Raw genomic sequence first — 288,358 nt, 5'->3', positions numbered from 1 at the left:
CAGCCTGTACCTATTGAAATTGTGCAGTTTAGGATTTTTCTTTGCTTTTCTCTAGAGTAAAACCTCTAAGAAATGGCATCCAAGTTATCTAAAAGTTTTGAGCATGCCCTCTCTTTTCAGAAACCCCAGCTGGTTTTATAAATGAAAACCACAGTCCCTCCTGATGCACATTTCTATCTAAATGGACCTACTTAACCAAAAGTAATTTAGAACACTGATGCCCATTACGGGGAACTTTTTGAACTCCCCAAACTTACTTTTCTTAAAATTGCATTGGACAGCCATGGCTTTAAAATTGTCAAAACTGAATGGGATACTTATTTCGATTGGTATTTTGAGGCTTTCAAGTGTTATCAGAAGTCTAAAATTTCTTCTCTGAAAAATACAATTTTTAAATAACTGAGGCAAACGAGCAATTACAGGAAGACACAATGGCTTCTGAGGCTGCTCTTTCCCTCCCCCAACCTCCCAAGTCTTTTTATCCAGATGCATGGGAGCCATCCTTGTGCTCAGGCCCCACCTCCAGTGCCATCTTTCTCCTTCTGTTCTGCACTGCCTCTACCTCCCCTATAACCTCTGCTTCTCCATTCCAATTCTCTCAGCAAACTTCCCTTTTTCCTCAAAACTTTCCACACTCCCTCCTCCTCTGAACCTATCAGAACCTGCCCCTTTAAAGTTAAGTCTTCTGATGATACAAACAAGCCTCAAGTGTTTTATGTTCCCTGGACTAAGGCCAAATTGTGAGCCACAGTTAAAGAGTTTCCTAAAGTAACTAAGGATCACCCCCACCCCATAGGTTTGCTGAAGAATTCAACATAGTTATCAGACTTCCCAGCCTGGTTTTTCAGATCTATATCAATTAGTTTACATGCTTGTTGGTGAGAGTCAGGCCAAACATTGGATGAAACTTGCCCAATGGGAACTCCCTGAAAGGGATTTAAAAAAACAAACTCCTAACTTTTGGCAAGAGGCTAGAACACTCGCTGTAGAACTCTACCCGGCACTTACAGTAGCTTTTCTTAAGCCTATTGATTGGAACGAAATTCAGGCTAGCACACAAAAATCTGATGAACCTTTTCATGGCTATTATAATCAACTTCAGATTTTTTTCAAAGAAAATTCTCATCTTCCTTCAGATGTTGAATCTACTTGGGTAGCCTTTAACTCTATGCTTGTTAACATTTTGAACTGTTGTCTTTCTTTTTCAGTTAAAAGGACCAGGGTGGAATGAGAAACTATGTCCGCTCCAGATTTAGCTAATTTGGCAAATCAGCTCACTCGCACCCTAGATGAGTCATCTAAAAGAAAGACTGCTAGAATTCTTAATTTTCAACTCCAGCTAATGAAGGTTCCCAAGCAAAACCAAAGCCCTCCTAATTTCTGTTATTATTGCAAAGAGCCAGGACATTGGAAGAAAGATTGTCACCAAATTAAGTGCTTCAGGTGCCTTTAGCCCTCTAATCACCTTTTTCAATGTCCTCTTCATTCCCAATGGTCTAAAGGGATGCAAAAGATACTATCCTCTCAATATCCAGAGCCACTTGCGCAGATCGGCAAAGGAAAAAATGGATTAGACAATTATCCTGAGAGCTGGCAATAGTGGTAGGACCCTAACTGCAAATATGGTACAATGCACATTTCTGTTCAGCCATATCTAGCCACTAATAGGATGTAACCCACATTTATCTCCAGTCATATTTTAGGGGTCCACAACCTGACAATTGTCAAGCCAAGTTCTCAGGACACAAAACAAAACAGACAAAAGGTAATAGCTATTCCTTGGAGAGAAAGCGCAGACAACCAATGAGTACCTGAAGGCAAATTCATGAGTCACAAGTGAAAGATCTAATTCTTCCTTTTTTTTTTTTGGCCTGGCAATCTGAATTTGGAAAGGAAGGAACAGCATGAAATTTACCTTCCTCTCTCTACCAAGCACCACAGATAGAGATCTGAGAGAACTGACTTTGGTAGGAATTCTCACCCTTTGCTGGCTTCTGCCATTTTGCCCAGGATCCCATTTGCAGGCTCTGGAATGAGTGGGGTGTCCCAGCAGGTCCCATCTTGGTCACCAGGAACTGTAGCAGAGGAAAAATAATTTACCCTATACCCTTTATGGTGAGTGCTTGGCTGAGACCTCATTTTCTCTAGGTTACCTCATATATAGATAAGTTTATTGAAGTTAAAATTTCTCCACTGTGGTCAATGAATTCAAAATATTTGTTGGTAAGGTTAACTTGCTTGTTCAGCCTTAGGACAAAATTTTACTTACCCGAGGCTTAAGTCAGGCCCAGTCCAAGCCCAGACCCAGTCCAGTAAGTCAAACCCAGTCTGACTCTGGCCAGTTTCCCGACCCAGTCTGGAAAAAGAAATGCACGAATAAATTGTTGAAGCTAATAATGTAAATGCTGCAGAGCTAGGATCCAAGGGGGATGTACCCACCATCTCCAGAGGCATCGAGAAAGCAGGGAATTCAAGGGCTCAGCAGGTACATCTGCTTGGTTGCTTCTTGCTCCTGGGTGTTTAGGTGGAGGCTGGAGGGAGTCTCCTTTGGTTCCGCAGTCTGAAACCAGAACCATTAAAAGATAAACTCAGGTATATTAAAAATTTTTTAAGTTTATAGGAGCAAAAATCGAATGGAATTTGGCAACATCAAACCAGAAGTGGTTAGGAATGCTCCACTGACAGGAGCACAGGGAGAGGCTTTTCTAGAGAAAAATTGGGAGAAAAGTAAGAAAATTATTGATTGGGTATAGTTTAAAGCTTTGTTTCCTGTTTGTGATTGGCTGTGTTTAGCATTTTGATTTCATAACATTAAGGCATTTATAGGGTTAGATTTGGGTTTGGTTACATGGGCCACCATGGCATTAGGGCCACACTATCTAATGGTTTCCTGTTTTAATTAATTTAACACTTCTCATTTATAGGTTCAGGATTTTGGATTTTATCACAACTCCAGTGGGTATCAGGCAAGGATCTCTTGCCAACGATATCTCTAATGCAAGTTATTTAGGTTTATAAGGACTTTGTTGTTGTTGGAGCAGTAGCTTGTTAAGCAACCATTTGGGCTTAGATGAGGTCTGTGAGCTATTTCACACTCTTCTGATTTATATTGGGGTACTCAGTGCCCTCTTGCACTAGAATACTTTGTAATTTTCTTCAGAAATGTCTATACTATGACTGTGTCCATTTCCAATATGTACTATATCTTGGTTAAGAAACTCTTTCTTCTGCCAAGAACTGAACTAAGCAAGATGTATTTTGAGCCACTGGCCAAGAGTATGCAAAAAAGTTCTTTTTTTTGATATAAGTTTGCTAGCTAGAATGGCTTTGGAGGAGAAAGACCTCTTTACCCTTCAGAAGTGGCAGGAAAATCCAGCTGTTCCTCAGAATTGGCTCATCCACCTGTGACTCTGACATGATTATATGAAGTGATATTAATGAAGGTTTTGTAATTCAGTTCATTGGTTCTTGTCCACTCCGATGAGGAACTTGATCTGTTCTTCTGTTCCAGCTCTTCCCCTTCACAGCAAGTAAATCAAAGGAGAGGAGGGAGTTGTGGGTGGGTGGGTGACGAAGACCTGAGAGTGAGGGTTTCAAGGTGACATTCTCCAGAAAGAATGAAGAATTATGCCAACCAGTCAAAACACATTGTGGAGTTTGAATTTGGCTTAGAATTTTTTTATGTCTTTTTGCTCCAGCTTTTTTTAAGAATTCTCCTTTAAAAATGTGTTATAGTACAAATTAGATTTTAAAACTCCACCTTTGTCCTAGCTGAATTGATAGGTTAAGGAATGCTTCCAGATCTCAGACATAAATGAGTAGGGGAATGGCTTATTCCTAAATGGCAAACCAGTAAGGAGGGCCCTCTTTGGAAAGTCCAGTCACAAGAAAGTTGATATGAAGTGGAAACCAGGAGTTTTTCTATAAAAATAATCCTTGGGCTTTCCTGGTGGCACAGTGGTTGAGAATCCGCCTGCCGATGCAGGGGACACGGGTTCGTGCCCCGGTCCGGGAAGATCCCACATGCCGCGGCGCGGCTGGGCCCGTGAGCCATGGCCGCTGAGCCTGCGGGTCCGGAGCCTGTGCTCTGCAATGGGAGAGGCCACAACAGTGAGAGGCCCGCGTACCGCAAAAAAAAAAAAAAAAAATCCTTTACCCTTCTGCCCATAAAATATATATATATATAATTTAGTTTTCACAGTGCTGTAGGGATTTTCCAGCTACTGCTAGTAGTGAGGGAACAGATTTAGTCTCTGGACAAGGACAGAGTGAGAATTGCAACATAGTTTCAGATTCCAGAAGAACCAGGGTTCCCCCATGGATTGCCAAAATATCCATCTACAGCTTAGCTTCTGTTTAGATGATCATCCCTGTGTCTCTTAGGTACTCTTCTTCCTGATCTTGGGAAAGCTGCCCAATTCCATCTGGGTTTCTATCTGGATACTAGGCACATTATTTTCTTGTTATCATATACTACTCATATATAATTCAACTGGATTTTGCTGTTTAATAGAAAGAGCACTAGACCAGGAATCAAGAGCTGTGGTTTAAAAGAAATGATAATAGAACAATGTAAAGTCCTCTTACTTTGTAACTATTTAGCTTTTAAAATTATTGAAACTTCTACAAAATTATTCATAGTACTTTCATTCTTAATTACTTTTCTTAACAAGCTGCAACAGCTGCTGTAAAAATTCTGGAATCATCTTTGAGTAAATAAAACAACACATAGTAAGGATAACAATTTTTTTAAGTAAAAGAAATAATAATGTAATAATAACTAACAGTTATTGCTTATTTGTTATGTGCCTGGGATTGTGATAAATGGTTTACATGGGCAGTTGAAAATAAATGAAATGTTAAGTAAGCAACACACTAGATATATATGATAATATTCAGTTTGGTTACAGAATAAAATATAAAATAAAATTATCTACGGCAATCATTAATGTGTTTTGTATTTAGGCATGAGTGGGAAGTATTTCAGACAATTTTTACAGCTAAGCCGAGTAACTCAGTAGGAGAAGTCTGCCTTTATTTTTACTACTTTTTGTCAAGACTAAGCAACCGAATGTCTTATTTTCACTAGAAAGCAGCCTGGGCATTGCAAGACCAGTGTATTTACTATCATAGATACATAACACAGCTGAGTCATGCCCTTCATTCAGAAGCCCCAGGGGAACATGGTGCTATATAATGAGGTGAAATGAGAAGCAGGGAGGAGAGGAAGCATAACTTCTTTAGAGGTATGAAGCCAAGATTCTTAAGAGGCCAGAGTAATTTTCTCATTTTTTTAAGTTTCTTTCTGTACCTCCTTTCAATTGAAAAGAATTCAGGTCATAAACACTTATTTTCCCTTTCCATTTTCGTTATTGACTTTACATAAACATGGAGTAAGTTACTGACAAAAACACTCTGGACTTTGTCATCCCAGATCAACTCTGTCGTTCAATTAAAACTCTGCACACAGGAAAGTAATTTGGATTGATAAGCAAGTGGGACACATGCTTGTGCTAGCTCGTATTTCAGCAGATAGGACGCCTCCAAAACCATCACCATCATCACTACTATAGCTTCGGGTTTGGACATTCTGGGTTCTAAAATTTTGACAGCAAGAGTAAGGTAACATTGTCCCAGCCCCAAATATGGAGGAGTTCTATAACTGAGGACTTTGAAATACTAAAGAATTCTTCTCTTTTGCATGGCTTAAATTCTGCAAACGCTCTTCTATATGTCTTCATATTCTGTTCTTCTGCATTCAGATGATTCTTTGTACTGAAAAGAAATTAACCATATATATGTACATCCTTAGTGTTCAGAATTCACTGTACATATCCAGGTGTATATGTGCAGTGTCCCTCTATTTCCCCCCTCTGTCTCTGTTTCTCCCTGTGTGTGTTGACCACTACCTGCACCATTTAAAATGCACTTCTCTTCCCAAAAACAGTGTATTATTCATGGAGATCTCAAATGAAAAAGTTCCCTCCATTGGACAGAAATGTGCATAGAATATCTTCCTTTGGCTGAAACAGTTTAGAATTGTTATTGTTTAACCATTTTATGGCCCATAACATGTTAGGGAAGTATGCTTATTTAGTACATATACCCTATATTCTTGTTTATTTTTCATTCTGTTGCACTTTGTGAATCTTTTTTTTTCCTAGTTGTCTTTTTAACAGCTTTATTGAGATATAATTCATATATCATTCACTCATTTAAAGTATACAATTCAATGGTTTTTAATCTATTCACAGAGCTGTGCAACCTTCACCAAAATCAAACTTAAAGCATTTCCATTACCCCCAAAAGAAACCCCATACTCAATGACAGTCCTTAGACCCCATTTCACCCAAACTCCACAACCCCCTTATAAGCCACCTCAAATCTTTTTTGGTGGGACTAAGTCTAGAAATGTGTCACTTCTATGCTCCAGCCCAATTTATATGTGCCTGTTCTAGGTTGAATATGTTTCCCCAAATTTTATATATTGAAGTCTTAACCCCTAGTACATCAGATGTGACCTTCTTTGGAGAGGGGGTCTTTACAGAGGAAATCATGAGGCCATTAGAGTGGGCCATAATCCAATATGACTAGAGTCCCTATGAAAAGGGGAAATTTGGTCATAGACGTTCACAGAGGGAAAATGTCTTATGAAGAAGAAGGCCGAGGTCAGGGTGATGCTTCTACATGCCAAGGATGCCAATCCTTATCACCAACAGAAGCTGCAGGAGGGACACAGAACAGAGTTTTCTCTCACAGCCCTCAGAAGGAACCGACCCTGCCAACATTTTGAATTTAGGCTTCTAGCCTGCAGAACTGTACCAATAAGTTTCTGTTGTTTAAGCCACCCAGTTATGGAATTTTGTTATATCATCCCTAGGAAACTACTACAGTGTCTCTAGTGAAACAACTGTCTTGTTAACTGCAGATTGTTTTCTTTGGCATTTCTGTTCTATACTGGAGTAGGCATTCATCAGGAGAAGTGAATTTGCTTGTCACATACTTTACTCTGTGGTAGTTTTGTAAGGGATACAAAATATAACATGATTCCTGCCTTAAAATATGAAATTTATTAATCAAATATCTATTGAGTGCCAGATGTAATTATGTAACAGGCACTCAGTCAGGATATGGATCTCACAGTGGTGAGCACAAGAGCTGGTGATTCCTACTCTCATGGAGGAAATAGTCTGGAAGATGGCAGTGGGGTGAAGCATTAAGAACATACACAAGATAAAATAATTGCACGTTATTATAAATAGTTTGAAGGCAAAGAAGGAAAAATCACATTTTTATAATAGTAATTTCAATGCATACAAATATGTGATCATTGCCAAGTAGGAAAGAAACAACTGTGCAGGGAGGAGGGAACAGTGATCATCCTTGGCTGTGAGATGGTCTGGGAAGCCCTCCAAGGGAGGGCATTTGAGCTCAGCTTACACAGAGAAGTTGACTTTGATAGAGGGTAGGGGGAGACCCCATTTACAGTTGATGTACACTTGATTGCATATGATTCCCAAGATGGGAATAAGCATGAACCTCTGGGTCACTAGTGGTCCACTTGTCTGGAACATAAAGAAATAGAATAAGCAGAATGATATGGTAATCATAGCTATTATAATTTTTTAATGCTTACTAAGTGCCAGGAACTGAAACAAAGGTTTACGTTATCTTATTTACATTCACATTTTTTATGAGGTGGCCTGTAGTTGTCCCAGTTTACAGATGAAGATGTTGAAGTTTGCTCAACCATTGCTTTGAACTCATGTTATCATACCAGACAACACACCACCAACACTGATTCATAGGAATAGCTGTGATTTGGAATGAGGTCTCTAACTCCAACACACTGTTTATTCCATGAAAGAGGACTGTGTCCCCACCTACAGTCAGAGGATGGGTTGCAGGCAGATTCTAGAATACTTTGTATTCCTAGCGAAAGACTGCAAAGTTTATTTTAGAAGAAACAAAGGGAGAAATAGAACTTTGGCAAAGTGGTTACATGAACTGAAATGTGTTTTAGTATATACATGCTAAAACGTTGAAGCAGGAAGAAACTGGGGAATATAGAATCCCTTAGCCCTTAATAAAGGGAAGATCCAGATGAGAAATACAGATGTTTTATTAGGATGGCTTAATGTGCACACGAAGCATCTGAGGTGCCTCTTAATAATCCCTCTTTCCAGGCACTACCCCAGGGGAGTGTTGATGTGAGGAAGCTTGAGACAATATTCTGTTCTCACTCAGCCAAAAGGTTAGGGAAGCAATGTGAGCCAAACTTCCTCCTTCACAGCAAGCCTTTGGCCTGTAGGGACCAGAATTCATTCATCTTTTCATTCCTTTTCCCACTAGGACCTGAGATCTTGCTCATAATAAGCATGTGGATGAATTGAATTGAACTGTGGGAGCGAAAGACTCTTGTCAAAGAAGAATCCTTAGGATTGTTTGAATTGAAAAGGAGAACAAATTCAAGAAAACACGATTTGTAAGTCTGGAAGAGAGAACACGTGGGCGTACAGGGATGCTTATATGTGACCAACAAAACAAAATTAAATGAAATCTCTAGCCTATTATATCTGAGTGATCTGCTTCTTAGGGTGCGTGATTAAGTTCCTAGCAGGTTTTATGTCTGTTGGGTACTTTTCCTCTACAGGCTCTGAAAGCACTTTGAAGAGGCTGCGTCACCATTAGGAGGAAATATAAAGCACCATTTGATTAGAGCCTCCTGCTCTGGAAACATGCAGGCAGCGTTCTTTCTGCTGAGTGCCAGAGAGGAAACAGAGAAGTTTTTGTCCATTGAAATAGCAGGAAGATATGTAGGGAAGCACAATATTGTTTTCTGAGTGTGCCCATCTTCTCTAAAACACGCTGGATTCCAATACATATGAATGGGGTGAAACATTAAAATAAATGGCAGGCTCAAACGATACTAAAGCCCTTATTTATGAAGTCCTCATTTATTGACCTGAAGGTAGCTGGCATTCCAATAAATATCTGTTGAAATAAAAATATCAATAACAAATTTAGGGCATACGTGCTCTCAAGGGGCAGCTGGCTTGTTTCTCATACCTCTTCTGTTGCTGGACCTAGATGTAGAAAGGTTGTCTGTCCTTCTTTCTCCTAGTTGACACTTCCAGATCATTTTCCTTCTGTCTTCCTTAAAACTCCCCCAGCATAATGCTCATATCATTAGATTATATTACTTATTACTCTTATTTATTGCTTTAAGATTGTATCATATATGTCTTTACAGCACTCCTGTGTGTCCTATAAGTTTTTCTAACACTCCTGTCATAACTCATGATAAATGTCCATGGATTAAATTTCCAAAATCCTGACCTCTCTTTCAGAGAACTTCCATTCTACTTCAGCTACTCAGGTCCTTGGTTGTACCCGAGAATAATCCGTAGTGAGCTCCTCTGTCCTGCTGCCACCACATCAACTAACCTGTTCTATCTGCACATGAGTATTCTCTCTTCTTTCATGCTACTAGGAATGAAGTAACCATGATCCTATATGCTAATACTTGTACACTGGGTCTCACTCCCTTTCACTTCAGCAATTAGACTCTCTCTCTCTTCTTTATGCAATATTTCTCTGTCTCAACCAGACCATTACCAAAATCATGCAAACATACTGTAATATCTTTTTTTAAAAATCCTTCTTTAAATAATCTCCAACTATTACCTGATTTCTCTGCTTCCCTATGTATCAGAATTCCTTGAAAGAAGTCTCTTTTACTCATTCTGTCCCCTCTCTCTCTTCCAGTTCTGTCTTGAATCTACTCCAGAAGGTCTCCACAGTAAACAAAAAGTAGCCCTTCTCAAGATTATGAATGACTTCCATTGTGCTAAAATCATTGGTAAACTCTCAGTCTTTCTCTTAATTAATTTCTTCATAGCTTTGAAAAAATTTTTTTTCATTGAAGTATAGTTGATTTACAGTGTTGGGTTAGTTTCTGGTACACAGCAAAGTGATTCAGTTATACATATACATATTCTTTTCCATATAGGTTTTTACATGATATTGAATATAGTTCCCTGTGCTAAACAATAGGTCCTTGTTAGTTAGTTATTTTATATACAGTAGTGTATATGTTAATCCCATCCTCGTAATTTATCCCTACCCTCCTTTCCCCTGTGGTAACCATAGTTTGTTTTCTATATCTGTGAGTCTGGTTCTGTTTTGTAAATAAGTTCATTTGTATCATATTTTAGATTCCACATATAAGTAATATCATATTTGTCTTTGTCTGACTTACTTAATTTAGTATGATAATCTCTAGGTCCAACCATGCTCCTGCAAGGGGCACTATTTTATTCTTTTTCATAGCCGTGTAGTATTCACATATATATGTATACTACATCTTCTTCATCCATTCATCTATCGGTGGACGTTTATGTTGCTTCCCTGTCTTGGCTATGGTAAATAGTGCTACTATGGACATTGGGGTGCACGTATCTCTTTGAATTACAGTTTTCTCCAAATATATGCTCAGGAGTGGGATTGCTGGATCATATAGTAGTTCTATTTTTAGTTTTTGAAAGAACCTCTGTTCTCAATAGTGGCTGCACCATTTTACATTCCTACCGACAGTGTAGGAGGGTTCCCTTTTCTCCACACACTCTCTAGCATTTACTGTTTGTAGGCTTTTTAATGATGGCCATTCTGATTGGTGTGAGGTGATACCTCATTGCAGTCTTTATTTGCATTTCTCTGATTATTAGCGATGTTGAGCATCTTCTCAAGTGCCTATTGGCCATCTGTATGTCTTCTTTGGAGAAATGCCTATTTAGATCATCTGTCCATTTTTTGATTGGGTTGTGGATGACTCTTTCCTTGAAATACTTTCTTCACTTGGCTTCTGGAAGCTTCCCTCTCAGTTCTCCTATTCCCCTTGGTTGTTTCTTCTAGCTCCCATTGTTGACTCTTCTCATCTCTCCACTGGGGTTCACTGGGGTTTGCTTCTTAGATCCCTTCTCTTCTGTATCAACACTCATTCCCAAGGTGATATCACCCACTCTTATGGCTTTAAATATTATCTGTATGTTGATGATGTTCAAATGTTCTTTCCCCTGAACTTAAGATTCTGTTCAACTGCTACTGGACATCCTCACTTGCAAGGTAATAGACATCTCAAATTTAATACATCCTGAGTTGGACTCTTGATAGCAGCTCCTCCAAACCTGATCTTTCTGTACATTTCCCGATCTCATTTAACGTCAACTTCTTCTTCCAGTTGCTTAAGCAACTTGGAGTCACTGCCCCTTCCCAAGTGACTTTTCTCTTTTTCTCATACATATTCGATCCATCAATCAATACTGTTAATTATGCCTTCAAAATGTATAAATAATCTAATTATTCCTCTCCCAAGGCCAACTCCTCCAGGTGGCCTTGATCTGTTTCCTGGGTAAATACAATACTCTACTTTTGGTGTCTCTGATTCAGCACTTGCCTCCCTCCTATGGTCTGTTCTGAACGTAGCAGCTAGGTCAGATTGGATAATGTCACCCTTGAACCCTAAACTCTACAGTGGTTTCACACCATCCTCCTTACAGTGGCCAACAGACCTGCGTGATCTGGCCGCCATTTTTTTCTTCAGCCCTAACTTATCCTTCTCTTTTCAGGCCTCATTCATTCATCACACTGTCCTCCTCGGTGTTCTTCACACTCAACGCGTGCTTCCAACACAGAGTTTTATTGTGCCTTTCCTTGGAGCACTTTCCCCCAGATACCCACATGTCTCCCTCCATAACCTCCCTCAGGGCTTTGCTAAAGTGTCCGTTTCTCAGGGAGGCTGTCCATGACCACCATATTTAAAATGATACTCCTCCCAGCACTATCTGTCCTCCATCCCTCGTCAGTTGAGGAAACAACTCCAGAGAGCTTTAGAGATTTCTACAAGCTCACATGGCGTTAGTGGAAGAATGCTAAGTCTTCTTGTTTATGTGTCTTTTCAGATAAATCATATTATACTTGAAAGTAGAGTCATTTTAAAATTTGGTTTAGTTCAGAATGTTTGCATGAAGTATGAAGTTGTTTGATACAATAATTATTTATATCGTTACAATTTGTTTTATTTTATCTATAATAATTCATCAAATCATTATAAGCTTACTTTACAAAGTAATTCCACATTAATCATTTTGTTGTGTCTTATTCATACTCATTTGAACAACACAGGTAGATATAACCCTATTATTAATCTCATGTCCCAGATGATCACATTGAAGTTCAAGGATTTGTGGCCTCGCTCAATGTCACATAGCTAGTAAAAGTAGGTGCCAATATATAAATACAGGTCTTCTGATTCCAAGCTTACTCCAATCCACCAAAAGTATTATTTAAATCAAAGTATTAATTGTCTACAGAAAGTAAACTTGAAGAAATAGGTTAGCCAGTTTTAAGCTATTTCTTTGCTTGGAAGAAGAGGTGATAATTTTCATTCTCTTTAAAGCACTCGTTGATGGTGAAACTGGACACTTCCTGTGTCTCCTGAATTGAAATTTCATTATTTAGTTTGAAGTATTAATTTGAAGTATTGTTAGTCCTCAAGACATTAGATACAGTCATGTTTACGCATAATTTTGGAAGCTTAGTTCAGAGTTAGCTGTAACATAATTGTTTTTAGGTTCTCTGTGCTAACGCTTCTATCCATCAGAGCAGATAACTGAGGCATCCTCTATATGTATCATATGCATGGACTTCCTCAAATTATCAACATGGCACTTAGGTTTCTTATCTTGGAAATCTCTTAGCTCTTTTACAATATTGCAACAGGACAACTTCCAGAGGAAAATGTCATTTTGATCATTTTGTGTTTTTATGAAGAAATAATGATTATTATTAAATGTTGGTTCTATTTATGTTGAGTTACTGTTAAAATGCCATATAGTGACTATTTAATTATATGCTACTTCCTCTTAAAAACACTTGAAAATAGGATCACATATGCTATAGGTTAATAATATATAAGTACATATATATTACTTATATATTACTTATATATTTCTTCAACCACGGTTGAAGAAAAATCAACTGTGGTTGAAGAATGATGCATGATGCTTGAAAAAGAGAAGAAAGAAGGAAAATTTCCCTCACTTCAGCATTTTTTATTCTTCTACAATCATATTCTTTTCTAGATCAAGAAGATTCTTGGAATTTGTATTATTGAATACTTTTTTTTAAGCTGAGGAAACTACAGTTCTAAGTTTTGTGCCAAAAATCACACAGTCAATTGGTAGCAGCACCAAAACCAGAACATAGTGAGTTTTCAACTATGTGCCAGAATCCCCCCAGCCCCTGACTTCCTTAATAACGTATTACTTAATAATTTAATTTCACTTGAACTTCTCCTTTGTAATCCCCAGAGTAGATTATAATACAAAAAAGAGGAAGTTCTGAAAGAACACATTTATGATCAAATTTTAATTTTCCTTTTTTATATAGCATCTAGCAGTGTGCTCATCCAATGTGCATTGCAAATAACTATCATAAATATTGTAAACACCTGATTAAACTTTCTCTTTTATCACTCCATACAAAGACATAGGTGGGGGACCCATGCGAGCATCTCCTCACACCACGGTTAGATTATTGGCTAGTACAACTCTGAGCCCTTCTCCCCACTCCCAATCATTCCCAGCCACCATATCCTATGCTTTTCCAATCCAGCTGACAAGACCATCTTCCTAAAGTCTTTTAAGTTCTCAGAACAAAATCCTCAGTAATTCATTTCAAGAAACATTAAATCTAAATTTCTCTAACAAGGTTCTACAAATCTCACCCTATTCACTAGTATTGTGATGGAGAGGGAAGGTGTGCATGAGGCAATTTTTTTTCACTTCTTATTTTTAAAATAATTTTTATTGGAGTATAGTTGCTTTACACTGTATTAGTTTCTACTGTACAGCACAGTGAATCTGCTGTAGGTATGCATATATAGCCTCTGTTTTGGATTTCCTTCCCATTTAGGTCACCACAGAACACTGAGTAGAGTTCCCTGAGCTATACAGTAGGTTCTCATGAGTTATCTATTTTACACATAGCATCAATAGTGTATCTATGTGAATCCAAATCTCACTTCTTTTTAAAAGTTTTATTGAAATACATATAGTTGATTTACAATATTGTGTTAGTTTCAGGTGTACAGCAAAGTGGTTCAGCTGTATAGATAGATAGATAGATAGATATAAAAATATATACTTTATTTACATTCTCTTCCATTATAGGTTATTACAAAGTATTGCATATAGTTCCCTATGCTATACAGTAGGTCCTTGTTGTTTATCTATTTTACATATAGTAATGTGTATATTTTAATCCAAAACTCCCAATTTATCCCTTCCTCCCCTCCCCTTTGGTAACTGCAAGTTTTTTCTATGTCTGAGTCTATTTCTGTTTTGAAACTAAGTTCATTTGTATCATTTTTAATATTCCACATATAAGCGATATCATATGATATTTGTCTTTCTCTGTGTGACTTACTTCACTTAGTATGATAATCTCTAGGTCCATCCATGTTGCTGCAAATGGCATTATTTCATTCTTTTTTATGGCTGAGTAATATTCCACTGTATATATGTACCACCTCTTCTTTATCTGTTCCTCTGTCAACGGACAGAGGTTGCTTCCACGTGTGTGAGGCAATTTTTTAAATTTTAAGCTGTGGAGGAGTAAGAATTCCTTGTGTGTGGGGGGGTTGATCTTAATATTGAAGTCAGAGGCATAATCCATGAGGACAGAGGGCAATCAGAAGCAACAGAGGCAAGAGGCAGTCTTTTCCTCAGAGGAGAAGCTTGAGCTGTCAGAACACTCCTCTTGGAGGAAAGAAGCACAGGTGGAGGCTCCCAGGAGCTCTTTTCCCGATAGTGATGAGGCCACCTGGCAGTTCCTGAGGACTGGGACCCTGACACCTCAGTCACATGCAGTTGCCCCAAGTACAATGCACACTTCACCTTCCTTCTTAATCTCCAGAGCTTTCCTGAACAAGTTTCACTGAATTCTTGATCGGTAACAGTTTTAGGCTGTTTGAAAATTTCCTCTTGATCTGCATACTTCTTAATGCACCATTAAGTAGAAACCACCCCAGTTCAATCTTTTACCGTGAGACCAAACATACCTTTTTTAGGTACTTGTTGGGATGGTTCTTTGCACAAGTCAAAAAAGAAGGATGCTCTCTGAGGTTACGAAGACAGTGCAAGTGTGGCAGGGACAGACTTGTCAGAATGAACACACTGTGGCATTCTGAACTAAACTCAAGGCGATCTCTATTCAAAGGCACTTTAAGAATTATGCATGACAATTGTAATGTAAAAGGAATCTATTAACACTTCTGTTAATAATTATTTTATCTAAAATTAAAATAAAACATGATTTAGGTTTATTCATATTTATATGAACACAAATGTATATGTTAATATCACATGTGTATAATATGTACTTCCAATGTATGAACACATATGGATGAATGTATATATTTGGTGAATATACATATTGTTCATATATTGGGAATACTCTTGCCAAAATTTCCACTGATGGGTTGAAGCATTGAGGAAGTTTGAAAACTGCTGCCTAGCCCTTCTCTTCATCTGCTTATGAAACCTGAGGAGCTATTCATCTCAGTATTTTGCAATGACACAAGTAGGTTAGAGATGAATTTGTTTATCCCCCCAGAATAGCTATAAATGTGGTTGTAAAGACAATGTGGGTTTTCTGTAATCAGTGAAACTGAGGGAGCAAAGAGAGGATACTAAAATGTCTTGCTTTTGTCCTAGAATGTTGTCAATAGACAACAACAATTTTTTAAAAAGGGAAAACTGAGGCCCAGAGAGGTTTATTAAATTGCTTAAGATAACAGATCTTATTACAAGCAAAGTAAGCATTTGAATTCCGGACTATTTGTCTTTAAATCTTGCCTCTTGCTATGAGAACTTGCTGCATTTGTTCTTTTCTTTATATTATTCTCAGGAGATCATGGCCTTTTTCTCCATCCTTTCCTTTATCCAAATTCTCTTTATCCTTCAGGACTCAGCCCCCATCTCTATGAAGCTTTACTGATGATTCCAGTGCTTATTAATCAATCTCTTTTCCAAACTCCCGGTGTGAGCTTCGTTTACTGAGGGTTTACTCTGTGTCAGATATACAGACATTTAAAAGTATCTCCTCACACATCATTATGAGTCATTGTGATAGGCAGAATAATGGCTCCCAAAGATGTCCCCACCCTAATCCCTGGAACCTATGAATATGTTACATGGCAAAAGGAATTTTGCAAATTAAGGTGATGGACCTTAAAAAAGAGGGGTTATCCTGGATTATTTGGCTGGGCCCAGTCTAATCACATGAGCCCTTAAAAGTGGAAAAAGAAGACACTAAAGGCAATCAGAGATGTGACAGAAGAAGATGCAGGAGAGATCCACAGCATGAAAGGGACTTGACCCACTGTTACTATCTTTGAAGATAGAGTAAGGGGGGGCCACATGCCAAGGAATATATCTGGTGTCTAGAACCTGGGAGCAGCCCTCCAATGACAGCAAAGGAAAGAAGACCCTAGTCCTACAACTGTAAGAATCTGAATTCTGCCCATATCCTGAATGAGCAGGAATGCATTCTCCCTTAGAGCTTTTAGAAAGGAATGAAGGCTTGTGGACACTTTGATTTCCACCTGATGGGATCCGGAGCCCAGAATCCAGCCAAGCCCACCTGGGCTTTTGACCTAGATAACTGTGAGATTATAAATGTGTGTTGTCTTACGTTGCTAAATTTGTATAATTTGTTACAGCAGCAGAAAACTAATACAGTTGTTACCTACAATTTCCAAGTAAAAATTTGAGCCATAGAAGAGTTATGCTCACACAACTCCCAAGTGTCTGAATTGACTCAAATATACTCTACTTCCTCTTGAATGGGCATGTTACATAGTCTCTTCTACTCTCTACTCAAGGGAGAGAAGCATATCTTAAATATCTTATGCATCTATCTTCTCTATATTACCAGCTATAGTGTTGGACACACAGACATCCTAGAGGGTGGACATTTGATGAGCTTTCCAGATGCCCCATCAGTGAAGGACTCAATACCCTGACAGCTGAGAGGGTTGTCAGTCGTGACCGTCAATCACAAGCCCCTTCAGAGATCATCCCAGCTATGGCGCCACCTTGCCCAAACACACACTCTTCGAGGGGTGGCCCACATGAAATCTCTAGTACATATCAGGGCATAAAGATCTGGCTGTGTTGACCCAAGTTGGGACAATGCTGAAGGATCCTTATAACTACAGAGCTCCCCATGGGGTCAGCTGAAACTGTTGTTAAGCTTACCTTGCATATCCGTTTCTCCCTACCCCATCCTGTTTCCATCTCCTTCCTTCCACAGGCCCATAGGTGTGGATCCCACGGGTACTTTTTACTAAACATTTTGCAAGTTAATCTGCTTCCCAGGGAAACTAACCTGTGACATCTAACTTTGGGTGGTTAGCATATCTAAATATTAGATCAAGTTTATTTTACCTATTAATTTAGGTGAAATATTAGCTCCTTGCCACAAATTTCTAAAGTGGGCAGAAGACCTATTGGAATTGTTCTTGTAACTTCTATCCCTCATTTGATGAATTTGAGGGCTGCAGATGGCAAATTCTATAAGTAGCCTCACTTTGGTCAGTGTTTTAATATGCACGTGTAATATAATAAAGTAGGGTGCAATATAAGAAATGAGGCGGTATTCTTACACGAGACATGCATCAGGCACTAGAGGGATAGAGGTACATTAGCATGCTGAAACAAAAGCCACAAATTTCATGATGAGCTGGGAGAATTATATAGAAAGTTGATGAATACCTACCCTATTTTCCTCCCTGCCTCTGCAGCCTCGCTGCCATGTTCCTGGCCTGTGAGTTAATTTACTTGGGAGTGTTAAAACAAAAAGAGGTTCTTCAGCTGTGACTTTTTTCTTGCTTTTAGAAATCACTAAAGCCGGGCTTCCCTGGTGGCGTAGTGGTTGAGAGTCCACCTGCCGATGCAGGAGACAGGGGTTCGTGCCCCGGTCCAGGAAGATCCCACATGCCGTGCCATGGCCGCGGAGCCTGCGCGTCTGGAACCTGTGCTCTGCAACGGGAGAGGCCACAACAGTGAGAGGCCTGCGTACCGCAAAAAAAAAAAAAAAAAAAAAAAAAAGCTTATATCCACATATCCTTTTAACTCAGCAACATCACCTTGAGCATTGTTTCCAATAGAAATTCTCACAAACAAGGATATATGTACAAAAGAATGTATTATGCTGCATTTTCAATAGCTAAATCAATAAATAGAAATCAGTCAAAATTTCTGAAATGCTGGATATCACTGAACAAAATATACTACATATTATTAACCTGTTACCTCAGTGACAATAGCTGGTAATTACTGACTTAGTCTATGATCTCTTGTATGTTTTCAACCACTGGATTTTTATTAATATTCTAAAAGAGCTGATTCCACATGACAACAAAAATCACTGCAAAACAATTCACAGTACTGAATGATATAAAATTAAAAATAGAAATTCACTGATGTCAGTCAAGTTCACAGACAGTAAACTTAGAAGCCAAAATGTTAGTTTCTTACCTTTGCAATCAGAAATGTGTAGTAATATGATCAACTTAGTGAGTTCCAGAATGTATCAATATATCTAGGGCATTCATTCTGTGGGTGGTCTTGAATAATAAACTTAAAATAGACCAAGGAGACTTATTTTTATGTTTGATAACTTTTGCAGCATATAACCTCATGATGGCTTCTTGACATGCCAACTTGGCCGGTCTAGACTGCAAAGGGGGAAGTGAGGGCAGCAGCATGTTTTAGCATGCACACACCTCTGATTATTCAATCAGGCACTAAACTAATCCAAGTGATACCATGGGCAGTTTTGCAGACATAAGTCAAGTCTTTTATCGTGATTTTAAACTAGAGAGCTTACACTTCTGTGTCTTCCTAGCTGCTGCTTGAGGGGCAGGCTCCTAATTAAACACACACTTACAGGCCCAATGTCATCCTCTCCAGGGAACTCTGGGCTAGTGCTGTCTTCAACCTCTTCCACTGAGGAGGTCCAGAGTGTCAGTGTCTCCTGAAGAGGAAACTGTACATTTGCATCTGGTGCTCTGATTTTAGTGACTGCTGCCATATGTAAAATATAGAAAAACAGAGAAATAAAATCAAATCACTTTCATGTCAGCATTCCCAAAACCACTTTATGACTAATTGGGAACACAAATTATTATTATTGTAGTAATTAACCTATATTGCCATACTTCACTTAGAAAAGAAGGGTGCTAGGGAAATTGGTTAAGAATTGAAAAATAATGACCTTGGGAATGCTTGTAACAATTGTGGTCCCCCATGAGAGAGAGGTTGTGCTTTTGCAGTTCAAGGTCATTTTTAAATCATGTTCATAAACATTTAGGAGCATCAACCACTGGAAACATTATATATATATATATATGGTACATGTATCTTGGAAGACTTCAAGACAGGGTCATGATTCTCACTCCTTCCAAAAACTTTGCATTCTCAAGTTGATTGTTCAGTGAGAAATATATCAGGAAAGGAACGTAAGGGTATGTGTTATTTCTTCAAAATGTTTCTTTGTCCTAGTTTTCCCATTGTGGTTATTGTTGTTTCTGTTTTGTTCCAAAGCAAACTATACATGACATTGTCCAAAAGGGGTCTCTGTGCTCGGGCCTTTCTCTACTCTCCCCCCTGAGCTGGGTTGGGGAGCACCAGGCAGAGAATCTCCTGTCCTGTTGTTGCTGGGAGACACTAGGGAGCTTGATCAGATTTCCAAGTTTTCCAAGACATTTGCTAAACTCTCTAAGTGATGAAATCATCTTTCCAACTTCTTTGGTAAGTTAAAAATAAAAATCCATGATATCTAGAAATACATATGAAGGCCCACTTGAGGGTGGCTTTGTGGTATAATCAGTGGTTCTTGGTGAGAAGATGTTTGCAGAGATGGGTTTATGAAGATTATCCAAGGTGTTAAAGCAGCCTTGTCCTAGGTTTCAGGAAATCTCATCATCCATATTAACCCTATTAGAAGACTGGTGAAATGCAATCCCTTGGAAAAAGCGGGTGGGGTTCAGAGCTCAATGTAAGGACACTAAAGGAGCCAAACTCATTCTTCTCCAGAACTGAGAGCCAGTGTTTGGAGCTCACCTGGCTCTGGAGACTTCTGAGAGCTACCACCACCACCCTTGGAAGCCTTGATCCCCGAGCGGACATTGTCTTATTACTTCTCCAGCGAGGATTGTTTCTACAGCACTTTCAGTGAGTATACAATTCACCATAGAGCAGTTCATGGGACTCTCCTGAGGGGAAAAAAACACAATTTCCTAATGTTAACAGAAAATTGAGGCTGTTTCATTGAAATAATCTTGTGTGCCAACTTAGTGAAATGACTGTATTTCTGTATTGCCATCTTGTCTTGGCATACATGTTGGAATTAATATGGTGATTAGTTTTAGTTATCTGATTTTGTTCATCTCTTAGTTATTCCTATGCATTACAAAGACTCAGAAAGTGGTTCTCTGATATCTTATCTGTTTGTGTTTGATGTAGAGCCTAAAAATAATTTTTAGGACTATTTGACTTCATGTGCAGTACCTATTACAGTCTACTTTAAAAGTGGAGTGTGCCTGTATACACAGCAGACATAATATTCTACACAACAGAACTAGGTAATGCATGCAATAATTTGGGAGAAAATATTGTTTTAAAGTGAAGCAAACTTTGTCTCTTCAGAAATGTGGGTTATTCTGACTGAAATTTTAAAGAAACTAAGAAATGATTAGGCAAGAGAAAAGTGACACTTGTGTACATACAGAAATATAAGAAAGTTGAGGAACCTCTGTACTTAACTATTACAGACACTAGGACCCAATATTTTAGCAAAATCAGTTTTAAAAAGCATGATTTGTTTATTGGCGCTGATTACTACCATTACATGCAAACTGCATCTTACCACAAGGTGAAAGGGGTGCTTGATAACATTCTTTTTTTTTTTTGCGTTACGCGGGCCTCTCGCTGTTGTGGCCTCTCCCGTTGTGGAGCGCAGGCTCCGGACGTGCAGGCTCCGGACGCCCAGGCTCCGCGGCCATGGCTCACAGGCCCAGCTGCTCCGCGGCATGTGGGATCTTCCCGGACCGGGGCACGAACCCGTGTCCCCTGCATCGGCAGGCGGACTCTCAACCACTGTGCACCAGGGAAGCCCCTTGATAACACTTTTAAAGACTAAGAAGATATAACCATTCTCTTTCATTTCTGGTTTGATGGATGAGTGTGCTACAGATGAGACAGGAAGGCAAACTCAACCGATTAGTATATCCATGTAAGTTGCTTCTGGTTAGAATAGGATCCAATCTGACAATGTTTAGGGTCCTCTTCATTATCTCTGAATTATTCAGAAAGTGATTTGCAAAGAAAAACAGTGTGGATCTAGATTCAGAATGAGATAAAAAAGGACATCCAAAGAAAAATGCCTGACAATTATAGGAAATAATAAAAATACAAGCTTAGTCAAGTATGCGGCGCTAAATCAATGACTGGCATTGAGCATCATGATTGATTGTTTAGGGCAATCAGGACCCACCACACAGAGCTATAAATTAGGTCAAACTCCTGAGGCTCATGTTATCTACAGGAAAATAAGATCTCAACAAACCTGAGGTTCTCCTTTACGTAGGGAAAGGAGGGCAAGAAGTTGTGTTGGTTTGGCAGCTGGGAAAATTTTCTGCAGCTCTTGAGAGTTCTCTTTGTGTCTCAGTTTTCCATTTCCGTCAAATGAAAAATCCTTCCTAAAGCAGTGTATTGTTCAGTGACAATCTGAGTCTGATATTCCTTTTGGGCCTTTTTTGTCTTTGGGGTAGAGGAATACACTCCTGATTTCCTTCCCTCAGAAAAATGGACTCAGACATCCCAGAAGCCTTCCAGAAAGAGCTCACCTGCCTCGTGTGCCTGAATTACTTTCTAGACCCAGTCACCATAGGCTGTGGACACAGCTTCTGTAGGTCCTGTCTCTGTCTCTTCTGGGAGCAAGCTGAAGACCCTGCCAGTTGCCCAGTGTGCAGGCAACAATCAGAGCAGACAAACCTCAAAACCAATTTTCTTCTGAAGAATCTGGTGTCCATTGCCAGAAAAGCAAATCTCGGGCAATTCCTGAACTCTGAGGGACATATGTGTGGGACCCATAAGGAGACAAAGATCTTCTGTGAAGCCAACAAGAGCTTGCTCTGTTTGGTCTACTCTCAAGGTCAGGAGCACAGGGCTCACAGACACCGTTCCACGGAAGAGGCTGCTGAGGAATGCTGGGTGAGTGATGTCTGTGTGAGCACGTAGAGAGCTGGAGGATGGTACAGCCAAGAGATTAAAAGGATATTACAATCAGGACTTCCCTGGTGGCACAGTGGTTAAGACTCCATGCTCCCAATGAAGGGGGCCCAGCTTCGATCCCTGGTCAGGGAACTAGATCCCACATGCATGCAAAGAGCGTATATGCCAGAACTAGGAGGCAGCGAGCCGCAACTGAGACTTGGTGCAATGAAATAAATAAATTAAATAAATATTTTTTAAAAAAGGATATTATGAACATAATGATGATTAAACCCTCTCTTTACTGAGTGCCAGGTACGGACCGAGTTAGCAATGTCGAAGTTATGAAGGAAATGCTGCAGCTTACTTGCCTTTATGGAACTTGTATCCAATGGCTGGGTGATAAAGTTAATTGAAATTCTTTGGGTGATACATTATTATGCTCAAGGCTCTATAAAGCCTTCATTTTGAGAAAGAGTCTTTGGCTCTAAAATCTACAAGCGCAAAAAGTCTTTTCCATTGGATACAGGTTCCCTGACTCTGGACAAAGAAGGAAGATGCAGTACATTGGAATTAGCAGGCAGCGAGCATCACTACATCCAAATTCTGATGCAAGATGCCAAACTACCTGAAAATTAGCCATGCTCAAGAAAATCCTGTTCCTTTCCCGAGATCTAAGATTCCCTGATGGTGTGTGGTTCTGTAGTGTGGAATCTTGTAAAACTGATCCATAGTGAGGCAGAATAGGGGAATGTGGTGATCTGTTACGGTCCTTCCAGTCTTCCTCTAGGTCCTGTACCTGACATCCCTGGGTACACTCCATCGTTTGGGTTCTGAAACCTCAATCTATTTGCTTTTCTGGTGTTAAAATTCAATTATTTTACAGGAGAAGCTGGCAAACGAAATGAGATCTTTATGGGAAAAGATCCAAGAAATTGAAAGAAATCTCAAGAAAAATGGCAGAGGAACTGACCCTTGGATGGTAAGAATGAGCATGTATTTCTCTTTGAAACAAGTTGAGGCAGACATGCTAGAAACTTGTCCCTGAATAATTGAGGTGAAACCATCATGGGCCATGAAATTCTGAGAATGGGTTGAGCACCATTGAAAAACGTTGTCTATGTATCATTTGAACCCACAAACCCCGCCTCTTGGGTTTTTTAGAATCTAATGGATGAGTACCCACAACAAAAATCCACTAGAAGAATGTGGCACAAGTGCTAAGGTGGAGGCACATGGAGTGATGTGGACGATTCCACGCCCATGATTCGGGATCCCAGGGAAAATTTCTCATGTTTAAGATCAATCTCACGTCTGAAGATCAAGTGGGTGTTTAAAAATCCGTGGGTTATTTCAGGCACAGATTTCTGTAAGTCATACATTCCAGAAAGTAAAGGGCATATCATTGGGAACCACAAGTGCTTCAGTCTGATTAGTACATGAGCCCAGGTGATACAAAGGAGACATGAACAGGAATTTAAGGGGTGTGCCTGTCATCGTGAAAAGTGACAGCTCACTAGCTAGAGAGTGATATTCATTCAAGTAGGAGAAAATGTGACATGTTAAAGAAAAACCTCAGGGAGAAAAGGAACAAGGAGAAAGACAGAGATGGAGAGTGAGAAAGTCAATCCATCAATACTGAGAGGGAATATGCAATGGAATGAGGATGAATGACCTTCCAAACAATATGGGAAGGAGGCTGTGGCCTCAGAGGGAGGACAGAACCTGTTTATACAAAAAGGGAGGGCAGAAAGAAAGGGCTATGGGGATTGGCACCTGTTTGAGGGCAGTAGGTGAGATTCTTAGGAAGATCTTTCCTGAGGATACTAACCCTGAGAGTAAAATGGAACATGGCTGCTCAGAGAGAAACTCGGGCTGTGGAGTTTGGGAGGATTGAGATGAGAAACGAATTTACTTATTAACATTGAGGTGAGGATATTGCATATGAAGTAGGAATCACCCATACATTTCAATTGCTTGCATGGGGTCTTTCAGATTTGAAAGCAGGCATATGAAAGAAATGATCCATGAAAAGATTTTCTCCAGATGTTTCAGGAACTCATGAATTTGATGAAAGTGGTTTGAGGAAAGGGTGGATTTGGCTCTTGATGTAGTTAAAAACAATGAAAAATAAGTGAGGGAAAGAGGAATAAATTGATTTCTTAGAAGATACGAATTTGGGATGGATGTAGCTTCTTGGGAGAGAACATGAATCAGAGCAAACTAAATGCGGTTGAAATCCATCTCACAACAGTTCTACGTGTATCGATATGGAGACATGATTAGGAAAACTTATCAGATGGTAACTCCATTTCTTCAGGAGGAAGAAAATTACTACTTAGGGAGTATTGTAAAAGATTTGTAAGCAAATCAGAAAAAGACAAGAGGAAATGAGTGGAAAGAAGACAGACCTCAAAGTAATATACAAAGAGCTCATGAAAATGTCCTATAAACCAGATGTGGAGCTACTCCAGGTAAGAACTGAGGACTGAAAATATTTTCTCTGAAGCTCACACCTTCAATGACCATTAAATGGTACCAGGGGGATATTTATTCATCTCTTGCATTCTAAGGTGGGAGTCTCTCCTAGTTGGAAATATTATAGATGAAATGCAACTCATCCAAACCATGATTGAACAAGCTTTACAGAATTGTTATTATGGAGACTCCCCAGGAATATTCCCTTCTCAAAATCTCCTTTTGTAGCTTGCTTCTGTCAAAACCAGAAAGGAACAACTTATGTATTGTCATTCAGTTTTTTGATCTCCAGCTGGGCAATGGGAGAAACTTGGCAAAAGCTCATATATTTCCACCTCCTGTTGGGATATCCTAGGTTTGAGTTGCCTTTTTGGAGGGGCATATTACCCTTTTGGACAAGCCCTAGGAAAGACGAATTTACAGAGAGCTGAGGGTTGCAGCAATGCACAATCACTACCTTTGTCCTTTCTCTCTCTCTCACTCTCTCTCTCTCTCTCTCTCTCTTGCTCTTTCTCTTTCACCCTCAGGTTTGTTAATTTATTAAGAATTTAGATTCTTTCAACACATCGTGCCAGAATTTTCTTTAGGGAGAAAAAGGAAAACGGATTTTCCAGACTGTTTTCTTGTGGTGGTGATTAGATGTCTTTTGAAGTTTTCCCCAAACCAAATCCTGGTTGGCTATTTATGAAGAAGTCTAACCTTTTATTTTTTTATTCTATTTTTGACAGGAATTGGGAGACAAACTGAAATGGTAAGTCTAATCTTGTGATGCTGACCAGGGCGCTGTGAAAGAGATCAAGCTGCATTTAACAAAGGGAACACATAACTTACTAGATAATACTACATGGCTTGTGTGTGCTTGTGTGGGGCCTGTTTTGCTGAGTATGATTTCCTGTTCCGTTTGCATCAGAACTGAGCATCAGAAGTTTGCTCCTGTGGCTTAGAGATGTATGTGCTGCAGAGCTCAATGCAGAAGTTTCTAAAAGGCCAGTTTTTTTCTGATTTAAATTTCAAAATCATAAACACACTGAACTGCAAGGACTAGTACTTCCCAAGCATTAGGTGAGAGAGGCAAGTGTCTCTGAGAAATGGGGGTGAAATCAGGTCGTGAATTAAAGTGAGAAAAAATTTCCTAAGAAAGGCATGATCCCATCCCATGATTGTGGAGAAAAGGATTTTGATAAGAGAGTTGAGCTGAAGGATGCTGACTTCTTCTTAAAGGCTGTGGTTAAGAAGTCCTGGCCAGCAGAAAGTTTAACCGCGTCTTCCTCCTGACAGGAGCGAGTCAGCACAGCTGCACATGCCTCAGCCTCTGCTGCCGGAACTCCGTGCACGACCCATCACTGGGCTGATGGACTGGCTCAACCGCTTCCGAGGTGAGTGTCACCCCATCGGTGTGTCCACCCTGCAAGGTCCTTCAATAACGTTTCCACAGACAATCTTTCCCTCTTCATCTCTCACCTTGTACAGAACAGCCTGCAAATAGGCAGGTATAGACATGTGTAGTCACAGAGTCATTAAAATCCTTACAAAATACATGCAGGCTGGTGCAGGGATAGATGTGATTCAGGCCTTATAACTTACTTATAAATTTGATAAATAATTTCTATAATGAAAAAAAGGGCATGCTCCAAAAATGGCTCCTTGAGCCCTAGAAATAGCATCACATACAATGTCAGTTGTTCACTGAATTCTAGAAAACGGGTTATTAATCCAGGATACTCCAATTTCAGGGTCTAAGTGCAGTTACTTAGAGGTCAAAAACATTTTTGCTTGAAAGTTTCTTGGCAATTGAATGTATGATGTGTTTTTTTCCATTGACATAATCAGAAAAAAATATATAAGCCACAAAAATTAGATGCAGAAACCAGGATTTGTGAACAACAACAAGGAAGCAAATTGGTGGTTGATGAGCCACATAGAGCTTCATGATCAACCTAACTCTGGAGGATAACGTAGCAGGAAGTGGAAGACTAGGCCTCACGTTGGAACCACATATCAAAGGCGGAAATTCCTACAAGGAAACCACTTTTAAGAAGCCATCCTTAGGCTTTGTTTTTGCAGTGTCCATTTGCTAACTTAACTGAGATGCTAGAATGATCACCAGTTCTCTACTCTACAATGTATTTTTTTTCCCTGAGCAGTGGTAGTGGAGGTGGAGGTGAGTTATATTGTCATGGTCTTGGTGATCAGTGCCCGGTGTCCAGTCTTTTAGCTGTCAGGAAAAGTACCCAGCCAGAAGTAGCCATGACCTACCTATCGTGTATAATCTCTGAATTTTTAGGAAGTGTTTTCCATGGTAACTAGTTATCCGTTTCCTCAGCAGATATCCCGGCAAGATTTGAATCCAATGTTTCCAGTTAGAACTGCACTTCTTATAATCTTAAGGAGTTTTTTTTGTGTTTTTTTTTTCTCCCAGTGAGACCCTAGGTGGACCCTCTTCTCTCATAGACATAATTTTATTTTTAACATTGATTTTGACTGGAGTATTCTCTCATCTCTCCACAGTAACAATTTCATTCCATAATGAAGTAAGCAGCCAGCACATCAGGCTGTTTGATGATGCAAGAAGTTTGAAGTATGAGCATGACACCCTCTATGTGTCTTTGGATGGCAGAACATCGCAGTATTTTGCTGCATGGGGATCCCGGGGCTTCACTTCTGGCAAACAGTACTGGGAGGTGGATGTGGACAGCTCTTGGGACTGGGCTGTAGGTGTGTGTAAGGATTCCTGGACAAGGAAGGATGACGGCATACTGAAGGAATCCAACAGGGACAACTTTCTCCTTGTGTGTGTGAAGGAGGGTCATCATTACCGTCTCTGGACCACCATCCCGAACACTCCTCTGTACATAGAGAAACCTCAGGGCAGGGTTGGCGTGTTCCTTGATTTTGACAGTGGGAGTATGGGTTTTGTGGACGTTGCCAGGCGCTCCCTCCTTTGGAGGTACGAGGATGGCTTGTTCACTTTCCCTGTCAGGCCTTTCATTTGCTCTGGCCACCCGTGAGCAGGGCTAAGTCAGGACCCGGACTGGATGCTCAGGACTCCTTCTCTGAGGGAACCCTTCTCAGCTGCAGCAAATCAAGGTTACTTCATTGTCTTCAGGCTCTTTCTACTGCAATGGAACCTCCTTTTATTGCTATTTGTTATAAAGACAGTGTCAAATGCAAATTTTGTTGGTGTCTTCCATCTTCCTGACAATAAAAGCTTGCCTGACAGACATTTGTCTGGAATATGTGACGTGGCTGTTCACCTGTGTTGTGAGCTTGCTCAACTCACCGAAGTGTGGGCGTGTGCTTCCCACTTCCTGATACCAGTACAGGAACCCAGGGCTTACACAGCATGGACAGACGTGGTCACCAACCAGACCCACGTCAGCCCCCAACTTTCTCCTCCTTCCTCATGATCTACTCTGTCCTACACATCAATTAACCCTCAGGGTGAAAACCGATTTGACAGAGAAATCTCCACTGACCCTGGAGACGGAGATAAGTCTTCTTTTCTTAGAGAACCCAGAATTTGCAGGTCCTTTTCTTTTACAATAATATAAGGGAAAAGACCTAAAGAAAGGAAGTGCCTCATGAGGGGCACTGAACAAATCTTTGCCTGAATAAATTAATAAATAGAGAAAACAGTTATCTTATTGGAAAGGAGATTTGCAATAAAACTTAGGGACTAGAATCTAAAAGTTTAAATTTTCAGGATTTGAAGGTGGATGTCAAAAACTGATTAGATTACACACATTGAGCTTGAGCCCAGTTGATTTTTAATTATCTCGGAAAAGTGCATCTGTGTGTTGGAGGCTCTGTTAGTGTAGATACTAGAAGTGTGAGGGTGATTGTGTTTATTGCAATCATGGTGGTCTTATGTTATTGTTTTATATTATTTTAATTTTACTTAGGATCATCACCTAGGCCACGAAGGATGAGATGTTAGGACAGGGAACATTGTCTGTTCCCATTTTACCATCATACAATAGAGCATTGGTTTTTTATTTAAATGTTGCTGCCCCACACTGAATTGTATATTCACCATTGTAATTCCACCACTAAATCTACTTCCTGAATATATTATGATAAGTTTTTCAATACTGGTTAATTAAATTTACTATCCAGCCTACGTTATAAAACTTACTGCATCCTAGGGCTTCCCTGGTGGCGCAGTGGTTGAGAGTCCGCCTGCTGATGCAGGGGACTCAGGTTCGTGCCCCGGTCCGGGAAGATCCCACATGCCGTGGAGCGGCTGGGCCCGTGAGCCATGGCCGCTGAGCCTGCGCGTCCGGAGCCTGTGCTCCGCAACGGGAGAGGCCACAACAGTGAGAGGCCCGCGTACCACACACACACACAATATATGTATATATGTATATATATATATATATATATATATATATATATATAGGACATTACAAACCCATTAAAAGAAGTATGCCAAACATGCTTATTAAAAACCCTTTAAGGAAACAAAGACAACGCAACCAACAAATTTACTCTCTGTGCCCAGTGGCCCTTTCCGATTTCCCTGCCTGTGTTCCCAATAACTGGAACTGGGAGTGCTTACCCCAGTGGGAAGACCCTGGCCTCACCCACGGGCAACTGTGAGGACCCAACAGGGTAAGATGCGTCTGTGAGGGAACCTGGCACTCCTGGACCTGAGCCCCCAGAACCTTAGACCCTGAGGGCCCCACTGCCGACAGGACGAAGTGGGAGGCACACACGAGGGGTCTGACCAGCTTTCAATAATTTACCTATCAACAGGAATATTTCTGCTACTCCCTCACACCCCTGTGTGCTTAAAGTTTGGACTTTTATTTATCTGTTTTTTCTAAACACTTAGCTGTATGACACTAGTGGTAATGTCTCCCTGGGGCCTTCCTTGCTGGCTCTCTTAAGTTCTTATGATTGAGAAACTGTGAGGCTCTGAATTTGGACTCACAGGAAGGTATTTACAACAGCTTTATGTAATGGAAAGATGCTGCAGTGAAGGGGAGGTTCAAAGCCCGCACACACACATGCATGCAGGTACACACGGGTTGGCTTCCATAAAGCTAGAGTGGAATATTAAATATCAAGTACTGAATTTTTAAGTGTACACTTAAGAACTTATCCTTAACTTTACATATACATAGATAACAGAGTGGTCACTAAAAGCACCTTAACTTCAGGACAGATGGTAAGTTTTATTTTTTTTTTTTTATTATTTTAATTTTTTTTAATTTTTTTTTATTTTTCGGTACGCGGGCCTCTCACTGCTGTGGCCTCTCCCGTTGCGGAGCACAGGCTCCAGACGCGCAGGCTCAGCGGCCATGGTTCACGGGCCCAGCCGCTCCGCGGCATGTGGAATCTTCCCGGACCGGGGCACGAACCCGTGTCCCCTGCATCGGCAGGCGGACTCTCAACCACTGTGCCACCAGGGAAGCCCGATGGTAAGTTTTGAGGTTCTTATTTCAACTGTTCTATGTACAAAATGCCCTAGAAGCAAAGAAACGCTTCAAGAAATACGCAGAGACAAACATGATGTAAAGTGTGACTGGCCTCCTCATAGCGTCCCTGGAAGATGAAGAGCCTAAGCACTTGGAAAGCTGTTAGCAGGCAGTGCGAGCTGACAGGGAAGCTGTGGTCTGCACTGATCCTCTCCGACAAACTGAATAGTACCTCTTGGTGTCTACTTCCTTCCCTTATATACACACTCACCAGGTTGGTCACCATGAAGGCCCACAGCTCCTGGTGACTGGTGAGCCGCAAAGCTGTGGTGAACTGGGCTTTAGCACTGTCCATGCAGTTGACAGAGACACAATACAAGCCCGGCAGTGTATGCTGAGTGGTCGGAGCAGAGCCAGGGGGGTTGCTGGCACAGCTGACAGACCTGGGAGATCTCCTGCAGTGCAGTGGCCTTATGTCCTGTCACGAGCCTGCACGTGATGATGTGCTCAAGCAGGATTACTTGGAAGGAGGACAGGATGGGGCTGCAGTAGTGCACCCGGAGCTTCTCCAGCTACATGAGGGTCTTGTCTGTGGACTTCTGCACTTTCTCTAAGTAGCCGGCTTGCATGGAGTGCATCACAGTCACCAGGTAGACAAGCAAGCACATGTGCTCCTTGGGCAGCCAGTGGAAGAGGTTGGCGTGGTTGCTGGGCACTGTCTTCTCAGGTGCAGTATGGAGATGGTATGGATGCACTGCGACAGCTGCTTCAGGCACCGCTTCACGCTCTTTACCTGACCAGCACCCAGGTAGTGGGTAACCTGGAGCACCAGGAAGAAGACACACAGAGACTCTTTTCTGGATGGGGTTCCCATGCCAGTTCTCAACTATCTGTCCACAGAGAGTCAGCAATGGGTGGACTTCCTGCAACTCACGCTCCGTCAGCTGCAGCATCCCTTTGCTGAGCAGGACCAGTGGCCGTGTGTACTCAGATCCCACCACCCGGAGGGTTCTCGGCCTCCACACCCAGGAGGTCGCAGGCTGACACCAAGTCCTCTTGGTCCTTGGGCCTCTTTTGTCTTTGGGGAAGAGGAATAAACTCCTGATTTCCTTCCCTCAGAAAAAATGAACTCAGACATCCCAGAAGCCTTCCAGAAAGAGCTCACCTGCCTTGTGTGCCTGAATTACCTTCTAGACCCAGTCACCATAGGCTGTGGACACAGCTTCTGTAGGTGCTGTCTCTGTCTTCTCTGGGGGCAAGCTGAAGACTCTGCCAGTTGCCCAGTGTGCAGGCAACGATCAGAGCAAACAAACCTCAAAACCAATTGTTTTCTGAAGAATCTGGTGTCCATTGCCAGAAAAGAAAATCTCGGGTAATTCCTGAACTCTGAGGGACATATGTGTGGGACCCATAAGGAGACAAAGATCTTCTGTGAAGCCAACAAGAGCTTGCTCTGTTTGTCTGCTCTCAAGGTCAGGAGCACAGGGCTCACAGACACCGTTCCACGGAAGAGGCTGCTGAGGAATGCTGGGTGAGTGATGTCTGTGCGAGCACGTAGAGAGCTGGAGGATGGTACAGCCAAGAGATTAAAAGGATATTACAATCAGGACTTCCCTGGTGGCACAGTGGTTAAGACTCCATGCTCCCAATGAAGGGGGCCCAGGTTCAATCCCTGGTCAAAGAACTAGATCCCACATGAATGCCCCAAATAAGAGTGTGCATGCCACAACTAAGGAGCCAGCGAGCCACAACTAAGACCTGTCACAATGAAATAAGTAAATTAAATATGTTATAAAAAAGGATATTTGATCATAATGATGATTAAACCCTGTCTTTACTGAGTGCCAGGTACAGACCTAGTTAGCAGTGACAGAGCTATGAAGAAAATCCTGCAGCATACCTGCCTTTATGGAACTTGTATCCAATGGCTGGGTGATAAAGTTAATTGAAATTCTTTGGGTGATACATTATTATGCTCAAGGCTCTATAAAGCCTTCATTTTGAGAAAGAGTCTTTGTCTCTAAAATCTACAAGTGCAAAAAGTCTTTTCCATTGGATACAGGTTTCCTGACTCTGGACAAAGAAGGAAGATACAGTACATTGGAATTAGCGGACAGCAAGCATCACTACATCCAAATTCTGATGCAAGATGCCAGGCTACCTGAAAATTAGCCATGCTCAAGAAAATCCTGTTCCTTTCCCGAGATCTAAGATTCCCTGGTGGTGTGTGGTTCTGTAGTGTGGAATCTTCTAAAACTGATCCATAGTGAGGAAGAATAGGGGAATGTGGTGATCTGTTCCAGTCCTTCCAGTCTTCCTCTAGGTCCTGTACCTGACCTCGTTCCCACCTCAGGATCTCCACCTACCTCACCCTATTTACCCTTCAAGTCTGTCTTCAAATGCCACTCCCTTACACTAGCCTAAGTTTATACTTCATTTTATCTTCCTTTAATATACTCCCTTTTTTCCCCTTTCACACACTGACTCAAATTTTAACTACGATTCCTGTAGCATTTATTCAGTTCCTTGCTCCCTGACTATAGCCTTCATAAGGGTAGGCATGATGTCTGTCTTGTTCATGGCTACTCCTCAGTACCTAAAACAAGTGTCAATAAATAAGCAACAAAATAAGCAAGGAATGTATTCAGATGTATTATTCACAGTATTGAAAATATGTTTACAGATTGAAAGGCAGAAAGTCTTAAATCACAGTGACGAAATTCCAAGTAAAAATATTGTTTGCTAGTAGATATGAATTTAATCATCTAGAGTGATTTCAGGGAATCCCATATAAATCTTAGACCAACAACATTTTATTTTCATTCTTAGCTTTCCATTTATTGCTGCCTGTTCTCTCCTGTTACTGGCTAATTAAAAGTCTTACTATTCATCTATATTAAGATTTTCTACTTCAGGGCTTCTTCAACATCAGAGCAATTGACAGTTGGGACTGGTTTTTCCTTTCTTGTAGGTCTGCCTTGTAGGATGTTTAGCAGAATCCTTGGTCTCTACCCATGAAATATCAATGGTAACTTCCAACTGTTACAACCAAAAATTTTTACACATATCAACAATTGCCCTCTGGAAGAAAAAATCACCCCCATTTGAAACCACTGCACTAGTTGATGGAAAAAAGTAGGTGAGACATTGATAATGATGAAATAATATTTGTATTTTTAGGTATGACAAGAAAATTTAAACATAAAATTCTCTTCCTGTGTTTGTCTGGGCCTCCTCTCTCCCTCCCTCATGTGCAGTGTGCATCTGCATTCCACACTAACTAGACCTCCTCAAACATGGGGGTGCCCACTCCAGCATAACGATGGTTTTCTTCCCTTTCTTCTAATGTTGGCAATGTAACTTCTTGAAGAAGAGCATTCTTTCTCAACTCTGTAAGGGATCATAACGACTTGCTGCTAACTTTGTATGAGTTACCTGGACTGTATATCTTTGGTGAACTTTATATAAAATAACAATATGTCATTTTGATGTATGATCCCTTTGTCCTGAAAATTTATGTGACTGTTCCTTCCATTTCTAACAGGTGGAATAGTTCTCAGAGCGTCTGAGGATCCGTCTCCTGGGTTATACTCCTCAGTTTGGCTTGAGTAAAATGCTCTTTTTTTTCCTTACCTTGATTGTTAACTGAATTTTCATTGACAACAAGATCCATAAAATAGTTTATATAGATATGCTAACTGATTCCTAAAGTTATATATAAAATCTAGAGCATGTAAGGCAGTAACACAGAAGATAGTGGAAAACTTGCATATAAGAATATAAATAAATAATAATATGGAAGAGAAATACAAAAAAAATTAGTTACACAGTCCAGCCACACATTACCTAAAACAAGACACACTTTTTGATATATACAGAATTACAGATTTGTGTTCAAGGATAGGATGTTGAGGGAAATAATAGACTCTATTGTATGTTTTTACCTGGTTGATGAAGAACAATGTTACCACAGAATTGTTGAGAAATGATGTCAGATTAGTCTGAACATTTACTGAGGCAATGGTTCCTTCACTCCATATGAGAAGCTTCCCTGGACTCTAACTCTCTAGAAACTGTGCTGATCTTCCAAGCACAAGGCTCTACATAACAGACAAATTTTTCTTCATCATCCTTTTTTGATTTTCACAGGCTGCTTCCTTTCAGTAAATGTGATTTTTCTACTTAAAAGGATTATGTTAATGCAGGTTAGTTGTGGATGTTTCCCAGGTATCTTGGAAATGAACCATTGGTGAGGGGAGAAACTCACATAGGAAGAATTCCTCGTGGCTGCAGATAAAGTAACACAGAGTGAATGATGCTTTTCCTAAAATGGGATTGAAGGAAACAATTGCTACTAATCTCCTTTCCACACAGCAACAAGTCTCTCTTCTTCCAATTTTTTGTAGATTTTCTTCCTATCTTTTAAAAAAAAGGTATTTCCTTATGATTTTCTCTAGTAAGAAAGCAATAAACTTAAGCCCTTCCCTTTAAAACAGTGGCATGCTTGTACAATTCAGAGTCCCCCAAAGTTTGAAAGTTTTCATGCTCTAAAAGACAAATGTTTTAGGTGAACAGAAATTAAATCCTATAAAAAAGATAGAATATTAAGAGATAAAATGTTTAAAAAAATATTCTATTAAAAATGTAATAAAATATCAAAGAGATATGAGGAAATTTGACCAAAATCACACATCAGGAGTTGAGCTGGGGACGAAAATCATATTTTCTGCATTTTTCATTATCTAATAACAGGAACTATATTTAACATAATCTTGAATCCTTAGTCACTAGCAAGGAATCAAAGGAAAGCCGACAGGAGGAGAACCTGGGCAGTCATCTCCGCTAATTCTTAGTATCTTTAGCTGCAGTGATAAAGGTCAACTATACGGTGCTGGTAAAATCGAGCTCACATGGTAAGCACTCAGTTTATGCTTTCAAAGTACCATTTATTTCCTTTATTTTGCCATTATTCTGCTCATTTTCCTTAATGTTTCTTTAAAATTATAGCTTTCCCAGGAATTTATCATGGGCCATGTTCTCTTCTCACTTTATACATTCTCTGTTTTACATGTTTATCTCCCTTTTTAAACTACACATATGCTGAATTTTCTGTATCAGTTTTTTTATTTCCATCGATAATCTTCTCTGAAGATTTTTTTTTTTTGCAGAATCTTCTTTTGAAAAATCTCTGACACACACACACACACAAGAAAAGTGACCAGCTAAATAAATAAATAACCTCTTCTGGGGATGAGAAGACTCACATGATGGGTTTAACTGGCAATGTTCCCAGTGGTCTCACCTTGATTTTATTACTCAATTGTAAATATGACCCAGATGACATTAATTCTAATAAAGGTCATCAAAACTGAAAGATGTAGAAACGTCTTTAGAATAAGAAATTCTTGATATTATAGCTACGAAAATGTATCCAGTACACATTTTCCTCACCTTCCAATCAAAGACAAGTCCAAAGGCCCACAGTAGCTAATTCTGCCAGTATGTACAACTAAATGCAAACTAAATAAGAAGAATATTAGCTATAAAACTTTCTTTGAAAAGGGGCAAAATTAAGCTTATGAAATTCAAGGTGTAATGACTGTTGCTCACTGAAATTTGAGTGTCAACAGAAAGCACTCAGGAATTTTAGGTGGAAATGGAAAGAAGTGATGAGTTGAAGGCAAATAAAGTAAAATTATACAATCTGAGATCACCTGGAGAGATGCAGTTTGTCAAAAGAAGCTGATAAAGAAATTTGTTAGTTAATGAAGGGCTACATGAAACAGGGGACAAGAGTAGAGAGAACGTGTTCTATGAAAGCTAGGTAATATAGATGGACAGAATAAGGGCACATTTCTGATCAGTATTTCCAAATTTGGAGAATCAATTCTGACTTAGTCTTCTATTTCAGAGATTCAAAGATAAGTAGATATTCCTTGTCCATGACCCTTAGGAGCCAGATGCTGAAAAGGTAAACACTCGACATCTTGACGATGGTGAAAAGCAGAGTTTACTCTTCTGGAGAGCTCATTCCTGGTTCTAGCCCAGAACACTATGACATCATTCTTGTTGAAGATCAGTTTATTTTCATGGAACATAACCTCATGTATATTTCTTCTGCTGTTCCTGTCATTGAATTTTTGGCTTCTAAACCAAACCAAAACAAACAAACAAGAGCTTTTAATGTGCATCCAGCACTTCCAGATAAGTTTTGAAGCTTGGTGTGTCATGTGCCTAATCTTGACCCAACAGGGTGGAAACACAACTGCTTTGGAACACAGTACATTATTTTCTTACACTTAGATGCCCTTGCTCAGGATATTTTCTCAGGATGGCTAAGAGATGGCATCAATAAGCTCTTTTTTGTGCACTTAGAAAAAAGCCAGTTATTGAAGATATCAATCTTCCTCTTGATTACCTGTTATATATGAACGGACACGTGAAAGAAAAACAGCCTCTGGGGACTTCCCTGGCGGTCCTCTTCCACTTCAGTGTTCCATCCTTGGTCAGGGTACTAAGATCCCACATGCCACTCAGGGCAGCCCCCGATAAAAAAAAGAAAGAAAAAAGAAAACCAGCCTCTGAGTCACAGTCTTTGTTAGAGCAAATCAGCCTGTCCCCTAACTCATTCGACAGATTTTCACTTGCCCTGAGTATCTGAAAGAAGTGAACTCCCAGTTTCACGGTATTTAGCACATTACAGTTTATGCAATTTTTTCACATTTCAGTAACCATTTATCCCATGACCATATACCAAGGTATTTTGTTTTTCTTTCTTGGTTTCTTGGTTTCTTTCTTTTCTTTGTTTCCTTCTTTATTCAGTTTCTTTTTCTTCTTTCTTACAGGGTATATGTATCACTCTATTTCTAGAAATGTGAATTCTCAATCGTGTGTATTACCCTTTCAAATGCAAATCTGTTTTGTTTTTGTCAGTGCATGATGTTTATATCACCTAATGCTAAGTGATTTTATATATATGCCTGTTTAAATCCTGTCTCATGAAAGACAAATATCATATGATACCGCTTATATGTGGAATCTAAAAAAGGGTACAAATGAACTTATCTACAAAACAGAAATAGAGTTACAGATGTAGAAAACAAACTTATGGTTACCAGGGGGTAAGTGTGGGGGAGGGATAAATTGGGAGATTGGGATTGACATATACACACTACTATATATAACACAGATAACTAATAAGGGCCTACTGTGCAGCACGGGGAACTCTACTCAATACTCTGTAATGGCCTATATGGGAAAAGAATCTAAAAAAGAGTGGATATAAGTATATGCATATCTGATTCACTTTGCTGTACACCTGAAACTAACACAACATTGTAAATCAACTATACTCCTATAAAAATTTTACAAATAAAAATAAATCAATAAAAGTAAATCCTGACTGTCTCATTCTAAGTCTTGTTTTCTGTTTCCCATCACTAGGAATATTTATCTTCCACTAATATATATTTGCCATCCTGAGGAAATTTCAAAATCCAACCTGTAGAATAAAATTACAGTATAGGCATTTCAAATCTCAAACTAATAGAATTTCCTCGGCCTATGAATCTGGAAATAAGTTTCTATCTTACATTTTGTTGACATTATGATTTATTATTTTCAGTCCTATTATGTTAACCTGTATTTTGGAAAACTTTGTTAATGCCAGAAAAATATTGTTTATATTCGCTCTTTCATTTATTTATCCATTCATTCACCACATTTTTATAGTATTCTACGTTTTAAGCATGTGTAAGATAGTGGGAATATAGTAATTAAAAAAATACTGTCCTTACCTTCTTACTATTTTCAGTCTAGTAGTATCCAAGCATCTAAGCATCCACCAATTTGATGAGAGAAATGGAGAGAAACATATGGTATCCTGGGCACATACTTGGCCTTCAATAGACAATGGAGGTCAACTAAATTACTTAATTCAGTAAGGGGACATAGCAGGAATGGGATGAAACCTAAAAGCAGTAGCCTTATATTCTGATAAAATTCTCATTCTTATTCAGCACATTTCAACATAAGTACACTTTAAAAAATAAGGTTAAATTGGATATTTAGCAAAGTTTACAGTGACCAGTATCCTACTCTCAGACAGCAAAATCTGCTTCTCAGGTGGTAGGACAAAGATTTAAGCACCAATGCTACCTAGCCCTCTCTCTGAGAGTCATGAAAATTATTGATTTTAATGAGTCAGGATCCCAGTACATGAAAGTTAGAGAGCTTTAATAGACACACTACTGTCAATGCCAATCTGGCAACACAGGCAGGACGGGGCCACATTTTCAACTCAAAAAGAATAATGCATATGTGTGCCAGGTGAAATTAGATGTATAATCAAAGAAATATTGTGCCAGACCATGCCATATATAGGTATATATGGAACTCTGTTTAATCAATAACATATTATCTATCAATATATCAAGTTCTGAGTAATCTAATTTTAAAAACTGTGGAATGGTGAATGTACATATAGAAACGGAGGAACATTTTAGGTTTAAATCTGGACAATGGTTCTCAAACTTGACTGCACGTTAGAATCACCTGGGGAGTTTCTAAAACTCCCCAATTTTAGGCTATGCCCCGGAACATTACATCAGAACTTCTCTGATGGGACAGAGGCATCGCTGTTTTCCAAAACTCCTCAGATGATTCCAACGCTCCGGCAAGTTTGAGAATCAGTGGTTTAAAATTCTTCACACATCCCCTACTCACCTCAAGGTGGAAGATTTGAATGATCAGGCATGAGCACTTACCATTTGTTTTTTTCTTCCCTTTGCCCTACCTCAGCGATGATCAGGCTTTATGTGCCCCGGGAATTACTTCATAGCATAGCAGACTCAAGTCATAGTTAATTCATCACGTATCTTGTTAATGGGTGTGTGGGGAGGAAAATTTTTTCTTTCTTCTCTTCTAGGTTCTTTGGCTGCTCTAATAATTAAATTGACATATGGCAGATCAACTGGAGAAAAACAAATTTGATTCATATGTATGGGAGCTCATAGAAAAATGAGACTCAGAGAAGTGACCCAAGTAGGCAGCTTTTATACCTTTTAGACAAGAAACAATACATTTGTGAAAAATTGACAAAACAAAGAAGTTTTGTCTTAGGGTATTAAATTAGTAAACTAACACAGTTTGTTTATGCAGCCTTCTTAGCTTTCAGTTTCCTATCTTTGGTGGTTAGAATATCTCTCTACATTCTGTTAACAGGAGGATACCTTTTGTATGGGAGATTTATTTCCTGCTTTCAGGGGGACAATGAAGGTTCAGAGTGTCCTCCTTGGTTGTCTCTTAAGTATAACCAGAATGTCAAAGTGGCACATTTTAGGGTGGCCTGCACTGAACCACATCAACTGATAAGTTCAGATGTACTAGGAACACGTCCTATTACAACCATATGCAAAATTTTAGATCTTCACATCCTGAAAAGTATGAATTCACTACACTCTAATCTTAAATGATCACACTTAAAATTATGAAGAGCTGAGTAAGAAGCATCAGAAGCTCTGGTTAATGTGTAATGCACATGCACACCGCACATTGTGGGGAGAGGAGGCCTAAACAGACACTGAAAGGGAAATTTACGTTTAATTTCTCTTGTCCTGCCTTAAAATATAAATTTTATTTCATCAGTAGTTACAGAGGACAAAAGCAATTTTCAAAGAAGCTGGACGGGGAGCAGGCACTAGGATGGGAAGAGGTGGGTGTCAAAGGAAAGCTTCACTTGACGACTTGTACAGGGCGCCCCCAGCTGGTTCCTGTGACTGTCATACTTTACCAAGATTTTTTAAAATACAAAATATTTAAAAAAAAATAAAAATATTTATGAGGTCAGAGCAAGAGTACAAATTGAGGTCAACATACCACATGTCAAATATTTAAAATGTCTAACTACAGCTAGCAAACTGCTAATAAATATTCTTATCCTCACACTTTGGCAAACATTTAACTTCATAGAGACATGGAAGGCTGGTTGATATTTATAGTTGTTGGACCTTGTCATGGTGCTGACATGGTTCACCTAGGGGAAAAGCAACCCAGGCAGAAAAAGCTCAGCAGCCCCCGGTTCAGGTGGGGAATTTGGGAGTTCCTGATAGGAGAAATTCTAGGAGGTAAAAAAATGTGCAGACTCCTCTACCTGTAGGATTGGATTGGGTATATCTGGAGAACACCAGAGAAATGCTCTACTGCCCAGGACACAGGCAACTCTTCCACCCATCACTGCTTTTTTTCTCTGAATTTAAGAGGGAAGGACTTCCTTGGTGGTCCAGTGGCCAAAACTCCACGCTCCCAATGCAGGGGCACCAGGTTGGATCCCTGGTCAGGGAACTAGATCTCACATGCTGTAACTAAGACCCGGCACAGCCAAATAAATAAATACATAAATAAATAAATAAACATATTAAAAAAAAAAAAAGAGGGGAGAATGTTCTGTTCAGCGACCTTGACAGAAAAAGTGCTCTGCCCCCATCCCCACAACTACTAGGCTCTCACTTCCCTTCATTCCGAATTCCCATAGTCCACACCTTGCCCATTTTACTGACTCCATGCAGTGATGTTGGAGGGTCAGGAGAACTGGGGGACTTGCTGCTTCCAAAAGGTGACAATCCATTTTGCCCACACTCTGCCCCATGAATAGTTACCTGCTCAGCAGGGTCTCCTCCAGCTGAGACCCTGTCCTATGGCTCCAGAACCAAAAGGCACCTCCTGCCCTATCCCTTAATAGCTAAACCCAGGGAAACTCCCAGACCTCAAAGGAAGAAGAGGAATGGTGACCTCTTAGGGGAATTATGCATATGCACCAAGTGGGACATCCTGGAAAATGGGGCTCCCTCCCTCCATCTCTCATCCAGCTCAGACTTTTGCTGGACCCAAGGGTTTCTGCATAGCCAAGGCAGTGCTCTAAGAACGCTGTGCCAAGCTCTGAGCTGATTCTTCAGAATCCACAGTTTGGTTTTCCGTGACTGCACGAAGAATATTTGGAACCAGTGGTAACTAGGATGGAGGTTGGCTCAAGGTGGCAAATAACTCCCCCCATAAACAGAGAACTAAATGGACTGAGACATAAGTCGATATAAACTCCATACATGAGTACAACTCCCCTTCCCTTGGCCCAGAGGGTTGCTGAACTGGGGCATCTCATCCTTTCTCTACTGCTCCCCCTTAGCTGGCTTAAGGCACACCAGGCAGAGAATCTCCAGTTCTGCTCTCGCTGGGAGGCCTTGGGGGGCTTGATATGGAGTGTGAGGGACAGGAGAAATCTCCATTCTGGTGGCCAAAAGTGCTGTTACGTTAAAGTCTTACAATGAAATACAAAAATAAATCAATCAATAAAGCGCATCCTCCAATACAGAATATAAACAAACCTCAGGTAAAATATTTCCGAGTTTTCCAACAGGTTTTCTAAAGTCACTAACTGATGAAACAATGTGTTCTAGCTTTTTTGTAAGTTGTAAAAGTCCTTGATGTCCAGAAATTTAGATATACAGGTGGCATTCATGGGTGGGTTTGTTGTAAAATCTGTGTCTCTTGATGAGATGATGTTTGTGGAGCTGTGTTCATGAAGATTAGCCAGGGTGTTAAATAGATCTTTCCCTCTGATTTTAAGAGATCTAATTACCCATATTAACACCCATCCAAAGACCCCTGAAATGCACTCACTTGAAAGAAGTGGGTGTGGTCTTCAAGGACTCAATATAAGGAGATTCAAGGAGGCAAATTCATTCTTCTTCAGAACAGAGTGATGGTGTTTGGAGCTCACCGACTACAGTGACTTCTGAAAGCTTCCATTACCAAACTTGGAAGCCTTGATCTTGGGCTGACTTCACATTATTACTTCCCCAGCAGGCATTGATAAGACTACATATATATATTCCTTAGGTAAATACACAGTTTACATAAGAGGAGTCCATGCTACTTTCCCAAAACAAACAATAATATAATAATCTTAATTTATCAGCAAACTGAGGTAGTTTCTATGCAATGCTTTCATTTGTCAAATTTTAAAAATTACTACATTCTTTCACCCGTTTTTATGAATTATTTTGCCATCTTGTCTTGCTATATAGTTTTGGAATAATTTGATGATTAATTTTAGGTCTATTATCTATGAATTCCTTGGTTGTTTATATAGATTATAAGGGCTCAGAAAGTAGTTTCCAGGGATCGGGTAATTTTTTACTTAGTGTAGATCCTAAAAATGGGTTAGGAGCATTTTGCTCTACTCATGTAAATGTGTTACAAGTGGTAATATGTGTGTATGTTAGAGAATATTTGGCAAAAGATAAGTAGATAATGCAGTAAATTATTTGAGAAAAAAATTGTTTTTGAGTGTTGGTAAATGACTCTTCAGAAACCTCTGACTTAGAGCAAGCAATAATGAAGGTGTCTACAGAAAAGTGACATTTGTAACTGTGCATAAGTATCAGAAATTAGAGTGACCATTCATGTGGTATAGAAATTCAGATCAAATAAATGTTTTTTACAAAATAAAAGTTTAAAAGCATTATTTGTTTTCTGGTGTTGTCATTACATGAGAGTTACATCATTTCACAATGGGAAGGAGTTCTTGATAGTAGTTCCAAAGAACTTAGAATAATCCCTTCTCCTTAACGTTTTGTTTTTAAATACAAGGGTGTCAATAATAAAGGTAGGAGGGCAAATTTAAAAACTTACTATACTCATATAAGAAGACTGAAAGCCGACCCACTTTTACAAAGATTAATCCTATTAACTCATATATTCAGAAATTGATTTTTAATGGTGATTTCTGTTTGAGATAAAGGATATCAAAGGAGAATATTTAGTTTGTGACTGTGTCTTGTATATGCACATTTTCATGCATTTTAATCAGTGAGTTGCAATAAAGGCATTTTCTAGATCATGCGTGAGGGACAGACGAAGTGGCATTGTGTACATTTCTTCATTTTTACAACCGTGGTTTTTTTTTTAATTATTTATTATCTCTTATAAGGATGTTGTTTTATTAGCCATTACATCCCCAAGCTGATAGATTGTTCCTTGAACTGTAAATTTACCAGAAAATGCTTGTGGACTCAATTAACATACTTAGAGAACATGTTGCTTGCATTTTGTCTCATCTTGGAAACTTATGACTTGTGGATTTTAATTTGGTCAAAATTGTGATTTCTGGCTCCCACATTTACCAGCAGGGTAATTTTGAACAAGAAATCCTGATAGAATGGTTAAATGAAATAATGAAAGTAGAAAAGCTTAATTAACTACCCTTTGTTAAGTCAATCACTGGCTGGTAGTATTACTGATTGATTTTTCAGAACAATTAGGACACACTGCCTGGAGTTATAAACTGAATGAAACTCCAGATGTCCAAGCTATTTGGAAGAAACTAACACCACAACAAAACTGATTTTCTTATATACAGAAGGAAAACTGTTGGAGAGGTGGATGACTCTTGGTTAGGAAATCTTTATAGGAATTTAAAAACTGATTTTGACTGGAATATTCTTTTCTCCCACAGAGACGATTTCCTTCAGTAAAGAAATAAGCAATCACAATATCTAGCTGTTTGACAATGTGAGAAGTTTGACGTGTAGACATGACCATCAAGATGTATCTTTGAATTCTGAAGGATCTAAATGTTTTTTTGGTATGGTCCACTGTATTGTGAAAGAATTATTATTTTTTTACTTTAAGTATAGGTGATTTACAATGTCACTGTTAGTTTCAGGTGTACAGCAAAGTGATTCAGCCATATATATATATATATACACATATATATATATATAATGTATTATTTTTCATATTCTTTTCCCTTATGGGTTATTACAAAATATTCGGTATGGTTCCGCGTGCTATAAGGACCTAAATATTTTAATGTATGAAACATCATAAAACATCACTGATGTGCTCCCCGAGGAGCGGCGGAGAGGCGCAGGAGGAGAAAGAGGCGGGGAAGAGGAGGGGAGTCGCCCGCTTCCCAAACACTCTCCGGGCGGCTGTGCGCGACGCCCGCCGCCGGGAGTCCGGACCCGGTTGCCCGCGGCCCCTTCCTTCCCGCGCCTGCAGCCCGGGAACGAAGTTGCCGAGAAACAACCGGCCGAGGGCTCAGCGGGGCGGCGCTCTGGCCTCTTTGCGCGCGCCGCCTGGGGGAGGCGGCGGCGCGGCCCGAGGGGAGGCAGCAGCAGTTGGAGGGCTTGGCCGAACGCAGTAGACGTAGCCTCGGCGCGACGGGAACGGCGGCCGAAGCGACCCGACTTCGCGGCGCCCGCACCTGAGTCGGTCCTCAGACGGCAGCCGCGGTGCCCGAGTGCTTCCCCGGGGGCCCCGGGCGGCGGCGCGAGCCCCGGAGAGGAGGGGGCGGTCCTGCGCGCGGAAGAGCGGGAGGCTGGTGCCCTCCACCCCCGCATCCTACCTTCTCACCGAACTCTCTAAAAATAACTCCGGCCCGCTGGGGCCGGGAGGAGCCGCAGCTGCAGTCCCCGAGAGCAGCCGGGGAGGCGTGTGGAGCCAGGGTCCGGAGGGAGCCTTCCCGGCCGCGCGGAGCGAAGTTGGCGGAGGAAGCAGGAGCTCCCGGCCGCCGGGCGCCGCGCGACCCTCGCCCCGCCGACCCCCTGCCGCTGAAGTTTGGCTGGTTGGGCCGAGGCGGGCGGGCGGAGCGCGCAGGCGGGAGGCGGCGGCCGAGGGCGCACAGACATCCTGGCCCGGGCCGCGGGGGCAGATGGTGTCCTATGTGGAAAACAGCTTCCACCGGGCGGTGATGAAGAACCCAGCTGAGAGGACCCCCCCAGTTGCTGACTGGATAATGACGCATTCTCGTCAGCATTGGGATGGTGACTACGGGGGATCCTGCTGCCAGCCGTCTTCAGAAAAATAAGCCCTCCTGATCCTTGGGACCATCAGACACTTAGGATCTAACGCTTGAAAGAGTTGCTTCGCATGTTAGGTATTGGACGCCATTTGTTCAAATCCAAATGCTCTCCTCTGCCGCTGTTATTGTTTAATGAGGGGAGAAGAGAATAAAATAGACGCTTCCACTGGCTGCCTTGGGACAAGGCGCAGGAATGGCACCTGGTACCGTTATTTATTTTTTTCTGATGGAGCCGTCACATCTGGGGATCGTAGATAGATTGCACATATTCATCAAATGTGTGGAAGATGGATAATAATTTTACAAGGAAAATTCATTTCACAGTGTCTCCAGAAAGTTCCTATTCTAAAGGGTTGCTTTATCAAAAACAAGGAATATCCTGCTTTGGTCGTGTTGCACTGCCTTTCATGTGCCTTCTGCGTCTGTTCGTTTTACAGTTGTCAATCAGTCAGTCTTCTGCGTCTGAAAATGCACGTTCCAGGGCTTCCCTGGTGGTGCAGTGGTTGGGAATCCGCCTGCCAGTGAAGGGGACACGGGTTCGATCCTTGGTCCGGGAAGATCCCACATGCCACGGAGCAACTAAGCCCGTGCACCACAACTACTGAGCCTGCGCTCTAGAGCCCGCAAGCCACAACTACTGAGCCCACGTGCCACAACTACTGAAGCCTGTGCACCTAGAGCTGTGCTCCGCAACGTGAAGCCACCACAGTGAGAAGTCCGTGCACCACAACAAAGAGTAGCCCCCGCTCACCACAACTAGAGAAAGCCCGCGCCCAGCAACAAAGACCCAACGCAGCCAAAAATAAAGAATAAAATAAATAAATAAAAGAAAATGCACGTTCCCAGTCACAGTGTGATGGAAAAGCAAATTTCAGTGAAATGTTTCAATGCCTTTCAGTGTTTGAAGTTCCTAGTGAAATCACACATGCTGAGAACGTTAGAACCTAGCAATGTGGGTCAGAAATGTCAAAGGCCTTTAGTGGAAATTAGAGAGCGGGGGAAGTGGTGTCTTTGGTTGGTTGATTAGAATAGTAATGACTCGAATGTGTGTGTGTGGGGGTCACCAAACAAGACTTGAAGAGACAAAACCTACACTGTGTCAGCGTGTGGATTGTGCCAAAGAAATGAACTGTTAAACTTTCCTGTTTCCGTGCCGGTTGTGGAGAACAGAGTGAAAACCGACCAGCACAGAACTTGGCCTGAGTCAGAAGTGGGCCAGTTACTACTGAACGGCAACGTGAAAGCTTCACTGAGGGTCTGAAAGCAGCACATTTCCTCCCACCACACCTTCATAGATCAAGTCACCTTAGAGAAACCTACCAAACATTTTGAACGTTCGTAAGTGTCTACCCTACTAACTTTGATGCTCATTTGGTTATTACTAATGCAAACTCATGTTTATTTATTATTGTTTTAAAGAGAAAGTAGTTGGAAATGTGAATGTTTTCCATCTTTACCTGGCTTTTCAAAAATAATCTTCTAAAAGTTTGAAATTTACTCAAAAGTAAAAAAAAAAAAAAAGCATCACTGATGTGGTGGGGATTACTTGACCTCTGGCAACCATTACTGGGAGCCGGATGTGGGTGACTCTTGGGACTCTAGGGTTCCATAAGGGTTCCTAGGTAAGAAAGAATGGTACACTGAATCTGAGGACATATTTCTTCTTTTATGTGAGGGGGAAGATAATCATGACTGTCTCTTGACCACTTCCCCAGTGTTGGCAGTATATAGAGAAACCTATATACTGGGTTGGGTTTGTGTGTTCCTTGATAATCACAGTGGAAAGGTGAGGTTTTTAAATACTGTTAAAATTTCCTTCATATGGAGGTGCCCAGCTTGATCCTTCACTTTTCCTGTCAGCCCTTTGTTAAACACTGGCCACATATAATGAGGGATAAATCAGGAACCTGACTATACCCAGCAACTTCCTATCTGAGAAGACCTTCCCAGTCGAAGTAAATCAATAATACTTTATTGTCATTTAAGCTTTTTCTACTTTAACCTCCTTTTATTGCTATTTAATATGAAGATACCATGAGATAAATTTTGTTGGCTCCATCTTTTTAAAAGTAAAGTCATCTCTCATGGCCGATTATCTAGAATATATGCTGTGGTTGCTCACCTGTTTTGTGAGCTGGATGTAGTTACAAAAATATATGTGTGGTGTGTATGATTCCAACTTAATGCTCTTTTTTTTTTAACTCTCAGCTTTATTACCAAAGACACACTCTCAGACACTTCATTCAGTCCTCAATTCTTTTTTTTTTCTTTCATATAAATTTATTTATTTTTGGCTGCGTTGGGTCTTCGTTGCTGGGTGTGGGCTTTCTCTAGTTGCAGGGAGTGGGGGCTACTCTTCATTGTGGTGCGTGGGCTTCTCATTGCTGTGGCTTCTCTTGTTGCGGTGCACGGGCTCTAGGCGCGCCAGCTTCAGTAGTTTTGGCTCGCGGGCTCTAGAGCACAGGCTCAGTAGTTGTGGCTCGCGGGCTCTAGAGCGCCGGCTTCAGTATTTGTGGCTTGCAGGCTCTAGAATGCAGGCTTAGTAGTTGAGGTGCACGGGCTTAGTTGCTCCGCAGCATGTGGGATCTTCCCGGACCAGGGCTCAAACCCATGTCCCCTTGCATTGGCAGGAGGATTCTCAACCACTGCACCACCAGGGAAGCCCCAGTCCTCAATTCTTCAGAGATTTTACCTGTATATATTTTTGAAGCCACGATTGATTGATTGAAGAGCAATTAAAGGTCTTGCTTCATACAGTTCATGCCTTGGGGACCAGGCTGAGTTTTGTCTCACATTTCCTTCCTCTTCTCAGTGAAGTGACCCTTCTTCACCCAGGCTGAAGCCTCACCTTTCTTATGAGGCCTTCCTACCCCACCCCGGCCCAGGCGTTCCTGCAGACTGAAGTGCTTTGTCACCACTGCTGCTGTCTGCTTCCTTCTCCAGATTCTGAGCACCTCACTTGCAGGACTCTCTTCGTTGGTTTTACAACTTGAATGTCCTGCCTGTAACGCGATGGGGCTTTACACAGTGAATGAGTTCAAGGTAAGTGTGGGAGGGACGGAGGTGGCGTTTAACTGATGAGCAGAGCTGGATGGCAGTCTGGCAAGAAACACAGGGTTGCACATCGTGGACAGACTTGGTTACGTACAATCCCCATATCAGTTGGAAACCTTCTCCCTACTCTTGTTCTAGTATAGCCTACTCACTAATTCACCCTCAGAGAGAAAACCTATTTTACAGGCAAATCGCCACTGACCCTCAGGACCAGAATAGGTCTTTCTTTACATAAACGCTGGTCTTTTCTTACATAATAGTTTAAATTGCAAGAGATAAAGGAAGTGTTCAGTGCCATATTCCCAGCAGATAATGTCTTTATCTGCAGATAAAGACAGATAATGCCCAGTGTCTGGGCACTAAAATATTTGATGAGTGAATAAATTAATAAATGAGATGAGATGATTGTCTTATTGGCAGTAGGGTTTTGATTACGGTGTGCTACTCAATAATCTTTCTTACAGTTTACATAATATACAGTTTCCTTCTAAATTACATTTCTGAAAGGAACGTAGTTTTGAAACACTTATGATACCAAAAATTTCTGATTAATAAGTGAGAATAGTCATTAAAAGAAATGTTATAAGCCACTGAAAAAGACATAAAATGAATCAGAAGAATAGGAAATGTTGAAGAGAATATGGAATAAAACAATTACTTCGGCCAGTGGTTCTCAGAGTTTGGTTCCAATTCAAACAGTATCATCATCACCTGAAACTTGTTAGAAATTCAAATTCTTGGCTTACACCCAAGACCTCCTGAATCAAAAGTCATGTGAGTGGGACCTGAAATCTGTAGTTTATCAGTCATTCCAGGTAATTCTGATGACTTCTAACGTTTGAGAAACCCTGAATTAGGCTGATTTACAAAGAAACAAAGACTTAGGAAATTTCTTACTTCTCAGATCTAAAGTATCACTAGACACAAATTGATTCATTACCATTGATTAACTATAATGAAAAAAGCATAAAGATGACGATTAAGTTTTTTTTAATTTATTTTATTTATTTTTGGCTGCGTTGGGTCTTCGTTGCTGGGCGGGGGGCTTTCTCTAGTTGCGACGAGCGGGGGCTACTCTTCCTTGTGGTACACAGGCTTCTCATTGCAGTGGCTTCTCTTGTTGCAGAGCACGGGCTCTAGGCGCACGGGCTTAGTTGTTCCGGGGCATGTGGGATCCTACTGGACCAGGGCTCGAACCCGTGTTCCCTGCATTGGCAGGCAGATTCCCAACCACTGCGCCACCAGGGAAGCCCAAAGATTAAGTTCTTAAAGAGAATGTTGAGGATTCCAAAAATAAATTTGAATAACAGATTATTTTGTGGACAACACACATAGTCATATTTCTTGAATTGCTGACTACTTAAACTACACTTTTTGTTTTTTGGTCTGGGGAAATACAGGAAGCAGACAATATTAAAAAAAATTCCATATGTAGTTAGGTATAAAACTAATGAATTTAATTTATTTCTTGAAAATTATTCAGAAAAGACATACAATCAGATTTGTAGGAATGTTATTTTTGGAATAACATTTTATTGGAATAATTTGGAGGCATGTTATTTTGTACTTAAAATTCTGAATATATGTGGTATGAAGGGATGATTTCAACCTGTTATATAGGCAGCACAGGACACTGAACCCTGAGAAAGAGGAAACAAATGAGGGAAACCCAGTGATAGACCCACCTTACTGCCTGAAGATTTCTAGGTCACAGCACAGGGTGGGGGCACCCTGAGTGTAGATGCGAGTTCAGGGAGGTCAAGGTGGTTGGAGTTCCCAGGACTGAAGCCTGCTTGAGGGTAAAGCTGCACAGAGAGACAGAGACAGACAGAGACAGACATCTCTAGGGGGCCCCAAACGTGGAGTCTGCAGCTGAATGCCAGTCAATTAATGTTTGTGAGGAAATATTCCAGGTCAAGAAAAGAGGACCCAAAGAGAACCAGTAGAACAATCCTGCATCTCACACAGGGCTGGGAATAGTTGTTTCCTCATTCACAATGGGAAATCCTTGAACTACATGGGATATAGGGGAGAGGACGCGCAAGGGGATTGCCCCTCTGGTGGGGAAATCAAGCCCAGATTAAAGACTTCTCTCTCCCCACTAACAGAGTTTAAAAGCACACTTTGAAAGTCAAGATTTGTTCCAGAGTTAACCCCACTTCTACACTCCTGTGCAACCATGCCTTCTGTGGCACAAAGAGGCAAAGACAACAGAGAAATTAAAGGCGGTTCCACCCGCACTCTTCAAGTAACAGACACCCCTTCTCCCAATTACTCTGGCCTGAAGGAAGGGCTCTCCCAGGGCCACTGGTGCCCATGCCACTGGCACCACTCTGCCATTTTGCTGTTGCTACACAGCGCAGCTTCATGACTGAGCCTGGTCTTGGGTCAGGGGTGGGAGAGAAAACAAGAAAAAAATGAGACTCCCCACCTCCACACTTTTCTGTTTTCAGGGGCCTCTTTGCTGATCCTCTGACGGGAAAGAGAGGGTCTCTTGGAGTTTTTCTGTGAGTTCCTGCTGTGTAGTTCAGACACTGGGGACTTTCTTTGGTCCCGGAGTAAAGCCAGGAAAGAAAAGAGCCATAGGAAAACCAAATTTTTGTCACTCAGTTCTTTGAGATTATAATTCATTAGACTGATGCGCCACCTGTGCAAGCACCAGGCTGACCTGGCTCTGCTCAGAGACACCCTCTGGTCTGAGTCTTCTTGTCCCTGACAGTCGATCACTCTCCCCAGCCTCTGCCACCCCCTGCCCTGCTGTGGAGCCATCGGGCTCACGTGAGCTTTCCGCATGTGTCGGAGCAGTGGGCTATGGCAGTCTGGCCTCTGTCAGAGATCAGGACTTCTCCTGATGTGCGGCTGGGTAAACTACAGCAATGCCTCTCCCACCCCGCTCAGATGCCTCCCCAGTCCAAGAAGCCTGTGCATTCTACAGCCAGCTCTTCCCCGGGCCCTGGCAGCCCTTGGTCCAGTGCAGAGCTGCGATGTGAAGTATGCTTCATGGGGCTGGAGTGTTCGCTAGGCTCAGGCTGGGCACGTGCTGGGGCAGTTTTCAATCTGCCATTTCTGCCCTGCCAAGGGAGCCAGCAGGCACACACATACTCCTCCCAAGCAGAGCCCAGGCTTCCCACATCCCTCCTGCTAGTCCCAGAGCAACTCCAATCAGCCAAAGGAGCTAGTCTTCCCTACACAATATTATACACTAAATGGTCCAAAAGGGTTGTTTATGTACTTCTTAATGAAAAAAGTTTAATGAGAGAGCTTAAGATTTTAAATAGAATGTTGGGGATTCAGAAAATTAGTGAAACATTTTGGAAAATAGATTATTTTCATGGAAGATATACACAGTTATATTTTTTGAGTCATTTGCTTACTATAAAAAGAAGAAAACCTACTTTCTTTAGTTTAGAAAATACAGGAAACGAATAATAGCCAAAAAATACTCTAGATGTAAGTAGGTAAAACATTAGTGAGTTCAATTTACTTTCTAGAAGATTAGTCAGAAAAGACTTTGTAATCATATATGCATTATTGGATTATTTAAATTTCTGGGAATACAGCCCTAAAATGAGAGAATTCTAAGTGATTACTGTATACATACAAATTTTACACTAGACACGGGTATCAGCAATTTTACACTAGACATGGATATCAGCAATATTAAAGCAGTGTCCTTTCCTGGGTCAAAATATCAAGTACATATTCTGAGATGTCAGTAGCAGATGTTATGATCTCAGGACGCTGTAACAATTAAGCCATGGCCCATTGGCACAAGATGGAGAAAATGACCACAGGAACCACAGAGAGAGCCTCAAACTCACCTGATGTATGAATGTCTGATTGATGCCTGAACAGGCACGCATTGCATGTGGGTGTAAAATAGACTTCTCAATAAGTCTGCTGTGGTATTTACCTAATGCTATCCACGAAAATCAATTTCATGTGGATTGAGTTCAATGGGAAAGACAAATTCATCATTTTAAAAGGAGTGAATATTAAAAGAAAACCTTTTTGACCCTTTGTTACACAGTGATTTCCTAATAAAGAAACAAAAACCACAAGTTGAATAAGAAAAATGATCAATTAACTACAAACATTAAGCATTTCTGTTATCAAAAGTCATCTTAATGGAAGAAAAATGCTGGGAAAAACACTGTAATCCATAAAACTAGCAAAGGATAAGTGACCAGAATATACCAAGAGACCTGAAAATCTATAAGACCAATATAAGCCCACTACCCCAAGCACAGAAGGACAAAGAATAAGTTCACAGGAAAGAAAGGCAGATATACATAAAAAGATGCTCAAACTTATAGGAAATCAGAGAAATAAAAATTAAAATCACAATCACTACCTTCAGATATTTTTTAAATTAACATAATATTAATATTATGTTATTTTAATAACATTAAAATAATATTTTTTTAAAAATATTAAGCTCTGGTGATGACAAGAGGAACGCAAAATATCTCATGTTATGGGAGTAAAAATTGGTACAATTCTCTTGGAAATCAATCTCTAGTGAAATTCAAGTTGAACATATTTAGAATCCTGATTGAATAATCTAGACAAGAACAAGTGCTATATGTGGCAGGTACAAATTGGTCATAACAACATAATATACAATCACCAAAATAATAATAAAAAAGAAACTCTGGACAATCTCTATTCCATTACTGGTGAAACGGCTAAGTAAATCTAAGTATAGCCTCATTAAAGAACGTCATATGTCCGATTTCAAACTATATTCCAAAGCTACAGTAATCAAAGTGATATGGTACTGGCATAAAAAGGTACATAGACCAATAGAACAGGATTGAGAGCCAGGAAATTAACCTGTGCATATACAGTCAACTAATCTTTGACAAGACCAAGAACACACAGTGAGGAAATGATAGGTTGTTCAGTACATGATGTTGGGAGACTTTGAAGTTCCTTCCTGCATAGGGCAGTACTTAGGTGTTACCAGGGTTAAGAAGTGCTCAAAGGAATTAGGAAAGCTCTTGGACGTTCCCAGTGGTCCAGTGGTTAAGAATCCAGGCTTCCACCGTAAGGGTTGTGGGTTCAGTCCCTGGTCAGGGAACTACGATCCCACATGCCTAGCAGCCCTGCCCCCCAGAAAAACAAAAACAAAGGAAAGCTCTTATCCAAAGCACTGGGTGGTGCTTAGCAATACTGAAGCAATCCTGACTGCAGGCTTCTAAAACACTGGACCCACGAGGGTTGGGTGATCCAGTGCCACGGGTCCTTAGCCCCTGAATGGGAATATCTAAACCTGGGAGTCACCTAGCAAGGCAGGGTCCTGATGGACCGTAGTGACCATGATCCTGGAATTCTCACCCCTCTTCCTTCTTGACCCAGCACTGACTCATTTGCCTCAAAGGTCATGGGATTCCTCCTCTTCTAAGTCAGATCAATGCTTAGTAACCACCCAGAAGAGCTTCTCTTTCCAGTGGGTACTTCCTGCCATGGGGATGGAATAGAGGGGGAACACTCATCCCACATCACCCTTTGCTGGGACCCACAGCTTACAGTGCAACCAGGGCCTAGAATCTAGTTTCCAGAAACTCAAATGGAAGCCCCCACCGCAACATCATCAAAACCTGGCATACGTCATTTATTCAGCAAAACAAGTATCTAGCAAAGGCCAATGTTGATAAACTTGACAGTCTAGATGAAATGGGTAAATTCATTGGAAGATACACACTACTAAAGCCCACTAAAGATAAAAGTAAGTAAAATGAATAGCTGGATATCCATTAACAGAATTGAATCTGTAATTTAATAAATTACTCTCAGACTTCTCTTTTGAGCAAAAATGAAGCAGCAGGGATGGGATTTGCTCTTCTATCTTAAACAAGGACAACCCAGAAATGTGACATATAAAGGCAACAGTTTTCAGACATTTGACAATAAGCATCACAGGAGAGTAAACTTAGAGAGAGGGACCAAAGGAAGGGAGCCTTATGACAGTCCCATTTTACTGCCTGGAGATTTCTAGACTTGTCACAGGGAGGGGGAACCCAGACAGAGCCCAGTGGTCTCCCCGAATTGAAGAGACAGGATTGGAAGTTCAGTAAAACCAAGGTGGCTGGAGTTCCCAGGATTGAGTACTAGTTGAGGGTAGAGTTGCACAGAAGAGAGCTCCAGAGAGCTCCCACAGCAGGAGCCTACATCTGAGTACAGATCAGTGAATGCTTGTGAGGAAAATATCCAAGATCAAGGAAAGAACCACCCCAAAGGGGTAGATGGAACAATACCTCAGGTCACACAGGGCTGGGAATAGTTCCCACTATCCAGAGTGAAAAATCCTCACGGTACAGGGCATAGCTTTTAGAACACTCAGGGGGCAGGGGGGTTGGTATTGTCCCAGTGGTGGGGAAAATCCAGCCCAGATTAAAGACTTCTCTGCTTTCTCCTTACACCATTTATAAGCAAGCCTCGAAAACCGGAGATTCTTCCAGAGTTAACACCACCTTCTGGCCCCTATAGGACTGTGGTGGTCCTCAAGTCAAAGCAACAATAGAAAACACTTAAGAAGATTTCACGCACACACCCCACTTTGGACAGTAGGGGTCTCTTTCTGCAGTTCCTCTGGAAAAAGGAGAAAAGGGCTCTCTTGGGACAAAGCATCCCCATCTGCCATTTTACTGTTGCCACTCACTGTGCCTTTCTGACTGTGGCTGATCCTGGGGCGGCACTGGAAGAGAAAAAGAGAGGATGAAAAGAAAAAAGTGATTTCCCCTCACACTTTCCTGTTTGCGGGACCCTCTTTTCCTGGTCCCCTGACTAGAAACCAGGTGTTTATGTTTGAGCTTCTGCTGCATGCGCATGCTGTGCAGATCAGAGAACTGAGTCTTCCTTCAGTTCAGTCAATGCCAGGAAGGAGAAGAGGAAAAATAATTCCACCAACTCACCTCCACTGTGGGTAATTATTCAAGTCTTAACTTCTCTCCTCATTTCACTTTCTAGTTTTAATTTTTCACATTCCTCACATGGCTAATGTTTATGGTCAGTTCACATCTGTAGGTGAGACAGACTATGGAGAATTTCTTCCATTTTGGCCAGTGCCAGAGTCAATACAAAACTTTTCAGTATGCAACAATTCTGGGACTCCTTCCAAAGATGAGGGCATTATTAGATTGCTTTAAATCCCTAAGCAAATATCTGGAAATCTAGTTATAATTTCTTTTCCACTACAACTTCATAGAAATACACATAATCCCCCAATTCTTCCCTAAGCAACTTCTCTTTAAAGAGAGAGAGCAAAAGTTGGAGAGATATACTCCAATAAAGATGTAAAAAAAAAAAGATGGAGAGATAGAAGGAGAAAGGGGAGTGGGGAGAGAAAGATTGATTCTTCTAAAATAGAAGAAAAAGAAAAAATTGTTTTTCCTTATGATAAGCTCTGCTAGAATCTACTCTTTTAACAGCTTTCCTATCTATCATACATCAGTGTTAACTAGAGTCATTATGCTGGACAACACAACCCCAAAGAGACTGATTTCAATGTCTGATCACTTTACAAAGTTGTAAGATCTAAGTCAGTGACACTCTCTGAAATGAAATTTGACTGTTAACAGCTTGGATGTTTTGTGCCTGTAAGAAATAAAGTTTATTGTCCATCCTTGAAAATGTATATTCAAGGTATTTTCACTCTACATATCTTCCTTAAAAGTACTGCAGTATCCAAGTATCTAGGTCTTATTATCTATACTACTACCACTCTGATAAAATATGTGTATGTTCCTAAAAATCTCTGTTCATCATTGAGAGCTACTAATAGCAACATTGAGGAATCAAGTCATACACAGTCTATATTTTGCTAGTTAAAATGAATTTCTGAGCCATGTACCTGAACAATAACTTAATTCACATCTTTAATATTTCTCATCACTTCTTGAGCTGCTAATTGTGTCTACATTATAGTAACTTTTTTTTCGTTATATAGCCTTTGCTCTTAATAATTTTCCTACACATTCATTCATTTGTTCCAATATATTTTTGATGTCTCTCATATCCTTAACCTGGTGTTTCATCCCTGGAATGTGGCTGGGAAGAGGACTAACGTTGGCCTTCGCTTCTTGCAGTCTGCAAACTAGAAAAGAAGACCCAAAATCTATTGTGAGTTTTACAAAGAGAAAGAATAAGCTGTTCTTGAGGTCATATTATAATGGCCCTAATCTAGTTTGGTAAATTGAGGATTACAAGAGGAATAGGATTCAGCCAGATGAGTGCAGGGAGAAGAGAATTCTACGCTGCCCTTGAGTCTTGACAAGGACTCTCTGGAAGGAGAAGCCTCTGTGCTTTCTGTTCATGCATTTGGCTGAGTTTCCACACCCATGTATTCTTTAATCTCTAGCAACTTCAGATGGCAAATGAAAAGTACATGTATCCTACCCAGTAAAATAAAAGAGATTACTTTTATTTAAATAAAACAGAAAAGACAAATGTACATCGTTAACATTATCACCACTTTAGAAAATAACGCAGCCATGATATCTCCTGAAGGTAAAATGAAGTTAAACACAGTGAAGTATAATTGATTTTCCCCATTCTAGAAGTCACCTGGATAGAAGACCCTCAGCTATTAGAACTGCCGAGACCTTGGTCAGGTTTGTGAGCTGTTCCTGATCATTTGGGTCCACACCAAATGAAAGGTCTGAGAGGGAAAGAGAAAGAGCGTGAGAGGAAATTACAAATGAGGGAACTTCTGGCAACATTAATAAAGCTTATTATACCACATTCATAATCTAGAAACACCCCTATCCAGCCCTGGGGTCTTTGGATATAATGGGGTAAGAGTGGGAATGTAGAAAAGAGACTGAAATGGTCCTCCACGCTGACACACAGAAGTAGAAAAATATCCTCAGAGTTAAGTAGCATATCATTCCTACTTGTCCAGGATTCCTTGCAAAGTCCTATAATCCAGTTACGAGAGTTTCCCACATTCACCTCCCAGTAATGTTTGCCAGTGGTGAAGGTCTGAGCACCCCATGAAGGAGTATTCTCTGAACTTGCTGGATTACGGGGCACGTCTTGATGGTCAGGACTGCACTGCAAACGTCTCAGGTCTTCAGTCAGAGCCACATGACAATTTCTTATTTTATGATCCAACGTAACATACACTTCAGTAAAAAGAAAACAGCAAAGTCAAAGAACAGAGTTTTAAAGTTCTGAGGGACGGACAAGTGTGGCGGTATTGTGGCAAAGGTCTAGCAACCAAATCTCTGGAACAAAGCAAAGCTGGTTTGTCTTATTTGCTGGGAATATTCCAGCCCACCATGACCATTTTCAAGGTGCCAGCCATTTAGTAATTGCTCCTAAAATTCTGGAACTTGTAACAATTCGCTCGCATGAGTGTGTCAGTACGAGCTAGCTCCAGAACACCCCTTTACCAAAGGTGACTAGACAGAGTGTGTCACTGGGAATCCAGAGAAAGAACAGGAAGGGCTTCTTGTCTATCTAAGGAGCCAGAAAATCTCTAATCGTACAACTAGATGAAGGAAAATTTTGAGAATACATAAAGATGTGGGATATCAGCCTCTGGCTTATTTTTACTAACTAACTCCTCAAAAACTGGGGAGTTCATTCATAGATGTCAAGAAAATAGCAAAAAAACAACAAAACAAAAAAAAGAAAATAGCAAAATGGCCCTGAATTCACTTAAGTCCTCTCATTAATCCACTCTCACAAAATAAAATAGCAATAAATATACATTATACTTTAAATATGATATTGTTTTTCTTTTTAGTCCTAAATAGTGATCACATTGCTTAACATTTAAGCAAGCAAAAATAAAATAAACCAAAAACCCATCTGTGCCTTTTTTTAGAAGTGACTCCTCTCTTAGGATTTCTAATGGAGCCACCACTGAATCAGAATCCAACTCATCCCATCTCAGGCCTGCTTCTCCTTTGTCTGCCAGGCTCACCCTTCAGTTGCATTTGTCTTAAGGGGCCCTCTATGCAACAAATCATGGGTTCAATTTGTTTTATGGTTGTACTTTTTGTATATAAAAATATTTTTAAGCTTTTTAAAAGTCTTGTGATTTTTCAAATGTAATTATTACATTCAATATTCAGATAAACATTTAAATAACAACATTAAGGTGATTCTAAGAATCTGAATATCCGCATATAACCACAGTTAACTACAAGATGAAATACACTGAATGGATATGCAGTTTTATAGGGCAGAGTGTTCTTTTTTTTAAATTTTAACTCACCACAAGTAACTATATAAGAAACTGTCATATGCGATTGATTGTTTGTGACAGGCTTCAGTTAGCTTTCTGACTGATAATTAACAATAAATTATAAAGTTAGTTATAAAGCAGTGCCTGCTTCCCTGTTCTCTGCAAAGAACAGACAGAGCAATGAAGAGAGATCACCAGCACGTATCTAGTCGTGAAGGAAATATTACTGCCTTCACCCAGAGAGCTGCCTCTTACCTCGGAAGTTGTTAAGCCTTTCCAACATCCCAGTGATGGCCCATGTACTGAGCTGTGGGTCCACAGGCTGAGGAATGTACAGCTGCATTAACTGACTCCTGTAAAAAAAAAAAAAAAAGACCCACTTACTAACAGGCCCAAAGGTACCATTAGCAGTCCACTGATGGGGCTGCATCAGAATCCTCATAATTAGGTATGAAGGGTGTGAATTTAACTCCTCAGATGGAGGAACACTACAGTTGCTATTATATTTTACAATCTGTTTCCCTGCTCTTAGCATATCAATCTTAGTAGAATATGTCACCTCAATCATAATTGTGTCTGTTTCCTCTCTTCTAGCTTCCCTAGGGGATCCACACAGCAATTCTCATTTAATTCCTGAAATCTAATAGGTGGCAAATAGTTAGAATTTGCCATCTGATACATATGGATCCTCAGCACTATCGTATGTTCTTTCTTGATGATTCTACCTCCCTCCTCGTCTCAGCATCCGTCTACCTGCTGCCTCTCTGAGCTTATCTGCCTTTCCCATAGATGACCAGGAATAATCCTCAAATATTGATAATTAGAATTTGGAAATTAGGGGGGCAGCAAAAATAGTTGTCTCTTTGCAACTTCTACAGTAAGGCTTGCAACTGAAACTACACTCCCCTCAACCCTACTTTCACCTAAGCGTAGACTATATAAAACCTGGCAGACTTTTAGAGAAGGAAGGAATAAACGCAGACAGAAAGAAACTTCTCATTAAAAAGGGAGGGTCCATCTCAACAGAAATAGCCTGATCATTATCACAATTACCATGATTTGAATAGGGGGCAAACTTACCTTTTCATTGTGTCTCCCACACCCTGTAAAGAGAAAGAAAGGAAGGCTTAGCTTTCAGCAAAAGCTCTCCTGTTTAGTCTAGTTTGAGGATATGAGATTATACTGGGAAATTCACTATCTCCAGTTTTCTTCCTTGGGGAAAATCATTTGCCATTTCCCTTATCCTTAAAAAGATGAAACCCAGTTCACATTTACATACAGTTGATAAAATCATACTCTTATAAAATTGAAAGTCAGAAGATGTTCTTAGGGTGCACAAATGGCTGTGCTTTGTTGTAATCTACAGCAGGATTCACAGCGTTCCGCAAAGTTCTTATAAGGGTATGAAAGCTAGAACTTCACAACAGAAAGAAGGCATACATCCCATATTCACACATATTACCAAGTACACATACAAAGTTAAATTATCTGCTCACAAGCTGCTCTCTTGCAGCTGGTCAGAAACTGTAAATATAGTCGTCCCTGAGTATATGAGGCGAATTCATTCCAGGGCCCCTTGTATACCAAAATCCATGGATGCTCAAATCTCTTATATAAAATGGCACAGTATTTCCATATAATGTATGCACAATTTCCTGTATGCTTTAATCACCTCTAGATTACTTATAATACCTAATATAATGTAAATGCTGTGTAAACAGTTGTCAGCATTGACAAATTAAAGTTCTGCTTTTTGGAAATTTCTGGGTTTTTAAAAAATATATATTTTCCACCGGCAGTTGGTTGAATCCCTGGATGTGAAACCTATAGGGATATGGAAGGCTAACTGTATAGTAGAGGAATAGAACAAGAAGGTTTGGGAGATTTTCTTCTGGATGTGTTACTTGAACCTTTCCACACAGTTATCCTTCTTCCATATAAGGCGAAAGTGATGTTTCGTCTCCAGATTATACTGGAGGAGCAAAACTCGCCATCATAGAGGCAGAAGAAGAATCTGGACTTTGGAACCAGAAAAATAATGGAGGCCAAAAAGGATATAACTCCAGTGGATATAAATGCTTTCCAAGCAGGCTGGTGTTCAGCACCCTAACGTCCTTCCTTAGTCCTTACCTGGAGCATGTCCACGTCTGCTTTAAGGCACAGTTCCTTCAGCTCCTCATATATTCTTCTCAGGAGTTTCCCCATATGAACCATTCTGGCTACATTTCTCCTGAGTCGCTGAAAAACAATCTTGCCTTCAATTGCCAACATCTCTAAATGTTTTTGCTTTTCTTCCTGGAGATATTGATATACCTTAGGGTATTCAGCTCCTATCATCACCATCCGTAGATTTACAAAACCCTGCAGTGACATTGGATTCATTAGATCATGTATCTGGATGGTTTTATTCTTCTCTTATCATCTATTGTCTACATGTTATGTATAGAATACTTGTCTTAGTTTGTTTGGGCTACTATAACAAAAGCACAATAGATTGTATAACTTATAAATAACAGAATTTACTTCACACAGTTCAGTAAGGTGGGAAATCCAAGATCAGTGCCAGCAGATTTGGTGTATGGTGAGAGCCACTGACTAGATAGCTATCTTTTTTTTTTTTTTTTTGCTTAATAATGATTAAAATATATTCCACTTTACAAAGCACATTCACATACTTGGTTTTCACTTTTTTACCATATGCATGTATCTTTTTTATTGAAGTGTAGTTGATTTACAATATTGTATTAATTTCAGGTATACAGCAAAGTGATTTGGTTATACATACATATATATATGCATATATCTATATTCTGTTTTTTCCCAATTCTTTTCCATTATAGGTTATTACAAGATATTGAATATAGTTCCCTGTGCTATAAAGTAGGTCCTTGTTGTTTATCTATTTTATATATAGTAGTGTGTATATGTTAATCCCAAACTCCTAATTTATCCTTCCCCCACTTTCCCCTTTGGTAACCATAAGTTTTTTTCTATGCCTGTCGGTCGATTTCTGGTTTGTAAATAAGTTCATTTGTATCATTTTTATTTTTAGATTCCACATATAAGTGATATCATATGATATTTGTCTTTCTCTGACTTAATTCCCGTAATATGGTAATCTCTAGGTCCATCCATGTTGTTGCAAATGGCATTATTTCATCCTTTTTCGTGGCTGAGTAGTATTCCATTGTATAAGTATACTACGTCTTCTTTATCCATTCATCTGCTGATGGACATTTAGGTTGCTTCCATGTCTTGACTAGATAGTCATCTTTTGGTTGTGTCCTCACATGGCAGGAGGGGCAAGCCTCCACAGGGCTTCTTTTATGAGAATCCCACTCATAAGGACTCTGCCTTCATGACCTACTCACCTCCCAAAGGCACGACCTCCTAACACCATCACTTTGGGGGTTAGAATTTCAACATTTGAACTTGGTGGGGGGGTGAGGGGGGAACCCAAACTTTTGGACCATACCTTCTGTTTTCTCTGCTCCAGAAGGATGGGTTCTCAGAGAACTGCTGGTTCACTCCCTTCGCTTCTTTAGGTCTCTACCCTGATGTAACGTTCATAATGAGTCTTCCCTGACCAGCATACTTTCTCTCCAAGCCTGTTCTATTTATACACATCTCTGCTTTAATTTTCTCCCAAGAACTTACAAATGTGAGATATTATAAATGCTACTCTTTTTTTTTTGTTACATGACTTCTCTTACTAGATTATAACCAACTGAGGTCAGTGATTTTTGTCCATTTCTGTATCTTTTTGTGAGCCTAGAACAGTGAGCAATGCATCATATGCCCTCCTATGAATGAGTGGTTTATTAGGAAATCCATCCTAAATGATCAAGATAATTTTATTATTGCCTTTGGTATTTTCACAGCACTGTATACAGATTTCTGTTCAATGACATATTCTATACCATAGCCTGTTGATATGTCTTCTTTAGAAGTGATTGAGTTCTTTGAAAATAAAAATGTAGTTTATTTTTATTAAACCTTCAGTTTCAGGTTCCCAGTTCATATATTTGAATCAATGAACGATACAACCCCAAATCCTTAGGTAGACGTTCACAATCTTGCCATGGTTATAATTACATTTCTAGCCATAACTCTCACTGCCTGCTTCATGCCCTATGTACTAATTAACAGGAGCTACTTGCAGGTCCCAGACAATTCCATGATTTGTCTCATTTTTAGCTTTCTTGTCCCTTAGGTGTCTGTGTCATAAACACCCATGAATTTACAGATTCTACTAACACATTAGCATTGGGATGATGTTTACTTGTTTGAGAAGCTTTTCTTAACATTCAAAGTTTATTAATCTCCTACAGAACTCTATTTTTACCTCCATCCCAGTGACCATTGCATTTTGTTTTGTGATACTGCATTTTCTTGTCCCTGCTAAAGTACAATATTAGTGGTAGACATTGCTTTATCAAGAAAATCAGGAAAAACCTTTTAGTTACATTTTGGGTTCATTCAACATGAAATCCTATATTGAAGGTCATGTATGTAGCTCTCTCTGATCACTCACTCAGGGGACATTATGATTTAATTCAAGTTCTTCCACTGTAAGTTAAAAGGATATTTGTCCAAGCTGCTTCCAGTGGATACAGGGTCTACTGCTTACCTCCCATACTCTGAATATGTTGGTCACTTTTTTTATATTTCTCTGATTTTCTTTTTTCTTTTTCCAAATAGATTTCATTTGCATCAGAAGGTTCTCCTGCAAAATAACCATAAATTGGAGTACTAGAAAAGCAAAGGTAGTACATTTCAGATACTTAAAAGAAGATAGAAGGGTATGAACATGGGACAAACAGTAAAGAGAGCAGAGATGTCAGTGATTTTCCTTGGGAACACTAACTGATAAATCTGAGAAATCAACCAAAAATAGAATGCCTAAATTTAGAAAATGTAATCTATTATCTGAGGAATCTAACACTGATATTGTAGTAACCTGGTCAATTTTCAGAAGTGAATCTTGCTTTATATTTAATCGTGAAATATTAGCCCTCAGTTTTCCTAAGGCACTATAAGAAAATATTGGCCAGTGTTTCTAAATCTGCTATAATTAGAACAGGATCATCGTAATCATAGTTGTAGGAGCCAATGACTGTTACTGAAACTAGAGATTTATCCAGCACGTTACTTACACTGAAATACCAGCACCCTAATTCTCATCCATTTCATCATCATTCCTGTCTTTCAGCCCAACAGAATTTAAACTTCAGGAGAACAAGAATGTTGTCTAGTTTCTTCACCGCTTTATCCCTAGATTTCAGAATAGTGCCTGGCACATGGTGTTCAGAAATTCGATTTGTTTCCTACATAAAATAATAATAACAATCAACGTATTTGCCTCATTGCCTATCAGATACAGGGTCGTCCACATTTCAAAGGCATTCAGAGATATCACTTACCCTGTAGCGCTCTGCAACCTGCTTTACTGGATAGTGTTCATGCGTGGCATGCTCTGGGGAATGAGAGCAGAACAAACACAGCAGGCTCTTGTCAGTTTGACAGAAGTAGAGCTTTATCACTTGGTGTACGCTACACATCTGCTTGGCAGAGCTAGGTAACTGGCAGACAACTGATCCTCTGGTAGGAAGAACATGCTCCTTAGCAAAAATAGTGCTTTTGAAGTCCATTTTCGGAGATACTGCCTTGCACACAGGACAGCAAGGAGCTGTTTGGACATCTTCCCACAAGAGACAGAGGCAAGGAGTACAAAATCTGTGCCCACAGCTAATGGTGACAGGGTCTGTGAAATTGTCCTTGCAGATGGAGCAGATGAACTCACTGGGGAAACACTGCGTGAAAGCAGATTCCATGTTTCTGAGAAAATAAAAGGAAAGGACATTCTTTACCCTTGGCATGTGAGTTGAGCTTTGAGCCTTCTCTCACTAATACACATATGTACTGTAGGAGGACAGGCCATGTTTTGAATAGGATGGCGAGGCACAAAGAGAGTCCTAAAGACTGGTAAAATGCATTATTATTTTCTTACAGTGGCCTCCAGCACTACTTCTCATTTCCCTATTAGAAATCCAGGATTTTTCACATATCTCTCTTTCAAAGACAAAGAAATCAGAGGTTCTGGGCTCATTCATAGGCAGTGGGTCATATTGTGTCCAAAACTATCACAATTTTCCCCTTTTTTCCTCTCTCTGATTGGTTAGCACAGGGTATTTGTTCCAATTCTGGCAAATGAAATAAAAAACTAAGACTCCTAGGACAATTCCAGAAAAGATTTTCTTGCTTCAGAAGAGATGCGTGGAATTTTTTAAAAAAACCTGCCTTTTCTGTTTCTGGACATTTTTTGGATACAATACCCATTTGCATAGCCATCTTGTGGTCACAACGTGAACTAGCCTAAGGAGAAAAGACAATAATAGTCTAAGGATAACAAAAAAGACGGAAAGAAACTGCGTTCTTAACAATGACATTGAACAATAGTTAACCTAATTCTGGAGACGCCGATTTCTGACTAAATTAACACAAATCCCTATACTAAAGACCTAACAGAAGAAAGTTTGTGCTCACTACTGCATAAATAAAGAACTTAGCACAGTATCTACTGTCATATGTGATATGTCAGGGGTTCAACAAAAATTATGAGGCATATCATAAGGCAAGAAAAATGTAGTCTGAACAGGCAAAGCAGTCATCAGAACCAGACTTAGATACAACACAGTTGTTAGAACCATCAGACAAAGAATTTAAAATAACTGTGATTAGAATGTTAAAGGCTTTTATAAAAAATGTAGACAACATGCAAGATAGGTAATTTCAGGAGAGGGATGAAAACTATAAGACAATCAGATAGGCTAGATATAATATATGCAGAGAATTTTGTGTTTGCGTTCAGGAGTAGATGCAATACAAGAAAGAAAAGTATCAGTGACCATAATGGTAGGTCAATATAAAATACCAAAACTAAACACAGAGAAGAAAAACAAAGAGTAAAAACTTAGAACAGAGCATCAAAGAGCAGAAGGACACCATTAAATGCTGTTTAACACTGTTTAGCATCTGTGTAATTAGATTTCCAGAAGGAAAATAAAGATATAACAGAGCAAAAGAAACATTTAAAGAAATAATTTGAGAGACTCTTCCAAAATTAGTGACGGACACTAAAAAAAGATCTACGAGGGAAGATGGCGGAAGAGTAAGACGCGGAGATCACCTTCCTCTCCACAGATACATCAGAAATACATCTACACACGGAACCGCTCCTATAGAACACCCACTGATCTCTGGCAGAAGACCTCAGACCTCCCAAAAGGCAAGAAACTCCCCACGTACCTGCGTAGGGCAAAAGAAAAAACAGACAAAAGGTTAGGGACGGGACCTGCACCAGTGGGAGGGAGCCGAGAAGGAGGAAAGGTTTCCACACACTAGAAGCCCCTGTGTGGGCGGAGACTGCGGGTGACGGAGGGGGGAAGCTTCGGAGCCTCGGAGGAGAGCGAAGCAACACGGGTGCGGAGGGCAAAGCAGAGAGATTCCCGCACAGAGGATCAGGGCCGACTGGCACTCACCAGCCCGAGAGGCTTGTCTGCTCACACGCGGGGACGGGCGGGGCTGGGAGCTGAGGTTCCGGCTTCGGTTAGAGTACAGGGAGAGGACTGGGGTTAGGGGCGTGAAAACAGCCTGAAGGGGTTAGTGCGCCACGGCTGGCCGGGAGGGAGTCCGGGAAAACGTCTGGAGTTGCCGAAGAGGCAAGAGACTTTTTCTTCCCTCTTTGTTTCCTGGTGCACGAGGATAGGGGATAAAGAGCACTGCTTAAAGGAGCTCCAGAGACGGGCGAGAGCCACAGCTAACAGTGTGGACCCCAGAGACGGGCATGAGGCACTAAAGCTGCTGCCGCCGCCACCAAGAAGCCTGTGTGCAAGCACAGGTCACTCTCCACACCTCCCCTCCCGTGAGCCTCTGCAGCCCGCCACTGCCAGGGTCCCGTGATCCAGGGACAACTTCCCCGGGAGAACGCACGGCGCTCTTCAGGCTGGTGCAATGTCCCGCCTGCCTCTGCCGCCGCAGGCTCGCCCCGCATCGTGCCCCTCCCTCCCCGCGGCCTGAGTGAGCCAGAGCCCCCGAATCAGCGGCTCCTTTAACCCCCTCCTGTCTGAGCGAAGAACAGATGCCCTCAGGCGACCTACACGCAGAGGCGGGGCCAATTCCAAAGCTGAGCCCCAGGAGCTGTGAGAACAAAGAAGAGAAAAGGAGATGTCTCCCAGCAGCCTCAGGAGCAGCGGATTAAAGCTCCACAATCAACTTGATGTACCCTGCATCTGTGGAATACCTGAATAGACAACGAATCATCCCAAATTGAGGAGGTGGGCTTTGGAAGTAAGATAGATTATTTTTTCCTCGTTTCCTCTTTTTGTGAGCATGTATGTGTATGCTTCTGTGTGAGATTTTGTCTGTATAGCTTTGCTTTCACCATTTGTCCTAGGGTTCTTTTTTTTTTACTTTTTACTTCAAAAAATGTCCGTTTTTTTTTACTTCAAAAATTTTTTCTCTTAATAATTATCTTTTATTTTAATAACGTTATTTTATTTTATCTTACTTTATTTTATTTTATCCTCTTTCTTTCTTTCTTTCTTCCTTTCTTTCTATTTTTTCTCCCTTTTACTCTGAGCCGTGGGTATGAAAGGCTCTTGGTGCTCCAGCCAGGAGTCACTGCTGTGCCTCTGGGGTGGGAGAGCCAACTTCAGGACACTGGTCCACAAGAGACCTCCCAGCTCCACGTAATATCAAACAGCGAAAATCTCCCAGAGATCTCCATCTCAACACCAAGACCCAGCTTCACTCAACGACCAGCAAGCTACAGTGCTGAACACCCTATGCCAAACAACTAGCAAGACAGGAACACAACCCCACCCATTAGCAGAAAGGCTGCCTAAAATCATAATAAGGCCACAGACACCCCAAAACACACCACCAGACGTGGACCTGCCCACTAGAAAGACAAGATCCAGCCTCATCCACCAGAACACAGGCACTAGTCTCCTCCACCAGGAAGCCTACACAACCCACTGAACCAACCTTAGCCACTGGGGACAGACACCAAAAACAACAGGAACTATGAACCTGCAGCCTGCAAAAAGGAGACCTCAAACACAGTATGAGAAGCAAAATGAGAAGACAGAAAAACACACAGCAGATGAAGGAGCAAGGTAAAAACCAACCAGAACTAACAAATGAAGAGGAAATAGGCAGTCTACCTGAAAAAGAATTCAGAATAATTATAGTAAAGGTGATCCAAAATCTTGGAAATAGAATAGAGAAAATGCAAGAAACATTTAACAAGGACCTAGAAGAACTAAAGAGGAAACAAGCAATGATGACCAACACAATAAATGAAATTAAAAATACTCTAGGAGGGATTAATAGCAGAATAACTGAGGCAGAAGAAAGGATAAGTGATCTGGAAGATAAAATAGTGGAAATAACTACTGCAGAGCACAATAAAGAAAACAGAGGGGCTTCCCTGGTGGCGCGGTGGTTGGGAGTCCGCCTGCCGATGCAGGGGGCGCAGGTTCGTGCCCCGGTATGGGAGGATACCACGTGCCGCAGAGCGGCTGGGCCCCTGAGCCATGGCCACTGGGCCTGCGCGTCTGGAGCCTGTGCTCCGCGGCGGGAGAGGCCACAGCAGTGAGGGGCCCGCCTGCCGCAAAAAAAAAAAAAAAAAAGAAAGAAAATATAATGAAAAGAACTGAGGACAGTCTCAGAGACCTCTGGGACAACATTAAACACACCAACATTCGAATTATAGGGGTCCTAGGAGAAGAAGGGAAAAAGAAAGTTACTGAGAAAATATTTGAAGAGATTATCGTTAAAAACTTGCCTAATATGGGAAAGGAAATAGTTAATCAAGTCTAGGAAGCACAGAGAGTCCCATACAGGATAAATCCAAGGAGAAACATGACAAGACTCATATTAATCAAACTATCAAAAATTACATACAAAGAAAACATATTAAAAGCAGCAAGGGGAAAACAACAAATAACACACAAAGGAATCCCCATGAGGCTAACAGCTGATCATTCAGCAGAAACTCTGCAAGCCAGAAGGGACTGGCAGGATATATTTAAAGTGATGAAGGAGAAAACCCTACACCCAAGATTACTCTACCCAGCAAGGATCTCATTCAGGTTTGATGGAGAAATTAAAAGCTTTACAGACAAGTAAAAGCTGAGAGAGTTCAGCACCACCAAACCAGCTTTACAACAAATGCTAAAGGAACTTCTCTAGGCAAGAAACATGAGAGAAGGAAAAGACCTACAATAACAAACCCAAAACAATTAAGAAAATGGGAATAGGAATATACATATCGATAATTACCTTAAATGTAGAGGGATTAAATGCTCCCACCAAAAGACACAGACTGGCTGCATGGATACAAAAACAAGACCCATAAATATGCTGTCTACAAGAGACCCACTTCAGACCTAGGGACACATACAGACTGAAAGTGGGGGGATGGAAAAAGATATTACATGCAAATGGAAATCAAAAGAAAGCTAGAGTAGCAATTCTCATATCAGACAAAATTGACTTTAAAATAAAGACTATTACAGGAGACAAAGAAGGACACTACATAATGATCAAGGGATCTGTCCTAGAAGGAGACATAACAACTGTAAATATTTATGCAGCCAACATAGGAGCACCACAATACACAAGGCAAATACTAACAGCCATAAAACGGGAAATCGACAGTAACACAATCATAGTAGGGGACTTTAACTCCCAACTTTCACCAATAGACAGAGCATCCAAAATGAAAATAAATAAGGAAACACAAGCTTTAAATGATACATTAAACAAGATGGACTTAATTGATATTTATAAGACATTCCATCCAAAACAACAGAATATGCATTTTTCTCAAGTGCTCATGGAACATTCTCCAGGATAGATTATATCTTGGGTCACAAATCAAGCCTTGGTAAATTTAAGAAAATTGAAATCATATCAAGTATCTTTTCTGATCACATCACTACGAGACTAGATATCAATTACAGGAAAAGATCTGTAAGAAATACAAACACATGGAGGTTAAACAATGCACTACTTAATAACCAAGTGATCACTGAAGAAATCAAAGAGGAAATCAAAAAATACCTAGAAACAAATGACAATGGAGACACGATGACCCAAAACCTATGGGATGCAGCAAAAGCAGTTCTAAGAGCGAAGTTTATAGCAATACAATCCTACCTTAAGAAACAGGAAACATCTCAAATAAACAACCTAACCTTGCACCTAAAGCAATTAGAGAAAGAAGAACAAAAAAAAACTAAAGTTAGCAGAAGGAAAGAAATCATACAGATCAGATCAGAAATAAATGAAAAAGAAGGAAACGATAGCAAAGAATCATAAAACTAAAAGCTGGTTCTTTGAGAAAATAAACAAAATTGATAAACAATTAGCCAGACTCATCAAGAAAAAAAGGGAGAAGACTCAAATCAATAAAATTAGAAATGAAAAAGGAGAAGTAACAACTGACACTGCAGAAAAACAAAGGATCATGAGAGAGTACTACAAGTAACTCTATGCCAATAAAATGAACAACCTGGAAGAAATTGACAAATTCTTAGAAATGCACAACATGCCGAGACTGAACCAGAAAGAAATAGAAAATATGAACAGACCAATCACAAGCACTGAAATTGAAACTGTGATTAAAAATCTTCCAACAAACAAAAGCCCAGGACCAGATGGCTTCACAGGCGAATTCTATCAAACATTTAGAGAAGAGTTAACACCTAACCTTCTCAACTCTTCCCAAATATAGCCGAGGGAGGAACACTCACAAACTCATTTTCGAGGCCACCATCACCCTGATGCCCAAACCAGACAGAGATGTCACAAAGAAAGAAAACTACAGGCCAATATCGCTGATGAACATAGATGCAAAAATCCTCAACAATATACTAGCAAACAGAATCCAACAGCACATTAAAAGGATCATATACCATGGTCAAGTGGGGTTTAACCCAGGAATGCAAGGATTCTTCAATATACACAAATCAATCAATGTGATACACCATATTAACAAGTTGAAGGAGAGAAACCATATGATTATCTCAATAGATGCAGAGAAAGCTTTTGACAAAATTCAACACCCATTTATAATAAAAACCCTGCAGAAAGCAGGCATAGAGGGAACTTTCCTCAACATAATAAAGGCCATATATGACAAACCTACAGCCAACATCATCCTCAATGGTGAAAAACTGAAACCATTTCCACTAAGATCAGGAACAAGACAAGGTTGCCCACTCTCACCACTATTATTCAACGTAGTTTTGGAAGTTTTAGCCACAGCAATCAAAGAAGAAAAAGAAATAAAAGGAATCCAAATTGGAAAAGAAGAAGTGAAACTGTCACTGTTTGCAGATGACATGATACTCTACATAGAGAATCCTAGGATGCTACCAGAAAACTACTATAGCTAATCAATGAATTTGGTAAAGTAGTAGGATACAAAATTTATGCACAGAAATCTCTTGCATTCCTATACATTAATGATGAAAAATCTGAAAGTGAAATTAAGAAAACAATCCCATTTACCATTGCAACAAAAAGAATAAAATATCTAGGAATTAACCTACCTAAGGAGACAAAAGACCTGTATGTAGAAAATTATAAGACTCTGATAAAACAAATTAAAGATGATACAAATAGATGGAGAGATATACCATGTTCTTGGATTGGAAGAATCAGCATTGTGAAAATGACTCTACTACCCAAAGCAATCTACAGATTCAATGCAATCCCGATCAAACTACCATTGGCATCTTTCACAGAAATAGAAAAAAAAAATTCACAATTTGTATGGAAACACAAAAGACCCTGAATAGCCATAGCAATCTTGAGAACAAAAAATGGAGCTGGAAGAATCAGGCTCCCTGACTTCAGAGTATACTACAAAGCTACAGTAATCAATACAGTATGGTACTGGCACAAAAACAGAAAGATAGATCAATGGAACGGGATAGAAAGCCCAGAGATGAACCCATGCACATATGGTCACCTTATCTTTGATAGAGGAGGCAAGAATATACAGTGGAGAAAAGACAGCCACTTCAATAAGTGGTTCTGGGAAAACTGGACAGCTACATGTAAAAGAATGAAATTAGAACACTCCCTAACAACATACACAAAAATAAACTCAAAATGGATTAAAGACCTAAATGAAAGGCCAGACACTATCAAACTCTTAGAGGAAAACATAGGCAGAACACTCTATGACATAAATCACAGCAAGATCCTTTTTGACCCACCTCCTAGAGAAATGGAAATAAAAACAAAAATAAACAAATGGGACCTAATGAAACTTAAAAGCTTTTGCACAGCAAAGGAAAACATAAAAAAAAAAGACAAAAAGACAACCCTCAGAATGGGAGAAAATATTTGCAAATGAAGCAACTGATAAAGGATTAATCTCCAAGATTTACAAGCAGCTCATGCAGCTCAATAACAAAAAAAACAAAGAACCCAATCCAAAAATGTGCAGAAGACCTAAGTAGACATTTCTCCAAAGAAGATATACAAATTGCCAATGAACACACGAAAGAATGTTCAACATCATTAATCATTAAAGAAATACAAATCAAAACTACAATAAGAATCATCTCACTCCGGTCAGAATGGCCATCATCAAAAAATCTAGAAACAATAAATGCTGGAGAGGGTGTGGAGAAAAGGGAACATTCTTGCACTGTTGGTGGAAATGTAAATTGATACAGCCACTATGGAGAACAGTATGGAGGTTCCTTAAAAAATAAAAATAGAACTACCATACGACCCAGCGATCCCACTACTGGGCATATACCCTGAGAAAACCGTAATTCAAAAAGAGTCATGTACCAAAATATTCATTGCAGTCCTATTTACAATAGCCAGGACATGGAAGCAACCTAAGTGTCCATCATCGGATGAATGGATAAAGAAGATGTGGCATATATATACAATGGAATATTACTCAGCCATAAAAAGAAACGAAATTGAGATATTTGTAGTGAGGTGGATGGACCTAGAGTCTGTCATACAGAGTGAAGTAAATCAGAAAGAGAAGATCAAATATCGTATGCTAACACATGTGTATGGAATCTAAGGGAAAAAAAAAAAAAAGGTCATGAAGAACCTAGGGCTAAGACGGGAATAAAGACACAGACCTACTAGAGAATGGACTTGAGGATATGGGGAGGGGGAAGGGTAAGCTGTGACAAAGTGAGAGAGTTGCATGGACATATATACAGTACGAAACGTAAAATAGATAGCAAGTGGGAAGTAGCCGCATAGCACAAGGATATCAGCTCGGTTGTTTGTGACCATCTAGAGGGGTGGGATAGGGAGGGTGGGAGGGAGGGAGACGCAAGAGGGAAGAGATATGGGAACATATGTATATGTATAAAACTGATTCACTTTGTTATAAAGCAGAAACTAGCACACCATTGTAAAGCAATTATATTCCAATAAAGAGGTTAAAATTTTTTTTCAAATAATATAAAAATAACAGGAAAAAAAAAAGAACAGATATGGTCCTTAACCTTCAAACAACCTGAGGTAAAAGCAGATATAATAGGTCTTCTATTGCTGATAAACCTCCTGTAAACTGATGCAAGGGGCTGAAGAAATGACTTCCTCTGGATTTCACTCCTTAAATCCCCATGATTAAACATAAGTAAAGAGGGGAGAGATATGGGAACATATGTATATGTATAACTGATTCACTTTGTTATAGAGCAGAAACTAACACACCATTGTAAAGCAATGATACCCCAATAAAGATGTTAAAAAAAAAACAACATAAGTAAGGAATGAAAAAAATAAATAAAATAAGGTAAATTAAAAACAAAAAAAAGATCCACGATTTTCAGAGAATATGAAACAGAAAAATACAAAATGAATAAGCAAACAAAAAACACACTCAGGCAAGTCATATTCAAACTGAATAAAAACCAATAACAAAGAGAAATTCTTGAAGGGAGCCACCAAAATAGAAAAAAGAAAAATGAAGATTATATACAGAAAAATAAAGATAAAAATTATGGCAGAAACCTTATCAGAAACCATGCAAGCAAGAAGACAGGTAAGTGACATCTTTAGATTGCTGAAAGAAAAACAACTGTCAACCCACAATTCTATATCCAGTGAAACTATACTTCAACAGTAAAATAAATATTAGAATTTTCCAAAAAAAGACAACTTGAGAGAATTCAGTGCCGTCAGGTCTAATCTGTAAGAAATACACAGCGAAGTTCTTCAGACAAAAGCATATGATGCTGGGAAGAAAACTGATCTACAAAATGAAGAACACTGGAAATTCAATAAAGACAAAACATATGCTCTTATATTTTAATTTTTTTAAAGATAACTTACTGTTTAAAGCAATAGTTTAACAATGTATGTGTTTATGAAACTTATGACAACGATGACACAAGAAATGGAAAAGAGGAGTTGGAAATATTATAAGGATTTTACATTACATGAAAAGTAATATAGTATTACTGAAGGTGGATAAAGTTTATTTAAAGAGGTATATTTTTAACTATATGTATTCGTAGATGACATGACTGTGAGTGTAGAAAATTCCAAAGTATCTACTAAAAAAATCCTGGAAGTAATAAGTAAGTTTAACAAGGTCAGAGAATAAAAGGTCAATATATAAAAGTTGATTTCATTCCCATATACAAGTAATGAAAAACTTGTATTTTAATTTTTTTGAACCTCATATTTATAATAACTTGAAAAAGTGAATTAACCAAAGGCAGTAAGTTCTAGAGGTCTGATATACAACATTATAGCTATACTTAACAATAATGTATTATATAATTATAAATGTGTTAAATGGGTAGATCTCATGTTAAGTGTTTTTATACTACAAAAAAAAGATAAATTAAAGAGGCAAAGGAAACTTTTGCAAGTAATGTATTGATATGTTCGTTGTCTTGACTGTGATGGCGGCTTTGTACGTGTTTACATATATCAAAAGTTTGTCAAATTGTACATTTTAAGTATGTGGAGTTTATTCTTTGTCAATTATGTCTGAACACATAATTTTAAATTTTAAGAAAGTGAATTAACTAGTTATCATTTTTAACAAAATATGTGCAGGATCAGCATGGCAACAGCTACAAAACATTGATGACAGAAAAGAAAGATCTAGATAAATGGAGAAACATATCATGTTCATACATTGAACAATTTAATACTGATAAGGTGGTAATCTTCCTATATATGATCTATCAATTCAGTGTAATCTCTAACAAAACTCTAGAAAAATTTTGTAGGTATCCACAAGATGTTTTTAAAATTTGTTATGGTATACCAAACAAATAGAATAGCCAAAACAATCCTAAAAAATAAAATCAGAATACTCACATTACTTGATTTTAAAACTTAGTGGAATTCCACAGTATAACAACAACACAGTATTGAGAAAAGGATAGACATACTGATCATTAGAACTAAACAGAAAGTACAGAGGAGACCTGCAGAAATATAGTCAGCTGATTTTTTACAAGTGTAATGGCACTTCGATGGAGAAAGAATAGCCTTAGATAAAACACCAAAAGCACAGTCCATGAAAGAAATATAGATAAATTTGACTTTATCAAAATTTAAAACTTTCACTCTCTGAAAGATATAATTATAAGAATGTAAACCAAGCCACACTCTGAGAAAATATTTGCAGTCAAACAACTGATAAGGAACTCATATTCAGAATATAAAATGAACACTTAAAACTCAAAAATTAGAAAGCAAACAACCCAATTTTTTAAATGGGCAAAAGATATAAACTTCACTAAAGAACATATTTAGATGGCAAATGAGCATATGAAAATGTGCTCAAGCATGAGTCATTAGAGGCATTGGAATTAAAACCACAATGACATATTGCTATATGTCTGTTAGAACGGCTAAAATAAAATTTTTAAAAACTGACAACATCAAATGCTGGTCAGGATGCAGAGCAACAAGAACTCTCCTTTACTGCTGGTGGGAGTGAACGATGGCACAGTCACTCTGGGAGACAATTTGGCAGTTGATTTTTGTTTGTTTTGTTTTTATAAAACTAAACGAAGGATCATCACACAGCTCAGCAGTTTCACTCCGAGATATTTATCCAAATGAACTGAAAAGCCTGACAAGACAGAAGACAAGACTTCTCTGGATCCACAAAGATCACAGAAATGTCTCACTCTTCCTATTAAACCTGGAACTACTATGAAGGGAGACACTGCAGAGGTTTCTCCCCTACGAGTCAATAGGGAACCCCCTCAAAATTTGCCCCACCTCCTCTCCTGGCTTCCTTAAGTCTCAGCAAAGCCTAACCACGAAGACATGTAGCCTGAGAATTAAGATACTATATCCTAAAGAAGCTGGGAGAATTATCCAGCATGTACTTGAAGAAATTGTGAGAGTCCCCTTAGGACTGGATTTTGAGGGTGCTTGATCAAGGCGGCTAGAAAATAAAACAGGATAAGAGAGAGTTTATTGGTCTGGGAACACCTTCTCAGGATATAGGATATAACACTCTGGAAGGATATTAGAAGATTAGAACATTTGTGGCTTGCAGGCTCCTACAAGCCTGGAAAAAGCAATGGCCCATGCTTAGTAACAATGAAATGCATGACTTGCTCTGTAAGATGGGACAGGACGGGATTAAAAGGCAAAAGAGGCTTCCCTGGTGGCGCAGTGGTTGAGAGTCCGCCTGCCGATGCAGGGGACAGGGTTCGTGCCCCGGTCCGGGAAGATCCCACATGCCGCGAAGCGGCTGGACCCGTGAGCCATGGCCGCTGAGCCTGCGCGTCCGGAGCCTGTGCTGCGCAACGGGAGAGGCCCAACAGTCAGAGGCCTGCGTACCGCAAAAAAAAAAAAAAAAAAAAAGGCAAAAGGGCATTTGTATCTTGGAGTGGATATATTATGAGGTCAGAAGGTCAACCATAGCATTGTGTTTGTCAATAAAGAGAATACGCTATTCACCAAGGTTATCACAAATGTGCTGGTGAGAGGGATCTAGCATCAGAAAGAAGTTCAGTGGTAGCTATCCTCTCCAGGATTGGGATGATGATAAAAGTGTTTACAGAGCTTGGCTACTGATATCACTCAGATGATAGGGCATTTAACTGCCAGATGCCAGCAGACTGCATTTTTGTAATGACCAGCAAGGATTGAGCAGGAACCAAGGTGGCTTGGCCCACATGGAATTGCAGAGATGGTTAATAAAATGAATAGGATCCCCAGGGGCAGAAGAGATACAAGAGAAGCCAAGAATACTGCTTTAAGATATAATCAAAAGAAATCAAGAAAGTGTGATCAGGAGGCAGAGGGTTGTTTTCTCCAATTAATGTAATGATCCTTTTTTCCAGTTCCCAGGACTGAGACAATTTTCAGACTTCGAACTCCTTGATTGATGAGGTGACCACATCCCTAGGCGTAAGTTCCCTGTGACACCATGACACAGTATTCTATACTGTAATGATTACCCAGTCCTAATCCAAAGGGACCTATGGCTAATAACTCAAGTGACTGTTCATTAGGAAAATGGGAAGATGCATACATTTAGATTTCACACAGGGTATGAGATTTCATTGATACCTGGAGACCTGAAGCGTAACCCTCACCTCATGTTAGACTGGGAACTAATGAGAATCAGGTAAGAAATGCAGCTCTGGAAAATCCCAGAGCATAGTGAGACTGTTGGGTCTGTAGAGCCACCTAGTGGTCATTCTCTTGGTAACTGAACATGCACTGGAAACACAGAAGACCTCACTCACTAGTCTGGCAGTTGACGCTCTCTGAGTTACCTCAGCTGGGGCTGTTGCCCAGAATATCTTCATATAACCTCTTCATGTAGTTGCTTGGGGGCTTCCTCACAGCATAGTAGTTTGCTTCCTAGAGCGAGGATCCCATTACTGTCAGATGGAAGTTATTCTACCTTTTGTGCAACACAGAGTGTCTTATCTGTTATTGCCACAACCCTACCCATGTTCAAAGGGACGGAACACTTTCAACGGGGAGCAGTATTGAAGTTACGTTGTAGGAAGAGAATGAGGGATGGGATATATTGTTGAGTCTATTTGGGGGTAAGGAGGGGAGGAATAAAACCCGCTATATCTGCTCTTCCTAAGAAGCTGATCTCAGGGATCTGCCTCCAGAGAGTGAGGGCCCTGGATATAGTGGATTCAATGAGATAGCTCCACACTTCAAGATCCAGATTTCTATTAAATGCATCTCTAGTTCTCTGGAAAATTGGCACAGTAAATATTTCTTCTGTTGTGGGGCCCTTCAAGGACAACTGGACAATTACTCTGAATACAACATAGTAAAAGAGTGTTGACACAGATATGCACAATACTGAGTGGGAGAGATGTTCATCTCCTCATAGAGCACCAGGAAAAGACTTGGTGATTCTAGGACTGAGTGGTGAAGAAGGTCAGTACCTCTCCTCTGCAGGAAACCCCTTCTGATGTCTCCATATTTCACTGAAAGCCTTATTAATATGGGCCTTGTGGACTTCTGTCCATGGGAGTATTTCTGAGTAGAGGGTGGCATATCCTGCCTTTAATAGACAGATGTTAAAAACCCATAGCTGAGTCATCCACTGGACTTTACCAGTAAGTGTGGCCCAAAGAGACTGAAACTTGCCCCCACTCTCAGACAGAAATTGTTCTATTCTCACAGTCCCCGTGCCTCCCGTACTCTGAAGGGACAGTCAGGCTAGTTCTTGTGACCTCCCACTCTTCTGGATTGTGGAAGTTTCTGATGCTGGCTCTGAGACATGGCATCTCTTTGCAAAAATCTAGTGTCTATATTACCATTCTGCTGTGAAGGAACAGGCCCTGTCCTTGCCACAGGCTTTTGACTGTCTTCTTATATGCACCCCTCCTCTGGCCCTACTGAACCCTGATGTCTGACAAAATCACTCTGAAATCTTTCTCCTTCTCCGTCAGTCCTCTGTCTGGCCCGGATCTCAGTACAAAAGTCTGGAATGTCTCTACCCACATTCCAGGGCTCTGCCCTTGCTCTTCACTTTCATAACGAAAGATGTGTTGATCATCTAAATATCCCAGAGTGAGAAATGGCTGCTGCTTGTTCTTACCTGAGACCCAGCAATAAAGATGTAGGATCAAAGGGAGGAAGTGGCAAAAGAAGTTTTCCAGAATGTTCAGTCACGTTCCTGTGATGTGGCCTCATTTCCAGAAGCTGGAGTGAAGGTTCCCCTGTCCTGATTCCACAAACATGTGAGGAGCTCATGCCTAAGAGGACAAGGGGTATTTGGGATTATGTAATAGGAAGAGAGGAAGAGGAAAGTAAAGTCCAGGTAAAGGATCAGAGATGAGACTAGAACAATAGAGACATCAGGAGTAGAGAGGAACTTAGAGAAAGCAGTACAAAAGAAGAGATGCGTTTGTAGAGAAATTAGCATAAAAGGGTTACTGTGACCCTGCGGGCAGATAGAGAGAAAAAGAGGTTCAAACAGTGCCTGGACCAAAGTAAACTGTCCTTACTTTATTTGATGTGCCAACAAATCCAAAAGAAAGATAATCCTTGGGGAATATCAGCAGGGTTGTAGACAATATGAGATACGGATACAGGAGACAACAGGCAAAGCTTCCTGCACATTTCAAAATTATTCTCGGTGGTAGAAAATCCCATTTCAAGGAGTTGGCATGAAGCTTCTGCTGTTTCTTAACACCCAAAGTGAAAAAGACAGTGGAGAGCACTGTGGCCCGTGGTTAAGAGCACAGGCCCTGAAGCTAAACTGCTGAGTTTGATTCTCAGACCCATTGTTCACTAGCCCTGGTCAACTTGAGATGAGATGCGGCCATGTTCCCATTTGCAAAACAAACTAGGTACCTATCTCAAAGGCAGGTAATTGGATCAGTGCCTTGCAGAAGTTTTAATTACTACTATTATTGAGTACATGAACAAAATGACAACAAAAGAGAGAGGGAGCTCACTCACGAGAAAAGCAAAAATACAGGAATTGAAGGAAAGGTAATAAAAATCGAGCAAGAGAGAGAGAGAAAACCCAAATGTGAGACAGTAGTTGATGAAACAGGGAAAGCATTCAAAAGATTTTCAAAACTTTAAAATTTGTTGTAGAAGAATGATGTAGGAAAACCGACATATCTGTGTGTTATCCAGAGTGGAGATTTCATCTGCTTTTCACACTCAGCACTCTAAGGCCCACCCCACTCTCCACATCATGACCCACAACAGTAACAGATCGCAAGTATCTCTACTTGGAGCCCTTCAGCCTGGGTTAAAAGACACAGTAGGAAACGGCCAAAGGTCTCAGCTAAGGAACTCACAATCAAGGAGGTGGGCTTTAGTTAGTTGGACCTTCTTTCATTTAGTTCTCAATTTGTAGGGTAGCAGTAAAGTGCTTTCTCATGCTCCCACACCTCCTAAAATGAATCCCTAGACTGCTCCACCACGCTCTTGAACCTTGGTGTGGCTTTTAATAAGAGTTTCTCAGAGCCACAGAGGGTCTCAGCTGCCCTTAGAGGTAGATGACATCAGGATCCCTTTAGGCTCCTAGTGGAGCCACAAAGAGATGGGAGACATACTGAAGCTGTGTGAGGACTCTAGGCATAGTAAAGCATGAAGAAGTGAGTTCATGAGTCCTGGGATCCTCTTTTCCCCCAGAGACCCAACTCAGCCCACAACCAGGACTCAACTTTCCTTTTGCTTGATCATGCCATAGCCTGCCAATTGTCTCTGAATACAGCTCCCTTACATTAGGGAGTTCTGCATCACAGCCCCCGTTCTAGCACTGAGAACAAGCACCCTACTATTACACAGAGCAGAGCTTCTCATAGCTTCTCCCCATTCCTCATTCTTTTGGAGATTTGGCCACTGCAGCATGAGTACAATATTCCTAGGTGGGAATGTCCACAAGCCCCATCCTGGGTTTACATGAAAATAGACATTTAAGAAGCCTCCTGGTGTCAAAGGTTCTAAGTGGGGCTCTTCTCCCCTCTGTTCCTTGAAATAAGTAATAAACTCACAGAAACAGGGAAGGAATAACCACAAGAACAAATTGGATGAATTTCCTCGTTTATACAAACCAATTCAGTGAACGATAACAGTAAAAAAAAACCATCTGTACTATTCCTTTCAAAGCCATTGTATGAAATCTTTCATCAATAACCACCCCTGCTTAGCCTATCACTTACCTGAAACCAGCTTCTCACAATTAAAAAAAAAAAAAGAAAAAGCAGATAAAAGAGAAAAAAATTTTCCCAATTTCATTTATCCTTGAAAAACATGGCCTCTTTTTCTTGCTATTTTTCTCCAGAGACAAGATCCCCTCAAAGATTAAAAAGTCTTTCAGAAGGGTGGGAGTATCTGACTTTCTTCTCTCCCCTTCTCATTTGCATGTGTGCCTGTAAGCTCACACACACTCAGAGGTTTTCAAAAATATACAGAAATCGCTGTGATATGTGAAATACATTTGAAAACATCATCTAATCCCTAGAAGATTTGCTTCTGAATTTTTCCCAAGAAGGATATCAACACTGCAACTGATATCACACCATGTGGATCTTTTCTTTCTCTTCCCCTCAATCCTTCAATAGAGATAAAAGCAATCTTACCAGTCAATCCCAGTAAATTTTCTTAATAAAATTTTCTCCAATGGAACACAAAATTTAAAAAAAAGTATACAAAAATATTAACAAAATCATTAATAAAGGCTACTTATGTGTTCTGGGTTAGAATAGTTTATTTTTGTTATTTTGTACATTATAAATTTTTTGCAAGTAGCAAAAATATGAGTGCAAGATTGTACTAGAAGAGAAGATGTAGTTGGTTATCCCTATGGTACCCACAGACATTTGTATGAACTATAATGAAGCCTCTTTCATTAGTAGGAGCAAACTCAGAACCTGCCAAAGAGGGGAGGGGAGTCTCCAGGTGCAGAGGCCAGTTCTCACTCCAATTCCACTTCTTTGAAGGTTTTCTGGATAACCCCCATTACCATCAAGGTGACCACAGGTGGGTTTGTTCCACATAGTATGGTCCTGGTCTAATTTTTATTCAAGCAAGGGGCAGAGATGAGGTTGGAACTTTGATTAAAGGCTTAATTCAAACTACAGGGAAAGACAAACTAACAGTAACCAGAAGCAAGGTAATTTTGTTTTATACAACTCACTTTTCTCACCTTCTAGTTGATGCTTTGTCTCAAGGAACCCCTGTTGCCTGATTTTGTCTGTCCCCAGCACCAGGAACTGATTCTCTGTATCCCTGCCCACTGTCCACATTCAGGAAGGGGAGGAGACGAGAGAGGGCAAAAGAAGCTGCCCTTCCCAGTTGTGCCTTGTTTCCTTTATAAGAAGGGATCCTAGTCAGATTTGATGTTAATTATCAAGACTGACTTAGCCTAGTAGGTGCATCAGAATCACCTGCAGGGCTTGTCAAACCACAGCTTGCTAGGCTTCAACCACAAAGATTCTTTTTTTTTAATTTTTTTTCTGCGGTACGCGGGCCTCTCACTGCTGTGGCCTCTCCCGTTGCGGAGCACAGGCTCCGGACGCGCAGGCTCAGCGGCCATGGCTCACAGGACCAGCCGCTTCGCGGCACGTGGGATCTTCCCGGACCGGGGCACGAACCCGTGTCCCCTGCATCGGCAGGCGGACTCCCAACCACTGCGCCACCAGGGAAGCCCAACCACAAAGATTCTTGATTCAGTAGATCTGAGGTGGAGCCACAGAGTTTGCACATCTAACAAATTATGAGATGCTGCTGTTGGTGCTGGACCATAGTTTTAGAATCTCTGACTGAGCCCATATCCATTAAAGATGATTCTTTTAGAGACTTCCCTGGTGGTGCAGTGGTTAAGAATCCACCTACCAGTGAAGGGGACACGGGTTCGAGCCCTGGCCCGGGAACATCCCACATGCCGCGGAGCAACTAAGCCCATGCACCACACCTACTGAACCTGCGCTCTAGGGCCCACGTGCCACAACTACCGAAACCTGTGTGCCTAGAGCTCATGCTCTGCAACAAGAGAAGCCACTGCAATAAGCCCACGCACCACAATGAAGAGTAGCTCCCCTGCTCGCTACAACTATAGAATGCCCACACGCAGCAACAAAGACCCAACGCAACCAAAAATTAATACATTTATTTTTTAAAAAAAGAGCTTCTGTGGTTTCTGGGCTGGAGGGTCAGATAAAGTCACATTTAGCAAATTCTTCGGTAGTCATGGGCTCACAGATTGAATACCATGCACTGGCAACGAATTCCTCGCAGGACTCAAGAGATGCAGGTGCCTCTAGCTTTAGCCCCAGGGGATCACAGTCAAGGGTGTGCGGGAGACTGGTCTCTGCGGCTGGGACAAGACTCTTAGATGGGTAAGACTGGTCCCAACTTAAATCCTCACAGAAGCTCACGGGGGCCCTGCAGTTCCCAGCATCGTCCCTGGGAAACACTCTCACAGTCCCAGGGACGTAGGGAGGAATCAAAGGGAGGCTGTCAAGGACACTGGATGTAATGCCCTCCAGAGATGGCAGGCATGGGCCAGGGTGCATCGGATTTTCGGGATCCAATGGAGGACCCAAGGGTTGAAGGTCAGGGGCGCAACAGCACCCGGAAGGCTTAGAAGGATGTTGCAGCCATGGGCTCAGCAATGCAGGGCTGTCCATCAAGGGATCGCCAGCAAACGGGAGCTGAGATTCGAAGTCCAGACATGATGGGTGTGTTGTGTCTAAGGACAGGCGCCTCCTACTCCGGGCCCGGACAGTGGGATCCTGAGTCCCCTCTTCCCGAGGACGACGACGAGGACCGTATCGTCCAGGTAGGTGGAGATCCGCAGCAGATGGACCTGCGGTCAGCGGCGGAGTCAGGCCGGGTTCCGCGGAGCTGTAGGCAGCCGCAGCCCCGAACTGGGCAGCAGAGCAAGAACCCCGGGCCGGCGAGGGGGGTGGGGACGCAGGATCCACAGGGGCTCGACAGCGGGTCCCATGGCAGGCGGCCACGGGCGGACGGCGGTGCGAGGCGCTGCGGGACGGACAGTGCCTCCGGCGGAGCGCGGGTCCCCCAGGAGCGCGGACCTCCCTCCAGGCGTTCAGGAACTGGCTGCTGGGCTCCGTGGGCTGCGTGTGGTCCACCACGGTCCGGTCCTGCCCGCGTTTCCACAGCTCGTAGCGCTCCGGTTGCAGGATGCGCACGAAGGCGTCCATGGAGAAGGTGACCCGGGCCTCCCCGCAGCTGCACTGCGATGCCACTTTGCCATAATCGATCCAGCGCGGGGAGGCGAAATTGATGGCTTCCGCGCAGTTGAAACCATGGTTGAAGCCGGAGTGGTAGCCATAGGGAAACGTCACTATGAACTCTCCAGCCTCCTGAGTGACCCGACCGAAGGGGATGCCGTTCTCCTTGAGGACCGTGGGCGAGATGAGAGCCACCTTGTGCCGCAGGAAGGCCTTACAGCCCCGCGAGCTGCCCGGGAAAAGCTCCCTGGCCAGGCCTTCCAGGCGCCGGCCGTGCTCCAGCGACACCGCGTACCAAGTCTTGGGCTCCCCAAAGTGCAGGTAGTTGATGCTGTAAAGGTCCATGTCCTCCGTGTGCCAGGCGAAGGCGGTCTTCCACATGCCAAAGTAAAGGTAGGGGGTGTTGACGCCCTCGATGACCACTCCGCATTCCTGTTCCAGCAGGTCCTGAATGGTTCCCAGATGTCCAAGGTTCCACTGCTTCGTGTTTTCATCGAATAAGGAGCCACTGACGTCCGCACCATATACTGGTGAACCATAGGGGCGCGTTTTCCAATATTTTCGCTCCAGATCCTCAAAATCAGAGTAGAATGGAGTCTGGTGTTTTTCACTGTTTGTTAAGCGGCGATACTCGCTCACGGTCATGGCTTTCTTCTTTTTGTGGTGCTGAGTAAACACACCTGCCTGCCCAGAAATCACCTGCTGGAGGGGAGCGGCTATTAAGATGTCATCGATGTCATCATAGGTCTTTCTGGCTTTCCAGTCCTGGGGTGGAATTATCTTAGCCAGGCCTGCTCGGTGTGCACCTTGGGATTCCATATAAGCAATGTATTTATTGAAATCATTAAACTCTTCTTTGGTCGGACGAAATACCATTATGCTACAACTTGGGTTCTGGGCCCAGTTGGACTTAGACTTCATAGCTTTCATTAATAAGCAAGAAACTCCCAAGTTTTTACTTATGTTCTGGATAGGTGAGGATGCTGGTAAACACTACTTTCTCAAAAATGGGTTGGAGTATATCAGCAGGAACTCCCAGTAGACTTTAGTGCAATGAGTTGATAATATTTCTTAGGCTTGCTGATTCTGCAGGGGACTCCACGCTGGGCAGAAGCCTTGCTCAGGATTGATGCTGGCTGAGCCTGCAAGTCTGTGATGTCCTTGGCTGACACTTGGCTCTGGCCTCTTGAGCTCTAGTGAATCACCACCCAGCCCTGGGTGGGTATCCCAAATGTCGTGTCTTCAGGGCAGTATTGGAAACAAAACCTAAGAAAAAATACAATACAGACAGGTTGCAAACTAATGTTTGGAGATAGTTACTAGGGAACTACAAATAACACACCACCATGGAATATAATTGCATATTCAAAGAAAGGCTAAAATGTCATAAGATTGACAGTACAAGAAATGGTGTTGTTAACAGTGGAAATTCCTGTACTCTAGTAAGGAGAATGGAAATCATTACATTCACTTTGAAAAACTATTTGGACAGTGTCCACTAAAACTGAACTTACCCATGTGCTATGATTCATGCCTAGGATATGTGTATATCTGTGCAATGAAAGTCAATTCCAAGAATGTTCAGAACAACATTATTTCAGTAGCCAAACACTGGAAACAACTCAAATGCCAGTCAACAGTAGAATGGTTAAGTACATTGTAGTGTATTCATACAATGGAATACAATACAGCAATGAAGATAAACAAGAACTACATGAAAATATAAGAATAATTCTATAAACAGAATACTGAGCAAAATTATCCAGACCCAAAAGAATACCTATTCTTTGCTTCCATTTATATAAAGAGAAAAAGGAGGCAACGTAATCTATGTTAGAAGTCAGAGCAGTGGTTACCTTTGTGAGAGAGAGAGGTTGTGAGTGGGGGTGTGAGGAAGTCTCTAGAATATTGTGAATATTCTATCCTGAAGGCAGGTGCTGGTTACACAGCCATCAGAATGGCTCACTGTCATAAATCATCACGTTATGATGATTTTTACAAATTTCTGTGAAATAATTTGTTTTAATTTATTTAAATTATTTAAATAAATTTTAAAATATAGTTTAGGGTGAAAAGCATTAAAGGAGACAGATATCTTACATTGTACCAAAAGGAAAAGGAAGGGTGACTGAAAATATATGAACTAAACATTCAATTGAAGAAGCTACAAAATAGAAGAAGAGAAAGAAGGGGTAGGAGTAAAAAATAACAAAGAATAAAGAAAATTTAATGAAAGAAAACACATACAACACCAAATACTGATGACCAAAATTATTCTTGGAAGAAATTAAGGATAGCAATAAAACATGGGCATAACTGCGCCTAAGAAAGAAGGGGAAAATAAACCACTAGGAATGAAATAGTGTACAAAAGAACTTTTAAAATCTCAAAAGAGAATCTTAGGAGAAACGTGACAGCAAGATTTTCAAAAGATAAGAGAAAAGAATAATTTTCTGGAGAGGAAACATATCCAAAATGGATCCAAGAAACACCAGAAAGCTTGAATAATACCCCAGTATAAGAAGCTGGTTCAAAGTACGACACCTGAAAGTCCAGGGGACACATTATTTTATATGTGAATCTAGAAAAGTTGCAAGAACAGTTAACTCTTACTGTGCAAATTGTCTCAGAGTACAGAAAAAGTGGGAAAGCTACTCAGATGAGGCTATTCTGATCTCTGATAGCAAAACGAAAAAAGGACAATAAAAAAATAAAGCTACAGGCCATCACTGTTTATAAGCATAGATGAAAACATAAACTGGAATGTCATCCAATGAAATACAGCAATATAATAGAAGAATAATACATCATGACCAAATAGAAAGGAAGGATGATTCAACACTGGAAAATTTAATGATATAATTCAGAATATTAACAAAGTAAATGAAAAATACCATCATCTTATAGGTACCGAAAAAGCATCTGATGAAATGAAAAATCCATTCATGATTTTACATTCTTACTTGCAAAGCATCACGAGAAACTTGTTTTGTAAGATAAAGAATTTCAAGGTAAAAAATAGCAAGGATCATTCTTAACTGTGAAACAAATGTAACATTCTCATTAAAGTTAGGAAAAAGAGATGCATCAACATGAAAAGCTTCTCAACATCACTAATTATTAGAAAAATGAAAACCTCTTGCGCTGTTGGTGGGAATGTAAGTTGATAGAGCCACTATGGAGAACAGTATGGAGGTTCCTTAAAAACTAAAAACAGAACTACTATATGATCCAGCAATCCCACAACTGAGCATATACCCAGAGAAAACCACAATTCTAAAAGACCCATGCACCCCAATGTTCATTGCAACACTATTTACAATAGCCAGGTCATGGAAGCAACCTAAATGCCATTGACAGATGAATGGATAAAGAAATCGTGGTACATATAAACAACGGAATATTAGTAAGCCATAAAAAAGCAAGAAATTGCATCATTTGTTGAGACGTGGGTGGATCTAGAGACTGTCATACAGAGTGAAGTTATTTGAAAGAGAAAAACAAATATCGTATATTAACACATGTATGAGGAACCTAGAAAAATGGTGCAGATGAAACGCTTTGCAGGGCAGAAGTTCAGACACAGATGTAGAGAACAAATGTATGGACACCAAGTGGGGAAAACTGCGGTGGGGTGGGGATGGTGGTGTGCTGAATTGGGCGATTGGGATTGACATGTATACACTGATGTGTATAAAATTGATGACTAATAACCTGCAGTACATATAAAAAAAAAACAGCTAATACTGAACTTTCTTTAGGTTATTTGTATGGAAATATGTTAAAATAAATGTTTCAGATATTACACGAAACTTCTAAATATCTTATATGTTCTGGTATAATGTTATAAGTCATAATACTAGTTATTACTTTAAAATGTATATCTCAGAAATAACTAAATTTCATTGTCAGTTGCATTATTATGAACTTTCCACAAACCTTTAACCGTGGTCATTTTTAAGTCTTTTGTCATTTACAGAGAGTACTGCGGTACTCTGATGCTTTTGCAAAAATATTCCTATGAAAGGGTTTCATCTTCAAGGAATTCATGGAAAACACTCTGACAAGTACAGGTTTCTGGTAACTGAGTATACTGTGTAATTGAACGAATAAGCATTTTCAGAACTCTGATGGCAAACTGATGAATTCATAAAAGTGCCTTACAAAACATCAAGAAGGATAAAAAATTAGTTACCTGGGAATGAGTGAGCTGATGAGGATGATTATAACTTTTGAGACTTTATGTTCGAATAAAAAAAAATCCCACAAGAACTCAGAGGCAAAAAATATACAAGTCAATTTTCACTGCAAAGTAAAGGAGCTGTTACAGTGGAAGATTACTGGACTGAATGTCAATATTATGACATAGTACGAGTGTGTTTCGTGTTTGGTAATTGCAGTCATTGTTGCTTTTCTTGTGGTCATCCATTTACAATGCTTTGTATCAGTTTATTTCTCTCGTAAAACTAAAATACAGTGTGTGTGTGTGAAAAAAAAACATATAGAAAACAATGTCAAAAATAAATTTCACTATGTATACTCCACGTTCAACTTGTACTCTATGGAGCATATGTAATAGTTATAATTTTAGGACAGAAAATATATGTGTACCAATAAAGAAAAAAAAAAAGCAAACTATCTCATTAACCCAATTTCAAGTGCTCCCTTAATACTGTTTCCTAATCCTCTTAAGCTCCCTTAATTTCCACCAAATATTCTCTTTCACTTTTCCCTGTTCTCAAACATCAGGCACAGCTATTCCACCCCACTTCGAATCCTTCGAATGTCCTAAAAGTCCCTAAGTGATCTGGCCCACCAACACCTCTTGACCTCACCCATTTCTACCCTGCTCCTTGCTGTCTCCTTCCAAACACATTCCTGGCTGTGTCTCAAAAAGGCCGGTATACTCTTGTCTGATGGTCTTAGCATCATGGCAACTCTCAAGCCTCAGCCCAAACATCACCTTTTCAGTGAAGTCTCCTCTGATCCTCTTGCTTTGGATAAAAGTAGAGACAATTTTCCTTCCACGAAAACAGGTACTCTCTCAAGAGAACAGTTTCAAGTGAAACTTGAACTGATGGTCAGTACCCATGTATCTCTCCCAGATTCTACTCAACTCAGCCCCACCTGAACTGCATCATTCCTGATGCCATCACAATTGAATGGAATCAGCTCTTCCAACTGTCTAGTAAAAGGCCTCATTTTTAAACTTATCAGCCCACAAAACACAGGTGTTTTGCCTGAAATTTTTCCTTTAAGATTTCTTACAAGAAAATATATGGCATCTAAAGGTTATACAAATGTCAGGGTCCTTTTAGGTACAGAGGGATTTCCCTGGGAAAGCTGCCAGAATGGGCGGAGCTAGCACAGTGGTCAGGGCATTAAACACCACTAGTATCCGGTCAGCACAAGAACCAGGGAGGAGAAGAAAACCACGCTAAAGAAATCGGTGAGGAAGAGCTCAACTGCCTTTAGAGAACAAAGGCATTGAACCTTCCTCACCCTGTAGTCTCCCCAATAAGACTAAGATCAGCTGGCCTGCCACTGTTCCAAGTAATAGAAACTCCCCACATCTCCTATGGTCTGCAAGAGGTGCCAGAGGTCCCTATATGTTATCTGGGGTCCATTCAAGACAAGAGGAAGCTGGGGCTGGGGCCCAATCCTCTACCACCTCTCTCCCCAAAGAGGTCACCACTATTTGGCTTAAACATAAAACCTTTATTCTTTGGGTCAGGGATCAGGGACAAAATAATAGCCAAGGAAGGGCTTGCTCTCTGTGACCCCTGCTGGTAGCTTTTGTAAGAATGCATCAAATGCAAGAGGGAAGAGATATGGGAACATATGTATAACTGATTCACTTTCTTATAAAGCAGAAACTAGCACACCATTGTAAAGCAATTATACTCCAATAAAGATGTTAAAAAAAAAAAAAGAGTGCATAAAACGAACGTTTCCTGCAGACCAGAATACTGATGGCAGGGGCCCTTTGAGTGAACAGTAGTAGCTCTTTATACCTCTGCCCTGGAGCCTCATGCACCATGGAATATGCACAAGGTAGGTAATGGAGGATCAAAAGAATTCGCTTTTCTCCTTTTCTAACTTTAATGTCAACGATAGAAGAAACAATCTCGAGGTCACTACAAAATGTATTGGTAATAAATGGTGGGGAGGGGAAGTGGTTGACAATCTAGCACATCCCTGAGGGAGTGTGACCAATGCTGTTAACTTAGCCTCTAAAGATTGGGTGGAAGTCAAATAATATCTCTCTTCCTATTCCAGAAACACCTGAGGAGCACTCAAGGGTCCTGGGGATAGATTGTTATGAAGGAGAAGCATTGTTCAAAAATGACCCTATATTTTCATCCTAGGATGCCTGAACAGTAGGCTAGCCTAGACTCCTTCCATGACTGGACGGCTATAGCATCCAAAAGGGCCCAAGGTCCCCAGGTGCCTCCTAACGTACAGGGCTGCTGGCTTTCCCAGACAGCTCCTGTAAATGGCTGGCATGATATCTAGGCAGCTTAATTCCCCAAGCAGTCTGAAGGTCCCTTTCCTAATAAAGTGGCTGTCATCAAAGCCCTATTTGAAGGAAGAGCAATGGGGAAGGGGTCTCCACTAGAACAAAATCCTCCTCAACATGGGATGCCTCTCCATGTAGATGCTGAAGAAATACAGAGCCTATGTGTGCCTTGGTCTTGATGTGTTTCCTGAACTCATATTGTATGACTTTGTGGAATTTTCCTCCATGCAGAAGGGGACTCAAAAGATGGGAAGAAAGTAAATAGTAAGGTTTCATCAGGGTTAGGGTTTTCCAGCCATGTGTATCTCAAGGAGAGAGGAACAAGTGTCTTGACGGATTGGACGGAGGGATAAGAGAGTGATTAAAATGATGGGCCAGTAAATTTATCCTGGGTAAAAAAGGAAATGAGAACATGAGGGCAATGATGGAGAATGAAACAGTGTTTGATTCATGGGCTGAATGTCTCCATTAGGTCAAATACGTCTATTAGAACACTAGGAAATGTAAGCTAGAAAGAGAATGGAATGCTTGAAACATAGGTGGTCCTATCATTATTCCCATTTTATGGGGGAAGAAACTGAGGTGTAGAAAACTTTATCTTTAAGTTAATAGTTGGTGTTCTCAATCCCTAGAGTTATTTTTGTACTTGACTTATCTTCCATATAAAACTACGTTGAGAGCATTTTCTAGGCCTTTTTCATCATCGTATTTTCCAAGGGATCTTGGTACTTCATGTAGTGCACACTCCAAAAATGTTTATTAAAAAAATAAGTAACGAAAATCATTTGGCACACACTGCAGTCTCTCTCCTCTTGGTTACACCATCTTTCTTCCTACTCTCCTGTCTCAGGGGAAGAGAAGATACTCCCCCCTCTCCAGAGCTAATCTTGCCATTTAAACTCCTTAAATAGACACCTCTCATGCATTCCAACACTATGGTCAATTAAATGATCACTATCACCTCTGTAAAGAGTTAAATCATCAGTCATCAGTCTCTTTCCTGATTTAAGCTGCATCCATTCTCTTACCTTCATTTCAATACCCAACATGTCAAAACATAGGCAAAAATAATCTACCTTTACAAAAACATTTCCTCATCTCTCTTGTTTTCTGATTCTGACCCCACTTCTCCACTGAAATTCATCTCTGTAAATCATCACGTTGTCTCCCAAGTGCTGCTCCGTGGGTTACACTTTATCTCTCTACATCATTGATTCGTGGCGCACCTCCTTCCTCCTAAAATGTCTCTGACCTCCAGGGTACTGATAGTCTTCTCCGGTTCTTCTCTTTCTCATTGGATCCACTTCTTTCTCTACTATACAAATGCAGTCTTATTTCAAAGCTGAATTCTCATCTCTCTTTTAACTCTTTTTATTTTTCCCCTTAAATTTCCTTTTTATGTTCACGGCATTCTTTAGTATCACACTCTCTCTCTCTTTAAAGATATTATTTAGTGCCATAGCTTTCTCGAATAGCACTGACTTTCTTCTGTGCTTCTGATTTGCTTTTCCTTCTTGACTGGCCACTGGGCCCCTGAAAATCAACTTGTTTAGTACAAAGTGATCATCTTTCTCCTGAAATTAACTTCCTCCTTTAGAAATCTTCTTTTCTAAGGATGTGAAATAGAAATTCCTAGTATCCTAGTTACCATTGACTATTACATCTCCCTCTCCCTAGACATAAAGTCGCTGATGTCGGGGTCGGGGGATCCCATGACAGTCTACTGTGAGGACTCAGGGACATCTGTATACCCCAGGGACATCTGTATACCCCAGGGAGGCTTCCTGTGCTCTCCTTCCTCATATAAGAAGCCAAGGATCCAGCTTGCCTTCCTTTTCTACTTATAGCTGTCACCACTCAAGCTAGACCCTGAGGATCTACAAGTACTGCTCATTTGTATCATGTGATAATCTCCCCATCTCACCCTAATTTATAATCTCAACAATTCTTCTACAATGATTTTATTTAAAACTATATAAAAATATAATCACATTTTTCATTCTATATGAAAACTTCCTCTAAAGAAGTGAAAAGAGAAGAGTGAAACAATTTAGAAGGAAAATTATGTCAAAAATTTAAATACCATACTAAGGGTCTTTCCTCTAATAAACAATAAAATGCTAATTACGAATAACAAACAGGCCCTCATTTCTTATTGAATTATTAATAGGCAACTAAAACAAGCCTTGAGCTGAATTTTTGTTTTTGTTTCTTTTTGGCTTTGCCCGTGGCATGTGGGATCTTATTTCCCTGACCAGGGATCAAACTCGTCCCCCTGCAGTGGAAGCACAGAGTACTAACCACTGGACTGCCAGGGAAGTCCCCTGTATTGGTTTTATAAACTAAATTATTTCCTTTTTACATTTCTAAGGATCCTAGGAGGAATGAGGCCGGGCCACCATGTTTATAAAATAAATAATCTAGATACACATTAGTCTTCAGATATTGAGCATCCAAAGGAAACACTCTGATTTTGTAAGTGTAACTCTGTGCGCAAATCAAACCTTTTCAGAATTTGCCACGTACAATTCCGGTGACCTTCAGTGCTCCAGACAAATGTCTTCTCTATGGGTCTCAGACGGTTGCTTTTACTGCGAAACCGCCTCCATGTTTCTTTCAATTGGAGCCACAGGTACTAGTTGAGAATAAGTACCCTTTCGTTTCAGTTACTCTTCCATTTTACCCTTATTCATGGTATCCCCAGTAACACAGAAATTCTTCATCTAAGGAAACCTGACAATTCTGACAATTGAAGAAAAGTATTTTTAGCACAATGATTAGACCTGATGGACTTCTGGAAATTCGGAGTCTTTCAAAAATAATTCCTCCAAGCTTTCCTGGTGTGTGTGTGTGTGTGTGTGTGTGTGTGCGTGTGTGTGTGTGTGTGTGTGTGTGTGTTTGTCTGTGTCTGTGTGTCTGTGTGTTTTAAACTGGGGAAGGTAAGAAGTGAAGTCAGTTTAATAAATCCTCTCACTGTGGCCATTGTCCAGTTTGCTTATTGTACAGATTGCTCAACAATTTCAGGAAAGCCTTCTTGTCTTTTATGTTCCGTGCATATTTCAAAGCTATTATTTCAAATGAGGATTGTTGACAGAATGCCTCAGACCTTAGCCATTGTTTCTGCTGACAGCCAATATCTAAATGCTGTGTTTAATAAATTTCCTCTCAAGTTGGAAAGTCTACTTACTGTTTATTGAAAATAATTATAACCATAATATTTGATGGCGAAATAAATTCTATTTGATGGAGATAAGTGACTCAACATTCCCCCTATTATTGGACAGTTACTTTGTTTTTTACTTTTCCACAAGTATTCTTAATCCCTTATAAATATCCTATATTTCAATACCTAGATCAGTATATTTGGTAAAACATTAGTTAAATAATGAAATTCATTGGATTAGATTTCTAGAAATGGAATTACTTCATTGCAAGATTTAAACATTTAAAATCCTTAACATGTATTGCCAAAATTTTCCAGAAACATATCACTTTACATCCTCAACCATTCACTTTACTCTGAAAAACAATCTTTAATAATTTGTTAAGAAAATTATTGTGAAAAATTTTGGTGAAAAAGTGTAGCTCTAGTTTTAATTTATACTTCTTAGATTACAACTAAGATTGACTTTTATTTCTTCAATGTATGCTAGCCATTTGTATTGCTTCATATCCTTTGCCCGTTTTTCTCTAATATGGTTCTAGTGTTTTTACTCATTTACTTACATGAACATTTTATACATTATGTGACTATTTCACATATTTTACACAATATATGAACATTTTACAAATTGCTCATGTGAATATTTTACATATTAAACCCTTTGTTTAATGTGTTCATAGTTTTTTCCCAGTTTTCCATTTCTTTAATTTTATTTTTAAGTGGTTTTGGCAAATATTTCAGTTTAATATATTAAAATGTTGAGTGGGTCTTTTCCTTTGTAATGCCTTTCATGGCCTTTATGTTTAGACAGTTAGAAAGTTATTGGCCCATCCAGAGACAGATAAATATTATCTTATGGGGTTTTTCCTTTTTATATGTTAATTTTACTTTTAATTTGGATTTTAATTATACCTTTAATTCTAAGTGGGGTATTGGAGTTTGTTTTATTAACTTTTTTTTATAGTTTTGCGAGTATGGTATGAGGAATAAGGGAGATGTAAGTATGATTCCTAGTCCTAGTGTGCTGTGTTCCCATTAGTTTATAGGAGCTTTTCTTTGTCCCAGTACTCTTAAATTTCTTCCGTCTCAAAATGCTGGTTGTTTAGTTTTATGAAAACTTTTTAGTTCCTTCTTTGACAACTTCCTCTAGTTTTTCCCTCTGTACATTATCTCCTGTATTTGGATATCAGACCTCATGGACTGGACCTCCAATTTTTGTGTCTTTTCTTCTTCCAGTTTTCTTTCCCTTTATCACTGTGCTTTATCTTCTGAAATTTTTTCTCATCTTTATCTTGTAAACCTACTTCTATTGTCTTTTTCATTTCTCCTATCAAACTTTTAATTTTTAATAGCTCATTTCTGTCCCCTTAGCTTTTTCAAGTGTATATAGCTTCCTTCCCTGCCCCCACCATTGTCCTATTTTTGTTTCACAGGTGCACTTATTTCATGTCTCAGAAAATACTAAAACGTCAAAGGCTATTGGAGGTATTTTTCTCTCCTGCATAGTCTGTTTCTTTGAAACTTCTTTTTATTTTTTTTTCTTTTGTTTTGTTTTGTTTTGGTTTCTCTCTTTCATGTTTACGGCTTTCCTCAAGTGTCTGGTGATCTTTAGTAGTTGGCACACATATAAGAGTACAGCATAAAGAACTGATTAGAAGCTCAGGGTGTGTGTATGAGTTTGGAGATTATGCTTCCCTGAATGGTGATCTGGCGGGGTTGTTTCCTGTCTGAACCTCTGATGTTGGTATCTCTATGACTGGTGATATTCAACAGTGAAGAATCTTCCAATCTTCCTCCTGAGGGGACAGGCCTGGCTTCCCCACCACATGGAAAATGGGTCCTGGATTTTCCAGTATCCAGCTTGGGAAGTTCACTAAATCAATTGGTTTTCCCTATGACAACCACATTCTCAACAATTCCTGGAAATTCCCAGTGCAGAGACCATCCTTTTCAGCTGCTCTAGAAAATGAAGCTTAGTCTTCTGTTCAGGGTGAGAGAGAGCAGTTTACCCTGCTGCCCAGAGGGAGGGGATCTGAGGTTCTCACTGCTTCTAAGACACACTTTCCACAAGCCCTCCTTAGCCTCATTTTAACTGCCACTTCCAGAGGCACCTGGTGCCATGAAATCCTAAGCCTTCTGGGTTCTTAGAGACAATTGTGTTGCTTCTTGGCTTTCCTCACTGCCAATTTAGCATTCAAATTTCCTGGGTTTGACAAATCAGTTTCAACTTGTCCATCTGTTTTCAAGTTTTGCTACTATATTATCTCCTTTACCATTTTCTTGGTATATTACTTCTTAAAACAAAAATCCTGTTATCGTCACTCCAGCGTAGTTTTGGAGGGAACAAATAAACGATTATGTTTAAACCACCATCTTTATCTCTTCTTGTTTCCCCAAATGTCTCTCACAATAGTTCCTTAAACAAACTCCCAGCTTCAGTCAAATCCATCTAGCCATTGTCCCTGACTCCATGTGCTTCCTCCCTCACTTCTGTTCTCTTACCCTTATCTAAATTACAATCCCTGCTTTCAAGAAGACTCTCCTACTTAAGGGATTCTTCTCTACAAGTACTAGGTCTCCGAAACGACTCTCCTCTACACTCCACCAACACCATTTGTCTGGCCCGTTTATTTGGTGCTTAAACTGTTGATGTGGGAACTCTCCAGACTGTTTTACTTGACAGCTTGCTTTCACTTCTAATGGGCACTTGTCTAAAGTCATAAATCCCTTCAATGAGATGTGCTTGCTTCTTTCTCTAAGATACCTGCATGATTCTGCTCCATAAGCTTCAACATTACTTTCTTGAGAAGCTCCGTGGAAAAGAGAAGAATAAAACCTTCCTTTTCCTGGACCTTTTTATCTCAAATGCCAATATCTGATGTGGACTCCCTAGTTAGGAATACCCAGGAGTGTGGATATAGAGAAGTGTCAGGCCTGCACAGCATGGATTAAATCCTGATACAGCTGAACAGCATAAATTCAATATCATCGTCTTATAGGTATCTAAAAAGCACCTGATGAAATGCAAAATCCATTCATGATTTTACAATTCTTACTTGCAGAGCATCAAGAGAAACTTGTTTTGTAAGATAAAGAATTTCAAGGTAAAAAATAGCAAGGATCATTCTTAACAGTGAAACAAATGTAACATTCTCATTAAAGTTAGGAAAAAGAGATGCATCAACATGAAAAGCTGCTCAACATGACTAATTATTAGAGAAATGCAAATCAAAACTACAACGAGGTATCACCTCACACCAGTTAGAATGGGCATCATCAGAAAATCTACAAACAGCAAACGCTGGAGAGGGTGTGTTGAAAAGGGAAACCTCTTCAACTGTTGGTGTGAATGTAAATAGATACAGCCACTATGGAGAACAGTATGGAGGTTCCTTAAAAAACTAAAAATAGAATTACCATATGATCCAGCAATCCCACTACTGGGCATATATCCAGAGAAAACCATAAGTCAAAAACACACATGCACCCCAATGTTCACTGCAGCACTATTTACAACAGCCTGGTCATGGAAGGAACCTAAATGCCCATCGCTAGACGAATGGATAAAGAAGTTGTGGTACATATAAACAATGGAATATTACTCAGCCATAAAAAAGAATGAAATTGAGTCATTTGTTGAGACGTCGATGGATATAGAGACTATCATACAGAGTGACGTAAGTCAAAAAGAGAAAAACAAATACCGTACATTAACGCATGTATGTGGAACCTAGAAAAATGGTACAGATGAACCGGTTTGCAGGGCAGAAGGTGAGACACAGATGTAGAGAACAAACCTATGGACACTAAGGGGGGAAACCCGTGGTGGGGTGGGGATGGTGGTGTGCTGAATAGGGACTGACATGTATACACTGATGTGTATAAAACTGATGACTAATAAGAAACTGCAGTATAAACAAACAAACAAAAAACAACTAATACTAAACTTTCTTTGGGTTTTTTGTATGGAAATATGTTAATATAAATGTTTCTTTCAGACATTACATGGAATATCTAAAAATCTTATATGTTCTGGTACAATGTTATAAGCCATAATTCTAGTTATTACTTTAAAATGTATCTCTCAGAAATAACTGAATTTCCTTGTCAAATGCATTATCATGAACTTTCATCAAACCTTTAACCGTGGTCATTTTTAAGTCTTTTGTCATTTACAGACAGTTCTGGGTGTACTCTGATGCTTTTGCAAAAATGTTTCTATAAGAGGTTTTCATCTTCAGGGAATTCATGGAAAAGACTCTGACAAGTACAGGTTTCTGGTAACTGACTATACTGCTGAACTGAAAGAATAAGCATTTTCAGAACACTAATGGAAAACTGACGAATTCATAAAAGTGCTAACAAAGATCAAGATTTTAAAAAATTAATTACATGGGACTGAGTGAACTGATGTGGCTGATTATAATTTTTGTGACTTTCTGTTTGAATAAAAAAAAATCCCACAAGGACTCAGAGGCAAAAAATATACAAATCAATTTTTACTGCAAGTAAAGAAGCTGTTACCGTGGAGGATTACTGGACTGAATGTCACTATTATGACATAGTAAGAGTGTGTTTCGTGTTTGGTAATTGCAATCATTGTTGCTCTTGTTGTGGTCATCCATTTACAATGCTTGTGTCAGTTTATTTATCCCTTAGAAAAATAAAATACAGTGTGTGTGTGTGTGAAAAAAAAGAAACATATTGAACATACTCCAAGTTCAACTTGAACTGTACGGAGTATATGTAATAGTTATAATTTTAGGATAGAAAATATATGTGTACAAATAATTAAAAAAGAAAAAAAGAAAAAAGCAAACTATTTCATTAACTCAATTTCAAGTACTCCCTTAATACTGTTTCCTAATCCTCTTAAGCTCCCTTAATTTCCACCATTCAAATATTCTCTTTCACTTTCCCCTGTCCTGAAACTTCAGGCACACCTATTCCACCCCACTTCGAATCCTTCGAATGTCCTAAAAGTCCCTAAGTGATCTGGCCCACCATCACCTCTTGAGCTCACCCCTTTGTACCCTGCTCCTTTCTCTCTCCTTCCAAACACATTCCTGGCTGTGTCTCAAAAAAGGCGGGTACACTCTGGTCTGATGATCTTAGCACCGAGGCAACTCTCAAGCCTCAGCCCAAACATCACCTTTTCAGTGAAGTCTCCTCTGATCCTCTTGCTTTGGATAAAAGTAGAGACAATTTTCCTTCCACGAAAACAGGTACTCTCTCAAGAGAACAGTTTCAAGTGAAACTTGAACTGATGGTCAGTACCCATGTATCTCTCCCAGATTCTACTCAACTCAGCCCCACCCGAACTGCATCATTCCTGATGCCATCACAATTGAATGGAATCAGCTCTTCCAACTGTCTAGTAAAAGGACTCATTTTTAAAGTCATCAGCCCACAAAACACAGGTGTTTTGCCTGAAATTTTTCCTTTAAGATTTCTTACAAGAAAATATATTAAAGGTTATACAAATGTCAGGGTCCCTTTAGGTACAGAGGGATTTCCCTGGGAAAGCTGCCAGAATGGGCGGAGCTAGCACAGTGGTCAGGGCATTAAACACCACTAGTATCTGGTCAGCACAAGAACCAGGGAGAGGAGAAGAAAACCACGCTAAAGAAATCGGTGAGGAAGAGCTCAACTGCCTTTAGAGAACAAAGGCATTGAACCTTCCTCACCCTGTAGTCTCCCCAATAAGACTAAGAAAGATCAGCTGGCCTGCCACTGTTCCAAGTAATAGAAACTCCCCACATCTCCTATGGTCTGCAAGAGGAGCCAGAAGTCCCTATATGTTATCTGGGGTCCATTCAAGGCAAGAGGAAGCTGGGGCCCAATCCTCTACCACCTCTCTCCCCAAAGAGGTCACCACTTTTTGGCTTAAACATAACACCTTTATCCTTTGGGTCTATATAATAATATATTATATATTATTGACAAAATAATAGCCTTGCTTGACAAAATAATAGCCAAGGAAGGGCTTGCTCTCTGTGACCCCTGCTGGTAGCTATTGTAAGAGTGCATCAAATGCAAGAGGGAAGAGATATGGGAACATATGCATATGTATAATTGATTCACTTTGTTATAAAGCAGAAAGTAGCACACCACTGTAAAGCAATTATACTCCAATAAAGATGTTAAAAAAATAAAAATAAAAAAGAGTGCATCAAAGGAATGTTTCCTGCAGACCAGAATACTGATGGCAGGGGCCCTGTGAGTGATCCTTAGTAGCTCTTTATACCTCCACCCTGGAGCCTCATGCACCATGGAATATGCAGAAGGTAGGTAATGCAGGATCAATGCACTCTTCTCCTTTTCCAACTTTAATGTCAAAGGATAAAAGAAACAATCTCGAGATTATGATGATTTTTACAAATTTCTGTGATATAATTTTTTTTAGTTTATTTAAATTATTTAAATAAATTTTAAAATATAGTTTAGGGTGAAAAGCATTAAAAAGGAGACAGATATCTTTCATCGTACCAAAAGGAAAACGAAGGGTGATTGAAAATATATGAACTAAACATTCAATTGAAGAAGCTACAAAATAGAAGAGAAAGAAGGGGTAGGAGTAAAAAAATAACAAAGAATAAAGACAAAGTTAATGAAAGAAAACACATACAACACCAAACACTGATGACGAAAAAGTATTCTTGGAAGAAATTAATGATAGCAATAAAACATGGGCATAACTGAGCCTAAGAAAGAAGGGGAAAATAAACCACTAGGAATGAAATAGTGTACAAAAGAACTTTTAAAATCTCAAAAGAGAATCTTAGGAGAAACGTGACAGCAAGATTTTCAAAAGATAAGAAAAAAGAATAATTTTCTGGAGAGGAAACATATCCAAAATGGATCCAAGAAACACCAGAAAGCTTGAATAATACCCCAGTATAAGAAGCTGGTTCAAAGTATGACCCCTGAAAGTCCAGGGGACACATTATTTTATATGTGAATCTCGAAAAGTTGCAAGAAACAGTTAACTCTTATTGTGCAAATTGTCTCAGAGTATAGAAAAAGTTGGAAAGCTACTCAGATGAGGCTATTCTGATCTCTGATAGCAAAACGAAAAAAGGACAATAAAAAAATAAAGCTACAGGCCATCTTTGTTTATAAGCATAGATGAAAACATAAACTGGAGTGTTATCCAACGAAATACAGCAATATAATAAAAGAATAATACATCATGACCAAATAGAAAGGAAGGATGATTCAACATTGGAAAATTTAATGATATAATTCAGAATATTAACAAAGTAAACGAAAACTACCATCATCTTATAGGTACCAAAAAAGCATCTGATGAAATGAAAAATCCATTCATGATTTTACATTCTTCCTTGCAAAGCATCACGAGAAACTTGTTTTGTAAGATAAAGAATTTCAACGTAAAAAATAGCAAGGATAATTCTTAACAGTGAAACAAAAGTAACATTCTCATTAAAGTTAGGAAAAAGAGATGCATCAACATGAAAAGCTTCTCAACATCACTAATTATTAGAGAAATGCAAATCAAAACTACAATGAGGGGGCTTCCCTGTTGGCGCAGTGGTTGAGAGTCTGCCTGCCGATGCAGGGGACGCGGGTTCGTGCCCTGGTCCGGGAAGATCCCACATCCCACATGCCGCGGGGTGGCTGGGCCCGTGAGCCATGGCCGCTGAGCCCGCGCGTCTGGAGCCTGTGCTCCGCAACGGGAGAGGCCACAACAGTGAGAGGCCCGCGTACTGCCCAAAAAAAAAAAAAAAAAAAAAAAAAAAAACTACAATGAGGTATCACCTCACACCAGTTAGAATGGGCATCATCAGAAAATCTACATACAACAAATCCTGGAGAGGGTGTGTTGAAAAGGGAACCCTCTTGCACTGTTGGTGGGAATGTAAGTTGATACAGCCACTATGGAGAACAGTATGGAGGTTCCTTAAAAAACTACAAATAGAATTACCATATGATCCAGCAATCCCACTACTGGGCATACACCCAGAGAAAACCATAATTCAAAAAGACACATGCACCCGAATGTTCACTGCAGCGCTATTTACAATACCCAGGTCATGGAAGGAACCTAAATGCCCATCGACAGACGTATGGATAAACAATTTGTGGTACATATAAACAATGGAATATTACTCAGCCATAAAAAACAATGAAATTGAGTCATTTGTTGCGATGTGGATGGATATAGAGACTGTCATACAGAGTGACGTAAGTCAGAAAGAGAAAAACAAATACCGTATATAAATGCATGTCTGGTGAACCTAGAAAAATGGTACAGATGAACCGGATGCAGGGCAGAAGGTGAGACACAGATACAGATAACAAGCCTTTGGACACCAAGGGGGGAAAACCGTGGTGGGGTGGGGATGGTGGTGTGCTGAATTGGGCGATTGGGATTGACATGTATACACTGATGTGTATAAAATTGATGACTCATAAGAACCTGCCGTATAAACAAACAAACAAGAAACAACTAATACTAAACTTTCTTTGGACTATTTGTATGGAAATATGTTAATATAAATGTTTCAGACATTATATGAAATTTCTAAAAATCTTATATGTTCTAGTATAATGTTATAAGTCATAATTCTATTACTTTAAAATGTATATCTCAGAAATAACTGAATTTCCTTGTCAAATGCATTATCATGAACTTTCATCAAACCTTTAACCGTGGTCATTTTTAAGTCTTTTGTCATTTACAGACAGTTCTGGGTGTACTCTGATGCTTTTGCAAAAATGTTCCTATAAGAGGTTTTCATCTTCAGGGAATTCATGGAAAAGACTCTGACAAGTACAGGTTTCTGGTAACTGACTATACTGCTGAATTGAATGAATAAGCATTGTCACAACACTAATGGAAAACTGATGAATTCATAAAACTGCTAACAAAGATCAAGATTTTAAAAAAATTAATTACATGGGACTGAGTGAACTGAGGAGGATGGTTATAATTTTTGTGACTTTCTGTTTGAATAAAAAGAAAAAAATCCCACAAGGACTCAGAGGCAAAAAATATACAAATCAATTTTCACTGCAAGTAAAGGAGCTGTTACTGTGGAGGATTACTGGACTGAATGTCACTATTATGACATAGCATGAGTGTGTTTCGTGTTTGGTAATTGCAATCCTTGCTGCTCTTGTTGTGGTCATCCATTTACAATGCTTGGTGTCAGTTTATTTATCCCTTAGAAAAATAAAAAACAGTGTGTGTGTGTGAAAAAAAAGAAACATATTGAACATACTCCAAGTTCAACTTGAACTGTATGGAGCATATGTAATAGTTATAATTTTAGGACAGAAAATATATGTGTACAAATAAAAAAAAAGAAAAAAAGAAAAAAGCAAACTATTTCATTAACTCAATTTCAAGTGCTCCCTTAATACTGCTTCCTAATCCTCTTAAGCTCCCTTAATTTCCACCATTCAAATATTCTCTTTCACTTTCCCCTGTCCTCAAACATCAGGCACACCTATTCCACCCCACTTCGAATCCTTCGAATGTCCTAAAAGTCCCTAAGTGATCTGGCCCACCATCACCTCTTGAGCTCACCCCTTTGTACCCTGCTCCTTTCTCTCTCCTTCCAAACACATTCCTGGCTGTGTCTCAAAAAAGGCGGGTACACTCTTGTCTGATGATCTTAGCACCGAGGCAACTCTCAAGCCTCAGCCCAAACATCACCTTTTCAGTGAAGTCTCCTCTGATCCTCTTGCTTTGGATAAAAGTAGAGACAATTTTCCTTCCACGAAAACAGGTACTCTCTCAAGAGAACAGTTTCAAGTGAAACTTGAACTGATGGTCAGTACCCATGTATCTCTCCCAGATTCTACTCAACTCAGCCCCACCCGAACTGCATCATTCCTGATGCCATCACAATTGAATGGAATCAGCTCTTCCAACTGTCTAGTAAAAGGACTCATTTTTCAACTTACCAGTCCACAAAACACAGGTGTTTTGCCTGAAATTTTTCCTTTAAGATTTCTTACAAGAAAATATATTAAAGGTTATACAAATATCAGGGTTGTTTTAGGTAAAGAGGGATTTCCCTGGGAAAGCTGCCAGAATGGGCGGAGCTAGCACAGTGGTCAGGGCATTAAACACCACTAGTATCTGGTCAGCACAAGAACCAGGGAGAGGAGAAGAAAACCATGCTAAAGAAATCGGTGAGGAAGAGCTCAACTGCCTTTAGAGAACAAAGGCATTGAACCTTCCTCACCCTGTAGTCTCCCCAATAAGAGGAAGAAAGATCAGCTGGCCTGCCATTGTTCCAAGTAATAGAAACTCCCCACATCTCCTATGGTCTGCAAGAGGTGCCACAGGTCCCTATATGTTATCTGGGGTCCATTCAAGACAAGAGGAAGCTGGGGCTGGGGCCCAATCCTCTACCACCTCTCTCCCCAAACAGGTCACCACTATTTGGCTTAAACATAAAACCTTTATTCTTTGGGTCAGGGATCAGGGACAAAATAATAGCCAAGGAAGGGCTTGCTCTCTTTGACCCCTGCTGGTAGCTTTTGTAAGAATGCATCAAATGCAAGAGGGAAGAGATATGGGAACATACGCATATGTATAACTGATTCACTTTGTTATAAAGCAGAAAGTAGCACCATTGTAATGCAATTATATTCCAATAATGAATAAAAAAAAAAAAAGAGTGCATCAAACGAATGTTTCCTGCAGACCAGAATACTGATGGCAGGGGCCCCTTGAGTGAGCAGTAGTAGATCTTTGTACCTCTGCCCTGGAGCCTCATGCACCATGGAATATGCACAAGGTAGGTAATGGAGGATCAAAAGAATACGCTCTTCTCCTTTTGTAACTTTAATGTCAACGACAGAAGAAACAATCTCGAGGTATCTACAGAATGTATTGGTAATAAAGGATGGGGAGGGGAAGTGGTTGACAATCTAGCACATCCCTGAGGGAGTGTGACAAATGCAGTTAACTTAGCCTCTAAAGATTGGGTGGAAGTCAAATAATATCTCTCTTCCTATTCCAGAAACACATGAGGAGCACTCAAGGGTCCTGGGGATAGATTGTTATGAAGGAGAAGCATTGTTCAAAAATGACCCTAGATGTTCATCGTAGCATGCCTGAACAGTAGGCTAGCCTAGACTCCTTCCATGACTGGACGGCTACAGCATCCAAAAGGGCCCAAGGTCCCCAGGGGCCTCCTAACGTACAGGGCTGCTGGCTTTCCCAGACAGCTCCTGTAAATGGCTGGCATGGTATCTAGGCAGCTTACTTCCCCAAGCAGTCTGAAGGTCCCTTTCCTAATAAAGTGGCTGTCATCAAAGCCCTATATGAAGGAAGAGCAATGGGGAAGGGGCCTCCACTACAACAAAACCCTCCTCCACGTGCGATGCCCCTCCATGTAGATGCTGAAGAAATGCAGAGCCTATGAGAGCCTTGGTCTTGATGTCTTTCCTGAACTCATATTGTATGACTTTGTGGAATTTTCCTCCATGCAGAAGGGGACTCAAAAGATAGGAAGAAAGCAAATAGTAAGGTTTCATCAGGGTTAGGCTTAGGGTTTTCCAGTAAATTTATCCTGGGCAAAAAAGGAAATGAGAACATGAGGGCAATGATGGAGAATGAAACAGTGTTTGATTCATGGGCTGAATGTCTCCATTAGGTCAAATACTTCTATTAGAACACTAGGAAATGTAAGCTAGAAAGAGAATGGGTTACTTGAAACATAGGTGGTACTATCTTTATTCCCATTTCATGGAGGAAGAAACTGAGGTGTAGAAAAATTTATATTTAACCTAATAGCTTGTGTCCTCAATCCCTACAGTTACTTTTGTACTTCACTTATCTTCCATATAAAACTACTTTGAGAGCATTGTCTAGGCCTTTTTCATCATCATATTTTCCAAGGGATCTTGGTACTTTATATAGTGCACACTCCAAAGATGTTTATTAAAAAAATAAATAACTAAAATCATTTGATGTCCACTGCCATCTCTCTCCTCTTGGTTAGGCCCCATCTTTCTTCCTACTCTCCAGTCTCAGGGTAAAACAATATACTCCCCCTCTCCAGAGCTAATCTTGCCATTTAAACTCCTTAAATTGACACCTCCCATGCATTCCAAAACTATGGCCAATTAAATGATCACTATCACCTCTGTAAAGAGTTAAATCATCAGTTCTCAGTGTGCTGATTTAAGCTGCATCCATTCTCTTACCTTCATTTCAATACCCAACATGTCAAAACATAAACAAAAATAATCTACGTTTACAAAAGCATTTCCTCATCTCTCTCGGCTTCTGATTCTGACCCCACTTCTCCACTGAAATTCATCTCTGTAAATCATCACATCGTCTCCCAAGTGCTGTTCCGTGGGTTACACTTTCTCTACATCACTGATTCATGGCGCACCTCCTTCCTCCTAAAATGTCTCTGACCTCCAGGGCACTGATAGTCTTCTCCGGTTCTTCTCTTTCTCCTTGGTTCCACTTCTTTTTCTACTATACAAATGCAGTCTTATTTCAAAGCTGAATTCTCATCTCTCTTTTAACTCTTTTTATTTCTCCCCTTAAATTTCCTTTTTATGTTCACGGCATTCTTTAGTATCACACTCTCTCTCTCTTTAAAGATATTATTTAGTGCCATAGCTTTCTCGAATAGCACTGACTTTCTCCTGCGCTTCTGATTTGCTTTTCCTTCTTGACTGGCCACTGAGCCCCTGAAAATCAACTTGTTTAGTACAAAATCATCATCTTTATCCTGAAATTAACTTCTTGCTTTAGAAATTCTTTTCTAAGGATGGTAATACAGTATCCTAGTTACCGTTGGCTATTACATCTCCCTCTCCCTAGACATAGAGTCGCTGATGTCAGGAGATCCCATGAAGGCTACTGTGAGGCCCCAGGGACATCTGTATACCCCAGGGAGGCTTCCTGTGCTCTCCTTCCTTATATACGGAGCCAAGGATCCACCTGCCTTCTTCTCCTACTTATAGCTGTCACCACTCAAGCTAGACCCTGAGGATCTACAAGTACTGCTCATTTGTATCATGTGATAATCTCCCCATCTCACCCTAATTTATAATCTTAACAATTCTTCTACAATGATTTTCTTTAAAACTATATAAAAATATAATCATATTCTTCATTCTAGATGAAAACTTCCTCTAAAGAAGTGAAAAGAGTGAAACAATTTAGAAGGAAAATTATGTCAAAAATTTAAATACCATACTAAGGGTCTTTCCTCTAATAAACAATAAAATGCTGATTATGAATATCACACAGGCCCTCATTTCTTATTGAATTATTAATAGGCAGCTAAAACAAGCCTTGAGCTGAGTTTTTGTTTTTGTTCCTTTTTGGCTTTGCCCGTGGCATGTGGGATCTTATTTCCCTGACCAGGGATCAAACTCGTCCCCCTGCAGTGGAAGCACAGAGTACTAACCACTGGACTGCCAGGGAAGTCCCCTGTATTGGTTTTATAAACTAAATTATTTCCTTTTTACATTTCTAAGGATCCTAGGAGGAATGAGGCCGGGCTACCATGTTTATAAAATAAATAATCTAGATACACATTAGTCTTCAGATATTGAGCATCCAAAGGAAACACTCTGATTTTGTAAGTGCAACTCTGTGCGCAAATCAAACCTTCTCAGAATTTGCCACGTACAATTCCGGTGACCTTCAGTGCTCCAGACAAATGTCTTCTCTATGGGTCTCAGACGGTTGCTTTTACTGCGAAACCGCCTCCATGTTTCTTTCAATTGGAGCCACAGGTACTAGTTGAGAATAAGTACCCTTTCGTTTCAGTTACTCTTCCATTTTACCCTTATTCATGGTAACCACAGTAACACAGAAATTCTTCATCTAAGGAAACCTGACAATTCTGACAACTGAAGAAAAGTATTTTTATCAGAATGATTAGACTTGATGGACTTCTTGAAATTCAGAGTCTTTCAAAAATAATTCCTCCAAGCTTTCCTGGGGTGTGTGTGTGTGTGTGTGTGTGTGTGTGTTTTAAACTGGGGAAGGTAAGAAGTGAAGTCAGTTTAATAAATCCTCTCACTGTGGCCATTGTCCAGTTTGCTTGCTTATTGTACAGATTGCTCAACAATTTCAAGACAGCAGGAAAGCCTTCTTGTCTTTCATGTTCCATGCATATTTCAAAGCTATTATTTCAAATGAGGATTGTTGACAGAATGCCTCAGACGTTAGCCATTGTTTCTGCTGACAGCCAGTATCTAAATACTATGTTTAATACATTTCTTCTCAAGTTAGAAAGTCTACTTACCGTTTATTGAAAATAATTATAACCATAATATCTGATGGCGAAATAAATTCTATTTGATGGAAATAAGTGACTCAACGTTCCCCCTATTATTGGACAGTTATTTTGTTTTTTACGTTTCCACAAGTATTCCTAATCCCCTATAAATATCCTATACTTCAGTACCGAGATCAGTATATTTGGTAAAACATTAAATAATGAAATGCCTTGGATTAGATATCTAGAAATGCAATTACTGCACTGCAAGATTTAAACATTAAAAATACTTATAATGTATCGTCAAACCTTTCCGGTAACATATCACTTTACATCCTCACCATTAACTTTACTCTGAAAAACCATCTTTAACAATTTCTTAAGAAAATTATTGTGAAAAATTTTGGTGAAAAACTGTAGCTCAAGTGTTAATTTATACTTCTTAAATTACAACTAAGATTGACTTTTTCGTCTTCAGTGAATCTAGCCATTTGTATTGGTTCATATCCTTTGCCCATTTTTCTCTAATATGGTTCTAGTGTTTTTTCTCATCTACTTACATGAACATTTTATATATTATGTGACTATTTTGCATATTTTACACACTATATGAACATTTTACAAATTACTCATGTGAATACTTTACATGTTAAACCCTTTGTTTAATCTGTTCATAGTTTTTTCCCAGTTTGCCATTTCTTCAATTTATATTTAATTTTAATTTTAAATGGTTTTGGCATATGTTTCAGTTTAGGATATTAAAATGTTGAGTGGGTCTTTTCCTTTGCCAATGCCTTTCAGGGCCTTTATGTTTAGAAAGTTAGAAAGTTATCTGCCCATCCAGAGACAGATAAATATTATCTTATGGGGTTGTTCCTCTTTCCATGTTAATTGTACTTTTAATTTGGATTTCAGTTATACCTTTAATTCTAACTGGGGTTTTTGGGTTGGTTCTAGTAACTTTTTTATTGTTTTGTGAGTATGGTATGGGAATAAGGGAGATGTAAGTGTGATTCCTAGTCCTAGTGTGTTGTGTTCCTCTCTATTAGTTTATAGGAGCTTTTCTTTGTCTCAGTGCTCTTAAAATTCTTCCGTCTCAAAATTCTTGTTCTTTAGCTTTATGAAAACTTTTTAGTTCCTTATTTGACAACTTCCTCTACTTTTTCTCTCTGTACATTATCTCCTGTATTTGGATATCAGACCTCATGGACTGGACCTCCAATTTTTGTGTCTTTTCTTCTTCCAATTTTCTATCCCCTTATCACTATGCTTTATCTTCTGAAATTTTCTCTCATCCTTATCTTGTAAACCTAATTCTATTGTGTTTTTCATTTCTCCTATCAAACTTTTAATATTTAACAGCTCATTTCTGTCCCCTTAGCTTTTTCAAGTGTATATAGCTTCCTTACCTGCCCCCCACCATTGTCCTATTTTTATTTCACAGGTGCACTTATTTCTTCTCTCAGAAAATACTAAAACCCGGACCCATATTGAGAAAACAAGCTTCATGTAACAATCCTTATGCTTAACATTGACATTGCAATCTAGTATTTCTGCTGTGTTCTATTTTGTTCCCGTTTAAAAAATATACTGCTGCTAACCCACAAAGTTGTTTCTATGACCCACTAATGGCTCATGTCCTGCAGTTTGGAAAGAAATATTATATAAATCATGTTGAGGCTTTTGATCTTTCAATGTCTGAGACACAATCACATTTGTTTTCTGTGCAGAAATGGACAGACTGGAGCGGCCCAGAATAAATGAAGACAAACATTGATAAAGATCCAGATGAGAGATGGTACCTTACCTGGGGTGGTGGTAGAGACAGAAGCAGAGTGCCTACTAGGGTGCCTTCACTCACATCTTATTATTTAATCTTATTTCCTCAGTGTGCCACGTGGCGAACTGGACCAGAGCGTTCAGATGCTTGTCCAAGATGGCATAATCAGTGAGTCCTGAGCCAGATTTGAGCCAGGCCCGTCTGCTTCCTAAGCTTGGCCTTTCCTCTAAGTCAAAGCAAATCCATCAGGTGAGCCTATAAAATAGGAGAGAAATTGTCAGAAGAGCACATTTTGGAGTTTAAGAAGCAACTCCTTGGACGTTTCAATACCTGAAAAGGTTCACTATGTTTGGCCCCTGAAATGAAACCTAAATTTATTACTTAATTAAAAAAACAAAAAAAGGCACATACAGTGTGATGTCACAGTAACACCCTTCTTGGAGTCCCCTTTGATCTGGAGTTGATGACCCTGGTCATGTGGTACTTGTCCCTCAGCCAGGTCATCCTTACCCTTGTACACCTCTGCCATGTTCTCCATGCGAGACTGTGAGGATTAGGAGTTCCATGGGAGTTTTTAATATTTATATTACTATCTAGGATTATATATGTTCCCCAATGTCGATTCATGTTGTCAACTCTAAACACAATTAAACAATTAGAAATCAATCCCTCTCTTTCTCATGTTCTTTATACATGCTCTATTATGCTACTTGTCATGTAAGGGTATTAATCGTTCCTCTGTCTTCTCTACTAGATCATGTACTTTGGGGGACAGGGTGGTCCCTTCTTAGTCTCTGGGTCCCATTGGCTACCACAGAGTCTGGAGTGATAGATGTCAAATATGATAATTATGTTGTGTTTGAAAAAATGCAGAATATATAAATAAATTCTCAGTTTTTATGACTAAAGCATTTATATGATTTTAATTCACTGTTTTTCAAACTTTCTTGATCCCTGCCCCCCCACTTTGATAAGCATAACTATCTCTGCCACTACTCCCCCACCCTCTTCGGCAAATTCTCCTTTTTCCCCAGACCCCTGTCAGTGACCAACACGCACATAACACAGAACATTTGCACATCCCACAGCCAGGCTGATATTGTCTACTTTAGTTCCTTTTACTTTATAGTACAAACAAGAAAGCTCCTTTTTGTTTGCCTGCTTTCCAAAGGGAAGTTATATGATGATAGAGTTTACTTTTGCAAATAACAAATGTCCTCACCCCAAGATTCTAGAACACAGTACGTCATGGGAGTACCTTGATCTAATTAAAGTTTTTACTGACAGCTCATTCTAGGGGAAGCCTGTCTTTCCCAGCATCTTTATGAGCCATAATTCACTGTCTCCATTTGATCACCTCTGGTCCCTTTTCTTTGCCACTGACTCTCTTCTCCTGGGGACGAGGTTTCTGACCAGATCCTCTTAGGCCTCAGCACTCACACCCATGCCAATCCAACATCTGTCAATAGCTGTCAGCAAAGACCTGAAGGAGAAGAAGAATGGCTGATGTGGAATAAAATGACATTCTACTTGGATTTCAGTGGTTTGGTTGATTCTCTTCCAAGCTGTTTGAAGACATGAGTCAAACTAGACCCTTCTCCAGCCCTTCAGTCCTCACCACCTCATCTCTCATACCCAGTTTTGAATCCCTTCATCCCCGCCAATCCATTCTGCAGCTGGAGTGACTTCGTAAAATAAATCTGATGACATCATCCTACTCTAATAGCCCGTCAATCGCTCTCCATGTGCCTTAGGATGAAACCCTGCTACCTACCTGACCCCCAAACCACTGAGATCTGATCCCTTCCTCTTGGGCCTCACCTCTGGCCTGTGCCACCTGGCTGTCTTTGCTCTGAGCAGTACTATTCAACTTCTTGCAGTTTCTACCACAGACAGTGCTCTCTCTTGTCCTGAGACTTTACATTATAAAATACTTCCCTTGGCCTGGAATTCTCACCTTGTATTCCCATCTCTTCAACTCTTTCATTTACCTTTTACTTTTCTTTTTTTTTTTTAAACAGAATGCAGCCAAACATTATGTCCTCAAGTCATCCATCTTCCTAACAAGCATGTTCTCACTCACCCTTGCCCTCCTCCTGCCCTACGTGGTGTTAAGGGCCCTTTCTGATTGTGTTTTTTTTTTTGCAGCTTGTGGGACCTCAGTTCCCTGACCAGGGATCGAACCCAGGCCCCTACAGTGGAAGTCCTAATCACTGGACCACCTGGGAATTCCCTGATTGTGCCTATTAATCCCAGTATTTCCCCTGTATCTAACTGCTACCTTGCCCCTCAGACATAAACATAGTGCCTGCTATACAGTAAGGATTCAATACAGTGAGTAAATAAATGAATAAAAGTAAGGGAGAAAATGCTTCCATGAAACTTCATTTGGAGTCTCATGGCTCTAGTTCATTCATCCATTTTCAAAATGTTTTTAATACATCTACCATGAGCACTGGCTACATGCCGGGTATTCAGGGAGGAATGAGGTTTGACTTTGTCCCTGCTCTCATGCCAGCACCTCACGGGGCTCTATGGGTAACCAGAAAAGAAAGCAGAAGTTAACTGATGCTCTGCCTTAGACAGGGAAGGGCAACGCTGGGGAACTTTCACGTGACGAGTGAGTTCTGTAACGTAGACTTCATGCTGTGTCACCTCTAGCCCAGGGCAAGACAGATACAGAACTTTGTACCACAGAACTTGAAGTAGGTAGGGAAGACAGACAGACAGACAGACAAGGAGTTCCGATACAGTGTGAGAAGTGCTCTTCAAGAGAGCTATGTGCTATGAGGGCAGAGAAGCGTCGCTGAAGCTCATCTGGGGAGAAGTAGCTCTGGAAAGACAGTAGCAATGGTATAAAATCATACTTAACAATGAGATATGTTGAAACTGTGGCTTGTAAACTAGAATAATGATTAAATTTCTAGCTCCCTGAAGCTACTTCTTTGTCACTCGTCTCTGTTGACTGTCAAACACTTGTATGAAATGGACAGGTAGTGCGGAAATTAACCACATTTGCATTATGAGGAGAGGCAAGGAGGCTGAGAAGTATGTGCTATTTGGGAGAGGATGCCTGATTCATTTTCCTAATCATGACTAAACCTAAGAAAGGACACTAGGCTCAACCCTCAAGTGAGAAGCAGAAGGCCTCAGAGTCAAAAGTGGTGGCTGACACCCAAGCAAACAGAAGGCTGAATCACGCTCTCCTGAAACTGTGGGCAGAAGTGTCTTCTTTCTGGCAAAGCTAAACCTTGGGTGATGTCCAGAAGTAATACTAGACAACCTCAGTCCTCACAGAAGCAGCCATGTGTCCACATGCACACTCTTATCCCATGACCTTGCACTAAATTGGACATATGGTCCATAGAACTCCTGAGCACTTCCAGATTGCTCAGCTTTTGGATATAGATCCAGATGTTAGGGGACAACTGCAGACGGAAATAACTTTGAGTCTCCTCATGCAGAGAAATATTTAAGATAACTTTTGAGAAACTTTTTTTTTCCGGCTTTCCTTATCTGCAGGGAGAACAGGGTAGTGGTTATGAGCTGGGCCCTGGAGTTAGACTGTCTGGGTGCAAATGCAGTGTGCTCCTGGGCATATTGTGGAACCTCTATGCCTCAGTTTCCTCATCTACAAAATCAGGATAGTGATAGAACCTACCTCCTAGAGTTGTTTTAATTAAGACAACATGCATTAATATACCATGTTTCATTAATTCTAAGACATGCATTTTTCACATTTTAACATGTCTGAAATTGAGGTGCAATTTACAGTCGATAGCATAGCAGAGTTTAGTTGCCTCAGTGGTAGGAAAAATAATGGTGTAGCTTATAATCAGTGGCATCTTAGATGTGATGAAATTCAGGATACAAAGAGCTTAGAAAAATACATAGCACATAAACAGTACTAAATGAATATTTAATAGATGATATAGATATAAAATATATATAGCTCTTCTACATCAGAGCCAACCTATATAGCTCATTTTCAAACCAATGTCCAAGATAGCAATGGCAAATGATAACATGACTGACCCATTTCCCAGGAAAGAGAGAAGCTGCTCTTAATACTTGGCCTGGAGTTGGTGGAAGCATCTGGTACCCATCCCTTTATCTTAGCCAAGATCTCAGAAAGGTGATATAACTGAGACCCACTGAGATGTGGATACCTTGGACAGGTAGAAGTTTGATGCCTCTTTAGGTCAACATTCTTTACCATAAAGTGGGGGGATTGAGCACCATTTTCTTTTCACAGTTCTGGAGGCAGGAAGTCCAAGACTAGGGTGCCAGCATGGTCAAGTTCTTGGTGGGGGTTCTCTTCCTGGTTTACAGACAGCCACCTTCTTGCTGCATCCTCACATGCTGAAGAGGATAATCGTCTCTCTTTTTAGAAGGGCATTAATCTCATTCATGAGGGCTCCACCCTCATGATCTAATTACTTCCAATGGCCCCACCTGCAAATCCCTAACTGGAGATTAAGGTGTCAACATATGAATTTTAGGAGGACACATTCGGTCCAGAGCAAGGGGGGAGATCGTGGGAAAACGGAATGGAACACAGGAAATGGAATTGCAATGACCAGGCTCCCTAAAGGAGCCAACGAATGTCAATGTCATGAGTGGAGGAAGGGAGGGATTTGACAGTAAGCCACACTCACTTCCTACAGTGAAGCAGCCAGTGGGAGCATTCAAAGCCAGTCCCATCCCCCTGCACACCTGGTAAGAAAGGAATGCCCGGAGTAGCCATCATTCTCCCAAAAGGTGACCTGTGCCCATTTGTCAGGTACGATTGAGAAAAGTGAACAAGAGAGCTGCCATGAGCCCGAGAACAGACTGAAACAGCACTGACAGCCCCAAGAGGCTTTGGCCCTGAACTTGAGGCAGACTGTTCCAAGTAAAAGATACCTTTCTTCAGAGGCTCTAAAATCAGCAGTTTGGTGGAGAGCCTGGCTACGGTTACGGTATCTGGGAAGAAGCTGTGGCGTGGTGAAACTGCCTAACTGCCTGTCTGTCTCCAAGCAGATCATAAACGTCATACTATGTTTCCTTAGCATGTACGACTAGCCTGGCATGGTAAGGGTGCTTAATATTTGTGGAGTCAATGAATGAAGGTCTCATATTGGAATAAGACAAACAGAGTTTATTCTCTGGCTCTGTAAGTTATTTCAAACCCCAGCTTAGAACTGGGTATCTTATTTTAAAAAACAATTAACATAAAAGCAATTATGCTGTAATAGGAATTATTTATTTATTTTAGGTGTTTCTTATGATACTAGCTCTTTTTTTCATTTCTATTGGTGGTTTCAAGTCATTCACTCAATCGACAATATTCATTCAGTCCTCACTAAACAGAGAAAGCCAAGAAAGATAATTGTCAATTCTTTTAATCTGGTTCAATCCATGAGCTAAACCATAGGGTAATAAAGTACTCAGGGTCCTAGAGGGTCGTGTGTAAGTACAGTCAAGGTGATATACCACAAGAGAGCTGAGGTTAGGTCACCTGGTTACTAAGGAGTTTCTCAGGAAAAAGAAACTTATGCAATAGCCCCTTGGCATTCCCAGGGAATGGATCCTGAGCTCTTTCTTTGCAAATTCTTAATCCTAGCTCTTTCCTAAAAATTATCCGTCTCTGGCGCCAGGATTTCCCATGCATAGCCTCAAATTCTAAACCTACAGGCCGTTCAACTCTCACACCTCATCTCTCACCTGGTAGCTGTTTTTCCAGAGGATTTCTCCTGAAGTCTCCTGAGGAGATGCCTTCACTGCCCTCCACATTATGTGAATATGGGCCTCAGCACAATTCCAAAATATTGACTGCAGTGATTTGCTGTTGCTCATACATAGCTGGAATGGCTGTTGTCAACTTAGTGAATGTCAGTGATCTGCTGGCTCTGTTAAAGTCCCACCTAATGCAATACAAGTCAGAAACGTGACATGTCAGCTGGTACAGCAGGAAACAAGAACATACAGACATTCTGCTCTCAGGATTTGCATCTGGTAGGAACGATAGAGCCATTTCCAGGGATGGCTGTGAATTATCCGTGCTTTCAAAGACTCTGTGGCCACCAAATTTCTCCATCCCCAGGTCACCAAAAACACCAATGGTCCCAATCACTCAGTGGGAGGAGTTTGCATTCACTGAGTTATGACATTTTATGCCTTCCGCCCCCCTCAGCTCCTGCCGCCTCTCTCCTGCTCTCCAGCCACTTTGCTAATCTGTGAGCCCCTTAAGGGTGCCCCCACCGCAGGTATTTACATGTGTTGTCCCTCTGCCTAGAGTGATGCTCTCACTCCCTTGTCCACAGCGCGCACTCGAAGACCACACTCCCAAGACGCCACCCTCTCCGACACAGCAGTCCTGTCACTCTCTAACCCCTTACTCTGCTTTATTTTTTCTCCTAGCCCTTATGACTGCTTGACTTGTTATGTCTCTCTTTATAATGAGAATATAAGCTCCAGGAGAAATGAAACTTTGCCTTTTTCACTGTTGTGTCCCCAATTCCACAAACAGTGCCTGGTACACGGTAAGTGCTTAGCAAACATGTGCTGAATGAATTAATAAGAGAGTGAGTGAACGGGCACTGAAATATATAGACACCATGTGAAGCTTTTGAGAAGAGGCTCTCTGAGAGATGGGACAAAGAAAAGATGCTCTCTGAGATCTACAGTAGCCCTTTTTTAGGTAGAGGAGCCTGAACATTTAGGGCACGAGGATACTGGATGCCAGGATCCTAGAGAAATCCAGAAACCCGGCCACACAAATGTTGCATTTTCATTGAGTGGCACCTCCAACATGTTACCCATGCCCAACAGGGCTCAGTTCTGCCCTTCCTCTGTCCTCCCTGAAACTGCTTATCCCCCTAACACCCACCACTTGCTGAGGAACCGTGAGAAGGGTCTCACTATTACCCTGTAATCACTGCAGGTCAATGACAAGGAGCTTGGGAGGCATTTCAGTTTGAGCGGCTGGTGAGCACAGCGGGATGAGCAAGGGCTGCTCCTCACCAGGATCTCTTCAACTCAGATCAGTGTCCATTCCACCTATCTCGGTAGCCAATTCCTGCCAACTGTTTGTGCTTTCCTATTTACAGTGACGAAAGGTAACACAAACATTGGGGGAAAAAGCAACTTCAAGACCCATATATGGTAACAATCTAACGACATAAATATCATGGTGAAGTTATTTCCAAATATCTGGAAAGGAATCCTTACACACACGGAAACTGAATTGGTGTAATGGTTAATCTCTACGAATAATTCACTGTGGCTACGTAGTCAGACAGATCCATAACTGATGCTTTACATAAATCTTAGAAGAGTCCCAAGACCCGAACTCCAACCTCTATGAGTTACGTTTAAGTACAGGTTCTAATGTCCATCTTACAACTCTGGGCTCCTAAGTAATAATGGTAATAGGTAATATTTATTTAGCACAAATTATGTTTGCCCTGATCTGAACTTGTTATTTGCAAACTCTAACAGGGGTGCAATGTGGCTAAGAGCTCATTTTGCCTAAACTGGCAAGTGGAGAGCCATCGAAACCTGATTTGTTGAAAGACTACTAAACAAGTTGGTGTAGGAGTCTGAATAAAGGCTGGGCCCTCTGGCTCTTGACTGATTGTGAAATCTTTACCTTGCCTTTGTAACACTGCAACAAGGACAAATACGACAAGGAGTGGAATTTGTAAATGGGTATGTGTGACCTTTTGTGCAAACATGCGGTAGATCATGAGCAAAAAAAGAAAAAAAAAAACCCATCAGTTTCTACCGGCAAAAATCATTGGCAGGGCTTCCCTGGTGGCGCAGTGGTTGAGAGACCGCCTGCCGATGCAGGGGACACAGGTTCGAATCCCGGTCCCGGAAGATCCCACATGCCGCGGAATGGCTGGGCCCGTGAGCCATGGCCGCTGAGTCTGCACGTGCGGAGCCTGTGCTCCACAATGGGAGAGGCCACAGCAGTGAGAGGCCTCCGTACCGCAAAAAAAAATAAAAATAAAAAAAATAAAAAAGTTTCAGTTTCTTACAAAAGTAAACATAGTCTCACCATACAATCCAACAGTCACACTCTTTGGTATTTACTGAGATGAGCTGAAAACTTACATCCACACCAAAACCTGCACACAAATGTTTATAGTAGTTGTATTAATAATTGCAGAAAAAATTGGAAGCAACCAAGACGTCCTCCAGCACGTGAGTGGATCAATAAAGGGTAATACATCATAGAATGGAATATCATTCACCAATACAAGGAAATGAGCTATAAAACCACTAAACGTGGAGGAAACTTAAAGGCATATTACTACGTGAAAGAAGTCATCTGGAAAAGACAAAACTATGGAAGCAGGAAAATGATCAGTGGTTGTCGGGGGAGGGGGGATGATTAGGCAGAGCACAGAGGATTTTAGGCAATGAATCTATTCTGTATGTTATTATAAGTGTAGATACATGTCATTATACATTGGTCAAATCCATAGACTGTACAACACCAAGAGTGAATAAATTAAACTAAGGACTCTGGGTGATAATGAGGTGTTAGTGCAGGTTCTTCGATTTTAACAAATGTTCCTTTCTGGTGTGGATGCTGCTGGAGGAGCCTGGGAAGGAGTATGTTGGAATTCTCTGTATTTCCCACTTAATTTTCTTGCGAAGTACTCTGCAAAAATAAAGTCTATTAATTAAAAGAAAAGTAACGGCCAGGAGAGTGTATGAATGCACATCAAATTAACTGAGCACCTCTTACACGCCTGTCACATTTACATCCCCAGTATCTTCACAAAATTCTCGCACTGTAATTCTGGCTCAGAGAAAATCAATGATTTTTTGGCTGAAGGTCCCACGACTAGACAGTAGCAAAGCGCAGGTTTGAATGCCATTTCTGCTGACTCTAAGTCCAGTTCTCCCCTCTAAGTAACTGCTAGAAAGCTCAAAGCAGTGAGTACCGAAAAGTTTCCTGTACGAAAGACATCACGCTTCAGATTCAACTTTGCACATACACATACAGAGTGGGTCCATGGATGGACTGAGTTTGTGGCTGGAGGGACAACACAAAACCACATCAACAGCATCACATTTATTTACTTCACCATTAAAAGAAAAATAAGAGGCTGCAGGGGAGGTGATAGGGAAGGAGAATTGAATAGAGAATTGTTATTACTATCCAGAGTAAGAGCCTTTCCGGAATTTCCCATACCAAGGACAAAACTTCATAATGGACAGAGTCAGCTTGCCCTGGGGGTCACCCTCTCTGCCATGATGAGGAAGGAAAGCTTCTGCAGCTCTGGAGAGGGGCCAGGGAAGGGGGCCTCACAGTCTGGTGACAATGCAGACCTCCCCAAGTCTCCTTTCTTCTCTACAGTGCATGCCAGGGACACGGCCCATCTTCCTCACCTCTTCATGCCCACACTCATCTTATTGTTCCATCTCCAAGCCTGGCTGGAAAGGAAGATAAAGCCTCCCCACCTTCCTATTTCCTTGCTGCTCCAAGAAAACAAAATCTCCATTCCATATTGCTTCAGGAAAACAGAAGACACACACACACACACACACACACACACACACGCACCCACACACGCAATTTCAGTACCTTACAGGGCTCTGGTCTTAATGTTACTATTCTAACATCCAACTCCCTTCGCAGCTGGGAATTATAGGTCCCTTTTAGAGTCCCCACCCAACCACCCATTTTTAATATCCTAAGGGTGCTCACCTGAAATCTCCCTTATTCTGACGAAGATCTTTCCAAAGGTCATGCAGAGCCCTATTCCCAGGCCACTTTGCCATAATCGATCCAGCGCTGGGTGGGAAAATTGATGGCTTCCGCGCAGTTGAAGCCAGAGTGGTAGCCATAGGGAAATGGCACCATGAACTCTCCAGCCTCCTCAGTGGCCCGACCGAAGAGGATGCCGTTGTCATTGAGGACCGTGGGCGAGATGAGAGCCACCTTGTGCCGCAGGAAGGCCTCACAGCTCCGTGAGCTGCCCGGGAATAGCTCCCTGGCCAGGCCTTCCAGGCGCCGGCCGTGCTCCAGCGACACCGCGTATCAAGTCTTGGGCTCCCCGAAGTGCAGACAGTTGATGCTGTAAAGGTCCATGTCCTCCGTGTGCCAGGCGAAGGCGGTCTTCCACATGCCAAAGTATAGGTAGGGGGTGTTGACGCCCTCGATGACCACTCCGCACTCCTGTTCCAGCAGGTCCTGAATGGTTCCCGGGTGTCCAAGGTTCCAGTGCTTCGTGTTTTTATCGAATAAGGAGCCACTGACATCCGCACCATATACTGGTGAATCAAAGGGGTGTGTTTTCCAATATTTTCGCTCCAGATCCTCAAAATCAGAGTAGAATGGAGTCTGGTGTCTTTCACTGTTTGTTAAGCGGTGATACTCGCTCACGGTCATGGCTTTCTTCTTTCTGTGGTGCTGAGTAAACACACCTGCCTGCCCAGTGGTCACGTGCTGCAGGGGAGCGGCTATTAAAATGTCATCGATATCATCGTACGTCTGTCTGGCTTTCCATCCTTTCGGTGGAATTACCTTGGCTAGGCCAGCTCGGTGTGCACCTTGCCACTCCATGGCAACAATATATTGCCTGAAATCTTCAAATTCTTCCATGGTTGGGTGGACGATCGTAATCTTTCAACTTGGGTTCTGGCCACCAAAGTGCTTAAACTGCATGGCGGCAACAGAATAAGTAACGGACTGCCAGCTTCTTAGGTATGCTTTGGATACCTGAGAATGCTGGGGAGTAACCTCCTCCCTATACTTCCTTTATTTTTAAAGAAGTTTTGATAGAGCTAAGAGGCAGGAACCCAGACTTGAACTTTTAAACAAACGAGGTGGTATCTTCTCCAGGCTTGTCAATCCACCAGAAGGACTCCACTCTTGTCAGCATTTTGGAGCCAAAGGAAATCCACTATTTCCCAGAGGAGACGGCTCTCTGAGCCAAGTCCTGCCTCAGCCTGCAGCTCTGTGAGTTTCCTCTGTTGGGGGTATAAGTGCCTGAGACCTCTCCAGATTCCCAGGCTTGAGTGCATGGGTGGCTTCTCACCTTACTGTAGCAGAAAGTCTCTTCATGGAAGTTTCCAAGCCAAACCTAAAGAAAGTACAAAATATTGAAAATAAGTGGATGACAAAACAAACTGAGTTAACATCAAGTAAAAGAAAATTGTATAGCAATCTTAATTTCAAAGTTTGAATTTAAGGGCAAAAAGTACACTCTTTTGGTAGGCATGTAAACTGGTGCAGCTATGGTGCATACTATGGAAAACAGTATGGAGGTTCCTCAAAAATTGTAAATAGAACCACCATATGATGCTGCAATCTCACTTCTGGGTATATAGCTAAAGGAAATAAAAACAGAATATCAAGGAGCTATCTGCCCTCCCACATTCACAATGGATAAGATATGGAAACAACCAACATGTCCAGCGATGGCTGAATGGATACAGAAGATGTGGTACATGGATACAATGGAATACTATTCAGCCATAAAAAGAATGAAATTTTGCCATTTGCAACAATATGGATGGTCTTGGAGAGTATTATGTCCAGTAAAATAAGACAGAGAAAAACAAATACGGCATGGTATCACTTATATGTGGAATGTTAAAAAAAATTAAAAAAAAAGTAAAACGTACAGAACCAGAGTAGAAAAGTGGTTGCGGGGGATGGCAGGGAAGGGAGGGTAAAAGGGTACACAGTGAATAAAGTCTCAGGAGCTAATGTTAACCATGGTGATTATAGTTGATAACAATGTGATGTATAGTTGAAATTTTCCAGAAGAGTAGGATTTAAATGTTCTTACCAAAAAAAGTAAATATATGAAGGAAATGTGTTAATTAACTAGATGGGGGGAATCCTTTCACAATGTATATCAAATCACCACAAAGTTGACCGAATATTTTACAATTTTAAAAGTCAATTATACAGCAATAAAGCTGAAATTTAAAAATAAAGAATTAGGACAAATCATAAGACAGAAAAAGTGGAATTAAAACTTAACTGAACAGTAAGGACATTAAGCAAGCTAGAAAAGAAAGCAGTTAAGCACTCAACTCAAGAAATTGGATGGCTTAACCCAAAAGATAAATTAGGGAAAGGAAAACAATGAAATAAGCTGAAACAATTACAAAAGAAAACATAACACCCAATAGAAATGATGACTGAAACCAAAATGCAATTTGTAGACCATGAAAAGTGTAAAAACATAAGCATAAGAGAAAAGTACAAGCATATCACGTTATAATAAAACAGGGGACGCAGATAAAAATCTACCATTATAGAAAGAGTGCCTATGTAACCAAAAGCAGGAAAAAAGTACAGAACACAAATAGACACATCCTTAACAAGCATTATCCTTAATGTGTAAATACCTGAAACATTCTCATTAAAATCTAATCATTAATTTGCATTGATAGACAAATTATTACAAATATAGGGTTCACTCAGAAAGGGAGAAAATATTTGCAAATGCAACAACTGACAAAGGATTAATCTCCACAATTTGCAAGCAGCTCATGCAGCTCAACATTATAAAAACAAACAACCCACTCCAAAAATGGGCAGAAGACCTAAATGGACATTTCTCCAAAGAAGATATACAGATTGCCAGCAGACACATGAAAGAATGCTCAACATCGTTTATCATTAGAGAAATGCAAATCAAAGCTAAACTGAGATATCATCTCACACCGGTCAGAATGGCCATCTCAAGAAATCTACAAACAATAAATGCTGGAGAGGGTGTGGAGAAAAGGGAACCCTCTTGCACAGTTGGTGAGAATGTAAATTGATACAGCCACTATGGAGAACAGTATGGACGTTCCTTAAAAAACTACAAATAGAATTACCATACGACCCAGCAATCCCACTACTGGGCATATACCCTGAGAAAACCATAATTCAAAAAGAGTCATGTACCAAAATGTTCATTGCAGCTCTATTTACAATCGCCCGGACATGGAAGCAACCGAAGTGTCCATCAACAGGATGAATGGATAAAGCAGATGTGGCACATACATGCAATGGAATATTACTCAGCCATAGAAAGGAACGAAACTGAGTTATTTGTAGTGAGGTGCATGGACCTAGAGCCTGTCATATAGACTGAAGTAAGTCAGAAAGAGAAATACAAATACCGTATGCTAACACATATATGTGGAATCTAAAAAAAAAAAAAATTGTCATGAAGAACCTAGGGGCAAGATGGGAATAAAGATGCAGACCTACTAGAGAATGGACTTGAGGATATGGGAGGGGGAAGGGTAACCTGGGACAAAGTGAGAGAGTGGCATGGACATACATACACTACCAAACGTAAAATAGATAGCTAGTGGGCAGCAGCCACATAGCACAGGGAGATCAGCTCAGTGCTTTGTGACCACCTAGAGGGGCAGGATAGGGAGGGTGGGAGGGAGGCAGTTGCAAGAGGGAATAGATATGGGCACACATGTATAATTGATTCACTTTGTTATAGCAGAAACTAACACACCATTCTAAAGCAATTATACTGCAAGAAAGATGTTAAAAAAAATATATATAGGGTTCGATCAAGTTTCTAGACACTGATTAGCAAACAAAATCTATAGATCCCATACACCAGTTAACAATCAATTATAAAGTGAAAGAGTAAAAAGGTTTTAATCCCTTTAATAACAGAAATACATGGCCCCGATGAAGAAATCTAAAAATGATATGCATGCAATGCTTGTACTTTAAATGCATAAATAAATGTGAATTTTACCAGGGAAAAAAAGTTGCTTTCTGGTATAAAATGTCATCCTTTTCATCTTTATGCTTTAAAGGAAAAAAAAAAAAGGCCAAAAAAGTGCATGCCTTCTGCCAGTCTAAAATCTTAATTCCAAATGATGATACACAGGACCCAGAAAATGGTTTCCTTGAAGGATTCAGCCTCTGAATGAAAGAGGCTGTGCTCAAAGTCTGGCTATATATGTCCCACACCAATTTCAGTTCAATCAGTACCACCCCAAATCTAATACCCTCATATCCAATCAAAATCTCTAATTTGATCTCACATATTTTTCTAGACCTTTCCAATTGACACACTCCTTACCCAGTTCTAGAAACCCTCTCATTCACATTAGATCGCAGTGCACTAAATGAGGTGCTTTTTCCTGAAAATCTTTGTGATTTTTACCAAGAAAATATTAAGAAAAATGTTAACTTCACAAGTGGGAAAATAGTTTAAAAATAAAATCTCATGGAAAGGATATCCCAATGTATAGTACCCTCTCTCTCGCTCTCTCTATATGCATAAATAGTGTCATTTTTTAAAACTTCTGGTAGGAAAATAACTCTTTTGCTCATAAGCACAAATTACAGAAATAAAGTGACCTACCTTCTACCAACAAAATCCTGATTCCAGTTGGAGATATTCAAGGACCCAGAGAGAGAGAGACAGTGTTCTCTGGGCAGCTGGCCTCCAAATGCAGACCCATGTCCTGATGGCTCTGGCTTTCTACCTGGGCAAAGGTATAATTTGATCAGCACCAGTCAACGGTAATTGCTCTCGTTGGTCAGCCCACTTTGTCTGCCCCCCTTTGAGTTTTTAAACCAGTCTTACAGCGAACTAGGAGGTTGAAAATAAAAGGAGTGGGAAAGTCAAACCAAGCAATTATTAAACAAAACAAACCTGGTCTAGCAGCCATTAATATCGAATGTATTTATAAGGTAAAAGAAGGGCAGCTTTAGTTATGAAAAAGAAAAACTCCTGGGAAAGATTACAATGATGCACTTTACGCACCTAGACACATAGCACTGAGACACAGAACACAAAGACAGAATTATAACGTAAAACTGACATATTTCCAATCATGGTTTGAGGTTTTGTTTTTCAAACACCGTTCTTCCAGAAACTGATACATGAGGAGAGAAGAAAATTAATGTTATAAAAGTATAAACAATAAAGTTAACAACTTTGATTATATTTCCTGCAGCAACCACATAGCAAAATGCTTTTCAGAACATATAAAACATTTACAAAAATTTACCACTGTTAAGAGCACATATTAAATCTCAATAAAAATTTCACATAATCTACGTATCGAGTACCCTCTTGATCAATCTTTTATTTCAATCATGAGATAAAATTGAAAGTCAATAATGAAAAAAGGGAACACCACCATATTTATTTAAAAATGAATACCCACATAACACCTACAACAATATCCATATAATAGCTAAAAATCTATTGATTTTTATGTTGTCTGCAAGTAGTTAGTAAAAACTAAACCAAAAAAACCACAGAATTATTTGGACGAAAAAAAGATAAAAATGATAAAACAATTCAAAAAACAAAACGGAAAACAACCATATACAAAAATATAAATGATTAATAAAATAGAAGTCTGTTACTTAAAAGATAAAATAAAGAAAGAACTGGTTAATAAATTATATAGTACTCCCTGCTACGGGAAGAGAGTGCTCCCTGCGTGGGAGAAGCTGGTGCAGAGTGGCAAGTGGTGATGGGATTCGGGGAGGGGTAGTCATTTTATAGAGGTGGACCCTGCCAAACACCATTTTAACCAGGTCAACATCAAGAGTCATAAAATGGGAATTCCCTGGCAGTCCAGTGGTTACCACTACGCGCTTTCACTACCTAGGGCCCAGGTTCGATCCCTGGCCAGGGAACTAACATCCCACAAACGGCAGGGCGTGGCCAAAAAAAAAAAAAAAGCCATAAATTACTTTGATAGTATATGTCCTTGATATGATGTCATTAAAATGTGACAAAATTCCCTCCGTAATCTTCCTCCAAAAAAACAGAGAAACCCAAGATAATCATAAGAAAAGCATCAAATTCCAATAGAGGGGCATCCCACAATATACCTGACAAGTATTCCCCCAGACTGTCAGGTTTCTATACAAACTTTTGGTCAAAAACAAGGAAAGTCTGAGAATCTGTTACAGCCAAGAGAAACCTAAGGAGACATGAAAGCTAAATGTAATTTGATAATTTAGATGAGATCTTGGAACAGAAAAAGGACATTGGGTAAAAGGTGAGGAAATCTGAACCAATGATAGCCTTTAGTAGACAATAACATATTCACATTGGTTCATTAATTGTCATCAATATACCATGGGAATTAAGATGTTACTAATAGGGAGACATGGGAGTGGGGTCGGGTCAATACTCCCTGATCCACGTGCTCAATGCTTTGTAAATCTAAAACTGCCCAAAAGTTTAGGTATTACTAAATATAATATTGTAAATAATAAACAAACAGGAGAAGGCATCAATAAACAATATTAGAATGAAAAACATTTGAAACATAATCTGAGTTTTGGAAACAGTCTACCATACAGCACATTATAAACCAAATGATTCTATGAACCACTATGTGACATAATCTTTTAGAGCACTTTTAAAAATAGTTTAGATTATGAAATATAAAGTGTTCACAGAAATCTATAAAGCATATATGTACACTAAAACAAATAACTATAAAGTGAGCAGAAGTGGAACCACTACCCAGGTCAAGAAATGCAACATTACCAGGCACCTGGCTGCCTGACTTGTGCTCTTTTGTCCAGATTACAGCCCCTTCTGCCTCCTAGACTGACGTTATCCTAACTATTCATATAGTAATTTTGGGAAACATTATAAAATTAAAACTCTGTCCTTTTTTGAAAATTTCATATAACCTTGAAGAAACACAATTGTATTTATGTGCTTTACTGTATTTTTGGTGTAGTTTTTCATCACTTACGTCTTTGCATGCTGCTAGACTTTTCTGTTTCAGTGCTGTAAAGTATTCAACCATATAATCGTGTTGGGCCAGGACCTGTGAGAAGAGGGTCTGTCGCGCTTCTGGGGCGTGCTCCCTCCTTCCGGAGCCCGATGGACAAGCCTGCGGGCGGCAGAGATTGTGCCCCCGGCTGAGGTCGCGAACTCTCCTGTGGGCCGTGTTCTTACCCATACCGCAGACGCCCCCGCCCAGTCGTGGACCTGGCGGCTCATGGAGCGCCTCCGTGGGCCCAAAGCGGAGAGTCGATGGGTGGGGGTGACGCACCGTCGGTGAGAAAGCCTTCTCTAGCTGTCCGACACGGAGCCTTGGGGTACCGGACCCCTGGCCGCTGCCCCTCTCAAGCGTGCAGTGGTCACGGTGGCAACTGCCAGAGCACGTGGGCAGAGCCCCTCGCCTTCGCTGGAGGGCTTGCGCAGGCCCTGCGGTGGGGCCGAGCGCCGCTCTTTGCCTCAGGCGGGCCGCGCCTCCCCGCTCTAAGTCGGGGGAGGGTCCCGCCAGGCCTGCATCCGGCGCGGGGCCACGCGTATGCGTGTGCGTGCGCATGCGGTGACCCCGGCGGCGAGCCCAAGGGGGCGGGGACGCCCGGATGTCCCGGCTCCCCAGTCCCCCAGCAGCGAGGAGCTCGTCGCGCCTGCCCTCTCCGCGAGTCGCAGCGGAGTGTAAAAGAGTGTAAAAACATAAGCATAGGGCTTCCCTGGTGGCGCAGTGGTTGAGAGTCCGCCTGCTGATGCAGGGACACGGGTTCGTGCCCAGTCTGGGAAGATCCCACATGCTGTGGAGCGGCTAGGCCCGTGAGCCATGGCCGCTGAGCCTCTGCGACTGCACCCTATGCTCCGAAATGGGAGGAGCCACAACAGTGAGAGGCCCGCGTACAGCAAAAAAAAACCCAAAAAAACAAAAAACATAAGCATAAGAGAAAAGAGAGAAAAGTACAAGCATATCACGTTATAATAAAACGGGACGCAGATAAAATTCTACTATTATAGAAAGAATGCCTATGTAAACAAAAGCAGGAAAAAACTACAGAACACAAATATACACATCCTTAACAAGCATTATCCTTAATGTGTAAATAGTTGAAACATTCTAATTAACATCTAATCATTAATTTGCATTGATAGACAAATTTTTAGAAATATAGGCTTCACTCAGAATGGGAGAAAATAGTTGCAAATGAAGCAACTGACAAAGGATTAATCTCCAAAATTTGCAAGCAGCTCATGCAGCTCAACATTATAAAAACAGACAACCCACTCCAAAAATGGGCAGAAGACCTAAATAGACATTTCTCCAAAGAAGATATACAGATTGCCAGCAGACACATGAAAGAATGCTCAACATCGTTTATCATTAGAGAAATGCAAATCAAAGCTACACTGAGATATCATCTCACACCGGTCAGAATGGCCATCATCAAGAAATCTACAAACAATAAATGCTGGAAAGGGTGTGGAGAAAAGGGAACCCTCTTGCACTGTTGGTGAGAATGTAAATTGATACAGCCACTGTGCAGAACAGTATGGAGGTTCCTTAAAAATCTACAAATAGAACTACCATACGACCCAGCAATCCCACTACTGGGCATATACCCTGAGAAAACCATAATTCAAAGAGTCATGTACCAAAATGTTCATTGCAGCTCTATTTACAATAGCCCGGAGATGGAAACAACCTAAGTGTCCATCATCGGATGAATGGATAAAGAAGATGTGGCACATATATACAATGGAATATTACTCAGCCATAAAAAGAAACGAAACTGAGCTATTTGTAAGGAGGTGGATACACCTAGAGTCTGTCATACAGAGTGAAGTAAGTCAGAAATAGAGAGACAAATACCGTATGCTAACACATATATATGGAATTTAAGAAAAAAAAATGTCATGAAGAACCTAGGGGTAAGACAGGAATAAAGACACAGACCTAGTAGAGAATGGGCTTGAGGATATCGGGAGGGGGAAGGGTAAGCTGTAACAAAGCGAGAGAGAGGCATGGACTTATATACACACTACCAAACGTAGGGTAGATAGCTAGTGGGAAGCAGTCGCATAGCACAGGGCGATCAGCTCGGTGCTTTGTGACCGCCTGGAGGGGTGGGATAGGGAGGGTGGGAGGGAGGGGGACACAAGAGGGAAGATATATGGGAACATATGTATATATATAACTGATTCATTTTGTTGTAAAGCAGAAACTAACACACCACTGTAAAGCAATTATACTCCAATAAAGATGTTAAAAAAAAAACACACACATTCTTAAATTGCATCTACTAGAACTGTTACAATTAGAAAGACAGACAGTTTCAAATGTTAGCGATAATGTGGAGCAACTGAAACTCTCATACATTCTTGTAAGAGTGTATAATTAGAGAGTCACTTTAAATAACTTCTTTGAAACGTAATGTTATACAGAATTATGCCCTATGGCAGAACAATTACACTCCTAGGTATTTACCCAAGAAAGATGGAAACATATGTCCACAAAAAGACCTGCACAGAATTGCTCATAGCAGCTGAATCTAGGTAGCCCATATGGGACACAGTCCAGCTGTTTGTAAATAGGAGAATGAATAAGCAATTTGTAGAACAGTCCCATAATAGAATTCTACTCAGCAAGTAAAGGGAAGAAACTATTAACACACACAATAACACGACTAATCTCTAATCGTTGTACTGACTGAGAGCAGCAAGGCAAATGATGAGGGAAAATCATAAATTTTTCTATGACCGGAAAATCAAACTAAGAAAGGAAAAAAATAATATGCCCGCTTTGTGGTAGGCCTTTCCCAATGTGCAATGTGCATCTGTATGGTACATTAACCAGGCCTCCTCAAACAGGAGGATATAATCAACCTTTAAGAAAAATGGCTGCTTTATTCAGACACCAACGTTGTAGTTTTAAGGTTATTTTAATTTCTTTTTCATCCCATACAGGGAGCTGTACTGACCAAAACATCTTTGATCAACTTTATGTAGAATGCTAACCTGTCAATATAACACAGAAATTCTTTGTCTCAGAAATGTATAAAATTGCATGTCTAACCCCTGACCAATGGAACAGTTCTCAGAGCTTCTCCAAATCTGTTCCCTGGGTTATTATCCTCCGTTTGACTCAAATAAAATTCTCTTTTCTTTCTTCTTAGCTTGACTGTTATTTGATTTTCCACCAACACACAAAAGAATAGTTACTATCTGATTCCATTTATATGAAGTTCAAAACCAAACTAATCAATGATGACAGATATTAGGAAGTGGTTGCTTCTAGGGGGATATGGTAAAAATTGACCAGAAAGGGGCACCAGAGAACTTTCTGGAGTTATAGAAATGTCCTATATCTTATTTTGAGTGATATACATACATGCAATTTAAAAAATTTTTTGAATTAACTCAAGACCTGTGCATTCTGTTACACGTAAACTCCACCTCAAAATAAAAACACATTTTCTGTCATTTCTTCAGATTTAAGAAAAATAAGAGCTATTCTTCCTTTTTTCCGCAAATAAATAAATAAATAAATAAATTCAATTCTAAATGTAAATTTTTTACTTAGGATGTTTCTGATGATCGTCAAGCCCTTATCTCCCTATTGAGTGACACTTCAATAGGCCCAATTGTCTATTAGTAACTTCTTGGAATATATCCTAGGCACCTCAAACTCAGTATGTCCAAAACTGAATCTACTTAATGTTAAATATTATGGTAGGAGACATAACATTTTAAAAGACATTAATAAATTATATTCAACTCTTTCAAATTTAACTTTCTTATAAAAAAAACAAAGTACTATGCAAGAATCTGGGAATTTACTGTAAAATCTCAGATGATACTTATACACACTGCTTTATTATTATTATTATTATTATTATTTTTTTTTTTTTTTTTGCGGTACACGGGCCTCTCACTGTTGTGGCCTCTCCCATTGCGGAGAACAGGCTCCGGACGCGCAGGCTCAGCGGCCATGGCTCATGGGCCCAGCCGCTCCGCGGCATGTGGGATCCTCCCGAACCGGGGCACGAACCTGTGTCCCCTGCATCGGCAGGCGGACTCTCAACCGCTGCACCACCAGGGAAGCCCCGACAATGCTTTATTGAGTAAACCACATAACATTTTCTAAAAAGGACATTCGTACTCTTCACTTGAAAATGGCAACAATTCCAAATTCTCATTCAAGTTCTTTGAAAATTAATCCAAGTTATACAGTGGTAGTAAGATATGTAGTATTTTCATACAATGGAAATTACTTGGCAATAAAAAGGAACAGTCTACTGATAAATGCAAAACATGTGAATTTCACAGACCCTATGCTTAGTGCAAGAAAATAGACACAAATTATTACATGCTATCAATTCTATCTATATGAATTTCTAGTATAGGCAAAACTAATCAAAGGTGGCAAAAAAAAAAAATCAGAAGAATGATTGCCTTGAAAGTCTGTGGAGTTGATTGAGAAGGTGCTTAAAAGTACTTTCTGAAGTGATAGTAGTATTCTATATGTTGATGGGGTTTGAATTACACAGGTGTATGCATTTGTCAAAAGTCCATAAATGTACATTTTGGATTTCTCCATCTCAGTGTAGTAAATTTTATATTTAAAAACACTATGAACACAAAATAGTATGTATTCCTTTTTATTACTAAGAAATTCTATTTCTTAAATGTAAAAAAAGATGAATTTGGATTACATCAAAAACCTTCTTAATACCTCTTTAATTATTGCTTGTATGTATAAGGAAGTTCTCTTTGTTATTTTTATTTTATTGCATGCATTTTTACCTCTGGCATACCCTGTGGAGAAAAGGCACTAAAAGGTGGAACATCTGAAACATTTTCATACCCTGGAGAAGGTGGTTCAAATAATGATGTGTTGAAAATCTAGAGAAACAAAATATAATAATCAGAGGCAAATCAGGTAAAGTTTCATTACTATAACCAAACAAGGAAATGTGTACTATCTCTTTCTGTCAGTAGATGGTTAATGAAGCCTTTGGTATTTTAAAGATACAGATCAAAGAGCCAGCACTGTGCTAGAGGCTATGAGGATTTCATGAGATGAATAAACTTAGAGACCCTTAGAGGATGTATAAGCACTAGCTTTTGATTTAGAAGGAAAACTTTAATTCCCAAATAAAAATAACAGCGTACAATATTCTTAGTCACTTATAAAAATGCTAAGATAATTACTTGGGAGCAAATTAATGTTAAATTCACTTTGAACCAAATATAATATAATCTTTTAAGTGTATCACTGACATTGCTAAGTAGGAATCAATTGTTTTTTTAAGGTTCCAAACCACTACCTCTAAAAGAGAGCTCCAAGCTACAGGAAGAAGAAACTGACAGAATTCCAAAGGGAAATAAAAATAATCCACCACTATAGTGAGATAATCTAACATTCCTTTCCCAGCAATTAATAAAGATTGCAGACAAAATAAGACTACATCAAGGATAAAGGCGATTTTAGCCAAACGATTAACAAACTTGAGCTAATGAACAAATATAAGATCATTAAACTCAACAACTGAATACATTTTTTTCAAATAAACACAGAACATTTATAAAAGCTGACCGCATAATAGGCTATAAAGGAAGCCTCAACAATTGCCAAATGACTAGTGTCATACAAACCACATTATCTGATCACAATGTAGTTAAGTTAGAAAATCAGATCAAACCGATAGTGGAATAACTTTTAAATTTGGAATTTAAAAAATACCCATAAATAGCTCCAAGGCTCAAAGATGAAAACATAGAAATTAGAAAATATTAAGATATTAATGATAACTAAAACAATTCTCCAAACTTGTGAGATCTAGTTCAAGTGGCTCTTAGAAGGAAATTTATGGTTTTAAATACTCATATTAGAAAAGAAGAAAGCTTGAACATCAATAAATTAAGTATTCAACTGAAAATGTTACAAAGAACCGCAAAATAGACACCAGGAAGGTAAAAGAGGAAATTATATTAAGTAAGAACAGAATTAATGAAACATAAAACATACATACAAGAAATGATTGCCAAAGCTGAAGGTGTATTCTTTGAAAATACAAGTAAAATTGACATATCTCTGTCAATGTCAATAAGAAAAAAATATAAGGTAAGCACAAATAAATAATATTAAGAGTTAAAGTCATATCTATAGATGTCACACAGATTCAAAAAGGTAATAAGAAAATACTAGGAAGAACTATGCCAATAATTGAAAACTTAGATGAAATGGAAAAATGCATTTTAAAAAATTTATTAAAACTGACATAAGGATGCATTTTTTAAAATCTAAATAGTCCTATAACAATTAAAAAAATTGAATCAGTACTTTAAAATCTCCCACAAAACAAAGTATCAAAACCAACTGGTTTTCCTTTGAGATTGAAAGATGAAAGTAAAAGATTGTTTAAGTGTAACACAAACTATTTCAGAGATTAAAAACTCAGCTCATTTTATAAGGCAGGTCTAATCTAGAAATTATACCCCAATAGGCAAATTGCAGAAATACAGGCCAAACATGCTATGAATATAAACTGAATATATATAGATATATGAGTTGAAAACTCTACTACTGACCAATATTACAAATTTCAAAAATGTAACATTAGTCTAATATTAGAATATCATTTAATATAATTATCATTGTGAAAAAGAAAAATTATACGCTCATCTCAAAAGATATCCAAAAAAAAGAAAAAAAGTCCTGATAAAATTCAACATAAATCCATGACAAAAAGTCTTAGTAAACTTGGAAAGGAAGTGAATTAACGTAACCTGATACAAATATCAAAATTAAGGTGAAACATTAAAAACATTCAAGTCAAGGACACCTGCTATCACCACTCATTTTTCATGTTAAACTATAAGTCCTGGTCCATGCAGTAATGCAAAGGGTTGTGGGAGATGGGGAGTGACTCTGAGCTGACATTATATTGTACTGACTAGAGCACCAGTTACCTACTTCTGATGCTGACAGAACCTAAAATGAAACCAAATCAACTACTACTCTTCAAAAATTCCCATATCTTCCATCTTTCCCATAATTTTTCTGTGGTCCACATAGGGTACAAATGCAGCTGAGTCACTGGGAAAGATTATAAGAAAAACTATACTAAAGTGCAATAAAAATCCATCTAAAGAAAAAGTCACCCCATCAGCAAGTCTTTCAGCCAAGGAAGTACTCATCAAGCTTATCTCACTTCATTTGCCTTTACGGTAATCTTCAATTTTACAACACCACTGAGCAGGTGGATTTTACATCAGGTTTATGAGTTATTGTAACAACTAGGAAAAGTTTCTTAAGGTGACGGAAAAGAGTCTTTTGGGTGACTTTATCAAAGGTAGACAATACACCAGTGAGCGCTGCTCACTATCCAAAATTCACTAATATAGCCTCAAATTATGTATTCTGAGTATAACTAAAATAATTTTGGTTTACAAATTTCTATTTACATTTTGTGACATAAAAAAGGCAATATATATATATAGTTCAATCCATATGGCACGTTATCCTTACGTAAACAAAGATACAATAATGCATATAGTATTAAAAATATTTCTTGCAGAATCTATAAAATGCTAATCATATTTGTTGCCTGTGGGAAGGGGAACTCTTCTGTGTCGTGCAGGAAAGTAAAAGTTTGCAGTTTACCACATAGCTTGGCTATGAATAGTCACAATAATTAAACTGGGAGATGGGGACACAGTAAAAGAGCATTTGTAGTTGGGGTGAGAATAGAGCTGAACTGTCACAAGGTCAAAAGATAATGCCTGAATCTGAAACACAAGCAATGCAAGCATGTCATTTAAAGAAACAGAAGTAAATACCAAAACAATCAACTCAGTGTTGAACAGTGATTGCCTCAGGGAAGGGGGATATAGAGGGGCCCTTTGGAGAACTGTGTGATTCTTTATGTGCAGGTAAAACTTGGGTAAAAATAAAAATGATTTAATGATATAACTTCCAAAAAACTTAATAAGCTTTTGGCAGCTAACACCATTCAGGAAAATCTCCAAAATGAAACGTCTATGAGATAGGTTTATATTAAGTGACAGGTTTTAGAAATTTCATAAGTGCTTATAATAGCAAAAAGAAACAATGAAATGAAATAAAAGCAAAGGTACAGTCAAAATTGGAAGTGAAGAGGAAGGAAAAAAGAAGAGAATTGAGAGTTTGCTATTTTCCTCATTGCACACAATTGCCAAATTTGATAGATCAAATTTGGTTTAAGTATGTGTATTTTTTTAACACCACCAATATTTTACTACATCATTAAATAATCTTCCTAAATATACATTTAAAGACCCCTTAATACTTAATTATATAGATATGCCCCCGCTTATTTAATAAAGTTTATGGGCCCATAGGAAGTATATCAGTATTCCCCATACCTACCTTAAAAATATTTTTAAAATTTTGAAATAGTTTGATAATATTTTTAAGAGTTAAACTGTATTAACTACTATAATTGAAAATAGGGAATATGGAAACTTTCAACTCATATTAGGAAATTTAGCATGGGATTACATCACTGACTGTAAAACAACATATTAATTATTAAGAAGAGGCTGATTCATCAGTCAATAAGGGGAGGTGATTAAAAATTTATATATACTTAAATCACAGGACATTTTTAGTTGACTGATCAAACTGGACATATCTGAAGCTATATGCAATTTAGAAGGCCCAGCTAACCATAGGACTGAAAGAAGCTATCCAGAGTAAAAGGGGCTACTTTAAAATGGTAGCTGTAAGGCAAATAGGGATGAATATTGAGTTATATTTTATGAGATTTCATATTGAATATATATCATGATAAGAAATACCTCAATTACTTGTATTATCTTCTTTCCCAAGTGCCCTAACTAGCAAAGAAGATTGTAAATTCTTTAGTGTAGATATAATTCTATAGTATTTCTCTCCAAATTCTCCTCCTTCCAAATGACCACACCGAACTTCTGGGCACAGAGCGGAACACATGATCATATGAGATTTAATCATTAAGTACCAATAAAAACCTGCTAGCTCAAACAGCACTTCTCTGAATTTTCTAGCATCTTCAAAGCTATGCATGATCTTTTATAGTCCGAACCTTTCAAAAATGTATCAATTTAGTTGCTTAGAAGTTTACTAATATATCATATTTTATATTAGTGTACAATACTAAAACATAGAAAATAGCAAATGTCATCAAACATCAATTTTTCAGAATCTTTCCAACATCACATAAATTCAAACATCATAAGAAAGAGTTGGCACCAGTCATAAGATTATAAAAGGCATCCTTCACAAGTGTCAATATTGATTTCTATCAGTATTTGGACATGGTAGAGGACATTCTTTCACATAAGGTATTTCAAAATAGTAGACCAGGGGGGCTTATTTTTTCTTTCTTTCTTTTTACCTCATTTCCATCTTCATCAATTATTCAGATGTAGTTGGGATGAGTCTTATTTGGATAGGACAACAGGACATCATAATGGGATAATTCAACAGAATTCAGGCCAAATTCTTTCCACTGAGATCGAATTTGCTTTGCAAGCTGAAAGTTTTGTTCTGTTCCAGCTAAATGTGGTATCCGTGTAAAATTACTGTTGAACAAAAATTTAAAATGGTTAGAAATTTTTAGTCAGACTTTATCTTAAATCAACAACCAAATAAGGCTGATTTACATTAAAAAATACTTTGACGTATTATACATTAAAAAAGCAAAGTGGGGGCTTCCCTGGTGGCGCAGTGGTTGAGAGTCCGCCTGTCGATGCAGGGGACACGGGTTCGTGCCCTGGTTCGGGAAGATCCCACGTGCCACGGAGCGGCTGGGCCCGTGAACCATGGCCGCTGAGCCTGGCGTGCAGAGCCTGTGCTCCGCAACAGGAGAGGCCACAACACTGAGAGGCCTGCATAAGGCAAAAAAAAAAAAAAAAATGTAACTGGCACTATTATTGCATGAAATAGATTTTCAAGTGTGTTTTGAAATTTTCATGCTCTAATTTATACTCATTCAAGAGAAAAATTAGAAAAACTGATCTTTGTAGAGAATTGTTACACACAATCCTGTAGATGTACCTCTACATATCAGATGAGGAAAGTGTTATATTCTTTCTTAAGAAAGAATGCATCTTTGAACTTTCATGGAATTATCTGTTTACTTCACCTTGTAAAATATAATTGGAAGATAAAAATATTTTCATCCAAAGATCAAGCTGTGACATGCCAAGAACTACTGATAATTACATTTATTTTTAAATACTGAAAGTTATAGCCAAGTGAGAAACCTTTTCATTAGCAACCATTTGAAAGTGCCTTCTTTAAGGAGTAATCTGAACATACTTACACAAGCTCAAACTGAATCTTTTGTACTCCATTCACCATATATACTTATTAAGTAGGTATAATACTTAAAATCAACGATGAGAATTAGTCTGACCACAAATATCTTTAACAAATAAACTATGTGGCTAAAAGATTAGCTACCACAGATACTTTCATGAATAGATTTCTCATTTAATATGTCCAGATACTGGTGCTTTTGTTTGTTTTAAATTTCTCTCTCTTGGAAATTTGTTGTTTCCTTGAAGATTCAGTTCATTGGTATTTTCAAACCCCTTCAAGAAAAAACAAAAAATCCCATATGACCAAGCATCGTGTATCATGATAAGACACTGATTTATTTCTAGCTCATGAACTTCTTGAACTTCATGAATTTCTGGTTCTAAATATGTAGATTTCTCTAAACTCAACACACTTCCATCCTGATGGTGATTTAAAAATAACTAATAGCCAACATGGCTATGATGATCCCAATTTCAAATGTTTGATTCTATTGTGTATCTTTAAAAAAAAAAAGAGGAGGGGGATTCTGGTGATTAATTTAATAATTATATTAAAATCATTTACATTGTATTTACAAAAATAGTATTAAAATTCTCATTCAATAATTTTTTTCTTTTTCCCAGTACGCGGGCCTCTCACTGTTGTGGCCTCTCCTGTTGCGGAGCACAGGCTCTGGACGCGCAGGCTCAGGGGCCATGGCTCACGGGCCCAGCCACTCCGCAGCATATGGGATCCTCCCAGTCCGGGGCACGAACCCATGTCCCCTGCCTTGGCAGGTGAACTCTCAACCACTGCGCCACCAGGGAAGCCCTCATTCAATAAATTTGTAGGGGCTTAAAACCTTACATGGGATTTCTAATGTGTATTTACAAAATAAAGTAATGGAAATAACACAATTTTAAGAGCCAGCTGAGGAGTCTGTATATCACTTCATCAATGGATACCTGCAAAGAAAACAGAAAATAGCCAACAAGTTGCTATTTTCTTCCATATTACACACATCCAAACTGTAACAGAACTAGATGCAGATTATGCATATTTCCTGAAGTCACAGCTAGAACTCTATTCTTACATGAGAGAAGAATTGTTATGGGAGTCTTGAACCTGCTCACACACACACAGAGGAGATCATTATTAGACTTTATTATTGAAACTGAGTCCCCCTAAAACCGAGCTCCCCTGCCAAGTTGATGATTAACCTCTCTAGCCAAAGCTTTATTCTCTTTCTCATTCTGCCCCTGGTCCTCTCAGGATTAAGAAGTATCAGAGAAAAGGGGGGACTGAAACCAAGCAGTACCCTGCAGGCCCCTCCCAGGTACAAGAGCCCCTCAGTGTCCCCCGTTTCTTTTTTGTAGTAAAAGGCCTTAGTCTTCTAGGCCTTCCATGGGCTCCAAAGAGCAGACTCAAGCAGTTACTAATTAGGGAAGTGAGGGAATAGAGAAACAAAGGAAAAGCGGTCAAGCAAGAAAGTAATGATAGCTTAAACAGTATAACAACCTGATGCACATCTTTGGGCTGTTCTGCAGAAACTAAGAACCCCACCCAGGTGGAGGATGCTGACTACATGCGGACCACAATCACACAGACCCTAGACTAGTTGGAACCAGAAGGCTGATGATTCAGATTTCCAAAACATCACCCTGTTACCTCACCACCAACCAATCAGAAGAAAGTCCATGAGCTGCAACCCTCACCCCAAATGTTGCCTTTAAAAACCCTCCCCTTTAGATAGCTAGGAAGGAGTCCCATAGCACAGGGAGATCAGCTGGGTGCTTTGTGACCAGCTAGAAGGGTGGGATAGGGAGGGTGGGAGGGAGGGAGACACAAGAGGGAAGATATAAGGGGATATATGTATATGTATATGTATAAGTGATTCACTTCGCTATAGAGCAGATACTAACACACCATTGTAAAGCAATTATACTCCAATAAAAATGTAAAAAAAAAATCAAAGGGGAAAATTATTTTAGGATCATCTAAAGTATCTTGCCTATAAAAATAAAGGAGAGGCCTTCCCTGGTGGCACAGTGGTTGAGAGTCCGCCTGCCGATGCAGGGGACACAGGTTCGTGCCCCGGTCCGGGAAGATCCCACATGCCGCGGAGCGGCTGGGCCCGCGAGCCATGGCCGCTGAGCCTGCGCATCCAGAGCCTGTGCTCCACAATGGGAGAGGCCACAACAGTGAGAGGCCCGCGTACCGCAAAAAATAAATAAATTTTAAAAAAAAGGAGAGAAGGAATTATATATAATGCTTTAAAAACAAAACAAAACAAAACCCTCCCCTGAAAGCCACCTGGGATTTCTGGTCGTTGGAGCATAACCTGTCTTTTCTCCCTATTTGACGCCCTACAGTAAATGCTGGACTCCTTCACCTCAACCTGGTGTCAGTAGACTGGCTTTGCTGCACAGCAGGCTAGCAGACCCAAGTTTGGTTAGGTAACATTGTGAGTGAAATTCCTGGTAAAAGTTTTGTCATTACCCACCAAGATGCAATGGTGTTCTATGATCAGGTTTAGAACCCACTCATTTGGAGCAAAGTTAATCCTGAAAATGATGAGTAAGAAAAAAGATTTGTTTCCAAGGATAAATAAATCAACTGGCCACAAAATCAGTGTATTACAGGTTTTGCCACTAACTTGTTGTGTAATCCTGGCCATGTCTTCAATTTCTCATCTATACATGGGGAGAATATTGCTACCTCACTAATTCACAAAGATTTGAGGCTCAATTAGACAACTGCTAAGAAACAGAAGTTCGTTTTTTTTTTTGTTTTCATCAATTGAGAAGTGTGTCACACTGTCTTGATTCTATTAGAATATCCAGTTATTTTCTAATAAGAAGAATAATTTACAAATTATCCAAACTAGCCAACAACATGTATTAACAAAACAAATAGGCTCATACATCTCTGTCTGGCTAGAAAAGTTTATATATGTTCCAAGTATCATTATGTTATCTCAATTAATAAAGGGAGCTATTGGTATTCCTGTTTTCATACATTGCATCTGGTTTACAAATGCACAGTGCTTGGAGAAGTTAGATGACCTAAAGACAGCCAGTGAAAGATGCAACTGGTATTCAAATGTAGATCAGTGAAAGCTAAGACATTCTTCTGAAATAATCTTGTCTTTCAAAACTGGGTGGAGAAGGAAATTCCCTCTAAAGACATGCAAAATAGTGAACAGATCTCAGAATTTAACTAGATGTTACAAAACGAAAGGGAAAACATAGGACAACCTTGCACCCCAAGGGAGACTGAAAAGGCAGCCCCTACTTAACCCCACCCCCAGCCACTATTGAGGGTCAGGTGACGTAGAAGTAGTAGAGGATTTTTAGTAGTAAAGCAAAGGATTAGAAAGGGGAACAAGACAGAGGATCTGAGGCTTTAATGACCCCTAACCTAAGGGTCTAAATCGACTGAAAGCACTCTGAGGGACAAATGGCAAATTGGAATTCTGGAGAGTCCAGGAGGCTTCTGGAGGTTCTGTGGTCCTTGGAGGGGTGAGTGGGGGGTTCTGTTAATCTCTTTCTTTTGTTTGTTAATGATGAAAACCCTTGAGTTCTAAACAGTTAGAGGAGCTTGGTCAAGGCTACGGAGAATAAGCAAGAAGCTGACGGCCCAGAAAGTGAGCTAGAGGCAGGCATTCATTTTATTTCCTTGCTGGTCACTCCATCTCACAGGTTAGAAAAGGAAAAATGAAGCAGAGGCAGCACCCCTGTCTAGGAGTGAAGATTATATCTCGCCAGACTTCCACTTTTATTATACCTATTATACATAATTATAGTAAAAGAAGTGCAAGAGGCAGAAGGATTTCCACAAAATTTAAGCTTCTGGATCTCTCACTTGACATGGCCCTTCCAAAGACTTGATAGGTGCCCTAGCAAATTTTATTCATAGTTTTAATTCTATCGTAATTAAATAGACATATGTGTTTGTATGACTATGTGTAGGTACATCTACACATATATATATTTACTTGACTGTTTTTACATAAAATTATAACTTGTATTCACTAAGGAGTCCTTTAATCGTTATCAGGACTTCAAGTATGTCACTTTGAAAGAGCTAAGTATTCCAATCAATTATTCAATAAAAGTGTTTTATTTTTAGTTGCCTTGCAAATACTTTTTATATTTACTCATTTACCTCTTTTTCCCTACACCAGGGATAGCTATTTCAGGAAACAGGGAGCTGGTGTTTACACTAGGTCACATATATGCTCTCTAATTTCATGCTCATCAGAACAATATCACTATCCCCATTTTATAGAGGTGAAAATAATGGCTCAGGAAGGTTTAAGTATTCACTCAAAGTTACTTTAATATCAGTGGGCGAAGATGGAATTTAAACTTGCGTATGTCTGACTTCGAAGTCCAAAATTTATTCTTTTGACTAAAATAGACTATCTTCCTCTGAAACAGGAGTCAGCAAACTATGTTTCACTGACCAAATCCAGCTCACTTCCTTTCTTTGTACAGCCCACAAGCTAAGAATGGTTATCACATTTTAAATAGGTGAAAAAAATCAAGAGGAATAATATTTTGTGACATATCATTTATATGAAATTTAAATTTCACTGCCTACAAATAAAGTTGTATCGAAACTGTCACACTTATTCAACTACGTATTTACTATCACTTTTTGGTGCTACAATAGCAGAGCTGAGTAGTTGGGACAGAGATCAGCTGGCCTACAAAAGCTGGACCTTTACAGAAAAAGTCTGCTGACACCTGCTTTAAAACATCTATCATGATAAAGTTCAGCTGAAGGTACAATCCTCTCCAGATGAAACATGATACAAGATCTTCAGTAATAAAACCTTTTTAAAAAGTCAGTTTCTGTTTATGAAATATTGGATCAAAACTTCTAAGCAGAATAATAAACGTTTAAGTATATGCTTACTACAGGAACGTCTTCATGTTCTCTGCTTTCAACTCATCCAAAAATGCTTTCTTCACATTATGCTGTGGAATGTTAGTAGCTTCACTGGAGGATTTTATCAACCATGCTGTACAATACAAACAAATATAGGAATGAGATATGAGCTTATAGACAGGGCCTATCTTTCCTTATTATTGTATTTATCATATATAAAACATCAATGACCTCTGGTATTAACTGAGATTTTCTGAAGTTTCATTGCTCTTGCCTACTTCCATTGGAAAAAAAATCATGCAGACAGACTTAATTACAAATCAGTTGCAACGTATTTTTTAATCCAATTTCAATAAGTATTGCTGTTATTCTAAGAAACGTTTTATGAAATTAGCACTAAAATTGAAGATGGTTCAACTGATGGGAAAAATGAAGGCAAAGAGATCCACCTTCTTTCTCCTTAAAGCTTCTATCCCCAGTGACGATGCCTCTGCTGACCCAGAATAAGCATTTAGTAAATGTTTGTAATGAATTAATTATGAGTATATTTCAAGTACATAAATTATCTCAAAGAGTTGAAGGCAATTCAGACTTGTAATTTGTTCTGGTTCTGAAACTAAAGCAAAATATGCTTAAATATTTTGTGCTTGCAGTTGAAGTAGGCTTCAAAAGTTCAACTTCAGAGAGCTACAGTGAAACTCCAATTCACCCAACATCTCTGCAAGACACACAGTGAACACAGAGACTAGAGCAATGGTTAGCCAGATCGCGTAGAGCCATTAGCTCTGATAGTTGGCTTCGTGACATAGTTTATTTAGATAAATGATATGATCTGTGCATAAAATGGTTACCTAAATCACCCAGCTAGCTTTCATGGAGCTTTCCAGTTATTAATCACATACACGTTACACACATGCATATATACACGCATATTGAAATAAATGGTTGGCAGCAAATGGAAATACAGTTCCACCAGTATGTAAAATAAAGGGACTTGGATTAGACTGTAGGATAAGGGCACTCGGAGGATGAAATGCTTGAATCGAGATCTAAAAAATGAGCTGGATAAAGAGGACGGAGGCCTGTAGGAGGGAGGGAGCAGAGAATCCTAGGAAAAAAATTAACAAACATTAATAAAGAACCCACAGCCATTGAGCAGTGAATATAAGGATGGGGCTGAGGGCAATACTGGGACGAATAAAATGCTTTTAAAAGATGCAGAAGATCTTAATCCTCATGCTACCCTTGCCCACGTTGTACAGCTGAGAAAACTGAAACTCAAGTAGAAGTGTGCCCTTAACGAGCACACTTATCTAAGCCCCACAATAACCCTAATATCCACACGCTAGTTATGAGCAGTGTCACTCAAAGGTTACACAACAAGCAAGAAGAGGCTGAATTTGAGCCAGCTTAGTTGGTCTATGCCCTGGTCTTCTAAATCCCAGAAAGGGGACCCAGAATTCAGAGTAGGGCCGAACTACCAGGCTATACCTTAACGCTAGTCCTGTGCACTAATGTCCAGTTAGAAGCATCTCCTCACCAGGAAAGAGTTTTTAAAAAGTGCCAATACTCCAGTACTGTGCCAGGAGCTTTAGATGCTATTTCGTTTATGATTCCCACTAAGTTACAGATAGTATTCTTACAAAGGTTGACAAACTGTGGCTCAGAGAGACTCCGTAACTCGCTCAAGGCCACAGAGAAGTTGCAGAGTTAAAATTAGAATTTAAAAGAGTCTCAGCGAATCTGTGCTGCCCCCTGGTTTTCATGGAGAGTTGGGTTAAGTCTGCAAATCAGTACACAGGGGAAAACGCTCAAGAACTGCTATTAAGGATCTGTTCAGAGCACTGACAATGTCAGCCGGTTAGCTCCTAAATGTTCCCCTTTATTTACTCCCCAGGACGAAAGAATGAGAGAATAGGGCTCCCACGCAGCAGTTCCCTGAGTTCTACCTACTGTATACACGAAGCAGGTCCAGGCACAGGCACTAGATAAAGACCCCAAACAGGTAAGAGTCGTTTCTTGCAAAGCTCCTTGGACGACCTAGCAAATGTCCCCAGAGATCCGGCGCTCCTGCTAAAACGTACCGATTGCTCGCAGGGCCTCAGCAGTTGGAACTTTCTCAAGTTCAGTTTGAGTCTCTCCGTTCTACTCCTTACCCTGGGTGACTGTCCTACAGTAGCCCGTCCAGAACCCAGCTGTGCACCGCCCCCAGCAACTCCCACCTAACTCGCGGGTGCTCGTCCCCACTTTCCCCCACCCCCCGGGAGACCGGGAGACCAGCAGCTGGCCCCACGCGGCAGCTGGCCCCACGCGGCAGCTGGCCCGGGAATCCCGCGAACCGCTGAACAGCCGGGTAGGCTCAGGGTTGTGCGCGGCGAGGGCCCCCGTACCGAAGAGGGAGCCGAGGACGAAGAGGCAGGCGGCCAGCTCCAGGGCCCCAGCGCACAGCCAGCGCGGGCGGCGCCAGGCGACAAAGGTCGAGTCGGTTTCGCACAGGGGATTCCACATCTCAGCGTGTGGCCGGCGGGGCCTCTGGGGACTGGTGCCTCTGCGGTGCACCACCTGCTGCCTCGCGGGCGGCGGGGCAAAGGCTTCCTCCTTTGAGGGCGGCTCTTAGCAGTTCCGCAGCCTAGAGTCCACTCCCAGCCCAGTCCACTCGCACTCCCAGGGCACTCCCAGTTTCTCCGCCCCTGAAAGTATTTCTAGTTTACTCTCAACCAATCCCGGAGAGCAAGAGGCAGCATCAGTCCCCAGAAGAAGAAAACCCGGCCCCTTCGGAGGGATGCTTAAAAAAAAAAAAAAAAAGTTTAGCTTGAAAATTTTAGCCCTTATTTTAAAATAAAAGGAAAAGAAGGAAAAAAGGGAAGGAGGAAGCAAAGAACAAACTGTTCTCCTTTCTCCACTTCCAGACCACAATCCGATTCACAAAAAGAACACTAAGTACCCTGTAATTCAATAGAACGATCCTCTTTTGTCTGTCTAGGAAATGCATGTTCCAGGCAAGTTGGTAGACTAAACTATTTCTCAAGAACTTTTTTCAGATCCGAAATCCTATTAATACTATTATAGCCCTAAAAGGAGTAAAATCAAGTAGAAAACGGTGGTTTCCAGTTCTGACACTGCTTTGGATATTCAGGGAGTGAATTTTGGTGTCAATGCCGGTTACCACTGTGCTCTTTTTCCTAATGAAGATCATTGATACTTATCAATTATTAGGGAATTATTCCTCCCTTTACATAGCACAACCATTTTTAAAGAAATATTATTGGAATTTGCTGAAGGCAGAGAGTACATCTCTTTTCATATCAGAGCTGCCCTTGGCTCTCTCTTACATTGTGGGTATGAAATCAGTCTTTGTTGAGTTAACCTGAAGAGTCAATCACACATAAATCTACCCGTTATAAATTCTTAAAAAAATATAACAATGATATCTAAAGGAGGACAATAACGACATGCTTTATAAAATCAACGATGTTCTTATAATCTGTAAGGGAGACTGCATGCATGGCCTCTAGCTAGGAGTGCTTTATGGAAACATTGCATTTAAAACAATCCTGAAGTACCAGCAGAGTTTGAACCAGGGGAGATGAGAAGAAACTTTGGGTCTGGGAACCAGAGGGACAGTCAAGGAATGGCAGATAGTTTGCTTTGGGAAAGGGAGCGAACAGGGAGAGAGCGAGGAGACACGGGGCTACATCATAGAGAATGTTGGGTACTCTGATAAAGAATTTCTGAGCTGAGTGAAGAGATGTGGGAAAATTAACATGTTGACAGTGAACCAAGACAACTACTAGATACCTTAGGACAGGAAAGGAAGGAGTTTCTTCAGCCCTTTCTAACAATAGCTTATATTTATTAAATGTCTCCTAATGTTCCTATTGTTAAATCTAACCAGGAATGGTGGAAGAATGATACTTACTGAGCACTTTCTAAATGAGCCACTTTATATACATCAACTCGTTTAATCATCGGTACCCTTCGTGTTTGATACTATCACCCTTCCCATTTTACGTGTAGGAAAACTGAAATTTAATAAGATGAGATAAATCACTCAAAGTCACAAAGCTAAGACAAAATCCAAAGTGTGCCTTACTCTAAACCACTGTACTGCTTCCCTTGAGCATGGGCTGCATTTGCTAAGCTCTTTGCTCGTATTGGGAGGAACACTGGGCTTGGAGTCGGAAGACTTGGACTTAAGCTTTGGATCTGGTCCTGTCTAAGCCTTGTACCCTGGAGAGTCACATATTCGGTTTACTTGAATGTGTCTTCTCATTTGTAAAATATAGGATCATCTAATAACATTATTAGGTACCATCTGTTAATAAAGATGTTCTGAAGGTCAGATGCAAGTATAATTGAGGGAAATTATATTTATTAAATATAAGAAGGGTTTTGAACAATGTTACAACTACCTAACAATTTAATTAATACCCTTATGGTGAGCTGGGCTACATTTGAAGAAATCAGAGAACAAATGAACATCTGTCAAATCTTATTGAAAGGATTCGTTCTCTCCTAATGAAGCTTACAGTTTAGTGGGGAAAACATAGCTTTAAGAATAATTAATGACTGATTAATATTATGAGCACATTCTACATGGCAGGCACTTGCTAAATGCTTTACAGAATTATTTCATTTAATTATCAGGATTTAGCCCAAAAGAATTTGAAATCTCTAACAGGTGGTTTTGCAAGCCACACTAGATTTTCCTTTTCTTTTCTCTTCTTTTTTAAGATGCTCTCTCTCTTTTTTTTTTAAATTGATTTATTGTTTTTGGCTGCATTGGGCCTTCGTTGTTGCACGCGTGCTTTCTCTAGTTGCGGCGAGGAGGGGCTACTCTTCCTTGCAGTGCGCAGGATTCTCACTGAGGCAAGCCACACTAGATTTTTCTGTTGCCACTATTTCTCTTTTACAGCTGAAGAAACTAAGCTTTAATGAAGTTCATTAACACCCACCCTCCCCCCAAAAAACCCTGACACATGTTTGCTTTGATAAGCATTAGATCACACTATACTTCCTTCTTCGACTATTGAGGAAAGGTTGTAGATGACTCTTCATGTAAGGACTTGTAGAAGAAGAAGAATGCCAAACCCAGTAAGATACATTCTTATTTTTCTTTTTTTCCTTTTTTTTTTTTCATTCTTATTTTTCTTGATTGTAACATTTATCATACTATATTGTAACTGTGTTTACTTGTCCATCTTCCTGGATATTGTGAATTTTGTTTTTGAAGTCAAGGACTTTATTTGATATATATGTATACCCATAATTCCTGGCACAAGATAGCTAGGAATAGCTATTTGTTTCAATTAACGAACAGGTGAATCATTAAACAGAAAAACAACTTTAATGTTAGAAAGGAAAACTATTTGCTTGATAATTCACTATGTATTATGTCACCTAATGACAAATGAAAAATCTGACATCCCTACACCTTGCCTGCGTGCCTATTTGAGATTTCAGAAACACTGGTTTCATACAATACTCTCCCCAACCCTGTACCATTTACTTCCTTCACACATTCATTATGCTTCATAAACTCCCAAGGAAAAATGAATACAACACCTGTTTAATAATGCTTTATTTCTGAAAGTGTCCAAAATTGCAAATGTACTCATCTATGTGGACATCTTATTTCCACTTTCATATGCATAACTTCTTATATGGACGTATTATTTCCACTTTCATATGCATAATTTCTTCTCTCTTTAAAGATCCTGCTCAAAAATACCTATGTTGTGAAGTCTTCTTGATATTCATAGACATTTGGTACTAATACACTGATCTCTACTTTTCCTTAATTTTGTGTCAGCCTTTTGTTACACATGTTACTCTCTTATTCCCTTTCAGATTTTAAGCTTCTTGGTGCCAGGAACCATATCATGTTCCTGTCTATTTTCCAGAGTTATCACAATGCCTCGCATGTAGAAACATCCTTTTGAATGAATGGATGACATGCTAAGTAAAGAAGCTATTATGAGATATAAGAGATCACTACTGTTACTGAAGAACTTTACTCAAAGGGGGAAGACAGGACCCAAACGGAAAGATAAATAACAATACCAGAAAGCAGAGATTATGAGCCAAAAAGAACAGCAATAGCTTGTGCTCAGGAAAGCATTTTGGGCTCCTTGTTTGTACCTAATGACTCATATTAACCTCATTAGCTTTTGTTTGAAGGACACCTTGAAATATTTCATAGTGCCATACGCCCATCCATACACAAAAAATGTGTGGCTTTACTTTGTAGGTAGGTAGATAAGGTAAAATGTGACCTGATCATCCTCTTTCTCTCCCAGTACAGGAAATAATAGATTCAGAATAGAAATATTAATTGAAGGAAACGTAATACACTTGCATCTGCTACTAGTTACCAGCTCTTACAGAATCTCTAGACTGAAAGCTCCAAAGAGGAAGGGCTGTGCCTGACAGAGCACTTGGCACATAATACTTATACGATAAATACCTTTAAATGATTGAGCAGTACAGCAACTATTAGATGATGAATAGTTATTACCTAGTTACAAAACTCTTTTAAACAATAGAACAGTATAGTACAAAATAAAACTATTTAACTTTAATTCAGTAAAGAGAGAAAGCATTTTTGTCCTTTACTAATATATACTCATTTAGGTATTTTATTCAGTCTGAAAAGCATTTCTTAAAATTATCAACATGGGCCAAGTACTGGGCTGGGTCACAGAAACACCAAATAATAAGATCTTTTTTTGCTTAAGCTGTGATTTCTGACTCTCTGAACTGTAAGGTTTGGTAAAAGGAGATGCTCAATAAATAGTAGCTATTACGATTCCCTACCTATGACTGGCTAGAATTGAATATATATAAATCAGTACAAAATAGTTGTGCTGGCTAACCAGCCTTGGAGAGAATGTGTATAATCCAACCTTGTTAGGCTGAAATGATTTAATACAGTCTTGACCAAGAAATCTTGGAATATTGCTGCCACCTCAAGTGGGAGGAAGCTTGAGAGCTCAAACAGAACAATGTTGTCACATTAATTTTCCAAGGTCTCTACTCTGTTTTTGATTTCCCAATTCAGAAACCTGAAGTGGAATCCAGTGAACTATATAGTGATTCTAAATTCCTTAACAAAGCACTACAAGCTATATAGATTTTGGATTCTTTTTGGCAACATCCTCCATTAACCTCCCTGTCGTGTACTCTAATGTAATTTCCTTAGTCTTGCTAACCTTCAGTTTACTCATCTATAAAATAGTAATAATACAAGTTCCTGTTGCACACGGTGGTTCAAAAAGGTTAGCAGACAAGCCTGTCACTTAGATCACTGTAAGTGAATAAGAGATGCTGTCATTACGTATTTCAAAAAAATCATGTAAAATCGTTATCTTATTTGATCAGATTATTTTAAGTAAACGTCATATGTGTACTTAGAAATCTCCTGTGTTTGAAACCAACACACTACCATTACGCTAATCTTCGCTTAAGTAAAAACTATTCTTATGAGAACAGTAAAAAAATATATTCCAAAGAGTAAAATGAGATACTCTATGCATAATACTAATATTTCTTTCATAAGTTGAAAATGATTAGATCAGTCAATATTGCAATAAGGACAAGATAAATCTGTCTTTAAACAGACATGAACTAAATCAAAGAGTATTACACTCGTCTCTGGAATATGTTTGAAAGAAAACAATTAAAATTATTTTAGCTCCTTTATCCCCAGGCTCTAATACATATTTACTTTTTAAAAATACTTTAATGTTCTAAAAAAAAAATACTTTAAAGCTCCATGACAAAGGAAACCATAAACAAAACAAAAAGGCAACACACAGAAGGGGAGAAAATATTTGCAAATAAAGTGACCGACAAGGGATTAATCTCCAAAATATACAAACAGCTCATGCAGCTCAATATCAAAAAAACAAACAACCTAATTAAAAATGGGCAGAAGATCTAAATAGACATTTCTCCAAAGAAGACATACAGATGGCCAAGAGGCACAGGAAAAGATGCTCTAACATCTTTACTAACTATTAGAGAAACACTAACTAGAAAAATGCAAATCAAAACTACAATGAGATATCATCTCACACCGGGCAGAATGGCCATCTTCAAAAAACCTACAAACAATAAATGCTGGAGAGGGTGTGGAGAAAAGGGAAGCCTCTTGCCCTGTTGGTGAGAATGTAAATTGATACAGCCACTATGGAGAACAGTATGGACGTTCCTTAAAAAACTACGAATAGAACTACCCTACGACCCAGCAATCCCACTATTGGGCATATACCCTGAGAAAACCATAATTGAAAGAGTCATGTACCAAAATGTTCATTGCGTCTCTATTTACAATAGCCAGGACACGAAAGCAACCAAAGTGTCCATAAACAGGATGAATGTTTAAAGCAGATGTGGCACATATATACAATGGAATATTACTCAGCCATAGAAAGGAACGAAACTGAGTTATTTGTAGTGAGGTGCATGGACCTAGAGCCTGTCATATAGAGTGAAGTACGTCAGAAAGAGAAATACAAATACCGTATGCTAACACATATCTATGGAATATATAAAAAAAATTGTCATGAAGAACCTAGGGGCAAGATGGGAATAAAGATGCAGACCTACTAGAGAATGGACTTGAGGATATGGGAGGGGGAAGGGTAACCTGGGACAAAGTGAGAGAGTGGCGTGGATATATGTACGCTACCAAACGTAAAATAGATAGCTAGTGGGCAGCAGCCACATAGCACAGGGATATCAGCTCAGTACTCTGTGACCACCTAGAGGGGCAGGATAGGGAGGGTGGGAGGGAGGCAGTCGCAAGAGGGAATAGATACGGCCACATATGTATAACTGATTCACTTTGTTATAAAGCAGAAACTAACACACTATTCTAAAGCAATTATACTCCAAGAAAGATGTTAAAAAAAAAAAAAGAAATATAGGGTTCAACCAAGTTTCTAGACACTGATTAGCAAACAAAATCTATAGATCCCATGCACCAGTTAACAATCAGTTATAAAGTGAAAGAGTAAAAAGGTTTTAATCCCTTTAATAACAGAAATACATGGCCCCGATGAAGAAATCTAAAAATGATATGCATGCAATGCTTGTACTTTAAATGCATAAATAAATGTGAATTTTACCAGGGAAAAAAAGGTGCTTTCTGGTATAAAATGTCATCCTTTTCATCTTTATGCTTTAAAGGAAAAAAAAAAAAGGCCAAAAAAGTGCTTGCCTTCTGCCAGTCTAAAATCTTAATTCCAAATGATGATACACAGGACCCAGAAAATGGTTTCCTTGAAGGATTCAGCCTCTGAATGAAAGAGGCTGTGCTCAAAGTCTGGCTAGATATGTTCCACACCAATTTCAATTCAATCAGTACCACCCCAAATCTAATACCCTCATATCCAATCAAAATCTCTAATTTGATCCCACATATTTTTCTAGTCCCTTCCAATTGACACACTCCTTACCCAGTTCTAGAAACCCTCTCATTCCCATTAGATCGCAGTGCACTAAATGAGGTGCTTTTTCCTGAAAATCTTTGTGATTTTTACCAAGAAAATATTAAGAAAAAAATTAACTTCACAAGTTGGAAAATAGTTTAAAAATAAAATCTCAAGGAAAGGATATCCCAATGTATAGTACCCTCTCTCTCGCTCTCTCTATATATGTGCATAAATAGTGTCATTTTTTAAAACTTCTGGTAGGAAAATAACTCTTTTGCTCATAAGCACAAATTACAGAAATAAAGTGACCTACCTTCTACCAACAAAATCCTGATTCCAGTTGGAGATATTCAAGGACCCAGAGAGAGAGCGACAGTGTTCTCTGGGCAGCTGGCCTCCAAATGCAGACCCATGTCCTGACGGCTCTGGCTTTCTACCTGGGCAAAGGTATAATTTGATCAGCACCAGTCAACGGTAATTGCTCTCGTTGGTCAGCCCACTTTGCGCCCCTAGGAGTTTTTAAACCAGTCTTACAGCGAACTAGGAGGTTGAAAATAAAAGGAGTGGGAAAGTCAAACCAAGCAATTATTAAACAAAACAAAGCTGGTCTAGCAGCAATTAATATCGAATGTATTTATAAGGTAAAAGAAGGGCAGCTTTAGTTATGAAAAAGAAAAACTCCTGGGAAAGATTACAATGATGCACTTTACGCACCTAGACACATAGCACTGAGACACAGAACACAAAGACAAATTTATAACGTAAAACTGACATATTTGCAATCATGGTGTGAGGTTTTTTTTTCGAACACCGTTCTTCCAGAAACTGATACATGAGGAGAGAGGAAAATTAATAATGTTATAAAAGTATAAACAATAAAGTTAACAACTTTGATTACATTTCCTGCAGCAACCACATAGCAAAATGCTTTTCAGAACATATAAAACATTTACAAAAATTTACCACTGTTAAGAGCACATATTAAATCTCAATAAAAATTTCACATAATCTACATATCGAGTACCCTCTTGATCAATCTTTTATTTCAATCATGAGATAAAATTGAAAGTCAATAATGAAAAAAGGGAACACCACCATATTTATTTAAAAATGAATATCCACATAACACCTACAACAATATCCATATAATAGCTAAAAATCTATTGATTTTTCTGTTGTCTGCAAGTAGTTAGTAAAAACTAAACCAAAATACCTCAGAATTATTTGAAAGAAATAAAAGGTAAAAATGATAGAACAATTCAAAAAACAAAACGGAAAACAACCATATACAAAAATATAAATGATTAATAAAATAGAAGTCTGTTACTTAAAAGATAAAATAAAGAAAGAACTGGTTAATAAATTATATAGTACTCCCTGCTACAGGAAGAGAGTGCTCCCTGCGTGGGAGAAGCTGGTGCAGAGTGGCAAGTGGTGATGGGACTCGGGGAGGGGTAGTCATTTTATAGAGGTGGACCCTGCCAAACACCATTTTAACCAGGTCAACATCAAGAGTCATAAACTGGGAATTCCCTGGCAGTCCAGTGGTTAGCATTCCGTGCTTTCACTACCTAGGGCCCAGGTTCGATCCCTGGCCAGGGAACTAACATCCCACAAACTGTGAGGCGTGGCCAAAAAAAAAAAAAAAAAGCCATTAATTACTTTGATAGTATATGTCCTTGATATGATGTCATTAAAATGTGACAAAATTCCCTCCGTAATCTTCCTCCAAAAAAACAGAGAAACCCAAGATAATCATAAGAAAAGCATCAAATTCCAATAGAGGGGCATCCTACAATATACCTGACCAGTATTCCCCCAGACTGTCAGGTTTCTATACAAACTTTTGGTCAAAAACAAGGAAAGTCTGAGAATCTGTTACAGCCAAGAGAAACCTAAGGAGATATGAAAACTAAATGTAATTTGATAATTTAGATGAGATCTTGGAACAGAAAAAGGACATTGGGTAAAAGGTGAGGAAATCTGAACCAATGATAGCCTTTAGTAGACAATAACATATTCACATTGGTTCATTAATTGTCATCAATATACCATGGGAATTAAGATGTTACTAAAAGGGGGACATAGGAGTGGGGTCAGGTCAATACTCCCTGATCCATGTGCTCAATGCTCTGTAAATCTAAAACTGCCCAAAAGTTTAGGTATTACTAAATATAATATTGTAAATAATAAACAAACAGGAGAAGGCATCAATAAACAATATTAGAATGAAAAACATTTGAAACATAATCTGAGTTTTGGAAACAGTCTACCATACAGCACATTATAAACCAAATGATTCTATGAACCACTATGTGTCATAATCTTTTAGAGCACTTTTAAAAATAGTTTAGATTATGAAATATAAAGTGTTCACAGAAATCTATAAAGCATATATGTACACTTCAACAAATAACTATAGAGTGAGCAGAAGTGGAACCACTGCCCAGGTCAAGAAATGCAACATTGCCAGGCACCTGGCTGCCTGACTTGTGCTCTTTTGCCCAGATTACAGCCCCTTCTGCCTCCTGGACTGACCTTATCCTAACTATTCACACAGTAATTTTGGGAAACATTATAAAATTAAAACTCTGTCCATTTTTGAAAACTTTATACAACCTTGAAGAAACACAATTGTATTTATGTCCTTTAGTGTATTTTTGTTGTAGTTTTTCGTCACTTACGCCTTTGCATGCAGCTGGACTTTTCTGTTTCAGTGCTGTAAAGTATTCAACCATATAACCGTGTTGGGCCGGGGCCTGTGAGAAGGGGGTCTGTCGCGCTTCTGGGGCGTGCTCCCTCCTTCCGGAGCCCGATGGACAAGCCTGGGGGCGGCAGAGGTTGTGCCCCCGGCTCTGGCCGCGAACGCTCCTGTGGGCCGTGTTCTTACCCATACCGCAGACCCCCCCGCCCACCCCCCGCCCAGTCGTGGACCTGGCGGCTCGTGGAGCGTCTCCGTCGGCCAAAAGGGGAGAGTCGATGGGTGGGGGATGACGCACCGTCGGTGGGAAAGCCTTCTCTAGTTGTCCGAGAGGGAGCCTTAGGGTACCGGACCCCCAGCCGCTGCCCCTCTCAAGCGTGCAGTGGTCACGGTGGCGACTGCCAGAGAACGTGGGCAGAGCCCCTCACCTTCGCTGGAGGGCTTGCGCCGGCCTTACGGTGGGGCCGAGCACCGCTCTGTGCCTGCGGCGGGCCGCGCCTCCCCGCTCTGAGTCGGGGGAGGGTCCCGCCAGGCCTGCGTCCGGCGCGGGGCCGCGCGTATGCGTGTGCGTGCGCATGCGGTGACCCCGGTGGCGGGCCCAAGGGGGCGGAGACGCCCGGATGTCCCGTCTCCCCAGTCCCGCAGTCGCGAGGAGCCCGTCGCGCCTGCCCTCTCCGCGAGTCGCAGCCGGTGGCGGTGTGTGGGCACGGTGCGGGTCGCCTCGCTCGGGAGCGTTTCCCTGGGGCGCGAGCCCCGGGAGTCGGACTTAGATGAAGGCGGATCTGGCGAGGACGGAGAGGTTGATTTTGGGTGGACGGGTCCCTCCGTGCCACGCGGGGGGACCGTCGCACGCGGGCCCTGGCGGCGGGTTCGGGTCGTGGGAGGCCCCAGGGTGCCTGGGGCCGGCCGGCGTCTCAGGCGTCGTGGGACCGCCCTCGTGTGTGTGGCGGTGGGACCCCGCGCTTGTTTTCCTGGTGGCTCGGTCGTGTTTCGGCCCTTCCTCTCCCTGGGCAGCGCTCCACACCCCTGCCCCGCAGCCCCCGCCGTGTGTGCGTGCCGCCACCTCCCGGTCGCCGCCGGCCCTCACCCGCCCCCACCCCTCCGCGCCCCCTTCCCTGTCTGGGACCGAGCCGGCCTCGCCCACGTGAGGGTGTCACCCCCCTGGCCGCCTCGGCCGGCGACATCCCCGTGTGGAGTGCTCACGGTTCCCGAGGCGGGGGAGTCGGGCCCGGCGGAGGTGTGAGTGGGGCCCGTGGGGCGGCCGGTGTGCGCGCGGGAGAGTGTTGTCGCGGCCCGGCCGCGGCTCGTGGGTGTTTGGCGGTGGTGGTCCCGAGTCCCGCGAGGGGGGCCCCTGGGGGGGGGCCCGAGGAGGCCAGTTTGCGTCCTGGGTGCCGCGGGACCGCCCCTGCGCTGGAGGCCTCTGGCGGTGAGACCCCGTGTGGAGCCCTGGCGGCTGAATCGCGTCCTGGCTCTTAGGATGGACCCCGGGCCCCGTCGCGTCGGCGCAAAAAAAAAAAAAAAAAAAAAAAGCTAATATATGATGAATATCTAATGCTGCCAGACACTGTGCAATGTACTCTGCATAGAAGAATTTATTTATGCCTTATCTTCATAGTGACCCTATAAGGGAAATCCTATGAATCCTGTTTCTCATATGAGGAAACCGCATCAAGGAGATAATTAAGAAACTTGCTCAAGGTGACAGAGCTAGTAAGTAGGGAAGTATTCAAGCAAGAATGTCCAAGATGATTCCTTAAAAGAAGAACAAAGAGGGGTGACTTCTCCTCCACCGAACTGTGATATTTGAGCCGCAATGGACAAATATATCTACGTACAGAATAGAGAGGCCAGACACAGACACATGGATATGTGGGAGTCTGCCTATGATGGAGGTAGTGTACCAAAGCAGTGGGCAAGGATGGGCTATTCAATATGTGGTAGTGGCATTGGCACTATTGTGGGGGATAGAATTGGAGCTTGACCGCATACCACTTACATAAATAAATTTGAGGTGCATTTGAGGTGGATACAACATAGAATTTTAAGAGAAAATATTGAAGAATGTCTTTATGAACTCAGGGTGGAACAATGTCTTAGAGAACCAAAAGCACCATGATGGGAATGTCGGATATATTTAAATGATTCCAAACTAATGACTGTAATGGTTAATTTCACATGTAGACTGGGCTGAGAGATGCCCAGATAGCTGGTAAAGCATTACTTCTGTGTGTTCTGCATGGCTGTTCTGGGAAGAGGTTAGCACTTGCATCAGTAGACTGAGTAATGATCGCCTTTACCACTGCAGCTGGGATCACCCAAACCACTGAGAGCCCAAATGCAACAAAAGAGGAAGGGTGAATTTACTCCCTGCTTGAGCAGACGCATCCGTCTTCTCTTGCTTTGGGACATCTGACATGGGCACTCCTGGTTCCCAGGCTTTCTAACCCAGACCCAACCATATTCCCCATTCTCCATCTTGCAGACGGCCCATCTGACATGAATGAGTTCCCCTACTAAGAGCTATACATATATCTCCTATGGGTTCTATTACTCTGAAGAACCCTGACTAATACAATGACGTCAAAAATTCAAAGAAATTACAGTCTAGGAGAAGTTTGTCATCATACATGAAATAGACAATGAATTAGTATTCTGCATATCACATAACTTCTACATTAACAACAACAAAAAATAGTCAAACCAAAAAAAGTAGTCAGAGCTTTAGAATAGGTAACTCAGAAAAGAGGAAATCCAAATGGCCAATAAATACAAGAAGATGTGCAGGATCCCTAGCAATCAGAGAAGCTATTCTCTGCCCATTTTGATTAGGTCTGACAATATAAAAAAGTGGGTCAAGATATGGAGAAACCAGAACTCTCCCACACTGCCAGTAGAGGTGGAAATTGGAGGGCAAGCTGGCTTTTCCTAAAAAGTTAAAAGTGAACATAAATACAACCCAGAAATCCTATATACAAAGCTGTTCTCTAAAGCATTGTTTGAAATAACAAAGATGTGGAAATGACCCTATTGTCCATCAGCAGAGTGAATAAAATACACAGATCTAGTTGACTTTGTTGAACTGACTAGGAACTATAGATTGGAATGTATTTAGATCTTGTTAACTGTAATATTGACTTTTCTAAAAGGTGATGGTGGGGGTAAGTTGTTAAACCAACACGACATACTACTTTCGGTTTCGTAGCCTTTTGTCTACAAACTTGATGAATATACACTGGACTCGTGATTGCTATTTTTCATTAGTGGAGAGAGGCCTAGGAGAGATCGTGGCAGTGAGAACAAAGGTGGCTCTATCCTTGCCTCTATGTAATTGTCATTGTCAATGTCCCTTGCTTTTCCAAGATTAAGTATAGCAAAAACTTACTGGACATGGAAGAACAGGTGGATTTGGGCATCTTTTCCTGAGAAGAGTGGTCCAGATTGTGAGTATCCAAACTGAGTGTGCCGGTTGACTTGAAATAAAATAGAATTTTCAATAGAATTGCTTGATGAACCCCCTTTGTTACCACCCCCAGCTCCTGATCCTTTCAAGAAGACTAATTTTTTTTTTAACGGAAGTATACTTGATTTGCAATATTGTGTTAGTCGCCGGCGTACAGAAAAGTGATTGTTATATACGTATTTTTTCAGATTATTTTTCATAATAGGTTATTACAAGATAATGAATACAGTTCCCTGTGCTATATAGCAAATCCTTGTGTGTGTTTTTTGTTTTGTTTTGTTTTGCAAATGCTTGTTGCTTATGTGTTTTCTGTACAGTAGTGTGTATCTGTTAATACCATACCCCTCATTTATCCCTCCCCTGCTCCCTTTCCCATAAGCTAACCACAAGTTTGTTTTCTATGTCTGTGTGTCTGTTTCTGTTTTGTATATAGGATCACTTGTATTGTTTTTGAGATTACACATGTAAGTGATATATTTGTCTGTTTCTGTCTTCATCTAAGGAAACTTGACAATTCTGACAACTGAAGAAAAGTATTTTTAGCAGAATGATTAGACTTGATGGATTTCTGGAGATTAGGAGTCTTTCAAAAATAATTCCTCCAAGCTTTCCTGGTGTGTGTGTGTGTGTGTGTGTGTGTGTGTGTGTGTGTGTGTGTGTGTGTGTGTGTGTGTGTGTGTCTGTTTTTTAAACTGCGGAAGGTAAGAAGTGAAGTCAGTTTAATAAATCCTCTCACTGTGGCCATTGTCCAGTTTGCTTATTGTACAGATTGCTCAACAATTTCAAGACAGCAGGAAAGCCTTCTTGTCTTTCATATTCCGTGCATATTTCAAAGCTATTATTTCAAATGAGGACTGTTGACAGAATGCCTCAGACCTTAGCCATTGTTTCTGCTGACAGCCAATATCTAAATGCTGTGTTTAATAAATTTCTTCTCAAGTTAGAAAGTCTACTTACTGTTTATTGAAAATAATTATAACCATAATATTTGATGGCTAAATAAATTCTATTTGATGGACATAAGTGACTCAACGTTCCCCCTATTATTGGAGAGTTATTTGTTTTTTACGTTTCCACAAGTATTAATAATCCCTTATAAAAATCCTATACTTCAGCAACTAGATCAGTATATTTGGTAAAACATTAGTTAAATAAAGAAATTCCTTGGATTAGATATCTAGAAATGGAATTACTGCATTGCAAGATTTAAATATTAAAAATACTTACAATGTATCGCCAAAACTTTCCAGAAACATATCACTTTACATCCTCACCATTAACTTTACTCTGAAAAACAATCTTTAATAATTTGTTAAGAAAATGATTGTGAAAAATTTTGGTGAAAATGTGTAGCTCAAGTTTTAAATTATACTTCTTAAATTACAACTAAGATTGACTTTTTCGTCTTCAGTGAATCTAGCCATTTGTATTGGTTCATATCCTTTGCCCATTTTTCTCTAATATGGTTCTAGTGTTATTTCTCATTTACTTACAAGAATATTTTATATATTATGTGAATATTTCCCATATTTTACACAGTATATGCACATTTTACATATTGCTCATGTGAATATTTTACATGTTAAACCCTTTGTTTAATCTGTTCATAGTTTTTTACCAGTTTGCTCTTTCTTTAATTTATATTTAATTTTAAATGGTTTTGGCATATATTTCAGTTTAATATATTAAAATGTTGAGTGGGTCTTTTCCTTTGTAATGCCTTTATGTTTAGAAAGTTATTTGCCCATCCAGAGACAGATAAATATTATCTTATGGGGGTTTCCCTTTTTATATGTTAATTGTACTTTTAATTTGGATTTTAGTGATAACTTTAATTCTAACTGGGGTTTTTGGGTTTGTTTTATTAACTTCTTTTATTGTTTTGTGAGTATGGTATGAGGAATAAGGGAGATGTAAGTATGATTCCTAGTCCTAGTTTGTTATGTTCCTCTGTATTAGTTTATAGGAGCTTTTCTTTGTCCCAGTGCTCTTAAATTTCTTCCCTCTCAAAATGCTGGTTGTTTAGTTTTATGAAAACTTTTTAGTTCCTTCTTTGACAACTTCCTCTACTTTTTCCCCCTGTACATTATCTCCTGTATTTGGATATCAGACCTCATGGACTGGACCTCCAATTCTTGTGTCTTTTCTTCTTCCAATTTTCTATCCCTTTATCACTATGCTTTATCTTCTGAAATTTTTTCTCATCCTTATCTTCTAAACCTACTTCTGTTGTCTTTTTCATTTCTCCTATCAAACTTTTAATATTTAACAGCTCATTTCTGTCCCCTTAGCTTTTTCAAGGGTATATAGCTTCCTTATCTGCCCCCCACCATTGTCCTATTTTTATTTCACAGGTGCACTTATTTCTTCTCTCAGAAAATACTAAAACCCGGACCCATATTGTGAAAACAAGCTTCATGTAACAATCCTTATGCTTAAAATTGACATTGCAATCTCGTATTTCTGCTGTGTTCTATTTTGTTCCCGTTTAAAAAATATGCTGCTGCTAACCCACAAAGTTGTTTCTATGACCCACTAATGGCTCATGTCCAGCAGTTTGGAAAGAAATATTATATAAATCATGTTGAAGCTTTTGATCTTTCAATGTCAGAGACACAATCACATTTGTTTTCCGTGCAGAAATGGACAGACTGGAGTGGCCCAGAATAAATGAAGACAAACATTTATAAAGATCCAGATGAGAGATCGTACCTTTACTGCGGTGGTGGTAGAGACAGAAGCAGAGTGCCTACTAGGGTGCCTTCACTCACATCTTATTATTTAATCTTATTTCCTCAGTGTGCCACGTGGCGAACTGGACCAGAGCGTTCAGATGCTTGTCCAAGATGGCATAATCAGTGAGTCCTGAGCCAGATTTGAGCCAGGCCCGTCTGCTTCCTAAGCTTGGCCTTTCCTCTAAGTCACAGCAAATCCATGAGGTGAGCCTATAAAATAGAGAAATTGTCAGAAGAGCACATTTTGGAGCTTAAGAACCAATTCCTTGGAGGCTTCAATACCTGAAAAGGTTGACTATGTTTGGCCCCTGAAATGAAACCTATATTTATTTCTTAATTAAAAAAACAAAAAAAGGCGCATACAGTGTGATGTCACAGTAACAACCTGACTTGGAGTCCCCTTTGATGTGGAGTTGATGACCCTGGTCATGTGGTACGTGTTCCTCAGCCAGGTCATCCTTACCCTTGTACACCTCTGCCATGTCCTCCATGCGAGGCTGTGAGGATTAGGGTTTTCAAGGGATTTTTTAATATTTATATTACTATCTAAGATTATACATGTTCCCCAATGTTGATTCATGTTGTCAACTCTAAACACAGTTAAACAACTAGAAATCAATCCCTCTCTTTCTCATGTTCTTTATACATGCTCTATTATGCTACTTGTCATGTAAGGGTATTAATCGTTCCTCTGTCTTCTCTACTAGATCATGTACTTTGGGGGACAGGGTGGTCCCTTCTTAGTCTCTGGGTCCCATTGGCTACCACAGAGTCTGGAGTAATAGATGTCAAAGTTGATAATTATGTTTGTTTGAAAAAATGCAGAATATATAAATAAATTCTCAGTTTTTATGACTAAAGCATTTATATGATTTTAATTCACTGTTTTTCAAACTTTCTTGATCCCTGCCCCCACCTTTGATAAGCATAATTATCTCTGCCACTACTCCCCCACCCCCTTCGGGAAATTCTAGTTTTTCCCCAGACCCCTGTCAGTGACCAACACGCACATAACACAGAACATTTGCACATCCCACAGCCAGGCTGATTTTGTCTACTTTAGTTCCTTTTACTTTATAGTACAAACAAGAAAGCTTCTTTTTGTTTGTCTGATTTCCAAAGGGAAGTTATGATATTGAGTTACTTTTGCAAATAACAAATGTCCTCACCCCAAGATTCTAGAACACAGTACGTCATGGGAGTACCTTGATCTAATTAAAGTTTTTACTGACAGCTCATTCTAGGGGAAGCCTGTCTTTCCCAGCATCTTTATGAGCCATAATTCACTGTCTCCATTTGATCACCTCTGGTCCCTTTTCTTTGCCACTGACTCTCTTCTCCTGGGGACGAGGTTTCTAACCAGATCCTCTTAGGCCTCTGCACTCACACCCATGCCAATCCAACATCTGTCAATAGCTATCAGCAAAGACCTGAAGGGGAAGAAGAATGGCTGATGTGGAATAAAATGACATTCTACTTGGGTTTCAGTGGTTTGGTTGATTCTTTTCCAAGCTGTTTGAAGACATGAGTCAAACTAGACCCTTCTCCAGTCCTGCAGTCCTCACGACCTCTTCTCTCATACCCAGTTTTGAATCCCTTCGTCCCCGCCAATCCATTCTGCAGCTGGAGTGACTTCCTAAAATAAATCTGATGACATCATCCTACTCTAATAGCCCGTCAATCGCTCTCCATGTGCCTTAGGATGAAACCCTGCTACCTACCTGACCCCCAACACCACTGAGATCTGATCCCTTCCTCTTGGGCCTCACGTCTGGCCTGTGCCACCTGGCTGTCTTTGCTCTGAGCAGTACTATTCAACTTCTTGCAGTTTCTACCACAGACAGTGCTCTCTCTTGTCCCTGAGACTTTACATCATAAAATACTTCCCTTGGTCTGGAATTCTCACCTTGTATTCCCATCCCTTCAGCTCTTTCATTTTCCTTTTTTTAAAAACACAATCCAGTTAAACATTAGGTCTTCAAGCTATCCATCTTCCTAACAAGCATGTCCTCACTCACCCCTTGCCCTTCTCCTGACCTACGTGATGTTAAGGGCCTCTTCTGATTGTGCCTTTTTTTTTTTTGCAGCTTGTGGGACCTTAGTTCCCTGACCAGGGATCGAACCCAGGCCCCTACAGTGGAAGCACGGAGTTCTAATCAGTGGACCACCAGGGAATTCGCTGATTGTGCCTATTAATCCCAGCATTTCCCCTGTATCTAATTGCTACCTTCCCCCTCAGACATACACATAGTGCCTGTTATACAGTAAGTCTTCAATACAGTGAGTAAATAAATCAATAAAAGAAAGGGAGAAAAACCCTTCCATGAAATTTCATTTGGACTCTCATGGCTCTAGTTCATTCATTCATTTTCAAAATGTTTTTAAAACATCTACCATGAGCACTGGCTAGATGCCGAGTATTCAGGGAGGAACGAGGTTAGAATTAGTCCCTGCTCTCATGCCAGCCCCTCGCAGGGCTCCATGGGTAACCAGTAAAGAAAGCAGATTTAACTGATGCTCTGCCTTAGACAGGGAAAGTCAACGCTGGGGAATTTTCACACCACGAGTGAGTTCTGTAACGTAGACTTCATGCTGTGTCACCTCTAGCCCAGGGCAAGACAGATACAGAACTCTGTACCACAGAACTTGAAGTAGGTAGGGAAGACAGACAGACAGACAGACAAGGAGTTCCGATACAGTGTGAGAAGTGCTCTTTAAGAGAGCTATGTGCTATGAGGGCAGAGAAGGGTCGCTGAAGCTATCTGGGGATAAGTAGCTCTGGAAAGACAGTAGCAATGGTGTAAAATCATAATGATGAGATATGTTGAAACTGTGGCTTGTAAACTAGAATAATGATTAAATTTCTAGCTCCCTGAAGCTACTTCTTTGTCACTCGTCTCTGTTGATTGTCAAACACTTGTATGAAATTGACAGGTAGTGAGGAAATTAACCCCATTTGGATTATCCCTTAGGATACTGTCGCGTGATGGAGGTGGTTCGAGTGTTAGAACAGAAGTCGGATCTGCGGGCATCGTGCGCGGGTCGTGGTGAGATTTCAGTGCTGAAAACAAGGGCGCAGGCCCGTTAAGCCGGCGGGGATTCGCGGTACCTTTGCGCTGTGATCTCATCTCGGGCTTTCTTATCTAGCTCTGCTGGACCTAAGCCTTCCTCCTGGGCGAGGCCCCAGGGGGGCTTCTTTACTCAGAGGGTCCTGTAGGGACCAGGGACCGCTCAGGGAAGCCTGGGAGCTGCCCAGACATCTCAGGCCAGGTGCAGCCGACAGGGGGCAGGCAAGAGGCAATAAGGTGCTCCCAGCGCTGGTGTTCCTCTGGGGTAAATACAGGTGGGATTTCCTGATTTTTGTTTTTTAAACTCAATATTATGCTAACTTAATCCATTTCTCTTAATAAAAATGTGTTAAGGGGGCTTCCCTGGTGGCGCAGTGGTTGAGAGTCTGCCTGCTAATGCAGGGGACACGGGTTCTAGCCCTGGCCTGGGAGGATTCCACATGCCGTGGAGCAACTACGCCCGTGAGCCACAACTGCTGAGCCTGCGCGTCTGGAGGCTGTGCTCCACAACAAGAGAGGCCGCGATAGTGAGAGGCCCGCGCACCGCGATGAAGAGTGGCCCTGGCTTGCCACAACTAGAGAAAGCCCTTGCACAGAAACGAAGACCCAACACAGCAAAAATTAATTAATTAATTAATAAACTCCTACCCCCAACATCTAAAAAAAATGAAATGTGTTAAGTTCTGACTGCCATATAAAATATGAAGAAGTGAGATAGCACCAAATGCTGGCAAGGATGTGGAGTGACAGAAACTCATTCATTGCTGGTGGGAATGCTAAGTGGTATAGCCACTGTGCAAGAAATTTTGGCAATTCTTACCAACCTAAACATGCTTATGTCCAGCAATCTCTCTCTGTTATTTGCACGAAGGAGTAGAAAACATGTATCAAACACCTGTTCAAGGATGTTTGCAGCAGCTTTATTCATAAATGTTAAAACACGGAAGCAACCAAGTCTTCCTTCACTAGGTGAAGGGATAAATAAACGGTGGTACTTCCAGACAATGGAATTTTATTCAGTACTAAAAAGAAAGGAGCTATCAAGCCACAAAAAGACATGAAGCAACCCTAATTGGTATACTACTAAGTGAAAGAAGCCAATCTGAAAAGGCTGCATACTATATATCATTCCCACTATATGACATTCTGGAAATGGCAAAACTATGGAGATAGTAAAAAGATCAATAGTTGCCAAGGGGTGAGAGGAGGGAGGGTGGAGCACAGAGGATTTTTAGGGCAGTGAAAAAAGAACACAACATTCTGTATGATAAACATTCTGTATACACTTATTCAAACTTACAGAATAAGTCAGTATACATTTATTCTATTCAAATAGAATATACAGCAACCAGTAAACGCTAATTTTACACTATGGACTTTGGTGATGATGTGCAATGTAGTTTCATCGACGGTAACAAACATTGCTTGTGAGAGAGGCTGTGCATATGTGGGAGCGCAGGGCGTATATGGGGATCCCCTCGCTCCACTCAATTTTGCAGTGAACTTACACAGCTCTAAAATATAACATCTATTTAAAAATAAGGAAGAAAGCAGCCTTAAGAAATAAAGTGTATCAATGGCCTCAAAATTCTGGCCACATTTAAGACAATAACTTCCTTAAAAAGACAATGGGATTGTGTACGGTCAATAAAAATAAAATCAACTTGTTTTTCCACATGTTTTGAAAAATACATATGTACATTTGTCTGAAAAAATATCACCCAGATATAAGTCATTGTTAACCATAATATTCTCCAGTCCCCCACTGGTGCATTTTAATGTAATATTTCCTTAAGAATGTGTACTCCAAATAAGCAATCTCCAGCCATCCAGAAACAGGGAATTTTTTGAATGCTAAAACACAAGCACAAATAATAAAATTAGTTTAAAATCTGTTTTCTTTTCATTAAAAAAAAAAATTTTAATACTACTTAGAAAAGATAGACAAAGGGAGACTTCTAAAGATGGAGTAATAGACACTGGGTTCACCTTCCTGCATGAGACAAAAACTGAAATAATTCATGTCTCGTAGGTGTATACCCTTATTACAATGAATATAAACACAAAAAAATGAAGAATACCAGAAATTATAACTGCATGGGTAAATATATAAGACTTTTTCTTGTGATATAAAGCTCTTTTAAAGTAATTGATTACTGGGGAATTCCCTGGCAGTCAGTAGTTAGGACTCAGCGCTTTTACCGTGGTGGCCCAGGTTCAATTCCTGGTCGGGGAACTAAGATCCCTGCAAGCCAGGGATATAAATATATATATATATGTGTGTGTGTGTGTGTGTGTGCAAACATAAACCTATTTCATATCTCTAGGATAAATGTCCAAGAGTTCCAAAGGTGGGTCATAGGGTTAGCACATATTTAGCTTTGTGAGAAACTGCCATACTCTTTTCTGGATATATTATACCATTTTATATTCCCACCACAGAATGTGAATGATCTACTTCCTTCACATCCTTGCCTGCATTTGATGTTGTCACTATTTTTTATTTTAGTCATTCTGAAAGATGTGCTGTGACATAGCATTGTGGATTCAATATGCATTTCCGTAATGGCTAACGATTTTGAATATATTTCCCTGTGCTATTTACCACCTGTATCATTTTCAGTAAAAAGTCCATTCATGTCTTTCACTTATTTTCTAATTGAATAGCTGGTTTTTCTTACTGTTGAGTTTTCAGAATTCTTTATATATTCCAGACTCAAGTCCTTTGTCAAATATGTGGTATATAAATGATTTATCCTGTTCTATAATTTGTCTTTTCATTTTCTACAGGGTCTTTTCCAGGGTAAAGTTTTTAATTTTGATGAAGTTGAATTTTATAAATGTTTTTCTTTTTGTGAATTTTGTTGTCAAGCCAAAAAATTTTTGCCCAGCACCAGGCCCCAAGAATATTTTTTTCCTTTTCTTTTTTCTAAAAGTTTTATAGTTTTACATTTTACATTTAAGTCTGTGATCCACTTGAGATAATTTTTGCAAAAGCTGTGAATTTAAGTCAAGGTTCATTTTTGTGCCTATGGATATCCAATAGCTCCTGCACCATTTATTGAAAGAACAATTCCCCCTTTGAATTGCTTATGCACCCTTTTAAAAAATCAACTGGGTATGTTTGCATGGGGCTACTGTTTTTAATAAAATAAAAACTTAATATTCATCAGTTATCAAAGTTTAATATTTTGTAGAAGGCATACTTCTGAAAGCAGAATAAAACACCTTCCCAGGTCAAATGGGTCAATGTGCATAGTACTACTTCCTTTAAAATATTAAAATGATCAGCCAAGACTATAATAAAAACTTATTGCGTGAAATTGCTTTTTTTCTATACATTAGAATGAGTTTTAAAAGGCCCATTATATCCTTGAATCAGTAAAACCTTAGTTCAGAGGCTGAAATGGATGCATTACTGCCACCTTGTGGAAGTGTTCTCCCTTTACAGTCTATCATAAAAAGCAATGAGGGTGTGTGATCCTTGCAAGAGCAATTTTCCGCTTTCCCAATTTCTTAAATATGATGCAACTTCTGGCCTTTTTCCCTTTCTTAAAAACACTTGTAGATATTTGCCTCAAGAAATTGCATTTATGATAATATATTTTAATAGATAGTTTAATTTGTTAAATAACGTGTCAGATAATAATAATACTGATTAAAATTAAAACTACAAACCAAGCAGGGTTTTTTTCCTGTGAAATTAAAATTATAAAAAATATTCCAATTAATCTTAAAGAACACATTTTGAAGGACTTGTACTCAGGATATCAACTTATTTTAAGAACTTGAGTCCCATTGTAGTTTGTATGTTTTCTAGACCAGTGCATATCTAAATTAAGGTACATTTAAGTTACCATGTGTCTTGTCAAACTGCAGATCCTTACCGCATAAATCTAAAATGAAGCCTAGGAAATTCCCTGGCAGTCCAGTGGTTAGGAATCGGTGCTTTCACTGCTATGGGCCTGGGTTCAATCCTTGGTTGGGAAGCTAAGATCTTGTAAGCCACATGGTGTAGACAAAAAAAATAAAATAAAATAAAATGAAGCCTAAATTGCTCTAAGGTGATACTGATGCTGCTGCTCTTTGACCAAACTTTCAGTAACAAGGTTAAAGACTAGTGGTTTGTAGACCTAGCTGCGTAGTTACCTGGGTAGCTCTTTTTTTCTTTTTTTTAAGGAACATTTATTTATTTATTTATTTATTTATTGGCTGCATTGGGTCTTTGTTGCTGCGTGTGGTCTTTCTCTAGTTGTGGCGAGCAGGGGCTACTCTTTGTTGCGGTGCATGGGCTTCTCTTTGTGGTGGCTTCTCTTGTTGTGGAGCACGGGTTCTAGGCATGCAGGCTTCGGTAGTTGTGGCACGTGGGCTCAGTAGTTGTGGCCATGGGCTCTAGAGCACAGGCTCAGTAGTTGTGGTACATGGGCTTAGTTGCTCTGTGACATGTGGGATCTTCCCGGGCCAGGGATCGAACCCTTGTCCCCTTTGTTGGCAGGCGGATTCTTAACCACTGTGCCACCAGGGAAGTCCCCTGGGTAGCTCTTAATTATACCAACACCTGGGATCAGACCAATTAAATTCGAATCTCTGGGACTGGGCTCCAGTCACTGGCATGTTGAAAACTCCCAAGTGATTCTAATGTGCAGTCATTATGTTTGAAACCTAAGAAACCCCATATGTAGAAAGAAGCAGACATCTATAAGTTTACTAACTGTAAGGGGTATCATTGTCTCTAGCCTCCTCTTGGAAACCTCAAATGAATGTCAAAGTTGAGACAGGATCATACAAAATGATCCTGAAAATACCTAACATCGAAGACACTGATAGACATTTGCATACAACCTGACCCATAGGGCGTGAGGTCAGTTTCCTCAGACCACTATCAAGAAAAATGTCTAATAAATAAATGGAAAGGTATCCTGTGTTCATGGATTAGAAGAATTAATACTGTTAAAATGTCAACACTGTGAAAAGCCATCTATAGATTCATGAAATCTCTATGAAGATTCCAATTGAAATTTTTTTAACAGAAGTAGAAAAAACAATTCTAAAATTTATATGGAACCACAAAGATCCTGAATAGCCAAACAACCCTGAGAAAGAACAAAGCAGGAGACATGTCCTGATTTCAAACTATACTGCAAAGTTATAGTAATCAAAACAGTATGATACTGGCATTAAAAACAGACGAATAGGGCTTCCCTGGTGGCGCAGTGGTTGAGAGTCCGCCTGCTGATTCAGGGGACATGGGTTTGTGTCCCGGTCCGGGAAGATCCCACATGCCACGGAGAGGCTGGGCCCGTGAGCCATGGCTGTTGAGCCTGTGTGTCCGGAGCCTGTGCTCCACCACGCGAGAGGCCACAACAGTGAGAGGCCCGCATACCACCAAAAAAAAAAAAAAAAGTAACAGGTGCCCTTGCTCACTCCCCAAGGGTGGAGAGCAAGCTGGTTCCTTAAAAAATAAATAAATAAATAAAAAGAATATGAATTATATTTCTATTATTACGAGTTATACTGCCCTTGGTCACTCTAGCTGGTCAAGAAGAGGTACCAGTCTCAGCTCACTGAAGGAAAAACATGAAATAAGTTTAGCTTTTCCAACAACTGCCTCCAATTATAAAATTGTTGAAAACTGCTTTTTTGTTATTTTGTCTTGTTAGCAAGCCTTGGACAATACTGTAGAAGAAGGCCAGGAATGCCCTTAGCCACTGGCCATTTACCAATGCCTTCATCTGTAGGCATATGGACACACTACAGTAGCGCTGGGGGAGCACAGTACCACAGGCCTCCCTTGGGGATTGCCTGCTTCTTTGTGATGCTGGTGATCTCTGCTGATGTGGTTGTTTCCTGGTCTCTATGCACTTGGTCTGCATGTGTTTCCTTAGTGTTGTCTTCCCTTGAAGGGAGGCAAGATTCCAAAGCTAGATCAAGTAGGTTTAGCTGCCACTCTAAGGGTCTGAATTTTGTTTTTAAGTTTAATGAGAAAGCTTTGAAGGATTTTAATAATAACACGATCTGATTGACTCCATAGAGTTTTCTTCCTAAAGTAACAACAGGAGCAACAGTGGAGGAAGAGCCCCGCTAGGGGTCTGTTGCAGAAGTCTAGATGAGAGATGACTGTGGCTAGGATTAGATGAATACTGGTGGAGCAGCTGGATTCATGATATATTTTGACTGCAGAGCCAATAGACCTTACTGGTGGACTAGATGCAAGATGTGAAAGAAAAGGAAGAGTGAAGGGCCAGAGGTGCACCAAAACTCTACAAGACAGCTGTGAAAACCATTGCAGAAGGTGGGAGAATATCTTGGTGCTCAACTGGGGACGATGATGTGAGTAAGAAGCAGATGATATAATCAGAGGGTAGTAACTTCAAAAGAGAACACCCAGTGATTTATGATGTCAGAGCAAAGGTCCATCCTTCCTCTCTGACCCCATGAGTCCCTATGTGAATCAATCATTCCTACTTCCCCATGAAGTGGGTTTTTCTCTGGTTTTAGGACAAGGGGTATCATCAAGTAAAAACAGGTGTCAGGTAAGATGGAATAGAGAAAGGGCTGTCAGAAGGAAGATCAAAAATCTGGAGAGATTTATTCATAATCTAATGATAGGGAAAGTACACAGGGACTGAGGATGTAAATGAGGATAGAGGATGAGAGTGTTGGAAGAAACAGCATGAGTGGTGCCCTGATCCTAGCACTATTACGTACAAGCTATCATGGAAAATAGGCTGAAGGTACATGTTAATTATAAGGGATGAGAAATACTGACTAGGAAAACATGGTTTAAAGGCCAAATAAATATAACTTACCAGCGCCAAGGTACCACCTGGAATGTTAGCATCATGGTACACACACCCTGTATTGATAGGAGGACATGGGTGGCAGCCCTCTCTCTGTTTTACACTTTAACTTGGTGGATCTTTTCTAATTTCTACATTTACTGTTGAGTAGAATAATTGTGACATCAGGAGGAAATCATCCAATCACGGTTTTCTGCTTTTCTTTTAGAATTTCTTCTCACTTACTTTTATTAGTCTTTTACACTTTTCACACTATACTCCTGTCTCACTTGTCACCTGCTTTATGTGTTATGGTTTATTGTACAATATACTAACATTCTCACATCTTAAGTTTGAAACTAATTTTGGGCAGTTTTTGGACCCAGGATTTTAGAAATACTCAATTGGAATATATTTTTTGTCATGAATCTCAGCCATCATGACAGTAACTTTTCACTTTTTTGGGAAGAGAATGTTGCTATCTCGATGACCAGATCATCCTATCACCTTGTGACATCATTCATGGCATCATGTCTATATCTGTACAGTGAGCATCTAGGCGATCCCTCTTTTATGAAAGATAATGCAACATCTTCAGGGAAAATGTGAAATTTGACACTAGATATTATTTCTTCTCTATTAAATCTTAATTATTGGTATGTTTATTAAGAAACTTACATATACTGCTTTATTAGTACACAAGTCACACTTTGTTTTCCAACCTTGCTGTGACCCATTTGGTAGGATTTGGACTTTGAAGTTACAAGATTGCCTCTTCTAGGATGTGAGAGGAGAAGGGAAAAAAAGATTATATAAGAACAATTTAACTTCATGAATGGAGAAGATAGTGAGATCCTGTCATGTTAGAGACTCTGACTACTGAGCAGATCAAATGTGTTAAATACTTTTACTGAGAGATTGATTTTCCAATACTAAAAGTTTCTTATACAGTTTTTAGCTTTGCAAGAAAGACTGAAAGGGGTTGGCATAAATCAAACAATGCTGCTTTGTTAAGTGTGCTTTGTAAGATGCAAATATCTTCTAAGATGCTAATAATTAGAAACTGTGATAGCAGCATTCTTTTATATGCTTAATTAAGAAGATGAAATAATGACTGTGTGTCTATATTTTTACAAAGGTGAAAGGCTTGCTGAACCAGCTAACTGGACTATTTACAATGGATTGCCAAGATAAAGATTGCAGATGCCACCTATTAAGGCAGCGACAATCTTCACATTTAAGGTAATACTGCTCCTTCTTAGAACTTCTTACATTTAATTACCTATTCAATATTTGCCTTCTCATTGTTGTAGGCTTCCTAAAGGCAAGGACCATATCTTCAGAATTTTTCACAATGTCTGGAATGCTATAGCCTCATTGAATGAACGAATAATCTAATTTTAATTTGGGAATATTGATCAAGTTGGGAAACTGTGATAATTAATACACTGACCTCTTCTATTAGTCAACATATAATTAGCTATAAAATTGAGATAGGAGTAGGAAAAAACAAATTTCACAAATAACTTAGTCATTTTTTTTTTAACATGTATAGATGGGAGAGACCCAGAAGAATTGAGTAATTCCCCCAAATGGCCAAAACCCTCACCTTAAATACCATCTTTAGCTGAAGACAAAGGGGGGAAGTAGTTTGGGACTTCAAAGGGGAGGAAAGTAATTCACATGGAGATAGAAAGCAGATGTGTAGTAAAAAAAAAAAAAGTTTGCTGAGCCAGGCAGAGACAGTGGGACACAGAGGAATTTTAACAGATTTTTCCAGGTTCCTTCCAGTGTACCACACCTATTCATCCTATAGTTATCTACTTGATATCTCCATTCTTGCAACAGGTCCTCTAACTACATCCTTTTAGGCAGTTAGGAGGAAGATCAAAGTTTATTCCTGAGTCTTTGGGGCCTTGATTATTTTCATCTAGAAATAGTACCCATGCCAAAGAGACATTTTGAGGTGGCAAATTTTGCTCTACTACAGTCCTGCCTTTGAAACTTCTTTTAAGAGATTTCACAGTCCAGAAGTTGGGTTGATAGGTTGCTTTATCTCACTGAGCCAGTTTCTTAGTTCTGACAATAGGTCAGATCAGTTACTCATTTCAGGAGGCAGTGATGCAAGTGGGCTCGCAAAGTTAGCCCTATAGGGTGTAAGCAATCAGGTATTTAATAAGATGCATTTCTAAGGAGACAAAAGAAAAACAAAGGTTAATGGTTGGAGCAAATTGTAAACCCAGTGTCTGAGTCCTGAGAGTTGCCAGTGGAGAAGATTTCTAGATCTTAAGGTTGAAGCATCTTTTGTAGTTTGAAATGTCTCTGATGATGTCATCAGGTGTTCAGGTAAACTTTCTGAGTGGCTTACAAAGTGACAGGCACAGAGATTGTCTAAACATGGGCTATTGTGGTGATCTCTCTTAAGTTTATATCAAGTTGTTCAGCTTTAGTTCTAAATGATTCCAAGTCAAAAGGGGGAGAAAAATTGTAAACATCAGTTTGAACAGTTGTTGCCGAATATTTGAGGAGACTAGAAGAATTCAGAACCCAGTCCAGTTTTTAGGTGGAAGAACAAAACTTCAAAGATGATTGATAGAACTCAAATCTAATTTTCATAACTGTGTATTAGAGTTTTTGCTGAAATGCAATTTTTTCTCTTTAAAATCACTCTCATTTCTACCAACGAAAGCCAAATTAAAACTAATTTGTTTGCAAAATAAGTTTAGTTTCATTAAAATTGGCCGATTATTTACTTAAGTCTAGCAAGAATAGCAATTGAGCACATAGGCTCTTTTTTTGGCCACACAGCACAGCATGCAGGATCTTATTTCCCCAACCAGGGATCAAACCTGTGCCCCCTGCAGTGGAAGCATGGAGTCTTAACCACTGGACCACCAGGGAAGACCCAGACTGAAGTTTTAATAGCTCTCAAGGCCAGCAAGCCAGGCCAAGTATTTGCCATCACACTTGCATGTAATACTTATAGATTTGGGTGAATTTCTCTCTTCTTGAGGTTCCCAAAATATCCTGAGGTTCTTGCATCTGCCAGGAAGCGACCATTCTTACTCACCTGGTAAGGCTGCTGGGAACACTGTAAGTAAGCAAGGTACCAGGCTGGTTTTCTAAGGGGCTTTATAGCTTCATAAAGTCAATCTTAGTTCCTTAAAGCTGTCTGGTCATTTCTGATTCAATGCATATTCTCAAATATTGCCTTCCAGTCAAAGCCTTGTTAATGTAAACAGTGTTTCCAATTGTGCCCTGTTACAAGGAGAGCAGATTATTAGTGACTTTATGTAAATACAAAGGTATTATACAAAAGTACAATTTACCAAATTGCTGTATGTCATTACACAAGAGGAAAGGTTTCCTCATATCTGAAAATGAAAGATTAAAAAACCAGTAATATTTCAAACAAAAAGTCATAAAAATTATAATAATATTCATCAGTTCATGCAATCATTAATGTAATTGATTCTTGTTGATCTTGATCTGCTGTTAGCAGTTTTAGGAAGCCATCAGTTTTTCAATTAGAGCTCTGTAATTTGTTACCCAGTTCAGTAGTATGGTCTGACAGTTATCAGAAACCTATATTTCTTCTACAAAATTTCTGAAGGAAAAACCATCAAATACATTTATCAACAATTGCAGTGCAAGAAAAAGAAATTAGACCCTTCTGGCAACTTTTTAGGAGCAAAGAAAAGTGCCTTATCTAAGATTATCAGGGCCTCAGACAATGCAGTGAAGATTGGGGGTATAACTGTTATTGAAAAAAGTTCGTGTGCCTGATACACAGTGAGGCCAAATAAACCGAAATTACAATTAGCCACAAATACAGTCCTCAAGTTTTTTTGCCCATACACATGAGTATTGTCTAAAACGTGTCTTCTTTGTAGCAGCTAGGCCCTGCCACCACTGTGCGTGGCTGAGTTCACAAATCTGTTGTCACCTGTAACTTCCCTGTCACTTCTCTGGCTCTCCTCTCCTGCTAAGCTTTGTTTCCTGGCAGTAATCGAAACCTTCTGCCACTGCCATAGCTACTGCTGCTACTGGAACCACCATAGCCACCTTGGTTTTGGGGTTTGGCAAAGTATTGGCCTCTACCACCATAGGGGCCAGAACTTCTGCCTCCAAAGTTTCCTCCTTTCATGGGTCCAAAATTTGAAGATTGATTGTTGTGACTGCCAAAATCATCGTAGCTTCCACCACCTCCACAATTGCTTCCATCATTACCAAATCCATTACAGCCATCCCCACTGCCACCATATCCACCACCACCACTGCTGCCACCAAAGCCACCTTGACCACTGAAGTTTCCTCCATGACCAAAGTTGTCATTCCCACCAAAACCACCTCCACGACCACCACCAAAGTTTCCAGAACCACTTCGACCTCTTTGGCTGGATGAGGCACTAGCCATCTCTTGCTTAGATAGGGCTTTCCTTACTTCACAGTTGTGGCCATTCACAGTGTCTGAATGACAATCTTGTCTACAGAGTCATGGTCATCAAAGGTTACGAAAGCAAAGCCTCTCTTTTTGCCACTGCCTCGATCAGTCATGATTTCAATCACTTCAATTTTCCCTCACTGTTCAAAATAATCTCTTAGATAATGTTTTTCAGTGTCTTCTTTAATGCCACCAACAAAAATCTTTTTCACAGTTAAGTGGGCACCAGGTCTTTGAGAATCTTCTCTTGAGACGGCCCTCTTTGGTTCCACCACTCTTCCATCCACCTCGTGTGGCCTTGCATTCATGGCCGCATCCACCTCCTCCACAGTGGCATATGTGACAAACCCGAAGCCCCTGGAGCGCTTGGTGTTTGGATCCCTCATTACCACACAATCTGTGAGCGCTCCCCGCTGCTCACAATGGCTCCTCAGACTCTCATCGGTTGTTTCAAAGCTCAAACCTCCGATGAAGAGCTTCCACAGCTGTTCGGGCTCTTTGGGTGACTCTGACTTAGACATGACGGCAGTGGAGGTGGGGGGAGACGTCAACGATGCTTACTCGGCGGCGTCCACGAGCAGAAAGGAGTAATCTACCGAACGTAGCTCCCGTCAGTTTTGAGGTTGTATGTGGTTAAGAAACTAATGTGTTATCACAGAGCAGCCAGGACCAGAAATGCTGCCCAAGTGTGACCAGTTATAAATTAGTCAGAATCTGGCAGCAGGGCAATAAACAGGGAAGAAAAAGCTGCAGTTAAATGCATCTGGCAGCTCCTGGAATGAGGCTGGTAAGTAGAGTTCTTCAGGGAACAAGCAGGGACATTTTCAGTAGTCCCCCCGAACGCAGGCTTTGTCCAGGATCAACAGAATGGGAGTTGCCTGACAGCAAGCAGAATGTGTCCTCCTCCTGCAGGGCTTCCTCTCTCCCCTCGAGGCCCCCTGGAGATCGCAGGAGCCAGGAGTTTGGGGCCGGTTTCCATTCGCCTCTGGATCCACCTGGAGAGCAGAGGCAGGGCTTTGAGGAAGGTCAGCGGAGGCCACGGTCTGCCGCAACCTGGGCGTTCCCCGCGTTCCCGGGCGCTCTCTCTCTGTTCGCCCTCATTCCCGAGGCTCGCTCCGGTAGCCGGCACCTCCTGCTCAGTCCCGAGGAAGCCATGGCCAAGCCCAGGGGTCGTCTATACCTCTGGATGTGCTTGGCTGCAGCGCTGGCATCTTTCCTGGGTGGATTTATGGTGGGTAAGTGTACCGACCCCTTCCCCGGATCCCTCCAGCCTCCCCGGAGGAAAGCGGTAGAGCCTGGGGCTGAAGAGCTGGGCTGCGCCCTGGGCGCCGGGCAGGCTGAGCTCCGAGAATTTCAGCCGAACCGGAAACTGAGTGGAATGCATTTCGGCCTTCCTAATAAAGTGTGCCAGAAATTCAAATTCATTAAATGCTCGCTGAGTTCAGGGTACTGTTAAGGGCTGTTGTTAAGACGATTTAGAGTTGCCACTATCCGCAGGGGTCAAAAAGATGACTTCATTTCCAAGACCATTAATGGGTCAAAACTTTCAACTGCCCTTCTGTCATCATTTATTACATAAATATTTGTCAAATGCTCCCTGTGTGTCAGGCACTGTGCTATGAACTTAACCCCTATGGGAGAACAAGAAAGATAAAGACCCGTGTCTTGATGCATAACTCATGGGAAAATGAAAAGAATAGCCCTCACCTAAAACTCGTTTAACCAACTCAAAGTTACACATCAGAATCTGAAGGTTTTCTGCATTTGGTATGAAGTTTTTGTAAAGCTCACCATGATCTGTTTCTTAGGTAAGGGGTTTTTTTTTTTTTCCTTCTTCCCCTTTGGCTTCTAGTTTTTATAAAAGTCAAAAGCAATTTCTTGTGTATGTAGTATGCATATGTGTATGTATTCTCCTCCCAGGCTGGCTTAGTAAGCCTCTCAAAGAAACAGCCACTTCAGGGGACACTCACCAAAATCTAAGGTGGAAACTGGTGTCTGAGATGAAAGCTGAAAATATTAAATCATTTCTTCGGTAAGGTTGTTTTGTATACTTGATCTTAAAAATGGTGTTTAAAATATTGCAGAGTGAGAACTGTATGCAAACTGATTTTATTCATGTGGGTAACCTTTGTGTGAAATTATATGATATCACATTAATTCATGGTAGTTTAAATGTTCCTTTATTCCACTCTTGGAGTCAAATCTACTTGAATGTTGAAGGAGCCTTTCTTCCCCAACTTCATCTGCAGAAAAAGTATCTGGTTACTTTATTAAGAATGTTTCAACTTCATGTACTTTGGACTGCAACTCAATGTTATTCTTTGTTCCCCGTGCCTGGGTTTAATCAGGAATTTTATTTAAATGTCATATTCTGCCAGGAAGAGGAAGATGGTTGTCAACTCTGATTTAGAGGAAAGGAGATTAAAGTTTCAGATTCTGTCCACTACAAATTAAACCTTTATCCCGTGTTGCAAATTTAAGTAACACAAGTAGGACAAAGTGAAAGCAAAAGGATCAGTGCAAACCCACCAGTCTCTTGGCAAGAGGAGGAGTGACATTCATCCAGGGGAGTGATTATGAATTCCTTGAAGGCAGTTATGACATTTATTTCTATATTCCGACTCTTTCAAAGGAGTATCATTAAAAAAAATTTATTGGATCATAATTTACGTAAAATAAACTGCATCCATATAACGCCTACGATTTGAGAGTATTGACAGATGCACAATATACTCAGCAAACCACCTCCTCAATTAAGATACAGAAAATTTACATCATGCCTTTGCAGTTTATTCCTCCCTTCAACTCCCTTCCTTTGGACTCCTTTATATTTTCTAGAACTTTATATAAATAGAATCATACAGTATGTGCTGTTTTGTGTCTTTCACTCAGCATAATGAATGATTTTGGAATTCATCCAGGTTGTTGCATGTATCTGTAGTTTATTGCTTTTTATTGCTGAGTAGTATTCTATTGAATGGAGAGACTCCAATATGTAGTTGATGGGTCTCGGGTTGTTTTTAGTTTTTCATTATTGTGAACAAAGTTGCTATGAGCATATGTTTACATATGATTTCATTCCTTTTTGAATGGCTGTGTTGGATGATAAGCACGTGTTTAACTTTTTAAGAAAATGGCAAACAGGTTTCAAAAGTGGTTGTACCATTTTACATTCCTAACTTAGTATTGTCAGTTGTTTTCATTTTAACCATTTTAGTGGGTGTGTACTAGTATCTCATTGTGGTTTTAATTTGCATTTTCTTTTTTTTTAACATCTTTATTAGAGTATAATTGCTTTACAATGGTGTGTTAGTTTCTGCTGTATAACAAAGTGAATCAGCTATACATATATCCCCGTATCTCCTCCCTCTTGCGTCTCCCTCCCAACCTCTCTATCCCACCCCTCTTCTCATGCACTTATTGGACATTTGTATATCTTGTTTTATAGGGTCTCTGTTCACTTTGTGAAACTTTTTAAATTGTTTTGATTTATTATTGAGTATAGGAGTTCTTTCTTTATACATTATTTTGTCAGACATTTTTGTGAATATTTTCTTCTGTTCTATGGTTGGCTTTTTTTTGTTTTCCTAGTGGAGTTTTTGAAGGGCAGAGATATTTAATTTCGATAAACTCCAGTTGAACAGTTTTTGTCTTATGTTTCATACTCTATGTCCTATCTAGGCCTATGAGAAGTTGTGAAGATTTTCTTATATTTTTTTTTTAGAAGTTTTGTAATTTTAGCTTGCACATTTAGGTCAATGATCCACTTCAAGTTAATTTTTGTGTGTGGTATGATGTAAGAGTTGATGGTTTTTTAAATACAATTATTTAATTATTCCTGCAAGATTTGTTTAAAAACTTTTCTCTCCCTGTTGAATTGCCTTGGTCCTTGGTCCAAAATTACTTGACCATAAACCTGTGGCCTGTTTTTTTTATTTTATATTTTCTTCTATTGATCTATTAATCTATATATCTCAGTACCACACTATCTGGTTTAGTCTAGCTTAATAGTAAGTCTGAAAATCAGGTAGAGTTAATCCTACAAATTTTTCTTTTTAAAAATTGCTTTGACTGTTTTAAGTCATTTGCATATCCAAGTAAATTTTAGAATCAACTTCTCAATTCTTACCAAAAAAATAGCCTGCTGGAACTTTGATTAAAATTGCATTGAATCTGTAGATAAATTTGGAAGAGTCTTTCAGTCTCTTCATTCATCACAGGGATGTACTACAGTTTAACTTTTCACCCACTGAGGGACATTTGTTTTGCTTCCACTTGTTGGCTATTATGAAGAAAGCTGCCATTAACATTCATGTACAGCTTTTATGTAATCATAGGTTTTCATTTTTCTGGGATAAATACCCCCGAGTGAAAATTGCTTGTTTGTAGGAAAAGTACACTTTTAGTTGTTGAAGAATCTGCCAAACTATAGGATGGCTATATCATTTTATATTTTTCATTGGAATTATTTACTCTGTTTAATTTTACCCATTCTGACAGGTGCATAGAGATACCTTATTATGGTTTTAATTTGCATTCCCTAGTACCTAATGATATTGAACATCTTTTCCTGTGCTTATTCACCATCTGTATACCATCTGCAGTGAAATGTCTGTTCATGCCTTTGACCTGTTCACTATTTGTATACTTTTTTTTTTCTACTGAGCTTTGAGGGTTCTTTATATTTTCTATATACAAGTCTTTTGTTGGCTTTGTGGTGTACAGATATTTTTCCTAGTCTGTTATTTGTCTTTTCACACCTTAACTGGGTTGTTTGCACATCAGAAGTGTTTAATTTTAATAAGGTCTAATTTATCAATTTTTCATTCTATAGATCACGCTCTTGGGTTCATGTCTAAGAACTTTTTGTCTAGCCCTAGATCCCTTTTCTCCTCTTTTTACCCCCAAATTTTATAGTTTACATTTTACAATATATTTTGTGATTCATTTTAGAGCTAATTTTTGCATAAGGTGTAATGCTTGGTTGAGGGTCATTCTTTTTTTACCTGTAGATGTCCAGTTGCTCTAGCCCCATTTGTTGAAAGGCTATCCATTGCTTTTGCTCCTTTGTCAGTAATCATTTGGGCATATCTGTGTGAGTCTCTGAGTTCTCTGATGCTCTGCTGATCTCTGTGTCTACTCCCTGCCAGCACCATGTTGTCTTGATTACTGAAGTTATGTAGTAAGCCTTAACAATGCATAGGGTGATTCACCCCACTTTATTTTTCTATATCATTTGCCTATTCATATAAAATATAGAATAAATATATCTATATCTAGAAAAATCCTTGATGAGCTTTTGATAAGAATTGCTTTAATCTTACAGAGCAATTTAGGGGCACTTTGCAGTTTTACTATGTCTCGACTTTCCATCCATGATTATGGTAAGTCTCTACAATTATTTAGGTCTTCCTTTAACAACATTTTGCAATTTTCAGGATGCAGATCTTGTATATGTATTGTTACCTTTATATTGAAGTATTTCATTTTCTTTGCAGCAGATGTAAAATCATATTGTGTTTAATTTCAGTTTTCACATGTTTGTTGCTACTATATAGAAATACTGTTGATTTTGCATTCTGTGGCTTGTCCAAACTCATGTGTTAGTTCTAGGAGTGTTTGTAGATTCATTAGGATTTACTTTCTATGTAGAAAATCAGGCCGTCTTCAAATAGGGACCATTTTATTCCTCTGTTTTCACACTGTATGCCATATGTATATAGTCCTCACTGTGCTGATTGTAGTTCCAGTACTGCATTGAGTAAAAGTGATGAGAGCAAACATTCTTTCCCTATGTCTGATCTTAGTGGGAAAGCATTCAGTGTTTCCCCATTAAGTGTGATGTTGTATGTAGATTTTTTGTAGATATTCTTTACTGACTTATGGAAATGTCCCTCTATTCCAAGATTGCTAAGAGGTTTGTTGTTTTTTTTAAAATCATGAATGGGTATTAAATATTGTGTCAACTGGAAAAAAAAAAGCACAACATGAGAGAGCTGTGAGTTCGGTTATTTGGGGACTTACAGAGGACTATACCCAGGAGACATTCTCTCAGATAGGCTCTGCAGAACTTCTCCCAAGAGGTGGAGGTGGAGATGAGTGGAGGTCCAGGTCCATATATATATGATTTTAGTGAAGGGGGTGCATGCAATCAAGTGCACATCTTGGTACACGGTTGCTACTAGTAACAAGAAGGTTGCTGCTAGTCACAAGGAGCAGATATCTCCGTTAATAATTTTAGTGCTTTTCTATGTATGAGAAGATACAAGAAATTGGGTAAATAAAATGTTCTCCTGAAAATATCTAACTATCTGAAGGCCTGTTCTGCCAGTTTTTCCCAGAGCATAGAGCATCTCATTCCTGATCTCCACCCTGAATTCTTTTCAGAGTGTGTTGGAGATCAGCAAATGCAGTGGCTGAGCTAATCCTTGTAGAGCCAGATGCCCAGTGACACACTTTAGTTGGAAGTTGTAAAATGGTTTTGCTCCCCAAATCTTGGCTCCCTGTACCTCAATGCTGAGATGAGATACAGAGGCAGAGTTCTGGAGGAGAAAGAAAGGGTGGCTTTATTATTTGCCAGGCCAAGAGGGGAACACAGCAAGCTAGCACCTCAGGAACTGTGTCCCTCTCCCTGGGGGATAGGGAGAGGTCTTATAGTCAGGTCTCCTGGTCAGGGGTATGTGATAAGGATCAAGGCAGTAACAGTCCTGCATTCTTCTTTCTTCTGCAGAGTTTCAAAAGGGTGGGGTTGCTGACAAGATCAGGGTGTGTGCAGGGCCTCAGGTGGTTTCCTGGCTGCTCCTCCTTTGATTTGCAACTGTTGGAAGGTCATGGAGACTGGAGTCTTGCCTACAAGAAATGGTAGACAAAAAGGCCTCCGTGCCTGTAAGCCCGTAGGGCCCTGCTCAGTTTCAGTTTTTCTGCAACAATTTATATGATCATATAACTTTTCTTGTTTTCTGCTTTAGCGGATTAGTATGGTCATTCCTTTATCCCTTCACTGACTTTTTGGGGGGGGATCAAATTCTGTCAAGAATAGTGTTACAATCTCCTCCAGGAATGTGAAATTGTCTATTTTCCCCATTAATTCTGTTAATTTTTGCATTATGTATTATGAAACTCATTTATTAGGCATATACACATTAATATTATGTCTTCAAGACAGAACTAACCTTTTATCTTTGTGAAATGTTCTTTATCTTTGGTAATAATCTCTATATTTAAGCATATTTTATTTGGTATAAGTTAAGCCACATCAGCTTTCTTATACTTACATTTGCATGATATGTATTCTTCCATCCAGTTACTTTTAAAATGTACCTTCTATAGAGAGCATGTAATCGCCACTTGCTATTTTATTAATTTTGGAATCTGTGCCTTTTAATTTGAACATTTAGTCTGGTAACATATAATGTAACTTGATATGGTTAAACTTAGGCCAACCCCTTTACTGTTCTCTGTTTGCTCCCTTTATTTCTGTTCCTTTACTTCTGATTTTCTGCTTTTTTTTTTTTTTTTTTGGTAGTGGGGAGAGTATTTGAAATTTTATTTCATTTCAATTTATCTTTTGGCTATACCTCTTTGCACTGATTCTTTTTTCTTTTCTAGTAGTTACTCTAGAGATGACATTATACTTGTCTAACATTTCACTATACTTTTAAAGTTACTACTGTACCATTTAACATGAAATGCAGAAAACTCACATTTCTGTATGTCCATTTACCATCTTTCTATCGTCCTTTATATGATAGTTGTTGAAAGTATCATATACACATACAATGTAAACCTCACAAAACTATGTTATAATTTTTTTCTTTGAACAGTTATACCTATTGAAAGGCAATTAAGAGTTAAATATCTGAGAAATGTAAAATACTATTTTTTATTGCTTCCAGTATCTTTATTTGTTTCTGAAAATTTAGGTTATCCTGTGGTATATCTATTTAGTCTGAATAACTTTCTTAAGCATTTCCTGTAATGTCGGGTCTGGTGTTGACAAATTCTCTTAGTTTTCCTTTGTCTATAAAACATTTATTTCATCTTAATTCTTGAAGAAAATTTTTCTTGGATATAGAATTCTGAGATCACCTTGTTTTTTCTCCTTTCAGAGCTTTAAATATATATATTTTTACTGTCATCTGGCTGGTAGTGGCATCCGATGAGCAGGCCACAGTTATTTAAGTTATATAACATATATCATTTTTGTCTTTAATTGTCAGCACTTTTATATGTGCCTAGGCATAGTTTTCTTCAAATTTATTCTATTTAACTCGCTGAGCTTTTTTTTTTTTTTGCGGTACGCGGGCCCCTCACTGTTGTGGTCTCTCCCGTTGCGGAGCACAGGCTCCGGACGCGCAGGCTCAGTGGCCATGGCTCACGGGCCCAGCCGCTCTGCGGCACGTGGGATCTTCCCGGACCGGGGCACGAACCCACGTCCCCTGCGTCGGTAGGTGGACTCTCAATCACTGTGCCACCACGGAAGCCCCTCTCTGAGCTTTTATTCTTTTATTTTTGGCCGCACCACATGGCGTGCGGGTTCTTAGCTCCCCAACCAGGGATTGAACTCATGCCCCCTGCAGTGGAAGCGTGGAGTCTTAACCACTGGACCACAAGGGAAGTCCTCTCTGAGCTTTTTGACTTTGTAAACTTTTGTCTTTCACTACTTTAGGAGCACTACTTTTTGTTCATTCTTTCTTTTTTTCTTGAAATATTTATTTTTTTGTTTCTTTGTTTATTTAGTTGGCTGCTCCGTGTCTCAGTTGTGGCATGCAGGATCTTTTAGTAGCAGCATGCGGACTTCTTAGTTGTGCACGCAAACTCCCAGTTGCTGCATGCATGTGAGAGCTAGTTCCCTAACCAGGGATCGAACCTGGGCCCCCCACACTGGGAGTGTGGGGTCCTACCCACTGGACCACCAGGGAAATCCCCTGTTCATTATTTCTTGAAAATTTTCTGCAGCATTCTTTTCTCTCCTTTTGAGACTCCAATTAAACCCTAGAATCAAATGAACAAGGTGAAGTTCACATGGTGTAGTATATTTCCTCCCCATCTGTCCTGTGATTTGATGTGATCACAAAGTTCGATCTTACTTTTGATGGAGGAACTATAGCAAGCTGAAGTAGAGGAATGAAAACAGCTATACTCTTTCTTAGAAATTTGAGCTGATTTATGACTGAGGCACACAGGTATCAGGAAAGCTTAATCAAAATGTCTGTTTTGAGGTGCTTGTTTGGAGATATAGGAAAAGAATCTATAGGCGGTAGGGTGGATGTCATTTGAAGAAAGACTCATTCTATATTTCTCATGCAATACATGAAAATAGCCAAACTGTCTTATCAAGTAAGACAGAATGCTTATATTTAAAAATGTGGGGAATTCCCTGGTGGTCCAGTGGTTAGGACTCAGTGCTTTCACTGCCGTGGCCCGGGTTCAATCCCTGGTCAGGGAACTATGGTCCTGCTCAGAGTGGCCAAAAAAATAAATAAAATAAAACAAAATAAAAATGTGTAAAAGACCAGGTAAAATGTAAACACTGTTGAACTCTGTCTGCAGCATATCATAAAGTGTCCAGAAGAAATTACCTAGAAAATTATCAGTACATGAGGTGCCTGAAGCAAAACTTGGTGATGCTCTTGACCAAACATTAAAATGTATGTCTTTATTTTCTCTCTCCTTTGCTTTAATGTATAATATAGCATAAGGTGATAAGTTATGTATGAATAGTTTGCATGATGTCATCTTGTTAGAGTTGGCTTTTCTTTTCTTTACATCCAACTGAAGACAGAAGTTGCATACCAAGAATGATGACAAGAATCGAGGTAGAGTGAAATGCGTTGAATTAGGAGCCCAAGACTTTAGTGAGTGAAGAGGGAGTGATCCACATTTTTGACAGCACCTAGAAGGCATAGTAGGTGGTGACTTTTGGTATGAGTTTTAAAAGAGTTGTTATTTTTGAGAGAAGATAAAGGAAAAATATTTGAAAGAGCCCATGGAGAGTAAGAAGGACTCCTCCTCAATGATCATCTGGGCCTGAGGTATGTGGAAGCATGAGCAGGGTCCCCCAAAGAAACCAGTTAAGTCAAAGAAGTCAAGTAAACATTCAGGAACGGGCCGAGGAAATAGAATTGATTATGATAGAATAGAGATTTATGACCAGTGAAAGAGTCTCCCAGGGAAAGGAAGGTTTCAAGATTGGTTTAAAGGGATTAATGTAGTGGGAAAAAGTTGATTTCTCCCCAGCCACTTCCTTTTTGACAGAGCCTCAACTGCTCATGTTCGCACTCCTTAAGGGGGACCTGTGTTCAGTGAGGGTTACCTTCCATCCAGCCCAAGAATCTGGTCTATAATCCAATCATTATAACTTCCTTCTGACAAGGCTTAGTTGGAGAAGGGGTATATGACCCTATTATGCCTGATGAAATGGGAGACAAATTTAGCTGAGATCCTCTACAAAAAGTTTTCCTTTGTTAAAAGAAACACAAAAGAGGAAACAGCTGTTCTTGTTTGTACTTGCTTCTCCTGAATGTTGCAGCATGAATATATGATGTCTGGAGCTGCAGTGTCCCACTTGGGACCATAAGGAGAAATTCAGTAAAGTTATTCCCTGTTGCTTTTTGTTTTTTGCACTTCTGTCTTTCGTTTCAGTGGGTTGCCTAAAAGATGGGAGGCAAAATTTCATGGTTAATCCTCCATCTTAAATGAAGGAAATATACTTACTTTTTTGCTAATTGTAAGAATATTATTTGCTCACCACAGAAAATAAAGCAATAATGAATTATATGAAGTAGAATTTTATTTTTAAAATAAATTTATTTATTTATTTGTTTGTTTTTATTTTTGGCTGTGTTGGGTCTTTGTTGCTGAGCACGGGCTTTCTCTAGTTGCGGTGAGCGGGGAATACTCTCTTCGTTGCGGTGTGCGGTCTTCTCATTGTCGTGGCTTCTCTTGTTGCGGAGCACAGGCTCTAGGCCCGCGGGCTTCAGTAGTTGTGGCATGTGGGCTCAGTAATTGTGGCACGTGGGCTCAGTGGTTTTGGCTTGTGGGCTGTAGAGCACCGGCTCAGTAGTTGTGGCGCACGGGCTTAGTTGCTCCGTGGCATGTGGGATCTTCCCGGGCCAGGGATCGAACCCATGTCCCCTGCATTGGCAGGTGGATTCTTAACCACTGCACCACCAGGGAAGCCCTGAAGTAGAATTTTAAATATCCCTAGCCTCAGTGGTTTTACTATGCATGTAAAATAACTTCTGTCTACAAACACATTAATATTGTTTTACAAATATTGTACAATATTAAATATCAGTAACTTGCAGCTTTGATTTAATGGTATAGAAGTGGAAAGCTTCACAGAGGAGAATATGCTTGAAGAGTCCTAATGGATGATTGATAGCCTACAGGTGGGGAAGGTGAATGACTAGCAGTGGTGATACAGGGAGATTCATGTAAATAGGATGATATTTATATCTGAGAGATCTTGTGCAAAGGCTAACAATGGTGGTCATTTTAGGAGACCAATTAGCATATTAAATGATATAGAGTGAAGAAGTTTATAAGGTGAGTGGTGGGAAATGAAGCTGGAAAGGTGAAACAGTGGATTATTTGAAAAAGGGCACAAATGCCATGCCTAGTGTGAACTTTATAATGTAGAAGGTAGAAGGGTTTTAAAAGCAGTTGATCAAAATGATCAGATGAATGATTTAAAAATAACACAATTTCTCAAGGTCAGACAACTGCAACTTTCAGATGCCAGCCCTGGCATTTAATACTTGGGAAATTATGGACAAGGCATTTAACTACTCTCTGTTTCCTTATTTGCAAAACGGGGACAATGGCAGAAGGGTGGTGAGGATTGAAGGAGAAAGCCCATGTGAAATACCTGGTCCAGGTCCTGGCATATAGTAAGTTTTCAATAAGTACTGGTTTTTCTTTACTGTCTGTCTTTTTTGGTTGTACTATGGTTGATTAAAAACACAATCTACGAAAGTATCATTACCCTACTTATGGAGGGAGAGGGTTTGGGAAACTTTTAAAATATTATTTACCTCAAGCCAAGTGAATTTCATTCAGAACTATGTTTGTGAAGTCACTTGACTGTTCCAAATCATTTAGACTCAGAACCTAGAGAACATTGCTCAAGTTCAGTTCAACAAACCTGTATTGTGTAATTCCTGGGTAACAGGCAAGTACTGAGCATTAAGGAATATACAAATAAAAATGCATGGACTCTAGCTTCAATGAGATAAATAGACAACTGCGTACAATAGGATGAAAACAGCAGTAGAAGTGTATGTTAACAAGACTGCCCAACTGGTCTCTGGCAAACATTATGATCTGTTTTTCAGAATGTCCTCATTTCCTGTTAAGCAGCAAGAAGTTGGCACCACTGATGTAGAGGTATGCCATCCTTCCAGCATGTTTTCTCATGCCCGCACCTCTGCTGATTGAATGTGTTCACCATGGGATGTGCTCTTTTCTGTGGGAACATAGTGTGAAAACTGCAGTTACACACAAATATTTAAAAACTGGCATATCTAGAAAGCTCTAGCTGGGTTTTTTATATCTCTGTTATAGAAATGATAACAATGCCTAAAATATGAGTTATGCATCTAGAATAGTTCTTAGGCACATTTTCTGAATATAGTCTTTAACTCCTCCTTTTATTTTCATTTTAGTTCTTTTACAGAGCTACCTCATCTGGCAGGAACAGAACAAAATTTGCTGCTGGCCAAGAAAATCCAAACCCAGTGGAAGAAATCTGGACTGGATTCAGCCAAGTTGGTTCATTATGATGTTCTCCTGTCTTACCCTAATGAGACAAATGCCAACTACATATCAATCACGGATGAACATGGAAATGAGGTGATTGTTTTACAATATTGTGTTACTTTCAGGTGTGTAGCAAAGTGATTTAGGTTTTTTTTAATATATATATATATTTTTTCAGATTATTTTCCATTATAGGTTATTATAAGATATTGAATATTGTTTCCTGTGTTATACAGTAAATCTTTGTTGCTTATCTACTTTATATATAGTAGTGTGTATCTGTTAATCCCATACTCCTATTTTCTCCCTCCTCCTCTTCCCTCTTTGGTAATCATAAGTTTATTTTCTATGTCTGTGAGTCTTTCTCTTTTGTATATAGATTCACTTATATTATTTTTTAGATTCCACATATAGGTGATATCATATATTTGTCTTCCTCTTTCTGACTTACTTCACTTCGCATGATATTTTCTAGGTCTACCCATGTTGCTGCAAATGGCAATTTCATTCTTCTTTATGGCTGAGTAATATTCCATTGTATATATAAACCACATCTTATTAAAACAACCGTCTGTTGATGGGCACTTGGGTTGTCTCCATGTCTTGGCTATTGTAAATAGTGAACATTTGGGTGTACGTACCTTTTTGAATTAGAGTTTTTGTCTTTTTTGGATATATGCCCAGGAGTAGGATTGCTGAATCATACAGTAGCTCTATTTTTAGTTTTTTTAAGGAACCTCCATACTGTTCTCCATAGTGGCTGTACCAATTTACATTCCCACTAACAGTGTAGGGGGGTTCCCTTTTCTCCACACCTTTTCCAGCATTTGTTTTTTTTAATTTTTTTTGAAGTATAGTTGATTTACAGTGCTATGCCAATCTCTGCTTTACAGCAAAGTGACTCAGTTATACACACAGAGACATTCTTTTTTTTACATTCTTTTCCATTATGGTTTTTTCAAGCATATGTTGTTTGTAGACTTCTTGATGATAGCCATTCTTACCACTGTGAGGTGATACCTCATTGTGGTTTCCATTTACATTTCTCTGATGGTTAGCAATGTTGAGCATCTTTTCCTGTGTCTGTTCGACATCTGTATGTCTTCTTTGGAGAAGTGTCTATTTAGGTCTTTTGCCCACAAAATGCATTATTCCTTAATAGCAATCCGAAATAATTCTAACTTCACGTGTTTCAATTCTTGCTAGATTTTCAATACATCATACCATGAGCCACCACCAGATGGATATGAGAATGTTAAAAATATTGTACCACCCTATAATGCCTTTTCACCGCAGGGCACACCAGAGGTAAAATAAAAGACATTTTTTATTCAACTCTTTAAATCTTTTTCAAAGAAACCTATGTAGAGGACTAAAACCAAGATTAGGTGGATCATACATGCTAATTCATACTTTGAGGTTTGATGCTATATACAGCCTTCCTAAAAATAATTTTTAAAAAAGAAAAAGAAAAAAATAAAGAAAATAAATACATGAAAATTGGACCCTCATAAGCAGATGCCACTCTCTGAAATAATTAAGAAACTGCTGAACATGTCTTTAATTCAGTAATGACAATAGATGGTTTTCAAGCTTTTTTCCTTTGTTCATAGTCTGACTTTGTTATAGATTTATAGATCTGAATTTATAAATCATACCACAGAAATTCTTAAATTGATACCATGGTTGGAAATCAAACATAGTTAGGATTTTAAAAATTACTTTTATTTATCCTATTTCCCATGGCTCAGGATATGCTAATAATTTCCTCAAGACAGAGCACACTGTCTAAAATGTTTTACATATTGTCTTTTTTTTTTTTTTTAACTTTCAGGATACTGAAATATTTTTAAAAACTTCTACAGAATTAGCATGGATCTGTTTATTAAGCCCAAGACAGGAAAGATAAGTTTTGATGATGCAGTATTGTGGAGCAAACTTATTCTTTGGTTTTCTCTTTAATTATAGCAGTATTATGTATTTTTATTTTGTTTGATTTTTGTTTTCCTACAGGGGGAGCTTGTATATGTGAACTACGCTCGTACTGAAGACTTTTTCAAACTAGAAAGAGAGATGAATATCAACTGCACTGGAAAAATTGTTATTGCAAGATATGGGAAAATCTTCAGAGGAAATAAAGTATTGTGTTATTTGCTTTTCTAGAGGGAAAAAGACAGGATATAACCTGTGAATATAAATGATCAGCTTGCAGTATGGTTTCCAAAATTGCTTTATATATATATATATATATATATATATACACACACACACACATATATATATATGTAAATTTGCTATTTTCATGGTTGCACAGATAATCCTGGTTTATTTTTGAGGTTTTTTGTTTGTTTTTTTGCTACGTCACATATCTAGAAAGGGAAATTATTCTTAATAGTTTTATTACTAAAGCATGTTATTTTTTATTTAATTGAAGAAATTCTATATAACCTAAAAAAATGAAAATCTCCCATGTATTACTCAATTTCATTGCCCAGACATAATCAATCTTAACAGGTCTTTCCAGGCCTATGAAATATGAATATATTATATGAATATGAGTATTCTCCATATACTCATATTACATAATTTTTTTTTTACAAAGAGGGCATTAGATACTATATATTGTATAAGTTTATTTTTTCTCTCAATAACAACTCAAGGGTATTCTTCCATGTCAACACATTGAGAGCTGTATAATAAAGTGGTTAAGAGTATAGGTAGCTAGATCCATACAACCTGGGTTCTGATCTGGTCTGGGCCCCCTATTCTCTAGATCTTTTCCTGTGAGCAAGTTAGTTAACCTCTCTGTGCCAGTGTTTCCTCATATATGAAATAGGAGTGCTAATAATAACACTAATCTCTTAGAATCCACAGTAGGATTAATCGACTTTAGGTTTGAAAGCGCTTAGGATAGTTTCCGGTACTTAGTAATTTCTTGGTTACTGCTTATCAAGTAAATACCTCATTACTTTAGATGGCTATGTAGTATTTCACAGAATTGATAAGCAGTTTATTTAACCATTGCTCTGTTGACAGATCCTTGGCTTGTCTTAAATTTGCTACTATTACAAATAATTATATTGTTGGCATCTTTGTCCATATGTACTTGAACATTCATGTGAAGATTTTTGTAATATAGATTCATTCCTAGGAGTTGAATGACTAAATCATAATGCACAGTTGACTCTTGAACAACACAGATTTGAACTTCATGGGTCCACATATACGTGGGTATTTTTCAATAATAAGTAGTACAATACTACATGGTTGGACGTTAGTTAAACCCGCAGATGCAGAGGAATGGCGGATACAGAGGGCCAACTATAAGTTATTCTTGGATTAACCCTGCATTGTTCAAGGGTCAATTGTATATTATTTCAAAAGTTTGATGGGCATCATTGAGTTGTGCCAGATTTCACTCTTTCTAATATTATAAACGAGTGCTTTCTGAATACTGGGAAGTGTTTAAGTTGACTGATAGTTATCTATCTTTCGCTATAATACTTTTGGTAATAAAGAATTCAGTATCTTACAGGAGAGATTTTCCTATTTGTGGTCAGTTTGAATTGTTAGAAAAAAATGTTTACAGAACACTATGGGCAATGTTTCACACACTATGTTCTGTGTAGAATTTTATGTTTTATGTTATATTATGTTATTTATTTTTTGACCACACGGCATGGCTTGTGGTATCTTAGCTCCCCAACCAGGGATTGAACCCGGGCCCTCTGCAGTGAGACTGCAGAGTGTTAACAGTGGACCACCAGGGACTTCACCTGTGTAGAATTTTAAATTAGTTTAGTTCCACAAATATTTACATCATGCTTACTCTATGATGTACTAAATGTTGGAGGGTAGATAGTTAAAAATGGGTAAGATAGGGTCCCATTCTCAAAAACAGCCTCAATTTAGTAGGGGAGAAAGATGTTTAAAACGTATTTTATAATGCTTTAATCCATCTTGTAATATAATTATATGCAAAATATAGAAGACGTACCAAGAAGGTCGACATTAAGTTTGCAGTTTTAGTGATAATAGGAATGCTTCACAGAAAAGGCAATAACTTGTTTGGAGTTATGTTGAATAATGAGAGTTGTTAAGTCTACCAAGACAGAAATTGTATTCAAGGCAAAGAGAACTGAATGTGTAACAGTGTGATGATAAAACAGTGTGTAAATTTCCTTATGTCATTAAATCGATTTGCTCTTAGATTTGTAAATCAGTCATTTTCCATTTCTACATTATGGATTGCACATTGCCCCTGTAGGTTAAAAATGCCATGTTAGCAAGAGCCAAAGGAATCATCTTGTACTCAGATCCAGCTGACTACTCTGCCCCCGGGGTACAGCCATACCCAAAAGGATGGAACCTTCCTGGAACTGCAGCCCAGAGAGGGAATGTGTTAAACTTGAATGGTGCTGGTGACCCGCTCCCTCCAGGCTATCCAGCTAAAGGTAATAGATAAGCCTGTTATGGTCCACTCATTTTTGCAAAAATATTACTTGCCCTTATAGAAGGCATAAAAGCAAGCAAGCATCTACAGAATAACATTAAAACTGTGTGCAATTATATTTTGGATTGCTATTGCTAGGAATTCAAAAGCATTTCCCTTTTATTTCAGTTTTTAATTTTCATGAAGTGTGGACATGGAGAGGGGAAGGGGTCAGTTCAATTCTCTCTCTACCTTTAGTAGAGGTTCAGAAACACAGATTCTTATGTCCAAAGTAATATTACTCTTGCCAAACCAGAACTTAGGGTTTCTGAATTGTCTAATGATTTTATTCTTCTGTAGATCACGTATTTCTATTTTTTAAAATACCAATGGGTTTTTTGTGTTATTTAATATGTGAAATGTGAAAAGTTTTGACATCTGCATAACCATATCCACAATCAAGATAATGAACATATCCATTAACCAAAAAAGTTTCCTCTCATCTTTTTGTAAAGCCTTCCTCTCAACCCTACCCCCTCCCTGCCAATCCCTAGGAAATCATTGATTTGCTTTCTGTCAGTACAGTTATTTTGAGATTCATTTATGTTGATGTCTGTGTCAGTATTTCATTTCTTTTTTTTTTTGTGCTGAATGGTATTCTATTGAATGGATACTCTACAGTTTGTTCATTCATTTACTTTTTGTTGGAAATTTGGATTGCTTTAAGTTTTGGAGATATTACACATAAAGCTGCTATGAACAGTTGTATGCAAGTCTTTATATGTACATATGTTTTTATTTCTCTTGAGTAAATACATAGAAGTGGCACAGCTGGATAATATGATAGATGATTTTCAAATTGTTTTCCGAATTGGCTGTACCATTTGATATTGCAGCAGCAGTGTATGAGTGTTCCAGCTGCTACACCGTTGTCAACACTTAGTATGGTCAATCTTTTTCTACGTTCTAATAGATATGTACATCCTCCAAGTTACAATTCTTTTTCAAAGTTTTCGTAGCTATTCTAGGTCCTTCCCATGTGAAGTTTAGAACCAACTTATCAATTTCTACCAAAAAGTCTCCTGGGAGGTTGATTTGAGATTGAATTAAACCTATAGATCAGTTTGAGCAGAATTGACATTTTAAAAATATTGAATCTTCTGATCCATGAATATGGCACAACTATCCATTTACTTAGGTATTCTTTACTTTCTCTCAGCATGTTTGTAGTTTCACTGTACAGACCATGCATGTCTATTTTCACATTTATCCATAAAAATGTCAAAGTTTTATGCTGTTTTAAATTACATTTTAAATTTCAATTTCCAGTTGGTCATTGCTAGTAAATAGACATGTTATTTTATTTTTAGAAGAAATATATTGATCTTGTATTATGAAAACTTGTTAAACTAATTCATCCTACTAGGTTTTTGTGGATTCTATCAGAGTTTTTGCATAGATGATCATGTCATCAGCAAATAAAGACAGTTTTATTTCTTTGTTTCTAATCTGGGTGCCTTTTATTTTCTTTTCTTATTGTAGCGTCTGGTACCTCTAGAACATTGCTGAAAAAAGTTGTTAGAGCAGATATCCTTGCCATGTTCCTGCCCCAAAGACTGTCCTAGTCTTTCTCTGTTAAGTATAATAGTAGCTGTATATTTTTTATAGATTCTTTTTATCAGATTGAGGAAGTTCACTTCTAAAGTGCTACGAGTTTTATCTTAGCACATTTATCTCATTTCACTGGCAGTATGTATTGGATTTTGACAAATGCTTTTTTTAATTTTTAAATTTTTGACTGTGTTGGGTCTTCGGTGCTATGCATGGGCTTTCTCTAGTTGTGGCGAGCTGGGGTTACTCTTCCTCGTGGTGTGTGGGCTTCTCATTGCAGTAGCTTCTCTTGTTGCAGAGCATGGGCTGTAGGCGCGCAGGCTTCAGTAGTTGTGGCTCACAGGCTCTAGAGCACAAGATCAGTAGTTGTGGCACACGGGCTTAGTTGCTCCATGGCATGTGGGATCTTCCCGGGCCAGGGCTTGACCCACGTCCCCTGCATTGGCGGGTGGGTTCTTAACCACTGTGCCACCAGAGAAGCCCATTGTCAAATGCTTTTACTGCATCTATTATAGTGATCTTACGTTGTTCATATTTATGTTTTTTCAATTATACAGATTGATGTGTTTTTTTTTTTTTTGGCCATGCTGCACAGCTTGCAGGATGTTCCGCAACCAGGTATTGAACCTGGGCCATGGCAGTGAAAGTCCAGAATCCTAACCACTAAGCTACCAGGGGACTCCCCAGATTGATTTTTGAATGTTAAACCACAACATCCTGGGACAGACTCTACTTGGTCACAATGTATTATTCTTTTCATAGTGTTGGTATATTATTGGATTTTTGCTAAAATTTTATTAAGAATCTGTCTTTAGTGATAAGGGATATTGTTTATCCCTTACTGCTATCAATTTATTTTCTTGTAATATCTCTGTCTCATCTTGGTAACAGTAACATTGGCTTCATGGAATGAGTTAAGAACTATTTCATCTTTTTCATTTTTCTGCAAGTGTTTATATAGAATGGGTTTGATTTTTGTCTGTGAATGTTTGTAGAATCCTTCAGTGAATCCATATGGGCCTTGTGTTTTTTGCGTAGGAACGTTTTTAACTACAAATTCAATTTCTTTAATAGATATATGGCTGTTTAGGTTACCTATTTATTCTTGAGTGAGATTTGGTAGTTTGTGTTGTTTAAGAATTTTGTCCATTTCATCTAAGTTGTCAAATTTATGGGTTTAGAGTTGTTCATAATACATTCTCTCTCTTTCTCTTTCTCTCTCTTTTTCTGCAGGTACTGGAGTGCTATTCTCGTCTTTATTCCTGATATTAGCAATTTATATATTTTTTCTTCTTTTCCTGATTTGTCTTGCTAGAGATTTATCAATTTTATTAATCTTCTCAGAGAACCAGCTTTGGATTTCATTGATAATCTCCATCATTTTTCTGTTTCCTATTTCTTAGATTTCTGCTCTGATGTTTAGTATATCCTTTCTCCTGCTTATTTTTGCTTTATTTGCTCTTTTTTTGTTTTTACTTTCTTAAGTGGAATCTGATGTCACTTGTTTGAAACCTCCTTTTTTTCTTCTTCTTTTTAAAAAATATTTATTTATTTATTTATTTGGCTGCTCTGGGTCTTAGTTGCAGCATGCAGGATCTTCGTTGTGGCATATGGGATCTAGTTCCCTGACAGGGATCAAACCTGGGCCCACTGCGTTGGGAACTCGGAGTCTTAACTACTGGACTACCAGGGAAGTCCTGAAACCTCCCTTTTTTCTAAGATGGTGGTAATAATGCTCTAGAGAACTCTATTTTGGCTGAAAACCAAAGTCCCAATTAGGTTTTAAGCCTGACAATACTTTTCATGTTCCTTTAAGGAGAATATTGTTACTGTTTGAGTAAGAACCTTATCGCTTATTCACAAAATCTCATAAATTCCCTTTAATTTTTTTTTTTTTATAATTCTTTCTGGTTTCAGAATCTGGGACGCATTTTCCAGGTATCTGGTTAACTGAAGCTTCTTTAAGAAGGATTTGAGATATCCTTGAGGAAATAAGATATTCTTGTAAAATTCAAGAGAATTACATGAAATGTCAAAGCAAGTTGGGGAGTCTGTAATCCCTATAACTGATTTTATATTAAAGTATAAATGATTTAATTTCTTACTGTCAAATTAAATAGACCATATTAGATAAAACAATAATTGACTTTTGGGGAACTTTAAATTTTGAATATCATTTCAAACATATAGCTAATTTGCAATAGTAACAAAAGAAATTCCTTTCTACCCCTTGCTCAGATTCTTCAATCGTTTTCCTCTTATGCAATTGATTTTTGCAGAGTACACCTTCAGACTTGATGTTGAAGAAGGAGTGGGAATCCCTCAAATCCCTGTACACCCCATTGGATATAATGATGCAGAAATATTATTACGGTATAGTTTTCTAGTTGGATTTGAGAATAAGATATTTTACACTAGTACGCCCATTTTCTCTTGTAAAACGAATACGTTTTGTATCAGAATGACTCCTGAAATTGGAAAAACAGACCACATCTTTTTTTTCCGTAAGAGAAGAGCAGTCAGTTTAATGACTAAGAAATAATAAGAAAACATTACTTTGTTTGCTACAAATGAAAGTCTCAAAAGCAAAACTATGTCCAAAGATAAAAATACTGATTTGAGATTTTTCAAGTAGTTAGATTTTCTTAGATCTTCATTTGATATTTGTATTTGACCTGCATTTTAAAAATGTGGTAATGTCTACCACTTACCAGATGTGTGAACTTATACCAGTTACTCAATCTTTCTCTGACTCAGTTTCCTTCTCTGTAAAATGAAGACAGAAATAGTTTCTCCCTGACAGAGTTATTATGAGAAGTAGATGAGATCATGTATATAAAGTATCTATAATATGATATTCAATTAACGTTTGTTATTATTGTATTGTATAACTGTGTTGCTTTTCAAATCACCTAACTTCTATTTTGTTTAATGTATGTACCAATACAATTTGGTAATTGCTTTGTGAGTGGCTACTATGTAATCAGCAGCTTTTCTAGAAATTTCTTCTCTTTAACACAGTCATGAATTTCACATGTTCAGGATTTCTTGGACCTAATGCTTCCCTATGTAAATAAAGTCAAAAGTAGAAAGGCTGATGCTTCCCATTTCCCCTCACTATTTTGGTTGGGCTTTTTTCTCCTTAGCTCTTTCTATTTTCTTGCCCATGCTGTGGGGCTTGCGGGATCTTAGTTCCCCGGCCTGGGACTGAACCCAGGCCCAGGCAGTGAAAGTGCCGAGTCCTAACCACTGGACCGCCAGGGAATTCCTCTCCTTGGCTCTTATCAGTAATATATTAAACATTTTCCTCATTTATCTCAGTTATGGCTCTCTCACTAGAATGTAAGCTCCACAAGGCAAGGAAATTTTACAGTACCTGGCACTTAGTAAATCCTCAATATATACTTGTTAAATGAATGAGTGAAATATCTCATCATCACACTTTATGATTTCTTCTAAGAAATGGTGATGCTCAGCATTTATCTGTCATTTTTGTGTTCTCTTGACAGCTATTTGGGAGGAACTGCTCCACCAGATGAGAGGTGGAAGGGAAGTGTTAAGGTGATTTATAATATCGGGCCTGGCTTCATAGGGCATGATTCTTTCAGGTAATTTTATGTTACTTTGGTATTCTAAAAAAGGTTTACATGTTTAATGGAAAAATGTCAAGATAAATATTCTGCCAGGTATATTTTGCTTATCTTCCTTTTCTCATTTTTCATAATGAATAAGTATTTTATATTGCTTAAGAATTACTTATGGAATGATGTATTAAATTCTTCTTCCAACAGTGATATCACAGCATTTGTTTTGTAAATCTCAAAAATTACATTTGACTTATAGGTTTAACATTTTAGCTTCCCTCTTCACCTAACCTTTTAAAGTTTTTCAGATAACTGTCAAAATGCTATGCATGTGAAGCACTAGGTTAACTTGAGGGAAGGAGTAAAAGAGAAGAGAGAAAGGAGCCAAGCTTTGTTGATCCCTTCCTGTGTGGGTGGGTTAGATGAGTTAACATGGGTAAGCAAGTAACTACTGTAAGGCTCAATACACTTAGCATTTTGGGTATTACTGTTATTAACCCATGAGAGCACTTCGAGGAGTGATCACAGAACCTGTGTTCATTGAGCTTAATTCTACAGAAAAAATAGTTTTCCACTGTATCAAGATAGGCAGGAAATGCCAGAGGCAGAGAACAGCTTATACCGAGTTGCAGAACATCACGACATGATCAGAACTTTACGTACTTTGATTTGCTTGAAATGTAGAGAGGAAGGGAAACTTAACACTGATAAATCAGAGAAAATATAGCTGTTTATATTAAGCTAAAATGATTAAATCAGTCTTGTTTGCTAACAACTTACTTTAACAATGTGAAATTGTATTCTTAGAATGTTTTTTAATTTCTGTAAGAGTTTTTTTAAATTTCTGAACTTTTAAAGTATTAGAAGTTCAATTTTATTTTATGGGGATTTTAGAAATATTTTTATATGCTTATTTATCTCTATCTCTCAATTAGAATGGAGTTCTTTCAATATAAAAGACTTTATTGTCTAATTATTAATACTCTCTAGAGGCACACAATGAAAGATATAGACCTTTCTGATTTATAAACAGAAACATACAAACAGAGAAATCAATAAACATATAGCTTCAGTCACAGTTCAAGAGTAAACTCAGAAAGAGAACATTTACTTGGTTAAGATATCAAAAAACTGTTCACCTTCACCATGGGCACAAAATCCTATATGATTTTAACTCAAAATGGGCAGATACACAAATTTGTTTTTTAAATTGCTAAAAACAAGACTATGTATGTAATTTCTCACCCAAAAGAGATCTTGATAATCTATGGATCCATTTACAGAGATTACCAAATGACAAGGCATGAAATCTTAAATTCTTAAACATTGCTACCACAAATAGGGAATAATTTACCTACTGTAAGCAAACTAGAAACATAAACAAAACACAGAATCAGTAGAAAAAAATTAAGTTAGAGATACAGAGTTTCAGCAAAGTTAAAATTCTACTGCTGCTTGGGATTTACATCTGAGAGCCAAAAGAAGACATGTCTGGTTTTAAGCTGCCCATTCTTGGTTCTTCAAGCAGAGTCCATGTACATCTCAGTGGGACTTCCAAAAATCATAAAGGATTTTTTAAAGTAAAACCATAATTCTCATACAAATATAAACTGAACATGTGTAAAAATTTTATTTAATGCATTAGTTAATAAGGGGACCAGAAAGGAGTTAAAAGTGGTTCGAAGGAGAATTCAAAGATGATACAAAAAATGAGCTCCTTAGGAATGCTGAAATGAGTGTGCTTAATAGCTGAAAAACTGATTTCTTCCACATTGGGGGAAGTAAGTCAATTGAACGTTCACTAGAGAAATTGTGCATTTCAGTGGGCATGAGTTATTTGTATTACTACATTACTACAAGTTAAGTTCTGTCACTACAGAGTTGTAAAATAGTCTAGTCAAAGATAATGATAGGCAGAGGTAACTCTGATGGTTGAGCTAATGTTGTTCTCAGTTTTTCCATACAGGAGTATATTCATTCAATTCACAATTATTTACTGAGCATTTACTATACCCCTGGTACCATTCTGGGTACTGGGGATTCAGCAGTGTACAAAACAGGCAAAAATCCCTGCCCTGTGGAGCCTACATTCTGAAGTTTAGTTTATTTGGAACATGATGAGTTTGAGGTGATAACAGGACAAACAAATACAGTTGACCCTCAAACAACACAGGGGTTAGGGGCACCAGCCCCCCGCCTGTCAAAAATCTGCGTATTACTTTACAGTTAGCCCTCCATATCTGAGGTTTCACATCTGTGTATTCAAACAGCTGCGGATCATGTAGTATTGTAGTGCATATTTAGTGAAAAAAATCCACGTGTAAGGGCACTTATGCAGTTCAAACCCATGCTGTTCAAGGGTCAACTGTAGATAATTCTTTTTATTTCCTTTGTGCATAATCTCTATGTCAAATATTTGTTAAAATACCATTAGATTAGATCAAGAACAAAGACAAGAGCAAAGACCATACTCTTCAGAAACTTAGGAACTATGTACAGAACTTTAAGGAATAGAGGACAACACTTTAGCTGAAACCTGCCTGCTGACCAGAGAAGGGTGTTCTGAATAGACTCAGCAAAGAAAAGGAAATCAGGCTGTTACCAAGTCTAAGCTCTATCGCTCGCTGTACGACCAGCCAATAATTGAGAGATGAGCTGCTGGGGCAAGGAATAACTACTTTATTCGGAAAGCCAACAGACCGAGAAGATGGCGTGACCCAAAGAACCATTTTGCCTGAGTTAGAATTCAGGCTCCTTTCATACTAAAAGGGGAGGGAGTAAAGTCAAACATTTCCTGGTTCCTGTCAGCCTGCAGAGGGGAATGTGTTAAGTTCTTCCTCCCTGCAGTCATTCACTGGTGGGCCTGGTCAGGTTGTTTCCTGTGAGCTTAAAAAAAGGTATTTTAACTTAATGTTCATTACCTGGGAAGCAGGGTTCCCAGAGATGGGCCATTATGTATAATTTAAGCTTATAGGCAACATCCCTTAATGAATAACTTGTAATAGAGTACAAGAAGTACTTCTCTATTACAAGGCAGGGAAGGAAAGGTGCCCATCTGAATCAAACTTCAGTTGCCATCAGGGCAAGTCGTGTAATGGTCACAGACGGGAGGCACTGTGTTTGGAAGGTTCAGATACAGCACAGGGGTTCTATGTGTTTTTATGGCTACACCCCTGGCTGAGGTGCCTTTAGGTCATTGTCACTCAAATTCCTGTCCAGCCAAACTCCCACAGCAAAGAGTCCCAAACTGAGGATCAAATTCCTCTGGAAGTCATTCCTATCGGTGGTGAAGCAGTAGACGCCCCAAAGCCAATCTCCCAAGTTGTCCGGAATTTCAGAATTTCGGGAACTTTATTTGCTGAGCCCACATCATTCACATCAACCCCACTGGAAGCCATAGCAGCACCTCTCTAGATAATTCTTTTAGGTACTTCTGGAGTCAATGATACTAAAAACCAGGAAGATATAAGGATTAAAGATGTAGATGAGCTTCTTTGAGAATCTGAGCAGACAGCCAGTTTATTTTCATGTTTAGATTAAAATAGATTTTTTTCCTCATTCCTCATTGTTACAGTATTCTTTACTTAATTTTCTTCATTTAATGACATACATCAGTGAAGCTGGCTTTCTTACTAATAGATCTTAGGCTCATATACTTAGAAACACATGCTAAAGAGTATTTTTGCTATTAATTTTTATCATTCTAGTAAAAATAAATCTTTTACTTAATGTCTTAAAATGCAAAACAACACCCATTGATTAGTTTTTCCCCAAAGGCACTTTTAGTTGAATACTGCACATGAATTACATATGCACTCAGAAGCACAGTGTACTTTTAGGGGGAGAAAAACCAGAATTTGCACTTAACAATATACAGGATTTGACTTTGTTCTTCCACTCAAAAATGAAGTACTGGGTTTCCCTGGTGGCGCAGTGGTTGAGAGTCTGCCTGCCGATTCAGGGGACACGGGTTCGTGCCCCGGTTCGGGTAGATCCCACATGCCGCGGAATGGCTGGGCCCGTGAGCCATGGCCGCTGAGCCTGCGCGTCCGGAGCCTGTGCTCCGCAGCGGGAAAGGCCACAGCAGTGAGAGGCCCGCGTACCGCAAAAAAAAAAAAAAAAAACGAAAAAAAAAAGATACTTAGTGTACTTACCAATGTACTGTTTGCTACCACTTGACTAAGTTCCGGAAGTGAATTTTTAGCATATACTAAAATGGTGACTTCACCCCCAGTCTGATGCCAGTCATGTCTACACGGAACAACCTTTTTCCCCTGTAATGGAAGAGAAACTTTATGAATTTACAAAGTGCCACATAATTAACCTCTTAAAAAGAGTAATTTGACCCATCTAAATTGAGAACAAAAATACCACACAAAACTGAGCCCTTAATGCTTTTAAGCACAAACAACTTCTAAAGTGCCCATCAAGAAGTTAAACCAATAAAATAAAATACAAAGAATCTTATAGTTTTATGATTTGAGAACACACTTTTGAAGACTGAAGTGAAAAACACATTTGCTTAGCAGGATAAACCAGACAACATCTTAACCTCATGCATAAGAACTTTCCATTTACTTTCTACAAATTGAAATTTGGGAAAAAATAATTGATTAGTTATAACTATCTGTTGTTGTTATTGAATACTTTCCTCTCATAATAACATGCAAAAAAGGGTGAGAATTTGTGGAAGTAATCTTTTGATTACTGTTACGAAAATATTATGACCTATGAGTGACACACTGCTGTACCAATAGCTATCTGAAAGACAAGTTGTGATTCGTTCTGTAGCTGAGGGTAATTTAATGCAGGAAACTGCGAGACACTACTGTTTTAAAAAGTAATATTTATATATTCGTACAATTACACTAACTGAATTTAAATTACTTATATGACTTACATTTTTTTGCCCTCAGCCACCTGGCTTAGACACTCAATACTTGATAACTACATGCATTAAAAAATACCAAAAAATGTGTTTCATCAAGGGTCATACTATGAAAACTTTTGTGCATAAAACAACATTTTATTTTTTCAAACCAAAACTTTCAAACTTTTGAACCTTGGAGAAAATACAGGGAGATTTCACTTTTTACTAATAAAACATTCCTAGAAGTTTTGTGGTAGATAAATTATTATAACTTAATGGATACATTTATAATACGTAAACCCATGTGTTATTAAAAAGCGGAAACTATAAAATATGCAAATGTAGACTAAATGAATTCCTAAAGTAATTTGAACGTAAAGACACACATACTGAAAAGGTTCATTATCTTGAGGTTATTAGTGCCAATACAGCACATAAAACTAATTTAAGATACATTAATAATAGCCAACAAACGTTTATTTAGCAAATAATTGCTTGCCTTCTTACAATTTAATGGGATTTTGGGGGATTATTTACACACACACAAGTCTTTTTAAAATACTGTCAGGGAAGTAGGTACTGATGCTTTCTCTTCTCTTTTGATAAATTTCCTGGTAGCAAGCAGAGGCTTTCAAAACAATCCCAATAAAACAAGTGTGCAATCCTTCCCTTCGGCCACTAAGAGTATTTGTACATCTGTATATGGTTGAATGATGTTAAGTGGCCAAAAGAGAATCAGAAGTCTAAATGATTAATAACATCAAATGACCAGAAAAGTGATTTTTAAAAAACAAAAACTGGGAACAAGGTATGGAATTACAGAAAAATATGCTTCAATTTAGGCTAGCTTAACTATTTCACAAAAACCTACATATTTGCATCAACATACATAATGGCTATTTTGATCAAAGAGCAGTGCTTTGAGAGAGCTTGACTCAGATTAACTTCAGTTTTTAGGCTCATCAAACTTTACTGTGTGACGGAGAGAAAAACTTGTTTTTTTAAATCTAAAGACAGAATAATCTCAAATCTCTTCAAAATGACTCAGATAAATACACTCCAATAAGCTATTTTTATTTATTTTTTTTTTTTTTGTGGTACGCGGGCCTCTCACTGTTATGGCCTCTCCCGTTGCAGAGCACAGGCTCCGGACGCGCAGGCCCAGCGGCCATGGCTCACGGGCCCAGCCGCTCCGCGGCATGTGGGATCTTCCCGGACCGGGGCACGAACTCGTGTCCCCTGCATCGGCAGGCGGACTCTCAACCACTGCGCCACCAGGGAAGTCCCAATAAGCTATTTTTAAAATGCTACTTACAGCATCCTTTTTAGTCCACGTGTGTTTCCCTGTTGTACAGCCCTCTTGGGCTAAGAATGTATTAAAATCAGAAGTTTCTCTTCTACAACAGCTCCAATATTTCATCCTGTAAATTATTATAGAAAAATTTCAGCAATAAAATCTCACAATCTCACAATCAAGTTCAGAAATGTTAAGTGATAAGTGACTTAACCAAAAAAGAAATAAGTGTGTAACTTACAAGTGTCTTACAAGTGTCTAAATTACTAAACAATTAAAACTGCCAGAAGACTATGAGAACCTACTGTACAGCACAGGGAACTCTACTCAGTGCTCTGTGGTGACCTAAACGGGAAGGAAATCCAAAAAAGAGGGGATAGATGTACACGTACAGCTGATTCACTTTGCTGTACAGCAGAAACTGGTACAACATTATAAAGCAACTACACAAAAGTTAAAACAACACCCCCACCCCTCCCCCCCAAAAAACCTTAAAAAACTACCAGAAGACTAAAGTTAAACCCAGAATGCCATTTAGTATAGCAGTTTTGGAGTTCCTGAGTGAAGATGCTTAAAACCATCACAAAATCCAAAATCAGCTTTTCACTGATAGTTTACATTCCAGTTTCCTCATGAAGCTACCATGAAGTGGTATGACCAAAGATTGAAAACGTTCGTATTTTAATAAACCAGCAAAGTGAGAACATGCAAACAACCTAAAAATAACTGTTTACACAACCTGTGATGGTCAAGCCCAAAGTAGGTGAAACCCACTATTATTTACTTGAGAAAAATCTAACACTGGAAGACAAAAATTACAGTAAAACTTTGGGTTTGAGTCCTGAAGGATATGGAAACAGAGTGGAAGATTTCAATACAGTGCTGCGTTTCTATAAACTACAGCATAGTATATTGAGAGGCTCTCAACTGACAGCTGTGGAAAAGTATGGGTTTTCTCAGATGCCACAGTGTTGATGTCTTAGTGTCCCAGGGCCCAAAATTCCAAATGTCCTACAATGCACAGCACAGTCCTTCAAAGAAAAAAAAAACACCCGTTCAGCTCAAACAGAAAGTATCACACTGCAATAGAAGGGAATACGGAAAAAACATGAGGTTTGAATCACAACGGCCACTTCACTGTAATCTTGTTTCGGTTTTCCCATGTGTAAAAGAGAAGACAAAACCCACATTTCTAGGTTATTGTAAAAATTATATGACAATGTAAGTTACATACCTAATATTGCTGCATGGCATTTAATGTTTGAAGGCATATTAACGTTTCCTAACATCTACCATAAAGTTTTAATTAGTCTGGTATACGTTACCCTTCATGGAAAATAGGTACTCCAGAATGATATACACAGACTTCTAGACTCTGTGGATGCTGATATGTCTAAAAGAGAAAAAGAGACAAAAAAATTAGTTTCACATCTCAATGTTACATTTCACATGTATTTGCAAGTACTGGTGACCTCTATGAACTATGAAAATGCCCAAGAGATAACAATTACCTAGAACATTCATAAATTCACCTCAGGCCATCCCAATAAGGAATGAAAAACGATTCCTTTTTGGATACGCTTAAGTTTCAGTTCCCTGTGAAAAAGGCAAATATAAAAGTAGGCAAAAGGATGTATTCAGATACTTTCAGACTTTTGCATATGAGGACACACCCAAACACATTCAGGTATGTTCTATAAATTTACAGAACAATATTAAAACCAAGAGATTAGTACTCTCATCAGAAATACAGTTATAGGATGATTTATGTGCATAGTAAACTCTGTGTGAACATTATGAATTAAAATGGAAAATCTAATAAGCAATTCTGGAAGTCCCAGATGATGATTTCTTTTTCCTACGAAGCGTAAAATGAGCTTCAGACCTATATATATATATCCAGGGTTTGTCTGGAAGATCCGGGCCCCATTGCTGCTGTAGATGAAGGCTCTACAGATGAATTCACAAAACGTTATGTTAATAAAACATAGATGCAGCCAATAGTATATTTTCTGTCTATTTTGGTATTTACAGCAACCACCCTACAGTTAGAGAAAATAGAATTCTGTACATTTACTTTTTGTAAATTCAAATTACGGGGTGTGTGTACCTCCTGAAGATATTCCATAGGCACACAAAACTCAGTATGTTAGATTCTGAACTTACATCACTACTGCCCCCCAAACCTCCTACTCTTCTTCCCATCTTATTTGATGGCACCATATCCACTCAGTCTCTCAAAGCAAAAATTCTGTAAGTCCTCTTCAGTTTCTCTTTACCCTCTACCCACATGTAGTCTATCACAAAATCCTGTCAATCTGACTTAAAAATATCTATCAGTTTAATTTGCTAAACTTCCTCATGATCACTAGCAGATTTTAGGCAATGAAACTATGCTAAAAGATTCTAATTAATTTCTCTGCCTTCAATTTCTGGACTCTACTACCTAATTAAAACATGTATCACTCTCTTGTTTAAAGTCCTTTAATTACATCTACCTCACACCATATACAATAATCAGTTCCAGGTCGTTTGCACATTTAAATGTGCCTCTATATATGAGAAAATACTCATGGTCCTAAAATAAACAGATATCTTAACTAGGGTACAGAAAGCCCTAGTCATAAAGGAAAAGATGAACAAGTTGAATTTCATTAAAATTGAAGAGACTCTGTTTATCAAAAGCCATTATTAAGACAGTGAAAAGGTATATAGCCTTTCGGACAAAGGACTCGTAGCTAAAACATATAAAGAATTCCTAAAATCATTAAGAAAATGTCAATTTAATAGAAAAACAGATGAAAAGACTTTGGGCATGTCACAAAACAGGATATCCAAATGGCCATAAACATACAAAAAGGCAGTCAACATCATTATCAGGAAAGTGCAAACTAAAACCACAATGGGGGGGCTTCCCTGGTGGCGCAGTGGTTGAGAGTCCGCCTGCCGATGCAGAGGACACGGGTTCGTGCCCCAGTCCGGGAAGATCCCACATGCCGCGGAGCGGCTGGGTCCGTGAGCCATGGCCGCTGGACCTGCGCGTCCAGAGCCTGTGCTCCGCAACGGGAGAGCCCACAACAGTGAGAGGCCCGCGTACCGCAAAAAAAAAAAACAACAAAAAACAACCCACAATGGGAACATTCCACATCCACCAGAATGGCTAAAATATAAAAGACTGATATTACAAAGTGTTACCAAGGTGTAGAACGAAAGGAACCAGCCTAATATATTGCCGGTAAGAGCGTAAATACAACCACTTTGTAAAACTATGCGCGAGTATGTTAAAGCTAAACATACATACACACACAAACACACATACACACACACACACTCTGAACCAGCAACACCATTTCTAGTCATATACTTAAAAAAAATGTGTACGTGTATCCTAAAAGTCATGCACAAAAATGTTCACAGTAACATTAATCAAAAATCTTTTTAGGACAGTAGAAAGGATAAATTGATTGGTACTTTCAAACAATGGCATGTTTTAAAGCAATGAAAATGAACAAATTACAGCTACATGAAACCAAGATAACCAACATTTTATTAAGCAAAGGAGGACAGACACGAGTACATGTTCCATGATTCTATTTACAGTAAGTTCAGAAGTAGGCAAAACTAATCTATGTTGATAGACAAAAGTGGTTACCTTTGGGAGAGGAAATAATGAATGAGAGGAAGCATAAGGAGGGCTCTGCTTTGTGAAAATCCCTTATGCTTATATAGAATTAACATATTTATATATATTTAATGTTATATTTCAATGAAAAAACTTAAAAAAAAATTTCTTCAATGGCCAGCATGACCTAAAGTAGGGTTTTGAGCAGTATAAAAGCCTTTCAGGATCTAGACCCTACTTATCTCTTTTAATCTCAACTTTACATCAGCAAATTTTGTACCATTGTTATTGCCTATTTTTTGTTTTCTGTATATTACTGCTATCACCTCTGCTTGGGATATCCTTTCCCTTTTTGTCCATTTATAGAACTGCCATTCACTTCTCAAAGTTCATCTGGGGTACCTTTGCTCTGATCTTCCTCCATTACCCTACCACTTGCACGATATCTCCCTCACCCCAAGAATTAATCGTTCTCTTTTATCTACTACTTCTACCTTATACACATGTGAATGCATTCATATTTCCATCTCTAAATGAGCAAGGTGACGTCAAATTTAACAAGAAGGAAGACTGCAAACCTGCCCCCAACCCTAACTCCATTTTCTCCTTCTCAGTTAATGGTGCACAAATCACCTAGATCAGGGGTCCCCAATCCCCAGGACTCGGACTGGTAGCAGCCCGCGGCCTGTTAGGAGCCGGGCCGCACAGCAGCAAGTGAGCGGAGCTTCATGTGCCGCTCCCCATCGCTCATGTTACTGCTTGAACCATCCCCCCCTGCCTCCACTCCGGTCCGTGGAAAAATTGTCTTCCACGAAACCAGTCCCGGGTGCCAAAAAGGTTGGGAACCGCTGACCTAGATGCTTCACTTCCAGTTTATTAGCAAGTCCTGCTAATACTTCCAAATATCATCCGTTCCACACGTGTTTGTCATGTGCCAGGCATTGTTCTAAGCACTCAAGACACAGCAAAGAGAAAACAAATAACATTCTTTCCTTTTAAACCTTAGTTCAAAAGGGGAAGGGAAGGGAAAGTTAGATGGGATAGAGCATAAGCAAAATAAATATGTAAAACAAGTAGTGTGTAATAAGGTGGTAAGTGCTGTGGAGAAAAAAGGAGAGTATGGAATGTTGGAGGGTGTGTAATATTATATAGAGTAGGCAGAAAGAAGCCTCACTGAGATGTCTGAATACATCCTACATTTAACCACTTCTCAAAAACATATCCTAATGCCTGGTCTCCAGAGTAGCACCCTAGCTGGTTTTCCTTCCCGATTCCACTCCTGCCCCATTAAATTTGCCACTTATCAGCCAAAGACATCTTTTTCAAAGCCCCTCCTTAAACAGACAATGGCTTCCTATTACACTTAGAATAAAGCCCAAACCCCTCACTGTAGCTTATAAGGACAGACCTCCATAATCTTGCCTGCCTCTCATACTCCCTACTTCCGCACGCTTATCAAGCCCCCACTGACCTTTCTCATGATTTCTCAAGTAGCCAAGCTCTAATGCCTCTACACATACTACTCCCACATCTACTCCACGGTTTACATAACTCATCTGCTACATTATTCAGAATTCTGATTTAGTGTCACCATATCAGAAAGGACTTCCCTGACAAGTGCACTTAAATACTTTTACTCTATCTCCTTGTCTGCTTAATTTTCTTCAAGTCTACCTAAATTCACAGCATTTAAAAACTTGTTATCCTTCTCCCAAAATTAGAATATCAGCTCCGTAAGAACAGAGATTTTTGCTTTATTTAATGCTATATTCCCAGCCCCTAAAACAATGTCTGGCACATAGTAAGTGTTCAGTAAATGCTGACTGAATTAGAACTATTTATTCCCATGATCTATTAGACACGGTGCTCCTTAGAGACAGTCTCTTACCCATGTTAATAGCCCTGCTCCATGGAATAGTGCCCAACACATAAAAGACACCCAAGTGTTTGTCTAATTAAGTCAATTACTCTCTTTTCTCAAAATTAAAAATTTACTTCCATGACACAAACAAATTTTACAGTATATACCTTTGAACACCCTCCATTTTTACATGAGGTTCCAATCTTAATTTCATCACTGTCTTCTTCTACAACAAAGAAAAAAACTGAAATAGAAACATTAAAATAGAAGTTTACTGTAGTGCTATTCTTAAAAAGTAAACTATTCCATAACACAAGTATTTAATAAAATAATCTAAATACAAAAAAACCTGATTTTTAAAATGATTTTAGATAACTAAGTTTTCTGTGTGACCTTTCATGTAATACACTTAAAAGCTAATAAGAAACCAACTATCATGAGTAAGTCTTGCCTATATCCCCAAACTGATATATGACATGACACATTTCTATTCTACAATGCAAGACTATATCCAATAACTTAACCTTATGTAAAAGAGAAATCATGAAAGGGTTACTTTTTTCCCCAGATACCAGGTGTAGGTCAGAGAATACTGAATATATTTTATATCATGCACAATGGAACATTTACAACTATCAAAAAATTTTAACTCACTGTTAAAAAGTAATGAGTAATAGAAGAAAAAAATTTTAATTAATAGGTTCTCATTTTTTTTAAAGACAAAATGGAATAATCCATATATTCATTTTGTGGTTTTACCAGCATTCAGTAAACAAAAATCAAAAATAAGTTCTTTACTACAATGTACTCCTTTTTTTTTTTAATTGGGGTATAATTGCTTTACAATATTGTGTTAGTTTCCGTTGTACAATGAAGAGAACCAGCTGTATGTATACATATATCCCCTCCTTCTTGGACCTCCCTCCCGCCCCCCTCAATCCCATCTATCTAGGTCACCACAGAGCACCAAGCTGAGCTCCCTACGCTATACAGCAGGTTCCCACTAGCTATCTGTTTTACACATGGCAGTGAACATATGTCAATCCCAATCTCCCAATTCATCCCCCATCTCCGTCTGAGCCTACATGTCCATTCCCTACGTCTGTGTCTCTATTCCCACCCTGCAAATAGGTTCATCTGTACCATTTTTCTAGATTCCAAGTATACACGTTAATATACGATATTTGTTTTTCTCTTTCTGACTTACTTCACTCTGTATGACAGTCTCTAGGTCCATCCACATCTCTACAAATATACTACAATATACAATGTACTACTTTTTCGCATTTATATACAGTAAACTACACTGCTCCTATCTCTTTTAGATAATTGGTTAATTGAACAGAAAAAATTACAAAATACAAAACAAAATCTTACCTTTCTTACTTTCTTCATTCCCCGATGATAGCTTAAGTTTATCAAGTGCTTGTTTTAGGGAGGCAGATATTTTTAATTCCAAATTTGTCATTGGTTCATCCGGGCTGGAGAATTTGGAAACTTTATTACCATTACTGATGTACCAAAATATTTCTTTGTACTAAAAATATACTTAAGACTCTACTTATGATACGCCAAATGCCTTGTCAATCAAGGTTTTCTCTTTAAAAAGTATTTTACAATAACTGCTATTAATACAGCTACATTTCTAAGTCTTAGCAGAAAAAGTTCTGATATTAAATATCAAATAATCATGCTATTGTCAACACATTAAATTATTAATCAGTAGGGCTAATGGGAAGGAAGTAAAGAGTAAGAGTACAAATTTGTTAAGATGAGCAACTCCAAGGAAGGGACTGAGAAGTACCTTTACATTCCATGCCTAAGCAAAACGCTGAGCATGTAATAGGCAATAAACAGGTACTAAGTGAATCCATATCCCTACTGGTAGAGATAGTTCACTTTATGTGGACACTAGTATATGCATCTATAAATTCAGATACGGTTATATCACAAGGCAGTTTTAGTAGGGTTAAAAAAACAGTAGCAACAATGTCCCCTAACATTTCACAATGGTTTAGTGTTATATGTACAATCTGGTTAAGGCACTCAATAAGTATTAAGAATATTAATAAATGTAACAATAAAACTGAAAATCCTAGGTTATTCATGCTACATCCTTAATAAAAAAGCTACTGATATAGGAGGCACTAACAAAGTACACAAAAACCTATATCCTCTGTCTCTACAGTTAAAGTTAAAATTTTCAATCTTTTAAAGTTGGAAGGTGGTTATATGAACATATATATTTGTAAAACTCTTTTCACTATTCACTGAACATCTGTGCATTTTATTGTATATAAATTATAAATCACAAAAATTGATTTCAATAAAAACATAGGTGTATAGGTAAATGAGAATATTTCTTAATGATTCCTCTAAATTCCACTCTTTTCAACTAATTAATTCTCATTCTCCTAAACTAGGAGAATCTTTGCAGACAAGTTTCTTTGCTTTGAAGTTTTGAGAAATAGAATATTTAGCTTTTCAATCACATGATAGAATGGGTTTGTAAAAGGACACGTTTTAAGAAAAAATATAGAGGGTTTCGGTTAAATTTTATTACTAAAATGAAGCGTGTTTATCTTTTTGAGAATTGTATACAGAAGTATAGGAAATAAGAAGCTCAAAGTAATCTTTTAAACCCTTCTTTCCTTTCCTACACCATATCACCCTCCAGAGGTAAGTATTGTAAACATTTTAGTATTAATCCTTCCAGACATTTTTCGATGCATATACACAATACCTTTAAAAATACAAAATGATACCACGCTATGCATTTCTTTGTTTTTTTATTTTAAGAAAGCTTTCAATTGATGTGTACATACTTACAGAAAAGTACACAAATCATAATCGTACAGCTTCATGAATTTTTAGGAGGGACAAACAATGATAATTCAGCATCAGGATCAAGAAACAGAACTTTACCAGGAACTCCAGATGCCCTCCTCAATCCCCTTTACATCACTACTCCTCACATTGAATAATATCCACTATTCTGTCCTGAATTCTAACACCAACGTTTAGTTTTGCAGTTTCTATAAACAGAATTATATAGTATATTTACTTTTGTGTTCGGCATCTTTCGCTCAGAATTACATTTGTGAGATACTTTCAGTGGTGTACTAGTAAATCAGCTCTGGCAAGGGAGGGGAAAGCCCTGATTTGTGGCATCTCAATTTCCATGATGCAAATACTCCCACAGTGGTAGAGTTAAAGCTAACAACGTGATGTATCTGAGTTGGAAGGAGATGCCCGTAATTGCCTTGTTTGGGGTTGCATTGGGTCTTTGTTGCTGCGCATGGGCTTTTCTCTAGTTGCAGCGAGCGGGGGTTACTCTTCGTTGCGCTGCGTGGGCTTCTCATTGCAATAGCTTCTCTTGTTGCAGAGCACAGGCTCTAGGCACATGAGTTTCAGTATTTTCAGGGCACGGTCTCAGTAGTTGTGGCTCGCAGGCCCTAGAGCACGCAGGCTTCAGTGGTTGTGGTGCACGGGCTTAGTTGCTCTGCGGCATGTGGGATCTTCCTGGACCAGGGATCGAACCCGTGTCCCCTGCATTGGCAGGTGGACTCTTCACTGCTGCGCCACCAGAGAAGACCCCCATAATTGCCTCTTGTAAGCTGGTAGGAGCAGGCTCCAGCATACTACTGGGCCAGATTTTTTCCGTGTACCAATCATTCACTCATTCTCTGGCCTATGAACTAACCAACTGTACAAATATGCCACCATCTATTTGTCCATTTTCCTCTTGATAGACATCTAGATCATCTCCAGTTCTTAGCTGTTAGAAACTGTGCTTCTACGAACATTTGACGATTATATGTATTTATTTCTGTGGGTATATATCTAGAAGTCACTCATACCAGCAGTGTATGTGAAATTCTAATTCCTCCATATGCTTGCCAACTAAATTGTATTTCCCTGACAGCTAATAAAATAGAACAGCTTCTCCTAAGTTTGTTGCCCCACTTGTGTTCTCTGAAGTGACTGTTCAAGTATTTTGTCCAATTTTCTGTTGGGTATACTAACTTTTTCTTTTGGTGTTTTTGGAGGAATTTTTTTGTACTTGTGCCTATAATTTTATAATATGTATATTTTACTCAATAATGCAGACTTTCATGTTAGTACATAAATTTTTTCCTTTATTGTTTTTAGTAGCCTTATAATATTTTAAAGAATAGATGTGAAAAATAGATTTTTTCATTCTTAAGCATACTAAAAATTTCTATGTGTATCTGATTCATGTGAGAGTTTAATATATTGGATCAAAGCTGAAATCTGTCCTGGAAAGTAGCACCAGGAATTTTGTTATGAATAAACATTTAAAAGGAAAAGTGGCCCTTAAAGAACTTGAAAGATGAAAAGATATTCTCCAGTCTGATGAAATAGAAAGGGCCATTTTATTCCACACACAGCAGAATAATCACAGAATGCTGGTGATTCTAGTTTTGTAAGAAGCAAGGTGAGTGTGATTTGGATAGGATAAAGTAAAAATTGTTGAGATTTGTTTGGAATATAAAAGGAAGAGCTCAGCCAGAAGCCCATTAGGAATAACTATTGGCAAAGGTCACAGTTTTGAAGGTCTGTAGTGGGAATTCTGAGAAAAAATACATTATTAAGACGTAGACTAAAGAGAATTAAATTAGCAAGTGTCTCAAGAAATATCTTCCTCAGAGTTCTTGAGAACATATGGAGAATGGTAAACTGAAGATTCAATTAAATGAAATTTTATTGGGAGAGGGGAGGAGTGTCGATTGGTGGGATGTTTCATTGTTTAAGCTAGAAACTAAAAACTCTGTTTTTTGGGATTTTGGTTTTGTTTGTTTTCTAAATAATTCGAAGTCTTTTACACTATTGTTGGGAGTGCAAAATGGTGCAGCCACAATGGAAAACAGCATGAAGGATCCTCAAAAATTTAAAAAGAACTACCTTATGATCCAGCCATCCCACTTCTGGATATTTATCCAGAAGGATTGAAAGCAGGACTCGAAGAGATGTTAGTACTTCCATATTAATTGCAGCCATATTCACATAAGATAAGATGTAGAAGCAACCTAAATGTCCATCAACCAATGAAAGGAGTTTTTTTAAATAAAGTAGGTATACATAACATAGAATGCTATTCAGCCTTGAAAAAAAGGGAATCCTGCAATATGTGACAACACTGATGAAACTTGAGGACATTATGCTAAGTGAAATAGGCAGTCACAGCAGGGAAATACTGCATGCTTCAACCTATATGAAGTATCTAATGTAGTCAAACTTGTAGAAGCATAGAATAGCATGGTGGTTGCTAGGGAGTTGCTAATGAAGGGCTATAAAATTTTCGTTATGCAAGAGGAATAAGTTCTAGATATATGCTACATAACATTGTGTCTACAGATAATACTGTGCAGAATAGAGAGCAGTGTTGTTTGGAATACTTAAAGATCTGTTAAAAGGTCAGATACATTAAATATTCTTACCACCATTAAAAAAGAACAAAAAACTAGATGGCAATTCTAAAACTAAAGGATGCTAAAAGGCCCCAAGTATAACCAAAACAATACATTAACAAAAATTTAGTTTTTAAAATGTGGTATCTTAGATTCATTGAGAGTATTCACTTTGAAAATATTCACAAAAAATATTATTGAAAAGACACAAACATTCACACATACAAATATGCCAAAGTACATATTTTCAAAGTCATGCCTTTGAAATCAGACATATTTGATTTTAAATCTACCTCAGGTGCTCACATACACAATTATAGGTAAATTGTTCAGTTTTACCCCTTTTATAGTCTCTACCAACTCCACAGAAAAGGCTCTGCGCAAAGTTACCAAGACAGTGGTCAATTCTCTTTGCTCCTCATTTTCTCTATTTCTCTCTCTCTCCCTGTCTCTGTCTGTCTCTCTGTCTCTGTCTCCCTCTCTCCCTCTCTCTCTTTCATTAGTGAGATGGACTCCACCTTGGCACTGTATAGCCATGAGTTATCTACACCCATACGGAAATCTGTTTCTACCAAATGGGAAAAACCTGACCAAAGTGTAGGTTTCCATTAAGATCAGAGTTCTTTAGACCTATGTAGGAAGAATTTTAAGTAACATAAGAACCAAAAGAAAATTAAACCCAGTGATGTAACCACCTGAGTGAGGTTGCAGAGTCTTGTGAGAAGAAAAATTAAGTCAAATCTAAACCCAAGCATGTAATCTCTGTTGTTTATTAGACCTACAAGACTATTAGGTGAATTGATATCGTGACTACAAATAGGGTATCACAGGCATAGTATCTCTGGTCAGTATCTCAGGTAAATATGCCAAACAGGTAAGAGAGTATCCTTGAAGACTCTTTGCGATGTTACCAATACTTCCTTTGTGAGAAAGCATATTTTTACCTCTAGAATATTTAGATTTAAACATAGATGTTTAGGTAATCAAATTAATTATTTAATATTCCATTAATTATTATTTCAAAACTGTGCTGTGTGATATTTAAGAGAATTTGGCCTATTCGATTAGACTTGATTCTAATATAAGCTATATAATTGAGTAATTCACTTAATCTTTTGGGTTTTAAATTGAAATTACTTACTATATTTATATGCAGTTTTACTGAAATATGTAAAAGAAGTTAATATTCCCCATAATTATAAATTAAATTTTTTTAGACTTATAAGAATTAATTTTAAGTACTTGATAGGGTTTGTCAGGTGATTGAATTGCTTAAAAATTAACAGAATACATTAAATGTATAAATGCTGTTTAAAATGTTTGACAGTATTTAATTAACTGTGTAAAATAAGACTAAAATTATGAAAGGTCCCAGGGTTATTGTTAAAATTTACTTGATTTATTAATTGAATAAGATATATATACTGAAACTAAAGTTAAGAAAGAACAAGTTCTGTTTTAAATTTCAACCTTCAATCAACCAAATATAGATTATAAAAATTAAAATAAAATTCTGAATAGTTTTTTTTTTCTGTATAAACCTACCCTTAAGGATATTCAAAACAATTTTTTAAATGTTACAATACAGATCCTCAAAGAGTTTAATAAAGTGAAATGCTAGTTCCCCAATTAACACTTTCTCTTCCAGACCAGATGATATCACTTCTCTCAAACTGGCATTCGTTCTCAGTCTCCTTTGCCAGCTCTTCCTTTACCAGCCCTTTAAATGTTGGACTGTCTCAAGGCTCTGCCTTTGGCCCTGTGCTCTCTTCTTTCTATAGCATCTCTTGAGGTGATTTCAAACTCTAAGTATGATCCATGCTCTGGTAGAAACTGCTCACCAAACACATTTCCTGTTTCTTAGGCATACAGCTAGGCCAGAAGTTCTCAGTCTCCCTTGAAGTTAGTAGGTCCACATTACTGTGTAAGAGTTAATAAAATATATAAATAAATATAAATAAAATAAAATATGAGTTAATAAAATATATAAAATATAATAAAATATATAACTTCCTTAGAGGTATGAAGCCAAGATTCTTAAGAGGCCAGAGTAGTTTTCTCATTTTATTAAGTTTCTTTCTGTACCTCCTTTCAATTGAAAAGAATTGAAGTCATAAACACTTTTTTCCCCTTCCATTTTCGTTATTGACTTTACATAAACATGAGGTAAGTTATACTGACAAAAACACTCTGGACTTTGTCATCCCAGATCAACTCTATCGTTCAATTAAAACTCTGCACACAGGAAAGTAATTTGGATTGATAAGCAAGTGGGACAGATGCTTGTGCTAGCTTGTATTTCAGCAGATAGGACGCCTCCAAAACCATCATCATCATCACTACTATAGCTTTGGGTTTGGACATTCTGGGTTCTAAAATTTTGACAGCAAGAGTAAGGTAACATTGTCCCAGCCCCAAATATGGAGGAGTTCTATAACTGAGGACTTTGAAATACAATTAAAGAATTCTTCTCTTTTGCATGGCCTAAATTCTGCAAACGCTCTTCTATATGTCTTCATATTCTGTTCTTCTGCATTCAGATGATTCTTTGTACTAAAAAGAAATTAACCATATATATGTACATCCTTAGTGTTCAGAATTCACTGTACATATCTAGGTGTATATGTGCAGTGTCCCTCTATTTCCCCCCTCTGTCTCTGTTTCTCCCTGTGTGTGTTGACCACTGCCTGCACCATTTAAAATGCACTTCTCTTCCCCAAAAGAGTGTATTATTCATGGAGATCTCAAATGAAGAAGTTCCTTCCACTGGACAGAAATGTGCATAGAATATCTTCCTTTGGCTGAAACACTTTAGAATTGTTATTGTTTAACCATTTTATGGCCCATAACATGTTAGGGAAGTATGCTTATTTAGTACATATACCCTATATTCTTGTTTATTTTTCATTCTGTTTTACTTTGTGAATCTTTTTTTTCCTAGTTGTCTTTTTAACAGACATAAATAGAGATATAATTCATATATCATTCACTCATTTAAAGTATACAATTCAATGGTTTTTAATGTATTCACAGAGCTGTGCAACCTTCACCAAAATCAAATTTAAAGCATTTCCATTACCCCAAAAAGAAACCCCATACTCAATGACAGTCCTTACACCCCATTTCACCCAAACTCCACAACCCCCTTATAAGCCACCTCAAATCTTTTTTGGTGGGACTAAGTCTAGAAATGTGTCACTTCTATGCTCCCGCCCAATTTATATGTGCCTGTTCTAGGTTGAATATGTTTCCCCAAATTTTATATATTGAAGTCTTAACCCCCAGTACCTCAGATGTGACCTTCTTTGGAGAGGGGGTCTTTACAGAGGAAATCATGAGGCCATTAGAGTGGGCCATAATCCAATATGACTAGAGTCCCTATGAAAAGGGGAAATTTGGTCATAGACGTTCATAGAGGGAAAATGTCTTATGAAGAAGAAGGCCGAGGTCAGGGTGATGCTTCTACATGCCAAGGATGCCAATCCTTATCACCAACAGAAGCTGCAGGAGGGACATGGAACAGAGTTTTCTCTCACAGTTCTCAGAAGGAACCGACCCTGCCAACATTTTGATTTTGGGCTTCTAGCCTGCAGAACTGTACCAATAAATTTCTGTTGTTTAAGCCACCCAGTTATGGAATTTTGTTATATCATCCCTAGGAAATTAATACAGTGTCTCTAGTGAAACAACTGGCTTGTTAACTGCAGATCTTTTCTTTGGCATTTCTGTTCTATACTGGAGTAGGCATTCATCAGGAGAAGTGAATTTGTTTGTTACATACTTTACTCTGTGGTAGTTTTGTAAGGGATACAAAATATAACATGATTCCTGCCTTAAAATATGAAATTTATTAATCAAATATCTATTGAGTGCCAGATGTAATTATGTAACAGGCACTCAGTCAGGATATGGGTCTCACAGTGGTGAGCACAAGAGCTGGTGATCCCTACTCTCATGGAGGAAATAGTCTGGAAGATGGCAGTGGGGTGAAGCATTAAGAACATACACAAGATAAAATAATTGCACGTTATTATAAATAGTTTGAAGGCAAAGAAGGAAAATCACATTTTTATAATAGTAATTTCAATGCATACAAATATGTGATCATTGCCAAGTAGGAAAGAAACAACTGTGCAAGGAGGAGGGAACAGTGATCATCCTTGGCTGTGAGATGGTCTGGGAAGCCCTCCAAGGGAGGGCATTTGAGCTCAGCTTACACAGAGCAGTTGACTTTGATAAAGGGTAGGGGGAGACCCCATTTACAGTTGATGTACACTTGATTGCATATGATTCCCAAGATGGGAATAAGCATGAACCTCTGGGTCACTAGTAGTCCACTTGTCTGGAACATAAAGAAATAGACTAAGCAGAATGATATGGTAATCATAGCTGTTATTATTTTTTAATGCTTACTAAGTGCCAGGAACTGAAACAAAGGTTTACGTTATCTTAGTTACATTCACATTTTTTATGAGGTGGCCTGTAGTTGTCCCAGTTTACAGATGAGGATGTTGAAGTTTGCTCAGCCATTGCTTTGAACTCATGTTATTAAACCACACAACACACACCAACACTGATTCATAGGAATAGCTGTGATTTGGAATGAGGTCTCCAACTCCAACACACTGTTTATTCCATGAAAGGGGACTGTGTCCCCACCTACAGTCAGAGGATGGGTTGCAGGCAGATTCTAGAATACTTTGTATTCCTAGCTAAAGACTGCAAAGTTTATTTTAGAAGAAACAAAGGGAGAAATAGAACTTTGGCAAAGTGGTTACATGAACTGAAATGTGTTTTAGTATATACATGCTAAAACGTTGAAGCAGGAAGAAACTGGGGAATATAGAATCCCTTAGCCCTTAATAAAGGGAAGATCCAGATGAGAAATACAGATGTTTTATTAGGATGGCTTAATGGGCACAAGAAGCATCTGAGGTGCCTCTTAATAATCCCTCTTTCCAGGCACTACCCCAGGGGAGTGTTGATGTGAGGAAGCTTGAGACAATATTCTGTTCTCACTCAGCCAAAAGGTTAGGGAAGCAATGTGAGCCAAACTTCCTCCTTCACAGCAAGGCTTTGGCCTGTAGGGACCACAATTCATTCATCTTTTCATTCCTTTTCCCACTAGGACCTGAGATCTTGCTCATAATAAGCATGTGGATGAATTGAATTGAACTGTTGGAGCGAAAGACTCTTGTCAAAGAAGAATCCTTAGGATTGTTTGAATTGAAAAAGAGAACAAATTCAAGAAAACGCGATTTGTAAGTCTGGAAGAGAGAACACGTGGGCGTACAGGGATGCTTATATGTGACCAACAAAACAAAATTAAATGAAATCTCTAGCCTATTATATCTGAGTGATTTGCTGCTTAGGGTGCGTGATTAAGTTCCTAGCAGGTTTTATGTCTGTTGGGTACTTTTCCTCTACAGGCTCTGAAAGCACTTTGAAGAGGCTGCGTCACCATTAGGAGACAATATAAAGCACCATTTGATTAGAGCCTCCTGCTCTGGAAACACGCAGGCAGCGTTCTTTCTGCTGAGTGCCAGAGAGGAAGCAGAGAACTGTTTTTGTCCATTGAAATAGCAGGAAGATATGTAGGGAAGCACAATATTGTTTTCTGAGTTGGAAATTGGCTAGAACACAGACATGTGAGTGCCCATCTTCTCTAAAACACGCTGGATTCCAATACATATGAATGCGGTGAAACATTAAAATAAATGGCAGGCTCAAACGATTCTAAAGCCCTTATTTATGAAGTCCTCAGTTATTGACCTGAAGGTAGCTGGCATTCCAATAAATATCTGTTGAAATAAAAATATCAATAACAAATTTAGGGCATACGTGCTCTCAAGGGGCAGCTGGCTTGTTTCTCATACCTCTTCTGTTGCTGGACCTAGATGTAGAAAGGTTGTCTGTCCTTCTTTCTCCTAGTTGACACTTCCAGATCATTTTCCTTCTGTCTTCCTTAAAACTCCCCCAGCATAATGCTCATATCATTAGATTATATTACTTATTACTCTTATTTATTGCTTTAAGATTGTATCATATATGTCTTTACAGCACTCCTGTGTGTCCTATAAGTTTTTCTAACACTCCTGTCATAACTCATGATAAATGTCCATGGATTTAATTTCCAAAATCCTGACCTCTCTTTCAGAGAACTTCCATTCTACTTCAGCTACTCAGGTCCTTGGTTGTACCCGAGAATAATCCGTAGTGAGCTCCTCTGTCCTGCTGCCACCACATCAACTAACCTGTTCTATCTGCACATGAGTATTCTCTCTTCTTTCATGCTACTAGGAATGAAGTAACCATGATCCTATATGCTAATACTTGTACACTGGGTCTCACTCCCTTTCACTTCAGCAATTAGACTCTCTCTCTCTTCTTTATGCAATATTTCTCTGTCTCAACCAGACCATTACCAAAATCATGCAAACATACTGTAATATCTTTTTTTAAAAATCCTTCTTTAAATAATCTCCAACTATTACCTGATTTCTCTGCTTCCCTATGTATCAGAATTCCTTGAAAGAAGTCTCTTTTACTCATTCTGTCCCCTCTCTCTCTTCCAGTTCTGTCTTGAATCTACTCCAAAAGGTCTCCACAGTAAACAAAAAGTAGCCCTTCTCAAGATTATGAATGACTTCCATTGTGCTAAAATCATTGGTAAACTCTCAGTCTTTCTCTTAATTAATTTCTTCATAGCTTTGAAAAAATTTTTTTCATTGAAGTATAGTTGATTTACAGTGTTGGGTTAGTTTCTGGTACACAGCAAAGTGATTCAGTTATACATATACATATTCTTTTCCATATAGGTTTTTACATGATATTGAATATAGTTCCCTGTGCTAAACAATAGGTCCTTGTTAGTTAGTTATTTTATATACAGTAGTATATATGTTAATCCCATCCTCGTAATTTATCCGTACCCTGCTTTCCCCTTTGGTAACCATAGTTTGTTTTCTGTATCTGTGAGTCTGGTTCTGTTTTGTAAATAAGTTCATTTGTATCATATTTTAGATTCCACATATAAGTAATATCATATGATATTTGTCTTTGTCTGACTTACTTTATTTAGTATGATAATCTCTAGGTCCAACCATGCTCCTGCAAGTGGCACTATTTTATTCTTTTTCATAGCCGTGTAGTATTCACATATATATGTATACTACATCTTCTTCATCCATTCATCTATCGGTGGACATTTATGTTGCTTCCCTGTCTTGGCTATGGTAAATAGTGCTACTATGGACATTGGGGTGCATGTATCTCTTTGAATTACAGTCTTCTCCAAATATATGCTCAGGAGTGGGATTGCTGGATCATATAGTAGTTCTATTTTTAGTTTTTGAAAGAACCTCTGCACTGTTCTCAATAGTGGCTGCACCATTTTACATTCCTACCGACAGTGTAGGAGGGTTCCCTTTTCTCCACACACTCTCCGGCATTTACTGTTTGTAGGCTTTTTAATGATGGCCATTCTGATTGGTGTGAGGTGATACCTCATTGCAGTCTTTATTTGCATTTCTCTGATTATTAGCGATGTTGAGCATCTTTTCAAGTGCCTGTTGACCATCTGTATGTCTTCTTTGGAGAAATGCCTATTTAGATCATCTGTCCATTTTTTGATTGGGTTGTGGATGACTCTTTCCTTGAAATACTTTCTTCACTTGGCTTCTGGAAGCTTCCCTCTCAGTTCTCCTATTCCCCTTGGTTGTTTCTTCTAGCTCCCATTGTTGACTCTTCTCATCTCTCCACTGGGGTTCACTGGGGTTTGCTTCTTAGATCCCTTCTCTTCTGTATCAACACTCATTCCCAAGGTGATATCACCCACTCTTATGGTTTTAAATATTATCTGTATGTTGATGATGTTCAAATGTTCTTTCCCCTGAACTTAAGATTCTATTCAACTGCTACTGGACATCCTCACTTGCAAAGTTAATAGACATCTCAAATTTAATACATCCTGAGTTGGACTCTTGATAGCAGCTCCTCCAAACCTGATCTTTCTGTACATTTCCCAATCTCATTTAACGTCAACTTCTTCTTCCAGTTGCTTAAGCAACTTGGAGTCACTGGCCCTTCCCAAGTGACTTTTCTCTTTTTCTCATACATATTCGATCCATCAATCAATACTGTTAATTATACCTTCAAAATGTATAAATAATCTAATTATTCCTCTCCCAAGGCCAACTCCTCCAGGTGGCCTTGATCTGTTTCCTGGGTAAATACAATACTCTACTTTTGGTGTCTCTGATTCAGCACTTGCCTCCCTCCTACGGTCTGTTCTGAACGTAGCAGCTAGGTCAGATTGGGTAATGTCACCCTTGAACCCTAAACTCTACAGTGGTTTCACACCATCCTCCTTACAGTGGCCAACAGACCTGCGTGATCTGGCCGCCATTTTTTTCTTCAGCCCTAACTTATCCTTCTCTTTTCAGGCCTCATTCATTCATCACACTGTCCTCCTCGGTGTTCTTCACACTCAACGTGTGCTTCCAACACAGAGTTTTATTGTGCCTTTCCTTGGAGCACTTTCCCCCAAATACCCACATGTCTCCCTCCATAACCTCCCTCAGGGCTTTGCTAAAGTGTCCGTTTCTCAGGGAGGCTGTCCATGACCACCATATTTAAAATGATACTCCTCCCAGCACTATCTGTCCTCCATCCCTCATCAGTTGAGGAAACAACTCCAGAGAGCTTTAGAGATTTCTACAAGCTCACATGGCGTTAGTGGAAGAATGCTAAGTCTTCTTGTTTATGTGTCTTTTCAGATAAATCATATTATACTTGAAAGTAGAGTCATTTTAAAATTTGGTTTAGTTCAGAAAGTTTGCATGAAATATGAAGTTGTTTGATACAATAATTATTTATATTGTTACAATTTGTTTTATTTTATCTATAATAATTCATCAAATCATTATAAGCTTACTTTACAAAGTAATTCCACATTAATCATTTTGTTGTGTCTTATTCATACTCATTTGAACAACACAGGTAGATATAACTCTATTATTAATCTCATGTCCCAGATGATCACATTGAAGTTCAAGGATTTGTGGCCTCGCTCAATGTCACATAGTTAGTAAAAGTAGGTGCCAATATATAAATACAGGTCTTCTGATTCCAAGCTTACTCCAATCCACCAAAAGTATTATTTAAATCAAAGTATTAATTGTCTACAGAAAGTAAACTTGAAGAAATAGGTTAGCCAGTTTTAAGCTATTTCTTTGCTTGGAAGAAGAGGTGATAATTTTCATTCTCTTTAAAGCACTCGTTGATGGTGAAACTGGACACTTCCTGTGTCTCCTGAATTGAAATTTTATTATTTAGTTTGAAGTATTAATTTGAAGTATTGTTAGTCCTCAAGACATTAGATACAGTCATGTTTACGCATAATTTTGTAAGCTTAGTTCAGAGTTAGATGTAACATAATTGTTTTTAGGTTCTCTGTGCTAATGCTTCTATCCATCAGAGCAGATAACTGAGGCATCCTCTATATGTATCATATGCATGGACTTCCTCAAATTATCAACACGGCACTTAGGTTTCTTATCTTGGAAATCTCTTAGCTCTTTTACAATATTGCAACAGGACAACTTCCAGAGGAAAATGTCATTTTGATCATTTTGTGTTTTCATGAAGAAATAATGATTATTATTAAATGTTGGTTCTATTTATGTTGAGTTACGGTTAAAATGCCATATAGTGACTATTTAATTATATGCTACTTCCTCTTAAAAACACTTGAAAATAGGATCACATATGCTATAGGTTAATAATATATAAGTACATATATATTACTTATATATTACTTATATATTTCTTCAACCACGGTTGAAGAAAAATCAACTGTGGTTGAAGAATGATGCATGATGCTTGAAAAAGAGAAGAAAGAAGGAAAATTTCCCTCACTTCAGCATTTTTTATTCTTCTACAATCATATTCTTTTCTAGATCTAGAAGATTCTTGGAATTTGTATTATTGAATACTTTTTTTTTAAGCTGAGGAAACTACAGTTCTAAGTGTTGTGCCAAAAATCACACAGTCAATTGGTAGCAGCACCAAAACCAGAACATAGTTAGTTTTCAACTATGTGCCAGAATCCCCCCAGCCCCTGACTTCCTTAATAACGTATTACTTAATAATTTAATTTCACTTGAACTTCTCCTTTGTAATCCCCAGAGTAGATTATAATACAAAAAAGAGGAAGTTCTGAAAGAACACATTTATGATCAAATTTTAATTTTCCTTTTTTATATAGCATCTAGCAGTGTGCTCATCCAATGTGCATTGCAAATAACTATCATAAATATTGTAAACACCTGATTAAACTTTCTCTTTTATCACTCCATACAAAGACATAGGTGGGGGACCCATGCGAGCATCTCCTCACACCACGGTTAGATTATTGGCTAGTACAACTCTGAGCCCTTCTCCCCACTCCCAATCATTCCCAGCCACCATATCCTATGCTTTTCCAATCCAGCTGACAAGACCATCTTCCTAAAGTCTTTTAAGTTCTCAGAACAAAATCCTCAGTAATTCATTTGTAGAAACATTAAATCTAAATTTCTCTAACAAGGCTCTACAAATCTCACCCTATTCACTAGTATTGTGATGGAGAGGGAAGGTGTGCATGAGGCAATTTTTTTTCACTTCTTATTTTTAAAATAATTTTTATTGGAGTATAGTTGCTTTACACTGTATTAGTTTCTACTGTACAGCAAAGTGATTCTGCTGTAGGTATACATATATCGCCTCTGTTTTGGATTTCCTTCCCACTTAGGTCACCACAGAACACTGAGTAGAGTTCCCTGAGCTATACAGTAGGTTCTCATGAGTTATCTATTTTACACATAGCATCAATAGTGTATCTATGTGAATCCAAATCTCACTTCTTTTTAAAAGTTTTATTGAAATACATATAGTTGATTTACAATATTGTGTTAGTTTCAGGTGTACAGCAAAGTGGTTCAGCTGTATAGATAGATAGATAGATATAAAAATATATACTTTATTTACATTCTCTTCCATTATAGGTTATTACAGAGTATTGCGTATAGTTCCCTATGCTATACAGTAGGTCCTTGTTGTTTATCTATTTTACATATAGTAATGTGTATATTTTAATCCAAAACTCCCAATTTATCCCTTCCTCCCCTCCCCTTTGGTAACTGCAAGTTTTTTCTATGTCTGAGTCTATTTCTGTTTTGAAACTAAGTTCATTTGTATCATTTTTAATATTCCACATATAAGTGATATCATATGATATTTGTCTTTCTCTGTGTGACTTACTTCACTTAGTATGATAATCTCTAGGTCCATCCATGTTGCTGCAAATGGCATTATTTCATTCTTTTTTATGGCTGAGTAATATTCCACTGTATATATGTACCACCTCTTCTTTATCTATTCCTCTGTCAACGGACAGAGGTTGCTTCCACGTGTGTGAGGCAATTTTTTAAATTTTAAGCTGTGGAGGAGTAAGAATTCCTTGTGTGTGGGGGGTTGATCTTAATATTGAAGTCAGAGGCATAATCCATGAGGACAGAGGGCAATCAGAAGCAACAGAGGCAAGAGGCAGTCTTTTCCTCAGAGGAGAAGCTTGAGCTGTCAGAACACTCCTCTTGGAGGAAAGAAGCACAGGTGGAGGCTCCCAGGAGCTCTTTTCCCGATAGTGATGAGGCCACCTGGCAGTTCCTGAGGACTGGGACCCTGACACCTCAGTCACATGCAGTTGCCCCAAGTACAATGCACACTTCACCTTCCTTCTTAATCTCCAGAGCTTTCCTGAACAAGTTTCACTGAATTCTTGATCGGTAACAGTTTTAGGCTGTTTGAAAATTTCCTCTTGATCTGCATACTTCTTAATGCACCATTAAGTAGAAACCACCCCAGTTCAATCTTTTACCGTGAGACCAAACATACCTTTTTTAGGTACTTGTTGGGATGGTTCTTTGCACAAGTCAAAAAAGAAGGATGCTCTCTGAGGTTACGAAGACAGTGCAAGTGTGGCAGGGACAGACTTGTCAGAATGAACACACTGTGGCATTCTGAACTAAACTCAAGGCGATCTCTATTCAAAGGCACTTTAAGAATTATGCATGACAATCAATTGTAATGTAAAAGGAATCTATTAACACTTCTGTTAATAATTATTTTATCTAAAATTAAAATAAAACATGATTTAGGTTTATTCATATTTATATGAACACAAATGTATATGTTAATATCACATGTGTATAATATGTACTTCCAATGTATGAACACATATGGATGAATGTATATATTTGGTGAATATACATATTGTTCATATATTGGGAATACACTCGCCAAAATTTCCACTGATGGGTTGAAGCATTGAGGAAGTTTGAAAACTGCTGCCTAGCCCTTCTCCTCGTCTGCTTATGAAACCTGAGGAGCTATTCACCTCAGTATTTTGCAATGACACAAGTAGGTTAGAGATGAATTTGTTTATCCCCCCAGAATAGCTATAAATGTGGTTGTAAAGACAATGTGGGTTTTCTGTAATCAGTGAAACTGAGGGAGTAAAGAGAGGATACTAAAATGTCTTGCTTTTGTCCTACAATGTTGTCAATAGACAACAACAATTTTTTAAAAAGGGAAAACTGAGGCCCAGAGAGGTTTATTAAATTGCTTAAGATAACAGATCTTATTACAAGCAAAGTAAGCATTTGAATTCCGGACTATTTGTCTTTAAATCTTGCCTCTTGCTATGAGAACTTGCTGCATTTGTTCTTTTCTTTATATTATTCTCAGGACATCATGGCCTTTTTCTCCATCCTTTCCTTTATCCAAATTCTCTTTATCCTTCAGGACTCAGCCCCCATCTCTATGAAGCTTTACTGATGATTCCAGTGCTTATTAATCAATCTCTTTTCCAAACTCCCAGTGTGAGCCTCGTTTACTGAGGGTTTACTCTGTGTCAGATATACAGACATTTAAAAGTATCTCCTCACACATCATTATGAGTCATTGTGATAGGCAGAATAATGGCTCCCAAAGATGTCCCCACCCTAATCCCTGGAACCTATGAATATGTTACATGGCAAAAGGAATTTTGCAAATTAAGGTGATGGACCTTAAAAAAGAGGGGTTATCCTGGATTATTTGGCTGGGCCCAGTCTAATCACATGAGCCCTTAAAAGTGGAAAAAGAAGACACTAAAGGCAATCAGAGATGTGACAGAAGAAGATGCAGGAGAGATCCACAGCATGAAAGGGACTTGACCCACTGTTTACTATCTTTGAAGATAGAGTAAGGGGGGGCCACATGCCAAGGAATATATCTGGTGTCTAGAACCTGGGAGCAGCCCTCCAATGACAGCAAAGGAAAGAAGACCCTAGTCCTACAACTGTAAGAATCTGAATTCTGCCCATATCCTGAATGAGCAGGAATGCATTCTCCCTTAGAGCTTTTAGAAAGGAATGAAGGCTTGTGGACACTTTGATTTCCACCTGGTGGGAGCCGGAGCCCAGAATCCAGCCAAGCCCACCTGGGCTTTTGACCTAGATAACTGTGAGATTATAAATGTGTGTTGTCTTACGTTGCTAAATTTGTATAATTTGTTACAGCAGCAGAAAACTAATACAGTTGTTACCTACAATTTCCAAGTAAAAATTTGAGCCATAGAAGAGTTATGCTCACACAACTCCCAAGTGTCTGAATTGACTCAAATATACTCTACTTCCTCTTGAATGGGCATGTTACATAGTCTCTTCTACTCTCTACTCAAGGGAGAGAAGCATATCTTAAATATCTTATGCATCTATCTTCTCTATATTACCAGCTATAGTCTAGGACACACAGACATCCTAGAGGGTGGACATTTGATGAGCTTTCCAGATGCCCCATCAGTGAAGGACTCAATACCCTGACAGCTGAGAGGGTTGTCAGTCGTGACCGTCAATCACAAGCCCCTTCAGAGATCATCCCAGCTATGGCGCCACCTTGCCCAAACACACACTCTTCGAGGGGTGGCCCACATGAAATCTCTAGTACATATCAGGGCATAAAGATCTGGCTGTGTTGACCCAAGTTGGGACAATGCTGAAGGATCCTTATAACTACAGAGCTCCCCATGGGGTCAGCTGAAACTGTTGTTAAGCTTACCTTGCATATCCGTTTCTCCCTACCCCATCCTGTTTCCATCTCCTTCCTTCCACAGGCCCATAGGTGTGGATCCCACGGGTACTTTTTACTAAACATTTTGCAAGTTAATCTGCTTCCCAGGGAAACTAACCTGTGACATCTAACTTTGGGTGGTTAGCATATCTAAAAGTTTATTTTACCTATTAATTTAGGTGAAATATTAGCTCCTTGCCACAAATTTCTAAAGTGGGCAGAAGACCTATTGGAATTGTTCTTGTAACTTCTATCCCTCAATTGATGAATTTGAGGGCTGCAGATGGCAAATTTTATAAGTAGCCTCACTTTGGTCAGTGTTTTAATATGCACGTGTAATATAATAAAGTAGGGTACAATATAAGAAACGAGGTGGTATTCTTACACGAGACATGCATCAGGCACTAGAGGGATAGAGGTACATTAGCATGCTTAAACAAAAGCCACACATTTCATGATGAGCTGGGAGAATTATATAGAAAGTTGATGAATACCTACCCTATTTTCCTCCCTGCCTCTGCAGCCTCGCTGCCATGTTCCTGGCCTGTGAGTTAATTTACTTGGGAGTGTTAAAACAAAAAGAGGTTCTTCAGCTGTGACTCTTTTCTTTCTTTTAGAAATCACTAAAGCCGGGCTTCCCTGGTGGCGTAGTGGTTGAGAGTCCGCCTGCCGATGCAGGAGACAGGGGTTCGTGCCCCGGTCCAGGAAGATCCCACATGCCGTGCCATGGCCGCGGAGCCTGCGCGTCTGGAGCCTGTGCTCCGCAATGGGAGAGGCCACAACAGTGAGAGGCCTGCGTACCACAAAAAAAAAAAAAAAAAAAAGCTTATATCTACATATCCTTTTAACTCAGCAACATCACTTTGAGCATTGTTTCCAATAGAAATTCTCACAGACAAGGATATATGTACAAAAGAATGTATTATGCTGCATTTTCAATAGCTAAATCAATAGAAATCAGTCAAAATTTCTGAAATGCTGGATATCACTGAACAAAATATACTACATATTATTAACCTGTTACCTCAGTGACAATAGCTGGTAATTACTGACTTAGTCTATGATCTCTTGTATGTTTTCAACCAATGGATTTTTATTAATATTCTAAAAGAGCTGAGTCCACATGACAACAAAAAAACACTGCAAAACAATTCACAATACTGAATGATATAAAATTAAAAATAGAAATTCACTGATGTCAGTCAAGTTCACAGACACTAAACTTAGAAGCCAAAATGTTAGTTTCTTTCCTTTGCAATCAGAAATGTGTAGTAATATGATCAACTTATTGAGTTCCAGAATGTATCAATATATCTAGGGCATTCATTCTGTGGGTGGTCTTGAATAATAAACTTAAAATAGACCAAGGAGACTTATTTTTATGTTTGATAACTTTTGCAGCATATAACCTCATGATGGCTTCTTGACATGCCAACTTGGCCGGGCTAGACTACAAAGGGGGAAGTGAGGGCAGCAGCATGTTTTAGCGTGCACACACCTCTGATTTTTCAGTCAGGCACTAAACTAATCCAAGTGGTACCATGAGCAGTTTTGCAGACGTAAGTCAAGTCTTTTATCGTGATTTTAAACTAGAGAGCTTACACTTATGTGTCTTCCTAGCTGCTGCTTGAGGGGCAGGCTCCTAATTAAACACACACTTACAGGCCGAATGTCATCCTCTCCAGGGAACTCTGGGCTAGTGCTGTCTTCAACCTCTTCCACTGAGGAGGTCCAGAGTGTCAGTGTCTCCTGAAGAGGAAACTGTACATTTGCATCTGGTGCTCTGATTTTAGTGACTGCTGCCATATGTAAAATATAGAAAAACAGAGAAATAAAATCAAATCACTTTCATGTCAGCATTCCCAAAACCACTTTATGACTAATTGGGAACACAAATTATTATTGTAGTAATTAACCTATATTGCCATACTTCACTTAGAAAAGAAGGGTGCTAGGGAAATTGGTTAAGAATTGAAAAATAATGACCTTGGGAATGCTTGTAACAATTGTGGTCCCCCATGAGAGAGAGGTTGTGCTTTTGTAGTTCAAGGTCATTTTAAAATCATGTTCATAAACATTTAGGAGCATCAACCACTGGAAACATATATATATGGTACATGTATCTTGGAAGACTTCAAGACAGGGTCATGATTCTCACTCCTTTCAAAAACTCTGCATTCTCAAGTTGATCGTTCAGTGAGAAATATATCAGGAAAGGAAGGTAAGGGTATGTGTTATTTCTTCAAAATGTTTCTTTGTCCTAGTTTTCCCATTGTGGTTATTGTTGTTTCTGTTTTGTTCGAAGGCAACCTATAAGTGACACTGTCCCAAAGGGGTCTCTGTGCTGGGGCCTTTCTCTACTGTCCCCCCTGAGCTGGGTTGGGGAGCACCAGGCAGAGAATCTCCTGTCCTGTTGCTGGGAGACACTGGGGGGCTTGATCAGATTTCCAAGTTTTCCAAGACATTTGCTAAACTCTCTAAGTGATGAAATCATCTTTCCAACTTCTTTGGTAAGTTAAAAATAAAAATCCATGATATCTAGAAACACATATGAAGGCCCACTTGAGGGTGGCTTTGTGGTATAATCAGTGGTTCTTGGTGAGAAGATGTTTGCAGAGATGGGTTTATGAAGATTATCCAAGGTGTTAAAGCAGCCTTGTCCTAGGTTTCAGGAAATCTCGTCATCCATATTAACCCTATTAGAAGACTGGTGAAATGCAATCCCTTGGAAAAAGCGGGTGGGGTTCAGAGCTCAATGTAAGGACACTAAAGGAGCCAAACTCATTCTTCTCCAGAACTGAGAGCCAGTGTTTGGAGCTCACCTGGCTCTGGAGACTTCTGAGAGCTACCACCACCACCCTTGGAAGCCTTGATCCCCGAGCGGACATTGTCTTATTACTTCTCCAGCAAGGATTGTTTCTACAGCACTTTCAGTGAGTATGCAGTTTACCATAGAGCAGTTTATGGGACTCTCCTGAGGGGAAGAAAACACAATTTCCTAATGTTAACAGAAAATTGAGGCTGTTTCATTGAAATAATCTTGTGTGCCAACTTAGTGAAATGACTGTATTTCTGTATTGCCATCTTGTCTTGGCATACATGTTGGAATTAATATGGTGATTAGTTTTAGTTATCTGATTTTGTTCATCTCTTAGTTATTCCTATGCATTACAAAGACTCAGAAAGTGGTTGTCTGATATCTTATACGTTTGTGTTTGATGTAGAGACTAAAAATAATTTTTAGGACTATTTGACTTCATGTGCAGTACCTATTACAGTCTACTTTAAAAGCGGAGTGTGCCTGTATACACAGGAGACATAATATTCTACACAACAGAACTAGGTAATGCATGCAATAATTTGGGAGAAAATATTGTTTTAAAGTGAAGTAAACTTTGTCTCTTCAGAAATGTGGGTTATTCTGACTGAAATTTTAAACAAACTAAGAAATGACTGGGCAAGAGAAAAGTGACACTTGCATACATGCAGAAATATAAGAAAGTTGAGGAACCTCTTTACTTAACTAGTACAGACACTAGGACCCAATATTTTAGCAAAATCAGTTTTAAAAAGCGTGATTTGTTTTTGGCGCTGATTATTACCATTACATGCAAACTGCATCTTACCACAAGGTGAAAGGGGTGCTTGATAACATTCTTTTTTTTTTTTTGGCGTTATGCGGGCGTCTCACTGTTGTGGCCTCTCCCGTTGTGGAGCGCAGGCTCCGGACGTGCAGGCTCCGGACGCCCAGGCTCCACGGCCATGGCTCACGGGCCCAGCCACTCCGTGGCATGTGGGATCTTCCCGGACCGGGGCACGAACCCGTGTCCCCTGCATCAGCAGGCGGACTCTCAACCACTGCGCCACCAGGGAAGCCCCTTGATAACAGTTTTAAAGACTGGGAAGATATAACCATTCTCTTTCATTTCTGGTTTGATGGATGAGTGTGCTACAGATGAGACAGGAAGGCAAACTCAACCGATTAGTATATCCATGTAAGTTGCTTCTGGTTAGAATAGGATCCAATCTGACAATGTTTAGGGTCCTCTTCATTATCTCTGAATTATTCAGAAAGTGTTTTGCAAAGAAAAACAATGTTTGTGGATCTAGATTCAGAATGAGATAAAAAAAGGACATCCAAAGAAAAATGCCTGACAATTATACGAAATAATAAAAATACAAGCTTAGTCAAGTATGCGGCGCTAAATCAATGACTGGCATTGAGCATCATGATTGATTGTTTAGGGCAATCAGGACCCACCACACAGAGCTATAAATTAGGTCAAACTCCTCGGCTCATGTTATCTAGAGGAAAATAAGATCTCAACAAACCTGAGGTTCTCCTTTAAGTAGGGAAAGGAGGGCAAGAAGTTGTGTCGGTTTGGCAGCTGGGAAATTTTTCTGCAGCTCTTGAGAGTTCTCTTTGTGTCTCAGTTTTCCATTTCTGTCAAATGAAAAATCCTTCCTAAAGCAGTGTATTGTTCAGTGACAATCTGAGTCTGATATTCCTTTTGGGCCTTTTTTGTCTTTGGGGTAGAGGAATACACTCCTGATTTCCTTCCCTCAGAAAAATGGACTCAGACATCCCAGAAGCCTTCCAGAAAGAGCTCACCTGTCTCGTGTGCCTGAATTACTTTCTAGACCCAGTCACCATAGGCTGTGGACACAGCTTCTGTAGGTCCTGTCTCTGTCTTTTCTGGGAGCAAGCCAAAGACCCTGCCAGTTGCCCAGTGTGCAGGCAACGATCAGAGCAGACAAACCTCAAAACCAATTTTCTTCTGAAGAATCTGGTGTCCATTGCCAGAAAAGCAAATCTCGGGCAATTCCTGAACTCTGAGGGACATATGTGTGGGACCCATAAGGAGACAAAGAAGATCTTCTGTGAAGCCAACAAGAGCTTGCTCTGTTTGTCTGCTCTCAAGGTCAGGAGCACAGGGCTCACAGACACCGTTCCACGGAAGAGGCTGCTGAGGAATGCTGGGTGAGTGATGTCTGTGCGAGCACGTAGAGAGCTGGAGGATGGTACAGCCAAGAGATTAAAAGGATATTACAATCAGGACTTCCCTGGTGGCACAGTGGTTAAGACTCCATGCTCCCAATGAAGGGGGCCCAGCTTCGATCCCTGGTCAGGGAACTAGATCCCACATGCATGCAAAGAGTGTATATGCCAGAACTAAGGAGGCAGCGAGCCGCAACTGAGACTTGGTGCAATGAAATAAATAAATTAAATAAATATTTTTTAAGAAAGGATATTATGATCATAATGATGATTAAACCCTCTCTTTACTGAGTGCCAGGTACGGACCGAGTTAGCAATGTCGAAGTTATGAAAAAATGCTGCAGCTTACCTGCCTTTATGGAACTTGTATCCAATGGCTGGGTGATAAAGTTAATTGAAATTCTTTGGGTGATACATTATTATGCTCAAGGCTCTATAAAGCCTTCATTTTGAGAAAGAGTCTTTGGCTCTAAAATCTACAAGTGCAAAAAGTCTTTTCCATTGGATACAGGTTTCCTGACTCTGGACAAAGAAGGAAGATGCAGTACATTGGAATTAGCAGGCAGCGAGCATCACTACATCCAAATTCTGATGCAAGATGCCAAACTACCTGAAAATTAGCCATGCTCAAGAAAATCCTGTTCCTTTCCCGAGATCTAAGATTCCCTGATGGTGTGTGGTTCTGTAGTGTGGAATCTTCTAAAACTGATCCATAGTGAGGCAGAATAGGGGAATGTGGTGATCTGTTACGGTCCTTCTAGTCTTCCTCTAGGTCCTGTACCTGACATCCCTGGGTACACTCCATCGTTTGGGTTCTGAAACCTCAATCTATTTGCTTTTCTGGTGTTAAAATTCAATTATTTTACAGGAGAAGCTGGCAAACGAAATGAGATCTTTATGGGAAAATATCCAAGAAATTGAAAGAAATCTCAAGAAAAATGGCAGAGGAACTGACCCTTGGATGGTAAGAGTGAGAATGTATTTCTCTTTGAAACAAGTTGAGGCAGACATGCTAGAAACTTGTCCCTGAATAATTTGAGGTGAAATCATCATGGGCCATGAAATTCTGAGAATGGGTTGAGCACCATTGAAAAACGTTGTCTATGTATCATTTGAACCCACAAAACCCGCCTCTTGGGTTTTTTAGAATCTAATGGATCAGTAACCACAACAAAAATCCTCTAGAAGAATGTGGCACAAGTGCTAAGGTGGAGGCACATGGAGTGATGTGGACGATTCCACGCCCATGATTCGGGATCCCAGGGAAAATTTCTCATGTTTAAGATCAATCCCACGTCTGAAGATCAAGTGGGTGTTTAAAAATCCGTGGGTTATTTCAGGCACAGATTTCTGTAAGTCATACATTCCAGAAAGTAAAGGGCATATCATTGGGAACCACAAGTGCTTCAGTCTGATTAGTACATGAGCCCAGGTGATACAAAGGAGACATGAACAGGAATTTAAGGGGTGTGCCTGTGATCGTGAAAAGCGACAGCTCACTAGCTAGAGAGTGACATTAATTCAAGTAGGAGAAAATGTGACATGTTAAAGAAAAACCTCAGGGAGAAAAGGAACAAGGAGAAAGACAGAGATGGAGAGTGAGAAAGTCAATCCATCAATACTGAGAGGGAATATGCAATGGAATGAGGATGAATGACCTTCCAAACAATATGGGAAGGAGGCTGTGGCCTCAGAGGGAGGACAGAACCTGTTTATACAAAAAGGGAGGGCAGAAAGAAAGGGCTATGGGGATTGGCACCTGTTTGAGGGCAGTAGGTGAGATTCTTAGGAAGATCTTTCCTGAGGATACTAACCCTGAGAGTAAAATGGAACATGGCTGCTCAGAGAGAAACTCGGGCTGTGGAGTTTGGGAGGTTTGAGATGAGAAACGAATTTACTTATTAACATTGAGGTGAGGATATTGCATATGAAGTAGGAATCACCCATACATTTCAATTGCTTGCATGGGGTCTTTCAGATTTGAAAGCAGGCATATGAAAGAAATGATCCATGAAAAGATTTTCTCCAGATGTTTCAGGAACTCATGAATTTGATGAAAGTGGTTTGAGGAAAGGGTGGGTTTGGCTCTTGATGTAGTTAAAAACAATGAAAAATAAGTGAGGGAAAGAGGAATAAATTGATTTTTTAGAAGATACGAATTTGGGATGGATGTAGCTTCTTGGGAGAGAACATGAATCAGAGCAAACTAAATGCGGTTGAAATCCATCTCACAACAGTTCTACGTGTATCGATATGGAGACATGATTAGGAAAACTTATCAGATGGTAACTCCATTTCTTCAGGAGGAAGAAAATTACTACTTAGGGAGTATTGTAAAAGAAAGCCAAAAGATTTGTAAGCAAATCAGAAAAAGACAAGAGGAAATGAGTGGAAAGAAGACAGACCTCAAAGTAATATACAAAGAGCTCATGAAAATGTCCTATAAACCAGATGTGGAGCTGCTCCAGGTAAGAACTGAGGACTGAAAATATTTTATCTGAAGCTCACACCTTCAATGACCATTAAATGGTACCAGGGGGATATTTATTCATCTCTTGCATTCTAAGGTGGGAGTCTCTCCTAGTTGGAAATATTATAGATGAAATGCAACTCATCCAAACCATGATTGAACAAGCTTTACAGAATTGTTATTATGGAGACTCCCCAGGAATATTCCCTTCTCAAAATCTCCTTTTGTAGCTTGCTTCTGTCAAAACCAGAAAGGAACAACTTATGTATTGTCATTCAGTTTTTTGATCTCCAGCTGGGCAATGGGAGAAACTTGGCAAAAGCTCATATATTTCCACCTCCTGTTGGGATATCCTAGGTTTGAGTTGCCTTTTTGGAGGGGCATATTACCCTTTTGGACAAGCCCTAGGAAAGACGAATTTACAGAGAGCTGAGGGTTGCAGCAATGCACAATCACTACCTTTGTCCTTTCTCTCTCTCTCACTCTCTCTCTCTCTCTCTCTTGCTCTTTCTCTTTCACCCTCAGGTTTGTTAATTTATTAAGAATTTAGATTCTTTCAACACATCGTGCCAGAATTTTCTTTAGGGAGAAAAAGGAAAACAGATTTTCCAGACTGTTTTCTTGTGGTGGTGATTAGATGTCTTCTGAAGTTTTCCCCAAACCAAATCCTGGTTGGCTATTTATAAGAAATCTAACCTTATATTTTTTTATTCTATTTTTGACAGGAATTGGGAGACAAACTGAAATGGTAAGTCTAATCTTGTGATGCTGACCAGGGCGCTGTGAAAGAGATCAAGCTGCATTTAACAAAGGGAACACATAACTTACTAGATAATACTACATGGCTTGTGTGTGCTTGTGTGGGGCCTGTTTTGCTGAGTATGATTTCCTGTTCCGTTTGCATCAGAACTGAGCATCAGAAGTTTGCTCCTGTGGCTTAGAGATGTATGTGCTGCAGAGCTCAATGCAGAAGTTTCTAAAAGGCCAGTTTTTTTCTGATTTAAATTTCAAAATCATAAACACACTGAACTGCAAGGACTAGTACTTCCCAAGCATTAGGTGAGAGAGGCAAGTGTCTCTGAGAAATGGGGGTGAAATCAGGTCGTGAATTAAAGTGAGAAAAAATTTCCTAAGAAAGGCATGATCCCATCCCATGATTGTGGAGAAAAGGATTTTGATAAGAGAGTTGAGCTGAAGGATGCTGACTTTTTCTTGAAGGCTGTGGTTAAGAAGTCCTGGCCAGCAGAAAGTTTAACCGCGTCTTCCTCCTGACAGGAGCGAGTCAGCACAGCTGCACATGCCTCAGCCTCTGCTGCCGGAACTCCGTGCACGACCCATCACTGGGCTGATGGACTGGCTCAACCGCTTCCGAGGTGAGTGTCACCCCATCGGTGTGTCCACCCTGCAAGGTCCTTCAATAATGTTTCCACAGACAATCTTTCCCTCTTCATCTCTCACCTTGTACAGAACAGCCTGCAAATAGGCAGGTATAGACATGTGTAGTCACAGAGTCATTAAAATCCTTACAAAATACATGCAGGCTGGTGCAGGGATAGATGTGATTCAGGCCTTATAACTTACTTATAAATTTGATAAATAATTTCTATAATGAAAAAAAGGGCATGCTCCAAAAATGGCTCCTTGAGCCCTAGAAATAGCATCACATACAATGTCAGTTGTTCACTGAATTCTAGAAAACGGGTTATTAATCCAGGATACTCCAATTTCAGGGTCTAAGTGCAGTTACTTAGAGGTCAAAAACATTTTTGCTTGAAAGTTTCTTGGCAATTGAATGTATGATGTGTTTTTTTCCATTGACATAATCAGAAAAAAATATATAAGCCACAAAAATTAGATGCAGAAACCAGGATTTGTGAACAACAACAAGGAAGCAAATTGGTGGTTGATGAGCCACATAGAGCTTCATGATCAACCTAAATCTGGAGGGTAACGTAGCAGGAAGTGGAAGACTAGGCCTCACGTTGGAACCACATATCAAAGGCGGAAATTCCTACAAGGAAACCACTTTTAAGAAGCCATCCTTAGGCTTTGTTTTTGCAGTGTCCATTTGCTAACTTAACTGAGATGCTAGAATGATCACCAGTTCTCTACTCTACAATGTATTTTTTTTCCCTGAGCAGTGGTAGTGGAGGTGGAGGTGAGTTATATTGTCATGGTCTTGGTGATCAGTGCCCGGTGTCCAGTCTTTTAGCTGTCAGGAAAAGTACCCAGCCAGAAGTAGCCATGACCTACCTATCCTGTATAATCTCTGAATTTTTAGGAAGTGTTTTCCATGGTAACTAGTTATCCGTTTCCTCAGCAGATATCCCGGCAAGATTTGAATCCAATGTTTCCAGTTAGAACTGCACTTCTTATAATCTTAAGGAGTTTTTTTTGTGTTTCTTTTTTCTCCCAGTGAGACCCTAGGTGGACCCTCTTCTCTCACAGACATAATTTTATTTTTAACATTGATTTTGACTGGAGTATTCTCTCATCTCTCCACAGTAACAATTTCATTCAATAATGAAGTAAGCAGCCAGCACATCAGGCTGTTTGATGATGCAAGAAGTTTGAAGTATGAGCATGACACCCTCTATGTGTCTTTGGATGGCAGAACATCGCAGTATTTTGCTGCATGGGGATCCCAGGGCTTCACTTCTGGCAAACAGTACTGGGAGGTGGATGTGGACAGCTCTTGGGACTGGGCTGTAGGCGTGTGTAAGGATTCCTGGACAAGGAAGGATGACGGCATACTGAAGGAATCCAACAGGGACAACTTTCTCCTTGTGTGTGTGAAGGAGGGTCATCATTACCGTCTCTGGACCACCATCCCGGACACTCCTCTGTACATAGAGAAACCTCAGGGCAGGGTTGGCGTGTTCCTTGATTTTGACAGTGGGAGTATGGGTTTTGTGGACGTTGCCAGGCGCTCCCTCCTTTGGAGGTACGAGGATGGCTTGTTCACTTTCCCTGTCAGGCCTTTCATTTGCACTGGCCACCCGTGAGCAGGGCTAAGTCAGGACCCGGACTGGATGCTCAGGACTCCTTCTCTGAGGGAACCCTTCTCAGCTGCAGCAAATCAAGGTTACTTCATTGTCTTTAGGCTCTTTCTACTGCAATGGAACCTCCTTTTATTGCTATTTGTTATAAAGACAGTGTCAAATGCAAATTTTGTTGGTGTCTTCCATCTTCCTGACAATAAAAGCTTGCCTGACAGACATTTGTCTGGAATATGGGACGAGGCTGTTCACCTGTGTTGTGAGCTTGCTCAACTCACCGAAGTGTGGGCGTGTGCTTCCCACTTCCTGATACCAGTACAGGAACCCAGGGCTTACACAGCATGGACAGACGTGGTCACCAACCAGACCCACGTCAGCCCCCAACTTTCTCCTCCTTCCTCATGATCTACTCTGTCCTACACATCGGTTAACCCTCAGGGTGAAAACCGATCTGACAGAGAAATCTCCACTGACCCTGGAGACGGGGATAAGTCTTCTTTTCTTAGAGAACCCAGAATTTGCAGGTCCTTTTCTTTTACAATAATATAAGGGAAAAGACCTAAAGAAAGGAAGTGCCTCATGAGGGGCACTGAACAAATCTTTGCCTGAATAAATTAATAAATAGAGAAAACAATTATCTTATTGGAAAGGAGATTTGCAATAAAACTTAGGGACTAGAATCTAAAAGTTTAAATTTTCAGGATTTGAAGGTGGATGTCAAAAACTGATTAGATTACACACATTGAGCTTGAGCCCAGTTGATTTTTAATTATCTCGGAAAAGTGCATCTGTGTGTTGGAGGCTCTGTTAGTGTAGATACTAGAAGTGTGAGGGTGATTGTGTTTATTGCAATCATGGTGGTCTTATGTTATTGTTTTATATTATTTTAATTTTACTTAGGATCATCACCTAGGCCACGAAGGATGAGATGTTAGGACAGGGAACATTGTCTGTTCCCATTTTACCATCATACGATAGAGCATTGGTTTTTTATTTAAATGTTGCTGCCCCACACTGAATTGTATATTCACCATTGTAATTCCACCACTAAATCTACTTCCTGAATATATTATGATAAGTTTTTCAATACTGGTTAATTAAATTTACTATCCAGCCTACGTTATAAAACTTACTGCATCCTAGGGCTTCCCTGGTGGCGCAGTGGTTGAGAGTCCGCCTGCTGATGCAGGGGACTCAGGTTCGTGCCCCGGTCCGGGAAGATCCCACATGCCGTGGAGCGGCTGGGCCCGTGAGCCATGGCCGCTGAGCCTGCGCGTCTGGAGCCTGTGCTCCGCAACGGGAGAGGCCACAACAGTGAGAGGCCCGCGTACCACACACACACACAATATATGTATATATGTGTATATATATATATATATAGGACATTACAAACCCATTAAAAGAAGTATGCCAAACATGCTTATTAAAAACCCTTTAAGGAAACAAAGACAACGCAACCAACAAATTTACTCTCTGTGCCCAGTGGCCCTTTCCGATTTCCCTGCCTGTGTTCCCAATAACTGGAACTCGGAGTGCTTACCCCAGTGGGAGGACCCTGGCCTCACCCATGGGCAACTGTGAGGACCCAACAGGGTAAGGCAGCTAGGCGTCTGTGAGGGAACCTGGCACTCCTGGACCTGAGCCCCCAGAACCTTAGACCCTGAGGGCCCCACTGCCGACAGGACGAAGTGGGAGGCACACACGAGGGGTCTGACCAGCTTTCAATAATTTACCTATCAACAGGAATCTTTCTGCTACTCCCTCGCACCCCTGTGTGCTTAAAGTTTGGACTTTTATTTATCTGTTTTTTCTAAACACTTAGCTGTATGACACTAGCTGTAATGTCTCCCTGGGGCCTTCCTTGCTGGCTGTCTTAAGTTCTTATGATTGAGAAACTGTGAGGCTCTGAATTTGGACTCACGGGAAGGTATTTACAACAGCTTTATGTAATGGAAAGATGCTGCAGTGAAGGGGAGGTTCAAAGCCCGCACACACACATGCATGCACGTACACACGGGTTGGCTTCCATAAAGCTAGAGTGGAATATTAAATATCAAGTACTGAATTTTTAAGTGTACACTTAAGAACTTATCCTTAACTTTACATATACATAGATAACAGAGTGGTCACTAAAAGCACCTTAACTTCAGGACAGATGGTAAGTTTTGAGGTTCTTATTTCAACTGTTCTATGTACAAAATGCCCTAGAAGCAAAGAAACGCTTCAAGAAATACGCAGAGACAAACATGATGTAAAGTGCGACTGGCCTCCTCATAGCGTCCCTGGAAGATGAAGAGCCTAAGCACTTGGAAAGCTGCCGTTAGCAGGCAGTGCGAGCTGACAGGGAAGCTGTGGTCTGCACTGATCCTCTCCGACAAACTGAATAGTACCTCTTGGTGTCTACTTCCTTCCCTTATATACACACTCACCAGGTTGGTCACCATGAAGGCCCACAGCTCCTGGTGACTGGTGAGCCGCAAAGCTGTGGTGAACTGGGCTTTAGCGCTGTCCATGCAGTTGACAGAGACACAATACAAGCCCGGCAGTGTATGCTGAGTGGTTGGAGCAGAGCCAGGGGGGTTGCTGGCACAGCTGACAGACCTGGGAGATCTCCTGCAGTGCAGTGGCCTTATGTCCTGTCACGAGCCTGCACGTGATGATGTGCTCAAGCAGGATTACTTGGAAGGAGGACAGGATGGGGCTGCAGTAGAGCACCTGGAGCTTCTCCAGCTACATGAGGGTCTTGTCTCTGGACTTCTGCACTTTCTCTAAGTAGCCGGCTTGCATGGAGTGCATCACAGTCACCAGGTAGACAAGCAAGCACATGTGCTCCTTGGGCAGCCAGTGGAAGAGGTTGGCGTGGTTGCTGGGCACTGTCTTCTCAGGTGCAGTATGGAGATGGTGTGGATGCACTGCGACAGCTGCTTCAGGCACCGCTTCACGCTCTTTACCTGACCAGCACCCAGGTAGTGGGTAACCTGGAGCACCAGGAAGAAGACACACAGAGACTCTTTTCTGGATGGGGTTCCCATGCCAGTTCTCAACTATCTGTCCACAGAGAGTCAGCAATGGGTGGACTTCCTGCAACTCACGCTCCGTCAGCTGCAGCATCCCTTTGCTGAGCAGGACCAGTGGCCGTGTGTACTCAGATCCCACCACCCGGAGGGTTCTCGGCCTCCACACCCAGGAGGTCGCAGGCTGACACCAAGTCCTCTTGGTCCTTGGGCCTCTTTTGTCCTTGGGGAAGAGGAATAAACTCCTGATTTCCTTCCCTCAGAAAAAATGAACTCAGACATCCCAGAAGCCTTCCAGAAAGAGCTCACCTGCCTCGTGTGCCTGAATTACCTTCTAGACCCAGTCAGCATAGGCTGTGGACACAGCTTCTGTAGGTGCTGTCTCTGTCTTCTCTGGGGGCAAGCTGAAGACTCTGCCAGTTGCCCAGTGTGCAGGCAACGATCAGAGCAAACAAACCTCAAAACCAATTGTTTTCTGAAGAATCTGGTGTCCATTGCCAGAAAAGAAAATCTCGGGCAATTCCTGAACTCTGAGGGACATATGTGTGGGACCCATAAGGAGACAAAGAAGATCTTCTGTGAAGCCAGCAAGAGCTTGCTCTGTTTGGTCTGCTCTCAAGGTCAGGAGCACAAGGCTCACAGACACCGTTCCACGGAAGAGGCTGCTGAGGAATGCTGGGTGAGTGATGTCTGTGCGAGCACGTAGAGAGCTGGAGGATGGTACAGCCAAGAGATTAAAAGGATATTACAATCAGGACTTCCTGGTGGCACAGTGGTTAAGACTCCATGCTCCCAATGAAGGGGGCCCAGGTTCAATCCCTGGTCAAAGAACTAGATCGCACATGAATGCCCCAAATAAGAGTGCGCATGCCACAACTAAGGAGCCAGCGAGCCACAACTAAGACCTGTCACAATGAAATAAGTAAATTAAATATGTTATAAAAAAGGATATTTGATCATAATGATGATTAAACCCTCTCTTTACTGAGTGCCAGGTACAGACCTAGTTAGCAGTGACAGAGCTATGAAGAAAATCCTGCAGCATACCTGCCTTTATGGAACTTGTATGCAATGGCTGGGTGATAAAGTTAATTGAAATTCTTTGGGTGATACATTATTATGCTCAAGGCTCTATAAAGCCTTCATTTTGAGAAGGAGTCTTTGTCTCTAAAATCTACAAGTGCAAAAAGTCTTTTCCATTGGATACAGGTTTCCTGACTCTGGACAAAGAAGGAAGATACAGTTCATTGGAATTAGCGGACAGCAAGCATCACTACATCCAAATTCTGATGCAAGATGCCAAACTACCTGAAAATTAGCCATGCTCAAGAAAATCCTGTTCCTTTCCTGAGATCTAAGATTCCCTGGTGGTGTGTGGTTCTGTAGTGTGGAATCTTCTAAAACTGATCCATAGTGAGGCAGAATAGGGGAATGTGGTGATCTGTTCCGGTCCTTCCAGTCTTCCTCTAGGTCCTGTACCTGACCTCGTTCCCACCTCAGGATCTCCACCTACCCCACCCTATTTACCCTTCAAGTCTGTCTTCAAATGCCACTCCCTTACACTAGCCTAAGTTTATACTTCATTTTATCTTCCTTTAATATACTCCCTTTTTTCCCCTTTCACACACTGACTCAAATTTTAACTACGATTCCTGTAGCATTTATTCAGTTCCTTGCTCCCTGACTATAACCTTCATAAGGGTAGGCATGATGTCTGTCTTGTTCATGGCTACTCCTCAGTACCTAAAACAAGTGTCAATAAATAAGCAACAAAATAATCAAGGAATGTATTCAGGTGTATTATTCACAGTATTGAAAATATGTTTACAGATTGAAAGGCAGAAAGTCTTAAATCACAGTGACAAAATTCCAAGTAAAAATATTGTTTGCTAGTAGATATGAATTTAATCATCTAGAGTGATTTCAGGGAATCCCATATAAATCTTAGACCGACAACATTTTATTTTCATTCTTAGCTTTCCATTTATTCCTGCCTGTTCTCTCCTGTTACTGGCTAATTAAAAGTCTTACTATTCATCTATATTAAGATTTTCTACTTCAGGGCTTCTTCAACATCAGAGCAATTGACAGTTGGGACTGGTTTTTCCTTTCTTGTAGGTCTGCCTTGTAGGATGTTTAGCAGAATCCTTGGTCTCTACCCATGAAATATCAATGGTAACTTCCAACTGTGACAACCAAAAATTTTTACACATATCAACAATTGCCCTCTGGAAGAAAAAATCACCCCCATTTGAAACCACTGCACTAGTTGATGGAAAAAAGTAGGTGAGACATTGATAATGATGAAATAATATTTGTATTTTTAGGTATGACAAGAAAATTTAAACATAAACTTCTCTTCCTCTGTTTGTCTGGGCCTCCTCTCTCCCTCCCTCATGTGCAGTGTGCATCTGCATTCCACACTAACTAGACCTCCTCAAACATGGGGGTGCCCACTCGAGCATAAAGATCGTTTTCTTCCCTTTCTTCTAATGTTGGCAATGTAACTTCTTGAAGAAGAGTATTCTTTCTCAACTCTGTAAGGGATCATAACGACTTGCTGCTCACTTTGTATGAGTTACCTGGACTGTATATCTTTGGTGAACTTTATATAAAATATCGATATGTCATTTTGATGTATGATCCCTTTGTCCTGAAAATTTATGTGACTGTTCCTTCCATTTCTAACAGGTGGAATAGTTCTCAGAGCTTCTGAGGATCCGTCTCCTGGGTTATACTCCTCAGTTTGGCTTGAGTAAAATGCTCTTTTTTTTCCTTATCTTGATTGTTAACTGAATTTTCATTGACAACAAGATCCATAAAATAGTTTATATAGATATGCTAACTGATTCCTAAAGTTATATATAAAATCTAGAGCATGTAAGGCAGTAACACAGAAGATAGTGGAAAACTTGCATGTAAGAATATAAATAAATAATAATATGGAAGAGAAATGCAAAAAAAATTAGTTATACAGTCCAGCCACACATTACCTAAAACAAGACACACTTTTTTATATATACAGAATTACAGATTTGTGTTCAAGGATAGGATGTTGAGGGGAATAATAGACTCTATGGTAATGTTTTTACCTGGTTGATGAAGAACAATGTTACCACAGAATTGTTGAGAAATGATGTCAGATTAGTCTGAACATTTATTGAGGCAACGGTTCCTTCACTCCATATGAGAAGCTTCCCTGGACTCTAACTCTCTAGAAACTGTGCTGATCTTCCAAGCACAAGGCTCTACATATCAGACAAATTTTTCTTCATCATCCTTTTTTGATTTTCACAGGCTGCTTCCTTTCAGTAAATGTGATTTTTCTACTTAAAAGGATTATGTTAATGCAGGTTAGTTGTGGATGTTTCCCAGGTATCTTGGAAATGAACCATTGGTGAGGGGAGAAACTCACATAGGAAGAATTCCTCGTGGCTGCAGATAAAGTAACATGATGCTTTTCCTAAAATGGGATTGAAGGAAACAATTGCTACTAATCTCCTTTCCACACAGCAACAAGTCTCTCTTCTTCCAATTTTTTTAGATTTTCTTCCTATCTTTTAAAAAAAAGGTATTTCCTTATGATTTTCTCTAGTAAGAAAGCAATAAACTTAAGCCCTTCCCTTTAAAACAGTGGCATGCTTGTACAATTCAGAGTCCCCCAAAGTTTGAAAGTTTTCATGCTCTAAAAGACAAATGTTTTAGGTGAACAGAAATTAAATCCTATAAAAAAGATAGAAAATTAAGAGATAAAATGTTTAAAAAAATATTCTATTAAAAATGTAATAAAATATCAAAGAGATATGAGGAAATTTGACCAAAATCACACATCAGGAGTTGAGCTGGGGACGAAAATCATATTTTCTGCATTTTTCATTATCTAATAACAGGAACTATATTTAACATAATCTTGAATCCTTAGTCACTAGCAAGGAATCAAAGGAAAGCCGACAGGAGGAGAACCTGGGCAGTCATCTCCGCTAATTCTTAGTATCTTTAGCTGCAGTGATAAAGGTCAACTATACGGTGCTGGTAAAATCGAGCTCACATGGTAAGCACTCAGTTTATGCTTTCAAAGTACCATTTATTTCCTTTATTTTGCCATTATTCCGCTCATTTTCCTTAATGTTTCTTTAAAATTATAGCTTTCCCAGGAATTTATCATGGGCCATGTTCTCTTCTCACTTTATACATTCTCTGTTTTACATGTTTATCTCCCTGTTTAAACTACACATATGCTGAATTTTCTGTATCAGTTTTTTTATTTCCATCGATAATCTTCTCTGAAGATTTTTTTTTTTTGCAGAATCTTCTTTTGAAAAATCTCTGACACACACACACACAAGAAAAGAGACCAGCTAAATAAATAAATAACCTCTTCTGGGGATGAGAAGACTCACATGATGGGTTTAACTGGCAATGTTCCCAGTGGTCTCACCTTGATTTTATTACTCAATTGTAAATATGACCCAGATGACATTAATTCTAATAAAGGTCATCAAAACTGAAAGATGTAGAAACGTCTTTAGAATAAGAAATTCTTGATATTATAGCTACGAAAATGTATCCAGTACACATTTTCCTCACCTTCCAATCAAAGACAAGTCCAAAGGCCCACAGTAGCTAATTCTGCCAGTATGTACAACTAAATGCAAACTAAATAAGAAGACTATTAGCTATAAAACTTTCTTTGAAAAGGGGCAAAATTAAGCTTATGAAATTCAAGGTGTAATGACTGTTGCTCACTGAAATTTGAGTGTCAACAGAAAGCACTCAGGAATTTTAGGTGGAAATGGAAAGAAGTGATGAGTTGAAGGCAAATAAAGTAAAATTATACAATCTGAGATCACCTGGGGAGATGCAGTTTGTCAAAAGAAGCTGATAAAGAAATTTGTTAGTTAATGAAGGGCTACATGAAACAGGGGACAAGAGTAGAGAGAACGTGTTCTATGAAAGCTAGGTAATATAGATGGACAGAATAAGGGCACATTTCTGATAAGCATTTCCAAATTTGGAGAATCAATTCTGACTTAGCCTTCTATTTAAGAGATTCAAAGATAAGTAGGTATTCCTTGTCCATGACCCTTAGGAGCCAGATGCTAAAAAGGTGAACACTTGACATCTTGGCGATGGTGAAAAGCAGAGTTGACTCTTCTGGAGAACTCATTCCTGGTTCTAACCCAGAACACTATGACATCGTTCTTGTTGAAGATCAGTTTATTTTCATGGAACATAACCTCATGTATATTTCTTCTGCTGTTCTTATCATTGAATTTTTGTCTTCTAAACCAAACCAAGCCAAACAAACAAAAGCTTTTAATGTGCATCCAGCACTTCCAGATAAGTTTCGAAGCTTGGTGTGTCATGTGCCTAATCTTGACCCAATAGGGTGGAAACACAACTGCTTTGGAACACAGTACATTATTTTCTTACACTTAGATCCCCTTGCTCAGGATATTTTCTCAGGATGGCTAAGAGATGGCATCAATAAGCTCTTTTTTGTGCACTTAGAAAAAAGCCAGTTATTGAAGATATCAATCTTCCTCTTGATTACCTGTTATATATGAACGGACACGTGAAAGAAAAACAGCCTCTGGGGGCTTTCCTGGCGGTCCTCTTCCACTTCAGTGTTCCATCCTTGGTCAGGGTACTAAGATCCCGCATGCCACTCAGGGCAGCCCCCACTAAAAAAAAGAAAGAAAAAAGAAAACCAGCCTCTGAGTCACAGTCTTTGTTAGAGCAAATCAGCCTGTCCCCTAACTCATTCGAGAGATTTTCACTTGCCCTGAGTATCTGAAAGAAGTGAACTCTCAGTTTCATGGAATTTAGCACATTACAGTTTATGCAATTTTTTCACATTTCAGTCATCATTTATCCCATGACCATACACCAAGCTATTTTCTTTGTTTTGATTTCATGGTTTCTTTCTTTTCTTTGTTTCCTCCTTTATTCAGTTTCTTTTTCTTCTTTCTTACAGGATATATGTATCATTCTATTTCTAGAAATGTGAATTCTCAATCGTGTGTATTACCCTTTCAAATGCAAATCTGTTTTGTTTTTGTCAGTGCATGATGTTTATATCGCCTAATGCTAAGTGATTTTATATATATGCCTATTTAAATCCTGTCTCATGAAAGACAAATATCATATGATACCGCTTATATGTGGAATCTAAAAACGGGTACAAGTGAACTTATCTACAAAACAGAAATAGAGTTACAGATGTAGAAAACAAACTTATGATTACCAGGGGGTAAGTGTGGGGGAGGGATAAATTGGGAGATTGGGATTGACATATACACACTACTATATATAACACAGATAACTAATAAGGGCCTACTGTGCAGCACGGGGAACTCTACTCAATACTCTGTAATGGCCTATATGGGAAAAGAATCTAAAAAAGAGTGGATATAAGTATATGCATATCTGATTCACTTTGCTGTACACCTGAAACTAACACAACATTGTAAATCAACTATACTCCTATAAAAATTTTAAAAATAAAAAAAAAATAAATCCTGACTGTCTAAGTCTTGTTTTCTGTTTCCCATCACTAGGCATATTTATCTTACACTAATATATATTTGCCATCCTGAGGAAATCTCAAAATCCAACCTATAGAATAAAATTACAGTATAGTCATTTCAAATCTCAAAATAATAGAATTTCCTCGGCCTATGAATCTGGAAATCAGTTTATTTCTTACATTTTGTTGACATTATGATTTATTATTTTCAGTCCTATTATGTTACCTGTATTTTGGAAAACTTTGTTAATGCCAGAAAAATATTGTTTATATGGGCTCTTTCATTTATTTATGCATTCATTCACCACATTTTTATAGTATTCTACGTTTTAAGCATGTGTAAGATAGTGGGAAGATAGTAACTAAAAAAATACTGTCCTTACCTTCTTACTATTTTCAGTCTAGTAGTATCCAAGCATCTAAGCATCCACCAATTTAATGAGAGAAATGGAGAGTAACATATTGTATCCTTGGCACATACTTGGCCTTCAATAGACAATGGAGGTCAACTAAATTACTTAATTCAGTAAGGGGACATAGCAGGAATGGGATGAAACCTAGAAGCAGTAGCCTTATATTCTGATAGAATTCTCATTCTTATTCAGCACATTTCAACATAAATACACTTTAAAAATTAAGGTTAAATTGGATATTTAGCAAAGTTTACAGTGACCAGTATCCTACTCTCAGACAGCAAAATCTGCTTCTCAGGTGGTAGGACAAAGATTTAAGCACCAATGCTACCTAGCCCTCTCTCTGAGAGTCATGAAAATTATTGATTTTAATGAGTCAGGATCCCAGTACATGAAAGTTAGAGAGCTTTAATAGACACACTACTGTCAATGCCAATCCGGCAACACAGGCAGGACGGGGCCACATTTTCAACTCAAAAAGAATAATGCATATGTGTGCCAGGTGAAATTAGATGTATAATCAAAGAAATATTGTGCCAGACCATGCCATATATAGGTATATATGGAACTCTGTTTAATCAATAACATATTATCTATCAATATATCAAGTTCTGAGTAATGTAATTTCAAAAACTGTGGAATGGTGAATGTACAGATAGAAACGGAGGAACATTCTAGGTTTAAATCTGGACAATGGTTCTCAAACTTGACTGCACGTTAGAATCACCTGGGGAGTTTCTAAAACTCCCCAATTTTAGGCTATGCCCCGGAACATTACATCAGAACTTCTCTGATGGGACAGAGGCATCGCCGTTTTCCAAAACTCCTCAGGTGATTCCAACGCTCCGGCAAGTTTGAGAATCAGTGGTTTAAAATTCTTCACACATCCCCTACTCACCTCAAGGTGGAAGATTTGAATGATCAGGCATGAGCACTTACCATTTGTTTTTTTCTTCCCTTTGCCCTACCTCAGTGATGATCAGGCTTTATGTGCCCCGGGAATTACTTCATAGCATAGCAGACTCAAGTCATAGTTAATTCATCACGTATCTTGTTAATGGGTGTGTGGGGAGGAAAATTTTTTCTTTCTTCTCTTCTAGGTTCTTTGGCTGCTCTAATAATTAAATTGACATATGGCAGATCAACTGGAGAAAAACAAATTTGATTCATATGTATGGGAGCTCATAGAAAAATGAGACTCAGAGAAGTGACCCAAGTAGGCAGCTTTTATACCTTTTAGACAAGAAACAATACATTTGTGAAAAATTGACAAAACAAAGAAGTTTTGTCTTAGGGTATTAAATTAGTAAACTAACACAGTTTGTTTATGCAGCCTTCTTAGCTTTCAGTTTCCTATCTTTGGTGGTTAGAATATCTCTCTACATTCTGTTAACAGGAGGATACCTTTTGTATGGGAGATTTATTTCCTGCTTTCAGGGGGACAACGAAAGTTCAGAGTGTCCTCCTTGGTTGTCTCTTAAGTATAACCAGAATGTCAAAGTGGCACATTTTAGGGTGGCCTGCACTGAACCACATCAAGTGATAAGTTCAGATGTACTAGGAACACATCCTATTACCACCATATGCAAAATTTTAGATCTTCACATCCTGAAAAGTATGAATTCACTACCCTCTAATCTTAAATGATCACACTTAAAATTATGAAGAGGTGAGTAAGAAGCATCAGAAGCTCTGGTTAATGTGTAATGCAGATGCACACGGCACATTGTGGGGAGAGGAGGCCTAAACAGACACTGAAAGGGAAATTTACGTTTAATTTCTCTTGTCCTGCCTTAAAATATAAATTTTATTTCATCAGTAGTTACAGAGGACAAAAGCAATTTTCAAAGAAGCTGGACGGGGAGCAGGCACTAGAATGGGAAGAGGTGGGTGTCAAAGGAAAGCTTCACTTGACGACTTGTACAGGGTGCCCGCAGCTGGTTCCTCTGACTGTCATACTTTACCAAAATTTTTTAAAATACAAAATATTTTTAAAAAAATAAAAATATTTATGAGGTCAGAGCAAGAGTACAAATTGAGGTCCACATACCACATGTCAAATATTTAAAATGTCTAACTACAGCTAGCAAACTGCTAATAAATATTCTTATCCTCACACTTTGGCAAACATTTAACTTCATAGAGACATGGAAGGCTGGTTGATATTTATAGTTGTTGGACCTTGTCATGGTGCTGACATGGTTCACCTAGGGGAAAAGCAACTCAGGCAGAAAAAGCTCAGCAGCCCCCGGTTCAGGTGGGGAATTTGGGAGTTCCTGATAGGAGAAATTCTAGGAGGTAAAAAAATGTGCAGACTCCTCTACCTGTAGGATTGGATTGGGTATATCTGGAGAACACCAGAGAAATGCTCTACTGCCCAGGACACAGGCAACTCTTCCACCCATCACTGCTTTTTTTCTCTGAATTTAAGAGGGGAGGACTTCCTTGGTGGTCCAGTGGCCAAGACTCCACGCTCCCAATGCAGGGGCACCAGGTTGGATCCCTGGTCAGGGAACTAGATCTCACATGCTGTAACTAAGACCCGGCACAGCCAAATAAATAAATACATAAATAAATAAATAAACATATTAAAAAAAAAAAAAGAGGGGAGAATGTTCTGTTCAGCGACCTTGACAGAAAAAGTGCTCTGCCCCCATCCCCACAACTACTAGGCTCTCACTTCCCTTCCTTCCGTATTCCCATAGTCCACACCTTGCCCATTTTACTGACTCCATGCAGTGATGTTGGAGGGTCAGGAGAACTGGGGGACTTGCTGCTTCCAAAAGGTGACAATCCATTTTGCCCACACTCTGCCCCATGAATAGTTACCTGCTCAGCTGGGTCTCCTCCAGCTGAGACCCTGTCCTATGGCTCCAGAACCAAAAGGCACCTCCTGCCCTATCCCTTAATAGCTAAACCCAGGGAAACTCCCAGACCTCAAAGGAAGAAGAGGAATGGTGACCTCTTAGGGGAATCATGCATATGCACAAAGTGGGACATCCTGGAAAATGGGGCTCCCTCCCTCCATCTCTCATCCAGCTCAGACTGTTGCTGGACCCAAGGGTTTCTGCATAGCCAAGGCAGTGCTCTAAGAACGCTGTGCCAAGCTCTGAGCTGATTCTTCAGAATCCACAGTTTGGTTTTCCGTGACTGCACGAAGAATATTTGGAACCAGTGGTAACTAGGATGGAGGTTGGCTCAAGGTGGCAAATAACTCCCCGCATAAACAGAGAACTAAATGGACTGAGACATAAGTCGATATAAACTCCATACATGAGTACAACTCCTCTTCCCTTCCCTTGGCCCAGAGGGTCGCTGAACTGGGGCATCTCATCCTTTCTCTACTGCTCCCCCTTAGCTGGCTTAAGGCACACCAGGCAGAGAATCTCCAGTTCTGCTCTCGCTGGGAGGCCTTGGGGGGCTTGATATGGAGTGTGAGGGACAGGAGAAATCTCCATTCTGGTGGCCAAAAATGCTGTTACGTTAAAGTCTTACACTGAGATACAAAAATAAATCAATCAGTAAAGCGCATCCTCCAATACAGAATATAAACAAACCTCAGGTAAAATATTTCCGAGTTTTCCAACAGGTTTTCTAAAGTCACTAACTGATGAAACAATGTGTTCTAGCTTTTTTGTAAGTTGTTAAAGTCCTTGATGTCCAGAAATTTAGATATACAGGTGGCATTCATGGGTGGGTTTGTTGTAAAATCTGTGTCTCTTGATGAGATGATGTTTGTGGAGCTGTGTTCATGAAGATTAGCCAGGGTGTTAAATAGATCTTTCCCTCTGATTTTAAGAGATCTAATTACCCATATTAACACCCATCCAAAGACCCCTGAAATGCACTCACTTGAAAGAAGTGGGTGTGGTCTTCAAGGACTCAATATAAGGAGATTCAAGGAGGCAAATTCATTCTTCTTCAGAACAGAGTGATGGTGTTTGGAGCTCACCGACTACAGTGACTTCTGAAAGCTTCCATTACCAAACTTAGAAGCCTTGATCTTGGGCTGACTTCACATTATTACTTCCCCAGCAGGCATTGATAAGACTACATATATATATTCCTTAGGTAAATACACAGTTTACATAAGAGGAGTCCATGCTACTTTCCCAAAACAAACAATAATATAATAATCTTAATTTATCAGCAAACTGAGGTAGTTTCTATGCAATGCTTTCATTTGTCAAATTTTAAAAATTACTACATTCTTTCACCCGTTTTTATGAATTATTTTGCCATCTTGTCTTGCTATATAGTTTTGGAATAATTTGATGATTAATTTTAGGTCTATTATCTATGAATTCCTTGGTTGTTTATATAGATTATAAGGGCTCAGAAAGTAGTTTCCAGGGATCGGGTAATTTTTTACTTAGTGTAGATCCTAAAAATGGGTTAGGAGCATTTTGCTCTACTCATGTAAATGTGTTACAAGTGGTAATATGTGTGTATGTTAGAGAATATTTGGCAAAAGATAAGTAGATAATGCAGTAAATTATTTGAGAAAAAAATTGTTTTTGAGTGTTGGTAAATGACTCTTCAGAAACCTCTGACTTAGAGCAAGCAATACTGAATGTGTCTACAGAAAAGTGACATTTGTAACTGTGCATAAGTATCAGAAATTAGAGTGACCATTCATGTGGTATAGAAATTCAGATCAAATAAATGTTTTTTACAAAATAAAAGTTTAAAAGCATTATTTGTTTTCTGGTGTTGTCATTACATGAGAGTTACATCATTTCACAATGGGAAGGAGTTCTTGATAGTAGTTCCAAAGAACTTAGAATAATCCCTTCTCCTTAACGTTTTGTTTTTAAATACAAGGATGTCAATAATAAAGGTAGGATGACAAATTTTAAAACTTACTATACTCATATAAGAAGACTGAAATCCGACCCACTTTTATAAAGATTAATCCTATTAACTCATATATTCAGAAATTGATTTTTAATGGTGATTTCTGTTTGAGATAAAGGATATCAAAGGAGAATATTTAGTTTGTGACTGTGTCTTGTATATGCACATTTTCATGCATTTTAATCAGTGAGTTGCAATAAAGGTATTTTCTAGATCATGCGTGAGGGACAGACAAAGTGGCATTGTGTACATTTCTTCATTTTTACAATCGTGTTTTTTTAAAAATTTTTATTATCTCTTATAAGGATGTTGTTTTATTAGCCATTACATCCCCAAGCTGATAGATTGTTCCTTGAACTGTAAATTTACCAGAAAATGCTTGTTGACTCAATTAACATAGTTACTTAGAGAACATGTTGCTTGCATTTTGTCTCAGCTTGGAAACTTACGACTTGTGGATTTTAATTTGGTCAAAAGTGTGATTTCTGGCTCCCACATTTACCAGCAGGGTAATTTTGAACAAGAAATCCTGATAGAATGGTTGTGACACTTAAATGAAATAATGAAAGTAGAAAAGTTTAATTAACTACCCTTTGTTAAGTCAATCACTGGCTGGTACTATTACTGATTGATTTTTCAGACCAATTAGGACACACCGCCTGGAGCTATAAACTGAATGAAACTCCAGATGTCCAAGCTATTTGGAAGAAACTAACACCACAACAAAACTGATTTTCTTATATGCAGAAGGAAAACTGTTGGAGAGGTGGATGACTCTTGGTTAGGAAACCTTTATAGGAATTTAAAAACTGATTTTGACTGGAATATTCTTTTCTCCCCCAGAGACGATTTCCTTCAGTAAAGAAATAAGCAATCACAATATCTAGCTATTTGACAATGTGAGAAGTTTGACGTGTAGACATGACCATCAAGATGCATCTTTGAATTCTGAAGAATCTAAATGTTTTTTGGTATGGTCCACTGTATTGTGAAAGAATTATTATTATTTTTTACTTGAAGTATAGGTGATTTACAATGTCACTGTTAGTTTCAGGTGTACAGCAAAGTGATTCAGCCATATATATATAAAAATATATATATATAACTTTTCATATTCTTTTTCCTTATAGGTGATTACAAAATATTCGGTATGGTTCCGCGTGCTATAAGGACCTAAATATTTTAATGTATGTGAAACATCATAAAACATCACTGATGTGCTCCCCGAGGAGCGGCGGGGATGCACAGAGGCGCAGGAGGAGAAACTGGCGGGGAAGAGGAGGGGAGTCGCCGCTTCCCAAACACTCTTCGGGGGGCTGTGCGCGACGCCCGCCGCCGGGAGTCCGGACCCGGCTGCCCTCGGCCCCTTCCCTCCAGCGCCTGCAGCCCGGGAACAAAGTTGCCGAGAAACAACGGGCCGAGGGCTCAGCGGGGCGGCGCTCTGGCCTCTCTGCGCGCGCCGCTTGGGGGAGGCGGCGGCGCGGCCCGAGGGGAGGCAGCAGCAGTTGGAGGGCTTGGCCGAACGCAGTAGACGTAGCCTCGGCGCGGCGGGAACGGCGGCCGAAGCGACCCGACTTCGCGGCGCCCGCACCTGAGCCGGTCCTCAGACGGCAGCCGCGGTGCCCGAGTGCTTCCCCGGGGGCCCCGGGCGGTGACGCGAGTCCCGGAGAGGAGGGGGCGGTCCTGCGCGCTGAGGAGCGGGAGGCTGGTGCCCTCCACCCCGCCATCCTACCTTCTCACCGAACTCTCTAAAAATAACTCCGGCCCGCTGGGGCCGGGAGGACCTGCAGCCGCAGTCCCCGAGAGCAGCCGGGGAGGCGTGTAGAGCCAGGGTCCGGAGGGAGCCTTCCCGGCCGCGCGGAGCGAAGTTGGCGGAGGAAGCAGGAGCTTCCGGCCGCCGGGCGCCGCGCGACCCTCGCCCCGCCGAGCCGCTGCCGCTGAGGTTTGGCTGGTTGGGCCGAGGCGGGCGGGCGGAGCGCGCAGGCGGGAGGCGGCGGCCGAGGGCGCACAGACACCCTGGCCCGGGCCGCGGGGGCAGATGGTGTCCTATATGGATAACAGCTTCCACCGGGCGGTGATGAAGAACCCAGCTGAGAGGACCCCCCCAGTTGCTGACTGGATAATGACGCATTCTCGTAAGCGTTGGGATGGTGACGACGGGGGATCCTGCTGCCAACCGTCTTCAGAAAAATAAGCCCTCCTGATCCTTGGGACCATCAGACACTTAGGATCTAACGCTTGAAAGAGTTGCTTCGCATGTTAGGTATTGGATGCCATTTGTTCAAATCCAAATGCTCTCCTCTGCCGCTGCTATTGTTTAATGAGGGGAGAAGAGAATAAAATAGACTCTTCCACTGGCTGCCTTGGGACAAGGCCCAGGAATGGCACCTGGTACCGTTATTTTTTATTTTTTTTCTGATGGAGCCGTCATATCTGGGAATCGTAGATAGATTGCACATATTTATCAAACGTGTGAAAGATGGATGATAATTTTACAAGGAAAATTCATTTCACAGTGTCTCCAGAAAGTTCCTATTCTAAAGGGTTGCTTTATCAAAAACAAGGAATATCCTGCTTTGGTTGTGTTGCACTGCCTCTCATGTGCCTTCTGTGTCTGTTTGTTTTACAGATGTCAATCAGTCAGTTTTCTGCGTTTGAAAATGCACGTTCCACGGCTTCCCTGGTGGTGCAGTGGTTGGGAATCCGCCTGCCAGTTAAGGGGACATGGGTTCGATCCCTGGTCTGGGAAGATCCCACATGCCACGGAGCAACTAAGCCTGTGCACCACAACTACTGAGCCTGCACTCTAGAGCCCGCGAGCCACAGCTACTAAGCCCACGTGCCACAACTACCGAAGCCTGTGTGCCTAGAGCTCATGCTCTGCAACAAGAGAAGCCACTGCGATAAGCCCACGCACCACAATGAAGAGTAGCTTCCCTGCTCGCCACAACTATAGAATGACCATGCGCAGCAACAAAGACCCAATGCAACCGAAAATAAATACATTTAAAAAAAAAAAGATGATATTTTTAGGCTGTACGAAGATGGGCAATTAAAAGAAAAAATCTTACTGGAATGCATAATGCTGGAAGCACACTGTGAACTTGCTACTATAGCTTTTTATGGTCTGTGGTGAAGAGAAAGAAGTGGTGGAAAATGCAGGCTCTTTTGCCCATACAGCTACAGTGCCTTAGGAGGGGTGCAAGATGGCCACTATGCAGTGTCCTTAGTTTGCAGGGCCCAGAAGATGAAGCAACAAGGTACACGGCTGGTGTCCAGGGGCCCAGGCAGCCCCACGTTTGGACCATTCCCTGCCATCAGAAGCAAGCAGTGTCCATACCATCCAAGCCAAGGCAGAAGCCAAAGGCCCATCAAAGTTCAGCAGCGGAATGAGAATACCTGAGAGGTACAACATTCTATGGCAGCTGTCCTTGTGGGAAGGTCCACTTCAGAGGCTGTTAGGAGCCCTGGTTGTCATGGTAGGAGAAAGCATATGGCAGCTTGAGAAATGTGTTCTTTCTAGGAGATAAAGCATCTCCACTGAGGACAGGCCCAGCCCAGATTGTTGCTTGGCTGGGAGCTTCTGTGGTTTCTGGGGTGGAGGGTCAGATAAAGTCACATTGAGCAAATTCTTCAGTAGTCATGGGCTCACAGATTGAATACCATGCATTGGTGAGGAATTCCTCGCAGGACTCAAGAGATGCAGGTGCCTCTAGCTTTAGCCCCAGGGGATCACAGTCAAGGGTGTGCGGGAGACTGGTTTCTGTTGCTGGGACAAGACTCTTAGATGCATAAGACTGGTCCCAACTTAAATCCTCACAGAAGCTCACGGGGGCCCTGCAGTTCCCAGCATCATCCCTGGGAAACACTCTCACAGTCCCAGGGATGTAGGGAGGAATCAAAGGGAGGCTGTCAAGGACACTGGATGTAATACCCTCCAGAGATGGCAGGCATGGGCCAGGGTGCATCGGATTTTCGGGATCCAATGGAGGATCCAAGTGTTGAAGACCAGGGGCACAACAGCACCCGGAAGGCTTAGAAGGATGCTGCAGTCATGGGCTCAGCAATGCAGGGCTGTCCATCAAGGGATCGCCAGCAAACGGGAGCTGAGCTTCGAAGTCCAGAGATGGGTGCATTGTGTCTAAGGAGAGGCGCCTCTTAGTCCGGGCCCGGACACTCGGATCCTGAGTCCCCTCTTCCCAAGGATGACGACGAGGACTGTATCATCCATGTAGGTGGAGATCCGCAGCAGATGGACCTGCGGTCAGCGGCGGAGTCAGGCCGGGCTCCGCGGACCTGTAGGCAGCCGCAGCCCCATAATGGGCAGCAGAGCAAGAACCCCGGGCCGGTGAGGGGGGCAGGGACGCAGGATCCACAGGGGCTCGACAGAGGGTCCCATGGCAGGCGGCCACGGGCGGACAGCGGTGCGAGGTGCTGCGGAATGGACAGTGCCTCCGGCGGAGCGCGGGTCCCCCAGGAGCGCGGACCTCTCTCCAGGCATTCAGGAACTGGCTGCTGGGCTCCGTGGGCTGCGTGTGGTCCACCATGGTCTGGTCCTGCCACAGCTCGTAGCGCTCCAGTTGCAGGATGTGCACGAAGGCGTCCATGGAGAAGGCGACCCAGGCCTCCCCGCAGCTTCACTGCGATGCCACTTTGCCATAATCAATCCAGCACGGGGAGGTGAAATTGATGGCTTCTGCGCAGTTGAAACCATGGTTGAAGCCAGAGTGGTAGCCATAGGGAAACGTCACTATGAACTCTCCAGCCTCCTGAGTGACCCGACCGAAGGGGATGCCATTGTCCTTGAGGACCGTGGGCGAGATGAGAGCCACCTTGTGCCGCAGGAAGGCCTTACAGCCCCGCGAGCTGCCCGGGAAAAGCTCCCTGGCCAGGCGTTCCAGGCACCGGCCGTGCTCCGGGGGCACTGCGTACCAAGTCTTGGGCTCCCCGAAGTGCAGGTAGTTGATGCTGTAAAGGTCCATGTCCTCCGTGTGCCAGGCGAAGGCGGTCTTCCACATGCCGAAGTAAAGGTAGGGGGTGTTGACACCCTCAATGACCACTCCGCACTCCTGTTCCAGCAGGTCCTGAATGGTTCCCAGATGTCCAATGTTCCACTGCTTCGTGTTTTCATCGAATAAGGAGCCACTGACGTCCGCACCATATACTGGTGAACCATAGGGGCGTGTTTTCCAATATTTTCGCTCCAGATCCTCAAAATCAGAGTAGAATAGAGTCTGGTGTGTTTCACTGTTTGTTAAGCGGCGATACTCGCTCACGGTCATGGCTTTCTTCTTTTTGTGGTGCTGAGTAAACACACCTGCGTGCCCAGAAATCACCTGCTGGAGGGGAGCGGCTATTAAGATGTCATCGATGTCATCATAGGTCTCTCTGGCTTTCCAGTCCTGGGGTGGAATTATCTTAGCCAGGCCTGCTTGGATTCCATATAAGCAATGTATTTATTGAAATCATTAAACTGTTCTTTGGTTGGATGAAATACCATTATGGTACAACTTGGGTTCTGGGCCCAGTTGGACTTAGACTTCATAGCAGACTTCATAGCTTTCATTAATAAGCAAGAAACTCCCAAGTTTTTATTTATGTTCTGGATAGGTGAGGATGCTGGAAAACACTACTTTTTCAAAAATGGGTTGGAGTATATCAGCAGGAACCCCCAGTAGACTTTAGTGCAATGAGTTGATAATATTTCTTAGGCTTGCTGATTCTGCAGGGGACTCCACACTGGGCAGAAGCCTTGCTCAGGATTGATGCTGGCTGAGCCTGCAAGTCTGTGATGTCCTTGGTTGGCACTTGGCTCTGGCCTCTTGAGGTCTAGTGAGTGACCACCCAGGCCTGGGTGGGTATCCCAAATGTAGTGTCTTCAGGGCAGTATTGGAAACAAAAGCTAAGAAAAAATACAATAGAGACAGGTTGAAAACTAATGTTTGGAGATAGTGACTAGGGAACTACAAATAAAACACCACCATGGAATATAACTGCATATTCAAAGAAAGGCTAAAATTTCATAAGATTGACAGTACAAGAAATGGTGTTGTTGTGAAGAGTGGAAATTCCTGTACTCTGGTAAGGAGAATGGAAATCATTACATTCACTTTGAAAAACTATTTGGACAGTATCCACTAAAATTGAACTTACCCATATGCTATGATTCATGCCTAGGATATGTGTATGTCTGTGCAATGAAAGTCAATTCCAAGAATGTTCAGAACAACATTATTTCAGTAGCCAAACACTGGAAACAACTCAAATGCCAGTCAACATTAGAATGGTTAAGTACACTGTAGTATATTCATACAATGGAATACAATACAGCAATGAAGATAAACAAGAACTACACGAAAATATAAGAATAATTCTATAAACAGAATACTGAGCAAAATTATCCAGACCCAAAAGAATACCTATTCTTTGCTTCCATTTATATAAAGAGAAAAAGGAGGCAATGTAATCTATGTTAGAAGTCAGAGCAGTGGTTACCTTTGTGAGAGAGAGAGGTTGTGAGTGGGGATGTGAGGAAGTCTCTAGAATAATGTGAATATTCTATCCTGAAGCCAGGTGCTGGTTACACAGCCATCAGAATGGCTCATTGTCATAAATCATCAAGTTATGATGATTTTTACAAATTTCTGTGAAATAATTTTTTTAAATTTATTTAAATATTTAAATAAATTTTAAAATATAGTTTAGGAACCTCCATACTATTCTCCATATTTTAAAATTTATTTAAATTATTGAAAAGCATTTTATTCATTTAAGCATTCATTTAAGCATTCATTTAAATTAATGAAAAGCATTAAAGGAGACAGATATCTTTCATTGTACCAAAAGGAAAAGGAAGGGTGATTGAAAATATATGAACTAAACATTCAATTGAAGAAGCTACAAAATAGAAGAAGAGAAAGAAGGGGTAGGAGTAAAAAATAACAAAGAATAAAGACAAAGTTAATGAAAGAAAACACATACAACACCAAACACTGATGACCAGAATTATTCTTGGAAGAAATTAAGGATAGCAATAAAACATGGGCATAACTGAGCCTAAGAAAGAAGGGGAAAATAAACCACTAGGAATGAAATAGTGCACAAAAGAATTTTTAAAATCTCAAAAGAGAATCTTAGGAGAAACGTGACAGCAAGATTTTCAAAAGAGAAAAGAATAATTTTCTGGAGAGGAAACATATCCAAAATGAATCCAAGAAACACCACAAATATTGAATAATACCCCAGTATAAGAAGCTGTTTGAAAGTATGACCCCTGAAAGTCCAGGAGATACATCATTTTATATATGAATCTAGAAAAGTTGCAAGAAATAGTTAACTCTTATTGTGCAAATTGTCTCAGAGTATAGAAAAAGTTGGAAAGCTACTCAGATGAGGCTATTCTGATCTCTGATAGCAAAACGAAAAAAGGACAATAAAAAAATAAAGCTACAGGCCATCTTTGTTTATAAGCATAGATGAAAACATAAAATGGAATGTTATCCAACGAAATACAGCAATATAATAAAAGAATAATACATAATGACCAAATAGAAAGGAAGGATGATTCAACATTGGAAAATTTAATGATATAATTCAGAATATTAACAAAGTAAATGAAAACTACCATCATCTTATAGGTACCAAAAAAGCATTTGATGAAATGCAAAATCCATTCATGATTTTACAATTCTTGCTTGCAAAGCATTAAGAGAAACTTGTTTTGTAAGATAAAGAATTTCAAGGTAAAAAATAGCAAGGATCATTCTTAACAGTGAAACAAAAGTAACATTTTCATTAAAGTTAGGAAAAAGAGATGCATCCATATGAAAAGCTTCTCAACATCACTAATTATTAGAAAAATGCAAATCAAAACTACAATGAGGTATCACCTCACACCAGTTAGAATGGGCATCATCAGAAAATCTACAACCAAATGCTAGAGAGGGTGTGGAGAAAAGGGAACCCTCTTGCGCTGTTGGTGGGAATGTAAGTTGATAGAGCCACTATGGAGAACAGTATGGAGGTTCCTTAAAAACTAAAAATAGAATTACTATATGATCCAGCAATCCCACGACTGAGCATATACCCAGAGAAAACCATAATTCTAAAAGACCCATGCACCCCAATGTTCACTGCAACACTATTTACAATAACCAGGTCATGGAAGCAACCTAAATGCCCATTGACAGACGAATGGATAAAGAAATCATGGTACATATAAACAATGGAATATTAGTGAGCCATAAAAAAGACCGAAATTGCGTCATTTGTTGAGACGTGGGTGGATCTAGAGACTGTCATACAGAGTGAAGTTATTTGAAAGAGAAAAACAAATATCGTATATTAACACATGTATGAGGAACCTAGAAAAATGGTGCAGATGAACCGCTTTGCAGGGCAGAAGTTCAGACACAGATGTAGAGAACAAATGTATGGACGCCAAGTGGGGAAAACTGCGGTGGGGTGGGGATGGTGGTGTGCTGAATTGGGCGATTGGGATTGACATGTATACACTGATGTGTATAAAATTGATGACTAATAACCTGCAGTATAAAAAAGAACATAAAAACAGCTAATACTAAACTTTCTTTAGGTTATTTGTATGGAAATACATTAAAATAAATGTTTCAGACATTACACGAAACTTCTAAATATCTTATATGTTCTGGTATAATGTTATTAAGTCATAATAGTAGTTATTACTTTAAAATGTATATCTCAGAAATAACTAAATTTCCTTGTCAATTGCATTATTATGAACTTTCATCAAATCTTTAACCGTGGTCATTTTTAAGTCTTTTGTCATTTACAGAGAGTACTGCGTGTACTGTGATGCTTTTGCAGAAATGTTCCTATGAAAGGGTTTCATCTTCAAGGAATTGATGGAAAAGACTCTGACAAGTACAGGTTTTTGGTAACTGACTGCTGTGGAACTGAACGAATAAGCATTTTCAGAACTCTAATGGCAAACTGATGAATTCATAAAAGTGCCTTACAAAACATCAAGAAGAATAAAAAATTAGTTACATGTGAACGAGAGAACTGATGAGGATGATTATAATTTTTGTGACTTTCTGTTTGAAAAAAAAAAAAATCCCACAAGGACTCAGAGGCAAAAAATATACAAGTCAATTTTCACTGCAAAGTAAAGGAGCTGTTACAGCGGAAGATTACTGGACTGAATGTCACTATTATGACATAGTACGAGTGTGTTTCATGTTTGGTAATTGCAACCATTGTTGGTCTTCTTGTGATCATCCATTTACAATGCTTTCTGTCAGTTTATTTATCTCTTGTAAAAATAAACTACAGTGTGTGTGTGTGAAAACAAAAACATATTGAAAACAATGTCAAAAATAAATTTCACTATGTATATACTCCATGTTCAACTTGAACTCTATGGAGCATATGTAATAGTAAAAATTTTAGGACAGAAAATATGTGTACAAATAAAAAAAGAAAAAACAAACAAAGCAAACTATCTCATTAACCCAATTTCAGGTGCTCCCTTAATACTGTTTCCTAATCCTCTTAAGCCCCCCTTATTTCCACCGTTCAAATATTCTTTCAGTTTCCCCTGTCTTCAAACTTCAAGCACACCTATTCCACCCCTCTTAGAATCCTTTGAATGTCCTAAAAGTCCCTAAGTGATCTTGCCCACCATCACCTCTTGATCTCACCCCTTTCTACCCTGCTCCTTGCTCTCTCATTCCAAACACATTCCTGGCTGTGTCTCAAAAATGGCCGGTATACTCTTGTCTGATGGTCTTTACACCCAGGCATCTCTCAAGCCTCAGCCCAAACATCAACTTCTCAGTGAAGTCTCCTCTGATCTTCTTGCTTTGGATAAAAGAAGAGACAATTTTCCTTCCAAGAAAACAGGTACTCTCTCAAGAAAAGATTTCCAAATGAAACTTGAACTGATGGGCAGTACCCATGTATCTCCTCCAGATTCTACTCAAATCAGCCCCACCCTAACTGCATCATTCCTTATTCCACACAATTGAATGCAATCAGCTCTTCCAACTGTCTAGTAAAAGGCCTCATTTTTAATGTTATCAGCCCACAAAAATAGGTATTTTGCCTGAAATTTTTCCTTTAAGATTTCTTACAAGAAAATATATGGCATCTAAAGGTTATACAAATTTCAGGGTCCTTTTAGGTACAGAGGGTTTTCCCTGGGAAAGCTGCCAGAATGGGTAGAGCTAGCACAGTGGTCAGGGCATTAAACACCACTAGTATATGGTCAGCACAAGAACCAGGGAGAGGAGAAGAAAACCATGCTAAAGAAATCGGTGAGGAAGAGCTCAACTGCCTTTAGAGAACAAAGGCATTGAACCTTCCTCACCCTGTAGTCTCCCCAATAAGGCTAAGAAAGATCAGCTGGCCTGCCATTGTTCCAAGTAATAGAAACTCCCCACATCTCCTATGGTCTGCAAGAGGTGCCAGAGGTCCCTATATGTTATCTGGGGTCCATTCAAGACAAGAAGAAGCTGGGGTTGGGGCCCAATCCTCTAATACCCCTCTCTCCAAAGAGGTCACCACTATTTGGCTTAAACATAAAACCTTTATCCTTTGCGTCTGGGATCAGGGACAAAAAATATAACCAAGGAAGGGCTTGCTCTCTGTGACCCCTGCTGGTAGCTTTTGAAGAGTGCATCAAACGAATGTTTGCTGCAGACCGGAATACTGATGGCAGGGGCCCTTTGAGTGAGCAGTAGTAGCTCTTTGTACCTCTGCCCTGGAGCCTCATGCACCATGGAATATATAGAAGATAGGTAATGGAGGATCAATGCACTCTTCTCCTTTTCCAATTTTAATGTCAAAGGATAAAAGAAACAATCTCGAGGTCTCTATAGAATGTATTGGTAATAAATGGTGGGGAGGGGAAGTGGTTGACAATCTAGCACATCCCTGAGGGAGTGTGACAAATGCAGTTAACTTAGCCTCTAAAAATTGGGTGGAAGTCAAATAATATCTCTCTTCCTATTCCAGAAACACCTGAGGAGCACTCAAGGGTCTTGGGGATAGATTGTAATGAAGGAGAAGCATTGTTCAAAAATGACCCTATATTTTCATCCTAGGATGCCTGAACAGTAGGCTAGCCTAGACTCCTTCCATGACTGGACGGCTATAGCATCCAAAAGGGCCCTAGGTCCCCAGGTGCCTCCTAACGTACAGGGCTGCTGGCTTTCCCAGACAGCTCCTGTAAATGGCTGTCATGATATCTAGGCAGCTTAATTCCCCAAGCAGTCTGAAGGTCCCTTTCCTAATAACGTGGCTGTCATCAAAGCTCTATATGAAGGAAGAGCAATGGGGAAGGGGCCTCCACTACAACAAAGCCCTCCTCAACATGGGATGCCTCTCCATGTAGATGCTGAAGAAATGCAGAGCCTATGTGTGCCTTGGTCTTGATGTGTTTCCTGAACTCATATTGTATGACTTTGTGGAATTTTCCTCCATGCAGAAGGGGACTCAAAAGATGGGAAGAAAGCAAATAGTAAGGTTTCATCAGGGTTAGGGTTTTCCAGCCATGTGTATCTCAAGGAGAGAGGAACAAGTGTCTTGATGGATTGGATGGAGGGATAAGAGAGTGATTCAAATGATGGGCCAGTAAATTTATCCTGGGTAAAAAAGCAAATGAGAACATGAGGGCAATGATGGAGAATGAAACAGTGTTTGATTCACGGGCTGAATATCTCCATTAGGTCAAATACTTCTATTAGAACACTAGGAAATGTAAGCTAGAAAGAGAATGGAATGCTTGAAACATAGGTGGTCCTATCATTATTCCCATTTTATGGAGGAAGAAACTGAGGTGTAGAAAAATTTATCTTTAAGTTAATACTTTGTATTCTCAATCCCTAGAGTTATTTTTGTACTTGACTTATCTTCCATATAAAACTACTTTGAGAGCATTGTCTAGGCCTTTTTCATCAACATATTTTCCAAGGGATCTTGGTACTTCATGTAGTGCACACTCCAAAAATGTTTATTAAAAAAATAAGTAGCGAAAATCATTTGGCACACACTGCAGTCTCTCTCCTCTTGGTTACACCCCATCTTTCTTCCTACCCTCCTGTCTCAGGGGAAGAGAAGATACTGCCCCTCTCCAGACCTCATCTTGCCACTTAAACTCCTTAAATAGACACCTCCCGTGCATTCCAACACTATGGTCAATTAAATGATCACTATCACCTCTCTAAAGAGTTAAATCGTCAGTCATCAGTCTGTTTCCTGATTTAAGCTGCATCCGTTCTCTTACCTTCATTTCAATACCCAACATGTCAAAACATAAGCAAAAATAATCCCCCTTTACAAAAACATTTCCTCATCTCACTTGTTTTCTGATTCTGACCCCACTTCTCCACTGAAATTCATCTCTGTAAATCATCACATTGTCTCCCAAGTGCTGCTCCGTGGGTTACACTTTATCTCTCTACATCACTGATTCATGGCGCACCTCCTTCCTCCTAAAATGTCTCTGACCTCCAGGGCACTGATAGTCTTCTCCAGTTCTTTTCTTTCTCCTTGGTTTCACTTCTTTTTCTACTACACAAATGCAGTCTTATTTCAAAGCTCAATTCTCATCTCTCTTTTAACTCTTTTTATTTTTCCCCTTAAATTTCCTTTTTATGTTCACGGCATTCTTTAGTATCACACTCTCTCTCTCTTTAAAGATATTATTTAGTGCCGTAGCTTTCTCTAATAGCACTGACTTTCTCCTGTGCTTCTGATTTGCTTTTCCTTCTTGACTGGCCACTGGGCCCCTGAAAATCAACTTGTTTAGTACAAAGTGATCATCTTTCTCCTGAAATTGACTTCCTCCTTTAGAAATCTTCTTTTCTAAGGATGGTAATACAGTATCCTAGTTACCATTGACTATTACATCTCCCTCTCCCTAGACATAGAGTCGGTGATGTCGGGGGATCCCACGACAGTCTACAGTGAGGCCCCAGGGATATCTGTATACCCCAGGGACATCTGTATACCCCAGGGAGGCTTCCTGTGCTCTCCTTCCTTATATAAGGAGCCAAGGATCCAGCTTGCCTTCCTCTCCTACTTATAGCTGTCACCACTCAAGCTAGACCCTGAGGATCTACAAGTACTGCTCATTTGTATCATGTGATAATCTCCCCATCTCACACTAATTTATAATATTAACAATTCTTCTACAATGATTTTATTTAAAACTATATAAAAATAACCAAATTTTTCATTCTATATGAAAACTTCCTCTAAAGAAGTGAAAAGAGAAGAGTGAAACAATTCAGAAGGAAAATTAATGTCAAAAATTTAAATACCATGCTAAGGGTCTTTCCTCTAATAAACAATAAAATGCTGATTACGAATAACAAACAGGCCTTCATTGCTTATTGAATTATTAATAGACAACTAAAACAAGCCTTGAGTTTTTGTTTTTCTTATTTTTTGGCTTTGCCCGTGGCATGTGGGATCTTATTTCCCTGACCAGGGATCAAACTCGTCCCCCTGCAGTGGAAGCACAGAGTACTAACCACTGGACTGCCAGGGAAGTCCCCTGTATTGGTTTTATAAACTAAATTATTTCCTTTTTACATTTCTAAGGATCCTAGGAGGAATGAGGCCGGGCCACCATGTTTATAAAATAAATAATCTAGATACACATTAGTCTTCAGATATTGAGCATCCAAAGGAAACACTCTGATTTTGTAAGTGTAACTCTGTGCGCAAATCAAACCTTCTCAGAATTTGCCACGTACAATTCCGGTGATCCTTCAGTGCTCCAGACAAATGTCTTCTCTATGGGTCTCAGACGGTTGCTTTTACTGTGAAACCGCCTCCATGTTTCTTTCAATTGGAGCCACAGGTACTAGTTGAGAATAAGTACCCTTTCGTTTCAGTTACTCTTCCATTTTACCCTTATTCATGGTATCCCCAGTAACACAGAAATTCTTCATCTAAGGAAACCTGACAATTCTGACAATTGAAGAAAAGTATTTTTAGCAGAATGATTAGACTTGATGGACTTCTGGAAATTCGGAGTCTTTCAAAAATAATTCCTCCAAGCTTTCCTGGTGTGTGTGTGTGTGTGTGTGTGTGTGTGTGTGTGTGTGTGTGTGTTTTAAACTGAAGAAGGTAAGAAGTGAAGTCAGTTTAATAAATCCTCTCCCTGTGGCCATTGTCCAGTTTGCTTATTGTACAGATTGCTCAACATTTTCAAGACAGCAGGAAAGCCTTCTTGTCTTATACGTTCCGTGCATATTTCAAAGCTATTATTTCAAATGAGGATTGTTGACAGAATGCCTCAGACGTTAGCCATTGTTTCTGCTGACAGCCAGTATCTAAATACTGTGTTTAATACATTTCTTCTCAAGTTAGAAAGTCTACTTACCGTTTATTGAAAATAATTATACCCATATTATTTGATGGTGAAATAAATTCTATTTGATGGAGATAAGTGACTCAACGTTCCCCCTATTATTGGACAGTTATTTTGTTTTTTACGTTACCACAAGTATTCCTAATCCCCTATAAATATCCTATACTTCAGTACCGAGATCAGTATATTTGGTAAAACATTAAATAATGAAATGCCTTGGATTAGATATCTAGAAATGCAATTACTGCACTGCAAGATTTAAACATTAAAAATACTTATAATGTATCGCCAAACCTTTCCGGAAACATATCACTTTACATCCTCACCATTAACTTTACTCTGAAAAACAATCTTTAATAATTTGGTAAGAAAATTATTGTGAAAAATTTTGGTGAAAACCTGTAGCTCAAGTGTTAATTTATACTTCTTAAATTACAACTAAGATTGACTTTTTCGTCTTCAGTGAATCTAGCCATTTGTATTGGTTCATATCCTTTGCCCATTTTTCTCTAATATGGTTCTATTGTTTTTTCTCATCTACTTACAAGAATACTTTATATATTATATGACTATTTCGCATATTTTACACAGTATATGAACATTTTACAAATTGCTCATGTGAATATTTTACATATTAAACCCTCTGTTTAATGTGTTCATAGTTTTTTCCCAGTTTGCCATTTCTTCAATTTACATTTAATTTTAATTTTAAATGGTTTTGGCACATATTTCAGTTTAGTATATTAATATGTTGAGTGGGTCTTTTCCTTTGTAATGCCTTTCATGGTCTTTATGTTTAGAAAGTTAGAAAGTTATTTGCCCATCCAGAAACAGATATATATTATCTTATGGGGTTGTTCCTCTTTCTATGGTAGTTGTACTTTTAATTTGGATTTTAGTTATACCTTTAATTCTAACTGGGGTTTTGGGGTTTGTTTTATTAACTTTTTTTATTGTTTTGCGAGTACGGTATGAGGAATAAGGGAGATGTAAGTATGATTCCTAGTCCTAGTTTGTTGTCTTCCTCTCTATTAGTTTATAGGAGCTTTCCTTTGTCCCAGTGCTCTTAAATTTCTTCTGTCTCAAAATTCTTGTGCTTTAGTTTTATGAAAACTTTTTAGTTCCTTCTTTGACAACTTCCTCTAGTTTTTCCCTCTGTACATTTTCTCCTGTATTTGGATATCAGACCTCATGGAGTGGACCTCCAATTCTTGTGTCTTTTCTTCTTCCAATTTTCTATCCCCTTATCACTATGCTTTATCTTCTGAAATTCTCTCTCATCCTTATCTTGTAAACCTACTTCTATTGTCTTTTTCACTTCTCCTATCAAACTTTTAATATTCAACAGCTCATTTCTGTCCCCATAGCTTTATCAAGTGTACATAGCTTCCTTACCTGCCCCCCACCATTGTCCTATTTTTATTTCACAGGTGCACTTATTTCTTCTCTCAGAAAATACTAAAACCCGGACCCATATTGTGAAAACAAGCTTCATGTAAGAATCCTTATGCTTAACATTGACATTTGCAATCTAGTATTTCTGCTGTGTTCTATTTTGTTCCCGTTTAAAAAATATGCTGCTGCTAACCCACAAAGTTGTTTCTATGACCCACTAATGGCTCATGTCCTGCAGTTTGGAAAGAAATATTATATAAATCATGTTGAGGCTTTTGATCTTTCAATGTCAGAGACACAATCACATTTGTTTTCTGTGCAGAAATGGACAGACTGGAGTGGCCCAGAATAAATGAAGACAAACATTTATAAAGATCCAGTTGAGAGATGGTACCTTTACTGCGGTGGTGGTAGAGACAGAAGCAGAGTGCGTACTAGGGTGACTTCACTCACATCTTATTATTTAATCTTATTTCCTCAGTGTGCCACGTGGGGAACTGGACCAGAGCGTTCAGATGCTTGTCCAAGATGGCATAATCAGTGAGTCCTGAGCCAGATTTGAGCCAGGTCCGTCTGTCTCCTAAGCCTGGCCTTTCCTCTAAGTCACAGCAAATCCATGAGGTGAGCCTATAAAATAGGAGAGAAATTGTCAGAAGAGCACATTTTGGAGCTTAAGAACCAATTCCTTGGAGGCTTCAATACCTGAAACGGTTGATTATGTTTGGCCCCTGAAACGAAACCTATATTTATTTCTTAATTAAAAAAACAAAAAAAGGCACATACAGTGTGATGTCACAGTAACAACCTGACTTGGAGTCCCCTTTGATCTGGAGTTGATGACCCTGGTCATGTGGTACTTGTCCCTCAGCCAGGTCATCCTTACCCTTGTACACCTCTGCCATGTCCTCCATGCGACGCTGTGAGGATTAGGGTTTTCATGGGATTTTTTAATATTTATATTACTATCTAGGATTATACATGTTCCCCAATGTCGATTCATGTTGTCAACTCTAAACACAAACAACTAGAAATCAATCCCTCTCTTTCTCATGTTCTTTATACATGCTCTATTATGCTACTTGTCATGTAAGGGTATTAATCGTTCCTCTGTCTTCTCTACTAGATCATGTACTTTGGGGTACAGGGTCCCTTCTTAGTCTCTGGGTTCCATTGGCTACCACAGAGTCTGGAGTAATAGATGTCAAATTTGATAATTATGTTGTGTTTGAAAAAATGCAGAATATATAAATAAATTCTCAGTTTTTAGGACTAAAGCACTTATATGACTTTAATTCACTGTTTTTCGAACTTTCTTGATCCCTGCTCCCCCCTTTGATAAGCATAACTATCTCTGCCACTACTCCCCCACCCCCTTCGGCAAATTCTACTTTTTCCCCAGACCCCTGTCAGTGACCAACACGCACATAACACAGAACATTTGCACATCCCACAGCCAGGCTGATTTTGTCTACTTTAGTCCCTTTTACTTTATAGTACAAACAAGAAAGCTCCTTTTTGTTTGCCTGCTTTCCAAAGGGAAGTTATATGATAATATTCAGTTTACTTTTGCAAATAACAAATGTCCTCACCCCAAGATTCTAGAACACAGTACGTCATGGGAGTACCTTGATCTAATTAAAGTTTTTACTGACAGCTCATTCTAGGGGAAGCCTGTCTTTCCCAGCATCTTTATGAGCCATAATTCACTGTCTTCATTTGGTCACCTCTGGTCCCTTTTCTTTGCCACTGACTCTCTTCTCCTGGGGACGAGGTTTCTAACCAGATCCTCTTAAGCCTCAGCACTCACACCCATGCCAGTCCAACATCTGTCAATAGCTGTCAGCAAAGACCTGAAGGGGAAGAAGAATGGCTGATGTGGAATAAAATGACATTCTACTTGGATTTCAGTGGTTTGGTTGATTCTTTTCCAAGCTGTTTGAAGACAGGAGTCAAACTAGACCCTTCTCCAGCCCTGCAGTCCTCACGACCTCTTCTCTCATACCCAGTTTTGAATCCCTTCATCCCCGCCAATCCATTCTGCAGCTGGAGTGACTTCCTAAAATAAATCTGATGACATCATCCTACTCTAATAGCCCGTCAATCGCTCTCCATGTGCCTTAGGATGAAACCCTGCTACCTACCTGACCCCCAAACCACTGAGATCTGATCCCTTCCTCTTGGGCCTCACGTCTGGCCTGTGCCACCTGGCTGTCTTTGCTCTGAGCAGTACTATTCAACTTCTTGCAGTTTCTACCACAGACAGTGCTCTCTCTTGTCCTGAGACTTTACATTATAAAATACTTCCCTTGGCCTGGAATTCTCACCTTGTATTCCCATCTCTTCAACTCTTTCATTTACCTTTTACTTTTTTTTTTTTTTTAAACAGAATGCAGCCAAACATTAAGTCCTCAAGTAATCCATCTTCCTAACAAGCATGTCCTCACTCACCCCTTGCCCTCCTCCTGACCTACGTGATGTTAAGGGCCCTTTCTGATTGTGCCTTTTTTTTTTGCAGAATTTAGGACCTTAGTTCCCTGACCAGGGATCGAACCCAGGCCCCTACAGTGGAAGCATGGAGTCCTAATCACTGGACCACCAGGGAACTCCCTGATTGTGTCTATTAATCCCAGTATTTCCCCTGTATCTAATTGCTACCTTCCCCCTCAGACATATACATAGTTCCTGCCATACAGTAAGTATTCAATACAGGGATTAAAGAAATGAATAAAAGAAAGGCAGAAAAACCCTTCCATGAAATTTCACTTGGAGTCTCTTGGCTCTAGTCCATTCATTCATTTTGAAAATGTTTTTAAAACATCTACCATGAGCACTGGCTAGATGACGAGTATCCACAGAGGAATGAGCTTAGACTTGGTCCCTGCTCTCATGCCAGCGCCTCGCAGGGCTCCATGGGTAACCAGAAAAGAAAGCAGAAGTTAACTGATGCTCTGCCTGAGACAGGGAAGGATAACGCTGGGGAACTTTCAAGCCACGAGTGAGTTCTGTAACGTAGACTTCATGCTGTGTCACCTCTAGCCCAGGGCAAGACAGATACAGAACTTGGTACCTCAGAACCTGAAGTAGGTAGGGAAGACAGACAGACAGACAGACAAGAAGTTCCGATACAGTGTGAGAAGTGCTCTTTTAGAGAGCTATGTGCTATGACGGCAGAGAAAGGTCGCTGAAGCTAATCTGGGGAGAAGTAGCTCTGAAAAAACAGTAGCAATGGTGTAAAACTCATACTTAATGATGAGATATGTTGAAACTGTGGCTTGTAAACTAGAATAATGATTAAATTTCTAGGTTCCTGAAGCTACTTCTTTGTCACTCGTCTCTGTTGATTGTCAAACACTTGTATGAAATTGACAGGTAGTGAGGAAATTAACCACATTTGCATTATGAGGGGAGGAAAGGAGGCTGAGGAGTAGGTGCTATTTGGGTGAGGATGCCTGATTCATTTTCCTAGTCATGACTAAACCTAAGAAAGGACACTAGGCTCAACCCTCAAGTGAGAAGCAGAAGGCCTCAGAGTCAAAAGTGGTGGTTGACACCCAAGCCAACAGAAGGCTGAATCACGCTCTCCTGAAACTGTGGGTAGAAGTGTCTTCTTTCTGGCAAAGCTAAACCTTGGATGATGTCTAGAAGTAATACTAGACAACCTCAGTCCTCACAGAAGAAGCCATGTGTCCACATGCACACTCTCACCCCATGACCTTGCACTAAAATGGACATATGGTCCATAGAACTCCTGAGCACTTCCGGATTGCTCAGCTTTTGGATATAGGTCCAGATGTTAGGGGACAACTGCAGACAGGAATAACTTTGAGTCTCCTCATGCAGAGAAATATTTAAAATAACTTTTGTGAAACTTTTTTTTTTTCGGCTTTCCTTATCTGCAGGGAGAACAGGGTAGTGGTTATGAGCTGGGCCCTGGAGTTAGACTGTCTGGGTGCAAATGCAGTGTGATCCTGGGCATACTGTGGAACCTCTCTATGCCTCAGTTTCCTCATCTACAAAATCAGGATAGTGATAGAACCTACCTCCTAGAGTTGTTTTAATTAAGACAACATGCATTAATATACCATGTTTCATTAATTCTAAGCCATGCATTTTTCACATTTTAACATGTCTGAAATTGAGGTGCAATTTACAGTCGACAGCATAGCAGAGTTTAGTTGCCTCAGTGGTAGGAAAAATAATGGTGTAGCTTATAATCAGTGGCATCTTAGATGTGATGAAATTCAGGATACAAAGAGCTTAGAAAAATACATAGCACATAAACAGTACTAAATGAATATTTAATAGATGATATACATATAAATTATATATTATATATATAATTATATATATTATATATATATATATTATATATATAGCTCTTCTACCTTCATCAGAGCCAAACTATATAGCTCATTTTTAAACCAATGTCCCAGATAGCAATGGCAAATGATAACATGACTGACGCATTTCCCAGGAAAGAGAGAAGCTGCTCTTAATACTTGGCCTGGAGTTGGTGGCAGCATCTGGTACCCATCCCTTTATCTTAGCCAAGATCTCAGAAAGGTGATATAACTGAGACCTACTGAGATGTGGATACCTTGGACAGGTAAAAATTTGATGACTCTTTAGGTCAACATTCTTTTCCTAATCATTTACTAGAGCGACTAGTACTCTGAGACACAGCAGAGAAGTAGGAGCTCTGACAATGAGGCTCAGAAATCCAGCTCTCACCCCAAACCTGCATACAGCAGGGAACAAATCCAAAGCCCTCAGTTAACCAACTGCTCTTCTTAAGAGGATAGTGATCCTTGGACTACCATTCCCCAAGTGACTAATGAAAGTCTTGTTTTCCAATTATAGACTCCACTTTCCGTAAGAGAAGCTGCAATAAACACATTTTTTAAATACCAGAAAATTTCCAGTGATGCTCTAGTGAACCTTGGAGACTGGTTCTATAAGCAACTCCTAAGCCTCCCCGACCAACATTAACTCAGCTCAACTCTGGGCCCCAAAAGGAGTTTATTCAGATGGCAGACACGCAGACATGAGTGAATATTATATATTTAGGCAGGGGATCAAAAGGAGCTTCCCTGGCCTTTTGTTTCTTGCTGATTGCGTGTCCCCTTTAAAATGTATTCGACTGTCAACAGGAGAAAGCAGAACATTCTGTTTTGAACTTCAACATATATTGCCTTTGTATTATGAAAGTTTTTTTTAATTGCCAGGAACAAAGGAAAATGAAGTTCTATCAATATGTTTATAATAGAAAGAATAATTAGAAAAGTAGAATAAAAAACTTATGCATGGTATGATCACAGTGTGTGAACATACGCAAAGGATGATGAAAGACTGAGAAAAGCTCAGTAATTGCCTTTGCACCACAGGTAAGTAAAATTATTGTTACTTTTGTGTAAATAAAATTTTATACAGAAAAACTTACAAGAGAGAAAATGAAATTCGTTTTCAAAGCAAATAGTATTAAATTCAGTTGAAGTTTGGAAACCACTGTAGGTTTCATAAATATACATTTTTTAAAAACTCAGAGGAGTATTTCATTTTCACTAGTTGTTCACAGATCATCAAGGCCCTGAGTCATTTTATAATACAAACAGGAAATGGAGGTTCTGATGAAGCAAGATGACCAAAATCCACCCTCTCCAGATATGGATAAACTGCTTGGCTTGGCTCTCTTGCCTAACCCCTGCTAAAATTATTTAGTATTTTCATGGTCCTTTCAGGATGATATAACAAAATATCATAGTGGCTTAGAAACAAGCATTTATTTCTCACTGTTCTGCAGGCCAGGAAGTCAAAGATCAAGGGGCAAGCAGAGTCAGTGTCTGGTGAGAACCAACTTCCTGGTTCATAGATGGCCATCTTTTTGCTGTATACACACATGGCAGAAGGGGCAAGCAAGCTCTCTGTGGTCTCTTTCTAGAGGCACTAATCCCTCTCATGAGGGCTCTCCTCTAATGACCTAATCACCTCCACAAAGCTCCACTTCCAAATACCATCACTTAAGTTTCAACGCATGAACTTTGGAGGGAGACAAACACTCGGTCTATGGCAGTAATGTTGAAGACAACAGTCTGTTCAGTGGGTGAAGGAGGACCATTTGACTTAAGCAGATGGTCTCTTTTTATCCAAATACTGATGTGGATACAGGAGACACTTATTTATTCATTCAGCAGACACTGAGTGCCTTCCTCCCCACTGTGGGCTAGGCTCAGGGCTAATTGCTGGAGACACAGAGTATATAAAACATGGTCTCAGCTGTCCTGGAACTCACAATCTCAGCTTTCTACCAGGTCATCTTGATTTTCAGTATGGAAATTTAAACATTTATTTCAGAAATCTATTTGCCTAAGTATCTATTCCATTATAACTACTTATGAATTTAAAATAATGGCTGTTTATTTTTAACACTGCAAAACATATTAAGGCAAACATTCAGTCCTATCTCTGTCTATATGTGTCTGTCTTAGTCTGAATATAACAGCATCTGGCAATTGCAGAAGGACTCCAGAAGTGCAGATAAATGGGAAAAGCAGAGGTCTGGCTATCAGGAGACTTTCATTTAAATCTAAGCTCTGCCATTTATAAGCTTTCTGAGCTCTCTGAGCCTTAAGTCTCATTTGTAAAATGGGAATAATAATACCTACCTCACATTTTGGACATGAGAATGAAATGAACTAAACAATGTGAAGCACTTAACCTATAGCAAAACTGAGCAAACACTACTTTGTTTCTTCCATATAGTTTCACTGTAGGTAGATGGCCAGTCTTTCATTTAGGGGGAAAAAATGCAATTACAAAAATCTGGATTTTACAAAACAGGTATTTTTAGGGCTCTGGTTTTCTTTTCAGAAAGATTAAACTCAGATTATAAACAGGTTAGCTGCAGGATTCACCTTGACAATTCAATTGCAAATCAAGAGAGCACAGAACCTTTGCAGCACAACCCTCCAGAGGCCGAAACACCCTTGATCCACTGGCCTTGACCAAGTCTCAGGTAGCCTTCCGGGACACTAGCGCTGGGATCACTGTGGGCAGGAAGTGCTCATTAGGACAATGCCTGCTAGTGTGTGGGCCCGTGTAGCAGGCGAGACAGTGAGACGCGATCTCCACCTCGCTGTGCAACAGTAACTTCGCTAAGGTTCCGGCAACTAAACAAAAATTTGGGGAAAAAACCCCAACACATCCAGCAGATATTGAAAAACACAACAGTTTGGGAATTTGGGATTAGCAGATGCGAACTGTTTTGTATAGAATGGATCAACAACAAGGTCCTACTGTACAGCACAGGGAACTATGCTCAATATCCTGGGATAAAACATAATGGACAAGAATAGGAAAAAGAATGTGTGTGTGTATATTTATATATATATAGCTGAATCTCCTTTCTGTACAGAAGAAATTAATGCAACATTGTAGAGATAAACCAACTATACTTCAATAAAATAGAGATAAAACACAAATTATCTTGCAATAAGATGATGAGAGAGGGGCAAGGAAAGTCCCAGTGGTCCATGCTAAGATCCAGGAGATACTTGGTATGTGACCACCCTCCTCTGATCTGTCTTAAAAGGCTTTATTGAGAAAAATGGAAAGGAGCAAAAAGAACCACGACATTGGCCATGTTCACTGAACTATCTACTGTCTCCCTAGACTTACTACCTGGCTCCCCTGGCTCCTAATTTTGTCCACCAGTGGTGACTAGATGACCTGTCATTTTCACCACATCACTCTTTGTCTCCACATGCGGATGCCTCTTCTGGATGCTTTATGCTCCCTGCCCGTTTACCCCAAGAGCTTTGCCTATAATTCCAATGGCATTTAGACTGTGGTCAATTCCTGTTCTCTCACAGGCCTATCCCCTCACCTTGCCAAACACAGTGTTAGGCCCCTGTCCCTTGCAGCAAATTCTGCTCTTCAAGTCACTGAGTATTTGAGGCCTTTGTCTTTGCATTATTAATCTGTTCCACATGGACCGAGGGCCCAACAATGAGGGCATCTGTTATAGATCTAATATTAGCAAGAAACACAGGTCACATCATCTTGTATAAAGACAATACTGAGGCAGAAACATTCGGTCACTAGCAGAGACGTGGCAGCGTTAAACAAGGGGCTCTGTGAAATGCTGGGGCTGTCTGTCATTCAGGGAGGGCAGAAAAGAGGGGAGGGAGAAGACTGGAGAGTGTAACCCGTCCTTTCTTTCGTTCCATTCTGCTGTCCTAGGGAAATACAACTGCCCTGCACAACTCCTACCATATCTGGCCTCAGGTTAGGCAGAGAGGTCCCCTGTCCCCCTAGGAGGACATACAGAGGTCTTAGGTGTGAGTGTCAGAAACAGCCATGCTTAAGCCTAAGGAAGACGTGCCTTCAGCAGAGGGGCTACCAAACTAACAAGTCACTGGATTAAAACCCTTTGGCCACGTGGCTTAGGGGATTCCGGGTGTCTCCCCTTTTCTAGCAGCTCCAAAGGTCCAGCAAGATCATTTGGATTAGCCTCCATGGCTTGTGGAATCTTTGCAATCCAAATGGGCTCCTTAGAACAGGGGGCAAGTCTGAGCTCTGGAAATGTTTTATTTGGCTTGATATCAGGACTTGGAAGTTTTTTTTTTAACTAGCTGTCAACATTTACATTTTTTTTTCATAAAATCCCAAGTTGTTAGCTTCTCTAGAAAATTCAGAAAATGACAACCCCATGACCCTCATTCCCACAAAACAATAGTAGACTGGCCCCCAGGAGAGTCCTTGGCCTTACGATGGGGCATGAGCCGCCCTCCTTACAGCAACAGTCACTTAGATAGCCGGCCTGAACCGGGTGGCAATGGGAATTTTCTACCAGGGGTCAAGGGTCTCACAGGAAAGGTCAGCAGGCTCTGGGTGTTGTGAGCAGTGGGCAGGAGTGGATGAAGGAAGGAGATGAACCCCATTTCAAGGAAATACAAACTCCCACCACCGAAAAGCCAAGCCCCAGGTACACGGGACTGACGGATGGACTGCCAGCCAGCAGAGCCTGGACACTGTGAACAGCAACCAGAGAAACAGAAACATTGGCCAAGAAGCCTGCACAGAGCCTTGTCACCTGTCCATAGTTGGAATGAAGACGGGGAATGGCAGGGGCGGGAGAGAAGAATGTGTTCTCTCCGTGTCCCTCCATCCTTCCACTGGGCATGTCGAGAAAAAAAAAAAAAAAACCCTCTCACTGGCACTTGCTGAAGAAACTAAACTCCCATCCACCCCTGCAGCCTAACTGCCCATGGACCAAAAGTTAGATGGGTGGGTGTCAAGCATGACTGCACAGCAGTTTTAACATTTGTACTGCAGCCAATGGAGCTGGAATTTTGGGGTGGTGAGAGGATGGGGGGAGGATCTAGACATCAGTGTGTTTCAAATGTGATTCCAGTAGGTTGAGGTCCAGCGCACTGGAGCAGTGCCTCTCCACCTTGAACATGCCCCTGACTCACCTGGGATCTAGTTTAACATGCAGACTCTGAGTCGTAGGTCTGCGGCCAAAGTCTGAGCTCCTGAACTTCACCAAAGTCAAAGGCGATGTCCGTGGTGTGGATCCTGGCCACGCTTTGAGTGATAAGAAGCTACAGCCTTTGCCAAGAGGCACAGGAAAAGATGTTCAACATCGCTAATTATCAGAGAAATGAAAATCAAAACTACAGTGAGATATCACATCACACCAGTCAGAAAGGCTATCATCAAAAAATCCACACTTAATAGATGCTAGAGAGGGTGTGGAGAAAAGGGAACTCTCCTACACCATTGGTGGGAAAGTAAATTGGTATAGCCACTGTGGAGAGCAGTATAGACATTCCTTAAAAACTATAAATAGGGGGCTTCCCTGGTGGCGCAGTGGTTGAGAGTCTGCCTGCCAATGCAGGGGACACGGGTTCGTGCCCCGGTCCGGGAGGATCCCACATGCCGCGGAGTGGCTAGGCCCGTGAGCAATGACCGCTGAGCCTGCACGTACGGAGCCTGTACTCCACAACGGGAGAGGCCGCAGCAGTGAGAGGCCCGCGTACCGCAAAAAAAAAAAAAAACACCTATAAATAGAGCAACCATATGATCCCACAATCACACTACTGGGCATATATCCGGAGAAAAACATGGTCTGAAAGGATACATGCACCCCAGTATACTCTGCAACACTGTTTACAATAGCCAAGACATGGAAGCCCCCTAAATATCCAACCACAGGGGAATGGATAAAGAAGATGTGGTACATATATAGAATGGAATATTACTCAGCCATTAAAAAGAATGAAATAATGCCATTTGCAGCAACATGGATGGACCTAGAGATTGTCATACTGAGTGAAGTAAGTCAGACAAAGACAAGTATTGTATGATATCGCTTATATGTGGAATCTAAAAAAAATGATACACATGAACATATTTACAAAACAGAAACAGACTCACAGACTTAGAGAACAAACTTACGGTTACTGGGGGGGAAGGTGGGAAGGGATAGTTAGGGAGTTTGGGATTAACGTGTACACACTGCTATATTTAAAATGGATAACCAACAAGGACCTACTGCATAGCACAGGGAACTCTGTTCAATATTACCTAGCAACCTAAATGGGAAAAAATTTGAAAAAGAATAGATACATGTATATGTATAACTGAATCACTTTGCTGTGCACCTGAAACTAACACAACATTGTTGACCACCTATACTCCAATACAAAATAAAAAGTTAATCATAAGGAAGAAGCTATAGTCTTTTCCTTTGTCATTCTCCTTTCAAGTACTTTACCAGGGACAACCCCACGTCTGTCACCTCTATGTCTGAAAATAATAATAGTAATGAATAATATTATTAAAGTAATACAAAATAAGTAATAATAATAACTTCAATAATAGCTAGACTTTCTTGTGTGCTTCTCGTCGAACACTGTGCTGAAATCACACTTTTTAAAAACAAATCTTCAACTAGATGTGAAATAATAGCTTGTTTTCCCTCAAGCTAGTTACTACTCTAAGTCTCTTACTTATATTAAGTCAGTTGAGCTTCACAACCATCCTATTGTTGTGAGTTCTGTTATTATCATGTCCAGAAGCAGCCCGCCGAGGTCACACGGTTTTATGAGCGCAGCCCTTGTGTTTGGACACAGGGTGTGTGCTGGGCCCCGCTGGCTCTCCCAGGAGCAGGGGCCTCGGAGTGCTGAGTCACTTGCCAGTCACCCTAGCAAAAGGCAGAGCTGGGCTTCCAATCTCCATCTGCCCGACTCTACAGACTGAGCTTTTGGAAAGAAAAGTGCATGATGTATACAAATTGGAAGTCAGGGTTCTTGGCACATTGTAGACCCTCATAATATGGTAGCCACGTTTCCTGTCTCTAGCCTACATCTTTTTACCTTTCTCCTAGAGTAGCCAGTGTGAACTGCAGACAAGCAGTTACCAGGGTGTCTTTATCCATTTGGGCTGCTATCACAAGATACCATACAGTGGGAGGATTGAGCACCATTTTCTTTTCACAGTTCTGGAGGCAGGAAGTCCAAGACTAGGGTGCCAGCATGGTCAGGTTCTTGGTGGGGGTTCTCTTCCTGGTTTACAGACAGCCACCTTCTTGCTGCATCCTCACATGCTGAAGAGGATAATCGTCTCTCTTTTTAGAAGGGCATTAATCTCATTCATGAGGTCTCCACCCTCATGATCTAATTACTTCCCAATGGCCCCACCTGCAAATCCCTAACTGGAGATTAAGGTGTCAACATATGAATTTTAGGAGGACACATTCGGTCCATAGCAAGGGGGGAGATAGTGGGAAAACGGAATGGAACACAGGAAATGGAATTCAAATGACCAGGCTCCCTAAAGGAGCCAACAAATGTCAGTGTCATAAGTGGAGGAAGGGAGGGATTTGACAGTAAGCCACACTCACTTCCTAGAGTGAAGCAGCCAGTGGGAGCATTCAAAGCCAGTCCCATCCCCCTGCACACCTGGTGAGAAAGGAATGCCCGGAGCAGTCATCATTCTCCCAAAAGGTGACCTGTGCCCATTTGTCAGGTACGACTGAGAAAAGTGAACAAGAGAGCTGCTATGAGCCCCAGAACAGACTGAAACAGCTCTGAGAGCCCCAAGAGGCTTTGGCCCTGAACTTGAGGCTGACTGTTCCCAGTAAAAGATACCTTTCTTCAGAGGCTCTAAAACCAGCAGTTTGGCGGAGAGCCTGGCTACGGTTACGGTAGCTGGGAAGAAGCTGTGGTGTGGTGAAACTGCCTAACTGCCTGTCTGTCTCCAAGCAGATCATAAACGTCATACTATGTTTCCTTAGCATGTACGACTAGCCTGGCACGGTGAGGGTGCTTAATATTTGTTGAGTCAATGAACGAAGGTCTCATATTGGAATAAGACAAACAGAGTTTATTCTCTGGCTCTGTAAGTTATTTCAAACCCCAGCTTAGAACTGGGTATCTTATTTTAAAACACAATTAACATAAAAGCAATTATGCTGTAATAGGAATTATTTATTTATTTTAGGTGTTTCTTATGATACTAGCTCTTTTTTTCATTTCTATTGGTGGTTTCAAGTCATTCACTCAATCGACAATATTCATTCAGTCCTCACTAAACAGAGAAAGCCAAGAAAGATAATTATCAACTCTTTTAATCTGGTTCAATCCATGAGCTAAACCATAGGGTAATAAAGTACTCAGGGTCTTGAGGGTCGTGTGTAAGTACAGTCAAGGTGATATACCACAAGAGAGCTGAGGTTAGGTCATCTGGTTACTAAGGAGTTTCTCAGGAAAAAGAAACTTATGCAATAGACCCTTGACATTCCCAGGGAATGGATCCTGAGCTCTTTCTTTGCAAATTCTTAATCTTAGCTCTTTCCTAAAAATTATCCGTCTCTGGCGCCAGGATTTCCCATGCATAGCCTCAAATTCTAAACCTATAGCCCGTTCACCTCTCACACCTGATCTCTCACCTGGTAGCTGTTTTTCCAGAGGATTTCTCCTGAAGTCTCCTGAGGAGATGCCTTCACTGCCCTCCACATTATGTGAATATGGGCCTCAGCACAATTCCAAAATACTGACTGCATTGATTTGCTGCTGCTCATACATAGCTGAGACGGCTGTTGTCAACTTAGTGAATGTCAGTGATCTGCTGGCTCTGTTAAAGTCCCACCTAATGCAATACAAGTCAGAAACCTGACATGTCAGCTGGTACAGCAGGAAACGAGAACATACAGACATTCTGCTCTCAGGATTTGCATCTGGTAGGAACGACAGAGCCATTTCCAGGGATGGCTGTGAATTATCCGTGCTTTCAAAGACTCTGTGGCCCCCAAATTTCTCCATCCCCAGGTCACCTAAAACACCAATGGCCCCAATCACACAGTGGGAGGAGTTTGCATTCACTGAGTTATGACATTTTATGCCTTCCCCCCGCCACAGCTCCCGACACCTCTCTCCTGCTCTCCAGCCACTTTGCTAATCTGTGAGCCCCTTAAGGATGCCCCCACCGCAGGTATTTGCATGTGTTGTCCCTCTGCCTAGAGTGATGCTCTGGCTCCCTTGTCCACAGCACGCATTCGAAGACCACACTCCCAAGAGGCCACCCTCTCCGACACAGCAGTCCTGTCACTCTCTAACCCCTTACTCTGCTTTATTTTTTCTCCTAGCCCTTGTGACTGCTTGACTTGTTATGTCTCTCTTTATAATGAGAATATAAGCTCCAGGAGAACTGAAACTTTGCCTTTTTCACTGTTGTGTCCCCAATTCCACAAACAGTGCCTGGTACACGGTAAGTGCTTAGCAAACATGTGCTGAATGAATTAATAAGAGAGTGAGTGAATGGGCACTGAAATATATAGACACCATGTGAAGCTTTTGAGAAAAGGCTCTCTGAGAGATGGGACAAAGAAAAGATGCTCTCTGAGGTCTACAGGACTTAACATAGCTCTTTTTTAGGTAGAGGAGCCTTAACATCTAGGGCACGAGGATACTGGATGCCAGGATCCTAGAAAAATCCAGAAACCCGGCCACACAAATGTTGCATTTTCATTGAGTGGTACCTCCAACATGTTACCCATGCCCAACAGGGCTCAGTTCTACCCTTCCTCTGTCCTCCCTGAAACTGCTTATCCCCCTTACACCGACCAATTGCTGAGGAACCGTGAGAAGGGTCTCACTATTACCCTGTAACCACTGCAGGTCAATGACAAGGAGCTTGGGAGGCATTTCAGTTTGAGCGGCTGGTGAGCAGAGCGGGATGGGCAAGGGCTGCTCCTCACCAGGATCTGTTCAACTCACATCACTGTTCATTCCACTTACTTCGGTAGCCAATTCCTACCAACCGTTTGTGCTTTCCTATTTAAAGTGATGAAAAGTAACACAAACATTGGGGGAAAAAGCAACTTCAAGACCCGTATACGGTAACAATCTAACGACATAAATATCATGATAAAGTTATTTCCAAATATCTGGAAAAGAATCCTTATACACACAGAAACTGAATTGGTGTAATGGTTAATCTCTACGAATAATTCATTGTGGCCAGGTAGTCAGACAGATCCATAACTGATCCTTTATACAAATCTTAGAGGAGTCCCAAGACCCTAACTCCAAACTCTACGAGTTACGTTTAAGTACAGGTTCTAATGTCCATCTTACAACTTTGGGCTCCTAAGTAATAATGGTAATAGGTAATTTTTATTTAGCACAAATTATGTTTGCCCTGATCTGAACTAGTTATGTGCAAACTCTAACAGAGGAGCAATGTGGCTAAGAGCTCATTTTGCCTAAACTGGCAAGTGGAGAGCCATCGAAACCTGATTTGTTGAAAGACTACTAAACAAGCTGGTGTAGGAGTCTGAATAAAGGCTGGGTCCTCTGGCTCTTGACTGATTGTGAAATCTTTACCTTGCCTTTGTAACACTGCAACAAGGACAAATACGACAAGGAGTGGAATTTGTAAATGGGTATGTGTGACCTTTTGTGCAAACATGCGGTAGATCATGAGCAAAAAAAACCTATCAGTTTTCTAATGGTAAAAATAATTAGCAGGGCTTCCCTGGTGGCGCACTGGTTGAGAGTCCACCTGCCAATGCAGGGGACACAGGTTCGAATCCTGGTCCGGGAAGATCCTACATGCCGCGGAGCGGCTGCGCCCGTGAGCCATGGCCGCTGAGCCTGCGCGTCTGGAGCCTGTGCTCCGCAACGGGAGAGGCCATAGCAGTGAGAGGCCCGCATACCACAAAAAAAAATAAAAATAAAAAATCTGCAGTTTCTTACAAAATTAAATATAGTCTCACCATACAATCCAGCAGTCGCACTTTTTGGTATTTACTCAGATGAGCTGAAAACTTACATCCACACCAAAACCTGCACACAAATGTTTATAGTAGTTGTATTCATAATTGCAGAAAAAATTGGAAGCAACCAAGATGTCCTTCAGCACGTGAGTGGATAAATAAAGGGTCATACATCATACAATGGAATATTATTCACCAATACAAGGAAATGAGCTATAAAACCACTAAACGTGGAGGAAACTTAAAGGCATATTACTACGTGAAAGAAGTCATCTGGAAAAGACAAAACTATGGAAGCAGTAAAATGATCAGTGGTTGTCAAGGAGGGAGGGGGTGTGATTAGGCAGAGCACAGAGGAATTTTAGGCAATGAATCTATTCTGTATGGTATTATAAGTGTAGATACATGTCATTATACATTGGTCAAATCCATAGACTGTACAACTCCAAGAGTGAATAAATTAAACTAAGGACTCTGGGTGATAATGAGGTGTCAGTGCAGGTTCTTCGATTGTAACAAATGTTCCTTTCTGGTGTGGATGCTGGTGGAGGAGCCTGGGAACGAGTATGTTGGAATCCTCTGTATTTTCCACTTAATTTTGTTGCGAAGTACTCTGCAAAAATAAAGTCTATTAATTACAAGAAAAGTTAACGTGTAAGCCTGGGGGTGTGGTCAGGAACACAACAGTAGAACTGAGCATCACAGAAAGAATGCGAGCGGATGTCCGAGGCATTGGGCTGGCCCTAGAGGCCAGGAGAGTGTATGAATGCACGTAAAATTAACTGAGCACCTCTTACATGCCTGTTACATTTACATCCCCAGTATCTTCAGAAAATTCTCACACTGTAATTCTGGCTCAGAGAAAATCAATGATTTTTTGGCTGAAGGTCCCACGACTAGACAGTAGCAAAGCGCAGGTTTGAATGCCATTTCTGCTGACTCTAAGTCCAGTTCTCCCCTCTAAGTAACTGCTGGAAAGCTCAAAGCAGTGACTACCGAAAAGTTTGCTTTACGGAGGACATCACGCTTCAGATTCAACTTTGCACATACGCATACAGAGTGGGTCCATGGATGGACTGAGTTTGTGGCTGGAGGGACAACACAAAACCACATCAACAGCATCACATTTATTTACTTCACCATTAAAAGAAAAATAAGAGGCTGCAGGGGAGGTGATAGGGAAGGAGAACTGAATAGAGAATTGTTATTACTATCCAGAGTAATAGCCTTTCTGGAATTTCCCATACCAAGGACAAAACTTCATAATGGACAGAGTCAGCTTCCCCTGGGGGTCACCCTCTCTGCCATGATGAGGAAGGAAAGCTTCTGCAGCTCTGGAGAGGGGCCAGGGAAGGGGGTCTCACAGTCTGGTGACAATGCAGACCTCCCCAAGTCTCCTTTCTTCTCTACAGTGCATGCCAGGGACACGGCCCATCTTCCTCACCTCTTCATGCCCACACTCATCTTATTGTTCCATCTCCAAGCCTGCCTGGAAAGGAAGATAAAGCCTCCCCACCTTCCTATTTCCTTGCTGCTCCAAGAAAACAAAGTCTCCATTCCATATTGCTTCAGGAAACAGAAGACAAACACACACACACACACACACACACACAATTTCAGTAACATACAAAGCTCTGGTCTTAATGTTACTATTCTAACATCCAACTCCCTTCGCAGCTGGGAATTATAGGTCCCTTTTAGAGTCCCCACCCAACCACCCATTTTTAATATCCTAAGGGTGCTCACCTGAAATCTCCCTTATTCTGATGAAGATCTTTCCAAAGGTCATGCAGAGCCCTATTCCCAGGCCACTTTGCCATAATCGATCCAGCGCTGGGTGGCAAAATTGATGGCTTCCGCGCAGTTGAAGCCAGAGTGGTAGCCTTAAGGAAACGTCACTATGAAATCTCCAGCCTCCTGAGTGACCCGATCGAAGGGGATGCCGTTGTCCTTGAGGACCTTGGGAGAGAAGAGAGCCACCTTGTGCCGCAGGAAGGCCTCACAGCTCCGTGAGCTGCCCGGGAAAAGCTCCCTGGCCAGGCCTTCCAGGCGCCGGCCGTGTTCTGGGGGTACCGCGTACCAAGTCTTGGGCTCCCCGAAGTGCAGACAGTTGATGCTGTAAAGGTCCATGTCCTCCGTGTGCCAGGCGAAGGCGGTCTTCCACATGCCGAAGTACACGTAGGGGGTGTTGACGCCTTCGATGACCACTCCGCACTCCTGTTCCAGCAGGTCCTGAATGGTTCCCAGGTGTCCAAGGTTCCACTGCTTCGTGTTTTCATCGAATAAGGAGCCACTGACGTCCGCACCGTATACTGGTGAATCATAGGAGCGTGTTTTGCAATATTTTCGCTCCAGATCCTCAAAATCAGAGTAGAATGGAGTCTGGTGTTTTTCACTGTTTGTTAAGCGGCGATGCTCGCTCTCGGTCATGGCTTTCTTCTTTTTGTGGTGCTGAGTAAACACACCTGCCTGCCCAGTGGTCACCTGCTGGAGGGGAGCGGCTATTAAGATGTCATCGGTATCATCGTACGTCTGTCTGGCTTTCCATCCTTTCGGTGGAATTACCTTGGCTAGGCCAGCTCGGTGTGCACCTTGCGACTCCACGTAAACAACATATTTGCTGAAATCTTCAAATTCTTCCATGGTTGGGTGGACGATCGTAATCTTACAACTTGGGTTCTGGCTACCAAAGTGCTTAGACTGCATGGCGGCAACAGAATAAGCAACGGACTGCCAGCTTGTTAGGTATGCTTTGGATACCTGAGAATGCTGGGGAGTAACCTCTTCCCTATACTTCCTTTATCTTTAAAGAAGTTTTGATATAGCTGAGAGGCAGGAACTCAGACTTGAACTTTTAAACAAACGAGGTGGTATCTTCTCCAGGCTTGTCAATCCACCAGAAGGACTCCACTCTTGTCTGCATTGTGGAGCCAAAGGAAATCCACTATTTCCCAGAGGAGATGGCTCTCTGAGCCAAGTCCTGCCTCAGCCTGCAGCTCTGTGAGTTTCCTCTGTTGGGGGTATAAGTGCCTGAGACCTCTCCAGATTCCCAGGCTTCAGTGCATGGGTGGCTTCTCACCTCACTGTAGCAGAAAGTCTCTTCATGGAAGTTTCCAAGCCAAACCTAAAGAAAGTACAAAATATTGAAAATAAGTGGATGACAAAACAAACTGATTTAATATCAAGTAAAAGAAAATTGTATAGCAATCTTAATCTCAAAGTTTGAATTTAAGGACAAAAAGTACACTCTTTTGGTAGGCATGTAAACTGGTGCAGCTATGGTGCATACTATGGAAAACAGTATGGAGGTTCCTCAAAAATTGCAAATAGAACCACCATATGATGCTGCAGTCTCACTTCTGGGTATATAGCTAAAGGAAATAAGAACAGAATATCAAGGAGCTATCTGCCCTCCCACATGCACAATGGATAAGATATGGGAACAGCCAACATGTCCAGTGATGGTTGAATGGATACAGAAGATGTGGTACATAGATACAATGGAATACTACTCAGCCATAAAAAGAATGAAATTTTGTCATTTGCAACAATATGGATGCTCTTGGAGGGTATTATGTCCAGTAAACTAAGACAGAGAAGGACAAATATGGCATGGTATCACTTATTTGTGGAAACTTAAAAAAAAAAAAAAAGGAGTAAAACAGAACCAGAGTAGAAAAGTGGTTGCGGGGGACGGCAGGGAAGGGAGGGTAAAAGGGTGCACAGTGAATAAAGTCTCAGGAGCTAATGTTAACCATGGTGATTAAAGTTGATAACAATGTGATGTATAGTTGAAATTTTCCAGAAGAGTAGGATTTAAATGTTCTTACCAAAGAAAGTAAATATATGAAGGAAATGTGTTAATTAACTAGATGGGGGGAATCCTTTCACAATGTATATCAAATCACCACAAAATTGACTGAACATTTTACAATTTTAAAAGTCAATTATACAGCAATAAAGCTGAAATTGAAAAATAAAGAATTAGGACAAATCATAAGACAGAAAAAGAGGAATATCTAACTGAACAGTAAGGACACTAAACAAGCTTGGAAAGAAAGGAGTTAAGCACTCAACTCAAGAAATTGGATGGCTTAACCCAAAAGATAAATTAGGGAACGGAAAACAATGATATAAGCTGAAACAATTACAAAAGAAAATATAACACCCAATAGACATGATGACTGAAACCAAAATGCAATTTGTAGACCATTAAAAGTGTAAAAACATAAGCATAAGAGAAAAGACAGAAAAGTACAAGCATATCAGGTTATAATAAAACAGGCGACGCAGATAAAAATCTACCATTATAGAAAGAGTGCCTATGTAAACAAAAGCAGGAAAAAAGTACAGAACACAAATAGACACATCCTTAACAAGCATTATCCTTTATGTGTAAATACTTGAAACATTCTAATTAAAATCTAATCATTAATTTGCATTGATAGACAAATTATTAGAAATATAGGGTTCACTCAAAATGGGAGAAAATATTTGCAAATGAAGCAACAGACAAAGGATTAATCTCCAAAATTTACAAGCAGCTCATGCAGCTC

At 39.7% G+C, this 288,358-nt stretch overlaps 5 protein-coding genes, 1 long non-coding RNA gene and 6 pseudogenes across 8 annotated transcripts; 4 read left to right on the top strand and 8 right to left on the bottom strand.

The window, feature by feature from the left end:
• The first annotated feature begins 21,932 nt into the window (after positions 1 to 21,932).
• On the top strand, positions 21,933 to 29,266 carry LOC149748780 (tripartite motif-containing protein 43-like). The gene is made up of 5 exons (XM_089915878.1): positions 21,933 to 22,340; positions 23,227 to 23,322; positions 25,547 to 25,569; positions 26,097 to 26,194; positions 27,327 to 29,266. The coding sequence occupies exons 1-5, from the start codon at positions 21,933 to 21,935 to the stop codon at positions 27,824 to 27,826; spliced, it is 1,125 nt and encodes a 374-aa protein (XP_089772004.1). The 3' UTR covers positions 27,827 to 29,266.
• Positions 29,267 to 30,287: 1,021 nt separating this feature from the next.
• LOC149748779 (MAU2 chromatid cohesion factor homolog) lies at positions 30,288 to 36,224 on the bottom strand (annotated as a pseudogene).
• Positions 36,225 to 52,968: 16,744 nt separating this feature from the next.
• On the bottom strand, positions 52,969 to 65,294 carry LOC149748778 (tripartite motif-containing protein 77-like). The gene is made up of 6 exons (XM_089915462.1): positions 63,774 to 65,294; positions 62,981 to 63,076; positions 60,481 to 60,711; positions 59,431 to 59,453; positions 58,606 to 58,703; positions 52,969 to 57,280 (listed from the first exon to the last, which is right to left on the bottom strand). Exons 1-6 carry the CDS (start codon positions 64,227 to 64,229, stop codon positions 56,787 to 56,789), a joined length of 1,398 nt encoding a protein of 465 aa, XP_089771588.1. The 5' UTR covers positions 64,230 to 65,294; the 3' UTR covers positions 52,969 to 56,786.
• Positions 65,295 to 81,235: 15,941 nt separating this feature from the next.
• Positions 81,236 to 84,534, bottom strand: LOC149748777 (lysine-specific demethylase 4D-like). The gene has a single exon (XM_089915461.1). It carries the CDS (start codon positions 84,519 to 84,521, stop codon positions 82,548 to 82,550), a length of 1,974 nt encoding a protein of 657 aa, XP_089771587.1. The 5' UTR covers positions 84,522 to 84,534; the 3' UTR covers positions 81,236 to 82,547.
• A 34,796-nt stretch (positions 84,535 to 119,330) lies between these two features.
• LOC111171369 (lysine-specific demethylase 4E-like) lies at positions 119,331 to 119,894 on the bottom strand. Its single transcript, XM_022566939.3, has one exon. It carries the CDS (start codon positions 119,892 to 119,894, stop codon positions 119,331 to 119,333), a length of 564 nt encoding a protein of 187 aa, XP_022422647.2.
• Positions 119,895 to 171,341: 51,447 nt separating this feature from the next.
• On the bottom strand, positions 171,342 to 174,985 carry LOC149748776 (heterogeneous nuclear ribonucleoprotein A1-like; annotated as a pseudogene).
• On the top strand, positions 173,602 to 194,914 carry LOC149748775 (N-acetylated-alpha-linked acidic dipeptidase 2-like). 2 transcript variants are annotated; one of them, XM_089915457.1, is made up of 7 exons: positions 173,602 to 175,100; positions 175,786 to 175,897; positions 185,697 to 185,759; positions 186,534 to 186,720; positions 187,834 to 187,935; positions 188,641 to 188,766; positions 190,895 to 194,914. In XM_089915457.1, the coding sequence occupies exons 1-7, from the start codon at positions 174,623 to 174,625 to the stop codon at positions 191,090 to 191,092; spliced, it is 1,266 nt and encodes a 421-aa protein (XP_089771583.1). In that variant the 5' UTR covers positions 173,602 to 174,622; the 3' UTR covers positions 191,093 to 194,914. The 2 variants fall into 2 exon arrangements, with proteins under 2 accessions (XP_089771583.1, XP_089771584.1); XM_089915458.1 differs by lacking the exon at positions 185,697 to 185,759 and having other exon boundaries at positions 174,393 to 175,100.
• A 43-nt stretch (positions 194,915 to 194,957) lies between these two features.
• LOC149748773 (uncharacterized) lies at positions 194,958 to 229,919 on the top strand. Its single transcript, XR_016393900.1, has 4 exons — positions 194,958 to 195,043; positions 196,180 to 196,278; positions 218,462 to 218,594; positions 228,102 to 229,919. It is a non-coding gene; the product is annotated as an uncharacterized LOC149748773 (long non-coding RNA).
• LOC149748774 (mitochondrial import receptor subunit TOM6 homolog pseudogene) lies at positions 198,776 to 199,815 on the bottom strand (annotated as a pseudogene).
• LOC149748772 (tripartite motif-containing protein 43-like) lies at positions 229,919 to 239,192 on the top strand (annotated as a pseudogene). The gene is made up of 8 exons (XR_016393899.1): positions 229,919 to 229,994; positions 230,280 to 230,417; positions 232,022 to 232,465; positions 233,352 to 233,447; positions 234,787 to 234,951; positions 235,679 to 235,701; positions 236,229 to 236,326; positions 237,459 to 239,192. The product of XR_016393899.1 is annotated as a tripartite motif-containing protein 43-like (transcript).
• LOC149748771 (MAU2 chromatid cohesion factor homolog pseudogene) lies at positions 238,466 to 250,706 on the bottom strand (annotated as a pseudogene).
• Positions 250,707 to 255,119: 4,413 nt separating this feature from the next.
• LOC149748770 (lysine-specific demethylase 4D-like) lies at positions 255,120 to 286,986 on the bottom strand (annotated as a pseudogene).
• Positions 286,987 to 288,358: the final 1,372 nt, after the last annotated feature.

This window comes from Delphinapterus leucas, chromosome 7 (assembly GCF_059928025.1).
Source record: "Delphinapterus leucas isolate spDelLeu-1000000601 "Yukka" chromosome 7, BTC_Dleu_Yukka2, whole genome shotgun sequence".
NCBI lineage: Eukaryota > Metazoa > Chordata > Mammalia > Artiodactyla > Monodontidae > Delphinapterus > Delphinapterus leucas.
This window is presented reverse-complemented; position numbering and strand designations above follow the sequence as displayed.

Coding starts and splice junctions, on each gene's coding strand:
- LOC149748778 (XM_089915462.1), bottom strand. CDS start 64,229: ATGCCAAGGGTAAAGAATGTCCTTTCCTTTTATTTTCTCAGAAACATG. Junction 63,077..63,773: donor AGGTTGCAGAGCGCTACAGG/GTAAGTGATATC, acceptor GTTATTTTGCAG/GAGAACCTTCTGATGCAAAT. Junction 60,712..62,980: donor ACATATTCAGAGTATGGGAG/GTAAGCAGTAGA, acceptor ATGTCACTGCAG/GGTTTTGTAAATCTACGGAT.
- LOC149748780 (XM_089915878.1), top strand. CDS start 21,933: ATGGACTCAGACATCCCAGAAGCCTTCCAGAAAGAGCTCACCTGCCTC. Junction 25,570..26,096: donor TTGGGAGACAAACTGAAATG/GTAAGTCTAATC, acceptor TCCTCCTGACAG/GAGCGAGTCAGCACAGCTGC. Junction 26,195..27,326: donor CTGGCTCAACCGCTTCCGAG/GTGAGTGTCACC, acceptor ATCTCTCCACAG/TAACAATTTCATTCCATAAT.
- LOC111171369 (XM_022566939.3), bottom strand. CDS start 119,894: ATGGAAGAATTTGAAGATTTCAGGCAATATATTGTTGCCATGGAGTGG.
- LOC149748775 (XM_089915457.1), top strand. CDS start 174,623: ATGCATCTGGCAGCTCCTGGAATGAGGCTGGTAAGTAGAGTTCTTCAG. Junction 175,898..185,696: donor AATATTAAATCATTTCTTCG/GTAAGGTTGTTT, acceptor GGACAATGGCAG/AAGGGTGGTGAGGATTGAAG. Junction 188,767..190,894: donor AAATCTTCAGAGGAAATAAA/GTATTGTGTTAT, acceptor TTGCCCCTGTAG/GTTAAAAATGCCATGTTAGC.
- LOC149748777 (XM_089915461.1), bottom strand. CDS start 84,521: ATGAAAGCTATGAAGTCTAAGTCCAACTGGGCCCAGAACCCAAGTTGT.